The sequence below is a fragment of the Schistosoma haematobium genome, chromosome 7 (assembly GCF_000699445.3).
Source record: "Schistosoma haematobium chromosome 7, whole genome shotgun sequence".
Lineage (NCBI taxonomy): Eukaryota > Metazoa > Platyhelminthes > Trematoda > Strigeidida > Schistosomatidae > Schistosoma > Schistosoma haematobium.
The window spans coordinates 4,051,799-4,279,055 of record NC_067202.1 but is presented as its reverse complement, the minus strand read 5'-3'; the positions used below and the strand labels follow the sequence as shown (position 1 = coordinate 4,279,055).

The window sequence follows — 227,257 nt, the reverse complement described above, 5'->3', positions numbered from 1 at the left end:
CTTTGTGTGTATGCATATTTGGGAATTATATTCATGTAACGAAATAACATGAATGTGTATATACACAAATACATATATGTATACATATCTCGAGAGAGAGAGAGAGAGAGAGGGGAGAAAGAGAACAGTAAGTGAAATCGAAGGTTTTGGGTTCGAATCCTTTTGGTGAGGGATCATGGATGCTCACAGCTGAAGAGTCCTATAATAAGACGAAACAATCATTCAGTACTTCCAGGTTCTTCAATGGTGATTTGTAATCTCAATCAAAAACTTCATAGTCTCTATAATCCCACATTGAAAATGTTCTATTCTTTTTCTATACATTCCATCATCATTAACAACAACAACAACAACCAAAACACCCCTGCTCAAATGATATTTCGTTTACCTAGATTTATTTTTTCGAATGATTTATTTGTTGAATTTTCAGTTTCGATTTTATTTGCTTGTTTTCTTTTTCAAGTTAAATTTTCATAGATTTACATGCCAACTATACTACTATCATTCATAATCTAACTGTTGTATCATATTATGTCTATCCCGATCGTTGTTGCTACCTCATTGTGGTGGTCGGGCTTACCTATCGTGATGAACCAATCGAGCTATAGTGGTTGTAATAATTGTTCATCTAGGTCCTACTATGCCAAATAGATCGTTTGAAGAGTGGTTAAACTAAAAGCAGCTGACCCAAGGTTCCAAGGGCGAAGTCTATAGATTTATTTTATTGCACGATAAAATTGTTATCATGACTTGCGTAATATTAGCCAGTAAAGTAATTGAAATTGAGGTAATTAAAAATAGACTATGATATATAGTTAGTGAGTTGAGTATCAAACTTTGCCCTCAAATAACCTGGTACGGCCGATGGTGTAGAGAGTCCACTCTCCCTCTCGAAATGCTCTCACATGGCCACTTATATACAGCCACTGAAAATGAAGTCATGCTCACTGCCTTCTCGCATAACGGGTGTTGTTTACTAAACTGAGAGAACGAAAAGTGAATGTCCGCCGTTTTAATCGGATTGGTGGATATGGAAGATCCACCTAAAGGAGTTGGAAAACCCTGATTCCAAACCAATGGTAAACATGGGCTCCAGTATCCTGAAGGAACAAATGGCGTGTGAGTCAATCGTTGGTCACCATTTACCATGAGATTGCATCTCCTGATGTTGCTCCACTGCTTTGTGGATGAGACCTTCAGGTCGAAGGCTCCGGGTGTGGCCCTCTAAGAAAACCATCTGTTTCGGTCTTGGCACCTGGGCAGTATCACAGCCCACGCACAAATTAAGTGACCTATGTGGCACATATGTATTCGCTGTCCTTTTCTATCAGTATTTATGTGTTCAAATAAATAAATAAATTTTGAAGGTTACTTTATGGAGAAAATCCTCTATAGAATAGATAATACACGACGTGCAGTGGAATCCAGAACGCACGTTTAGCCCTGTTTTGGATCCATTAATTGGATTTATGTTCATCCCCAAATTGGTGTTCACTCTACGATTTGAACCCAACGCCTTTCATTTCAAACACCAAGAGCGTTATTCACTTAGCTATTGAGTCTGAACGGTTATTCACTTGTACAATGAATATGAATCTCAATCCAGTGACTGATAGTTCTTGGATTATTCCGTTATTGGTAATTCTAACCGAATTTCTGATTAGTCGTAGCTTGCATCCTGTGCGAATCACCTTTATATAACCACTATGTCATAAGTTTTGATAGAATGAATAAATGACACGTTAAGTGTTAAAAGTGCAAGGTATCAAGTTCAAATCCCTAAGCGAACATCAACTCTGAGATGACTGCATCTCTAGCTGATGGGTCCTGAATAGGATAAAACATACTTCCTAGATTCCTTTATTAACCATGTCCCATCGATTGTAAGAAAACTTATGACATAATAGGAATATAGAGGTGATCCGCACAAGATGAACGCATGCCAACACAGATTGGTCAAAAATCAATCAAAATATCAACAGCGGGATCATCCCAAAACTATTATGACTTGAAGTACTGTAAGATTTGTTTATTTGGTTGTTGTTTTTTCAAATTGAACTGATCATATTGAATACTGAAGGCTTGATAAAACAGACATCGGTCAAGGTCTATTAAGAAACAACTTTCATATACTAAATACTTATTTCTGAAGGAAACATTATTTACGAATCTAGAGTTCGAGAGATATATTTTTGGTCACCTCGTTTAGAGATGTCAATCCGGAAAACCCTTCACACACACTCTTTGCACAATTAACCATAGTCTTCTGCTTATATAACTCCAAATAATGGATAAGTGACTACAACTGACCTGTCTAGTGTGGATATACACCAGTTCACCTGTTTGCATGACTTAAAGTATTTAGGATGTTTATCGAGACCATCTGTTGGTTGTATTCAAGAGAATCTTCAAACGTGGTTTAGCAGACTAGAGCATAAATCAATTATGCCTATTATTGTGCAAAGCATTGTTGATTCAGGTGATTCCTACGCCACATTTATTGTTCCATGACTCCGACAACATTTTTAAATCATGGTGAAGAATTTCCTGACAAAACAACACATTTATGTGTAATGAGTTATTAAAGATGATACATAATTGTTGAGTACGACTGAATGTTATAATTGCATGAGACTTGGACAGATTATTAATTTTCATAGTTTAAATCACAGATCGACCTTAGTTAGATGACCACTGAAAACCAGGAGCCATATGAAAGTTATCACATTCTAGTATGAGGCTGCTCAGTAGTGTAAATAACCAACCTTAACAAGAATTCATCTTAGGATCATAGGTTCAATGTTTGATGGCTTAACCGTTAGAAGACTGAGTAAACATCCAATAATACGTATGTCTAACTACAATTAATCAGCCGACGTCATCGGTCGGTAATTGTCTCACATGCGATACAGCTGAAATCCACTGAAAACGTCTTCTTACTAGAATTCTAGGAATTAACTCTACACATTAGTTACTAATGAGCATATGATTATTTTTACTGCAGAGCAGTTTTGGAAATCGATCAATAAATTCGGAAATTTCTATAAAAATACTACTACTACTACTACTACTACATACTCAGCGTTTCCCCTAAATTTAAGATCAAGTGATAATGACATACTAGAGTAACTGAATACATATTTTTCTGGTGTTTTCCGGTAAAACGGTATGGATCTCCGTCAGTCTTAAGCCCTTTATAAGTTCCATATTCAGGTCTTCAGAGCTATTTCTAGAAACAACTCTCATATACTGTTATAATACGTTTGCAAACAAAACCGATGACTAGACGATTACTCACAAGAAACCATAGATCGCAATGATGATAATGATAATAACAATAGTTTTGTATATTGAAAGTGCATAGTTGCCGAGATTGTTGAATTTCATTGAAATTCTGAAACCGATTTAGGTTAAACAACCACTGAAAACTTGGAAGCACTGAAAGCCCGTTTTGTCCTAATACTAGGTTCCTCAGAAACGCTCATCAACCACCCCGCGTGCTTAGATTGAACGAGGGAACTTCAGTCTTTCCTGCGAACACTTAACCTATAGACTAATGAGCAGGTATTGGACGGTGTAAATGTCTAACTTCAACCGAAACACGATGTTGCGCGACCATCTTCCATAGTCTTCGGTGGGCAACTGTTTCGCATCCAACACGGTTGAACTCCCCTGGTCACAGCCTTTAACAAGAATTCCGGGAATTTTCTTTCGAAGCTAGTCACTAGTGAGAGCATTATAGTTGCCAGTAAGAACTTATAGAGATTGTTGAAATTCACTGAAATCCTGAACTAACCTACTTATCGAAAATTTTATTCTATGAATGTCTTCTTCAATAGTCAGTATCATTCAGTCACCTTCAGTGACGAAAGTTCGTCATTATTTCCTTATTACTCGGAGTTTAAATAATACGGTTGTGGATACTCAAGACTTAATTTTGACCAGTCTTTTTTTGGTATATGTATATCCAGTGCAAATTGTCCAGATCTAGTAATTTTGTTAGGATTTTTACAGAATAGATCAATTTTGGCTGTTAATAGAACCCATAGCATGCATTTTGTCCCACTATGACCTCTTCAGCTGGGTGTATTTGTATTCTAATGTACTAGATGGAATAAATTTGTGGATAATGCGTTGGTGTCAAAGTCTTAATACATATGGTAGGATGGAATCATATCCGGCTGACAAGTTCCAAACAAGATGAAACAGACTTTGTGAATTCCAGTGTTAAGCGAAATTCATTTATTCTATAGAAATTAACGCCCCATATTTATCAGCTTCTGATGAACTTGTGATATATCGTTAACATTATTATCCAATATCATCAGTGAGCATTAATCCATTATGCGTATTGACTAAATCAAGAGTTTATTGGCCTAGTAGCGATCCACATTCAATATTTGATATGAACTCAAAAAAACGATCAAACAAACCAAAATTCATTCGATCCAGTCAAACTACTGTGGTCTTCTGTATAATGTATTAAGCTTTCTTGAGTCATTTGAAATTAAAGATTATATCAAAGCACAAATTTTGTGCACAAATGCTATTTGCATTCTTAAGAATTCTGTTCACTTACCATATGGTCAAATGTTTATTTGCCACAAGATAACGTATTATTGTTGTTGGGATGGCTTCTGAGAACTACGACGGAGCCTCAAGAGGCCTTAGAAGAGCCAAAAAGTTCTATCCACTCATAACGTAATGGAACTTTCTAAAATATGAACGTGGCATGCTACCACTGGACAGTACCATAATATGCCTCTTTGCGGATTGGCTGAATTATAATGTTGATATAACAAACGCTAATATCTTGATTTTCTGTACATTTTCACTGTTAAACAACAAGCACTTTCTCCAGTCTTCTGTCTTTTTACTTGCGACTTGGAGGGTTCTGGTGTTCGGGTGCTCAACTTATACGTGGTATATTCAGAATCTAGGCTTTATATATAACAAATATACAGAGAAAAATGGTTAGTTATTACAATAGTGAATTACCTAAGACTCTACAATTATATTCTCTACGAAATGGGATCAAAATGTCTCTCTGAAAGTGTCAAACCAAACAACAAACACTTCCAGCAGTCATTTAAAGAACAGCAATAAATAATTGCTTGATGCTGTCACATTGAATTCAAATGTACATAAATAATGGTACAAAAGGAGCAACGGATAAATATGCGTCACACAAGTCTCTTGATTTTTATATGGGTTATGATACTTCCTGGGTGCTCAAACCAAAGCACTATCAAATCAGATATTTCGGGGGGAAGGGTTCAAAGCATTCATTACAGGACTATCATTAAATATCCACTAAAAGCTACCTTAATTATACTACTCACTAATCTAAATACGAGTAGTGTTATAAATTTCATTACGTTTATTCTTACATTTTATTAGTACTTCACTACATTTTATTAAGTATTAAACAAGTCTAGCCTATTCTTTCTTGAGATTTAGTGTGTAAGTGATACATATCGGATGGTTTGTGAATAGAATTAATTAGTAATTCATTTTGTTTCAATTGTTTGAATCTTCACATTGATGTTTAGGACAGAAATTGATCAGTCTCATATTGACATGCTTCTATATTGACATAAGTCATGAGCATTATAAGCAGAGGTGGATGGTGGCTAGTCGGGTACATCCAGCTGACGAGTAACAAATGGGATGAAATGTGCGTCCTCTATTCCACTGCTCGTCATCATCCATCTTCGCTTGGCATTAAATTTTTAGTCTATCTAGTCGTTTATATATATAATACTGTAACTGATCAACGAAGAAAATCATTTTATAGGTATCAATGACATGGTTGGACTTAATAGTTTCATATATATTGAGAATCGGGCAGAAAGGTTATGATTAATGTTTTTTATGATAATTCGATGAGTAGAAGAACTGTATTTCTGACGTTTCGTAACTTAATATAGAACGCTTCTTCAGAGTAAATAAATAAACGAGACTTGTGTTAACCTATATCGGTTGTTTATTTACTCTGCAGAAGTGGTTGACATTAGATCATCCGCTACCTAAGATTATCGTTGATTAATTGGCCTTGACTTTGACCAGGAGAGGAGAAGCGTGAGGTTCTTAGGCAGTTTAATGAAGTGCATCCATCCACTGAGTTTACATTTGAACAAGAGAGTGATGGTAAGATAACCTTTTTGAACGTTCACTTAACTAAGAGAGCGGATGGATTATTAAAAAGGAATTTAAAGAGAAACAATACCTGGACTCAGCAGTATACACATTTCCTTAGTTTTGTACCTCTACAATACAAACGAAACTCGATCAAAACTCTTAGTTACCCAATACGCACTATGTGTTCTATGGATATAGTTGAAGATGAGCCAAACACCTTACGTAATACTCTTAGGAAGACGGTTTCCCTGGAAAGTTTAAATCAGGAACTAATCTTAGTTGATCCGCCGCTGTAAATTTATTTCTTTAAAGATAATTTCACATTATGACCTGACCATAGTTACCTAGTCAATGAAAATGAGGAAGTAAGAACAAAGATTGGTGCAGAATAATATGAATTCATTTTGTTTCGTTAGGTTCTCATCAGCTGCTTACAACCTAAAATATTTGAAATTCAACATTATTATCGATATTGACATACTTATACAACAGAGGGCGATGAAGGATGAATATATGTAACATAATGTGGTAAAGATTTCGTTAGAGTTAATGAGGTCATAAAATTTTTGTTTCGAATATATAGAGTTTAGGAAGGAAAGTTCCAGAACATTGAAATAGTGATTAGAAATCATAGAATTAAAACACATTAGACGATTATGTAATGAAGTAACTGAAAATAGATTAATGTTAATAAAGAGAGATATAAATTAAAATTGGTCCGTTATGAATGATGTAATTATAAAATTCAGAAAGAGTTGAAATGACGTAATAAAAATAAATAAAAATAAAAGGGGGTGGGGTGAATGTTACCAGGGCAAAGAAAGATTTATTACTGTTTCTTTTTGTATACAAAGATCTGGTTTTAAACGTTTAATCGCTATTGCTTCGGCGAATTTCAAAAGGTTTGAATTTGATTGTTTGTTGATCACCTTGAAGGACTTCAGTATATCGACTTCGTGTCCTGTGTCAAGGAGATGTCTTGCGACAGCGCTGCTAAATGCTTTTAGTCCGTTTGATCTCAAACTGTTCGGAATATGTTCTTTGAATCGGACGTAGGCTCTCCTTTCTGTTCTACCAATGTAACTGCTTTGGCAGATACATGTAAATTTGTATACACAGTTGGTGGTAACATGAAAGGGATACCTGTCGACCTTTGATTGTGTCAAAGAACATGTCGTTTTGGACAGGACAATCAATTTAGCTGCAGGATATGTTTTTGTCAGTGCAGTTATTAGTCTCATATTGATTGACCCTGTGACATTATCGCCTTTGAACTTGAGTTGAATAAAAACAGGTTTTTTATTTACTGTAGTTTCTTTGGGTATTTTATCTTCACGTTTTCCATATTTCTCAATGAATTTCAATGGGTATCCGTTATTTCTTAAACACTTTTTAACATTCATAATTTCCTCTTCTATTGTATCGGCAGTACATATTCTTTCTGTTCTATGAAACAGTGTTTTAACAAGCGCCTTTTTATAATTGATTGGACAAAAGCTGTTGAAATTGAGATAACTACCATTCCATGTGTCTTTCTTATAAACTGAGCGTTGAACTGTGCCATCCTTTCTTCGTTTTATCGCTATATCGAGGAAATGGAACATGTTTTCTTTTTTATGTTCCATAGTGAAATGAATATTTGGATGAGCTTCATTGAAAAACTTTAACAGATTTGTTGCATGTTGTTGATTATTACATAAGATGAATGTATCATCAACATACCTCGAATAATACATCATTTCATCAATCGCTCCTTTGAGCTTGGTTCTTTCGAGGTTAGCCATGAAAATGTCTGCTAGGACGGGGCCTAACGGACTTCCCATTGCTACACCATCGGTTTGTCGGTATATAGTATTGTTGAACTGGAACTGAACATCTTTTGTACACAAGAGTAATAGACGTTTGAATTCTATTGCTGGTAGAGGTAGGATATCAGGATGTTGACAAATTATGTCTATGGTTTCAAGAAGTGGTATTTTTGTAAACAATGATGTCACATCAAACGAAACCATAAACTTACCAGCAATATTCATGTGATTCATGCTATCAGCAAATACAAATGAATCCTTCAGTGTATAAGTGGCTAATCGTTGACGAAGTGGTTCTAATTTATCTGCCAGCCATCTTGCAACTTTGTGGTATGGTGAATTGACCATTGACATAATAGGTCTAAGAGGATTATCTTGTTTATGTATTTTCGGTAGACCATACATGTGGGGCAAACGAGACCCACGAGGTCGTAGGTTATTGTAAGTAGAATTGTCGGTCATCTTCTTTCTCAGTGGGTCTCTGAGTACTTTCGTGATTCTTTTATCGGTGGAGTCAGTTAAGTCTTTGTTACTTTTTTCCAACTTGAATCTCGTGTGGTCACTCAAAATGGAATTCATCTTAGAGACATAATCTGTTGTGTTCATTAGGACAACACTTGAACCTTTATCTGACCGTAATATCATTATATCATCATTTCGTTTAATATTTCGTAATGCTGTTAGGTGTTCTTTGGATAAAAGCTTAGATTGCGGTGTGGGTGATACGAGGTATTGGTTTGCGATATCGACTAGTTTAGATTTAAACCAGCCTTACTTTTCTTCGCTAACTGGGTGCAACTCTTTAATTTGATCAAATAAATTCTCAAATTGAGTTTCTGTGTCGATTCTTTCGGCATGTGTTTTGGGGATATGAAATTTAGATCCAAGAGACAAGGCTTCTGTTTCTATCTGATTTAACTTCACTGTTGACAGATTGTAGAGGGAATTTTCAGGGTTTTCTGGGAAGCCAAAACAAAGTTGTTCCTTTGATAGAGTCTTGGACAAAGTAACGAGGAAGTTCTTGCTTATTTTGTTTTGCAATGCTTGGATAAAATTGATAAATTTTATGCGACATACGATACTCATATCGTTAACTAATTCATCAAAGGCATTAGTTTCTGTCCTCAAACATTCAACCAGTAACTTTGTAGATTCTATGTGAGATTTTGTGATGCGTCGAAGGTTTTTAAGAGAAGGTGGAAGTTTACATGAGCGCAAACATTTTAAGAATTGACGTGGGAAACGGCATGACTTGAGACATTCATCAAAAAACTTAAGTCGGGTAATTTTTCTCGATATTCTGCAGCGTATTGTCACTAGGCGATTCAGTGACTTGAGTGACTGTGCAGGGAGACGCATTTTGAGAAATTTCATACACATATTTCCCTTTATTATTTTAAAGAGAGTAAGAACAAAGATGACCTCATTAACTCCAACGAAATCTTTACCACATTATGTTACATATATTCATCCTTCATCGCCCTCTGTTGTATAAGTATGTCAATATCGATAATAATGTTGAATTTCAAATATTTTAGGTTGTAAGCAGCTGATGAGAACCTAACGAAATAAAATGAATTCATATTATTCTGCACCAACCTTTGTTCTTACTCTCTTTAAAATAATAAAGGGAACTATGTGTATGAAAATGAGGAAGACACATACATAATTAAAGTTGGAATGGTGGGTATCAGCTGAATCCATCAGCCGAGTTTCGTCCTTACTAGAGCTCGTCAGCTGGGTGTTTCTGCATCTCAGTATTATTCTTTACACTAGGATTCGGACCATTACTTTTATTACCAAATGATCATCATTTTATCTACTGAGCCAGAAAAGCATTGTCTTACGAATAGAATGGATAGTATAATAAATCTTTGAAGATATCAACTGGTAAATGAACGAGCTGTAGTACGCGGCTTAAAAATTGATAATAAAAGGTAGGACTGATAAAATGTTCAATAAAAATGTCCATTATTAATCATAGTTCTACAATCATTAAGAAAATATCACATTAACCTCGTTAGGTGCCGTCTCAGTGGTCTAGAGATTAGGTCCTAAGTTCAAGTCCCATGCATGGGATTGTGAACGAACACTACTAGGACGAAATGATCATCCAGTACTTCTAAATTTTCACTGGTGATCTAACTTAGATCAACACATGAATTCAACTATGACAATGTAGAAAAAGGTAGATAAAACTTAAGAGAATGATCCCAGATGAGATTAGACATGTTAAGATGTTCACCAATTCTTTCTACTATGTGTAAAAGACATATGCGTATATTATTCAGTAAATGTGATGGAATCTAATAAATCATTCAAAATGTATTGTTTCCATCTATTTATTGTCCTGTATAAAATGAAAACATTTACTCAACTAGATGAGATAATATTCAAGAATACTTGTTCGAAAAATGAATTCATTTTATCCCATTACAGAAATATTGACTACATTGCACACTTTCAACCCTACTATCCATCTTACCATTCCATGAAGATAATCTCATTCGACAATTGCATTGAATTCATTTTTGTTATAACTTTTGCCCTATTGATGTATAGCATAATGATACCACCAATTAGAGAACAGTGAATTATTAACTGGATCAATGACACATAAAACACGTACGAGCAGTCTAGAGTCCTTATCAGTCCTCCTTTTTGCCTAGCCCTGACTGTTCGAATCCAGAACACCAATCTCAGCCTCTGTCATATGAATCATGTATTTCAAACATACGGGGTTAATGTACAAACCGAACAGACCACATCGTACCATAAAATAGAAAACAACGTTAGTACAAGAATTGACCAAATGTGGCTGTGAATGAGGGAGATAGTAATTGATAGACTGTTCATAACTCAATAATGGTAAACTGTATAATAATAGTTCATAGGTCAAAATAAAGCTTATAATAAAAGGAACACGAATATGCATAGTTTAGTTACTTAGCAATTATACAATAAAAATATACGTATAGTATTAGCATATAAATGATGGTTAGAGACCCTGAATGACATAGCTCAAAATCGTTTGCAATGACGCAGGTGCATCCACTCTTTCTGTTCTGCCAAATTCTAATCTCCTGAATCCTCCTTGTCTCTCTTTTTCTCTTTCCAAATTTATTTCACTGGATTATACTCTTTAAATAACATCTTCAAACACTAATTTTCCCGATTACTGCTTATACTCTTACCACCTCCACCACTATGGAATCTGAATCCACAACTGCATCTCTGTTCTAATGTAGTGTGGCAACTCAAACTGATGTACGTACGTACGAAATTCTACGTTGTTACTGACTGATTGGCATATAAATAGATCCCAATAGTAACCATTCATAATTCTTGTCGGGATATAACAATTTTTCTATATTTTACTCTGATTTATAGAGAAATAGAAAATCTCAGTTGATTTAGATTAACTATGGATAGATACTTAGAGTTTTTAGTGAATGAGGTAGAAACGTATTGAGGGTTGGAGGGGGTAGGGTGAGGGTGGTGAAAGAGAAGTACAGAATAATCTCTCTTCTATGCAATTTAATCAAAATTTGTTGATAAGTTCTATTATCTACAGTCTACACTCTTTGATAAGAAATCAGTTGATGATTATGTCATCTAGGTTAGCAATGTAAAATGTCAATTTTTGATAAACATCTCAAATGAATTCATATAGGGTGATTGATGTAATCATGGAATATATATTCAAGAAAAGGGAACAATTAATAATATAGACAAGTACATTGAATTATGAAGAACTCGAAATATTGAGAATAAACTTTGAAACTTTAATTCCTTCTACTGAAATGATTTGACAAATACTTACTTACACCTATCACTTCTCATGGAGGAGCATAGACCGCCCACCAGTACTCTCTATCCAACCCTGTCCTGGGCAATCATTTTCAGTTCTTTCCAGTTGCTATTCATCCATTTCATGTCTGCTTCCAATTTTCAACGCAGTATATTCTTCGGCTTTCCTCTTTTCCGCTTATTTTCAGGATTCCAACTTAGGTCTTACCTCGTGATGCAGTTTGGTGATTTCCTAAAAGTATGTTCTATCCAATTCCAACGCCTTTTCTTAATTATCTCTTCATTTGAGAGCTACTTTGTTCTCTCCCACAGTAAGCTGTTGTTGATGGTATCCGGTCAACTGATATTGAGTATCTTACGTAAACAATTGTTTATAAATACTTGTACCGTTATGATGATGGTTGTAGTAGTTCATCAAGTTTCAGTTCCATACAGTAGAACTATCTTGACAGTTATTTTGAGTTGCATATGTTCCTCAACTGTAGGAATTCTGTCCTTGCTTTACCAATTCTCGCGTTTATGTCTGCATCAGATCCTCCTTGTTCATCAATAATGTTGTGCAGGTATGTGAAAGATTCCACATCTTCTAGAGTTTCTCAACCACTAAAAACTTGAAAGCCCTGAACGGCCGTTTCGTTCTAGTATGGGACTTCTCAGCAGTGCGCATACACGATCCCGCCTTGCGAGATTCGAATCCAGGACCTATCAGTCTCGCGCGCGAGCGCTTAAACACTAGACCACTGAGCCGGCCGGCATCCAACGGTGTTGATGTCTAACTTTAAACAATCCACGAAATTGAGCTACCGTCCAACATTTTTACTATCTCACAATAGATCTGGTTGAACTCCACTGGTATCATGGATGTGCACTCCTGAGGAGTCCCATACTAGAAAGAAACAGTCGTTCAGTGCTTCCAAGTTTTCCATGGTGATCTAGCTTTCATTGACTCATGAATTCAACTATTGAAATTACTATAATATCCACAAAACTCTCTTCTGAAAATATTTATTTATCTATTTATTGTGGTGAATTTGCATGTTTTATTTTAGCCCCCCCCCTTCTAGTTTTGTTCTCTCATTATCAATGTATTGTGTTTCAGATAATCTGTTTTCCTGATATAGTTGTTGTCAAGGCAATGAAACATTATGTGTTTACAGGTTAATTTAAGTATAATAACTATTCATTCTACTGCTAACCACTATCCATCGTTACTAATAAAGAAAAGATCAGTTTCTATTATTCATTTAAAGAGTATTGACCTTTTTAATTTATGTGGATTTTTTTCATTTTTTTTCTTTTTGAAAAGTGCAATGTACTTTATAATTCTATATGATTTGAAGGTTATTCTCCTCCGTATACAATTCAACTTATCAGATACAGATTCCTGTACTTAATTGTGAGTTACATTTTGAGAAACTTGGCTATTAAGTGTAGAAGATACTCATAAGCTACTAGTATTTGACCATAGATGTCTTAGAAATATTGCCAGCATCTGTTTGGATTACCGGGTAAGTAATAGTGAGGTTAGACGTAAGATATTACAGAATGATGTTAAATCAGCTGATGAGGTTGTAAATCTTCATCGACTGAGATGGTTCAGCCATGTGTTGCGTATGCTGAACACCGATTACCACGACGTGCAATGCTAACTGGTGTTGGGGATGGTTGGGAGAAAGTTAGAGGCGGCCAAACTAAAACGTGGCATCAGTACTTGAAGACATTAACTTCTGTTCTGAGCCATGTTGGTAGATGCAGACCACTCGGTTGCGGTCCACGTGACTATCGTAACCAATGGTTGGAGACTCTGTGTGAAATGGCTCAGAATCGATCACAATAGCGTCGGTGTGTACACTCTGTCTTTCATTAAACTATGAGATTAAAATCACTTCATGTCTTTCTTTCTACGAACTAAGTCCTTCTTCCTGTATTATGTCCTTATATGCAATCTTTCTTTTACATATTACTACCATTAAGGTAACTACTTCTATGAATCCAGTGTTCATCTTATTTTACTAGTGAGGTATGGCAACTTGGACCGATGCACATATGTGCCTGGGTCCTACGTTGTAGCTAACTGACTGATTGACTAACATTTTAAAATCTAGGAGTTAGTAATACCATCCGACTTTTCAAAAAGAAGTGAAAAGAGTAGGACTTGAATGTGCATTTGAGTGATTGAAAGTCAAATGTCTTAACTAAGAAACAACCTCTCCTCATTAATAATAATAATACATAGACTGAGAAGCAATAAACACTGACTTTATACTGATTTGAGATTTTGCAGAGATGAAGGCTAAATAATACTATAATTAGTAAAGTTTTGAATTATCCACTTATCAAGATTTCAGGATTGAAAATTGATTAGTTTTTGTTAGCCATATGTGAATATTATGCGGATTAGTTCGACACGAACAGTTTATCACAACCATTACAGAATACCTGGATTATGGATAATAGGCCATCCGTTTCTTCCTGTCTGAGTCCTGTAAACAGAATATACCTGCATTTCAGTGTCGTTGTTATTCACAAACCTAGAAAGTTTCATTTCAAACGTCAGTCCATTATTCACTGAACTGCTAGGTCCATATGGCCACTAATATGTTCAACGGTTATGATATTTATATCATTAGTAATAAGCATGATTTTGATGTTTCAATTCAAGACCGAATACTGATCATTCTTTGTTGGCACTATAGGGATTCTGTATGGATCGCCTCGTTATGGTGATCGATATAAACTCAGTAGATCGGTAGATAAACGTCAGGCATTTGATTTATAAGAAACTGGCTTTGAATATCAGTGTAAATATAGGCACTAGAATCCAGTTACATCCAGTCAACAAGTTCCAAATGGAACAAAATGCATGTTCTGAACTCCACTGCTGGTTTACACACTTACTCTTGTCACTCTCGTGAAGTAAAGACTATCGGCCGCGATTATCCAACGAGTTATATCCTGGACCATCCTTTCCAGTTGTTTCCAAGTGTTATTTATTCTTTCGACAACTATCTCCGACTCTGAGTACTACATGTACCTTAGTTTGTCTCTTTTACTTTAGCATTGAGGACTCAAAATGAGCGATTTCCTCGTGATGCAGTTGGATTTCCTCAATGTGTGCCCTATCCGCCTTCTGCATCTTTTCCTAATTTTCTCTTCACCTCGAAGTTGGTTTGTTCTGTGCCAGACCAATTTATTGGCAATAGACTCTGGTCAACGGATCTCGACAGATCCAGACAGACAATTGCTTATAAAAACTTGAACCTTTTTGATGGTAGTAGTAATTCTCCATGTTCCAGCTCCGTACAATAGGACTGTCTTGACGTTTGTATTGGAAATTCTAACTTTTGTGTCAGCTGCAAGGCAGTTGTTTTAAGTTCCAGATGTTCCTTAGTTGTATGAATGCTGACCTTGCTTTGCAAATTCGTGCGTTCACATCTGCATCAGATCTTTTTTGTTAATCAGTAATACTGCCCAGGTATGGAAACCTTTAAAGCTCTTCCAAAACTTCTCAATCAGGCGTCATTGGGTTGGTGCTTGCAGTGTTGTATTGTAGAATCTTGCCTTTTTCTTTGTGCATGTTGATGTCTATTGATTTAGACGCTTCTGCTACACTGGCTGTCATCACTTGCATTTATTGATATGTATGGATAGAAGAGCTGTGTTATCTACAAAGTTCAAATCGTCTAGTTGATTCTGAGTTGTCTATTGTATTCCGTGCTTCCCCTCAGATGTTTAGGTCTTCATAGTCCAGCCAATCACTAGAATAAAGAGAAGGGTTGAGAGTAAGCAACCCTTTGCTAACATTGATATTCACTTGGAATGCATTTGGCAACTGTCCTCTATGCACGACTTTGAAGCGTATGATGGTGGCAATATTCTCAACTACACTATAGTATCGAGGAACGTTTCATAAGGTTCTCTGATCCACTCTGTCGAATAATGGCTACATAAAACTTCACTGAAACTTATGACATAACACTACATTCCAACAATTCATTCAAGATATACATATTGATAAACATACTAATCATTTGAGGTCCTGAATATCAATGATGGGAAACTACAGACTTTTTGTTTAGTTATTTAGATTGTCCCGACTAAATCAACATTATTCATTTCTTTAATAAACAATGTCTTATCGTTTCTTTACGTATCTGTTTATATCACTTTTCATTTATTCTAGAATATTGAGATGGTGGCGAAGATTTGTAGCTCAGGTGGATGATTTTGATGAAGTTTTTTTCTCTAAACTGGATGGTTTGGTTATGGAGCTTTCATCATTCTTCCGAACAACATCATCAGCACAAAATTCTAACTGAAGAATAAAACTCCATCAAAATTGTAGAAGATATTTACATTTCAATCGCTGATACTACTGATAAGATCATTTTTAAAAATTTAGTTTATGAGAAGTTATTATCAGTACGGGGTTGTAGAGAATGTTAAGTTTTTGATTGAGATCATAAATCGATTGATGTTAGACCACGATTGAAAACTTGGAAGTACTGGACGGCCGTTTCGTCCTATTGTTTGACTCTTTATCGGTGCGCATCCACGATCCTGCTTGCTGGATTCATACACAGGTCGCGCAATCCCGTGGATTCGTTGAAGTTAGACGTTCACACAGTTGGGTACCAGCTCATTAGTCTAGAGATTAAAAGCTCGTGCGGGAGACCGAAGGTCTCGTGTTCGAGTCCTTCTGGTGAAGGATAGTAGATGCTTATTTTTGAGGAGTTCTATACTAGAACGAAACAACCGTCCTGTGCTTTCAGGTTTATGATGGTGATCTAACATTGATCGATTCATGAAGTTAATCAAAAATTAATTACTAGCATTTGAAAGAATGGGTATTCACTAGGTGCATCAGTTTGAGAGCCCTGGTAGTATTCCAGCCCTCACACATAACGAATGATGAAGTGTAGCGCATATATATTAGATTCCTCCTTGTATATAATTATATGTGTTTATGTAACTGAACAAAAATACTGAACTGTATACCCATACAATTGATTAGCTTTAAACAAACCAAAACAGTTATCTTGTAAGCAAAGATGGATTGCGGCTAACAGTGGAATATAGGGCACGCGGTTCGTCCTAATTGGGACTCGTCTGCAAATGAGTGTATCTGCATCCCTGAGTTGATGTTCACTCTGGCACTTGAACCCATTACCGTTCGCTTCAAATGCCACTTGCTTGTGTAATGGGTTGAAGATTTTTAAATTCACTTGGTATCTTTTTACTTGAATCTTCCCATTGATGTTTCGGACTTCAATTGATCAGTCTCTTATTGGCATATATGCATACTGTGAGCATCGTCTCGATATCGTCTTAATTCACAAGCATTATAAGCCATAATGCATAGTAGTTAGCAGTGGAATTCAGTTTGACGCGTGTTTCGTCCTATTTATGATTCGTCAGTCATCTTAGTTTTCATTTGTAATGATAAATTCAATCAAAAATAACAATTCAATTTATCATAAATAGGTCATACACATCATCATTAAGATGATAACAACAACAATAAATAAGAGAGTTGAGGTCTCAAAGAAGAAGAAGAAGAAGAAGAAGAAGAAGAAGAAGTAGATGATGATGATGATGATGATGATGATGATGATGATGATTTATTAGTTCAATAAAGTTCATCGTTTCAAACAATTCAATCTTCAACAATAAAATCAATATCTATTTCATATTCTCAAGTATAATTTATTCATTTTCAATCATCTTAACTTGATATATTTAGATATATATAGGTATTCATGCTTCTTGACCGAAGTAATATCTATTTTTGACATTTATCCTATTCATTTCAGGTCATGTAACAATAATATGAATCCTTTGTTTTTGTTGAATTGATATATATATATATATCTGTATATGATCTTATTGTCAATCAAGAAAAAATCATAAGTTTTCAATAGTTGAGATCATGAGTCGATTGAAGCTAGACCAACATGAAAAAATTGGAAGAATTGGAAGGCTGGTTTGTCCTATTGTGGAACTCCCCAGCAGTGCGCATCCACGATCCCGCCTTGCAAGATTTGAACAAAGGACCTATCAGTTTCGTGCGTAAACACTTAACCACTAGACCATTGAGCCAGCCGGTATCCAACGGTGTTAATGTCTAACTTTAACTAATCTACGAAATTAAGCGACACATCCACCATTGTCTTCAGTGAGTTACTATTTCATAACTGACCCGGTTGAACTCCATTGGTCACTACTTCTCACTAGTACTCCAGGATCTACATCTTGAAGTCAGTCACTACTGAGTATATGTTGATTAATATCAAAAGAAAGTTTTGTGGAGATTGTAGTAATTTCACCACTGAGCAATCCCACAATAGGATGAAACAGCCGTCTAGTGTTTCCAAGTTTTCCATGATGGTCTAGCTTCAATTGACTCATAATCTCAACTATTGATATTCTACTATTCATTATTTTTTTTAAAAATAATTAATACTGTTGTTCTTATATTTTGTTGTTGTTGTTATTATTATTATTACTGTTATTATCATTTTGTTTATTTCATGTTTCTGTTTGTTTGTTTGTTTATTTGGTTTTTTGATTTTAATTATCTCAAGGTCATTGGTTGATTTATCGATAGATACACGTTGAATATTGACTACTTTCAATAGTTACTGACTTTTTTTCCCCCCTCTCTCTCTCTCTCTCTCTCCCTTCTCTCTCTCATTCTCGCTCATTCGCTCTCTCTGTAACCACATTATACATCGTATCCTAGAATTTCAATTGTTTTCAACGGAAGTTTGTAAAAATATCTCTCCAATAATAAAAATAATAATCATGAGTTGATAAAAACAAAACCTCATAACTCTCATGTATCCATAATAATTTCCCGTGGAAAATTTAAAAATGAAATCGCTGGTATTCTTGTTGGTTTGTTTGTTTGTTTTTCTCTCGTGTCTTCAATTTTAAATAGTTTTTTGTTATGCAACGATTAGTTCCTTTTTCTTTTCTTTTTTCTTTTCTTTTTCTTTCTTTTTTTCTTCTTTTTGTTTTTATCATTTTAATCATTATCATATTGTGTAAATGAATTTTGTGATTTATTCAAATAAAATTATGAGTTTCGTATTAATAACAAGAACAACAACAACAACAAGAACAACAACGAAATATTCATTATAGATGTAATGGATTTTTCTTTCTTTTTTTTTCTTTCTTTTTTTGTTCTTGTTTTGATTCGTTTCTGAAATATTTTTTTCTGTATAACTAAGAAAATGTAAAATATAATCACAAATAAGACTTACAGAGAATGAATATTGATTCAATGAGTAGTCAGGATTATATTTTATAGTATTGTAAATCGATATTAGTTCATAGGTATATTTGAACATTAAAAAAGAAGAATTGAACATACATTTCATTATGATTTAGGATCACTTTTTCAGTAGTCAGTTGTTTTCATTATTGAGTATCACTGATCACAGTGAATTTATATTGTTACATAATTGAAGTTACTAATGCGCATCAGTCACTATCGAACTCAATGGTTAGAATGTAATGCGTTCACTGTAAACTCTGTGAATATTAGCCTGTGTGCCCTGCTAATGTATAACGTAATGATACCGCCAATTGGAGAGGAGTGAATTATCGATAGGATCAATGACGCATAAAACTCATGAGAGCAGTCTAGAGTCCTTACTGGTCCTGCTTCGTGCTTAACCCTGACTGGTATTTCTAGAACACCAATCTCAGCCTCTGTCATATGAATCATGTATTTCAAACATACGGGGTTAATGTACAAACCGAACAGACCACATCGTACCATAAAATAGAAAACAACATTTGTACAAAATCTAGCTCAAAGTGGCTGCGAATATGGGAGGTAGTATTATTATTATTATTATCAGCTTTATTCAATATTATATTTTTGGTACAATATAGAATTCTCAGCACAAAGTATTTCAACAAGTTTCCGTTTCTTTCTTCTTGGTCGGTCCTGGCGATAAATATTGAGTGATCGCCAGTTAGATGTTAGCAGTTCAACAAATGAACATCTGAATAATGTGCATTCTTTTTGTTGTATATTGCCAGCAACCACATTGTCTCTTATTTAGTTTTTTGTAAGTTTGACAACGATAGGTTGTACACTTTTCAGAAACGCAGCAGAATAGGTTATGCGATTAAAAGACATATTGATATACTAAAACAAACAAAAATAGATAACTTGTTGAAATATCTAGATGGCAGGAACAGGTAGCCCAGATGATCAAACAGGCCGCCCTTTATGATAGATAGGGCATAATTCAAGAATGGTAAATCGTATAATGATGGTTCATAGGTCAAAATAAAGCTCATAATAAGAGGGACATGAATATACAGATAGTTTAGTTATTTAACATCAATGGATATCTAAAGTTACCATTCATTATTGTTATCAAGAAATAACAAGTTGGTATTAATTAACGATGGAAATTATCTTTACATTGTTTTTATATATATCTAAAGCTAAGATTCTTGATATGCCGCATATCACTTGAGCACCCGAACTCTAGAACTATCCAAGTTGCAAATGAGAAAACAGAAGACGAGTAAGAAAAAATACTATTCTAAACAGTACCAATTATGGTACACAATTCTCAGGTATTTATTTAGAATCATCCAATCCTCATATAGTGGGTTTTAGCATTTTTCTAATAGGAAAAGCTACACATCAAGATTCCGGAATGTTCTTCCAAAAGATCATTGGATGGAATATCTTCGGTTCTTTCTGAGCTTCTTAGAGCTTCCTTGAGTTCACCAATGGGTGATCCTCACTTACGTTTTTTTAAGTTTAAAACACGCAGATATATAGGTGTATTATATTATTTTTTGTAAGTTTTAGTCAGGTTTTAAATTCGTTGGCTCCAATTTAAAAAATGGGAAAATTTAAGGCGGATATATCTTACAATTAGTGAATATAAGTGTTTATAATGAGCCTGTTAAGCTTAGACAGTTGCTAGCATTATATTCTATGAGCTCATTTCATTCAATTTAGGATGCGCCAATTGCATATACCTTCGATCCAATAATGATTCTCACATCGAGAGTTAAACTCATTACTGTTTGCTCGAAATACCACAACGTTATCCACTGGGATACTGAACTCATGTGTCAATTAGGTTTTATAACATACATGGATTTTATTTCAAAGAGTTTGTATGTTCCCGTTATTGCTCAAACCCTGCGCTTCCTAGATACCACTGCTACCCACTATTCAACTTTACTAAAACTTCTGACTTTATAACACTAATTAGGTATATTATTAGAGTTGTATATAAGAAAAAAGAGACGGATCACTTGTTGTCCTTAATATCAATGATGAAAAGTTATGAACCTTTATACGCAAAAGAGTTCATTAAAGTCATTATTACCTAACGTATGTCTACTTCAATTAGTTCTTAATAACATTGAAATTATTAAATTACCAACCAGAATGAATTTATATCAATCAAATTTGACCTCTTTGTAAATAGAAAAGCCTATTCATCTGTATATATATTTAATGGTTAAGACTGAAAAGACTGATTTATTGTCATTTAGCTTCTAACTTAAGGGAAACATGGAATACAATAGACAACTCGGAATCAACTAGACGATTTGAACTTTTTAGATGACATAGCTCTTCTATCCACACACACAAACAAATGCAAGTGATGACAGCCGGTGTAGCAGCAGTCTCTTCATCAGTAGGCCTTAATATACAGAAACGAAAAAAACTGGATCCTCAAATACAACACAGAGAACACCAACACAATTACACTTGACTGAGAAACTCTGGATGATGTGGAATTTTTCATGTACTTGCACAGCATCATCGATGAACAAGGAGGATCCGATACAAACGTAAAGCGAGGATTGGTAAAGTAAGGGCTAGATTCCTACAATTGAAGAATATATGAAACTTAAAACAACTATCCATCAACCAATATCAAAGTCACAATCTTCAGTACGAACGTCAAGACAGTCCTACTGTACACAGCTGGATCTTGAAGAACCACTGCAACTATCATCATATATATACAAGTATACACAAACAATTGTCTATGGAGGATACTGAATGTCCGTTGATCGGATACCATCGGCAACAGCCTACTGGTGGAGAGAAAGTATCAGCTTCCAGATGAGGAGGAAATTAAGAAAAGACGTTGGAAAAGGACAGGACATACATTACGGAAACCATCACACTGTATCATGAATCCTGAAAGGAAATGGAAGAGAGGAAGTCCGAAGAATACACTGCGTCAGGAAATGGAAACAGATATGAAAAGGATGAACAGCAATTGGAAAGAACTGAAAAGCATTGCTCAAAATAAGGTGGGATGGAGAGTGCTGGTAGGTGGCCTATATGCTCCTCCATGAGGGGTAACAGGCGTAAATATATAAATAAGCTTCTAACTTAAGACTGAAAAACATTCTTGTAAGTTGAATGAAATATCTTCATTACTGACCTACATGCTCACTCACTCAATCACTTTTTTGCCCTCCCTCTTTCTCCCTCTCCCTCTGAAATTTTAACATTCCTTTCAAACACAAATATCATGTCGAATGTTTAAAATATTCCGCCTCATAGTTTACTTCATGAACAAATCTTAGTCACATAACCATTGAAAACTGGAAATTAGTAGAGAGATATTTTGTTGTAATATGTCACTTCTTAGGATTGCTTATGTACGACCTCATCAGATGTTGAACCCAAAAATTTGTTTATCATTGATATAGTATTCAATGGCAATGTTGCCCAATCATTTTTTTTCAAATACTGTTTGTGATTAAAATGCCTTATCCAATATATAATTGAACTTCACTGATCACGACTTTGATATTAGTTGACAGGCAGTTGTTTTGAGTTGCAGATGTTTCCCAGTTATAAGAATGCTGTTCTTATTTGTTATGTTCATTAACTTGAATGCTACTACTGGTTCTCCTTACTCGGAACGGAACGAAGAAGCTATCACGACTTCACTTAATCGGCGAACGAGAACAAGACTGAGTGACCAAAAACTAGTAAGCTAGCTATTGATGCGTCCCAGCCCCGCTAACTAGAGGGAGAAGTCCAAGTTTGGAATGGGAAGTATATTCTGCAAATCAGCCAGAAACGAGTGATAACAACAAACACAATTCAAAACGTATGTGTACAGTGCAAAACAGTCCTTGGGGAGAGTTACCGAATAGCATTTAAAAGACGCAACAAACCAATAGCATTTAAGATATTTTCCAGTGGGAAATACGACATGAAGGTGACAAGATCGCCTTTGGCGCGAAAATAAGGAAATTCAAATTTTTTAAGTAAAATTACAAAATTAGGCCCTTTTCCAAATGAGTTCTGTGGGATCTAACGTCCCCGACATTATTTTACCAATCTTCACTTTTATGTCTGTATCGGATCCTTCTTGTTCATCGATAATGCTGCTGTCTAGGTACAGGAAACTTTCCATTTCTTTCAAAGCTTCTTCTTTAAATGTGATTGTATTAATATTCTCCGTGTTGTATTTGAGGATCTTGGTTTTTCCATAGTGTATGTTGAGGCCTACTGATACTACATGTTGTATGCTGTACTGAACTTAAAATCATATAAGTATATTCCATAGTGGGTTATAAATTAGTTTTGCTTATTTTTTTGTTTAAATGAATAAAGTGAAATGACCTAAATTTGAACTTTACTTTTTTCAGCATAATGATTTCAGAAATTTTTTATTTTACATACATTATCAAATCAACTTCAATATAATCAATAAGTGGAGAGGTTCTAGGAGAAAAAGTCAACAACAACAATAGTGTTGTAGTCAACGCGAACACAAGTGTATGTGTGTGTGTGTGTGTGTGTGTGCGGAGGGGGTGTGCTACAGAATCACTTAATAAAATTTGAGTATAAATATTTCATTTGTAAAATGTTAATCAATCGTCTCAAACTTGATTGTTCTTTCAATTTCACACTAATCATCATTGTTTTTTCTCGTTCACTTTTCTTTGATCTACTTAATCTTTTGCTACCAAGCATTTCACTTTCAATTGATTGGTACATACTACTTATGTCTGTTGATATCAGTAGTATATATTACAGTATTATTGAACATCTAATGGTAAATTTTAATGATATAAGATGAAAGAAAAGAAAAAGGAGGAGAGATCAATAATCTATACAGTCCATAGTATATATCAAACAATCATAAGAATGACTTTAGCTGTCATTCAAATTGATTATTCTTTTTTAATTGTTTTGTTTTTTTTCTTTTGCGTTTATTTGATATTACTATGAGAAAAGTTGTGTTCATTAGTTAATAGGTACCTTATTCCACTTTGTACTGATAGTTAAAGTAGATAACGTGATGGCATTTGAGGCGAATGGTACTGGGTTCGAGTCCTAGAGTGAACATTAACTCTGGAATGCAGATATATCCATATGACGACTCCCAAATAGAATGAAACGCGCGTCCTGGATTACACTGCTAAATACTATTCATCTTTGCTTATAATGCTTGTGAATTAAGACAATACTCACAGTATACACATATGCCAATAAGAGACTGATCAATTGCATTCCTAAAATATCAGTGAGAAGATTCAAGTAAACAATATCAAGTGAATTTGATAGTTAATTTGTAAGTATCTTTGGTTGATATTACGAAATATTTCAAAGAAATTATTGACTTCAATCGTTGACGTCAACAACAGTACGATTCGATTCCCTATGAATTCATTTGTGCTGCATAAACGGGTGGTCACTTAAACTTTGTGGTCAAGCGGATAATGAGTTCGGAGTTTCAAGAAAAAAAGGACTGAGTTCTAGTTTCGAAGCGAACATCAAAACTGAGATAGTGGTACATCAATTGGATCAATCCTAAATAATAATAAAAAAACTTGAGTTCCGGATACGTCACTAGCGATCGTCAGACTTTTATTAGATACGCTTGTAATATCAAAGCAGTCTGCTAATAACGTACATATAACAAGGGTGGCTGATTGATTGTAATCATTAAGATCAAAACAGCAAAGATTGAAACCCATACAAATGAAATTATTATTTGTTGAATAGGTCAGGCAGATTATAGAACAAGCAATAGAATGATTAGCTTTTCAAACGTTTTATTAGCCCTTTGCACACAATGTGAAACTGGTATATGTTTGCGTTAGTAGTAGTAGTAGTAGTAGTTGTTGTTGTTGTTGTAGAAGAAGAAGAAGATATTATACATAGATTATTTAATTCGAAAAAATATGAACTTGTTGTATAAGGGTTTTTTTCATTTAGAATCCAGAATTAGAGAAACCCGAATGTAGTTATAGCATTACATAACCTCCTGACCCATATCGCACAGCATCTTTAGTCCCTAGTTTAGCCGTTTGCATAGACCCTAACCACGTAATAGCACCTATCAATATGGTTCAATTGAAAAGTTGATAAGATATTATTGTCTTCATTTGATTATTCTTAACTCTTTTTCTGTCTAACCTATTCCTGAATGTATTAACATGCATATTCCAACCTCATAGATCAATGAAAATTCATTATTTCATTAGTATTAACTAATCTAAATAAGAAATTCACTTGGTATTATTTGGCTTGTATCTTCCCATTGAATTTAAATTCACCTCATTACACAAGCAAGTGGCTATCAGGATTTAGTAGCTAAGTGGATAACGCGATGACGTTTGAAGTGAATGTTACTGGGTTCGAGTCTCAGAGTGAACATCAAACCTGAGATGCAGGTACATCCAGCTGACGAGTCCTAATTAGGACGAAACGCGCGTCCTGGATTCCACTGCTAGCCACTATCCATCATTGCTTACTAAATAAGAAATGATGATCAAAAGTTTTCCCAAGAGATCAAACTAAATTGATTAATATATGAACAGCTGTTCTATTAAAGAAAAAACAAAAGAAGACTATTAAGAGAGTAACAAACCAATAAGGGGAAAAAATAGATAGTTTCTTATAGTTTTAATCAAATAAGTAATAGATTCGATTGTTTCATGAATTTCCGAAAGGAGAAATAAAAATACAAATTCAATTCTATGAAATGAGAAATAAAGAGAGAGAGGGGGGAGAAAAACACCAGCACAGCAATAGGAACAACAACAGCAACAACAACAGCGTAGCTTTGAGTGATCAAAACATTCTCTAATATACATACATCTAATATGTTGTTGTTTTCTTTCTAATATATAAAGTTTTGTCAATCATTATGACTTAGTTATGTAACCTTGTCTATTACATAATACCGCAGATTGAAATCATGAGTCAATTGAAGCTAGACCACAATGGAAAACCTGGAAGCACTGGACGGCCGTTTCGTCCTACTATGGGACTTCTCAGCAGTGCGCATCCATGATCTCGCAGCCAGCGAGATTCGAATCCAGGACCTATCAGTCTCCCGCGAGGCGCTTAACCAACTACATTGCATAATATTACAATAACAGATAGAAAAATGTTCACAGATCATATTCCATCTTATCAATTCATCAAATTATAATCATCAATTGTAATTTACTTGATAATAACACATCAAATAATATGTATATATCATTCAATTGGAAACACTGACTCGCTTGAATACAAACAGACTGATGATTATAATGATAGAATGATGATAATTGGAACAATACAAGTAGAATTAAATAGTAAAGGATAGAAGAGAATAGGGAATGAATGAATGAATGAATGAATGAAAGGAAGGAAGGAAGGAAGGAAGGAAGGAAGAAAGAAAGAAACAAGAGAGATAGCCAGTGAAAACAATGAGAAAACTATGCGTGATTAAATAATAATTATTCAATGGCAAAGAAATTCTCATTTGTATGCTAAGATATAATATTATCAGAATGCGTGGGGGAGGGGTTGTGGAGATTGTAATAATTTTAATGGTTGAATTTATGAATCGATCTAAGCTAGATCACCATTAAAAATCTGGAAGCATTGAATGTCCGTCTCGTCCTAGTATGAGATTCCTTAACAGTGCACATCCAGAATTCCACACATGGGGCTCGAACCCAAGACCTACGGTCTCGTGTGCGAACTATTCATGATATCAGCCTAAACTCAACAATCTCTATAACCCTATACTAATAATTATTATGTGTTCAATAGTGAATACCTGGAATCACTGGAGAGCCGTGTTGTCCTAGTATGGTATTTCTCGTGTGCTCACCGGTGAATGACTTTAAGATGAATTTCTTGGAGTTATAGTGAGAAGCCGTGACTAGTAGAGTTCAATCGTGTCTGTTGTGAGGCAGTTAATCACTGAAGACAATTTTGAATGGTCGTGCAACATCGTGGGTTCGTTGAAGTTAGACATTAACACTGTCAAATACGGGCTCAGTAGTATAAAGGTTAAGCGTTTACTCGCAAGATCGAAGGTCCTGGGTTCTAGTCCCGTCGTACGAAATCGTGGATGTGCACTTTTCAATAGCTCCATACTAGAACGAAACGGTTGTCTATTGCTTTCAGGTTGTCGGTCGTGGCCTAACATTTATCCATTCATGAAATCAATATTATCTTTATTTGTATTGATGGTGATAGTATTAGCAGTATTAGTTGTACCAGTACCAATAGTAGCAATAGTAGTATGAGTAGTAGTAGTAGTAACTAGGAATACAGAATATTTCGACGGAGATGAGTAAGAAAGAATGATCGAAACAAAGTTATTTCAGTACTACCAAAGTAGACCATATGTAGTAGGCATATTTCTTGCAGATCTTATCTAAACAATGATGGATTTAAAGACGATAATGAAAAGTTTACATAAGTTCAAACCACCAGTTTTTTTTCTCAAGTCAGATTTTGAAAGTACGATGGATTGTGATCAGTAGTCGATTGACTTTATTCAGAATTCCAGGAATAATGAGTCATGTTAGATAATTTCATTATATACTATCCTTATTTACTGTCTATATATGTATGTTTGAGTACGAAGCATTGGGTTGGGCTTTATTTGGTTATGTATTTTATCTAACTATTACTTACTTACTTACTGACTTACGCCTATTACTCCTCGTGAAGGAACATAGGCCACCCACCAGCACTCTCTATCCAACCCTGTCCTGGGTTATTCTTTCCAGCTTTTTCCAGTTGTTATTCATCCTTTTCATATCTGTTTCTGTTTCCCTACGTAATGTGTTCTTTGGTCTTCCTCTTTTCCGCTTCTCTTCAGTTTTCCAACTTAGGTCATGCCTCATGATGCAGTTTTTTGATCTCCGTAATGTATGTTCTATCCACTTACAATGTCTTTCCCCATTTCCTCTTCAGCTGGAACCTGATTTATTCTCTCCAACAGTTGGCTGTTGCGATCATTAATATGTAATTAAAACACAGGAATAATGAACTTATTCATAATAATTAGTAACTAAATGTTAATTGGATTAATGTAATAGCATCAACTCTTCATACAAGTTCCAAATTGTCTTAAATAAAGTGAACAATTAGCTCAACTGTTTCGTACTGTTGGCAATCATGTTCGACACACTCTTAAATCACATTCAATCAATCTATCATCTTGATAGTAGATACATATATATGTATCAGATATGTTTGTAAAGGTTTTTTCTGTTGTATGATTGTTATAACTTGTGGCCTGTGCGCCCTGCTAATGTATAACCTAATGATACCGCCAATTAGAGAGGAGTGAATTATCGACCGGACCAGTGACGCATAAAACCCATGAGAGTAGCCTAGTGTCATTCTCGGTCCTGTTTCCCGCCTAGCCCTGACTATCATTTCATGAACATCAATCTCAGCCTCTGTTATATGAATCATGTATTTCAAGCGTATTGGGTTTATAAACCAACGAAATAGACCACATCGTACCATAAAATAGGGAACAACATTAGTACAAGAATTGGCCAAATGTGGTTTTGAATGAGAGAGATAGTAATCGATGGACTGGGCATAACACAAGAATGGTAAATTGTATAATGATAGTTCATAGGTCAAAATAAAGCTCACAATAAGAGGGACACGAATATGAATAGTTTAGTTACTTAACAGTTATACAATAAAAATATACGCATAGTAATAGTCCATAAATAGATCCCAATAGTAACCATTCATTATTCACATCGGGATATAACAGAGATGATGAACACAATGTGTGTAATCGTATAGTGGTTACTTCAATGCAGATATCGTTTGTCTCAGAATCTTAGTTCATTAAACTGTTTCCTATCAAGTTTTACCAACAGGTACAAATGTTAACAGATAATTCACTATTTAGTGGAAATGGAAATGATAGTATACCGAAATGTCTATAATTCGTTGAAACAGAAATGATCAGAAGTCATCAGTATTCAATAATAAGGAGTATGTTTTTTTTAGTAAAGATCAGTTATCTTCTTAAAAGTGCTGACAGATGGAGTTGATACCACTTTCTTTTGGGCAGGACATTCCTGCAGTTGAACATGCAATGAGGAAAATGGAATTCCATCCATGGTATTTAAACACTTTTGTTATAGTCTCAGAGATGATTAGTTTAAAAGCGATCGGTGAGGTAAGACATACTAACATTCGTATCATTATTTAAGCTATAGAATGCCATTATCAAATCATTTCACTTTCTACGATTAGTTGAAATGTTTTTAAGATCTTTAATGGATCTTCGTAAGAGAGTTTAGAGAGATCTGTCGCTAAATTAGTCCCTCTACACACACACAGTTATATCAGCATCCCTAATAAGACATACATGGGTTTTTCTTGACCATGGTTTAATCAAATATGTAACCAGATAAATATAGTTTGGATATGTTGGTGATGTGATACCTCAAAAACAAGTTCAATGTAAGATTATTTATTGATATTAATTATGATTTTCCCAGATTGAAATCATGAGTCAATTGAAGCTAGACCACCATGGAAAACCTGGAAGCATTGGACGGTCGCCTCTTGCTAGTATGGGACTCCTCAGCAGTGCGCATCCGCGATTCCGCACGCCGCGAGATTCGAATCCAGGACCTATCATTCTCGTGCCAAGCGCTTAACCACGAACCCCATCTGATAATTATGATTTCGATTTGATAATTGAATAGGAATATTTTATTAGTTAAATAAAAAGTTTCACCAATAATTTCACAGTTGAATTCACGAGTCAATCTAAGCTAGACCATAATTGAAAAACTGGAAGTACTGAACTCCCGTCACGTCCTAGTACGGGACTCCTCAACCGTGCGCACCTGCGACCTTGCATGTGGAACTCGAGTCCAAGACCTTCGGTCTCGAACTAGAACACTTAACGTCTAGACCACTAAGCCGGGATCCGATGGTGTTAATGTCTAACATTTTAGTGACCCGGAGATCAGACTCCAGGTAGATCGTCTGTAGTTTGTTACAGGAATATACATGTCGTCAATCGTCGTATATAATCATCGATCTAAGTCGTGTTAGTGAATAACGAAATTAAATAAGTCAAATACGATGATGAATTTTGAATACGTGTATTTCATATAATCGTTGATCCAGACAAACGATCAAAGAAACGAAACTTTGCGTGGTGGAGAAGGTGAGTGAGCCAACTCGATTTAACCAAGTGTGAATCGATATTTATAGTTAGACAAAAGTAAGTTACAGACATAGGATGAGTAAGATAAGAAATGCAAACACATACGCTCATATACAAAATAGTCACGATTAACAACCAAATAAATTACAGGGTGAAAATGTGGTTTGAAATCACAATTGATTGGTGATCAATCTCATGCTTGTCTAGTCCTTAATAGTGCAGATCGAATGCTATCGATCATGTTGCAATGTGGCCACCAGTCTAGGTGACTCGACACTTGAATGAATAGATTGATCTGTCCAGAGGCTGAAATAATCTATGTAAGCTTGACATAATACCAGTCGCTACAACTTAAATCGACCCATGATCTTGTGCAATCTTTCATCTATTGTCTGAGATGGATAACTGTCTCAAACCAAACATAGATTAAACTTCAGTAGTCTTGTCTTCTTACTAGAACTCCAGAAAATCCTTCTTGAAGCTAGTCACTAATCAGCACATGATTAGTACTAGTATGGGGATTTGTAGAGATTGTGGTATTTATACAGTTGGATTCATCAGTCAACTTTCGCTTCAGTTTATTTCTTAAGTATCATACAAATATCGTATCAACTCCAAATAATACTAGAATATTCAGTTACTTCAATAACTAAACTCTCATATTTACGCATAAAACTAATGATCTATCGATACATTTTACATAGAGTATGTTTTCTATTAAACACTAGTGAGATGGTGGGGATGATTTGTAGCTCAGGTGGATGATTTTGATAAAGCTTTGTTCTCTGAGATGGATCGTTTGGTTGTGGAGCTTTCATCGTTCTTCTGAAAGACATCATCAGCATAAACTTCAGGTTTAGATGATTACAATGTAATAGCTAAACATATTGATACAATCTAGGTAATAATTGATAATAAGAATGTGTAAACAATCATTTGAAAGCACTTTCTATTATATATTGCCATTAAAAAAGGGGAATAATAAAGAAGCGTCCGTGCGCGACCCCGATGGGTCGGTCCTAGGTTCGAGTCCAGAGGGCGGGATCGCGGATGCGCGCTGGTGTGGAGTCCCATACTAGGATGGAACAGCCGATCATTGCTTCCAGGTTTTCCATGGTGGTCTAGCTTTAATTGACTCATGAACTCAACTACAAAAAATTAGATTGTATCTGAAAATGATTCCAAATCAACGTAGATAATGGTACAAATGTGAGTCAGCCCAAGTTGTCATACCATATTAGATGATGAAATTAACAAGATGAGTAGCGAATGAGTCATAATAATATAAATATTAATAGATGTATGTTGTGTTCGGTCGTCGCTGATTGCTGTGCCGGAAAAACGCTGATCACTTATAATCGGAACGAGGGACCTCGGCAATTCCCACGATATGAAAGTAAGAACAAAAAGACTGGTATAAGTGATGATTTATTAACCCCAAAACACTATGACGACAACGATGAATCAAAATAGTCTAAAATACACTGGTTTATATATTGATTGTACACTCATTCTGATTAATGATTAGGATGAAATCACATACTCAGTTATAACAAATCACAGACTGCGAGCATAGTTCATGTCAAGTGGATATAAGAATATCGTATATTATACAGAAAATATCATACTGGGAAAACAAATCAAATACTACACTAAATGATCCTCATGTTGAATTAGAAGGGAAGTAATATTGAATAAAACTCATAATGAGTAAATCAATCGAAAATTGACTTTTCTTTCCATCATATCAGTGTGAGAATGATTAACCAACGGGGAATACAATTCACGAAGGAATAAATGAAAACTACAAAATAATATTGAAGCCCAAGAGTTAGAAGAAGATACATAGCTGATAAGTCTGTATCATTGACACCGATTCTTAGACATGCAAACCAACAGCTCATTGTAGTTCGATAATAATATGCAAACGATGCTTCGAAAACATTCATGATCATATACATTTAGGTTAAGTATGTATTATGTAATAATGTATGTTTCGTATCACTTTGTCCTACTTTCGAACTCTTTAGTTGTGCAATAACGAATGTAGAACATTCAATCAATAAAAAACCTGGCGGTTAAATGATCAAACTTCCAGTAATTTCTGATATGTGGTATATGATCAAAGCCATTAATCTAACTAAATGTTGTCATCTTATTCTACATTTCTTTCCAGTACTTTGGAAAACTCACACTAAACTAGACACCGGATAACTTTGTGGGGCCCTTTATTTTGTCGTCACTTAGATCGAACGATGTTGTCGAAAGGGCTCTCCATTTTAGTAGCCCGGGTTCTGATTCCAAGGAGATTGTAATGATGATTGTTGTTGAAATATATATATCGCATATCCTTGTATATAATCATCGACTTCAATCGCGTTAGTCAATAACGGAATTTAAATACATATACTTTGTATATAGAGCGAATGGAATAGAACAAAGCAAAACGACGCGCAGTGGAGAATGGCAGGTAAGTCAACTCCCATTTAACAAAGCGTTAATCAATATTTATAGTTACACAAAAGTAAGTTACAGACATGTGATGAGTAAATGGGATAAGAAATGTACACACACCTACACGCTCATATAAAAAGTCAAGATTGATAAGCAGATCATTAACAAGGTGAAAATGTGACTCAAGTAGAATGAATAGATTGGGCTGTCCGAAAGCTAGAATAAGGTATATGTGCTTAATATAATAACCGACACTACAACTTCTTTTGGCTGCTCTTTTAAAATGAGGTCAATCAGAGGGGAAAATTTAAATTATTGGATTTCATATCGTTTGCTTGGCGATGAATTGATTTCTGGGAAACCTATATGTTTAGCTATATATTTTTAAGATAAAATGGCTTCGTAAGGTCTTCTGGTTAGGGTTATAAATTATCTATCAAACTTTGATCAAATACTAACTAGAAATGAATGTCTGTATGGTATGTGATATATCTAGAGATTAGATTCTTGATATACCGCGGACTACTTGAACACTAGAACCCTCCCAAGTCGCAAATGGGAAGACAAGACGAGTGAGAAGAGACATTATTCCAAACAGTGTCAATTATGGTACAAAACTGTCAGGTATTTATAGTACTTAGTAACAGCGAGATCATCATTATGATCATCCAATCCTCATATAGTGGTTTTTAGCATTTGTCTAATAGGGAAGCTACACGTCGGGATTCCAGGATGTTCTTCTAAAAAATGATTGGATGAAATGTCTTCGGCTCTTTCTGAGCTTCTTAGAGCTACCTCGATTTCACCGGTGGGCCGTCCTCACAGTATGGTTTGCAAAACTGCAGAAAAATATTATTTTTCTGTTTCTAAAATCTGGAATAACGAATGCTGTTTAGAAAAGGCAAAGTATATTAATTATTGTGATAATGTAAAGTGAGAGCTTGTTTTCATCGAGCTCATTTGAAAACAATGTTTTAATGTATCTTACACTTGCTGGAAGAACATGCTGACGAAGACACTCATGGAGAAAATACAGTCTTTCTCGAGTGGAAGCCTACCTCTTGGCGAAAGTCTCCCATTTTTGAACAACGAGCAGCGTACTACGCTCATATGATTTTGAGGTGGTGGAGAAGATTTGTAGCTCAGGTGGATGATTTTGGTGGAGTTTTGTTCTCTAAGCTGGATGGTTTAGGCGTGAAGCCTTCATCGTTCTTCTGAACGACTTCATCAGCACAAACTTCAGGTAGAAGTGAAGTGTTCGAAGTTTGCGCTGATGATGTCATTCAGAAGAACGATGAAAGCTCCACGACCAAAACCATCCAGCTCAGAGAACGAAATTCCATCAAAAACAATATTTTAATTCATTTAGTGTTGTAAGAGCAACATATTTGGGTTTTTTAACCCTAGACAGTAGAAAACATATTGAACGTATTTGATAATCAATGGCTTGTATAGTCTGTTTGATAACTACTATTGTACTTGGTGTAAACTATTTACGCAGGTTTATAGAGAATGACATTTGACGATAAGTCTCTATAGAAATTGACGCAACCTGAAGACGTACTAGAAATAAGGGTCATTGAATTTATGTTACAAGATAGTTTTGAACTCCTTAAACATGCACACTCAGGAATTTATTCAGCATCAAGCGTTGAAGAAGAAAACAATCTTGCAAAGACTAAATTTTTTTTTAAAATTTAAAATCAGTGATGCATTTGACACATTTAGTATGTAGCTAACAGTGGATTCCAGGATGCCCATTTTACCTATCCAGGATTCATCAACTGGAACCAAGTGTTAGTGTTCACATTGAGAATTGGACCTAGTACCTTCGGAATTAAATTCTCAACGCGTTATCTGCTGAGCTACTGAATTCACACAGTTATTCACCTATTCAAAGGGTCTGAAATTGTTAGTAATCGTTTTCAATTACCTGTCCTCAACATTTGAAGGGAAAGGCACTAGGTCCGAGTTTCAATGCAAACAACACAGATGCTGGCGTATACAACTGACGAATCACGTACCGAATATACTAAAACGTATACCATAATGCTAAATAAAAATAAGCCGTTTAAGATGAGCACATATCAACAGAGAATGATTTATTTTACTTAAACACATAAACATTGGTACAAGAAGGCACCAAATAGATATGCGCCACATAAATCATTCGATTTGCATGAGAGCTGGGATACTGCCTGGGTGCTCAAACCGAAGTAGGTGGTCTTCTTAGGAGGCCACACCCGGAGCCTTCGACCTAAAGGTCTGGTCCACAAGGCAGTCGAGCAACGTCAGGAGATGCGGTAACATGGTAAGCGGTGACCAACAACAGGTTCATACGCCATTTGTTCCTTCAGGATACTGGAGCCTATGTGCACCATTGGTTCGGAATCAGGGTTTACCAACTCCCACAGGTAGATTCTCTGTATCCACCAACCCAGTTAGAGCGCCGGCCATTCACTTTCCATCCTCTCAAGTTCGTAAATAACACCCGTGATGCAGGAAGGCAGTGAGTAGGACTTCCTCGACAGTGATTGTATGCACGTGGCCAAATGAGAGCATTTTGAGAGGGCGGGCCCTCTCCACTCTCGGCCGTACCAGGGGATTTGGGGGCTAATCAATTGCAATCGTGAAATTCGACAAAGGGAAGTTACAAACCATTATCAATAAAATGGAAATGTTTAAAAATGATCAATCTTTCGATCATTTGTCAAATCTCAAAGGAGTTTAGTATATACTGATAAAGGGTTTATCATTTTATAAACTACATATCATTTCACTTAATATACGGAGGACCTATGACGATTAATAGTAGTATCTAACTAAATGGGACCAGTTATTTGTCTGTTGTTGTCTTTTTTGAAAGAATAAATGAAATTCGTTTTTTTAGAAACGCAATTTCATTTTGATATTCAAATTAATCCAATTAACTAATTATTTAAAGTATGAGAGTTTAAAAATATATATATTGAGTATGAAAGCCACTTAGTAATAATAACAAACTTGATACTTATTTTACAAAATGATTTAAGCTACTTATAAGTAGTGTAAAGTAAAAACAAACAAATAAATATGTGGGAATGTTACATAACAGCATGAACAGATGGTTATTATTACACTAAATGTTCACTGAAAATAGTTCAACGGTAATGAACTCAGATCGTGAAGAGTTTTGTTTTTAAAAATCTATAGGGAATTAGGATAGGGGAATATGTCGGTAAAAACTATTTCCTATAAAATAATTATACTTTAAGTGTTTGTCAATCAACTCTTATCAATTTCATTAGTGTATTCATTGTTTTACCTTGAGGTCCAAGACCACCATGTAACCAAGCTGTACCATCATTACTACATACTGCAGAGACTGCATATGCTCTTGGTTCATCAATTGTACCAATTCTAAAAGGATAAGGATATAAATAGTGGTTTTGCATTAGTGAAAGTATATCAAAAACGAATGATAGGTAGCGGTGATGATGTTTGTAAATACGATAAATGGAACATTGAATTTATTTTTCAGACTAGAAATATTGAGTCACAATTTGTCAAATTGAGTTGACAAGTTTACTTTCTTCGATCAGCTTCTTTTCTATTACCATCTATCTGTGTTAACGCGGATGTATGGAATATTATTTATCCAACAGCTATTCTTGTATTTGACTTGTTGACTTTTTTCGTTATACATTAACGCAAATTAAGTCGATGAATATGTACGAGGTTAAGGTCGTGTGTGACCGACCTCAAGCAGTTGTCCCTTGGGCACTGCGGTCACGCTCTCAAGTGACTAAGACCACCGTCTAACCCAATTTCCTTTTCAGGTGCCTCCAGAAGAACCCTTCCATGGTATGGGTAACCGGGAAGTGATAACTGCCCTCATACCTCTAACAGCACCCAAGATCACTGTCATCGTCTTCCACACAATAAAGTGGGACTATTACATTCATGTTGCTTTAATCAACACACGTGAAACAGTTGTGTTTCAACTATTTAGTTAGTATTTTAAAGTCTAAATCGTTGCTAAATGTAACTTTGATAGTGATACAAAGGAAAAGATTTGTAGATCAGAAGGATGATTTTGACGATCAGTCATATATTCAGGTTTGTGACAATCTGTTACTTTTAATATACCGATAATGAGTACAATGCTGACATTTAAAAAGTTTTCAAAATAGTTAATGAATGAACAACTTGAACTTTATTAGGCTTTGATGAAACCGTCGCCAGTGAAGGATTTCACACACGCATGTCTTCTTTCGTTGAATCAGTCTTCTTCGACCTTATTATTACAATAGTTTTTTTTGTAACATTATGGCTCGAAGTATCTGGGGCTAAGAGGAGAATGGGCATCAAAACTAGAATGTATCTCTGTGATAAGCTCAAGATGGATTACTTTTATCTTCACATTTCATCTATTCCTTTGGAACTATACCTGTTATAATCAGTTTTGCCTCAATTTCTGTGGAGTTGTGATTCATCGGTTAAGGCTATTAGGTTACTGGGATTAAAACCCACTCAATCTACTTCGGTTTACGCAACTGGTTAGTATCACTAGCCCTTACACTTAAACTGTGGTTCGAAACCAAGCACATGAACCTGTATCTGGTAACGAGTAATGATAATAATACTGACAATAATAACCGTTGGTATTATTCTGGCTCGCTTGCAATTCATTTTGTCAATTCCCTTTCTAATAGCGTTTTGTGCTAGACCCCATGTTGACGTTCACAATCGAATGAATATTGAAATTTTGAAAAAAAAAAGTTCATGTTTACGCCTATTCATCAATAAAATCTTTACAAATACTAGATGCTTGTACTAACGTGTCAAGAAAAAACCCAACATATTGAAACCTACTCGTAAATTGTCGGTTTAATACTACTATCGTTTTCAATATACTTTAAAAGATATGCTGAATTAAGCGGACCATGTCTTAATGCATTGAAACCTTCTCCTGTTCCAATAAATAAACCACCAACACCTGGTATTATACAATGACCACGCCAACCACTGAAACAAACAAGTGATTAAAACATAAATAGTAATAATAATAATGATAATAATGATAATAATAATGGGAGAAGTTCAGTTAGGAAAAATGCAACCAGAAACAATTCTTTCAGTTAACGAAGTTACTCTCACTTTTAATGAATAAAGCAAAAGAAAATTACAGCAGAATTTCCACTGGCCTCAACTCTGAGCCATATCTGATAACGTCTCAAGCCACTGTGTTGCACCATCTCTAGAACCCCAACCAGAGAGTCGTGAAAGACAAACAGAAGCCAGTCTTGTAGAGCTCTTCTTCATACCACGACACCATGTCATACAATAACCACCTCTCTGCTTTTTCAAACCGGTCCCAGCGTCGGCAAACAGTACAAGACGTGCAATTCGCTGGGACGACATTCGTAGGACATGTCCAAGCCACTGAAGTCAATGTTTCAAGATGGTTATACCAACTGAATTATCGTCTCTGTGTCTGAACACACGACGCCGAACCTCCTCTGTGCTAACATCGTGTAGCAACCGGATGTCATCAGTCCTTCGGAGACAACACAAGAAGCCGTCTAACATCAACTCGGAGGCCAGGCCATACAAACATAGAGGAAAACTGCTCTCACCGGAGCGTTATAGATCCGACATTTTACAACCAGACTAACATCATGAAGGTGCTAGAGATGAGCCAGATTGACATAAGCCGCTCTGGCTCTTAGTATACGTGCATTAATCTCATCAATCACGCCACCACCAGTACTTACGCAGCTATCTAGATACATGAACTTCTAGACTACTTTTAACTCCTCACTACCAAGTTTGAGTGCAGGTACAGGGTCCTGTCAGCCTTTTAAAGTACTTTGTACTTAGAAAGTGAAAAGCAAATCCCATACCTATGAAGACTGACTGCCAACTGGTTAGGTGCTGATTGCAAGGCTTGTATATCATCTTACAGTAAGACAATACCGTCCGCATACTCAACGTCAAAAAGTTTTCCTCCAAGTAACAAATCCACGCTATTTATACTTACTTACTTTTGATAGGATGGTGAAATTTGAGTTAGATCCGACTTTTGTTTTTGTTCAATATTTTTAATAAAACTTGTTACAACTGTACATGATGTCAATGGAAAGTCAAGGCGACCAGGCCAATTGCATGGTTCTTTCTTTTTATTATGGATTATTTTCCATTTTAATAAGTCGACCGAATTACTTTTACAACCACCAATGGTAACTAATGTACATGGTGTGATCGGTGTCGATGTATGATAGCTTCTTGACGATACTGTTAAACTGGAATCGGCTTCGCAGTAAACATATTTCATTCGTTGTTGAGATGAATCCATATCAATCAAATTACCTGTTAATAATAATTTATGGAATATTTATCAAAAAAAATAGTCAAAACTATATTACGTAACGATAAACCGGTCGATAATCCAATGAGCTGAAATAGAACCTGGTTGTATCATTAATAGTGGAGGTTCAAATGATCCCAGTATTGACATTCAAAACCGAATTTTTTTATCAGTCTTTGTTAGCATATACGCGTCCAGTAAGAATTGCCTTGATATAGCTATTCTTAAGTTTTCTTTTACTTAGAGCAAGTGAATTGTGATTAACAGTGAAATTCAGGAAGTGCGTTTCGTCCTATTTGAAACTTGCTAGCTGCATTTATCTATACCTCAGTTTTGATGTTTACATTAGGACTCAAACCTAGTTAACTCTATCATCTGGGAGGAAAGGGGATTTGTGGGATAACCAAGTCTGTGGATGAGCTCCAATCGCTAGATGTTTTATATATATTCTGCATTTTATTTTGTAGATTTTCTCAACTACATCACAATATCTCCATCTATGTTGATGCGAAATGATGGAAAGGAAAATAAAGTAGTTAACTGATAATTAGATAAGTGCAACTAATTGGTATTAAAACGAGTCATCAGCTTGAATGTCATCTACTATTTCACTCCAATTCTATTGACTATTCTTACTTTTCTGTCTTCATATAATCTTCCCTTAATAGAAATTGTTATTAACTGGAGAAGACACTGACAAAAAATGTTGAAAAGTAGTTAACCTACCATATAGTAAGTAAATATTCCCTGCCTTTCTTTGGCTTCGTAGAGAACCTTCTCGGCCGATAATAATAGCTGAAAACGTATTCTCATCATCTAGTGAACGAATTATTTGAGCAGAATGAGCTGACAACCCAGCTCCCTGGGGAAACCCTGTAAGCAGTGGTTCATTCAAAGCAGGAGGTAGCCAAGTATTCGATTGAGTATCATATGTATGTATACCTGGGATCCTGATATGTCCATTCCATCCCCCTTTATTAAAATATGCATCACCATGAAGGTTGAATAAAAATGGCAACAATTAGATAGGACAGATGTTTTGTATATGTATCCAGATCTAAGTATGTTGTACAATACATTTAAGTTTTGATGTTAAATGACTGAAGGAAACTGGTGGAAAGCATCGGGCCTAGATTTTATGTTAGTTGACACTTATCTGCAAAACAGATCCTTGATTTTGAGAGAACTGTCTCCTCCTGGGGGTTCGAACCCGCGACATTGACTGTAACACTAGTTGACATAAATTCGAATAGCACAGAAAGTGTCGGCCCCCTTAAAACCATGAGTTCATCTTGCTGACAAGTGTGGCCTAACAACAAAATATAGGTGCATGGTTTCTTTGACTATGAAGCCTCAAAACATACTTTAGACGTTAAATTACCTCAACTAGCAGAAAAACTGAAACTTGATCAATAGAACTCTACTAGCAATAAGAACAAGATAACCTCTGGGTATGTCGAGATAAATCCAACCCAGCAAGTTTGAGGGATAAGGTTGACCAGTTACATGATGAGACCTACTCTAAAAGACAAATAACAGGGTTAATAAGATACAACTGATAACAAGCAGTGATTAGAATCGATTGATTTTACACTCGTGGGATAGTTCTATGAGGCCCACTACCATTTTCGGCAAGCTTTGATCTCATTCAGAATGCTAATTGAAGCTCAGTAACTGAGCCCTAGAGTTCTGAGAACGTGACACCGCCAATAATTATATCGTGTTCTGACATGCTACCGAGTTTAATCCAAGTGTTATAAATATAGAATGACAAAATTAGGGAATTCGTCTCCTGAGTGAGCAACTACGATCACTCGACAAGAGAATAACAAAAACGATTGGCCGGATGATAACCCTACCTACAGTTTCAGTTAGTCTCTAGTTGAGAGAAGATAGGTTAGGAAATGTAAGTAACTACTATTCCTGACCCGACAATCCACTATAGATACCCCTAGGGACTTCAGAGATGAGAATTACACAACTACAATGTTACTACGTAACATACTTTCATATTAACGGTCATTAAATGTGATTGATACAAACTTACCAATAAAAACAAGATATCTATCCTTGAAAACTAGACATGTATGTTGACTAAGAAATGGTGAGTCTGAAGATGTAATTTCCATCCACTGGCCTATTGTAGGATAAAGCTGTATCTTGTAAAAACAGTTGCTCGGCGTTTTACATGATACATCATTAGAAGTTATTCCGCCGTGCAGATAGAGATCTCCCCTTATAATGGCACCTGGAATATTTTGTTCAGAGCATACAAAAATATGTTATACCAGCATGACTTTGTAGCGCAGGACCAATCGTGCCATTTGTTGCATTAACCCACTGAAGAGAACATCGCTTTGTCATTTACTAAAGTTTAATATTATGTAACATATGTGAAGTGAACATTTTTAGCGACTTCGACATAATCCTTTTTATTAGTGTATACTTGTAAATGTAATGGCAATAAAAGTGAATTGAATGCATTAGTAGTTGAAACAATCAAAATTCTCATCCTACTCTTTAAGTTTAAGAGCTAACCGATTGAAATGTGAACAGGCGAAGCTAAAATGGTAACATTACAATCTCGATAGTTTAGTCAAAATTTAAATAGGCACTAATATGATTTTGTCGAAATCTAGACTGCGAAATAATTATTCATTCTTAAGAATGAAGGCTAAGACTGTGATTCATGGACGGTCTGATGAGATCGAAGATGGTAGTTCTCAGACCTTGACGCGGAATTTATTCATATATGGGTTTTTGTGCCATTTCCCCAAAAAATTTTATAACGGCTTCCCCAAAATTGGGAGATTGGGTATATATGGCTAAATGGCATATTGAGGTCATAGATGATGTCATTTCTTGGTGAAATTTACAGCCTCACCTGTGAATTTAGTATCTTAAATTCGTAAAATTTAAATTTAGAACCACAAACCGGTTTTTTAGCTGCTTTAACAGAAGTGAAAATGTCATAATTGTTTACGGATAAGAGCAAAGGGATATCCACTTGAAATAAAAGAAAAATTTGTTTTCGCTATGCAAATTTTAATGACTAGCGGACAGTATCTATCAGATACAACGGAATCATCACCTTTTAATTACCAAAAAACACTGGGAATAAACTCAACTACGGTTTGTAATTTCGGCAAACGACGTAGCAACCAATCAGAATAAAGCGGTTCAAATGGTTTGAATGGTTCTGCTGTGTTGTGTCTCCAGTTTCTGAGTTTTGTCCCTAAAGTTTTTGTTAGGGCTAAGCTTAAGTAGGTGTTTAAGGGGATGTCCAGAAGTTCTTAGTATGCTGTAAGCCATTAGAAGGTCACTTCTAAGACATATGTACTCTAATGGGTAAAGGTTCAGTGATTGGAGGCGCTCTTCATAAGGCTAGAGTTGGAGTCCACGAACAGATTCCTTTGCTTGCCGTCGAACACCTTCCAGAGTGCCTTTATCCTTTTGATATGAGGGCGGAAATACTATGTTTCCGTACTCTAAGTGAGGAAGAATTAATCTGTTCAAGATTATGTGGAAAGTTCTCCCGTCTAACTGGCCGAAAATGCGCCTCAATTTTGCCAATACAAGGTTTTCTCGAAAGGCATTTTTGTCACAGTTAGCGTGTCGGTTTATCCTCTTAGTTACGTACTTTCCTCCAGAGTTTCTCATCACCAGCGAAAAGTAATAAATCTGACGACACCTGCTCTGGAAGAAGAGATCCCAGTATTGAAGGCTGGGGACCCCAGGCAGGCAGAATTATCATTTCCGCCATCTTTGTAAACAGTGGTGGTCAACTTGCTTCATTCCGTTTGTCATCTGACGTTTTCTTGTCGCTGTAAAATTTAATACTTTCGTGTGCTGAAATTCCGAAATTTATGTGATACTCTAAGTTTTGGTGCCAATTTTTTGAGCAAGTTTCGTTTTCTCGGTTTTTGATACTGTTGTTCAGGTCAGTGTATTCATTTCGGGGCGCTATGATAATTAGAAGTATTCGAATCCTTGTATTAACCAGGAATTCACGAAACAGTACAATTTAAGCCTAATTGGACTAGATGACCACAAACGAACGTACCTTATTTATAATTCGAAGTCAACCAGGGATCAAGTACAAAGCAATCATTAGTTGACACAAACATCACAGGTACTTCGTGCTTTATATGATATAACGATGAATATTTGCGCCAAATCTTTATTCGCATTTTGATTGCATCACTTTTGTAATCATTTAAACTACGGTCAGTGCCACATAATCTTTCACATCCACGCGGTCAGAGCGTTTCTAATTGAGTCCTGTACGTTGTTGTTGTTTATTCCACAGGATTAATTAGTATCTAAAAAGATAAGTTGTTTTAGTCTTCCACGATCTCATAATACAATTAAATACTGCTGACTTCGAATTCTTCGTTGACGAGTTGTCATCATCGATAATTGGAACCTGTAGTCTCATCGCATTTTGGAAAAATAGTAGTAATTAACATCCCATCTGATAATACCCTATATATGCACCGAGATCATGTGTTTCCTTACTAATCTGGAGACTAAGAATAGTGTATTGTATATGAGTAAATAATATTACTAATTTCGTCATTTCGCCCGAGATCGTTGGAATATTCGTGTGTATTTATTGACAAATGTCTACCTTTTGATCTGTTTTGAATGTGTAAATCAAGTGATTTTAGATTTATTGAAAGCGCATTTGCCCAATAAAACTACTGGTTCTGAACTAACCATATCGAATATCAAAATTATAACTTTCTAGTGAGTTTTTGAGTTTTTTGAAGCATGGAAATAATCGATATGTAAATGAGTAGTGACGTATTTGAACTAATAACAGTCCCTTTCCTTACAGCAGCGACAACCTCATGTAACGCTAGAAATGACCTCGAGGTTTGTGGTACTCTTCCTGATCCGACATATCAGATGTAAATTTGTTACCAAGTAATTTAAAAACTTGTGGTATTTGTACGAACTAATGATTGCCCGCTGATCACTAATTCCAAATATAAAACGTTCGTTTGTGTTCGTCTAGTTCTACCTCCTTAGTTAGAACATTAGTTCGAATACTTCTAATTATTATAAAACTGATCAATTTGCTTCTGGTTCTTCGATATGACAGTGGAAATAGGTTTAGTTTAACCATTCAAGCATCATGCGGGAGCTTTGTTATTTCGGGAATCAGCTTGTTTGTTGTTCTTTAAGCCCTATCCAACAGCTCACTATTTCCTTAGGCAGAGGTTAGCTGCTTCTATGCAGCACTCGAGTTTAGGGTGCACGAATACTGCATACAAAGTCAAAAATATTTTTGTATCGACATGGCTGAAGGCCCTACGTATTGACCATAGGGTTAAAAAACCTTTGGCGGCTATCGCACGGCAGTGCGCAGTAGTTCTTAAGTCTTGGCTAATGATGATTCTTAGGTCACTGTGTTTCTGGACAACATGTAGCTCAATGTTGTTCGTCGTGTATGTATCTACAGTGGCACTGAACCCCAATCACACAACTTTTGAAGCCGAGCATATAATTACCGAAAAGATTTATATTTAACAGTCAGCACGAAGAGACGGTTGCTGTGACGACGGACCACGGGTGGACTCGAGAAAGCTGTAGGAGGCTTAGAAGGAGCCGAAGACATTCCATCCAATCACCTTTCAGAAGAATATTATAGAATTCTACGTGTAGCCTCCTGATTGGTCAATGCTAATAATCCCATGTATGCGGATTGGTGGACTGTAATGATGATTTCGTTCTTACTAAAATCTATAAATACCTGACAAGTTTGTACTATAATTGACACTGTTTGGAATAGTATTTCTTTCATTAGTCTTCTGTCTTCTTACTGCGACTTGGAAGGGTTTTGGTGTTCTAGTGCTCTGTTATACGCGGTACATCAAGAAACCAACCTTTAAGACATAACAGTTGCCAATGGAGAACGCGGGAACATTCAATTCATTTCAATCGAATGGCATGGCTAGTCCTTGAAAACGTGGTCATTCTGTATGTCCTGTCTTTATTCGCTTTCAATACATTACTCTATCTTTGGCCTAAATGTGTTCTTCAGAAGTACTAAGTATCATATCGCTAATTATCACGATACGATAAGTCAGTGCTGACAATGACTGGACTTCCACATAAGATCTTATGGATTAGGTAGTCAAATCATGACAAATTTACCATTTTAGGATTAGGTTTATTATTAGAGCAGTACTAATATTGAACTTAGATCATAATTCTGCATATCTGTACCTTGGTGACCAATATGCATCATAATGCACTTGGAATAATTTATCAACGACTGTCAAATTTTATACCATTCAGATAGTTTCTTCAGATCATTTTGAAGCATTGAGCTACCACCCCTACTTTTGATCGCTCTTCATATCTTGACGTCGCCAACATATGATAAAACCGATGGTAATAGGAGAGGAGGAGGGTAATTTACACGCAGTAGGAACAACCATAAGTTGCCTTTGCTTTCAATATTTCTTAGCTTGCATAACAGCCGGATGTGAGGAACTTTGTCAAGAGCATTGCAGAAGTCAATGTAAAGTGTATCTACAAGTAATTATGGTTTTTAAGAGCCCGTCAACTTTCACAAGCCACTAATAAGTTAATGAGACAGGAATAACATATTCTAAAGCCATGTTGCTTTTCAGAAGGAATCCGGTCTTAATCGAGATACGTAAACAGCTCCTTCCGAATAATTTTTTCTGGAGTTTTGACAACAACGATGGTGCGACTAACAGATCGGTAGTTCTCAGGTTTATGTCTCGTACATGTTTTAAAGACAAGACTTACTATGGCGCTCTTTCAGCCGTTTGTTAATCGGCCCTGGTTTAAAGATAGATTAAGACATTTTCTTAATGGATTCGCAACGAAATTCGCTAGTTACTTCAGTAACCTAGGATACCTTTCACCAAGTCCCGTGGATTTGTCCATATCAAGCTTATTTGGCAGACCAAAGACACCAAGTACTCTAATGGCCACATTGTCCAGTGTGTGGGGATTTGTATAAATTGACGGGAAGGGTGTCTCTGAGGTATATACATTGCTAAAGTAGCTTGGAAATACTTCAGCTTTAATATGGTCGTTCTCCCCCAATGATGGAGTATTACTGTCTCCCCGTAATACTTGAATATTTTTTCATCTTTTGTCCTTTGTTTTATACACAAGTACAAGCATTAAGGGCATTCTGTAGATTCATTAGCAGTTTTTTCTTCCTGAAACCTTCTAGAAATACGAAGGGTTGAGGCGCTAATACCTTGAGATTCTCGTTATTCAGATTTGTCTCATTAGTACACAGTAGGCGAAATCTTCCCCACATTCATCAACTCTTGCGAAGAAGAGTGCAAACATCCCGACTGAACCTGTAGAATTATGGTCTACTATTATATTAGTACTGCTCTAATAATAGACCTAATCCTAAATTTGTAGATTTGTCATGATATAACTGCCTAATCTATAAGATCTTACGTGGAAGTCACACCATCGACTACACCAACTCACTGTATCGTATCAATTACCAATACATGATGTAGAACAAGGTTAGGCTAGAGAAAGAACAATATATTTAATATGAATAGAAGATATAAGGTAACATTCAGCAGAGACCACGTCTGCACGGCCGAGCCATGCCACTCGATCAACTCCAGACCATTCAATTCATTCTTCGCGCCTTCTCCATTGTTATGTGTTTCTCCGTGCTAAATATTGAATATCTATTTTCTGAGTAGTCTTGTGTTCAGCTTTGAAGATTGTGTGGTTATGGTCCAATGCCACTACACTACTCTCCCACCAGAATCAACGTGATGTTGGTTCGATACCAAATTGGATGGGATCGTCGCGCGCCGGAGGTTACCAAGGATAATAAGGATCCTCCGGGTATTGATAAGCTGAAAGATAAATCAAAAGGACGGCAGCATCTGGTCTTCAAATACATGTAATAATCTTCAAATATCTGCTTTCATGATCAACACGGTTAAAATGAAAATTTGGTTGAAGATTATTTGAACTATAAAAAATGGGATTACAATAATAATAATAAAACGATGCGTGTTAATAACTTAACTTATAGGCAGTAATTATTTTGTGTTTAGAAATATTAAAATAATGAATATTGTAGAAATGTTAATATTGGTATTAGTTTTAGTTTAAATTATGAAATCAGATAACGATTATGCCGGTAAGTTGTCCATAAGAGTTGAATTCCAATTGCATCTGTATTAGTAGGCTAACTGGAAGAACAAAAGTATAGCGTGGAGAAGAATTCCAACCAGTGTTCCAGTTAGTTTGATACGGTTTACTTAGTTACGGGGAGATTTTCTCAACCTCATTTTTGCTTGACCGTGATAGAATTTGGTAATACTACAAATACACATGAATGGTTATCAAAATAAAATTTAAATACATGAGTGATAATTATATGGATTTTGGACAGATAGCTAGGAAAAATCGTTAAACATGAGTGTGTTCGTAAGAGACATGCTCTAGACTCAATGTTCTGATCTGCGATAGACTATTTATTTATATTTATACTTGCCGGCTGATGGGCAAACAAGTTAGTTGCAAGTATGCAGTTTATCATAAGGCAGAACACGATTTAACTGAGATATAGTGGTTATAAGTTATTGAAATCAGTTAAGCCTATGTGTCATATTACTAAGTGATGTGGTGCTGCAAGATGTATTCCGCTAAATAAGTTTTTACAGAACGATTAACAGTGAGTGATGCTCATGTGATTATCAGGGAGAACATAAGTTGTAACCAAGGGGAGTACACTCCCAACTCATGTCTATGATAATGGCTTGAACCTTAGTCAGTGTTGGGGTAAATTCGACATTAATGTTTTCAGTTTGCAGGAGATTTGCTCGACTGCTTATACTGACTATTTGCATGCATGATTGTGTCGCTAAACCATCAATTAGACTGACAAGGTTTTGAGATATTTACTGAATGAGCAACTGATAGAGAAACCTACTGTAATCATCTGTAGTGAATGAAGATAAAAGAAAACAACACTAGTGATAATTATAAGTCAATTTGCTGACCGATTTTGTTAATAGTTTCATTAATTTTATAAATCATATTACGTGATTGTCAAGTCATGACAATGCTTTATGACGATATCCTGAAACTATTAAATTTAACTAGTTATAGTGTTGATTGATGATTAGTCAGTGGAAAAATAGGTATTGTTGCTTTAGGTGATTCGAAATTATCAGAAATTTATAACGTTAAAGAATCCGAGACGCCTAATTTAATTATAAATTTTAATTCAGAAAGATTCGTTTAGTGTTAATTCTAGTAGGCTACGGAGTTTTGATTTTAAACGTTTGTTTAGCTAACAGCTACCTAGGGATTTAGTTATTTTACTAGTGCAGTTGATAGTACCTAAATTTTTAATCTTATTATCTAAACTATGTTCGCATTTTAGGCTGCTAATATGATAAACCAATCCATAAACCCAAATACGATTAGCAACAACGACTATGATGGGTTTATTGATAAATGTTAAAGGCGACTCAGATGATTCCTAAATTTAGAAGACATGAAGATATAGTGTAACGTATGTGTGGGCCAGGTTAACAAGCAGGTTGTTGACGTATATGACAATTTAAAAATAATGAACATGTCCACATAAATAATTTTAAAGTTAAGACTGCTTGTGAAACTTCAGGCAGGAATATGATGCGTTATAAACCTTCCATAGGAAGTTACTGCATTTAGCTTAGTGACACTTACAAATATATGGCAAAAGCTACTGGAAGACATATACATGTTAAGTACAAAAATCATTAAGTAAAATAGTTGGACTCGCCTGGGTTATTTTTGAAAATTAGATTACTCAGTGGACGACACATACAACGCCACTCGTGAGTAGTAATGATCCAAAAAAAATCCAGAAAGAACATGCAGTATGGCAATTAATTCCAGGGTGCTTGATGCTGTTGGTGTTTTTGCCACTCGCTCAGATCGGAACAATCGTAAGAATCCAGATAATTGGGTGGTTGCCATTGAACGAGTCATCTTAAATGACCTTATGATTGCAGAAAACTTATAGCTGAAACTCACGGTATGTTTTTGGAGAAGTCATCCTCGTTGTTTGGCAATGGAACTCGAGAATATGAAATTAGGCAGGCAGTGGTCGGAAGAAAAGATATTACAGGATAGTGCATCGTTTAAAACAGGATGAGGTGTTAAGTGAAGGAACACTGAGAATTAGATCCAGATAACTATTTAGTCCTTCATCGCATTGTTAGTCAATGTATATTTACGCTATTTACAGGTCATATTTGCTAGAGCTTGATGTTTAAACAAGACTATGTCGCTGAAGCATGTAAATGCTATTACAGCTTGTTAACAAATCATCAAAGCTAATTAGTTAATATAGACGACCAGTTTTTATTATCGATTGAGCTAGTTTGTCATGAGGACTGATCAATATAACATTACGATAATGCATGTGAGCATTAATCAGAGGACTATTAGAATACAGGGTTAACATAAATATAAAATCGATCGAGAAAGTTGAAGTGGAAATAAGGATTAATAATAATAGGTTGCGTTTCTTTAGTTGGGCTCACCAATGTAGAATTATGGTCTACTATTATATTAGTACTGCTCTAATAATAGACCTAATCCTAAATTTGTAGATTTGTCATGATATAACTGCCTAATCTATAAGATCTTACGTGGAAGTCACACCATCGACTACACCAACTCACTGTATCGTATCAATTACCAATACATGATGTAGAACAAGGTTAGGCTAGAGAAAGAACAATATATTTAATATGAATAGAAGATATAAGGTAACATTCAGCAGAGACCACGTCTGCATGGCCGAGCCATGCCACTCGATCAACTCCAGACCATTCAATTCATTCTTCGCGCCTTCTCCATTGTTATGTGTTTCTCCGTGCTAAATATTGAATATCTATTTTCTGAGTAGTCTTGTGTTCAGCTTTGAAGATTGTGTGGTTATGGTCCAATGCCACTACACTACTCTCCCACCAGAATCAACGTGATGTTGGTTCGATACCAAATTGGATGGGATCGTCGCGCGCCGGAGGTTACCAAGGATAATAAGGATCCTCCGGGTATTGATAAGCTGAAAGATAAATCAAAAGGACGGCAGCATCTGGTCTTCAAATACATGTAATAATCTTCAAATATCTGCTTTCATGATCAACACGGTTAAAATGAAAATTTGGTTGAAGATTATTTGAACTATAAAAAATGGGATTACAATAATAATAATAAAACGATGCGTGTTAATAACTTAACTTATAGGCAGTAATTATTTTGTGTTTAGAAATATTAAAATAATGAATATTGTAGAAATGTTAATATTGGTATTAGTTTTGGTTTAAATTATGAAATCAGATAACGATTATGCCGGTAAGTTGTCCATAAGAGTTGAATTCCAATTGCATCTGTATTAGTAGGCTAACTGGAAGAACAAAAGTATAGCGTGGAGAAGAATTCCAACCAGTGTTCCAGTTAGTTTGATACGGTTTACTTAGTTACGGGGAGATTTTCTCAACCTCATTTTTGCTTGACCGTGATAGAATTTGGTAATACTACAAATACACATGAATGGTTATCAAAATAAAATTTAAATACATGAGTGATAATTATATGGATTTTGGACAGATAGCTAGGAAAAATCGTTAAACATGAGTGTGTTCGTAAGAGACATGCTCTAGACTCAATGTTCTGATCTGCGATAGACTATTTATTTATATTTATACTTGCCGGCTGATGGGCAAACAAGTTAGTTGCAAGTATGCAGTTTATCATAAGGCAGAACACGATTTAACTGAGATATAGTGGTTATAAGTTATTGAAATCAGTTAAGCCTATGTGTCATATTACTAAGTGATGTGGTGCTGCAAGATGTATTCCGCTAAATAAGTTTTTACAGAACGATTAACAGTGAGTGATGCTCATGTGATTATCAGGGAGAACATAAGTTGTAACCAAGGGAGTACACTCCCAACTCATGTCTATGATAATGGCTTGAACCTTAGTCAGTGTTGGGGTAAATTCGACATTAATGTTTTCAGTTTGCAGGAGATTTGCTCGACTGCTTATACTGACTATTTGCATGCATGATTGTGTCGCTAAACCATCAATTAGACTGACAAGGTTTTGAGATATTTACTGAATGAGCAACTGATAGAGAAACCTACTGTAATCATCTGTAGTGAATGAAGATAAAAGAAAACAACACTAGTGATAATTATAAGTCAATTTGCTGACCGATTTTGTTAATAGTTTCATTAATTTTATAAATCATATTACGTGATTGTCAAGTCATGACAATGCTTTATGACGATATCCTGAAACTATTAAATTTAACTAGTTATAGTGTTGATTGATGATTAGTCAGTGGAAAAATAGGTATTGTTGCTATAGGTGATTCGAAATTATCAGAAATTTATAACGTTAAAGAATCCGAGACGCCTAATTTAATTATAAATTTTAATTCAGAAAGATTCGTTTAGTGTTAATTCTAGTAGGCTACGGAGTTTTGATTTTAAACGTTTGTTTAGCTAACAGCTACCTAGGGATTTAGTTATTTTACTAGTGCAGTTGATAGTACCTAAATTTTTAATCTTATTATCTAAACTATGTTCGCATTTTAGGCTGCTAATATGATAAACCAATCCATAAACCCAAATACGATTAGCAACAACGACTATGATGGGTTTATTGATAAATGTTAAAGGCGACTCAGATGATTCCTAAATTTAGAAGACATGAAGATATAGTGTAACGTATGTGTGGGCCAGGTTAACAAGCAGGTTGTTGACGTATATGACAATTTAAAAATAATGAACATGTCCAGATAAATAATTTTAAAGTTAAGACTGCTTGTGAAACTTCAGGCAGGAATATGATGCGTTATAAACCTTCCATAGGAAGTTACTGCATTTAGCTTAGTGACACTTACAAATATATGGCAAAAGCTACTGGAAGACATATACATGTTAAGTACAAAAAATCATTAAGTAAAATAGTTGGACTCGCCTGGGTTATTTTTGAAAATTAGATTACTCAGTGGACGACACATACAACGCCACTCGTGAGTAGTAATGATCCAAAAAAATCCAGAAAGAACATGCAGTATGGCAATTAATTCCAGGGTGCTTGATGCTGTTGGCGTTTTTGCCACTCGCTCGGATCGGAACAATCGTAAGAATCCAGATAATTGGGTGGTTGCCATTGAACGAGTCATCTTAAATGACCTTATGATTGCAGAAAACTTATAGCTGAAACTCACGGTATGTTTTTGGAGAAGTCATCCTCGTTGTTTGGCAATGGAACTCGAGAATATGAAATTAGGCAGGCAGTGGTCGGAAGAAAAGATATTACAGGATAGTGCATCGTTTAAAACAGGATGAGGTGTTAAGTGAAGGAACACTGAGAATTAGATCCAGATAACTATTTAGTCCTTCATCGCATTGTTAGTCAATGTATATTTACGCTATTTACAGGTCATATTTGCTAGAGCTTGATGTTTAAACAAGACTATGTCGCTGAAGCATGTAAATGCTATTACAGCTTGTTAACAAATCATCAAAGCTAATTAGTTAATATAGACGACCAGTTTTTATTATCGATTGAGCTAGTTTGTCATGAGGACTGATCAATATAACATTACGATAATGCATGTGAGCATTAATCAGAGGACTATTAGAATACAGGGTTAACATAAATATAAAATCGATCGAGAAAGTTGAAGTGGAAATAAGGATTAATAATAATAGGTTGCGTTTCTTTAGTTGGGCTCACCAATGTAGAATTATGGTCTACTATTATATTAGTACTGCTCTAATAATAGACCTAATCCTAAATTTGTAGATTTGTCATGATATAACTGCCTAATCTATAAGATCTTACGTGGAAGTCACACCATCGACTACACCAACTCACTGTATCGTATCAATTACCAATACATGATGTAGAACAAGGTTAGGCTAGAGAAAGAACAATATATTTAATATGAATAGAAGATATAAGGTAACATTCAGCAGAGACCACGTCTGCATGGCCGAGCCATGCCACTCGATCAACTCCAGACCATTCAATTCATTCTTCGCGCCTTCTCCATTGTTATGTGTTTCTCCGTGCTAAATATTGAATATCTATTTTCTGAGTAGTCTTGTGTTCAGCTTTGAAGATTGTGTGGTTATGGTCCAATGCCACTACACTACTCTCCCACCAGAATCAACGTGATGTTGGTTCGATACCAAATTGGATGGGATCGTCGCGCGCCGGAGGTTACCAAGGATAATAAGGATCCTCCGGGTATTGATAAGCTGAAAGATAAATCAAAAGGACGGCAGCATCTGGTCTTCAAATACATGTAATAATCTTCAAATATCTGCTTTCATGATCAACACGGTTAAAATGAAAATTTGGTTGAAGATTATTTGAACTATAAAAAATGGGATTACAATAATAATAATAAAACGATGCGTGTTAATAACTTAACTTATAGGCAGTAATTATTTTGTGTTTAGAAATATTAAAATAATGAATATTGTAGAAATGTTAATATTGGTATTAGTTTTGGTTTAAATTATGAAATCAGATAACGATTATGCCGGTAAGTTGTCCATAAGAGTTGAATTCCAATTGCATCTGTATTAGTAGGCTAACTGGAAGAACAAAAGTATAGCGTGGAGAAGAATTCCAACCAGTGTTCCAGTTAGTTTGATACGGTTTACTTAGTTACGGGGAGATTTTCTCAACCTCATTTTTGCTTGACCGTGATAGAATTTGGTAATACTACAAATACACATGAATGGTTATCAAAATAAAATTTAAATACATGAGTGATAATTATATGGATTTTGGACAGATAGCTAGGAAAAATCGTTAAACATGAGTGTGTTCGTAAGAGACATGCTCTAGACTCAATGTTCTGATCTGCGATAGACTATTTATTTATATTTATACTTGCCGGCTGATGGGCAAACAAGTTAGTTGCAAGTATGCAGTTTATCATAAGGCAGAACACGATTTAACTGAGATATAGTGGTTATAAGTTATTGAAATCAGTTAAGCCTATGTGTCATATTACTAAGTGATGTGGTGCTGCAAGATGTATTCCGCTAAATAAGTTTTTACAGAACGATTAACAGTGAGTGATGCTCATGTGATTATCAGGGAGAACATAAGTTGTAACCAAGGGAGTACACTCCCAACTCATGTCTATGATAATGGCTTGAACCTTAGTCAGTGTTGGGGTAAATTCGACATTAATGTTTTCAGTTTGCAGGAGATTTGCTCGACTGCTTATACTGACTATTTGCATGCATGATTGTGTCGCTAAACCATCAATTAGACTGACAAGGTTTTGAGATATTTACTGAATGAGCAACTGATAGAGAAACCTACTGTAATCATCTGTAGTGAATGAAGATAAAAGAAAACAACACTAGTGATAATTATAAGTCAATTTGCTGACCGATTTTGTTAATAGTTTCATTAATTTTATAAATCATATTACGTGATTGTCAAGTCATGACAATGCTTTATGACGATATCCTGAAACTATTAAATTTAACTAGTTATAGTGTTGATTGATGATTAGTCAGTGGAAAAATAGGTATTGTTGCTTTAGGTGATTCGAAATTATCAGAAATTTATAACGTTAAAGAATCCGAGACGCCTAATTTAATTATAAATTTTAATTCAGAAAGATTCGTTTAGTGTTAATTCTAGTAGGCTACGGAGTTTTGATTTTAAACGTTTGTTTAGCTAACAGCTACCTAGGGATTTAGTTATTTTACTAGTGCAGTTGATAGTACCTAAATTTTTAATCTTATTATCTAAACTATGTTCGCATTTTAGGCTGCTAATATGATAAACCAATCCATAAACCCAAATACGATTAGCAACAACGACTATGATGGGTTTATTGATAAATGTTAAAGGCGACTCAGATGATTCCTAAATTTAGAAGACATGAAGATATAGTGTAACGTATGTGTGGGCCAGGTTAACAAGCAGGTTGTTGACGTATATGACAATTTAAAAATAATGAACATGTCCACATAAATAATTTTAAAGTTAAGACTGCTTGTGAAACTTCAGGCAGGAATATGATGCGTTATAAACCTTCCATAGGAAGTTACTGCATTTAGCTTAGTGACACTTACAAATATATGGCAAAAGCTACTGGAAGACATATACATGTTAAGTACAAAAATCATTAAGTAAAATAGTTGGACTCGCCTGGGTTATTTTTGAAAATTAGATTACTCAGTGGACGACACATACAACGCCACTCGTGAGTAGTAATGATCCAAAAAAATCCAGAAAGAACATGCAGTATGGCAATTAATTCCAGGGTGCTTGATGCTGTTGGCGTTTTTGCCACTCGCTCAGATCGGAACAATCGTAAGAATCCAGATAATTGGGTGGTTGCCATTGAACGAGTCATCTTAAATGACCTTATGATTGCAGAAAACTTATAGCTGAAACTCACGGTATGTTTTTGGAGAAGTCATCCTCGTTGTTTGGCAATGGAACTCGAGAATATGAAATTAGGCAGGCAGTGGTCGGAAGAAAAGATATTACAGGATAGTGCATCGTTTAAAACAGGATGAGGTGTTAAGTGAAGGAACACTGAGAATTAGATCCAGATAACTATTTAGCCCTTCATCGCATTGTTAGTCAATGTATATTTACGCTATTTACAGGTCATATTTGCTAGAGCTTGATGTTTAAACAAGACTATGTCGCTGAAGCATGTAAATGCTATTACAGCTTGTTAACAAATCATCAAAGCTAATTAGTTAATATAGACGACCAGTTTTTATTATCGATTGAGCTAGTTTGTCATGAGGACTGATCAATATAACATTACGATAATGCATGTGAGCATTAATCAGAGGACTATTAGAATACAGGGTTAACATAAATATAAAATCGATCGAGAAAGTTGAAGTGGAAATAAGGATTAATAATAATAGGTTGCGTTTCTTTAGTTGGGCTCACCAATGTAGAATTATGGTCTACTATTATATTAGTACTGCTCTAATAATAGACCTAATCCTAAATTTGTAGATTTGTCATGATATAACTGCCTAATCTATAAGATCTTACGTGGAAGTCACACCATCGACTACACCAACTCACTGTATCGTATCAATTACCAATACATGATGTAGAACAAGGTTAGGCTAGAGAAAGAACAATATATTTAATATGAATAGAAGATATAAGGTAACATTCAGCAGAGACCACGTCTGCACGGCCGAGCCATGCCACTCGATCAACTCCAGACCATTCAATTCATTCTTCGCGCCTTCTCCATTGTTATGTGTTTCTCCGTGCTAAATATTGAATATCTATTTTCTGAGTAGTCTTGTGTTCAGCTTTGAAGATTGTGTGGTTATGGTCCAATGCCACTACAAACCATCTTGGATAGGTTCTCGGACACCTTGCTGTAGTCGAAAGGATATGAGGTGGGGTAACTTTTAAGCATAAATTTCGAAAAACATTCCAATCATTTTCTGCTGAAGACTCTGGCTCTATTATTCAATCTACTGAGGATGTTGAATGCATAATATCTTTTACATTTGCTTTCAAGACGTCAGGTCTGGGTCGGGCTTACGCGTGCTTGTTTTTGACAACTATGTGGAAGTCAAAGTTTAGAACTGAATGATAGCTTTCATCTAGAGATGGTATGCAATCGAGGTTTGTGACGTCATCCTTATAATGGATCAATATGAGATCTACTCAGGATGATTCGAAGTCCGGGTCGTAACTAGTTGCTTCTTTCACATGTTGCACTGGAGTCCATGTGATCGCCGCATCAACTAGTTCATATTCGAAAGAATTTTCTAACAATTGAGTCCTCAGGTTTTTGTAGTCTACTGCAGGTGAATTAAAGTCTCTTAAGATTAAACATTGACCACTTCCTAACCAACTATTGAGACCATCTAGCAAGACACCATCCAACTCATAGTTTGAACTGAGGCAAGTCAAACCAATCAGCATCTCTTGTCTCTGCATTTCAAGCGATAACTAATTCACAAAGTTCGCTTTCATTGAATATGTTATCGACAACGGTAAATCGGAGTATTCTTAGTGAATAGAGCCACTGCATCTCCTTTGCGCTTCTGGATTCTGCCGGTTTTTACTAATGTGAAACCTCCCAAATCAAGTTTTCTACTGCCTGTAGACTGCGTTATCTGACTTGTTGTGGCCATGATTACGTCAGGCTTGATAGTCTATATGTACACCTAGCCTTGATTGCCCATTGAGCAAGCTTTCGGCATTTGTGTAACAGATCCGAAGTCAACTTAAATGGTTTCGTGCTACACACAGAGTGGCTCCGGCATCATTTGCTGTCGAAGCCTCACAACCCGAACATTAACAATTTTCAGTTCCTTTTCGCCAGCATCTAGATTAAGTTTTAGTTTTCTTTCAGCTTCTCGTCTCTTTACACGGTTTACGAGCGGCAAGTTTTTACGGACAAAAACTTCTGACCCGTTTCGTCTATGCCCAGTCTTCAGTATTAAGTCTCGTTCATTGGGAGTCCCGAGTACTACTTTAAGCAACCTGATTTGATTATGTTTCAGGCCTATTTGAATACCTACTCTATAAACCTTTAGCAACGTGACTCCGTAGATATCCTAAAGCATTAACTGGTTCAGTAGCTGTTTTATCAATCCAATGTCGTGCCTAAAACGAGTTCCGAACTCTGAGCTTTCATTCTCCTTGACTCGATGAAAGACAACTGACCTGTCACTATGATCAGTCATTAACTTCTCAAACACTGTTGTGAAATTGGTTTTTCTTTAGCAACATCAGTTAGCCTCTTATTTTTTATCTATGCCCATCTATTGACTTTCATTAGAGTAGCAATAATAGTAACGTTGCACATATTGTGGGGCCCTGGATGATTGTTCGTGACCTGGGTTGTCGGTTTCCTATTTTTCCTTCCAGAAATAGAACTAGCCCAGCAATTATGTTTTCCAAGTGTTTCCTGCTCGCTACCATTTGGAAGGTTGGTGACAGAGGAAACTTCCTTTTGAGCTTTTATTACTAACAAACCTCATTATAGGCCGTTCTTCCCTCGCTGGCCTATGTTAGTAGTTGCGTCTAAGGACTTCCAAACAATTCATTTCGGCTGGGAAGAGAATAATATATTTAATGTGAGAGAAAGACACTACTTTTAGTTCTATCTGTTGATAAAGGAAACCACATAGTTCTATCATTCAAATTTATCTAACATCTTATCGCCAGATGCAGGTTCTTTGAAAAACAACATTTTTTCACAACAGTAGGTGGTACAGTTGAAAGAAGCAAATATTTTCGAATGCTTGCATCAATTTCGGGTCAAGCTATAGTAATAATTACTAAGCGTTTCCAGTGGAACCAGTCGCTGGTATAAACGTTGAGGACAATAGCTGCTGCATCACCAAACGTGTCCGCGTTTACACAAATTAAAGGCTTATTTAGCAGTGGATAATATGGATTGTCCTAAGTGTTTGGATTTTGGATGCTAGGCAACTGCATTCAGCCTGAGTTTCTATAATTTTTCTTGATCAGTTGATCAAGTTGTAGGGTTAAAATATCTTTACGTTCCAAAGACTTTCACTGGCAAGCGTCGTAAAATATCTTCGAAATGGGAGATTTGTAGGGTTTATTAAATAATTATGTCCCGATCTCGGATATACGTCTCACGAGGTTCTTTTGAGTAATTTTAATCAGGATGCACCTCAAGAGTAGTGTTTCCGACACTGTTCACATGTGTTACTCGAACTTAAGTGAGTAATTAAGTGGTGAGGGAAGTATAGCGTGGAGAAGAATTCCAACCAGTGTTCCAGTTAGTTTGATACGGTTTACTTAGTTACGGGGAGATTTTCTCAACCTCATTTTTGCTTGACCGTGATAGAATTTGGTAATACTACAAATACACATGAATGGTTATCAAAATAAAATTTAAATACATGAGTGATAATTATATGGATTTTGGACAGATAGCTAGGAAAAATCGTTAAACATGAGTGTGTTCGTAAGAGACATGCTCTAGACTCAATGTTCTGATCTGCGATAGACTATTTATTTATATTTATACTTGCCGGCTGATGGGCAAACAAGTTAGTTGCAAGTATGCAGTTTATCATAAGGCAGAACACGATTTAACTGAGATATAGTGGTTATAAGTTATTGAAATCAGTTAAGCCTATGTGTCATATTACTAAGTGATGTGGTGCTGCAAGATGTATTCCGCTAAATAAGTTTTTACAGAACGATTAACAGTGAGTGATGCTCATGTGATTATCAGGGAGAACATAAGTTGTAACCAAGGGAGTACACTCCCAACTCATGTCTATGATAATGGCTTGAACCTTAGTCAGTGTTGGGGTAAATTCGACATTAATGTTTTCAGTTTGCAGGAGATTTGCTCGACTGCTTATACTGACTATTTGCATGCATGATTGTGTCGCTAAACCATCAATTAGACTGACAAGGTTTTGAGATATTTACTGAATGAGCAACTGATAGAGAAACCTACTGTAATCATCTGTAGTGAATGAAGATAAAAGAAAACAACACTAGTGATAATTATAAGTCAATTTGCTGACCGATTTTGTTAATAGTTTCATTAATTTTATAAATCATATTACGTGATTGTCAAGTCATGACAATGCTTTATGACGATATCCTGAAACTATTAAATTTAACTAGTTATAGTGTTGATTGATGATTAGTCAGTGGAAAAATAGGTATTGTTGCTTTAGGTGATTCGAAATTATCAGAAATTTATAACGTTAAAGAATCCGAGACGCCTAATTTAATTATAAATTTTAATTCAGAAAGATTCGTTTAGTGTTAATTCTAGTAGGCTACGGAGTTTTGATTTTAAACGTTTGTTTAGCTAACAGCTACCTAGGGATTTAGTTATTTTACTAGTGCAGTTGATAGTACCTAAATTTTTAATCTTATTATCTAAACTATGTTCGCATTTTAGGCTGCTAATATGATAAACCAATCCATAAACCCAAATACGATTAGCAACAACGACTATGATGGGTTTATTGATAAATGTTAAAGGCGACTCAGATGATTCCTAAATTTAGAAGACATGAAGATATAGTGTAACGTATGTGTGGGCCAGGTTAACAAGCAGGTTGTTGACGTATATGACAATTTAAAAATAATGAACATGTCCACATAAATAATTTTAAAGTTAAGACTGCTTGTGAAACTTCAGGCAGGAATATGATGCGTTATAAACCTTCCATAGGAAGTTACTGCATTTAGCTTAGTGACACTTACAAATATATGGCAAAAGCTACTGGAAGACATATACATGTTAAGTACAAAAATCATTAAGTAAAATAGTTGGACTCGCCTGGGTTATTTTTGAAAATTAGATTACTCAGTGGACGACACATACAACGCCACTCGTGAGTAGTAATGATCCAAAAAAAATCCAGAAAGAACATGCAGTATGGCAATTAATTCCAGGGTGCTTGATGCTGTTGGCGTTTTTGCCACTCGCTCAGATCGGAACAATCGTAAGAATCCAGATAATTGGGTGGTTGCCATTGAACGAGTCATCTTAAATGACCTTATGATTGCAGAAAACTTATAGCTGAAACTCACGGTATGTTTTTGGAGAAGTCATCCTCGTTGTTTGGCAATGGAACTCGAGAATATGAAATTAGGCAGGCAGTGGTCGGAAGAAAAGATATTACAGGATAGTGCATCGTTTAAAACAGGATGAGGTGTTAAGTGAAGGAACACTGAGAATTAGATCCAGATAACTATTTAGCCCTTCATCGCATTGTTAGTCAATGTATATTTACGCTATTTACAGGTCATATTTGCTAGAGCTTGATGTTTAAACAAGACTATGTCGCTGAAGCATGTAAATGCTATTACAGCTTGTTAACAAATCATCAAAGCTAATTAGTTAATATAGACGACCAGTTTTTATTATCGATTGAGCTAGTTTGTCATGAGGACTGATCAATATAACATTACGATAATGCATGTGAGCATTAATCAGAGGACTATTAGAATACAGGGTTAACATAAATATAAAATCGATCGAGAAAGTTGAAGTGGAAATAAGGATTAATAATAATAGGTTGCGTTTCTTTAGTTGGGCTCACCAATGTAGAATTATGGTCTACTATTATATTAGTACTGCTCTAATAATAGACCTAATCCTAAATTTGTAGATTTGTCATGATATAACTGCCTAATCTATAAGATCTTACGTGGAAGTCACACCATCGACTACACCAACTCACTGTATCGTATCAATTACCAATACATGATGTAGAACAAGGTTAGGCTAGAGAAAGAACAATATATTTAATATGAATAGAAGATATAAGGTAACATTCAGCAGAGACCACGTCTGCACGGCCGAGCCATGCCACTCGATCAACTCCAGACCATTCAATTCATTCTTCGCGCCTTCTCCATTGTTATGTGTTTCTCCGTGCTAAATATTGAATATCTATTTTCTGAGTAGTCTTGTGTTCAGCTTTGAAGATTGTGTGGTTATGGTCCAATGCCACTACAAACCATCTTGGATAGGTTCTCGGACACCTTGCTGTAGTCGAAAGGATATGAGGTGGGGTAACTTTTAAGCATAAATTTCGAAAAACATTCCAATCATTTTCTGCTGAAGACTCTGGCTCTATTATTCAATCTACTGAGGATGTTGAATGCACAATATCTTTTACATTTGCTTTCAAGACGTCAGGTCTGGGTCGGGCTTACGCGTGCTTGTTTTTGACAACTATGTGGAAGTCAAAGTTTAGAACTGAATGATAGCTTTCATCTAGAGATGGTATGCAATCGAGGTTTGTGACGTCATCCTTATAATGGATCAATATGAGATCTACTCAGGATGATTCGAAGTCGGGTCGTAACTAGTTGCTTCTTTCACATGTTGCACTGGAGTCCATGTGATCGCCGCATCAACTAGTTCATATTCGAAAGAATTTTCTAACAATTGAGTCCTCAGGTTTTTGTAGTCTACTGCAGGTGAATTAAAGTCTCTTAAGATTAAACATTGACCACTTCCTAATCAACTATTGAGACCATCTAGCAAGACACCATCCAACTCATAGTTTGAACTGAGGCAAGTCAAACCAATCAGCATCTCTTGTCTCTGCATTTCAAGCGATAACTAATTCACAAAGTTCGCTTTCATTGAATATGTTATCGACAACGGTAAATCGGAGTATTCTTAGTGAATAGAGCCACTGCATCTCCTTTGCGCTTCTGGATTCTGCCGGTTTTTACTAATGTGAAACCTCCCAAATCAAGTTTTCTACTGCCTGTAGACTGCATTATCTGACTTGTTGTGGCCATGATTACGTCAGGCTTGATAGTCTATATGTACACCTAGCCTTGATTGCCCATTGAGCAAGCTTTCGGCATTTGTGTAACAGATCCGAAGTCAACTTAAATGGTTTCGTGCTACACACAGAGTGGCTCCGGCATCATTTGCTGTCGAAGCCTCACAACCCGAACATTAACAATTTTCAGTTCCTTTTCGCCAGCATCTAGATTAAGTTTTAGTTTTCTTTCAGCTTCTCGTCTCTTTACACGGTTTACGAGCGGCAAGTTTTTACGGACAAAAACTTCTGACCCGTTTCGTCTATGCCCAGTCTTCAGTATTAAGTCTCGTTCATTGGGAGTCCCGAGTACTACTTTAAGCAACCTGATTTGATTATGTTTCAGGCCTATTTGAATACCTACTCTATAAACCTTTAGCAACGTGACTCCGTAGATATCCTAAAGCATTAACTGGTTCAGTAGCTGTTTTATCAATCCAATGTCGTGCCTAAAACGAGTTCCGAACTCTGAGCTTTCATTCTCCTTGACTCGATGAAAGACAACTGACCTGTCACTATGATCAGTCATTAACTTCTCAAACACTGTTGTGAAATTGGTTTTTCTTTAGCAACATCAGTTAGCCTCTTATTTTTTATCTATGCCCATCTATTGACTTTCATTAGAGTAGCAATAATAGTAACGTTGCACATATTGTGGGGCCCTGGATGATTGTTCGTGACCTGGGTTGTCGGTTTCCTATTTTTCCTTCCAGAAATAGAACTAGCCCAGCAATTATGTTTTCCAAGTGTTTCCTGCTCGCTACCATTTGGAAGGTTGGTGACAGAGGAAACTTCCTTTTTGAGCTTTTATTACTAACAAACCTCATTATAGGCCGTTCTTCCCTCGCTGGCCTATGTTAGTAGTTGCGTCTAAGGACTTCCAAACAATTCATTTCGGCTGGGAAGAGAATAATATATTTAATGTGAGAGAAAGACACTACTTTTAGTTCTATCTGTTGATAAAGGAAACCACATAGTTCTATCATTCAAATTTATCTAACATCTTATCGCCAGATGCAGGTTCTTTGAAAAACAACATTTTTTCACAACAGTAGGTGGTACAGTTGAAAGAAGCAAATATTTTCGAATGCTTGCATCAATTTCGGGTCAAGCTATAGTAATAATTACTAAGCGTTTCCAGTGGAACCAGTCGCTGGTATAAACGTTGAGGACAATAGCTGCTGCATCACCAAACGTGTCCGCGTTTACACAAATTAAAGGCTTATTTAGCAGTGGATAATATGGATTGTCCTAAGTGTTTGGATTTTGGATGCTAGGCAACTGCATTCAGCCTGAGTTTCTATAATTTTTCTTGATCAGTTGATCAAGTTGTAGGGTTAAAATATCTTTACGTTCCAAAGACTTTCACTGGCAAGCGTCGTAAAATATCTTCGAAATGGGAGATTTGTAGGGTTTATTAAATAATTATGTCCCGATCTCGGATATACGTCTCACGAGGTTCTTTTGAGTAATTTTAATCAGGATGCACCTCAAGAGTAGTGTTTCCGACACTGTTCACATGTGTTACTCGAACTTAAGTGAGTAATTAAGTGGTGAGGGATTCCCCACATTTTTGGCACCAAAAAACGTAGCGCAGGATACCAGTTAATTTAAACCTCAAGAACCTATGATATGGGCCAGAATTGCAGGGTTTGATATCAGGGGGTTTGAGTATAAGATATTTTCTCACAATATTTTTAGATTTTTCACCTCAAAAGTTGTAGGACAGGTCTAAACTGTTTTCCAGGCTAATGATAAAAGGATCCCCACAAGCCTTTGTTCTTTATCCCACGTTTTTAAACTCTATTAAGGTTGTGGTGGATCCCAGCAGAAGAGCTTATTCAAAATATAACAGTAGACAAGTTTATCAATAATATACCAAAAGAGTTGATACCGAAACCCTAGGTGTCTGTCTATGAGTAAACCAAAAGGTAACAAATTATAGTTACAATACAAATGGTTCTGGAGATTGTTAAGTTTTCTGAGGTTAAGCGTTCGCGTGCGAGACTGAGGGCCCTGAGTCCTAATCCTGCGAGCAGGATCGTGGATGTGCACTACTGAGGAGTCCCACAATAGGACGAAACGGCCATCCATCGCTTCCAGGTTTCCAAGGGTGGTTTAACACCAATAGGTTCATGGTCTCAATCAAGATAATAACGGTTGTTATGAAATGAATGTTACTTGTAAGCTGCTCTCTGTGATAACAACCACAAATGAGTTTACTTGATTAACGAATATTCCTCTACATGTGGTGGCACCAACGGCGTAATGAGAAAGATTGAATCCAATAGTATTACTTAATAATAATCCGGGCCAAAAATCCAGCACAGTGTGGGAGGGCCTAAAAGGATGTCATAAAACCACTATAATCTTCAATCAAAGGCCGTGGCGACTAAAGCAGGACAGGCGGCGGAGATAGCGTTTATATTTCAACCAACGCGGTAGTATATCAATATATATATCCAAACAATTATAATCGTTTAGTTTACAACTGATACGGAAAAACAATAGACATTGAATAAAAATGTAGTTACATAAAAAGTGTGGCCTTGACTTCCATTCCCTCATGTGAGCTTACTCCAACTTGTTAAACGACACAACTCAATGTTCTATATTAATATATTCTCTAATATGGAGCCTCTGACTTAATTTCACTTTAACAAGGGATAATATGAACTTAATCTAATTTATTATACCTCTGTTTGTTCTACTATACAATGTTATGCAACGTTTGGCGTTCATATCCAAGTGCATTGCTGCTCTTCTGTTTCTCTTCTTTTCTTCTTCAGAATCTTGCTTATAAGTCATAGCTATGGGACTTCTGACGTCTGGAACAAACTTGACGTACGCGTCTCCTCAAGGTCAAGGTTTACAGCGCCCTGTGGGTCTACTTTATAACAACTATAAACTTACTAAGTTGGGAAGCATGTTGTGCACTAACAAATGTTGTAATTTATAGATTGTGCCTGTAAAAATGGCGTGCACCTGCACATGCAGAAATATATATTATTAAAGAAAAAATGTGGTCTTTATTTTGCCGTCACAAAAATCACTGAATACGCATGTCACTATAAGGTTGAGGGTGTTCAGGCCTGAGCGTCTGTTGTTACTTGCATGGCCTTTCGACGTTTCGCGGTTTTTTGATCTTGAGATCAGATGTTTGGGTATAGGTCAACAAAAGAAAGCTTATGGTTATCACGTAAAGAGATAATATTCATTATCTCTTCGTAATATTCATACTGAAGATGTCACAGGTATTCGGAGTTTGACAACGCTTTACCCAGTAACACCCAATATGAATCGTGCCCACCAAGTGGATTCAAAAGACAGAAGCTAGGAGGTTCGAAGATATATTTGATAGGCTATCAGTATGTCGAGGAACGTCTGACCTAATCTGGCTAGCGATTGCAGGGGTTGTTGAGCACGGCGTCCCCACTCGTGATCTGGTGCGGATGCATGACCGAGCGCCTTCAGCTAGGTGAGTCCATTAAAACTAATGTGGTCAGCATGCGATGTCGAAAACTTACAGAGCTATTTATTTACCGCTAGAATACCATCTGGATTGAGGTGTACTAGTTTTAGTCTAGGTTACTCTGAATTCTAAATCTCAGTTCTTCATTTGGCTTTCATTTATAACCCAAGTGTCATCTTCAGAGTTTCTTCGATGATCTTTGGCTTTAGTTCATAAGTGCAGTCTGAAGACTTTCACATTTGCTCATTCTACTGTCTTGTAGCAACGTAAATTTCGATAACTTGATGAATACCGTAGTAAAATGGTCTTTATGAGATTTCTACCCGATTAAACAACTGATATGATACCATGGTGGTATAAATAGTGTTCAACCAGGTATTTGTTTGTGGCATAACTGAAAACTCTTAAAAACTGTCTACAAATTAGACAAATTTCGGAACTTCAGACGTGAACATAAACAACTTTCTATCAATTAGCTGTCACTGGCAAAATGTAACTATAGTCTCATTATTTTGACCATATATTAGCCTCACTATTTATATGTATATCAATATTTTCTTAATAAAGAGTCTTAAACTAGTTATACTAATTCATTTCTATGAGTTGTTTGAATCTTCCCGTTGATGTTTAGTGCTGCAAATAATCAGTCCCTTTTCGGCATATGTGTGTAGCGTGGCATCGAGTCGCGGTAGACTATAAACACCACTACAAAAGGAATGCATGACAGGATATCCATAAAATCCCCCCTGAAGCCAAATATCAAAATGCAGTTAATGGACCAAGTCCAGATATATTTGCTGGCGATCTCGTGGTATCGAAAGAATACCGAGATCGTGCCAGGATAAAAGCTTGGTTACAGGGCGCATCCGAATTCGCGCAAGGTCACAATCAAAGTGTAAGAATAATAATGGAAACATAATATAGCTGTCATTAGCACAGTTAAACAAAGGGCACATTAAACAAGCACAGGTACAGTTGGTTATAATAATAATAATAATTGTTTTCATTAAACCTATCGTGTTCTCGTGATAAAAGTGAGTCACTACATGTGCATCATTTGAAGATTTCCTCAATATTGTCACCAGGTCACAATAACTATGGACAGAGTGGAATGGTGCAGGTACGTTTAGCTTACACGGGATTCCACAGCTAGTCACCATCTATCTCTGTTAAGACATGCTTGTGACATGACCATATCGAGGCAATCCTCACAGGATGTATATATGTGCCAAAAAAAGACTAACTAGTTGCAGTTCTAAACACCAATGGAGAAGTGGAAAAAAACGATAAAAATGAATTAAGCTTCACCTTATTACACAAGCAAGTGGCTATTTTAACTACTTAGGTTTAGCTTCAACATAAAACTGAGGGGTAACACCCAGAAACTGGCGATACGACATGACATAATAAACTGTAGACACAACTTCTATTCCCTAGGAGTTGTCAAGTGCTGGAGCTCGCTGCCGGCTGAGCTAGTCCAGGAAAATTCATAGGAGTCCTTTAAGAGGAAACTTGACCTATTCTTAAAGACTAAGGATAATATCTAATTATGGTCTACCAATTTATTTTTCCCCTATTATCGTTAACATACCTAGGTTCTTGTCTGGAGCTATTAGTGATCCATTGTTACTAGACACGGAAGCTTGTTAAGCGAAAGCTTCTATTCCGTCCACAGCCTTTTGAACCACTTAACACAGTAGACAAACAGATGGCGCGGTATTTGAAGCAAACGGTGCTTGGTTAACATCAATCACGGCATATGGTAAGTACATCCAGCTGACACTGGACTCTACTACTAAACACTACCCATTTCTGCTTATAATACTGGTTATATATCATTAGATGTATATATCAGTGAATTTACACTTTTGAACATCTGTAGATGATTTTGCACTACACAATGTACACTTGTTTTTCTTATGAGTTTTATAAATATTCCAGCCTTTCTACCAAAAAATTCTTGTTCCTTAATGGGTTGATCAGTTAATCTTTTGCTGCCATTTAAAAATATCTTAGCTTTGGACAACTAGCGTAATGGGGATGGTCCAAATGGTTCAAATGGTTGTGGACGGAATAGAAGAAGCTTTCGCTTAACAGGCTTCCGTGTCTAGTAGCAATGGACCACCAAATCCTCCAGGCAGGCACCTAGGTATGTTAACAATGAAAGAGGAAAAAGAAGTTGGCAAATCATAATATAATGCTGTCCTTGATCCTTAAGAATAGGTCAAGTTGTCTCTTGAAGGACTCCTGGGAAGTCACTCGGACTAGCTCGGCCGGCAGCGAGTTCCAGCATTTGACAACTCTTAAGGAGTAGAAGTTGTGTCTACAGTCCGTTCTGCTATGTTGTGTCTCCAGTTTCTGGGTGTTACCCCTTAGGTTAGTGTTCGAACTAAGCTTAAGTAGGTGTTTAAGAGAATGTCCAGAAGTGTTAAGAATACTATAAGCCACTAATAGATCACCTCTAAGACGTCTATACTCTAATGGGTAAAGGTCTAGTGAATGGAGGCGCTCTTCGTAAGGTTTAAATTTGAGCCCTCGAACTGATTCCGTGGCTCACCGTTGGATACGCTCCAAAGTGTCCTTATCCTTTTGGAGTGAGGGAGGAAGTACTATGTTTCCGTACTCTAAATGGGGACGGATGAAACTATTGGAGATTATATGTAAAGTTCTTCCGTCAAACTGTCCAAAAATGCGCTTCAACGTTACCACTGCAAGGTTTGCTCGGAAGGCATTTTTGTCACAGTTAGCGTAAGACTTTAAATCATGGAGCACCAGGACTCCTAAATCTTTTTAGACTTGGGATACTACTAGAGAGGAGTTTCCTAAGTTATAACTTTAGTCTGCGATATGTCGCAGATGGACCACTTTACACTTTGAAGTGTTAAAGGTAAGTCCGTTATCGTCTGCCCAACTTTGAAGTCGAGTCAGATCCTCCTGAAGTGCTTGTATATCGTCTTGATTGCACATCTCTCTCCAAAGTTTAACATCATCGGCAAAGAGTAATAATCCTGACGTTACCTGTCGAGGAAGATCATTTATGTAGATCAAGAAGAGAAGAGGTCCTAGTACTGAGCCCTGGGGGACCCCACTAGGACATTCCATAGCCTGAGATAAAGTGAAATTAACCCAAACCTTAAAGTGTCGATTTTTCAGGTATGAAGTAAGCCGATCAATTAAAAGTGGTCTGATACCCAATCGTTTGAGCTTATTGATAAGACATGTATGGTTAACCTTACCAAAAGCTTTTGAGAAATCTAGGCAGATGATACCAACCTTCCCCTTGTGATCGAGGATGCTTGTCCATCTGTCCACCGCAGTCAGCAGGTTGGTTATACAAGAGTAACCTTCCCTGAAGCCATGCTGTTGGGGTGAGAAGAAATTTAAGGACAGTAAATAGTCATTTATACCATCGCATATCAGGGACTCCATGGTTTTTGAAGGTATTGAGAGAAGAGCCACCGGTTGGTAACTTGAAGGTTCGCTGCGCCGACCTCCTTTGAAAATTGGTGTGATGTGAGCCAGCTTCCAATCTTCCGTTAGTTTTCCTCGGCGTAGCGAGTGGGAGAACATCACGCTAAGCGGCGTTGCCAGGATTGAGGCTGCTTCCTTCAGTATGGCAGAATGGACCATATCCGGGCCAGGAGAAGTGTCTAATCTTAAGTGCTGCAGTTTCCAGAACACCAAGTCAGCGCTTAGGTTCACTTCGGAAAGTCCTGTGAAACTGCAGATTACTGTCATCAGTAAAGTTGATGTCGGTCGGTTGAAATGTCTGAGAGTAATGTTCAACCAGAAGGTTAGCGGCGTCGCCATCGTTGTTGGTCGGACCGTTAAGACCTAGCAGTTGGGAAACTCCAGTTTTGGCTTGACGAAGAGAGGCTGCATAACAGAATAAGCTTTTCAGATTAGAGACAAATTTGTCCATAAGCTTTGTCTGGTACTAAAGCCTGTCTTCTCTTATAGCCTTCGTGCATATGTTCCTTATATGTTTATATTGCCTGTACGCTCCGTCGTTGTCAGTTCGTTTGTATTGCGCCCAACAGTGCCTTTTGCGGATTAGCAGGCGAAGGGTACGGTTCTTGATTATTGTAGATAGCTTGCAGCTTTTGGGAACCGTTTGAGGAACTGAATAGTTCGTAGCACATAAGAGCGTGTGCAGTAAGAAGTCCCAATGAGCATCCACATCGAGTTGAGGGTGAACATCCCAATCCACCTGTTGTAGATAGTCGCGTAGAGCTGGCACATTCAACCGTTTAAAATTCCAACGCAAGTTATTGGTGGGATACCTTAGCTTAGTTTTGCTGACAAAACTGAAGGCTATGACGGCATGGTCGCTTTTTCCCAGGGGAGCCAGGATTGAGAGGTTGTCAACTAGGAATTCTTCGTTTGTGAATACACAGTCTAAGCGCGACGGTATCTGACTGTTTCTCCAACGAGTTGCCGACCTCACATAATCCCAAATCCTCAATGAGGTTGAAGAACCGAGCTTCAATTGAGTTATCGCCTCCAGTATACGTATGTTCTGCGAAGTTGACTCTAGGGAGATTAAAGTCCCCTAGAATCAGGATGTGTGTGAAACCGAGACGAGTAGAGCGGGATAGTTCTTCCAGCATACGACTGTCGTACTCGATGTCGACGGTGGGCTTCCTATATATGAGTCCGACTAGACACCTCGAAGTAGCAGACAATCTTACAGAGCACCACATGGATTCCTCAAGATTGTTAAACTCGAGGTTATGAACTTGGTGTACCTCCAAGCAAGAACGTATGTACATGGCTACTCCACCCCCAATTTCTGATTTTCTGTCGTTGCGAAACAAAGACATCCCAGGTACTGCTAACTCCTGGTCCGAGAACTGGGATGTCCAAGTTTCAGTTATTCCTATCAGATGAGCCTTATGAGTATTGCTAAGTTCACGTAGCTCAACCATTTCGTTTGGTAGACTCGCGGCGTTCATGCTTTCAATTTGAAACGCGTGAGCTTCTTCCTGTTTGTCTGTTTGAGCCTTACGTGAATGGACAGGTAGTCTACCTATATAATGTTTGCTGAGTTGGTAGGCCCTGTCATTTACACGTTTTTTTGTCATCGAGACAGTCCACAAGTGGAATGGTCAGCTCCAACTTGCTTTTGTGCTTGGTCCTAGCTTCATATGGCCTATCCGGGTGCATGTGGATTCCAGCTGGCAACCGACGTCTATTGGCACGAAAGGCCTCCAGAGTTGCAGCTGCCATGTGGGAGGATGGGAAAGTTATCTTCATTAGCCGGGGTCTGAAATCACCGTCCTTCTTGGCTAGTCTCGTCACATGCTGAGTCAGTATGTTTTTGAGCCTCAAGGACTGTTTGATGAATTTCCATCCCCTGATATCGGAGTTTGCTTGATTAGGGTCCGTGTTTTCCGGTACACCTTGCACGATTATATTCCTTCCGCGGAAAAACTGCTCGCGAGATTCCTTGGGGATGTTCCGGATGAGATTGCGCTCAGAATACGGTATGTCAGGCAGTATTCTTACATTCCCATCTGATTTCAGTAAATGACTCGCTAGCAAGGCATCCTCTACGTCGGTAGCGTTCTTGAGTGTTACACGAAGTAGCATCGGGTGATTTTGATGCTTAGATTTCTTTCCCCGAGTGAGCCGTGTGATCGTCAAAGGCTCTATTCTTGGAAGTTCGAGCTTCTTGTTCAATTCTCCCCAGAGCATCCTATCATTTTTGTCCTGCAATCTGAGAGGAAGGTCAGGATTGTCAACGAGGTTCATGATTATGAGATAGTCATCACGAACCGTTATTGTCGTCCCAGGTTTTCCGGTGCGTTCAGGTTTAATACCTTGTTGTTTGGAGGTCGAAGCACGTTTATGAATCCTTGGCTCTTTGATGACCGGACGGACATTCTTGGGGGTAGACTGTGCGACCAGATCACCAGTTGTTTTCCGTACAGCAACACTTGGGATGCTCAGCTTAGGCGGTGACACCTGGTTCTTTTGAGCTCTGTTAACGTGGGTCGAGTCACCTACAGGGTTTTGGGAACCACTGTTGTGTTCAGGGACCCTGAGCTGGGAGACCCGAGTTTGCTTAGGAGTCTAGTACCGTCGACGTAATGATGGTGCTGAGCCTCGACACGTCATCATTAGTGTTGACGGATGCTCCATCGGTGGTATACCTGTCGGCATCCCTATTTTTGTATCCGTCGCACGCTCTTGTTTGTCTACCGGTTTTTACTATCGTTATCCAAGTTAACTGACAACTTGTTCCGAAGACCTGTAAGTAGGACGATGATGTTACTCAGAAAGACTACAGCGTCCGTGCTGCACGTGACACATACCCACTTTTGGTCCGACTTGCTGAGTCTATTGTAAGCAGTTGCTGTGAGATCTGTGCACGCCTCGTGGAACCAACCTTTGCAGTTGTCGCACTGCATGCCAGATGTAACAGCGAAACGGCATCCAGGTCGTTTGCATGAATTCTTCATGACTGTATTGACGTAAACTGTGAATTTTTTACAGTCTTAGGCTTTTGCTAGCATCTACAACACAGTTTACGTCAATACAGTCATGAAGAATTCATGCAAACGACCTGGATGCCGTTTCGCTGTTACATCTGGCATGCAGTGCGACAACTGCAAAGGTTGGTTCCACGAGGCGTGCACAGATCTCACAGCAACTGCTTACAATAGACTCAGCAAGTCGGACCAAAAGTGGGTATGTGTCACGTGCAGCACGGACGCTGTAGTCTTTCTGAGTAACATCATCGTCCTACTTACAGGTCTTCGGAACAAGTTGTCAGTTAACTTGGATAACGATAGTAAAAACCGGTAGACAAACAAGAGCGTGCGACGGATACAAAAATAGGGATGCCGACAGGTATACCACCGATGGAGCATCCGTCAACACTAATGATGACGTGTCGAGGCTCAGCACCATCATTACGTCGACGGTACTAGACTCCCTAAGCAAACTCGGGTCTCCCAGCTCAGGGTCCCTGAACACAACAGTGGTTCCCAAAACCCTGTAGGTGACTCGACCCACGTTAACAGAGCTCAAAAGAACCAGGTGTCACCGCCTAAGCTGAGCATCCCAAGTGTTGCTGTACGGAAAACAACTGGTGATCTGGTCGCACAGTCTACCCCAAGAATGTCCGTCCGGTCATCAAAGAGCCAAGGATTCATAAACGTGCTTCGACCTCCAAACAACAAGGTATTAAACCTGAACGCACCGGAAAACCTGGGACGACAATAACGGTTCGTGATGACTATCTCATAATCATGAACCTCGTTGACAATCCTGACCTTCCTCTCAGATTGCAGGACAAAATGATAGGATGCTCTGGGGAGAATTGAACAAGAAGCTCGAACTTCCAAGAATAGAGCCTTTGACGATCACACGGCTCACTCGGGGAAAGAAATCTAAGCATCAAAATCACCCGATGCTACTTCGTGTAACACTCAAGAACGCTACCGACGTAGAGGATGCCTTGCTAGCGAGTCATTTACTGAAATCAGATGGGAATGTAAGAATACTGCCTGACATACCGTATTCTGAGCGCAATCTCATCCGGAACATCCCCAAGGAATCTCGCGAGCAGTTTTTCCGCGGAAGGAATATAATCGTGCAAGGTGTACCGGAAAACACGGACCCTAATCAAGCAAACTCCGATATCAGGGGATGGAAATTCATCAAACAGTCCTTGAGGCTCAAAAACATACTGACTCAGCATGTGACGAGACTAGCCAAGAAGGACGGTGATTTCAGACCCCGGCTAATGAAGATAACTTTCCCATCCTCCCACATGGCAGCTGCAACTCTGGAGGCCTTTCGTGCCAATAGACGTCGGTTGCCAGCTGGAATCCACATGCACCCGGATAGGCCATATGAAGCTAGGACCAAGCACAAAAGCAAGTTGGAGCTGACCATTCCACTTGTGGACTGTCTCGATGACAAAAAAAACGTGTAAATGACAGGGCCTACCAACTCAGCAAACATTATATAGGTAGACTACCTGTCCATTCACGTAAGGCTCAAACAGACAAACAGGAAGAAGCTCACGCGTTTCAAATTGAAAGCATGAACGCCGCGAGTCTACCAAACAAAATGGATGAGCTACGTGAACTTAGCAATACTCATAAGGCTCATCTGATAGGAATAACTGAAACTTGGACATCCCAGTTCTCGGACCAGGAGTTAGCAGTACCTGGGATGTCTTTGTTTCGCAACGACAGAAAATCAGAAATTGGGGGTGGAGTAGCCATGTACATACGTTCTTGCTTGGAGGTACACCAAGTTCATAACCTCGAGTTTAACAATCTTGAGGAATCCATGTGGTGCTCTGTAAGATTGTCTGCTACTTCGAGGTGTCTAGTCGGACTCATATATAGGAAGCCCACCGTCGACATCGAGTACGACAGTCGTATGCTGGAAGAACTATCCCGCTCTACTCGTCTCGGTTTCACACACATCCTGATTCTAGGGGACTTTAATCTCCCTAGAGTCAACTTCGCAGAACATACGTATACTGGAGGCGATAACTCAATTGAAGCTCGGTTCTTCAACCTCATTGAGGATTTGGGATTATGTGAGGTCGGCAACTCGTTGGAGAAACAGTCAGATACCGTCGCGCTTAGACTGTGTATTCACAAACGAAGAATTCTGTTGGGGACGATGGATCCTCAAAACTCAAATTTTGTAATTTACTTATCGATTAAATGTGCAGATAGGTCAATTGATGAACTATCGATTAAATGTACAAATAGGTCAATTGATGAACTATCGATTAAATGTTCAAATAGCAGTCAATTGTTGATTAATGTTCAAAAATCTTCCATGACAATATCGATTGTAAATATTTGTATAAATACGCTTGACTTGTATGCTTGATCTGATCTGCCTGCCTGACTTGTTATCTGCTGTTGTCTGTAGAATACACTTTCTACACCTTACCCAGACTTCTTGATCGAGTTAGCAGAGTTGGGGACAACGGACCAGAATAGGCTATCGAGTCGCTGAATCCTTGATCCGATCGATAAGTCACTGTCATATAATCGGCAGTCCCTTTGAGGCATAACAATTGGCGACGGGGTAAAAAAAAAAGAACAATCCAAAGTCAGCCTTCAGCACCCAGATTTGTCATCAGTGTCCTTCAGCAACATTGGTCATTAATCAAACAGTAATTTTCATTACCGGTGCTGAATAAAAAAAAATGACTCTCCCTTCCGATCGAGTACGGCTGCTATTTGAAAGACAGTTGCAGTTTTTAGTCAAATTACGCACGCAGCTGTTAAATCACTCATGCTTTGGAGATGCAACGGAAGTGGATGGATTGATCTCTCAACTGCACACAGAGCTGGAAAATGTTTACAGCCCCAATGAATCCCCGATAAACCGTATTTCAAACGGTACAACAGTCACTCAAGATTCGCCCAGTGGTCCAGTCCTCTCCATTCCAGAAACATGCCCGGTAATGGACTCAAACTCCATTATCCCCAAAACAGCATGTGCAGACGGTGACTTATCCAGTTCACAAACACACTCCCTGGTAAATGCTCATAGAATTGTCGCAATAACCACCCATGAAACAGAAAACAAATCGAGCAGTACACTGAATACAACTTCTTCAAATGGTTCTCATCAGTCTGCGACAGATGTTTTTGACAAATCTTATTATCAAGATTCTCTTTTACCAGAAAATATGTCAGATGCATCAAATGATGATCAAAAACTTAATACAATTTTGATAGATGCTAATTACCTTGATGATCCATTATCTACAAATAAGATTCCAAATAAATTTGGTCACAATTTTTCAGAAGAATTAAACTTCGAACACCTCATATCAAGTGTCGTTCAGCCTCAAGACTTAGTCACTTTCAGTCAATTCTCTGTTCAGTGCGATAAATATGTCTTAAATAAATTCAAGTTAATTATAACGTGGGCATATGAAGATCCAACACTGTTTCGTGGGGGAGGATGGACCTGGAAAACTTAAAATCCGGATATCAACTCCGGATCTTCTAAAAAGGGGAGGAGTGTTGGGGACGATAGATCCTCAAAACTCAAATTTTGTAATTTACTTATCGATTAAATGTGCAGATAGGTCAATTGATGAACTATCGATTAAATGTAGAAATAGGTCAATTGATGAACTATCGATTAAATGTTCAAATAGCAGTCAATTGTTGATTAATGTTCAAAAATCTTCCATGACAATATCGATTGTAAATATTTGTATAAATACGCTTGACTTGTATGCTTGATCTGATCTGCCTGCCTGACTTGTTATCTGCTGTTGTCTGTAGAATACACTTTCTACACCTTACCCAGACTTCTTGATCGAGTTAGCAGAGTTGGGGACAACGGACCAGAATAGGCTATCGAGTCGCTGAGTCATTGATCCTTCGTTCGTTCGAGTAAGACGCATCAGTAATCGCATTCAAGCAATAACGAAGCATAACAAATTCCTAGTTGACAACCTCTCAATCCTGGCTCCCCTGGGAAAAAGCGACCATGCCGTCATAGCCTTCAGTTTTGTCAGCAAAACTAAGCTAAGGTATCCCACCAATAACTTGCGTTGGAATTTTAAACGGTTGAATGTGCCAGCTCTACGCGACTATCTACAACAGGTGGATTGGGATGTTCACCCTCAACTCGATGTGGATGCTCATTGGGACTTCTTACTGCACACGCTCTTATGTGCTACGAACTATTCAGTTCCTCAAACGGTTCCCAAAAGCTGCAAGCTATCTACAATAATCAAGAACCGTACCCTTCGCCTGCTAATCCGCAAAAGGCACTGTTGGGCGCAATACAAACGAACTGACAACGACGGAGCGTACAGGCAATATAAACATATAAGGAACATATGCACGAAGGCTATAAGAGAAGACAGGCTTTAGTACCAGACAAAGCTTATGGACAAATTTGTCTCTAATCTGAAAAGCTTATTCCGTTATGCAGCCTCTCTTCGTCAAGCCAAAACTGGAGTTCCCCAACTGCTAGGTCTTAACGGTCCGACCAACAACGATGGCGACGCCGCTAACCTTCTGGTTGAACATTACTCTCAGACATTTCAACCGACCGACATCAACTTTACTGATGACAGTAATCTGCAGTTTCACAGGACTTTCCGAAGTGAACCTAAGCGCTGACTTGGTGTTCTGGAAACTGCAGCACTTAAGATTAGACACTTCTCCTGGCCCGGATATGGTCCATTCTGCCATACTGAAGGAAGCAGCCTCAATCCTGGCAACGCCGCTTAGCATGATGTTCTCCCACTCGCTACGCCGAGGAAAACTAACGGAAGATTGGAAGCTGGCTCACATCACACCAATTTTCAAAGGAGGTCGGCGCAGCGAACCTTCAAGTTACCAACCGGTGGCTCTTCTCTCAATACCTTCAAAAACCATGGAGTCCCTGATATGCGATGGTATAAATGACTATTTACTGTCCTTAAATTTCTTCTCACCCCAACAGCATGGCTTCAGGGAAGGTTACTCTTGTATAACCAACCTGCTGACTGCGGTGGACAGATGGACAAGCATCCTCGATCACAAGGGGAAGGTTGGTATCATCTGCCTAGATTTCTCAAAAGCTTTTGGTAAGGTTAACCATACATGTCTTATCAATAAGCTCAAACGATTGGGTATCAGACCACTTTTAATTGATCGGCTTACTTCATACCTGAAAAATCGACACTTTAAGGTTTGGGTTAATTTCACTTTATCTCAGGCTATGGAATGTCCTAGTGGGGTCCCCAGGGCTCAGTACTAGGACCTCTTCTCTTCTTGATCTACATAAATGATCTTCCTCGACAGGTAACGTCAGGATTATTACTCTTTGCCGATGATGTTAAACTTTGGAGAGAGATGTGCAATCAAGACGATATACAAGCACTTCAGGAGGATCTGACTCGACTTCAAAGTTGGGCAGACGATAACGGACTTACCTTTAACACTTCAAAGTGTAAAGTGGTCCATCTGCGACATATCGCAGACTAAAGTTATAACTTAGGAAACTCCTCTCTAGTAGTATCCCAAGTCTAAAAGATTTAGGAGTCCTGGTGCTCCATGATTTAAAGTCTTACGCTAACTGTGACAAAAATGCCTTCCGAGCAAACCTTGCAGTGGTAACGTTGAAGCGCATTTTTGGACAGTTTGACGGAAGAACTTTACATATAATCTCCAATAGTTTCATCCGTCCCCATTTAGAGTACGGAAACATAGTACTTCCTCCCTCACTCCAAAAGGATAAGGACACTTTGGAGCGTATCCAACGGTGAGCCACGGAATCAGTTCGAGGGCTCAAATTTAAACCTTAAGAAGAGCGCCTCCATTCACTAGACCTTTACCCATTAGAGTATAGACGTCTTAGAGGTGATCTATTAGTGGCTTATAGTATTCTTAACACTTCTGGACATTCTCTTAAACACCTACTTAAGCTTAGTTCGAACACTAACCTAAGGGGTAACACCCAGAAACTGGAGACACAACATAGCAGAACGGACTGTAGACACAACTTCTACTCCTTAAGAGTTGTCAAATGCTGGAACTCGCTGCCGGCCGAGCTAGTCCGAGTGACTTCCCAGGAGTCCTTCAAGAGACAACTTGACCTATTCTTAAGGATCAAGGACAGCATTATATTATGATTTGCCAACTTCTTTTTCCTCTTTTATTGTTAACATACCTAGGTGCCTGCCTGGAGGATTTGGTGGTCCATTGCTACTAGACACGGAAGCCTGTTAAGCGAAAGCTTCTTCTATTCCGTCCACAAGCATTTGAACGATTTAACGAAAATCGAGAAATCAGTTACATATCTGAGTACAGTGTAACAGATTGGTTTATGGATTAAATCCACGCCAATGCTGCTTTATTAGACTCTAGTTTCTTCGAAAAATCAGACGCATTGTTTATGTAGAATTTAGTTTTTCTAAAAAGTGTAGGTTTATGTTGTGTAGACATGTTGCTACTTTAAGAACTACAATAGTTGCCGTTTTTTATATATGGGTCTGTATTTTGCTATTGCCAATTTATATCCGGCGCTTAAACCGCGTAAGTGGGCACGGAGGATCTACCTATTGGGGTTGTAAAACCCTGATCTCGAACCAATGGTGGGCATGAGCCTGAGGAACAAATGACATATGAAACTATTCTTGTTCACTGGTTATTATGGAACCGCATTAGACGTTATTCAAACCTGTGGGCCAAAGTCTCGGGGTGAGGTGGTCCCCTAAGTAAACCATCTGCTTCAGTTTGAGCAACTAGGCGGCATCCCATCACAATCTCAATGATTTGTGTGGTTCGTATATATTTTGATGCCCCTTTGCACCAATGTTTATGTGTTTAAATAAATAAAATAGATATCAATTAGTGTCCTTTTCTGTCATTAAAGACATGTGTTTTGAACCAATGTTGTTCACTAGTTAACAAACGCACCATTTTCTGATGTCCACCTGTAAAATAAATTGCTTCCGAATACATGAGCATCAAGCCATGCCTACGTTGAGTGAACAGGTATGTTTGGTCTTTGCGCTATGGTAATGATAATTTTTTTTAGATAGTTATACAAGAAACTGTCCAAAACGAATTGAAACAAACTGTTCCCTCACAGGTAGCCTAACTACTTGATTTCCTGTTTTAACCACTCTTTTCGTAGCCTATATACGAACGTTTCGGCGGCAATATCTTTTTTCCTGTTTCTCGTACAAATGCCTTAATCCAGTGTGAAGGTATTAATATGATTGCTTAACTAAACAAGTAATTATTTTGTAGAAAAACTTGTAAGGCTGCGTAAAAATTCATCTGAGTTAAAGACGGATAAGGACTAATGTACGATCATTATTATTTATTAGTCTTCTGAAAGAATAATAACACAAGAGCATATTACTTTTCTAATTATGAAAACGAAGCTTTATAATTAAATGAATCATTTGTATGTTCTTCTTTCTGATTACTTTCATGTATTACTTACTTACTTACTTACGCCTGTTACTCCTAATGGAGCATAGGCCGCTGTTGTGAACGGGGAATTAAGAAGCCCAGACAATTACGAAAGCTATTTTCTTGGGACGTTATTGCATTTCATTCAAACCCTGTAAAACACTCATATTTATTTTTGTCCCTATCTTATTCTACATAACACGAGCCTTCGTTCTATGTATCATTCACTAGCATACCGTTTTTTTGTTCCGCCGACCAGCATTCTCCAACCCACTCTGTCCTGGGCACTTTCATGTATTACCAATGATAAATATGTATAAGTTCTTTTCGTAGACTAGACAATTCATAATATCAGGTAATAACGAATTATCTGCGAAATACACGCAGAAGTGATACAGGGCAGGAAATTCGACTTGTCAGGTGCTTACTATTACTATAGGAAATAAATGTAAAACCTCCGAAGACTCTATCAAAACAGAAGCATTAGTATTTTCCAAACTTTCCGTGTATTGAGAAAGAATAGATCAAATGGTCAACTGAATATATCCGGATCATTGTCAAGTCAACTGTTGTTTTAAAAATGTTGAATATGAATTTCACATATTGTCTTTACGCAATTATTCCACAACCGAGTGTACAGGTTCACGTGGCTCTAGACATAACTAGTCTTTTTAAAGTGAAATAATAAAGTGGGGAGAGTTTTGAACCTGTTACGCATACCGGTTGAAAGTCATCTAGTGGTCTAGATTGCTGACTTCTAACCACTGATGTTGAGGAGAAAGATAAGCCAGTTTAGTTATAAGATTATATAATCTTATCGATAGAGGTAAGATGACATTCGGGAAAAAAAGACCGTATAGTATATGTGATCTAATTGAGTCATTTTCTCATCTTCTATCTTCAAAAAATTGCTCAGAAGTAGCACTAACAGGTGAACACCTTAAGTAGACGAAAGTATTGCAGTAAAATTTAAATGTATAATTAGTCAAGACAGTTATTATTTGGTCAGAAGTAACTTAATGGTGAATTAAATCGATTTGTGTGCTAGGGAATTTGCAACATGCGAGACTTAGTTTAAGCAGCAAAATCCGACTAAAAGCCTCCTTGCGATCCTGCTGGGTAGTGAGGGTAACCTCACGATCTAACTTGGGCGTTCGGAGGATATCGGATTAGTCAACCACTTCATATGCTGTAACTTCGGTAGCCATTCATCAAGGTAACAAAAATCATTTACGACTGTCCTTTATATATATATATATATATATATATATATATATATATATATATATATATAGCTGTAAGTCTCGACCTGTACCATTGTGGTATGTAGGTGTACGCAACGATCCAGAAAAATAGTCTGCCCGACGGCAAAAAATCGGCCTAATCAGAACAAAAAACAGGTCTGTAAAATAAAAATAGTGAGTAGCATATACAAGTGAAGGGAGTGGTGATCATTCTCCCACCCAAGTAACGCGTGTGCCTATGTGTATGCCAAGTGATGCATAAGTGGAAACATGTGTTACTGCTATGCATGTAACGTATACTTGACCCAAGCACCACGATTTTCCTTAAAAACATACCTGTAGCGGATATATTTGCCTTATAGTCTGGTTTTCATCTATCAGAAAAACCAACAGGCTTTACCTCAAAGGGCTTGACCAACTTCAATGTAGTTAGTACGTCACAATAAGTGAGAGTTAATTGAAGTGAAATGGAGGAGTTAGGCGAAATAGCACTCAGTTCTTAATTCATTGGAGTGTGAGTAATCCAAAATAACTGGTGTCCTGCAACCGTCTATGTCAATTTATCACATTTATATTGTAGTAATATCGCGTTTGAGCGTGTTATTTTATTAGACAAAAAACTATTCTTCTGGCTAATGGTCTTGTCATATAATATTGCATTATTTATTTATTTTTGCCAATAATTTGGTATAGTGAGCAAGGTTCACTCAGTCATATTGTATCAATGGTTCTCACTTATTGATCAGCACTGTACTCATTTAACAATTCCTCGGAGTTCTTCATGACGAATAATAAAATCCTCCTGCGTAACATGTATATCAAAGTCAACGAGGTTGCCTAATCCTGGTAACCACCCATGACGTCTTCAAAAGTTTACAGTCTAAAAAGATTTGTAATATAAGTCCACAATTTCTACCGAACTTTTGTATAAGCGTGGCATTTACGACCGATTGATCATTGAGTTGGAACCAACGTCCAGTCTTTGATTGCTGGTCTAGTTCTATCGACCAAGTCGCAATGTGAAGATTAGCCTAATTACTATGAAGCTCGTTCGAGTGCCAAATAGCACGAGGCTAGTGATATTATCCACCACTATTCCAACCGAAGTGGATGGGGTGGTGTTTTATGAATGCTGAACACGATTCATTCATAAAATCGCGGCTCTACAATGTTCTAAAACATCCTTGACATGAATACAGAAATAAACACATCAATGAACAAGTTGATAATCAACAAAACAATAGCACAACGACAAGTCAATCCGAGTCGAGAAAACAACTGTCAAGCGTTTGAGCTAAAGTTGGAGATAAGTGATTTATCTTATTTCGCGCAAGATAAGTTGTACAAGCACTTCTGTATAGCGCTCAGAGGGTTAAAAATGAAAACCAGAAATTACGATTTTCATGAAGTGATCGTATTAAATGCTCGAGTCTTTGTATGTAGGATGTATATATCCAGCGAATGATCCTAAATCTTGACCACAATATCATAATACCGATCTTAATTCTAATTTCCTAATCTTAACCGTAAGCTTTCAAACTCTATGGCTACCAAGTATTTGTACATTAGGGCCCTAACTTCTAATCTTAAATTCTAAAATTGATTCCTTAGCCAGGAAGAATTTGGGAAATTCGGAAAATCTATTTGGGTCTTTTTAAGGGCTCGAAATAGGATCTTCATAATGACGAATTTATATGTCGTTGTGTTTCAAATTTACAGGCATGTTAACCTGTGGGAGACAGTGATAAAATTGTTAGTTGTATAAGATCTGTTTACACTTTGTAATATTATTTGTTTTCTTTCTCATGAACTATCCATTTACAAAAGGTGCTTTTTTTTAAAAATAATTTTGATCAGCCAAGAACTGGCTGACGATTTGTCGTTCCTATACTCGTAGCTAAATATTTCGTTATTAAACAGCTTAATACACATGTTCACCCTTTCCCTATGTGCATTTATTAGTTAATTACACCACTAGCCACCATCTATCTCTGCTAAGAAATGCTTGTGATATGACTATATCGAAGCAATCCGTACAGGATGTATGTATATATATATATGCCAAAAAAAGACTGACTAATTTCAGATCTAAACACCAATGGGGAAATGAAAACAACCAATACAAATGAATTAAGCTTCACCTCATTACACAAGCCAGTTAGTCAGCTACAACGTAGGACCAAGCACATATATGCATCGCTACAAGTTGCCATACCTCATTAACACAACATGATGAACACCAAATTCATAGCAGTTAATTCAATTGTGGTAATATATAAAAGAAAGATTGCATATAAGGATATAGTACTGGGAGAAAGAAAGATATGAAGCGATTCTAATCTCATGGTTCAAGGGAAGACAGAGAATGTATACACCTACGCCATCGTGATCGATTCTGAGCCATGTCACACAGAGTCTCCAACCATTGGTTACGATAGTGACGCAGACTCCAACCAAGTAGTCTGCATCTACCAACATGGCTCAGACTAGAAGTTAGTGACTTCAAGCACTGATGCTACGTTTTGGTTTGGCCGCCCCTAACTTCCAACCATCTCCAACACCGGTTAGTGTTGCGCGTCATGATAATCGGTGTTCAGGTATACGTAACAGGTGGCCAGTGGCTATTTTAACTCAGTAGCTAAGTAGATGACGCGATATTTAAAGCGAACGGTACTTGGTAAACATCAATCTTGGCATATGGCAAGTACATCCAACTGACACTGGACTATACTACTAGCCACCATCTATTTCTGCTTATATTACTGGTTAAATATATCATTGGATGTATATATATATCAGTGGATTTATACTTTTGTTGATCTGTAGTTGATTTTGCACCACAGAGTGTAACAACTTGCGATAACAAAACACTGAATATGACATAAATGAATATAACTCTCTCAACTATCAAATAATAGTATATTCATTTATTGTATGTAAATATATATATATATAAAGAGAAATTGTGTAGAAAGGTGTTTACATAAAGGAAAAAAACACCCTCTTTCCATTCATTGATTTTCATTAAATGAACAATAAAACTGTTCTTAAATCATTAAAATTTCAAAAAAGGTGACAAAACAATCATGTATGATACAAACAATAAAATAATTCATAAAAACAAATAAAAAGGCTAAGAATTAAGATGATCATCATCATAATAATAATAAAGAATAATTACATCGATCAAATGCACAATTGAAATGTATTTTATTCATTTACATAAAAAAAAACATGTTGACATAGTGACAATAATAATGGATAGTAATTCTTTGTTTATTGATTGAGTGTCCCAAGGTAAAAAAAAAAAAGAAGGACACCCTTAGCCCTCCCCCGCGCGCTCATTGATTTCACATTTTATTAATGAAATAAAATACAAATTCTCTTTTTATGAATTATTCCCTAACAGTCATAAAAAATTGAACAAGTTTCAATGAAGGAGAATATTGATGATTAAGGTTTAAATACAATTCAATGTTGAATAATGGTTAGAAAAAAAACAGTGTTGCTACTTGTAGTTCGGTTTTCTTTTACTCTTGTCCTTCGATGCCAGTGTCTGTTTTGATGTTTGAAAAGAACGAACAAGTGAGTGAGCGCACGTACGTACGCACACACACATAAACCGTTTATGCTGTTATCATTATTCAATGGTCAATAATTGAAGCAATTCAGTTTCTTATTTAAAAGAACTGAATAACAAAAAGGAACCCCCAGGTGAAACAAGGAAAAAACGAAGAACAAGACTAGATAGAAAGAAAATAAATGAATCTTCAATATAGAAACTGATAATAAAGGCTAATGGAGAGAATTATCGCCTATAGTCATCATCATCATCAGCTAACAATAAGTTAATAGATTTATATGTATACGTATATAAATGAATATATATAAACTGGTTAAAAAGAAACATTTTTTATGTATAAAAAAAGAGAGAAAATTACGTATAAAAAAACTGTACAAAAACAAACAAACAAACGAGAAACCAACTATCGAAATACACATAGAAACTCATTATAAATATAGAGATTAATAATCCCTAATAATAATTCTGTATTTGTATATGGATATAAACAACCATAGTTACAATGTTATAAGGCAAAAAAAAATTAACGAAAAAAAAGAAGATTCAAATGCGGTCACAGACAAAATAACAACATCACACATAGAACAAAAAAGAGCACCATTTCATTACCTCCTAGAGGAAGAGAGAGAGATAGAGATCATGGGTATAATGCACAAGTTGGTGTATGGAAGTAAAAAAGAGTATTCACTTTTATTCAGCTCCTACCTAAATTAAATTTCGAAAAGATTATGATTTGTATGAAGAAACGATCATTGATGTTCATAGTAGCGATAGTCGCTATTGTTGCATTATTGTTGTCAAACGAATTATGCTGAGAAATCATAGATACATACGCAGAGAGACAGAGAGTATTACTGTCTACTTGTTGTTTCTTTGTACCTGTTTTAAAATAAAATCAATGAAAAAGTCGATATTCATTACAATTAATTGATTACTAAGTATTAGGTGATAAATATCATTATTGTTTAGTACAACTTAAATGCTAATCGGATTCTTTCGGTTAATATGTGATAGGGTAACTAATAGTCAAAGTAACTTGACATCAACTGTACCTTGGTTTGGGATAGTCGATTGGGAAACCTGTGTAATTATAAATTCGATATAACTGACGCTATTTTATGGATACAAACCCGCATCACTTCGCCCCACAGTTTGGGACGTTATTACTGAGCTGTTCAATGTGCGACTGATGTGCCGTAGGACTCAAGTTTTTCTGTTGACCATCTAACAATAAATATTACTAAGTCAAAATGGTAATGTTGATCCGAGATCCTATCGGGGATCGAACCAAAGACCATTGTCAAGCCTCGAGGTGAGCACTTGACCCTTATGCCACTGAGTTAGAATTCAAGCGCTTTCTACGGGACATGAACGTTTGACTCCCTATGAGGTTGTGGATACACATTACAGAGGAGCTCCATACTAAAATGAAATAGCTATCCAACGTTTCCCGATCTTTAATGATTCTCTAACTAGCGTCAATCCACGACATAATTTTCAAAATTGCACGGCTAGTTTAAGGTAACACCCCCTTCTATAATCGGAACACATATGTGTACATGTTTAATCATTTAAACTAAACCTAAACAATGAAAAAAGGTTTTCCACTATAGAAAAGATTACCTGTTGTTTCGCCAAATCGTTTAATAGTGGATTCGGTCTTGCTGATATACGTAATTGAGCTAAATGCATTAAATCACAGCCTTGTTCCGGTAGTGAACTAGCATCTGATTCATCACATGTTCCATCATTACTACGAACATCCATCATGCCAGCAATATCACTAGAACTATGATGTTCCGTAGATTGTTGTTGATAATTATTATGTTGTAATTGTGTGGTTTGTGATGATGGTAGGAGATTATTCATAATGAGATCATTATTATTACCATTGTTATTATTGAATATTCGATTTGATAACGATGAAGGGCCACAAATATCATCACTACGACGAAAAACAGACAGACTAAAATCACTGCCTACATCATCAATATCATTTAATAGAGGATGTGTAATTCCACTGGAACCTGTAATACCAACAACACCATCTTTGGCACTATTCTATTTTAAGTAAAATAAACAGTGGAAAAAAATTGGGAATCAATCAATAATTTTCCCCAAAGAGTCACTTAACAATTAGATTTTTTGAATGATAGTCAGTAATATTCACTGTAGAGGCTGATACGTTGGTCTAATTTGCCATATCAACACCTTAGCATGACGACATGAATAAAAACAGAGTAAAAGTAATTGCAGTAGCGATGGTAATGAGAAAAACTGAATATTAGGAATATGATTAGAGAAGAGGGAATGGTAAGGATGAACAACAGGGACAATCACGATCAACTCATTAAACGACTAATGATTTTTTGACGTATTCGCCCGATTAGAAAACAGCAAATATGCATGAATGATCTAAAATATAGACTGTTCGATTTTTGTGCGAAATTCATTCATCTACATTGGCTACAATAGGAAATTCTTGTAGTACCGCTGATGCACGTACGTGATGAAAACCCTAACTCCAATTCCTTCTCTCTACTTCATCATCGGCACACAACCTTAAACCCATGTCAACTAACGTCCCCAACCACTGAATTGAGGTTTATCGAGCTGACCCCAACTAGGCAGTCTGAACCTATATCAACATGATTAAAATCAACGTTAAATGATTTCAAGGACTGTTACCATGTCTTGTTCTGGTCAACCCTAGTTTTCGTTCAACCACCTCTCCTACACCAATTAACACCACCTGGTGTTGGTCATACGTAACACATGTCTTGACCAATTCAACTGATGAAGATCCAGGAGTTCGCCACCTAATTTGAGATCTTTTCCTAGTATCCTATGCCTAAATCTAAAAGGACATTCAATCAGTGATGCTAGCAATCCTCCTAGAAGGCATCTGTGGACAAATATTTGCGACCTACGAATATCATTTAGTTTTAAAGGCCATGTTTAATAGTTATAACGTAGAATAGAGCAAAATGCTGCTCAGTAAACTTGTCCTGTGGTTACCAGATGAACATCTCATCTGAGCCATCAATAAATAAGGCAAGTTGGCAAATATTAGGCAAATTTTCTGAATTCACGCTAAGATCTCATCACACACCAACCTCACCGAGGTTCGTTGAACTTCTGAGATAAGTGACTCTCCCGACTACTTCACTCCTCCGTCATTCGTTTAGAAGCTGACCCAGACATAGTCATGAAGCAATATTTTGCGACGAGAGGGAGAGAGAGAAACACATTCCAAACAACTACGACAATTAATCCTAGACAACACTACAACTATATAACTGTTACTCAACATAGTAAAAAACATACCATTTGATCACTAGGATAAATGATTGACGGATTATCATTCATTCTATATTTGTTGTTAATATTATTATTATTATTCATACGATGATGAACTGAATCATTAGTATTCCATACAGAATATGATGGATTGAAATGTGATAAAGTAGTATGGTGTGATGGATTCGATTGAATATAATTTGATGGACTATTATTGATAAACGCAACAGTATATGGATTAAACATACTACTCAAGTGAGTATTATTATTATTATTACCACCATTACTAAGATTAGTAGCAGTAGTAGTAATAGTAGTTATTGTTGTTGTCGTCATAGTAATACTAACCGAATTATTATTATTCGTTTGTGAATTTGTAAAGTGCATCATTTCACTGTCTTCATCTAAACTTAATTTATCATCTTCATCCAATGTTGCCGTTCTTGAATAACCGAATCGATTGTTCACTTCATTATTGTACAACAGAGAACTAGTAGATATTGGTGGTGGTAATAATAATGGACCACAACCATCATGTTGATGATATATATGTTGTTGTGTAGGTGTTAATGTTGGTGGTAGTGGTGGTAGTGATGGTTCAGTTGGTGATAAATACGATTGAAACTGTTTTTGTGGATAGTGAGATAAAAGTGATTGGTTAAAAGATTGATTTTGTTGTAGAGATGTACAATTTAATTGACTATTAGTTTCAGCATAATCATCTGTAGCAACATCTTCATATGGATGTTGATAGTATAACTCCAAGTTACCTATATACAAATCAATTAATAAATATTAGGGTTAATAATAATCATTTAAAAAAAAACTGTAATTGGTTTATTGAGCATAATATCTATGTACTTGACTTTCGTTTAGATTGTTCATCTCAGAGATAATACGGTACTAGCAACCGATTGCTTCAACTAATCTAAATTTGTACATGGTTCAAACCTGTAACTTCAGATAGACAATTAATTAAAAAAACAAAGGCGAAGAATGGATAAATGTTTTATCCTGTTTTAGGATTCATCACAAATAGATCCCCATAACTCAACACAAAAGAGGAATGAACTCATGACGGTCCGTCAAGTTTCTAATAGATGATCATTACTTAACGGATAAACAATCAATTGTTTTCTATTTGTTGTACTGTGCAATCATCTCATTAAACTATTTATTTATTTAAAATAAATAGGATTTGGTCACTAAAAGTTGATTAACTACATTGAGTTTTGTATCTGAAAGACCCTGTAATTCAAATATCCCCCAGATAGTCCCTAACCTACTACAAAGGAATATGATTCACAAAATCTCTTCAACTAAATTATAATATCAGTATGGGGATTTTTGGAGATTGTAGTACGGGATCGTGAATGCGCACTGATGAAGAGTCCCGAACTAGGACGAAACGGCAGTCCAATGCATCCATGTTTTCAATAGTGGTCTAGCTCAGATTAACTAGTGAATTCAACTGTTAAAATAAACGATAATAGTTAATTCACTAATATGATTTACTTCAAGATGTTCTTGAAGTTTTAGTGAGAAGAAATAACTGGTGGAGTTCAATAAATATTGTCAGTGAAACAAGTTTTCAACAATGCCGATGGGTAATCATTAAGCAATATCACAAATTAATTGATTGCTGACTAAGTGATTCTAACGATTAGGTATTTTCCGTTAGACCTAAAGGTCTTAGGTGTATAATTACTAAGCAGTTCCTTAGTACATAATGAATTATTTATTCCTTTATTCATTCATTCGTTCAATTCCTGAAACCTATTCAAATCCTCCTAAATCTTTATCATTATATATTACCAAGAGAGAGAGAGAGAGACAGAGAGAGCAATAAGAAGACAATCATAAATAATCTTTATCACTTCAATGTAGTCACAGTCAGCGTCATTTTTCAATATAATCGAAGTGGTAAACAGTTGAAAAACATTCATTTAATAAATTCAAACTATTCAAATTTTTTCGATCGAGATCATGAACCGACTGATGTTAGACTACCATTGGAAACCTCGGAGCACTGGACGGCTGTTCCATCCTATTGTGGGACTCCTCAGTAGTGCGCGTCCACGTCCTCGCTGGCGGAATCCGAACCCAGGACCTTCGGTCTCACGCGCGAACGCCTAACCTCTAGACCACTGAGCCGGCATCTAAGGATGTTAATGTGTAACCTCAACCAATCCACGAAATTGCGCGACCATCTCCCATTGTACTGAAGTAGATACTTATTTCTCAGTCAGTCAGTCAGTAACAACGTAGAACTTTGTACGTACGTACATCAGTTCGAGTTGCCACACCACATCAGCACACAGATGCAGTGGTCGATTCAAATCCCGTAGTGGTAGAGGTAATAAGAGTATAAGTAGTAATCAGGAAAATTAGAGTTTGGAGATGTTATTTAAAGAGTATAATACAGTGAAATAAATTTGGGAAGAGAAAAAAAAGACAGGGAGGAATAAGGAGATCAAAATTTGGGAGAACACAAAGACTGTATGCACCTGCGCCATTGCAAACGATTTTGAGCCATGTCATTCAGGGTCTCTAACCATCGGTTGCTATCATCTCGTGGTCCCCAACCAGGTAGTCTACACCTACCAACATGACTCAGTTCACTTGTCAGTGACTTCATGGACTTGTGCCATGTTTTGGTCTGGCCGCCCCTAGCTTTCTTCCAACCTACTCCTATACCACTGAACATAGCACGTCGAGGCAGTCGGTCGTTGGGCATACGTAACACGTGTCCCAGCCATCTCAACTGATGAAGTTTCACTACGTCATCAATTGATTTGCCATCCTTACCTAGTACCCGTTTCCTAACAACTGCGTTACTTACTCGATAGTCCCAGGATATACGAGCAATATTTCGAAGACACCTATGATCAAATACTAGTAACCTACGAATATCCTCTACTATTACCGGCCATGTTTCACTGCCATAAAGTAGGACGGAACGAACTGCTGCGCAGTAAACACGTCCTTTGGTTGATAGACAGATATCTCGTCTACGCCATAAATGACGCAAGTTGGTAAAAGCTAGTCGAGCCTTCTGTGTCCCTGCTGAGATTTCGTCAAACACCAGACCACAAGGGCTGATGAGACTTCCAAGATAAGTGAAGCGGTCGACACACTCAACTACTTCACTCCCTATCATTAGTTCGGGTGTCAATGCAACCCAATCATGAAGCAACATTTTGCATTTCGAGGGGGAGAATCGCTACCCGATACAGATTAGCTCCAATCGATTCATGATCTCAATCAAAAACTTAATAATCTCCACAACCCCATACTGATATTTAAATGTTGTTCTTTCATCATTCCAATCGAAGAAACGAATTATTTGTATGAAAGTGAGAAAAACTGCAATAAATTTGTGAATAATAATACAAGTTTACAAACTATTTACATGTTCGTCTTGATAGTGTTGCCTTCTTTGCACTGAACAATTTAATTGTTAAAATATCATCTTACACAATAACATTATCGTCTAGTTTATGGAGAAACGAGTTCTCTAATTATTCTACAAGTATCAAGTCAGTCTGATTAAGATGGAGTTGTTTGTGATTAACTGCCATCGTTAGTTTTATTTCTTTTTTTGTCTACATTTATTTTTGTGGACGGCTTGGAAATACTGCTCGCATCTGCTGTAATCATCGGGTAAGTAATAGTGAGGTTAGACTCAGAGTATTAGGGAAGGATGGTAAATAAGTTGATGAGGTTGTAAATATTCACCGACTAAGATGGTTGGACCACGTGTTACATATGCCTGAGCATCGATTACCACGACACGCAATGCTGACTAGTGTTGGAGATGAATGGAAGAAAGTTAGGGGCGACCATACCAAAACAGTCCTTGAAGTCAATAATTTCTGGTCAGAGCCGTGTTGGTAGATGCAGACTATTTGGTTGGAGTCTGCGTCACTATCGTAACCAATGGTTGGAGACTCTTGGTGACCTGGCTCAGAATCGATCACAATGGCGTAGGTGTATACACTCTCTATCTTCCCTTAAACTAAGAGATTAAAATCGCTTCATATTTTTCTTTGTACGAACTGATTATTTCTTCCTGTACTATATCCTTACCTACAGTCTTTCTTTTATATATTACCACCATTGAATTAACTACTATGAATTTGGTGTTTATCATGTTGTGCTAATGAGGTGTGGCAACTTGGACCGATGCATATATGTACCTGGTCCCACGCTGTAGATGACTGACTGACATTTATTTCCATATTCACATTGACTATCTTTGTTAGTTGATATATAATCTTCCAACTAATCGAACTCTTTCATTATAGGTTAATAGATTAGATATACATTCAGTTGACCTGAATGTCATACTTTTAAAAATTCTCTGACAATCTTACAATTTCCTAAATCCATTGGTCTCTCAATATATAACAACAAAAAGAATAGTTCACACCCAATGATCCAGGATCTTGAAGCTGATAAACCTTCTGATTGAACTCTTGAATCGGTTTCCTAAGCTCTTCTAATAAATCCAGGTAAATCTACCCGACAAGTTGAACATGATAGAAAAGGAGCGAAATATCCGTAGAACGATTTACTCCAAGGTTAGTTTATATACAGAAAATTTAGGGTATTTATAGCATTTCAGACAACCTTGGGCTTCTGGAACCCTTCCACCAAACATAGTAGCAGGGTAAGTAATCATCCAATCAGAAACATGACACTTGACTCTTCACTTTCTAAATGTTTCTGGGAAACTTCTATTCAATGCTGATTGGATAAAATGCTTCAAGAACCCTTTGAACTTTATTTCACAGAACATTATGAGTCCCCCCCCAACAGAAGCCTATCACATCAGTGCATTAGTTAAATTAATTTTTATACAACAACTATTACCAATTTAAAGATGACTAACTTACCTTGTATATTATTATGAGTATTATTATTATTATTATCCATCATTTGAAGACTTGAGTCATACACAGATCTGTTGTTTGTCATATTATTAACACTTCTATGAATTATTTCAGGTGAAGTGAATAATTGTAAAGAATTAGGCTTGTTATTATTATTATTATTTTGAATTGATGACTTGACTTGTTGTTGATGCAATAATAAGTTATTTAATTGAGATTGTGATTCTGATGATTGAGCATATGAATTCTTTACAGATGATTTTGATGGTAGATAAAACGGATTATAATGTTGTGGTGGTGGTGGTTGTTGTTGATGATGATGCTGCTGCTGATGCTGATGATGATGATTAGAATCAGTTTGTAATTTATTCACTAAATTTTGTTGTTCATTTATTTGACGATTTATCATGGATCCAATGTTTAAATGAGCATCCACTTCTGGTTCACTATGTTGACCAGTATATTCTTCTATACATATATTTGTTGTATAGATGGATATAAAGTTGAATAGTAAAGTAAGGGGAATGAGACCACAAAAAGAAATTAGAAAAATGTAAAGCTTTTAGTAAGAAATTATTGAACGGATATGATAGTTCCGTGTTACTTATTAGTGACTAGTTTTGTTTTTCTATTGAACAATTTTCTTCTTTGTATTATCACAGGTCAGTCGTAAACAGACTGTTGTTTTACAATTCGATACATTTTTTATCCGTCCGGTCATATTGGATTAAGTCAATTTTGTGCTTATCCATACTGAGTCAACTGTTCTTGTTGTTCAATTTGTCACCTTTAATATGATATATTTTATAACCTAAACTAATTATTGATTATTATGTAACTTAGAAACACAGTATGAACATTTCACCTCAGTATGTGACTCCTCAGCAGTGCGCACCCACTACACCCACAACCAGGAATCGAATCCAGCACTTTCGGTTTCGCGCGTGAACGCTTAACCTCTAGACCACTGAACCGGCATCCAATGGTGTTAATGTCTAACTCTGATCAATCCATGATCCTGAACCACCGTTCATTCATTTCCTGTGGACGATAAATACATAGACAACAGTGAATAAAGGATTGTGAAAATTGTTGAGTTCCATTGAAATCATGAACCCATCACCACCGAGACTGAGGTTCCTGGGTTTGATCCCCAGGTTCAAGGTCGTGGATAGCTACAGCTGAAGAGTCCTTCACTAGGACCAAACGGCGATCTAGTGTTTTCAGGTTTAAATCGTGGTCTAGCTAACATCACTTCGTGATGTCAGCTGTAAAAATACTAGAATCTCCACAAATCCTTGAAACTACTATCGTTTAATCTACTTACATATTTGGAATTGATATTCAATAAAATCCGTGACCATAATCACAGGTTCTATTTACAAGGATGTCGGCTTTCATCAAATTAATTCTATTTTAAAGTTCTTTTTTACATTTGACTTTGTCAGTATGATCATGATACAACATTTCAGAAGAAACTTACATAGAATACGAAACTGTTTAAAATTCAGACTGATATTTCTAAATTAAATCAAATAGACAAGTTTTATGCAATTTCATGAGAAGATTCTTGAACATAACAGAAACTACTCATTTTTAGAGGGAGAAATGTTTGTTTCTATTGAAAAACTCAATTACTGAACAAAAGTAATAAATTTACTCAGTGGAGGGAAAGTTTACCGTCTATTAGATTTAAATGTATATTTTAAAGTAACATACTACTAATGAGTAGTTAAAGCAATTACATAAAAAACTAAAAAGAGTTCTATTAGACCACCATTGAAAACTAGGAAGCACTAGATAGCTTTTTTGTCATAGTCGGGGACTCTCCAACAGTCCAAATCTATGAATGTGCCAAAGGGGATCAAACTCAGGACCTTCGGTCTCGTGCTCGAACGCTTAACCTCTAGACCACTAATTTAAACTATGGAAATTCTACAATCTCTATGACACGAATAATAATCATGTACTCATTAGTGACTAACGTTAAGATCTAATTCTTGGAGTTCTAGTGAGAAGCCGTGGCTAGTGATTTTCAACTATGCCGAGTGAGATAGTTTTACATATTAGGTAATTGAAGACGGACACGCAATATCGCAAGTTGATTTATATTAAACATTTACACTATAGGATGTTGATTCAGTGGGCTATAAGTTAAGCGTTAGCATTTGAGACCAAAAGTCCATGGTATGAACCTCTCTAGTGGATTTGTGTGTAGGCAGGACAAAACAGCTATCTAATTCTTCCTCTTTTTCGATGGTGACCAAACTAAGATTCAAACAATAAAAAGACACACCAGTGTTTTTTTATTTATTTTAACACATAGACATTGGTACAAGGAGGCACCAAATAGATATGCGCCACACAAATATCATCCGATATGTGTGAGGGCTGTGATACTGCCCGGGTGCCCAAACCGAACCACGTGGTTTTCTCAGGGGGCCACTCCCCGAGCCTTCGACCTGAAGGTCTGATCCACAAGGCAGTGGAGCATCGTAAGGAGATGCAGTCCCATGGTAGCCGGTGATCAATGATTGGTTCATATGCCATTTGTTCCCGCAGGATACTGGAGCCCATGTGCACCATTGGTTTGGAATCCGGTTAAGGCGCCGGACATTTGCTTTTCGTCCTCTCATTTTCGTAAACAACACCCGTGGTGCGAGAAGGCAGTAAGTAATACTTCCCTGGCAGAGGCTATATACGCGTGGCCATGTGAGAGCATTCCGAGAGGGAGAGCGGACTCTCCTCACTCTCGGCCGTACCAGGGCATTTGGGAGCACACATCAGTGTACACAACAATCACTCTTTTTGTTCATCTGAATTTATTTTATTCGACGCTCAATTTTTTTTTAATTAATCATAGTTTATTATTGATTAGGAAATTTCTCTGGGATTGTATTCATTGATTTTTACTACGAATCCAAACATGTACAGTCAATTAGGGTCCCAATTGAGGAATAAATACTAAGTGAATAAAAATCCAGTATAACTTAATAACTGAATAGTAACTTTCTTCACACTTTTGTGTTGATATATGTCAAACAATATAAGACAATTGACTCTATACTACTAATTCATAGTTGTCGACTGTTTTCTTTATATGACATTAGTTCGTTTTGTTGTTTACTCTGATTGAGTACAAATATATTGTAGTGTCTAAGTACCATTTCAAGTCCACATGGGATTATTCTAGCTTCCGCACAGATTAATTTATCTATTCTTCTTGAGTCACATTTTGACCTTGTCAATTATTTGTTTATAATCTTAACTGTTTTTACATTAACGTATGTATATGTATCGCTTATCCTATTCACCATAAATCTAGTTCATTTTAGTCTGGCTATAAATATTAAGTCACACTTTAACAATAGAAGTTAATAAGCTCGGCTTCTCTGCTTCTCATTTTCAATGTCTATGTCTGAAATAAATTCATCCAATTAAACTTGTATTTGGTTTCTTATTACCGCTATCACATAAAAAGGGGGTTAACCAATTTGTAATATACATGAAGTTAAAATGGAAGATTTATATTCATTTGTTTAATCGAATTGGAATCAAATTAACTGGTCACAAAAATATAAACATATATGTGAGACTATAATTTATGGACGACCTTTGAGCAACGCTAATCTGACCTTGAGAGTGTCCACCTAATAACCAGAACCAAATGAGGGTTGTAAACCTGTATGAGGAAACAGAATTATGATTTACAGTTGATGATTATGGTTAGAAGTCAGTCAGTCAGCTACAACGTAGGACCAGGCACATATATGCATCGGTCCAAGTTGCCATACCTCATTAACACAACAAGATGGACACCGGACTCATAAAAGTAGTTAATTCAGTGGTGGTAATATATAAAAGAAAAATTGCAATAAGGATATAGTACAGGAAGAAAGAATTAGTTGGTAGAAAGAAAGATATGAAGCAATTTTAATCTCTTAGTTTAAAAGAAGACAAAGTGTGTATACACCTACGCCATTGTGATCAATTCTGAGCCAGGTCACCAAAAGTCTCCAACCATTGGCTACGATAGTCACGCGGACTCCAACCAAATAGTCTGCATCTACCAACACGGCTCTGACCAGAAATTAGTGACTTCAAGGACTGTTTTGGTTTGGTCACCCCTAACTTTCTTCCAACCATCTCCAACACCGGTTAGCGTTGCGCGTCGTGGTAATCGGTGTTAGAAACCAAATTCAGGGTTTTCATCACGAACCGACATAAGCTATAATGCCAAAACTCTATCTAACCAAAATAATGAGTGAATTTCGCACCGAAATCCGAGACCTATTATCTTATATTTGATTAGTTCGTCCATAAATTATAGTCTCGTCAGAATATGAATCCTAGTTAAACAGTAGAATTTAGTATGTATGTTTCTTTCTAGTTAAAAAAGTTGTAAACTGAATAAAGTCCCATTTTTTTTTTAAAAGAAACAAGTTGAATATTGAACTTACCCGAATTGAATTTCGTTTGATTATTGTTGTTCATCATACCGATAAATTGTTGTTGTTTTATTCCTGATAACTGTGATTGTTTGTATTGTTGTAATTGCATAGAAGTTACATTTGAATGATTATTATCATTATTACTATTATTCGTAGTAGTAGTTGTCGTGATGGTAGTAATAGGATTATTGGTCGATAAAGATGGAGGAGGTAGTGGCGGTGATGATAAATTTGCTAAACCAGTACTTCCACCACTACTACTAAATCCACCAGCAGATCGTGATGTTTTCGATGAACCTAACGATGAATTAGTTGAATTCGATTGTTGTTTACTATTGATCATCGATAATGATGAATTAGTCGGGGGAGTTGATAGATTATACAATGGTTGTTGTTGGTTATTTAATGTTACACATAATGGATTGAAATTATTCGATGATGTTGAATGTAATTGATTTATTCTATTCTGCAAAATAATAGTTGGATGGGAAGGTGACGAAAGGATAGGAGGTGATGTAGTTGTTAAATGTTTCGATTGTTTATTTCCATGACTATTAATACTTTTATCAGTAGTAGTAGCCGTTGTTGTTGTGTGAATTGAATTTTGACATTCTTCACAACCTGATTCATTACATTCAACTTCTTCCCATTCACCTTCAGAATCTAAATAAGATTTACGATTTTCATTATTACTCTTGATATTATTATTCGCTGACTCAGAATTAGCACCTTCAAAGTAAGAATACAAACAATAAAGATGGGAGTGTAAATACACCCACTTTCACACACACAAATATTTATGTAAGTATAATGAAAATGAAGGATTTGCAGAGATTGGGAAATTCCATGGCTTACATTGCGGAGCGATCTTAGTTAGATAACTGTACAAAACCATGAAGTACCGGACAGCTGTTTCGTACTAGTACGGGAGTTCTCAGGACTGTACATTGAGCAGTTCACCTGAGGATGAGGTTCGAACTTAGGATATTTAGATCTCATGTCGGGCGCATAACATTTTGACAAGTGAGTTGGGATTCGATGGTGTACATCTCAACTCAGGGGTATAAAGGTTAAGCACTCACTGTGAACCCAGTTGATAGTGTTAGTGTTTCTACTCATCTTGAATTTGTCTTACTAATTTCATCTCTGAGTTAAAGTGGTGTGGCAACTTGCACCGATGAGACCTGATACTCTTTAGTTCGATCTTCTCAGGTAGAGTTATGGGTGCGTAATGTTCAGGAGTCCCGTACTAGTACGAAACAGTTGTTCAATGCCTCCTGGTTTTCAGTGTTTATGTGACTAAGTTTAGTTCATGATCTGAACTATCCCAGATAGTAATACTACTGGTAATGCTAACGAAAGTAACAAATGACTCATATCAATAACGTAAGACATTGTGAATAATTTTCAGCGCAATATCATAAAATGTACATAATATAACATTTTGTGTATACTTATTTACAGTACTCAATTATTATCTAAATATGAATAATAATTAATGTCACTTACTAAGTACATGCATGTGCATTCACTTTTGAGCAGTACCGTTTATGCATGATAGTTAGTAATAACAGTCAGCTGTTTATCTAACTGAAGTGTTTTTCGGGGGGGGGGAGGAGCTTAAAAATGTTAACTAGTGGTTGAGAGACAAATGTGTTTCAACTATTAGCCGACTGTTATTGAAGCATTAATTACAATTGTAAAATATTAATATAGGATTGTGGAGGTTGTTGAGTTTTTAATTGAGATCATGAATTGATCAATGTTAGACCACCATTGAAAACCTGAAAGCACTGGACAGCCGTTTCGTTCTAGTATGGGACACGTCAGCAGTGAGCATCCATGATCCCGCACGCGGAACTCGAACCCAGTACTCTCAGTCTCGCGCGCGAAAGCTTAGACATTAACCCAGTCGGATACTGACTGTTATTCAAGCATTGATAACTGCAAAATAAAATAACCGTTTGATTGGTATAGATTGAAGTATACAACAATGTCAATTTTGCAAGATAACCATTTCCAATTAGTTACCAAACTCATTTGGATAAATATCTACAAATATGTTAGAAGTAGATTTAGAGTTGAAGTAAGCAGTCAAATCAGAGTACATACATATAATAAATCAATTGTAGGTAACTTACCAGTTTTAGACGATATTGTAAGACCAGCTACTTTCAATAAACTCAACTCATCAGTTTGCTGGCCTACATTACATAATATTGTTGGAGCTGGTGGTAAAGGACTACTTCTTCGTGAACCGGAAGTTGTACAATCTTCATCTGTTATACTTCGTGTTCTTGAACGTCGACGATGACAAGAGACTGTCGTTAGTCCAGAAGATGATGAAGATGCTTCGGAAATTCCAGAATTACAATTATTAGTCGTACTAGAAGACGATCCTAATGATTCACCGGTAAGATTAATTGTTCCGGAGATTTCTTGATTAGATTCACTATGACGTTTATGATGTCCATGGTGTTTACGATATCGACAATGACGACGATGATGTTTACGACTGTGTCGATGAGAACTACGTTGATCCTATAACAAGAAAAATACATAGTAAATAAACCGTTTTAACTGTTTTATCTATATATTTTATGATTGTTTTAAGTAATGGTTCTAAAAATTTAGTGTGAATGACTATAGATACTATTTTTCATGTTCCTTTTATTTTCATCGATACGTTGTTGATCGTTTATAAGTCAAAAATTTATTTTATTTAAACACATAAACAATGTTACAAGGAGGTACCAAATATATGTATGTGTGAGGGTTGAAATACTGCCCGAGCGCCCAAACCAAAGCAGATGATGTACTTAGAATGTCACTCTCCGAGCTTTGATCTAAAGATCTAATCCACAAAACAGTGGAGTAACGTTAAGATATGTAATCCCATGGTTGGTAGCTCAGATGAATCCATTCTTTATCTTTCTCTAAATTCTAAGTCGTATTCTTCGATGAATAATTTTTTCAATCACTTCTGATACTGTTACTACATTTATTATTCTGGGATTTATTATTAATATTATTTAAACACATAAACATTGGTACAAGGAGGCACCAAATATATATGCGCCACATAAATCATTCGATTTGTGTGAGGGCTGGGTTACTGCCCGGGTGCCCAGACCGAAACAGGTGGTTTTCTCAGGGGGCCATACCCCGAGCCTTTGACCTAAAGGTCTGACCCACAGGGCAATGGAGCAGTCCCGTGGTAGCCGGTGACCAACGATTGGTTCATACGCCATTTGTTCCCGCAGGATACTGGAGCCCATGTGCACCATTGGTTTGGAATCCGGTTAAAGCGCCGGACATTTGCTTTTCGTCCTCTCATTTTCGTAAACAACACCCGTGGTGCGAGAAGGCAGTGAGTAGGACTTCCCTGGCAGAGGCTGTATACGCGTGGCCGTGTGAGAGCATTTCGAGAGGGAGGGCGGGCCCACTCTACTCTCGGTCATACCAGGGCATTTGGGGGATTTAGTCAAATAATTTTTTATCTCACTATGCTAATGGATTATGGCAACTTGAAACGATGTACATAATGTACTAAGTTCTATATTGTGACTATCTAACTAATTATTTATATTAATTAAAACAAACAAACAAACCTCTCTTTCAATATTAATAGGATCGGTTCCAATATTATTATCATTATTAACACATTGAATAGTTTGATAATTCTCAGAACAATAATCATAATTCTTTTTTAATTGTTGATTTGAACGATTTGATTTATTATTTATAATATCCAATCGTTTTGAACGATTATGATCTGTTGTTATAGGATCAGTAGAATCTTTATTAATTAATCCATTTTGTTGATGTTGTTGTGAATTATTACATTTGATTACATTAACTTCTAAAGCAGTTGAACAAGTACTTGTAGTAGATGAAGTGAATGATGAACTTAAACTTTGTACATCATCATTATTATCATGATCTTTGTGACAATGAGGATTAGAATGTGAATGATGACGACGAAGTTGATGATGATGATGACAATGAGAATTTAAATCAGTAAATGATGATGATGTAGAAGACGATGATGATGATGACGATGTAGCTAATGTTCTAGATAATGATGATGATGACGATGATGATGAATGACTTGATAAAAATTCTAAACCATGACTTGATAGAGACGAACTACCACTTGGGCTTCTATCATCATTACCATTAATATCATTTAACGCTGTACAAAATTCTAAGTGTGAACTTCCGTCATTTACACTGTTTGAACGACTAGTTACAATATTATTACCCCGTCGAGATAATCTCCGACTATGATTATGATGATGATTTTGATGTTTTCTCAACTTTTTCTCATTTTCATGTAAATGGCAAGAACAATCAGAGAATGAATCATTTCTTTTCATGATACCGGCATCATTATTATCCATAGTATTATGAGTACTATGATGATGACGTGATGATTTTGAATGTTTATGCCTGGATCGATGATGACTACCGGTTGCTGCCGATGATGATGGTGATCTGTGACGATGATGATGTTTTTTATGATTAATTGATGATGAAGATCTCCTATGATGTCGACGATTAGTGGAAATGTTGGTCGACGACGAATTATTCACATTGTAACTACCGCCTTCATTTTTATTCTTTAGAATACCTTTCTCTGGTTGACGCCATGAATTCTCCATTATAATGTTAAACTGTGTCTATGAGATAACAATAACAAATGAGTAAATAAATAGTCGCAATTCATGATGTAGATTCAAAATGAAACACATCGAGAAAAAGTGAAATTTCAACATTACAACTATATAGGTTGGACACAGTAGTTTAGTATTACAAATCACTTATCAAATACACGTTTGTACGCTCAAATTCAAGCCACATGTCCGTGAAACTAACCGACTCCTGATTGTAGCTTCTGCTTTGATATAATGGTTTGATTTCAATATTATGATGACCCAACATAGCTATATTGGTTGGAACATTCGTTCTTCTCGATCTTATCATATCAAGCAACCAAGGTAACAAAATTAAGGTTCGAGGGCGAAGTCCTACTCTTGACTGGACTGGGATGTGATGACACTTAAGTGTTCCGCACGGATAACCACGATCTATAGTGACTGATGTTACCGATCTACAACGCTAAGAAGAAGTTATAAAAGGCGAGCATAAAGTTGAACACATCATCTAAACCTATAAACTCCTGTCGCTGACGATAAGGCCTTTAAATTAAGGAGCTAACACATTTAGAAATACTCGTAAAAAGGTTGTGTGTCACTGAACTTAAACCGTTGTCTCTTATGCTCTGTCGTCACGCTTGAAGGTAACCAGTTTCGTTTTGAGATACCTTGAGAAGAAACATTATTTTACGTTGTGGGGAACCAAGGAGTGGCTACCACCCTTGTACTTCTAAAAGCACTCAATATTACCTTGTTACTGATATCGAATTCCGCCATTAAGGAATAAATAACTTTCTAAGATAGAGTAGCTGAAGTGGGTAGGATTCAAACTTACGAACCAGTGTTTGAAAACAAAGTTTTTTAGCCGCTAAATCATCGCTGCACCATGTAATACAAAGTGATTAAAATTAACTATAATTTAATTGATGTTGAGAATGATAATAATCTCTAGAGAATTTAAACAACTGATTTGAAAGTTAATACGTCAAACATCATAATGATAAAGTATTTTATGCATTCAAAGACTTTATAATGATTATATACTCATTAAAAAGTTTAAATGTAACATTCTTTGAAATCATGAATCGATTTAAGTTGGACCACCATTGAAAACTTGTAAGCACTGGACGGCCGTTTCATTCTAGTTAGGGACTCCTTAGCTGTATGTATCCACGACTCTGAATACAAGAATCGAACCCAGAACGAGACGGTCATCCAGGACTTCCAATGGTTATCTAATTTAGATCGGTTCATGATTTCAATAAAGGTTCACAATTTCCATAACTCCTTACTGTCAAATGTAATATTTCATTTATGCAATTAAGGGTTGAATTATCAACTCCATAATTATGGTAATTGATAGTAACCTCTTAGTTCACATATTTATTGGACAGACCATACACAATTCTGAGCATAGAATAAAACGATACAAAATAATTGTATCAGGGTGGTGGTAATATTGACCACCAAGAAAAATAAAATAAAAGTATATTTTTTTATACATACATCATTCATTGCATCTTTTGAAGTATCTGCCGGAGAAACTGTTGTTGGACAAGTATCAATTAACATATGATTACTACTAGACGACATAACATCTAATGTTCCAGTAGATATGACTGTCGTTGTTGTTGTTGTTACTTCTGCTGCCGTGGGGTTTGCAGCGGCTGCCGCTGCCACTGCTGCAGCAGCATTAGCTCCAGCTCGACCTGCACCAACTAATGCAGCTGTTGTTACATTGTGTAATAATAATGAATTTTGATTAGAGTTAGATATTGTAGTTTGAGTAGTTAAATCATCAGTTGGTAAATAAGTCATAGGTGAAACCGATTTCGAGTATGCAGTTGAATAGAATGGAAATAACGGAGGTACAGTAGATGATGACGATGATACTAATGACGTAATAGCAGTTATTGTTGTTATTGGCGGTGATGTTACACTGACTGATCCACATAATGTAGATGTTTGATTATTATTATGTTTATTACTATTATTATTATTAACAACAATAGGTTCAATAAGTGAAGATGTATATGTACCACAACTTGGTATATTTAAGTCAGAATTTGGTAAATTAACGGTTATGTCTGTTGAATCTGTCAAATAGACAGTATTTTCGCTCGTACTTATTGATTGTACATTTTTTAATGATTTAAAAGGAGGAAGTGTATCAGCTGTTCGTTTCAACTGTTTTATTTTATCTTCTCTGAAATAAATTTAAAAAATTTAACAAAAACAAATTTTAGAAAGAAAAGAAAAAGAAAACAATCAGAAAGAAGTAATTGAAAAGTTTTTGTGTATTGAAATGATTTTGATGAATCAATTTCATTTTCGACCGTAGCTGCTACCTTGACGCGGTGGTCGGGCTTGCCTATCGTGATGAACCAACAGAGCTATATCGGCTGAAACATATGTTCCTGTAGGTTCTACCATGCCAGGCAGGTCGATTGGAGAACGGTAAGACTAAAAGCAGCAAATTCAAGGTCCGAGGGCGAAGTCGTACTGCTGACTGTAGAAGGGTGTGACAACAGTAAAGTGTTTCTTTCGGACAGCCAGCATCTGCAGCGATGCTGCCTTCCCATAAGGAGGGGTGGGGTTAGAAAAGGTCAACCCTAAAAATGTCACACCTCGCCTTACCTCACAGTTTTCTGTCTCCGGCGGTAAGGCCCTTTGAAGAACGGAGCTAACATGTTAAAAGCCTCCAAAAAAGGCCGCGCGCGACCGGCCTTAAGCAGTTGTCCCTTGGGCTCTACGGTCACATCCCCAGGTCGTCAAGACCAACACTAATCCAATTTCCTTTCTAGGTTCCTTAAGAAAAACCTTTCTACGGTATGGGCAGCCGGGAAGTGACATCAGCCCTCATACACGTAACAGCACACGAGACCAAGTTGGTCACGATCAAATCCTTCCTACACCTCCTAAAAACTCTCTTATTCCCTCGACTAACCCTTCTCCCGTTCTTTTGTCACCTCGCACCGCAACGATTCGAGTACGCGGAACGTTATTCCTGGTCTCCTGAAACCACGCTCTAAACTACATGTAGGAGCTTTTAACGTCCTAACATTATGCCAAACAGGACAACAGGCTTCCTTAGCTAGAACTTTAAAATCTCGCGACATCGATGTGTGCTGCGTCTCCGAAACGCGTATACAGGACCAGAGTAGCGTCATTCATTTGACCTCACCATGTCAAAATAAAGAACCAACTCGATTCACGCCTCGTGTATCTGGAAGCCCTGAAGCTGCTTCCCGTTGCCTTGCTGGCGTAGGTATAGCGTTGAGTCCAATAGCAACCGATGATTAGAGACTTTCAATGGCATGACTCAAAATCGTTTGCAATGGCACAGGTGCATCTACTCTTTGTGTTCTCCCAAATTCTAATCACCAGAATTCTAAGGAACTTCCTCTCGAAGTTAGTCACTAGTGAGTGTATATGATCATTATCAGTATAAGTTTACGGAGATGGCTGAATTTTATATGAAGTAGATGAAATTTGAGAATGATGACACTACAAAAAATACTGTCGGAATAAATGAATTCATTTGAACAAAAAAGATACTGTAACTTACTTATATGAAGGCATACTGCCAAATTTAATTATTCTATCCATACTATTATTTAACTCTTCGTGATTATGATAATCATCATTATTATTATTTGAATGTTTATAAGTTAATTCAGTATCAGAGAAATTAATTCCATATTGTCCTTCAATTGAATCCAATAGTTTAATATCACTACTTCCAGGTGCACTAGTTCGGCTAGATGATTTATGCTTACGATCAAGTTTCTTTTTTCTTGATAATTCCTCTTTATCTTTTACTCCATGACTATTACAACTACTACTACCACCATTACGATTATGTTGTCTACGTCGATGTTTACTTTCACTGTTATGTTCTGAATGATGATGATGATGACGACGATGATTATGACATTCTAAATCTCTATTACGACTATTACCAGTTCGACTACGAACATGTCGTGAACAATCTTCATCTTGGTTACCACCATTTCGATTATTAATACTACTGATAGTACAATAATCATGATGTAGACGATTATGTCGATCATATCCTGATTTGTCATGACTACTACAACTACTACCTCCAACACCGACAGTAGATCGATCATACATGGAACTTTGTAATTCTTGACATTCTGTCGAATTTGAATCAATAGTATTAAATAAGCGTAATGAACCACCATTATGTTTAGTAGATCTTGGTGATAATAAATCATTATTTCTTTGATTAATTTTACAGCAACGACGACGCCGACAACCATTTCTACTAAATGCACAAAACTTTCTATGATTGTGATTATTATAATAAGATTTGTTGAAAATACTAGGTCGACCCCGTCGTCTAAATATGTAATGTTATCAGAAAATTGGAATTTTGTTTGGAATAGAAAAAAAAAGTAGACAAACAGTAGAAAATTATTAGAAGGTTTAGAGAGACTTTATTATTATTATTATTATTATTAATAGTAGTAATAGAAATCTACGTCGGTTACAGACGTCGGCAACATTGAAAACTGTGGAATAATGGAAAATCATTCTTTCGTAGTGAGGGGTTTCTCAGTAACGAGCAACTATAACTCTATCAGAAAAATCGGAGCCAGGCCCATCAGTTGTCTAATGGAGAGTGTTTAACTATAGTTATCTTGTACATTTCAATAAGTTATAACATATAATCCATGTAAAAAGATGTGAGAATAAGGAAGGATGATTACGAGAAGTTATTTATTTAAACACTAACATTATTGAAAGAAGGCACCAAAGAATATACGCAACATAAAAATCATTCAGTTTTTGTGTGGGCTGGGATATTGTCCAGGTGCTCAAACAGAATCAGGTGGTTTTCTAATGGAGCCACTACCTGAGTCTTTGACCTAGAGGTTTAATCCACAAGAAAGCGGAGCAACATCAGGAGGTGCAGTCCCATGGTAGCTGGAGACGAACAAGGGATTCATACGCCATTTATTCCATGAGGATCGTGAAGCCTATGTCCACCACTGATCTGGAACAGGTTGGGTTTTTTTTCAACTTCCTGAGACGGATCCCTTGTACCTACGGATTCGGGTTGTGTGCCAACCATTCGCTTTTATTCCTCTCAGCTTAATAGGCACCCTCTTCTCGAGAAGGTAGTGAGCAGGACCTCTGTGGCTGTTTAAAAATTAATGCGGTTGAAATGACTATTGTTAAATATTGTAGAAAACGATTACGACTAGTTGGGGGTTCGGTTGGACCCAACACTAATTTGTTAATTACAAATGACCGGAATTATTCCTATACGAATAAGATCTATTGTGAATTCGATGCTATGATAACCTTTATACAACACTGCAACAATAATCTCCAAAGAGAAGGCAGGATTGTACGGAAAAACTTTACGTTGGACGAAGACAAAATCATAGCGCAACAACTTTATGTTTATGTTAGCACGACATGACGTTGAGAAACAAAAGTTTGTAGATTAGAATTAGTGACAATTAATAAAAAATGGCTATGTGGATCAACAAATCAGAAAGATAACACTCGTGGTTATCGTCTTGCAATTACTCATAATTGTAAATTGACTATATCGTTATTATCAAAGAAAACTGGACGATCAATTCAATTCATTATTGAAGTCGATTAAACTTTCTTTGGTTAGAGTGGCAAAACGAAACCGTCAATACCTACCTGTTTATAAAACTATATGCTGTATCCTATCCTTTTATCAAGACATTTTATAAAGAATTGATACTAAAGAATTTCCTTGTTATGGTGGCTCAAATAGCTTAGTGATAACGTCTCGGACTATGAAGCTGTGTGATGCGGATACGAATTCACCAGATAGCACCAGTTTTCCGAAGATTACACGTATACTTTTGTGACAAGTGTTAACTAGTACGAAACTTAGGTTGAATAGAAGTTCTTGCCAACTAGTTCTAAACATCTAACTAGTGATACTAGTCGGCTATCCAAAATGAATTATTTAAAATGTAACTTGAATATGCTACTTGGATTGTTGAAAATTGTATAAATTAATCACTAAGTTCCCGCCTACTTCACCATCACGAACTTCTTACAACTATTTACAGTTAACAGACAAATGGGAACAAAAATACATGGATTTCTTGAACAACATCAATCAATTTTTCCTTGATCATTAAAGTTTACTAGTAAAATGCAAACACACAAATATAATCAACTAACCTGTAAATAAACATAAAAATTGCCAAAAATAGAAATATACCACCAACAACAACTCCAAGTATACAAACTAAATACAATGTATTCAATGGAGCTTTATAATTCTCACCATTATTGTTATTGTTATGACCTGATATAACAATGAATAGAGAAACCAAAAAGTTGATTAACAGTTAAATAATTCATAAATTTTTATAATGTAATAATTAAACAAAAAGTAGACCGACATGTCGAAGCATTTACCTTCACGGTTAAACTAATATCAATTCCTATTGATCAGCTCTCTCCAACAATTCATGACTTAAACAACTAACTACTTAATGATAACTTCATTCTAACGTAGGTGACTAGATCTCTGAAAGTATGAGCAGTATCAATTGGCTTAAAACCGGTATATACACCTAATTGTTAATGAGTTCAAACCAGTACAAATACCATGTCAATTATTCTCAATTATTTAATATGATTGAAATAAGCTAACCATGAGAAAGAGTACTTACATAACCGTCACCCGTTTGCATAATTCTATATTGAGTAATAAAAGCTCATTATAATAATAACTACTTACAATGACTGAAAACAAAATTAATATCTAAGAAATATCATTGTTTACGTCTTTTCAATCAATGACAAAGTTAGAATAATGTAGAATTCTATACCACAATTCATTGATCCAGAACAGAACGGGGAAGAAATATGTATCGGTTCAAGTTACAACTTGATATAGGATATTAACGTAGGAAGAGTAATAGAACTAGATACAAAAAAGTGATTGATTTTTAGGCATTTAGCTTGAGATTGCTAACGGTAGAAAACAACGTTAATATCATAAATATCATAAATACGAACTATGAATAAAACATATCTCCACAAAACCCTATCAAATAAGCTAGTCAATTTTTGACTCACTACAAACTATTCCCGAAGTTGTATTGGATGGTCATGACTGGTAGAATTCAATAATGTCAGGAGTGAAACAGTTGTTATAAGTGGAATTGAGTGACTGTCACGCAATATTGTAAATTGATCAAAGATTAAATTATACTATTAGATGCCGATCTAGTTGTTAGAACAGTTACGAGTTCATTACAAGAACTAAAGGTTTTAGAGAGTACCATACTATGACAAAACAGATGCATAACACACTCTGATTTCGAATGATAAATCAATTAAGATGAATTTATAGAAAATACAACCTACAAATCAAGTGCATGGTTACAAAACCCTTCCACGGAAGGAAATAAGTTAATGAAAAAAAGTCAGTTAATCAACTAGCACCAGGCACATATTTTCATCGGTCTAAGTTACCATACCTCATTAGCACAGCAAGACCTGGCACGACTGGCTTGATCTGATAATCATGATTAATCAGTACAACTTTAAAAAGTCATTTCTTAAGTCACTATTCACTGTTAAAAAATCAATAGAGTTATTATGGTTCAAAGAAACGTAAAGTATGGTTTATCTTTTAATTCTTGAGAAATCTATTACACATAATTTGTTAGATGGTTGAAAGGACTTGACAGGAAAACTCTGAACCTAAGCTTAATACCAGATGGCACTCATCAACAAAGGGTAACTACAATCCTCAGAAAATTGGTAGCACTCCGTAGGATTCGAACCCGTGTCACTCGGTTTCACAGTCTGAGATGTTACCATTGAGATTTTCAAGTCGAGACTGACTTCCTATAAGACTGAGATATCTAGATTGATTGTTTATTGACCAGTGTCATGTTTATCTAGACCTTATTAATAATTGAGTTCTATCTATCAAGTAACAGTCTTTAAGTTAAGTTTTATCACAAATACCAACAAATCAGTTGGACAACGAGTGAAAACTATATATAGAGAGTCATTGAACAGTTGTTTATGTATATGTATATATATCGAATATTCCAAAACTAATCAAAAGAAGGAAATATGATTCACTAATCTATTAACCAGACACTATGCCCATTCGTCCCTCTAACAATCGCTCATTAGACCATATATATATATATATATATATATATATATATATATATATATATACTAATTAGTGTTCCCGCTTTGTTTATTTTTTTTTTTGACTGAAACCTTAAGAGCATGTAAATATTGATTCTTGTCAGACAATGAAAGGACAAATCTGGTTTATACTTTACTTGCATTAATGTCAAGGTCAGAGAGACTACAGTCACAGACACAATGACAGAATAAATCGTCCTAATTAGTTGTTGTTTATTCTCACGGAGTCGAAGATGAAATACTCTGAGATATATCAGAATTTGCAAAACAGCAGAAATTGTTATTCGAGTGAGAAAAACTGAATGAACAAGTCATCCTTGTTAAAGTTGGGTAGTGGTTAGCAGAGGAAGCATTTCGCCCTGTTCGGGACTCATCAGCTGAACGCAGCTGCCAACAAGTGTGGATGTCTGCACTGAAGCATCCCGCACTGAGTGCAGACATACCCAGATGACGAGTCCCAAACAGAGCGAAACGAACCTCTCAGACACCACTATTATTCTCATTAGCCAACTTTACTTCTAAACATGTAACTTCATGGGGGTATGGAGGCAATTTGATTAGAGCGTACACGTGCCAATAGAGATCGATCAACTGTAGTCCTTAATATCGACATCGAGAAAATACAAATTCTTGAAAATAGAACAAATTATAGTTTTTATGAAAGAGGGAGAGCGGGTAATTTTATGAGAAAGAAAATGTTTAATTATCTATTTTTGAAGATGGTGGTATGAGGAGATTGTTGAATGTTATTGAGATCACAAAATAACCTAAGTCAGACAATCACTGAAAACAAAGAAGTACTGGACGGGTGTTTCGCCGTCCCAGCATAAGACTCATCATCAAGACTCTACCAGAGATCGACAGTTGTCTAACATAAGTTGGTTTCTGACCCCAATAATATTTATTATACATTATGATGAAATAATATTCGGACGAAATTGTTAATTCCAGTTTGGTTTCATTCGACAACATAATTAAATATTTAGTGATTAAAGTGATATATTTAATGTAAATTTTAGAAATCATACAAAGGTTTGAAGGTGACTTTCATTATTTAAACGAAGTAAATAAGGAAGTATTGAAAGTTTCAGAATTCTGAAAAGTTTTTAGTCAGTTGTCATTCATAAGTAACACGAAGGACCTAGCGTATATATGTGCGTTAGTTCAAATTATCAAATCGTAACAGTACAGCAATAAGCAATTATTAAGACAAATCCTAGGGTAGTAGAAGTAATAACAGCAGTAGAAAACATGCTGGAAAAAAGGAAATGGCGGAGCAGAAAAGTGTAAGATAATTCTGGAACTGAAGATTTAAGGGAAGGTTAAAAAATGAGTGGATCTACACCATTGTAACCGATTCTGAGCTGCCCTCTAATGTTTTCAACTATTGATTACAACGACACTAACCAGATAGTTTGTAGCTACTAACATGACTTGATTCTAAAATTAATATCCCCATAGACTAATTATGACCCCCAAGTAGTTTTTCCCCAGCTGGGAATTATGACTAGTGGGATTCACAATCCAGTCGACAGTGGGGTGATATTTGCCTGTTTATGTATATTTGATGATGATGAATGGAATATACTCATTGAGACATAAAACTTGACGATAGTAATCGTGTTATATCAAGAAAGGACTGAAAGATCTGAAAATAAGAAGATTGGTAGTTCAAACTCAGTGGTCACAAATTAACATCGCCTCTTAAGAGATAAAAAGTTGGTTAATTTACACTGTTCATGAGTAGTGATGAACATATAGAACTCAAAACAACTTTCAACCAATATCAAAGTCACAATCTTCAATACGAACGTCAAGTTAGTTCTACTGTACGTAGCTGAAACTTAGAAAACTACTACAACCATCATCAAGAAGGTATAAGTCTCTATAAATAGTTGTCTACACAAGATACTCAACATCCATTGGCCGGATGCCATCAGTAACAGTCTACTGTGGGAGAGAACAAACCAGTTTCCAGCTGAAGATGAAATTAGGAAAATATGATGAAAATGGATAGGAAATACATTACGCGAATCATTAAACTGCATCACGAGGCAAGCCCTAACTTGGAATCCTGAAGGGAAGCGGAAAAGAGGAAGGCCAAAGAACGTATTACGTCGAATAATAGAAGCAGATATGAAAAGGATAAATAACAACTGGAAAGGATTGCCGAGTACAGGGTTAGATGGAGAGTGGTGGTGGGCGGCCTATGCTCCTTCACGAGGAGTAACAGACGTAAGTAAGTAATAAAAAATTGGAGAAAGGAAAAAAGAATACAACAACGACAAGAAATCAAAACAATTTCCTATAAAATATGAACACGGAAAAGATTTCTATGGAAGTATGCTTTATTCATGATGTTCAGAATCCCTTGAAATGACCTTGAAAAAGTAAAACAAACTTTTAACTAATTAGGATGAAAATGATAGAAATGAATAATTTATTACATAGATACTAAAAATAGGTGAGAGTTAGGATTAAGAGTTAGATTGAGGGAACGTTTTGTAGTCATTTCGAGGAATAGTAGAAAAATGTTGTTTTGTAATCATTCTAGCCTACTATTCATATATATATATATATATATATATATATATATATATATATATATATATATATATATGAGTGCCTTAACAATTTACTTGAATAAAAAGAACCCAAGAATGAATGGAAGACTTTTATTGGTTAACATGACTCGAGATATATGTACATACTCATTCCTAAATATAGATACACGTCCCTCAAAAAATGATGTCACATTTTTAGCCAACAAAGTATGTCCGTCAGCATTTTCCACTTCTCATTTAACCTCTATCTGGTTATTGTTCAGCATATCTAATATAAAACTAGGTCTATGATTTCAAATCTCAAGAAGATATCATTTCAAGAAATTATAAATCATGATATTAAGATTTCATATACACTAAAGTGTACTGTCCTTTCTTTTCATGAGCAATAAATCACTTTCTTATTGTCAATCAATTCCAATCCTCCCCACATTCTCTTGTGTTTTGTCATACTTATTCAATTTAAGAGGAATAATAAATAAATATTTATAGGTTCTACTGTAGTGAACAAGAACACGAGTGGGGACATGAAATTACAGAGCATCTCACTAAAATCTGAGAACCATACAGTAAATCTTTAATTTGCAAAATATCAATCCATTGTGATTAGATGGTGGTTGGAGGTAGTCGACAGGAAACCTTGGACCCGGGTTTCATGCTACTTGGCACTCGTCAGCAAGGTGTACCTGTAATCTTGAGGGAACTGGCGCTCCCTGACGGATTCTATCCCGGTTCGATACTATTCGATCTGCACTAACAAGGACTTGACACATGACACCGATCACCATCGGGTGGTCAATCAATTGTAAATTCATCTCAGTCCTACAGGAGGTCAGTCGCGGCCCTGATAGCTTAGTGGTAACGTCTCTGACTGTGAAGCTGGGTGACACGGGATCAGATCCGCCAAGGAGTACCAGTTCCCTCAAGATTACAGGTACACCTTGCTGACGAGTGCCAAGTAGCACGAAACCTCGGTCCAAGGTTTCCTGTCGACTACCTCCAACTACCATCTAATCTCAATATATAGTGCACTCAGTGTCGAGTCACCTAGACTGGTGACCACATTGCAACATGGTCGATAGCATTCGATCTGCATTAAATAAGGACTTGACACACATGACATTGATCACCACCCAGTGATCAATCCATTGTTTTAGATTTCATTCTTCCTGCGTTTTTATATCAATTGCTTTCCATTCCCGTTATTTCGTTCTCAATCTTCTACTTAAATACATTCTATTCGTGACTATCGTTATATACGAAGTATGTGTATATAAGTAGCGCACACCACATTACCTATTTAATAATAAGTTACAAACTATCCATCGTTATACGTTGAATTCTATGTAAAAAAAAATCCAATACATGTTATATTAAATCAAACCGATTCGTCAATGAAGTAGATTTTTATCAAGATTTTCACAATGGTTTACAATTGGAGGATGTAATATGACTGATCGTGAAATATGTGTCAACTATGATTGATACAATAAAATAACTACATATATACATGCAATCTTATAATAGTGTACACAATGAAATAGTCTAATTAGTCTAGTCTATGAAATCATAAAGCACTATGATAAGACCAAGAAGTTCAGGAGAATCTGAACTCATTATGGAAGTATTGTTATATGTTCATATGTTTATAGCTTCTTCAAAAGACAACCTATTAGAGATAACTTTACTATGATAGGACTACTATCATTAAAAAAATGAAGTAATGAACCAGATATCTTTTAAACCAAATTGTGAAATATCATCTTCTTAGTGTAAAACCCTATTTTTGATAGACAACGAAACTTGATGGTTATAATGTATTATATAGAAAATGCCATAGCTTATACTTAAACTAATTCGTTCTTAACCAAATTGACTATAGGTTCAGGTCAAATTGATAATAGTATCACTTATTTTTCTTATATCGACTTAACTAAATGAACTTACACACTAGAATTACGATTCATACTCTTTAACTCTCTCTCTACACATAGACATACACTACCAACTGAACTGAATACACGAGATAAATGTGAATAAACAGAAGAAAAAAAAAAAACATACTAAAGCGTTTAAGTTGAAAATGTCGAGAATTTCCATAGGATTTTTGCATTTGTTCTAAATAATCCCATATCCAATGAATAACTTCTGAACCCAATGGATTCATATTGTTCATAATAGTTGATTGACTTGAAACTATTGACGACGATGATGATGATGAGGAGGAGGAGGAATTTCGATCATTTGTAATAGTAATAGATTTATTGGTAATAACTACTGCTAATTCACAAGCATTACCAGTCCATTCAGGATGACATAAACAGAAACCAGCATTAGTACATAACTTGAACAAAACAACAACAAAAAAGAATAATAAAGAAATGATACTTTCTTTTTCGTTTCTTCTTCTTAAGAAAAGTAAAATAGATAATTAATTTGAAAATAATCATTTATCTGAATTATTATTTGAAGTAGATTAAAGCTATATGTACTTAGTTCTGTGGATTAGGAAAAGATGCTGGAGGTGGATAGGATATACATTGAGGAAATCATCAAACTGTATCACAAAGCAAACGCTAACTTGAAATACTGAAGAGAAACAGTAAAGAGGAAGACCAAGGAACATATTGCACCGGAAATTTAAGGCAGACATCGAAAGAATGAATAACAACTGGAAAGGATTGTCCAGGATAGAGGTGAATGGAGAATGGTGGTGTTGGGCCTATCCTCCTCCATGAGGGATATATATATATACATGACTAATTATAGATTGAATGTAATATACCTTTTAAAAACTTCAGTTAATCATTTAACTCTGTTGTTTGAGAGATTTCCTAGCTGTAATTTCCACAGATAAGTATACTAATACGACCGAATTTAGTCTTTATTAAATTTGACCGCTTAAATACAGCTGAGCATTTAAAAAAGCTTCAAAGAAATTGCCACTGATTGTATTTATTTCTTGATATATAACCTGGACTTTAATACATGATTGATTAAGTAAGCATTTCCAATGAGTTATTGATTTTTATGTGATTGGAAGCAATCACATTTTACCATCTACATATCGTCTAAATACCGTTATGCATATGATCAGTTTGTTATTCTAGAACAAAATATAGTTTTAGGCGATTAAGTTCATTATGTATACTATTAACTCAGATAATTGACTTTTCAATTAGAACAACTGACTTAAATTAAGGTAAATCAAAGAAAATACTCCTGATTCTGAATGTAAGCATGAAAAAGGCGGAACACTTTCACAATCAATGTATTCAATCTTTATAAATTATTACAAACTTAAGTCATTTTAAGATGACACATGAGAACCGTATGTATAACCGCTCTTCTATAAGTTGAATTCAAGTGTCAACCCTGTCAGAGTCGGAGATCTTACTCCCTATGTTTACTTTCTTTAAAAGAACTGTATATATCATCTGTTTCAGAGACACTGAAAGATAAGGACTTAGAAATTATTAAAATGATTAAACTCTGTTCACTTTGACACTTTTTGTTTTTAGCATGCATTCAGTTTTTGGTAACAAAGAAAGATTTTATCAAAAATCTTTAAAATTTACATTAAATTACTGTCTCTCTCTCCAATCTTTAGTACGATTTACTTAGATATTTCTTTATATGATTAGTTTTGGGAGGTAAGTAAATAGTCAAATAGTGAACAGATTCAATTATTGGATCACAGATTCGATTACTGATCACCTTACTGAGTTAAGAATAGTTGAGTGAGTTTACCTCTAGTTGTAAATTTCTAAGGTGTGACTGATGATTGTGGTGGCAATCTTGAGCTTAGGAATAGGATACTAGGTAAAGACAGTAGATCCATTGATGAGGTTGTGAATCTGTATCGACTGAGATGGTTGTAACAAGTGTTGAGTACATTAAACCATTGTCTAACTCAAAGGGTCATGTTCGCTAGTAGGAAATAAGCTAGGGACGGATAATTCAAGTTACGCTATTAGTTCATAAAGTCGCTAACTGTTGGTATGAGTTATGTTGTTGGCTACCGACTTGCTGGTTGACGTCAGCAAGCTAACTGTAATCAATGGTTGGCGATGTTGAATGGTGTGGCTTAAAAACGGTTACTTCGAGTCTTGAGTTCCAGTTTTCTTCCGTCGTTATCTTTTCTTTCTGATTTTTTGAGCTGTATTCCCAATGTTCAGTCGTCCTGACTACAATTATTTCAATTTCTTTGCTATTGATTTCATGAGTTTCATCTCATAATAGTAATGTGGTACAGTATCTTGAGATGATCCATATCTGTCCCAGACTCTACAACATTATAACTGACTGTTTGAAAATTATAGACAAAAATCAAGTGACGAATGAATCTATACTGGAATGACTAAGTTACACTGAAATTATTTTCCAATTAACCAGAAATCCTTCTTTAACAATATCCACATTTGTGACAGGGAGACGAATAGATCAGTATCGATAAAAATGTATTTGATTGAAATCATGAACTGATAAATGTTAGACCATTACTGAAAACCTGGAAATGCTGGACGGCCGTTTCGCCATAATATGGATCTCCTCAGTAGTGTACATCTACGGTCCTGAGAGCGGGACTTGAACCAGGCACTCTAGGCCTCGAGCGCGAACGCTTTATGCTTAACCATGTTGAGTGTGAGGCAGTTACCCATCGAAGACAAAGGAAGATGGTCGCGCGATATCGTGAATTGGTTGGAGTTAGACACCGTTTGATGCCGGTCCAGTGGTCTAGAGGTTAGACATTTGCTACCGAGACCGAAAGTGCTGGGTATGAATGCCACATACGGGATCGCGGATGCGCACTGCTGAGGAATCCCACGTACTAGGGATGAAACGGCCGTTCAGTGTTTTCGGGTTTTCAATGATGGTCTAACATTTATCAATTCATGATTTCAACGAAATTTAACAATCTCCATAACCCCAAACTGAAAACGTGTTTATTTATTTTATAAGAAAACTTTACGTATGTACATGCATACACACGCTTGGACAATCACAAAGCCTATTATGTACTACCTCTTCCCCCTCCCTCCAAGAAAGAAAAAAGAAAGCACTACTATTCACTTACACCATGATCAGAACATGTCACATTTTTATAGATGATATGTCCATTTTCTAATTGTTTATTTACTGGACCAGTTGGACAAATCGACTGAAAAACAACATGTGGTAGTACACATTCTTGATGAAAACAATAACGATCAGGCGCACACGATGCGCCTTCTGGGACAAATCGAACTTTAGATGTATGAGACAGATATCTATGTAGAAAATAAACAAGTAAATAAAATAATATGTACGTGAGACTCATAAAGTAATAACATCGAATAATATATTATATTAAAAACTGGGAGACACTGGACAGCTGTCTCGTTCAAATATAGGACTTTTTAGGAGTATGAATCAGAGATGGGACTCAAGACCTATTAGGTGTCTCATTTAGTGAAGACCCTTTAGATCACTGAGTTAGTATCAACTGTTCGGTTTAAATTTTCAGTCAATTGAATGAAACGTTCACTAACAAAAACAAATTGGAGTTAAACAGGTAGACGGCTTAGTGATCTAGAGGTTAGGCGTCTGACAACAAGACCTAAGGGGCTGGGTTATAGCCCTGGTGGCAGATTCGTGAATGCGTACTGCTATCCAGTCCTTCTTGGTTTTCAGTGGTTGTTTAACTAAGATTCAAGATTACAGGTACACCTTGCTGACGAGTGCCAAGTAGCATGAAACCTAGGTCCAGGGTTTCCTGTAAACTGCCTTCAGCCATCATCTTGAAGTTGAAAGACTTCAGTCCTGTTTAAATTTCAGAAGGAGAAACAACCTATCCAGTGGGGTATTTTGGGGAAGTATGCAGTAAAAGTGACAAAACACTTAAGAATGAAAATAAGAACTTGTTAGTACGATAAATTTGTATGGATTGTTCGATTTTGCCAAGTGACCGGAGACAGTCCGTAGGAAACCTTGTTTTGACTTAACATGGCTTGATGGAAATCATGTGTGAACTGATGTTCTCTATGGGACTCGAGGCTGCTTCATAGTCGAAAACATTAAAAGTGAGCTATTCAGGTTGCAGCTGACTTCGTATAGGGATGCGATATTCGCAATTTATTGATCTATGAAAAGTGATTAATGTTGTGTTTCTCTAGTCCTTATTTCTATGAACATAATTTACGCGATATCAAATTACTTATTTATACTAATGGTTACAGTGCAACTTGATCATCACTAATTTTAAAAGAAATATAACATTAATCATTATTTAGTGATCAATCAACTCCAAAGTGTTTTTGATTGAGATCATGAATCAATTGATGTTAGACCACCGTTGGAAACCTGGAAGCACTGGACGGCCGTTTCGTCCTACTATGGGACTCTTCGGCAGTGCGCATCCACGATCCCGCTCCCTGCGAGATTCGAACCCAGGACCTACCGGTCTCGCGCCAGGCGCTTAACCAACTAGACCACTGAGCCGGCATCCAATGGTGTTAGTGTCTAACATCAACCAATCCACGAAATTGCGCGACCAACTTCCATTGTACTGAGGTAGATACCTATCTCTACCCGACCTTAGAAAATAATTTACATCAACAAAAACTAAGAGGTAATGGATAGCTGATTTTTTGTTCAACTAATGGACTTCTCAACAGTGTATGGTAACAACATCAGTCCCCCCTGCACATCATGGGTTAAACCTATAGTCACATTTTACAACTTCAGTCAATTCGCGATATTAGGCGACTATTATCTCATTCCGTCTTCAGTCAGTTGTATAAGTAATATCACATCATAGCTACTTAGCTTGCATAATAAATCTGTTAGGAGGTGTAGAAAAATATACCAATAATTATCATGTTAAGTCTAATAGTGGCCTTGGACTTTAAAGGTACACTCCCTATTGGTCAGTATTTATTCCACTTGTTAAATATTGTACAAATGTTGTTTTCTATTTTATGGTACGATGTGGTCTGATTGATTGGTATATAAATAGAGTATGTCTGAAATATAATGATTCGTATCGCTGAGGCTAAGACTTGCGTTCTGGACTCAACTGGCTGGGCTAGACAGGGAAGCCGGACCAATCGAGACTCTAGGCCGTCCGTATGTGTTTACGTGTCACTGTAATCGATCGATAAAACGCTTCACTCTAGTCTGCAGCCACACGTCACAACAAAATCTCCGAAAATGGATTATAAAGTAGAGGAAAAACTTTTTCAAAGGAAAACAACTCATGTAGTCAGCAGGATATGTATAGCTAACCAAAATGTAAGCAGCACATACACACACCTCCAAGAAGGTCGGATCATCTTTCTCAGGAATATCAATATTTCAGTATTATTATTATTATTAAAATAAATCATTTTTTCAAGTGTGAGGCTACAAACGTCCCATTTCTTTATCTCAAATCACACACACAGAGACAAGCAGCAGTCACATAGATAAACAATAATCTTCTGAAAATAAATAAACATACTAACCTCCACCCTTGTGCCTCACATATTATGATCATCGTAACAATTTTATGATCGGTGAGAAATAACAGAAATTTAAAAGCAACAGATACACATATAGACACATACACATACAAAGAAAACGTTATTATCTTACAAAAAATGGAGTAAAGTTCTTTAAAGACAAGTTATTTTGAATAAATTTAGTACTGATGATACTACTTACAGTGTACTACTGTTACTACTATAATACTATTATTCATAAACATTATTAAACTCATTTATTTTGTTAGTTTAATCGCCTTGTCTCTCAGACAAAAGTGTGCAGGTGCATGTACACACACACACATACACATACAAAGGAACACAAACGCTTAAAATAACTATGACAACTAGTATACGTTAGTTTGTTAGTTTATAAATTGTGAATAGAAGTAATAAATTAATGTCATAAATTTTATTGAAAACCGGAAAATGCGTGTCCAAACCCCATAAAATAATTATAATAACAAGGTGTACGAAACGTCTGTTATGGTATTTTCTTTCTTTTTATTTAAGAATAAAATTTCTTTTTCCAAAACATAACTGCCCCAATCACAGTGTCAAAAAAAATATTAAGGATCTGAGGATTTTGGTGTTGTTGTTGTCGTTGTGATGTTTCAACATCCAACCCGTTCAAAAAATATATGTGTATATTTACGCAGTTGTCAGCGGCAGCTCTCTAACAGAGTAGTATTAATAAACGTTGCGTGTAACGACGAAAACAGAGAATTGTATTCTTTACTTCACATAGAGACAAACAAAGATGAGCGATTATCTTTTCATTAACGAATAACACATAGGCAACACTAACAAATAATAAATGTAAACATACATATAGGGGGACGTGTGTGTGTGTGCACGCAGAATGTTTCGTATCAATTCAAACTCAACTACTGGTCAATTGAAAATGATTAATTGTTAGATTATGAACATAGGAGAATTAAACGCAACAGCGACAGTAATAGAGAAATAAGGATCAAAGAAAATTTACAAACAATTTGCCATATGAAATAGTAATGCAAATAAAAAATAATGAGCGAAAGTAGTAGAACTTTTCATTGAGATCATAAATCGATCAATGCTAGACCACTACTGAAAACCTGGATGGCCGTTTCGTCCTAGTACAGAACTATTCAGCAATGAGCATCCACGATCCCGTACGCGGGACTTCAACACAGAATTTTCGGTCTCACGTGCAAAGGCTTAAACTCTAGACCATTGAGCCAGCATCCAAGTAATAATACTAGAACTGTTCCACTTCATACTAATTTATATGTATAAATGTTAACGACAGTATCATTACTCATTTGCCGATTTTCCTATGATTGTCCTCGTTGACTTTTTATGCTTGGAGCAAAAGGTGATTATATGGAGTAACATGTTTCTGGACTGTATTCCCCGACAGAAATTGACAGGAACCGATTGACCCTACTGAATCTATGCTAAGATTTCGTCAGACACCAGGCCATCAGGATTGGTGAGACTTCTAAGATAAGTGAAGAGACCAATACATTCAACTACTTTACTCCCTATCATCCAGGTGCTCAGAAGCAACAATGCAAGAATGTTTGGGATGCGATTGGAAGTATGTATGAAATGATACTGGAAGTTACTATCTAAGATAAGAAAGAGGGTGAATATATCTGTGCTATTGCGCCCGATTCTGATTCATGCCATGCAACATCCCTAACCACTGATTACGATCATGGTATTGACCCCAACTAGGCAGTATAGATCTGTCAATATGCCTTTTTCTTAAAATAAATTTATACTTCTTTCCATACAAGATATTGATAGGGTGATAGATTAAAAGCATGTTTTTATATCATTCAGTCTTAGATAGTCAAAACGGTGCATGCTCCTATTAGATTTCAGGTTCAAATATGTTAAGCTTTGTCCAAATCGGTATTACTGTTAACGTGTAAATTTTCACAGCTCAATATTATTATAACCATTTGTAATGTGGTACACAATACCACATAATTCCCGCTTATTCCTATTGGTAGTTATCGCATAGACTGTAATATCAACTGAGTTGATTGTTTTTATTTTTAATGTAAGTCGCTTCTTCAGAGTAAATAAAAAAAACTGTGAGTCTGGGTATTGCAAGTTCGAATCTTATATGAAACACCAATTCTCTCAAGGTGATCACGAGTAGTACCAAACAGGATGAAACCTAGGTCAAGCAGAATTTCCTGTAGACTATCTCTAACCATCTTGGATTAAAAATAATAAAGTATGAGCTATTTTTAACTGAGATGGAGAAAAAAAAGGAAGAAGAACATACACACATATGGTAAATCAAATTGAAATAGACACTACAAAACAAAAGAAGAAAAGAATACAACATTTTGCTAATTATAATTGTTGTACAAAAACACATTAGCAGTGGTAACATCAACATCGTTCGATGAGACTATAGTTTCTAGATGACCTTTGAGCGAAGCTAAAGTGATCTTGAGAATATTCATCTAACTATTAGGCTAAAAAGAAGGTTATAAATTAATGTGAAGAATTAGGATTAGAACTAAGAGTTAGACATTAGGGTTAAGAATTAGAGTCAGGGTTCTTAACCATGAATTCATATCAACTATGATGCCAATATGCTATTTAGCCAAATGGATGAATCAATTTAGCACCATCATCCAAGAGTTGTGATCTCAGATCTGATTATTTCATTGATAAATTATAGTTTCACCAAACCACCAGTGAAAATGAACGAAAAAAGAAAACACACAATTAAAAGAGGAGAGAATATCTATGATGAGAACACATTAGTAAATAAACACAATAGTAGTAGTATGTCTCCATTTTGACACAAAATTTTTTACATTAAACAAACAAATGTTTACAACTGATCAGGTTTTATAGTTAATAAAGCAAATAAAATGTAAACATGAAAAGAGGGATGAAGATAAGAATGAAAATATAAACAAATGAACAGAACTGGCTATATAGGATAGATAAACAGGGGAGATTAATTAAACAAACACAAAATTATAGTACGGAGATCAATTTGAAAAATCTTATTGTAGTTTGATTAAAAGAGAGAGAAAAAAAGGAGTTGTACAGAAATAAGTATTGGTTTACTAGGTATGTGGCTTATAATGAAATATATGATGGGTGTTTCATCCTATTCACAACTCATCAACTGGATATGCCAGTCATATCCCAGGGTTAATGTTTATATACATAAAACCATTATTTACTTTTGCAAGCATCAATGCATAATACGCTCCAGATAGCCACTAACTTGTTTAACAGGCATGAATCTATTAAGTAAGGGTTTGTTATTTTTTATTGCCAATAATCGGGATTAGAAACAGTCATTGTTGGGATATGCGCACCTCACGTAGATACCATAGATATTAGCATTATGTCACAAGTTATCTCATATATGATGTATGATAAGTAGTGGAATCCAAGATAGGTGTTTCATCTTATTTGAAGAATACAGTACTACACTTAAGCCTTATTGTGAGCATCAACATTAAGTGTGGCGGTACACACAACAAGTTGAGTCGTGAGGAGAATGATACATGTCTTGGATTCCAATGCTTTTCATACACTAACCATACTAGAACTTATGATAGAAGACAATATCGACGAAGTCAGCTATGGATGCAACAGAGAGTGATCAATTGTAATACTAAATTACAAACCCTTACTAATGAGTATAATTATAAACTGAATTTCCAGTATTAATTATTCTGTTGACTAATGAATAAGATAAGAATGGAAAAAAAGTGGAAACAGTATCTAATCAGATTGTGTGATACCAGTGTTCATAAAGTTTGATTGACTGTTAGACTGAGATCAAAAATTCAAAATTGACAGGTATCATTCATACGAAAACCTAAATCCCTGCAGAGATTATTCAGGAATAAAGAAAAAGGCTTGATATTCAAAAAAGCCAAAATCGTAATACAACAACTTCCATTCATAATAAAGTACGTATGATTTTGAGATTCAATAAAAATAGCAAACTAAAACTCAGGAAAACCAATCAGATAATATCAAAGGTTAGTTAAGAAATATGAACAGAGAAAAGTTACCACAGACGTTTCATTACACATTGGAAATACCATTTATCAACAAAAAATAATCTGAGATCTTACTAGCATATACATATTATGGGTTCAAATGAATAGTCAAGACTATAATGAAGAGATTTCAAATTTTGTTACATGATCATGCTACACAGGCTATTCATAGATAGTCTCAATGAAAAGTGTATACCATTAGTATAATCATTAATCACATTCTTCAATCATTAGGAACAATAAAACAGATAATAAAAAGGAAGAGACCTATTTTTCATTGATAAAGCTATTATGTTGTAGAGACATTTTCTTGAAAACTTACTTGCATTCAAATTGACGTCCTTGATGTTCTGTATACGTAACAAATGGTTGACCAGATTGTGCTTCCAATGAAACAGGTCTAGGTCTACCACCTTGACACTGTAAAAGGCCACATTTTGCATGTCTAAAGATATGAAACAGAATGGGAGAGGGAGAGTGAAGTGATATAAAAGAAAAAGAGATTAATATACGTCGGAAAAAAATGATAGGGTAACAACACTATAAACTTAGATGAAAAAACCTATCTAAATTCGTGAGACTAAGCATTATTACTGTCATCAAAAGTTTAGCGTTAACATGTTACTCAATATATGTTTCTATTAAACTATTCCAATCAATCTATATAATTTCACCGTTCTAACTGGCTCTTGATTAAATAAGTTAGATTTCCAAACTAGTGAATATATCAACAGTTCATTCATTTCAATTTGAACAAAAAAGAACGAGTAGTCCATGAAACTTGGAAGTCATGGAGTTTGATTCGTCATACATGGGTTGTGGCTACACTTACTTTTGAAGAATCTGATAGCAAGGCAAACAGCTGTCTACTGTGTTAAATAGATTTCAGTCTATGATGAAGATTTACATAATGGTGTAATTCGGCTTGAATCTACAGTCTTGAGTGCTGTAAGTGATTATAGAGAAAGGGTGCTACTTTCCAGGTACCTACACTATAGGTTTGTGCTTCTTCTCGAGGTATCTGAGAAGCAACCTAGGTTAGGGGTAGTTTAATGATCTGGGAGAGCGACAGCAGTAACCAACGGACGGCTACTTAAAGTCAGTCACACATGGCCTTTCCATGAACACTTTAAAACCCTCACTACCGGCGATAGGAATTTGTGAAGTAACGTAAGCGATGATAGTTTTAGTGCCAACCCCATCCGTTCATGTTTAGAAGACAGAACTGCTATAGATTATAGTTGCCTTAAAGAAACCTTATTGCCGTCACACATCCAAGTACAGTGGATAGTACAGCTTTGCCCTCAGATCTATCATCTAGTGCTTATAGTTTTAATGCTCTTTTCACATGACCTACTCGGTATAGTAGGACCTAAAAGAAATAATGTTCTAGCCAGTATAACTAAGCTGGGTCACCATGACATTCAAGCTTAACCACTATTTCAAAGTACCAGCTACAGTTGAATAGTGATAAACAATATAATAAATAAATACCAGCATTAAATAGTATTCAGTACTTATATTTAAAGACATTCCACAAATTAGCGTCAGGAAAACCTCTGCATACACATAATTCAATACAGAAAACCTTATATTAATCTTTTCGAAAATAAAACCTAACAAAAAAAATGAATGAACAAACAGAATTAAAGAAGAAAAAACACAAGACATAAGTAGCATAATATGATATATGAGAACTGAACTAACTCAATAGTACAATGCTGTCCTTGTACACCACAAGCTCCATCAGTTTTAGTATTATGTAAATGAAAACAATAATCAGACGCTTCTGTAGCTTGTTCACCCCAAATCATTTCACATTGACTATGACGTGTTGGACAACGACCTTGATAGCATAATGATTTATGATTTTCAACTAAATAATTCAACTGTGATGATGATGAATTATTGTTTTTCTGTACAACAGTAGTACTAGCGGTTGTTGTTATAATTGTAGTGGATGAGGAGGATAAGGCTGACGATGATGTTGATGATGCGGATACAATACCAATTAGTGATTGTGTTAAACATGGAGAACCATTTTCCAAATATAAATCTAATGGACAAGATGGCTGAACCAAAAATAAACATTATACATAAATGCATAATCTATTTAGACCCAAACATTGTTACAAATGAGCACCAAAATATACATGCGCCACACAAAGTAGTTATCAGTCCATCTGCGTGTAAGCTGGGATACTGTCCCTAAGCTAAAACCGAAGCGGATGATTTTCTTAGGGGGCCTTTGACCTGCAAGTCTAATCCACAAGGTAGCTGAGCAACGTTAGGAGGTGCGGTCTCATGGTAGTAGCCGGTGACCAACAATAGGTTAATATGCGACTTTTTCTATGATGTTTCTGGGGCCTGTGAGCACCATTGGTTAGGAGTCAATGTTTTCCAACTCACCTAGATGGATGCTCCGTGCTCACTAATCCAGTTTGCACGTCGGATGTACGCCTCTTACCAACAGCTTTTAACCTATTTAATATACAAAATCGTACTGAAATGTCAAGGTGCTTATTCTAATGATTTTATTGATAGAACGTAGTCAGGAGAACAAGACGGGATTTAACAGCATGACACTAGTTACTAAGACGACAGTATAAAGGCTTTGACTAATGCTATGAACAAAATAGGGATGCTATTACAAATAAATGTTTAGCGTTCCAAATCAGAAAAAGGTTGACTACACAACACTAAATGTAATATTAGTCACCACCCGCTTTTCCAGATTCTGCTAATGGACACATATAAATAAAACTAATAAGAGAAGAAACACAATCCAACTTACATGGGTACCAGTACAAAATTCCGGTAGATCACATTGATCAAACGCCGGACGACATACACTACCTTTTTGTTTTAAACGACATTGATGACAACATGGACCATGTGTGCATACAGCCCATACAGAAGCTAAACATGTATCCAAATTACAACAAGACATTGGGTTAGTAAAGTTTGAAGAATAGCTTAAACTTCGACGAACAACAGGATCACATTCTTCACCACGATCAATTTGACCGTTACCACAGGTATCGATGAAAGATTTAGAATCCTGAAAACCAAGGTGAAGAAAAGGAAGAGGAAACGAAATAACTTATTTGAATGATATTTAAAATTTGTAAGAAAAGAGAAAACAATTAAGACGGTACTGATGATCTAATTCTTTCCGATGAAGTTGTTAACAAATACATTAAGCTTTTTTTAAAAACACATTTCAGAGAACAAAGGACGGCTTTATAACGACTAATTTCATAAACAATGTTAATTCCAATTGCATCGAGTAGTAATCAAAATCTTCACAAGCAATAAATAATGAGTCAAGGAATAACATCACAAGGAAACAGATACAGTAGCTTACTTAATATTACAGCACGTACAAATATTCAATGCCATATCGAATCATGTATAATAGTAATAGAAATGATTTCCGACCTATTAAACTTGAAACGAAAGTGATAAAGGAAAGTTTCGCCTTTCCTTTTATTAAGCTACAAACTTAATAAAGAAAAATGGCTTCAATCTCAATTGTAGTGGAGTGTGCTATGAATTTGAATACCTTTTTCACGTTTACTCTTACATTTGGACAATCGAGTAATACATGTCAAATTTACATAGAAAAACTGCAGCTAAAAATCGAATTGTATTGATTGATTAATTTTGACCAGTAATAGAATATGAGATGTATGTTTCGTTCTACTTGAGACTCATCAGTTGGATACATCCGGGTCCCTGGATATTGATGTTCACATTGAGACAATAAGAATAAGTTTTTTTTAAAAAGAAGTAAAACTTCAAGATAGATTGAAGGTAGGAAAGAGGAGAAATCATGTTACAATAGTAAGCATTGTGAGTATTAACAATATACCGTTGTTCTAGGCACAAAAAACTGGAAGAGATAATGATGAACCAAAAGGTCATGATCTTAGTAATTAACAATATCATATTTTGTAATACATACCTCTAAATAGATTGTCATGTATAATATATGATTTGAGCAATCTATGTTTTAACCTAATAGTATTAATCTGCATAAGGTGTGATTTACAACGACAATTCAGTTGGTGTATAATAGAGTTAGTTGACATAAAACCAATAAAATTAAATAAATTCCTAATCCCATAGGAAAATACAAACCAAAAAACAAACAAACAAACAGAACAAGAGAAAATGGAGTGAAAAATCATTACCCATAATTAGAAGGAAGTGTGTGTGTGTGTGTATGTGGAACCACTTTTACATATGTGTCAATAATATTAATAATAATAATAATAATTGTACTCAAGTAGTAAATTAAGCAAGACTAGACTGCAAAAGATTATTGGCTTAAGGCTACAACTATGCAATTCATAGATCAGCTAATTAAAATTTTAATTGTCTAAAAGAAAAAAAAAATTAGACAAGCATAGATTCACTTAACTCTCCCTCCTCTCTATGAGAAAATTTGGACATAGTGATTGAGATGTACACACTAAGTTAATGCAAGTACTTACTATATAGGTGTGGTGATAATAAATCATTGAATGCATACATATACGCAGAGAGATCTATCTGTAAACAGAAAAATTCACCTTTTTTTTTAAACACTAGAAAAATGATGCAAAAATCAGCTATTCATTCATTCATTCATTCAATTACTACACAGTTAATTATCATGCTTCATTGAAACTAACAACCGCGAGAATTGAATATTTCTGATTTTTTTTTAAACAAAGTATGTTGATTGTTAAGCAGTGCATGAAGAAAAGTAAACAAAAGGGAAGTTTTTAATTTAATCTTATTATTTCACATTCTCGCACGTTTTTTTTCCTCTATGACATTTATCACATTTCATTATTAAACGGAGATGATTATGTCACTATATTGTGTAGATTAACTACAACTCATTGAGATATGAAAGTCACAAGTTTGATCAATTATAAAATTGTAAGTTTAGGGGCTGGGGAGATCGTTAAGTTTTTGATTGAAATCATGAGTCAATTGAAGCTGGACCACCATAGAAAACCTGGAAGTACTGGACGGCCTTTTCGTCCTAGAATGGGACTCCTCAGCAGTGCGTATCCACGATCCCGCCCCTCCCCGCGAGATTCGAACCCAGGACCTATCAGTCTCGTGCCTGGCGCTTGACCAACTAGACCACTAAGCCGGCATCCAATGGTGTTCATGTCTAATCTCAACCAATCCACGAAATTGCGCGACCATCTTCCAGTGTACTGAAGTAGACACCTGTTTCTACCCGACACGGATTAGCTCCACTAGTGCTGTATGGATAAGTTAAAACAAATTTGAACAAAAAACAACTAATATCGAGTGTCAATCACTTAGGTCGTTATTGTTTCCTTTCGACTGTTGTTACTTTATGAAGAAAAAGTGTTTTGAAAGTAAACAAATCTTTAAAAAGCACATAGATGAATACAGAAAAAAATACGCTAGTCATTGCATATCCTTTAACGGTTGCTGACAATTAGGTTTAGGAAAATATAAGTTCAGCTAATTTTTATGGATTAGACGGAAGATAGCTTGCTGAGAAAATCATGGTGCACTCTTTATCAGTTAGAAGGATCACTGATCAAAATTCAGTGCAAACTATCAACATCGGGATAATCTAGCTATTATATATTCAAACTAAAACCAGATCAGATCCTTACAAGTCATTTATTATTATTATTATTAAATTATTAAAGTGGGATTTATTATGGTTGACGTTAATTGCTGAACACTGAACGAACAATCGTCTTATTTTTGGTGCAACAGGATCTTAGAAACTGTTAAACTTCATAGTTCACGTGATCAACTGACCTTAGCAAGCTATTGAAAACAAGCAAACCCCGAACAGTTGTTTCGCCTCAGCATAAGGTTCTTCAGTAGTAAGTAGCTATAACCCCGACAAGGATTCAACTTAGGTCTCGCAGCGAGCGTTTAACCATTAGATCACAGAGTCGAGACCTAGTGGTTTATATTTCTAATTCCAATCTATTCTCCATATTTTATTTTTTTAAAAATTACAAGGTTAACATTCTAACAGGTAATACTGATGAATACAGAAAATAAGTCAGATTTTTTATTTGCGGATTTTTTGTCTACTTTGACGACAGTTTACATGGTGGATCAAGACCAGTCGGAATTTCGATAAAAACCAGTGAGCATATCAGACAGTTGTATCACTCTTGTTTAAGACTCCAAAATAGTGTACACCAATCTATAAATTCGACGACAAGTAACGTACTCACCGTAGATCCTGAAATCCATGGGGTCAACGTCTAGTTACAACGAGTACGTGCAATGTTTAAAGGTTTCATCAAATCAGAATGAAACATACATTTACAGTCCTACCTAATGGTCTTCAATTGATACTTAATTAGGTTCCGATGGTAATGTAAACTATCGTTAATTTCGAATAAAATTAATCCAATAAAATATACAATCAAATTAATTAAATAATTAAATGACAGAACACAACAGGGAAGCAACAAAAACAAACCTTTGTTACAGCAATATTTTGTAGTAAACAATCAGCCATACCAGATGATAAAGCGAGTCGAAGACGTGAATTATCACCGTCGGAAAACAGATCGAATGAATAACAACTAGAAATGAAATAAACAATACGAGAGGGAAAGGAAAAGATGGTAAGATATTCAACGGATTATTTAGAAGCTGTTTTCTAAATAAATTGTTAATCATTACAGAATTTGTCCTTTGTTATGTCTAAGAAATAAGTCATTTTAAATTAGAAGAAATCTCTAAAGCTGACATTTCCCAGTTACGTTGTATACTGACAACTTCAACGGGATTGGAACAAATCATTTACGGGAATGGAGGATAGCCAGGAGGAAATCGTGCATGATCTCAGTTTCGTGTTAATTGGCGGTCATAAACAAGGTGAACATGTAATCTTAGGAAAACTGATTCTCCTCGGCTGATTCGATCAAGCTTTACTATTTAAGACATTATCACCATCGAGTGATTAGTACCACAAGTGATCTTTAGGATCGGGATATTTACAAGTGATTAACCACCAAGTAATGATTAATGTTGTTTTTGTTTGGTCCTGCCTGATTCTAAATGAATCCTATCGATTAGATTTGAAAATAACCACTAGTGTAAATGACTCCAGATCGCGTGTACTGTGTTAAATGGTCGGAGGTAGTAGACAGAAAACAGTGAACCTAAGTTTCGTGCTATATTATAGTCGGCAGCAAGGTGCACCTGAATAGACCTTTTATTATAAAGGATTAATTAACCATACAAATTAATAGCAAGAAATATTTTGAGTCACACCCATACACACAGTTCTCGAATGAAAGTTGAACATACATAATCTGTTTAGTAAACACGCGACCTGCAATACCGAAACTTTCATTTATAGATGGCTGTCAGGCTCCTGTGAAAATATAAACGACGAAGATCTTGTGATTACCGATTGCCAATCTACTATTCAGAAAATTGGCGATTAGTTGGCGTTTGATAAAATCGATTATACACATAATTCTAGCAACACATTACGAGTGACAAAATGATGTAAAATAATGACTCGAAAGTTATTGACATGTGACCAAAAGCTGAGAAGGATTATATACTATACAAACTGAAAGAAGTTTGTTCAAACGTCTGGTTTTTCGAAGAAAAAACAATCATCATTTATAACAAATCTACGATTAAAACAAAGAAATTAAACTTATAGGTACGTTTAGAACAATGGAAATGCAGAGATACTCAACATTGAGAGTTACCTGTACAATGGAGGACATGGAAATGATTCAATGCCAAGAATTTCCGCAATAGCCAAAGAGATCAATCTGGATACATGATAATCCATATCGGTATTGTTAACCTGACGAGATAAGAATACACAAGGTAGGAGCAAAGGACTAGACAAAACAAATAAGCTTTTATTTTATTTCATAGTTTATATCACGAAACAATTCAAGTTCTTAAAAAAAACCTTGATAACCGCTAAATATTGGACAGCTTTTTCGTTCTGTTATCTATAGGATTCTATAGCAATGTGCAATCACTGTGGATTGAATCGAGAATCTTCAAATCATAGTTTTTCACTAGAACTCTTGGAATTAATATTTGAAGTCATTAACTAATGAACAAATAATAATCGTTATCATAAGATGTTGTGAAGATTGTTAAATTTGACCCTGATAGGGGTGTGTATGTATATGTACTGCTGAGGTCAGTCAGTCAGTTTTGAATGAAATACCTGGCATAGATGTGAGATTAACATTATGGATAACAGAAGAGAACGAAATAATTTAGTAGTAGTAATAATGAAAAAGACTATGGACTGAGAACAAAGGTTAAAAAGGACAGAGTGTAGAGGAATATACCAAGGAATACCAGCATAAGATATAAAGTGAGTGCACTATCATCATTGTGACGAATTCTGACCCATGTCAACTAACGTCACAAACCATTGATCGCAATTATTCACGCCGACCCAAATCAGGTATTCTTCGCCTAACAACAAAATTCAGACCAACAGTCAATGATTTCATGAACTGATAACATGTTCGGTTTCGATTCTTCCAATTTACGCTTGCACCAGCTGTGATCAATCATATGTAACAATACATATTCCAAGTTTCTCAGTTGAGAAAGAATCACAAACAGTTTGCCATTTTTGTCTAGCACCTTATGTCCATTCTCAGTGCTGTTTATTCTGTTGTCCGGTTGGTATCCGAACAATGTTACCAAGACACCAATCGTCTAAAAACGAGCAGTTTACGCAAGTCTCCTAGTCTCATATTACATGTTTCACAACTATAGGGTAATATAGTTTGGTTTTGCAGTGTACTCACCGTTCGAAAGGTTTATTGTTCGTAATCTATCACTCTCTTTTACACAAAACATGCATCATTCAATAAGTAACGACAATCTATGTGCTAAAATGAAGAAATAAATCTAACTTTTATTACACACGTAGACAAATACAAACACACTCAATCATTACAAGACAATTTTCATTATTATTCATAATTCATTAATTTGAACAGTGAACATTTAACCAAATGTGAATGGACTACTGACCCAGGGGGGTTACTCCGTGTGTTTTGTTTATTAATGTAAAGTGTCGGCTTTACCATTGCACTTGTAAAGATAGAAAGAATAAACAACTAGGTCAAGGTTATATGATGAAAAAGACTAGTGCACAGATATAATTACAATAAAACAAAGTAGTTAGAATGGCGTCGTAAAATAGGATGAATGGACGAACAGCTCATTAAATCAGTTGTGGAATTTTACAATTATATAAATAAACGAATGGATAGATTCATCAATAGGTCCACACATACATACATACATACGCAGGAACTTTGTAGTGACTCACAAGGGTGAATTAAACTGATGACCTGTATTAATAGGATTTGTACTTAATACAACCGCACACTGACGAGTATCGAGGACTGTGTGAACATCAAGAATATCATGTAAATATATATAAGTACATGTTCTAACGAATTATTATTATTAACAATACAAAATCGTGTATGATTTATGTATTTATTAAACCAAAACACTTTGTGTGAAAGCAAGTTTAACAAATACACACTAATATATCCAACTTGTAACTCCATTTTATTTTGTATTAGAGTAGGTGATATTATTTGCCTGCCTAAACTAACGATAGTGTAAAGAAAAGATTTCAACCTACGACCTACTCTCATAGAGTACGATGCATCGGCCTAGGCTACCAAACCAAAACACCGATGTGGGATGAAACTAACAACTTGAATAGCAAAATAGTATCGGTGATAACAGAGAAGATTAGAGAGAGAGAGAGAGGATATGATTCAACAAAAGAGGATGAATTAAAAGTACAAAATAATTTTGACAATCCGCGCACAAAGTTAGACAAAGAGTGAATGTATCTACGCCATTGAAACTGATTCTAAATTATATCACTCGACATTCCCAAGTACTGTTCACGTCAATAGTGGGAACTCCAACCAAGTAGTCTGCACCTACCAATAATGCTCAATTAAGTAGTTAATAACTTCCTGGGATGATGTTTTTTTTTTCATTTTTGACCACTCTTACTTTTCTTCTAACCTATTCCTACATTATCTAACATTGTGCATCGAGAAAAGCAGTGAATGGAACATGCAATACACGTACCAAGCAGTCAATGGGATGAAAGTTCACAATCTTATCAACCGATTTCGTATAATAATATCTGTTCGAACAGTAGAGTAACAATTCACAAAACTAACGAGCCGAATTCAACGTCAATGTCTAAAGAACTTATGGAAATTCTTATTTAAGGCTTAGTTGACGAGTCCCAAATAGGACTTGGCTTTCGCTGCTACCCACCATCCCTGTCTGTTTATAATAACAGACCGCTTTTATTTGAATAAATGGAAAAAATTATTATTTTCATTTTGGTTGCACAATCTTAATACATTTTGCACAACTTTGTTCGTAGACCACATTTTAATAAATGCTTGTAATTTCCTCTCGTTATCTATACTACCATACATGCATACTGAGAGGACTGCCTTGATCAAGTATCTTATGAATCATTTGGCATGTGATCATTCGTGGAATATAAGACTAATTGTTTAATATATTTCGGACTTAACAACTGATTCTAACACAAACTATTGAGTCCAGATAACCTTTCACTTTGTTAAAGAGAAAGATACTAAGTTTGGGTCTCAATGTAAACGTTAATCACTGGAGTTGTAAATAAATCTGATTAACTAGTACCAAATAAGTTTAAACATGCACCGTTAGAGACTAACTTTAGTAAAACAATCACTAGAAACAAGGAAACCGTTTAGACCTAGTATCGGGCTCATCAGAAGTGTACATCCATAACTCTCCTCAGGACTGGAGTCAGAGCCTTCAAGTTATGCAGTGAGGTCAACCTTTCGGTCAGGGAGTCAGTATCCTATCATCAACGATTTTAAGTCAAACTGATCTCCATAGACAATTTATACGTATAATAATCAAGTGATAAAGAGGTGATTTCCAGAATCAGCAGCCGTGACCAGTCGCGTCCAATCATGTTGGGTACGAGGCAGATACCAACCAAGATATTGGAAAATAGTTGATTGAAGTTATGTGTGTAGACCACTGGATGACAACTCTGTAGTTCAAAGGTTAAGTGTTCGCCCGCGAAACCTGAAGGTCCTGACAAGATTGTGGATGCACATTGCCGAGTAGTCTTATACTAGGACGAAACGGTTGTCGAGTGTCTCCTAGTTTCCAATCATTATCTAACTAAGGTCAGCCGTTGAAGTAAGTTATAAAAGACCAGAACTGAATTACCTTTAATGGCTTTTTTCTGTTAGATATAATAAGATAATCCTCACGAATCCATAATAATCTATTATAATCATTATTAACATGGGGATACTGAATTTCTTTCTAAAGAAAAAACCCTAATTTTTGTAACGTCAACACACTCATAGTGGTAATAATTTCAAGAAGAATAGGTCGTTAAATAGAACAGGTAATGGATGGATAGATAGATAATAATTTATTTCTAAGGAAAAAAATACATCAGACATACATGCAGTATATTAATACATCCACAAAAAACGGACATGAACAGGTACGTATCCATTTATATATACGCAGAGATACAGGATGATTTATACATTCACCCGCCTAGATTATTCATTAACTTGACAATTTAAATAGTTACTGAACATTAAACATACATTGACAGATTAATGTTGTGATATGAACATTCATGATAAATGATGTATACCTATACACACACACACACCTACATACATACATACATACATATTTCAAAAGAAAGAATTGAAAAGAAAAAAAAACAAGTAGACAAGTAACGAGGAAAATAGTCATAATAATAATGATAAATAGTTAATACAAGGCGGCAGTAAGGCACCTGCCTACTTACTAACCAACCCACCCACATATGAACAGAAGCCTAAGTAGTACAGATATATTGCGTAATAATAATAATAATAATAATAATAATAATAATAATAATAATAATAATAATAATAATAGAAGATTGTCTCAACAGAAAACAAAGAAAGAAAGGTTTTTAAATAAGAAAATAAAATAGTAGTAGACATGATAGAAATTATTATAAAATCATGATTATCTAAAAGTGATTACCCATGAAAAATGGCCAGTAGTTGTAGAATGTGATAAATTGACATGAAGCAATACACTTATGTATAATATGAGTATGAGAGAAAGAAAGAAAGAGAGAGAGAGAAGATTTCATACTCCTATGTATGTATGTAATGGACAAGAAGTAATCAGATGGAGATAATTATTGAATAAAGTAAGCTGCCATAAATGACTAATTCAATATAAATAGATCACTTTACCTGCTCATTTGGAACTAGGTATGCAGATCGTTCATTACACTTGTTATTTACCAACTTGTGTCACGTTCAGCGTAGGTCAAATGTTACTCGCCTAAACTTAAGGCAGTTATACTATTCAACAGTTCATTTTGTATTATCTTATAACTGTGATACATGAGTAATGAAAATATAAAACTTAGGTAGATAGAAAGTTTTTCATTATAGGTGTCTTCGAAGCGTTTTTTGCGTAAACTAGTTTGGTCGAGTGAGCAGTGTTGAGGTTACATACAAGTATTCATCGACTGAGATGGTTAGAACATCTCCGCCTACCTAGTCCAACCAATTTAACCAACGTTGGAGTAAATTAGAAAGAAAATAATAGCGTCCTAATCATTGACTGTTTGTTTTAGCCATGTTGGTAGATAAAAAGCATCTTAGCTTGTGTCAGCGCAACGATCAGTAGTTGGTATTGTTGGTTGTCACGGATTAAAATCTCTCACATGGGTGAGGGTGTATTCAACATGCAACTTAATCTAGGTTTAGTAATTTAGTATTCTTATAAACATAATTTTTCATTCTATCTTTTCGAAACCTACTTAAAAATGCCAAATCGTTCTGATTATAATTGTTACGGCTTTATTTTGATTAAATATGAGACACAGATATATCCAGTTGACGAGTCTTATACAGGATGAACTGTGACTCCCAGATTTTACTCTATATATTTTGTTTAATCGTATAAGTATTTTCAAACAATAGACTATTGTCAATTATATGAAAACAGGAACAAGTGACAAAGGGGTAAAGAAAAAAACATTCGCTACTACTAATATTACTACTCACTTGAATTATTCCTATAGCTCTTGGTGTACATATACTATCTGGTATGGCTATATATTCTACTGGATCAGTAAATCGTCTCCCAGTGAGTAACAACTGCATATCAAAATGTTTTGTATACAAAGATGGATTATTTAAAGATGACGATGAGGTGGATGAAGACATTTTACGAAGAACATCATTATCAGTATTAACTGATCTTCGATGAATACGATGACGCTAAAACAAAATATCGGGAAAAATTAATAAACAAGAGTGAACATTTTTATTCTGAAGTCACATTATCAAAATTTGACTTGTTCATTACAAATAAATTGATGATTATCAGAAGGGGTTTTGTGGAGATTTTAGTAATTTTAAGAGTTGAAATCATTAGTCTGATAGGTCCTGGGTTCGAATCTCGCGGGGAGGGGCGGGATCTTGGATGCGCACTGCTGAGGAGTCCCATATTAGGACGAAAAGGCCGTCCAGTGCTTCCAGGTTTTCCATGGTGGTCTAGCTTTAATTGACTCATGATTTCAACCATTGAAATTGATTATTGGTTAGATCATTAATAATAGAACTTATGAGATACATATACATTTGTGATATTCCACAATGAATAGAACTTAAAATTTCTGATTCCTTCTTCAAAGTTGATACGTAAACAACCAAATTACATTAACATAAGTTTAAATAGAATAGAGGTAGAAAGTAGAATGATTAGTTCAATGAAAATCAAAATGAGTCTGATTGTTACTATCGTGTAATATTGCTTTTGATTACACTAAATATGCTTCCTTATTCCTCTGTACCATTTGTATTAATCGGATTCGATTATTTATTTATTAACGCTGAGGAACTGAGTTAAACTAAGTCGAGAAGTGTCACTAATTTGCCCCAAAATTCCCTGGTACAACTGAGGGTGAGGAGATTCAGCTCTCCCTCTCCAAATGCTCTCACATGACCACGCGTACACATTCACTACCAGGGAAGTCCTGATCATTTCTTTCTCGCGGAGGGGTGTTGTCTACGAAATTGAGAGGACGAAAAGCGAATGTATGACGCTTTACCCAGGTTAATGGATATAGATGATCCATCTGGGGGAGTTGGAAAACCCTGATTCCAAACCAATGGTGCACATGGGCTCGAGGATCCTGAATAAACAAATGGAGTATGAACCTAATGTTGGTCACCGACTATGATGGGATTGCATCTCCTAACGGTGCTCCACTGATTTGTGGATTAGACTTGTAGATCAGGGAGTGGTCTCTTAATAAAACCACCTTCCTCGGTCTGAGCACCCGGACAAATTGAATGACGAAGTTTGGAGCACATATATTTAGTGCCACCTCGTACCAATGTTTATGCGTTTAAATAAAAAGATTCATTAAGTCTTGAAAATGGTCTGACATGAATGATTTGAAATCAGTGAACAGTAGATAGGATTGATCGGTTGTTTGATACTAAACTTAGATTTTACTAATGACTGGACTCAAGGACACCTTTCAAGTATCTCGCAGAGAATATGATACATTTAGATAACTAGGTCAAAATATGTTACTGTTGAAACTTTTTAATTTCAGTATACATAATATGACCATCGTTGGATCCTATCAATAGGCTGATTGATTCATTCCAGAACTGGTCGACTGAACAGATGAGTTAATAGTTCAAAAATTTAGTTTTAACCAGCAAGTTACAGTTTCGAACACCGCACAGTCTATATTGATTTAAGGGAAAATTTGACGAATCAAGTGTGCAGTTGATTAGTTGGATGGCAGTTATATCATTATCATTTTAGTTATCAGTCAAACTCAACGTAAATCGTGGCACATGTATACATCAATTCAAGTTACCCAAAGAGATGAAATTGTCAAAGCAAACACCAGAGCAGTATTGATAGTTAAAGTATTATGCCTCTAAAAATAATCGCCTTTCACTCAGAAATGATTGTCCAACAGTTTTGTTATTTTCAATAGATTTTCAGCTAAAATCGTTTTTCTAGTGGTTTTACAGTTAAGAGCAAGTTGTAAAGTCTGAAGGTATTTCGTTGAATCTTAGATAACGTTATAGTTGCATATTGTCAAGAATTCTTGTATCATAACGAAAAACCAATCCAGGGTTTTCTGAGTTTAAAGGTTTTTCCAACTAAAATTAGTCCGTGATATAAAACTAATATTACTTTTTAAATTCATTATGTATTGGTTATTTGAATCTTCTCATTGATATTTAGAACTGCAATTGGTCAGTCTCTTATTAGCAAATGTGCATTCTGTAAGGATTACCTCGATATTCACTTAAGTCACAAGCATTATAAACAAAGACGGATGGTGGCTAACAGAAGAATCCAGGACGCGCGTTCCATCCTATTCGGTACTCGTCAGCTGGATGTACCTGCATCTCAGAGTTGATGTTCACTCCAAGACTCGAACCCAGTACCGTTCGCTTCAAACGCCATCGAGTTACTCACTTAGCTACTGAGTCCTGATAGCTAATAGCTTGTGCAATGGGATGAAGTTTAAATTCATTTTATATTGTTTATTTGAATCATACAACTGATGTTTAGGATTACAATCGATCAGTCTCTATTTATAGTAAAATCTAAACACAAATATAAGTCTCACAAGTTGAAATCATGAGTCAATTAAAGCTAGACCACCATGGAAAACCTGGGAGCACTGGACGGCCGTTCCGTCCTAGCACGGGACTCCCCAACGGCGCGCACCCACGACCCCGCGCCCCGCAGGGCTCGAGCCCAGGACCTACTGGTTTCGCGCACGAGCACTTAACCACTAGACCACTAAGCCGGCACCCAAGGGTATTAATGTCTAACTTCAACCAATCCACGAAGTCGTGCCACCGTACACCATTGTCTTCAGTGAGCTGATATCTCACAACAGACCTGGTTGAACTCCAATGGTAACGGCTTCTCACTAGAACTCCAGAAGTATCTCAGGAGATACCCATTCTGACAAATATAAGTAACAAAAATTTCTAATTTTAAAAAAGAAACAAATTAACATTTACCCCAAATGTATCATTTCCAATGGAAGGATTCATTATTACTACATCACTTTTATTCACAATATTATTTTTGACAAACATCGATGAATGATACTTTCTACGACGATTGATAATGAAATGAGCAAAATTATTCAATGTTGTTTTAATGCTAACATTTGATTGAATTAAATCTTTTAAAGTCCATATTTCTGATTGAATCAAATATAATTCAACAGGAACATGTTGAAATGACTGAAAATTGTAAATCGAAAAATAAAAAAATTAAAAAAAAAAAACAACCAAACATTTGAGAAAAATGTAAGAAAAAGTAATACACAACAATTGTGTAAGATTAAATCATATGGTGGGAACATCCAACTACTAAAATAGAGTATATTCGTAAGTAGTAATTATTATTATCTATTTGAACATATAAATATTGGTACAAGGAGGCACCAAATATATATGCACCACACAAATCTCATTCGATATGTGTGAGGGCTGTGATACTGCCCGGGTGCCCAAACCGAATCACGTGGTTTTCTTAGGGGGCCACACCCCGAGCCTTTGGCCTAAAGGTCTGACCCACAAGGCAGTGGAGCATCGTGAGGAGATGCAGTCCCATGGTAGCCGGTGACCAACGATTGGTTCATATGCCGTTTGTTCCCTCAGGATACTGGAGCCCATGTCCATCATTGATTTGGTTTGGAATCCGGTTAAAGCGCCGGATATTCGCTTTCCGTCCTCTCATTTTCGTAAACAACATCCCCGCCTCGAGAAGGCAGTGAGTAGGACTTCCCTGGCAGATGCTGTATACGCGTGGCCGTGTGAGAGCATTTCGAGAGGGAGGGCGGGCCCACTCTACTCTCGGCCATACTAGGGCATTTGGAGGCCATAAGTACTAGCATTCGATAATAGATGTATTCGAAGTATCACATACATTTTGAGAAAACAGAATGACCGATTCCAAGGTTAAGAATAGAGTACTAAATAAATATGGCGAATCAATCTTTGAGATGGTGATTCTTCATATGTTGAGGCGGTGGAGAAAAGTTTTAAATATGCGCAACCACCGCTTACCTTGACAGCCGATGTTGTATGACGTAGGAGTAGGTTGAAAGAAAGCTAGAGGTCTTCAAACTAAAATGTGGCAATAGTCCGTGAGATCACTGTCAATAGAACGGAGCCATTTTATTGAGCGTAAACTACCTGACTGGGGTACATGTGATTATCGTAACCAATGGTTAAAGACTTTGTGTGACATGATTCAGAATATTTCGCTATGGCCTATGGAGTTAACTTTTTGTTTCCCTTAAGAGCGTAAATCCCGAAATCTCTCTCTATGTACTTAAGCATTTGTACTACTACTAGCGACACTATTATTAGCCATACTACTATGGGATTTATTTTGGGTTAATTATATTTCGCCGTTCTAATTTATAAAGGAAACTTGGACTAATGCATACATGTGCCAGGTTCTACTTTGTGTATGATTGACAAACTAATCCAACTGTGTGAAGTGTAACAAAATTAAAATCCAACGTTATCGACTTCAAAGATTATTCATTAAAATGTCATTATCTTATGTTCGTGTTATTATCAACTGCTTTCTATTGCTTTCATGATTAAAAATGTATGTACATGGTCATCAACTTATTTTATCCCTCTTCTAAATTATCTTCCAGTTAAAGAGAATTCTTAAATGCATTTCAATGAGTTGATAACATGTAGAATAGTGAAATGCGTTTTGTAAATATCTAAATAGGAAAAATACTGAATGAGAAAGAAGAGAGAGAGTGTTTATACGTGTGTAGGGCGGGCGATGAATTCAACAGATAGAACTATTTTTATTCAGGCTACTACAACATCTGAATGTGCATATACCATCGTAAATACTAACAAATCGTTTACAATGATAAGATATAATAATAATAATCATTTGTCGAGTAAGTTAACAAATGGTCGAAAATTAGTAACTACTTATAATACGACTGTAGGCAAAATTGTTTTAGGGTATTTATTCATTCATATCGAGAGAGAGAAGAAAGAGGCTTATAAAAAGGTGAACACCTCGACAAATAGTTACGATAATATATGCCAATAAAAGTTATTTTAATCTTTTCGCCATTTCTCAACAAGAGTTTCTAAAGTTCCAAATAGAAATCGTTGTCAGTAGGATTCAACCATGTCAGCGTTGTAAGAGGCAATTATCATCGATGAGAATGATGGTCATGTATTAATATATCATGAATTGACAAGCATTTGAATACAGATTTTAACTCAATGATCTAAAAGTAACTTTTTCGTTCTGAAGCTTGAAGATAAATTTTTGTTCGATCCCTTAGGTGGAGTTGTGAGTACACACTGTAAGAGTCTCAAGATTAAAGTCAAACGATTGTATTATTAACACATTTCTCGGATACAAATTTATACAGCCGGGTTCGCGTCATATCCCAGGTATGAAGACTATTCAGTTGCCAAAACTGAAGTAAAGCGGTGGTTCTAAGCAACAATTTAATAGCTAAAATTCTACGATATAACCTAGTTTTGAATAGTACTTTAGCGCATCATCAAAGTCCATCCCAAAAATGATGAAAAATTTTCAAATTCATCATCATTTTGTAAATTAGGCAAGTTCAGATAACATTTCACACCATTCCTCAGTAATAATAATAATAATAATAAAGTAACGATGATTATGAATCATACATCTGTAAAAATGTTGATGAACAGTTAATGAGTGGGGAGAGAAATCAAATACAAAACCCACATTTCTTTATATACAAATGTGTGTAATATCTGGGATTGTAGTTAGGCAAAATGTAATTGAAAAAGAAACAAAAACTACACTTGTTATTTACATTTCATTTTTTTCCCATTTCGAAAGTAGGGGTTAAAAAAATAAAACTAAGAAACAATATGTGCCCCTATAAATTTCATTGTTTCTTCTCTCATTATCTATTACAAAAACCAAAAACAGACAGCTAGCGACTGAATGAGAGATAGATCATCAGATTCCATCAGGGGAATACATAAATCAGTGTATTCTCATTTACTATTAGATTTACAGTAACATGTGCATGTGTCTGTGTGTGCGTGTGGGTGGATGTGCAGATACAACACACACACATATACATGTTTACATATGTACGATGAAAATAAATGAATAAATAAACACAACGGCCAGATGTGCTACTACGGGGTGGCACCGATGATGTAGGAGCATAATGACTCATATTGTAAATGTATTCTCACTACAACTACATAAAAATACATATTTATAATTAGTAAAATGATGTTAGCAATAAAAAGCAGCGTATATACATCAGGTCAGCAGTATGCGTACACATATATCTGTACATATGTGTGTAAGTTATGTACAAAGGTTAGCAGATAGTGTATACATAAATGTAATCATCTAATAAGCAAACAAACAGCAACACAGGTCAAGTTTATCGGCTATCGAGAATACAAAAAAAACACGCCCATATATACATTGGAAGAAATTAATGCAAACTATTTTATATTTGATTTTGTAGGTATAAAGGTTTTGTGGAGATTGTTGAATATTCGTAGATGAAATCATAAACTGATCTCATCAACAATGCGTAACCACGACCATTTCACAGTGAATCGAACTCAAGACCTCACTTCGGGTTGGTGCGCCAACAATTCACTCTTAGACCATTAAGTCGTCTAATGGTTAGTATATGTTTAACTTCAGTCAAGTCGTGACAAATTTCTCGGTCATTTTCAATTGTTGAAGCGGATAACTGTCTCATATTCAACATGTTACTCACTAAAGCTCCTGGAATTGTATCCACAAATTGGTCACTAGCTAGCACAGGATTATTATCAACGTATTAAAGGTTTTTGGAGATTAGTTAAGCCTTTACAGATTAAATCGTTAAATGATCTTATTGTGATCATGAACTGATCAATGTTAGACCACCGTTGGAAAAGTAGAAGGGCTGGACGAACATTTCGTCCTGGTGTGAGACTCCTCGTGGATTGGTTGATACCGGCTCAGTGGTCTAGAGGTTAAGCGTTCGTGCACGAAACGGAGAGTACTGCGTTCAAGTCTCACGTGCGAGATTGTGAATACTCATTCTTATACTAAAAGGAAACGGACATCCAGTGCTTCCCAGTTTCCAATGGTCATGATCTTAAAACTCAACAACCTCCACAACCCTATATGGACGATCTTATTGTATTTCGGAAAACAACAGTTAATTGGTAATGGTCAAATAGAAAAGAAAAAGTAATTATTAAAGGAATTTTATAGTTAAGACTGGAGTTAAATATACATTTTTTATTGTCATTTTTAATTGTTTTTATCAACAAAATCCTGTAATTGTCGGTCAACCAACACTAAAGTCAGAATTTTCAATACAAATGTCAAGACAGTTCTACTGTATGGAGCGGAAACTTGGAGAACTACGAAATCCATCATCCAAAAGATACAAGTGTTTATTAACAGCTGTCTACGCAAAATACTTCAAATCTGTCGGCCAAACACTATCGGCAACAACCTACTGTGGTACAGAACACACCAAATCTCAGAGGAGGAATAAATCAGGAAGAAGCACTGGAAGTGGATAGGACACACATTGAGGAAAGCACTTAACTGTGTTACAAGGCAAGCCCTCATTACTTGGAATCCTCAAGGCCAACGGAGAAGAGAATGACTAAAGAACATATTACGCTGAGAAGTAGAGACAGACATGAGAAGAATAAACAAAAATAGTATAGAATTGGAAAGGAAGGCCTAAGACAGAGTGGATTGGAGAATGCTGGTCGGCGGCCTATGCTCCATTGGGAGTAGCAGGCGTAAGTAATTAACTGTTATCTCAAGATCGTAGATACGTCTTATAGTTTCAATCACCTCAACGATTAAACATAAAGCTCTCCATATGCTTCGTATGACTACATTGTTTTTTTATTTTTAAAACATATTCCTTTATGGTATCATTCTATGTGTTCGACCTCCTACATCACTTGCTGGTTGCTAGACCACCATGGAAAACTTGGAAGCACTGGACGACCGTTTCGTCCTATTGTGGTACACCTGAACAGTGTTCATTCACGAACCCGCCTCGAGGGATTCGAGCCCGTGACCTATCAGTCCCGCGCTCGAGCGCCTAACCATTACACCACTGAGCCAGCATTCAACGGTGTTAATGTCTAACTTCAACCAATCCACGAAATTGTTTTCAGTGAGTTACTATCTCACAACCGACCCGGTTGATCGTGGATGCGCACTGCTGAGGAGTCCTACAGTAGGACGAAGCGGTCGTCCAGTGCTTCCAGGTTTTCCATGGCGGTCTAGCTTAAACTGACTCATGATCTCAACGATTGACAAAAATTCTTATTGACAGTTCTAATGTTAAAACAATGAATGTAGAAATCAACAATGTGATGAAATAAATAAATATCCATTAACTCAGAAAATAATTGACTTAACAGAGAGAAAAAAAAATTTTCAGGGAAAAACACATGAGTGTTTGTCTCAAGACCTGAGTAAGTGTGCTTTAGGTTCGAGGTCCGGTGAAGAATGTACTGAGAAATCTTTTGATAGGAGGAAACAGTTGTTCATTACTCCCTAGTTTTAAATGATATCCTGAGATCTATTATGTCTATATATATATATATATATATATATATATATATATATATATATATATATATATTAGTGTGCCTTATCTGACATAATTACTAACTACAGGAACATACACATATACACTCACTTTAGTTACTTGATTTAACACATTGCTTAAATAATGAATACCACGTTCCAGATTATGACCAAACGATGAAAACTGTAAAAAAAAAAGAAAAGAAAGAAGAATATGGAAAAAGAAATAGTAAAATTCATTATTTCAATTAAGAAAATGTTGATTATTATTTGCCTTTCGTAAACAAATTATTCCATTTCGATAGTGTATAAATGATGATGAAATCTTCAGCATTATCAATGCACACACACACATTCAGTATGTACATTAGAACATACATAAACATGGTTGATTGTTTATTCATTTAAAAAGGGATAAAATTCCCAAACGGTAGCACAGATTTTTGAGATTATATTTTTTTTCAGAAAATTAAGTAGTATATGGATCACATTAGAAAAAAAGCATACTAATTAGCGATGACAACTGTTATATCCATGTATGCGTGTATTTATGTGTGTACGCAAGAATAATGGTCTAATAATGTCTCAATAGTATGCTTATAGTTACAATGCCTTAATTCTATCAATAGTATGTATTCGAGACCTTCAGCCATCAGAGATCAAAATTCACAGCCTTCAACCAATCAGTCACCAATCAACGTGGAGCTTTGGCAAAAATGTGCATTAACCTAAGTGGCCAGAACACATCAACACGAACAGATGAATTTGAAAAGAAATCAATATACTGCAATAGTAATGATGATGGTAAGGGCTATGCACTGAGAATGTTTCAAAAAGGTTTAATGAGAAGGTATATATAGAGGAATACTGGGAATCAAGATCTAGAAGTAGATAAAAAGCGAGTGCTTCTGTGCCATTGTGATCGATTCCTATCTACATCACTTGTGGTCTCCGATTACTGATCATGGTTATCGTGAAAGACCCCAGACAGGTAGTCTACACTTTACAACACAGCTCAGATAAGCATCCAATGAATTTATGAAATGATACTACGATTTAGTTTGGCCGCCTCTAGCTCTCTTCCGGAACGTTCAGTATTTTTAGCGAGTAAGTTACAAAATGCAATGATGGATGGTTGACAAATATCGAGGTTACTGAAGTGTCGATTCAAGATATTGCAGGACTATCATCGATGCTACTCATATAATATATTCAACGTGATTAAGTATAAGTAACAGTTATTTTATGATTTCTTCATTCATAAATTTTACGGGCTAATTGAAAACGAACATTTTTACTATTGGTTCAATCAGTTACTATTCTTTTCATCATACTGAACTGGTCAGAGATTTCTTATCATTGTTTATCTTTTTCAACGTTAACTATTTCGTTTTATTAGTTTCATTAAGTCAATGAGAACGATAAAGTTGATCTACAAAAATTATTACGCTGTACATTTCAAAGAAACAATCAAGATATGCATATTACTTATCAGAGCATTGATTTCTTAAAATTAATGAATGTCAGTTGAATCTATTTCAGAATTGGATCAATATAAAGTGATCATTGAATTGCATATGAATGAAAAAAGATGGTGAAATAATATAGAAAAAATAAGAAGATACCAACTGAAGTTTTCTAATGCATTGAAAATCATCAGAGAAGATTCAAGGTTACGATAAATTATTGTTTTTCGGTGCACATGAAACAAATTTCGAATGGCTAAGGGACTTTTCTAAAGAACTTATCCTTGACAATCTCTTTACAACACTTTAAAAAATATATTAAGTTCAATTCTATGTCCTGTTTCAATTGTGCATTTTACTATTGATCAACATGATTTCCTAATTCCTCTGTTTATCAGAGTATTTGCTGCTAGCTAACTCGAACTGATTTACGTACGTAAGAAGTTCTACGTTGTTGCTGACTGACTGACTTGAGCCATTTCGGTACAAATCGAATAAACCTTGATTGCAAAGATCACTTACTACACCTGACGCATTTGTGTGTCAACCCCCCCCCACACACAAGTGAATTGGTAAATAAAATGGGACGTGATTCAATTGTTTACACAACGCTTAATCCTATGTGGAATAATTGGTTTAGTTGTTTGTAATAACAATCAATTTAACAGTATAGTATGTTTTCTCGACGGTTGCTCTAGTAAATAATGCAAAGCCATGTTCATATATAATATAATCAACATTTTGATACCAAGATAGTATGTTATTTCAGATGAAAAGAACATACCATTTATTGAAATCTAGTTATACATGTATAGTTATTTCATTACCTGTCAACAATATTCCCTCGTTCACACACACACACATACATACACATACAATTGTCAGTTTTTATCCACTTGAAAAACGGTAGTAATTCCCCTCAAAGTTGATTTTAGTTAAATTATTAAAAGAAAAAAAAAACTCGAAAAACAAATTGTCTAACATCAACTTACTAAATGATAATCAAGCGTTAACGCAAGATTTATAGTGTAAATTCGAGGTCCTTCAACTTTTGTTAAAGGTTTTCTGTTCATTATATTAAAAATATCTGTAGGGCGCCAAAATACTGGTAATTGAACATCTATTAGTAAAATAATACACAACGTGATAATATCAGAGAGAGTGTGTGTATGTGTGAAGGAAAATACAAACAAAGATTTACATATATAAATCCACATAGAAACTAGTTAACAAAGTGTATCAGATATTTAAATGACATTTGAATAGAAAAAAGCTCCCATGAATTGAAACCTTCGGAATATGAATACAAAAAAATAGTTGGAAAAAAACTCATTAATCAGAGCATATGTATATGGAATGTTGATGATAACAATGACTAAACAATGTAATATTTTGTTAAGAAAATATTCATGTAAGATGGTAGTTGGAGATTGTCAACAACAACAAAAAATCCATCTCAACAACGGTTTCATGCTATTCGATACTACTTGTAAGCAAGGTGTATTTGTGATCTTAAGAGCGATGATGTTTTCTGATGGACTCGATTACTTGTTACCCAGTTTCACAATAGGAAATCTTACTCGGTCGACACTAGGTATGAATGGACATACATGAAATCAGTCCTAACTCAGTGATCAATCAATGGTAATATTTTCATTAACTTTGATGCAATATTTTCTGTTTGTTATCTATTTCTAGGTAGTAACATGTAGTTATGGATTAGAACCAACTATGGTAACAGAAAATAAGGGACTACTGGAAATTAGTTTCATTTTAGTATTGGGTAACTGTTTAGTAAGGTTTGTCTGTGACCCGACGAAAGGCTGAATCCAGGACTTTTGAAAATTTTGATGAATGCGTTACATTTAGACCACTGAGTTGAAATTAAATGTTTATATTGGAATTTCCGATCTTAGTGATATGGTAGGATGATGGTTATGTAATGCCATGGGTGATGACAGTCTCACTTTTGAAATCGTTGAAATTTAGTAATCAAAAATTCTCACAAGGTTATTTCAAAACTACTTAGTAGTGAACAGATAATTGAGAAAGTGTGGGGTCACGGAGGTGATGTACTTTTTTCATTTTTTTAAAGAGTACTCGTCATGAATTAGCACTATATAGAATATTATTGAAAACCAATCGGGAATGGACAACTATTTCTTCTTTATGTAGGACTCTATTTGTTTGTGAAGAAGATACCATTAAAAATCAACATTATTCGGAAAAGTTACTTAAAGTGTGACATTTCGCTTAGACCATTCTTCAATAAGTATTTTATTAAATCGTTTATTTAAATGCTATAAAAGAGGTGAGATTTAATTCAGCTATTTTCTTTGAAACGTCGGGACCGATCATAAAGAATTAAATATCTACCTATTGACATATAGTCAGTTAACATTAAGAATTCCAAGCAGCACTGAAAACGTATGTGACTTCGCTTCATAATAGTGTTCGCATAAAATTCACATAATCGATAAGATATTTTTTATATTTGGAAAAAAAGACAGGACCATGATGGTGTTTGAAGCAAACGGTACTGTAGTTGGTTCGAATCTAGGAGCAAACATCAATCTGGGATGTGTCAGGTGCAACCAGCTGACGAGTCCCATATAGGACGAAATGTGAGTCCTGGATTCCATCGGTAGCCACATTCCATGTAGTCTAAATGAGAATCATTACTGTTAGTAATATTATTAAATAAACACAGGGGAGAGACGTAATGGTAATGTAAAAAATCATAAGCAATATTTTAACGAAAGGCAGAAAGTTATTTTGATGAATTAGAATCCTAAGAAAATGCAAAAAATACATTTGAATACTTTACATCATGAATTATTTATAATTAGATGACCATTAAAATATTGGGAAGCACCGGATAACCATTTCGTTTTAGTATGGGACTCTTTACGGTGCTTGTCCACGACCCCATTGAGGATTTTCAGGTCTTACTGCAAGCGAGTAATATTCAGACTACTGAGTAGATATCCAATCGTTTACACATCTAACTTGAATAAATTCGCAGTATTGCGCAACTATCTTCCGATATTAATGATAGGTAACTGTCATATAATCAACATGATTGAACTCCAGCTGTTACAGCCTTCACTTAGAACTCTTCAAATTACCTCTTAGAAATTATTCATTAGCGAGCAGATAATTCTGATGAAGATTAAGGGGATTTGTCGAGGTCTATATATTACAGTTCTATACTAGGATCAAACAACTATTCAATACTTCCTTATTTTCAATGGTTATAGAACTAAGACCAATCTTTGAAGTAAACTATTAAAAGAATCTTTAGTTCAACTATGTATTATAATACCATCAAACATAATTATAAAGAAATCACAATACATAGTTTAACCCAATTAAGTAAATTATCTCCCGATCTGAAAAGACATTTTTGTAACTAATTAAAAATGTAACAATAATTTGTTCATACACATTCTACTGTGTTTTTTTCATCGGTCATAAAAAAAGAAAAACAATTTCGTATGAATCTTACGTAAAGACGTGTTCTTTTTCTTTCCTTTGTCTAATGAATCAATGTTTTAAGAATAACTTTCTAGTTACTGTTTCAATATGGAGATCTGCCAACACAACTTGTTACATCACTTTCTCATTACAACAAATTGTAAAGAATAGGATGGTGATTCTTTCAAACCGCCGAGTGCCCTGGTACGACTGAGGATGGAAAGACTCAGCTCTCCCTCTCCAAATTCTTACATATGAGATCACGAGTATACAGCCACTATCAAGAAAGTCCTACTCACTACCTTCAAGCCGCGGGTGTGTTGTTTACGAAATTGAGAGGATGAAAAGCGAATGTTTGGCACGCAAATCTGATTGGTGGACACGGAGGGTCCACCTAAGGCACTTGGAAAACCCTAATTTCAAAATAATAGTGCACGTGGGCTCCAGGATCCTGAAGGAACAAATGGCGTATAAAACATGAGACTGCATTTCTTAACGTTGTTCCACTTCATTGTGGATTAGATCTGTGGACAAAAGGCTCGTGTAGTGGATCTATAAAAACACCACTTTTGGTTCGGGTATTTGGGCAGTATTACACCCCTCACACAAATTGAATGGTGAAGTGTGGCGCCTGATTGCATCAATGTTCATGTGTTTACATAAATAAATAAATACTTTTAAAGCAATGAAATACATATCATTTTATTATAGGCTTTTAATAAAGGTTAATTTGGAATAGTTTTCATTGAAGAGTCGATTAAAAATTCTAAAACACTGATCAGTATATTTTTATAGCCAAATATGATCAACATAAAGCCAGGATACGAATGTACACGAAGCCTGGTTATCACATTTAATCAGTGAGAACAAATTAAATTAATAAGATGAATAAAAGAGTTAGAAATAATTCTACAGGCAATGACAGAGATAAACATTGAAAATATGGATAATGTCTAGCAGTAGAATCTAGGATGTGGGTTTCGTCCCGGTACAAATATCAACTCTGGGATGCAGGTACATCCAACTGACGAGTTCAAACTAGGACGAAACATGCATCGTGAACTCCACTACCAGCCACCATTCATCTCCGCCTAGAATCATTGTAAATTGATAGAAATATCGAGGCAATTCCCGTAGGATGCATATATATATCAAAAGGTTGGTCAACTGCAGTCTTAATTAAGCACACTGAGTAAGATCCAAACACCCAATATATATCAATTGAAAATATGGTTTGAAAAAAGGAAAACCGAAACTGAACATGCAGAGTAAGGTCAGGGAGTCAATACATTTGAACTGCTGTAATCGATTCTGACCCATGCCATCTAATATTTCTGACTACTGATAGTAGTTATCGTGCAAACTCCAACCACGTAGTTTATATTCCATAAACATGACTTGGACAAACACTTACTTAGGGTGAAATTGAATTCTATTTCATATGTGATCGGTGGATAAACAGTGGCACATACAAATCTCGAACGGGGATAAACCAATTGTCCAGTACTATTTTATTTTCAACAATTCCCCAGTTGTACATAATACAACACTCTGCATAAATACACACACTCAGATACATATAAAAACCAAATGAATCCAGAACAAAAAGGTATAGTAATTGTATTTTAAAGAAAGAAATTTAACAAATGAGTTAACAGTAAGCAAAATTAAATAGAAAATAATAAACGGTAATGAACGTTAATTTGCTGACTACAGAAAACGGGAAAAAAAGCGAAAAAATTATACGTTAAATTAAACAGGGTCAAAAATATTATGTAAGAGAGAGAGACGGGGGGTAGGCAAGGATGGGCAAAGAACAAAATGATAGTGTAATCAATCTATGAAGGAAGAAGCACAAAAAAAAGGAGATGAAAACTATCAAACATAGACAAAGATGAACACACTCACACACATATCTATATATACATAAACATAGAGACGAACAAAACACACAATACCTGATCATATTCAGATGCGATTAGACTGTTATTATTATTATTGTTACTATTATTACTCTCTATGTATGTCAAGCAGGTACAATTAATAAAACTGAATCATTTCTTCTAAACCGAGTCATGCGCGCAGACACACACACACGCACTCTAACATGTTCAATTTTGTAACTAAATAGAGAAGAATTACAAGACAATACAATCCTCTTAATAAAAACAAAAAATTGTGATTATTTACGGACAAAAAGACTATTATATTCTAATTTCTTTTCTTACAGAAAGGTTTATAATTATTCTTAACACCGCTGGATGCCGCCTGGCTTAGTGGTCTAATAGTTGGAGCTCGCGCGCGAGACTGATAGGTCCTAAGTTCGAGTCTCACGAGGCGAGGTAGTGGATGTGCACTGCTGAGGAGTCCCACGATAGGATGAAACGGCCATCCAGTGCTTCCAGGTTTTCCATGATGGTCTAGCTTCAATTGATTCATGATCTTAACCATTGAAATTACTATAATATCCACAAAAACCCTTCTGATATAAAGTGTATTATCTTTGACAAAAATGCCACATATCAAGGTCCAGGATTGTATGTTCACTAACCTCTCTCTAGTCACCATCTTACATAACTCAATATAGTGCATGTGATGTCGAATCACTTAGATTAATAGTGGAGTCATATTGCAACTTGGTCGATCGGATTCGATTAGCACTAGAATGGGTTTGACAAGAAAACATTGGTCACTAAATGATTAATCAACTAGAAGTACATCTTACTACTATAAGAGGTCAGTTACCGTTGAGATAGTTTAGTAGCAACATTTCTGACTGTAACGCTGGATGACACGGAATCGAATCTGATAGGAAACATCAGTTCCTACAAATATAATTTTCGGGATTTCCTGTCTATCATCTTTAACCAACACTTTACATCTCAATGGTATACACGTATAATAGGCAAAAACGAGCCAGACAGAATTAATATTAACTGCTTTCAAATTCCTGTGCCACGCTGTCCAGAAACTTTCAATATTCTATAAATACCCAGTATCTAGCATTTTAAGGGAGTTACCCGTTTATTTAGTGGATAAGTGCTGGACTCAAAAGTTTAATTTTCATTAAAGATCTAAATTCAAGCTTCAACTTTCAAAATATTTATGTTTATCATCCAATATGTTGGGTTGTGCAACACTATTATGTTCATAGCAGTGATTTTGGATAATTTAAGATTTAAAAAAAAACGAAATCTCCAGTGAATATTACACTTTTAGATGGAGGATTAATTCACTTAATAAACGGGAAAATCTCTATAAATACTGAATAGTAAACACTTATTAAGTAATAAAAAACGGTTAAATATCTTTACACTTCATCTTTTTTCGCATAAAATGAGAGATAGAAGTAGCATTAAGAAATGTTGGAAAGGAGTCGAAATCTTCCGGAAAGATTCTTCTTTTTATCAACATTGAAATTACTTTATTAGTGATTCACTAAATAATCCATTGAGAGAGTAAGAGCTCAATGCACAACCTGATGATCCTGAGTTTGAATCCAGAAGTTATCAGTGCCCATTGCTAAGGTATACCATACACTAGAACATCAAAGTAATCCAGTGTTTTATGAAGTTCAATAGTTGTCTAATTAATTATCAGTCTATGATATAAAACTATAAAATATAACAACCTCCACATCCCCCCCCCTGTAGTAACTAGTTTAATTACCGTATGATCACAAGTATGTGTATGTGATCATTGAGTTGTTGTTACATATTCAGTCTTTAGTAACATTATTATTATTATTCAATGAAAATAAATGACAAATGTGTTAATCAGTTAATTAAAACTAGTAAATGAGGGTAATACTTAATTTTACAGTAGTACAGTAAATGAAGTAATGAACAATAATTATGATCAATGTCAGTTTGATTAGTATCACAACCAATATAAGTTATGCATGTCAAAGTGATCACTATGAAAAATTAACCAGAAAAGATAGATGGAGATAGATTGTTATAAATAAACTAAATTTTGGTGACATTTATTATTAAAAACACGTCATTCATTCATTTATTGACTAGTGAATGACCTGTCAATTTTGTGTATATTGTAAAATAATGAAAACATCAGTAGGACTTTATTTATTGATACAATCATTTCTATATTTACATAGCTTACAATATAGACTAATATTAATTTGACTATCATTAATAAACCATGAAGCATTGAACGACTGTTTCGTCCTAATATGGGACTCATCAATGATGCTCATCTACAGGGATTGGATCGAGGGTCTATGGTCTTATAACAAGCGACGGAGTCGTTCAGGGGTGCCTTTTTGTCACTTAATTGTCTACGATCGGTCTGTAATCTTATCTGATATATATATATATATATATATATATATATATATATATATATATAGCTTTTCAAGGGATAATTCAATGATATATAATCATTGTTTTTCTTTTATTTTTAAAGTAATCGCTGATATTTAAATAAACATTTTAAATTTAGAAATGCAAATAATTGAATATCAGCCCAAAGGTCTAAAAGTTGAGCGTTCGTCTGAAATGCCTATAATCAATCTCCTGAGATGGAGTCGAAGAAGTGCATTGTTGAGTCGCACAGTGATAAGAAACAACTGTCCAATGCTTGTTAGTTTTCAGTGGATGTCTAACTAGAATCTATTTATGAACCAAGGTCACCAAGATTTAAGTCTACTTAACGTCGTGTTAGATTTTTGGAATATTTCTTAATTCTAATTATGATAGTAAAAATATGAAATTTCGTGAAAGAGTTCTTCAAATTATATGATGAAAATTTCAACGATGAATAAACATAATGACATAATGGCAAAAGGATCATATAACACCAGTATTTGGTCGAGATCATGAACCGATTGATGTTAGACCGCCATTGAAATCCTGGAAGCACTGGATGGCAGTTTCATCCTATCGTGAGACTCCTCAGCAGTGCACATCCACGATTCCGCCCACGTGGTTCGAACCCAGGGCCTTTGATTTCTTGCGTCAACGCTTTAACTCTAGACCAATGAGCCGACATACAACGGTGTTAATGTCTAACCTTAACCAATCCACAAAATTGCGCGACCATCCTCCATTGTACTGAGATAGATACCTGTCTCTACTCGACACAGATTAGCTCCATCAGTATTATCTAATCTTTTTGTTACGTCAATACCAAGTCTATTCACTAGTTACATTTTCGCACAGAATTATAACTATTAAATGGTTTTGTTAAAAGTGTGAAAAACATTAATGTATAGTTTGATCTGAAGTTATACCTTCGTATCATAGAAAAAAACTATAAAACATATGCACTAAATTACATATTGAAATTAACTGAGTAGATTAATTAAAAATGTCATGTTTAGGATCATGATATTGATTTGATTAGGTAGATTTAATTGTAAAATTAGATAATAGTAATCAAGTATTTTGATCTATTTGGATGAATAGATCATTGTTTTAATAGTAATCGATGTAAGGACGAAAGTTATTGATGTAAGTTGATAAACACACGCTGTTGACTATTTATGAAATAGTTAATCAGTGTCAGTTATAACAAATGTGAAATCTGTCAAATATAGTTTATATTGGTTCCAGTTGTTACATCAAATCAATATATATAATATGAAGAAATTATGTTCAGTTAACAACCTTTCACTGTACAACTTACAAACATGTACAATCATACACGTCATGGTTGTTGGCAATATGCATTAAAATGAATGAACATTATTCAGATGTTGGTTCCTAAACTACTAACAACTAGCTGATGATCATTAATTGACAAGATTGATTATCTTCAATTCCCACTAAGTCTAAACATATATCGTAATTATGGTGTAATAACAATTCAACAATCCTGGTTAAATGATTTACAAGACGATTGGTCAGTATCACTACAACAATTCAATATTTATTGTCAGGATAGATTAAGTAATAAGAAATGGAATCATGTTGAAATACTTTGTGCTGAGAATTCTATATTGTATCAAGAATATGATATTGCATGAAGCTATTTATTATAATTATAATTATTATTATTAGTTTTATTCAATATTATATTTTGGGTGCAATCTACAATTCTCAGCACAAAGTATTTCACCAAGTTTCCTTTTCTTATTGCTTGAATGATCCTGACGATAAATACTGAGTGATCGCCAGTTAGATGTTAGTAGTTTAGAAATCAACATTTGAATAATGTTCACTCTTTTCAATGCATATTTCCATTCACCACGATGTATCTGACTCAGCATTTTTATAACATGTACAGTGAAAGGTCGTACACTTTTCACAAACGCGCCTGAATAGGTTACGCGTTTAATAGACATAATAATGTCTTAAAATCAACAAACAAAAATGGATAATTCGTTGAAATATCTAGATGTCAGGAACAGGTAGCCCAGATATTCAAGTAGGCCGGCAAATTAATGAATTACTGATCTACACCATATCTTTTTCGTCAATTTTAGTTTAAATAGCCGAAAAGTTGGATCAGTTACCTAATCCTTATAAATGGAGTAACTCAGAGTCGAGTACATAAAACGATTTATTCTAAGTAAAACTGAGTTAAATTAGATATTTGTATTGAGAATAAAAGAAGAGAACAAAAAGACATGAATTACAACATAAAAGAACAAGGACTAACACAAACCTCGATTGATCAACTTTGATCGATGTGGAAATAGTAGGTGTGGAATGGCTGTAGAATCACATTGTTTACAATGCAGTGGACGTATACCATATGTTTGATTGGCATAATGAATGATACCACTGAAAATAAGTGAGGGAAAAAAAACAAGAGATGAATGAATATATTGGTTGATTAAGATTTTTCAACTCTGTTTAAAAACAGATAGTTGTTAATTATTAATTAGATGAATTGGTTAGTAGAAAAGTGTGCTTATTGATATCGGTGAAAAAAGAATGGTATATATATGTACTTTGCATCATAGACTAATTTTATTAGTAAGCAACAATTAAAAACCAACAAGCAATGGATATTAGCTTCTAACTCATATCGGACTATTATTCATACACATGATTCAAGCAAGAATCGGATCGAGGACTTGCAGGTCTCACTGTGGACGCTTAATCTTTAGGCAACTAATTGGGCATCAAATAATTTGTATTTCTTAATTTCAATTAATTGGAGATAATGAGCAATCATCATCCAATGTTGGAGGGGTAATAGATGAGCGCTGCCAACGAGTTAAATACTAGAATAAAACAACAGCTGTTCAATGTTTCTTGATTTTCAATGGTATCCTAACAACAACAAATTGAAGCAATTTCCACAGAATCCCTTCGACCAAACTAAGGATTATGGATAGTATTAAAAAGAGGTATAAGGCAGGATACTCATAGCTTGAAGTTGTCTTTTTTAATATTACTTACAAATTTCCTATTTTTGATTCGTTATTATCTAGCTGTGACTAATTATATATGTATTCTCAAAACACCCATATTAAAAGCTTGACGACTTATCATGGTAACTGTATCTCATACTGCTGAAACTGGATTATCCGAGTGATATAACAAGTAATAATTTGATGAGTTGATATGCGAACGACATATGAAACTGGGTTTTTTTAAGATTTCAATTGTGTGTGCAACATGTTTTCACGTTTTAAGAAGCATCATGGATGCTTAATTGTATAATGCATGGTAAATCTATGTTCATACAGTAAGCTATTGGTAAATACAACAGTTCAAATTATACAAATGTAACTATGAATAAATCAGATAAAATATGATGTATTCTTAAATCAATTTGGTTAAGGGCGTAGCGTTTGAGAGTCCTTCCATTTGGTCGAACTCGAGAGCGACGTAAAGATTTCCAATACAACTTTGGATACAAGTTGGTTTCTATGCACTCCTTTATAAAATCAACATTGTCAACGCCTCACTGGGCCTTGCGCTATACTTCAGATACTCATTGAGAACCTTTAACGCAAATGTTTGCTCAGAACGTTCCTTCTTTATTTACCAAATGGCAAAATGGGAATTTTCACTATATTCTTAAATCTTTTCGATTTATTTTGAGAGTCGAAAAAATCTTTATTAACAAAGTTTGTGTATTTCTCTTGTGTTTAAGTTGTTATGCACATTCAATCTGTTTTTGTTAAAAGCGGCTAGGCAATCAGAATGAACATTTAATTAGCGAGACTTATAATCGAGTATGAATTCACCAGGGATTATCAGTTCCCTTAAGATTATAGGCATACGTCTTATTGTGGACAAATGTTAATTAATACCAAACGAAAGTTGAACAAGTTCAGCAGCTAAGTAGATAACGCGATGACGTTTGAAACAAACGGTACTGGGTTCGAGTCGGAATTGTGGACATGGACAGCTGAGGAGTCCCATACTAAACCGAATTGGCTATCCAATGCATTCAAGTTTTCAATGCTGGTCTTATATTGATCAATTCATGAATCCAATTGTTAAAAATAACTACGTTCTCCACAAATCCTGATTCTGGGTAAATATTTATTGAACGGATAAGTTACATTAAACATTCCCAATAGATTTACAAAATTATCATAACCAACACACTACTATTGTTCTTTATTGTTGCTTTGTTAATAGTGTAGTGAAAAAGAACATGAGTGGGGACAATCGAATGTATTTGACACGCAATTACAGAGGATCTCACTAAAATCTGAGAACCATATTGTACATAGGTTATTTGCAAAATATCAATCCATCGTCTCAAACTTCACTGTTCCTTTTGCTAATATCAGTCCATTGTCTCAGATTTCATTGTTCATGCATTTTCATACCAATCGTGTTAGGTTCCCGTTCTTTCCTTATCGATCGTTTACTGAAATACATTATATGCCTGACCAACGTTATATACTACTTATGTGGATATAAGTAACCCACATCACAATAGTACCAAGTAAAAAGAAATGTGAAGAAGAAGAAAAGGGAAAGAAAGATTAAATCGACTTACTTCAAACCAAAACATGTATTTACAGCAACATAATTAGTAGATTTAGTAGTATCTAAATTCAAATAATCTTCTGTTTGATTCACTACTGTACCAGTGTAATAGCAGTTTTTTAATTTCTGTATAAATAAATAAATAAATAAATAGACGATAAATGCAAATTTGCAAGTATAATCATCATGATTTCAATAAATAGTATTAAAGGAATTGAGCCCTGAATATATAGAATTTTTATGTTAAGAATGACGTAGGAAATAATAATAAATGGCTTCATGCATTATCATATTTTTGGTACAATATAGAATTCTCAGCACAAAGTATTTCAACATGATTCCATTTCTTATTACTTAATCTATCCTGACAATAAATATTGAATTGTTGTAGTGATACTGACCAATCGTCTTGTAAATCATTTAACCAGGATTGTTGAATTGTTATTACACCATAATTACGATATATGTTTAGACTTAGTGGGAATTGAAGATAATCAATCTTGTCAATTAATGATCATCAGTTAGATGTTATTAGTTAATGGATCCAATATCTGAATAATGTTCATTCATTTTAATGCATATTGCCAAACAACCATGAAGTGTGTGTGTATGTCGTACATTGGAAAGTCGCGAACATTTCATAAACGCGCCAAAACAGGTAACTTGTTGAAAAATCTAGATGAAAGGAGCAGGTCATCCAGATATTCAAGCAGACTGTCATAATCTCAATGAATGAAATTCCAGTGTTTCGGGGTTCACATTTATCTTTTATAGACTACTCCAAATTATAAAAATACTTACTAAAATAACCAAAGAATCTATAACACTTAAAAAATAGATCTAGGCTAAAAGATTATTCAATCTTCTCCATTTATAGTGTAGATTTATTCGTAGAATATCGAGTTTTCTTTGATAATCTTACTTATTATACTAAAGAAGTTCAAACAAGATAACTGGGTCGAAACATTGGAATCATTCAAATTTCATTTATTGGAATTATTCCCAATATAATTCATTTATTTGTAAAAAATAGTATCATTAACAAAGTTATATTTGATTGTTTTACAGTTATTTATCTATTCTCTGAAGAAGTACCTTACACTAAGTTATGACGAATCACAAATTCTACCTCCTATTCATTGAGATAATACAAATTCACTTGAGTTTACAGTGAGACCATAATTTATGGGCGACCTTTGAATGATGTTAGAGTGATTTTGCAAATTTTCACCTACTTATTAGAGTTAAAAGAGAATTATAAATTAGTGTAAGGAATTAGAATTAGGATTTACAGTTGCATGTTAGCGTTTTTACCACGGAATGATATAAGTTATAATGCTATTAAGTCATATGGATGAATGAATTTCGCGCCGAAATCCAAGATCTAAGTGGTTCGTCCCATAAATTATAGTTTCGCCATGTTTAGTTGTATGAAGTAATGTATATGACAGATTCTGAATTACAATGGCATCTTAGCCAACAACATTAAACCAGTAGATCTCATTTATTAGAAAAATTGTGTTAATACTTTATTTTCCAAATAGGTGTAACTAAGCCCTCCTGTCTTTGACTTGTTTAAACTGAATGTTTTCAAGATAGTGTTAAGTGTAGGAACTTATGCGTTAGTTGAAAAAGGAATACAAAGTACTCGTATGTTAAATAATGGGGAACCACTGTAGTTCTCAGCATATTTTCCTTTATATTTTTCTTTCTTTGTTAGAGGTGTGAGAGTGTTTGACACTTTCAAGTTTCTCACATCATGAAAACGTAGTTGTTCTCTATCATGGACCTGAAAAGGAAACTAGAATACTGGTGTTCTCATAGACCTTCAAGCGTGAACATAGTGTCCCATATGTCAAGTCAACGTAGCTCATCAATCAGGATAGGCGATGATTGACAAACAACAAGGTAATCTATCGGGTAAATATGCTTCATGATTTATTGTGTAAAAAAAGAAAACAAAGATCAAACAACATACATCTGATTCAAATTCATACATATGTCCATCGTTTTTCTTTTGATAATACAAGGTGGAATAATTGCCGGCGTCACTAAATATTCTAAAAAGTAAGCAAGACGAAGATTATTATGAAATGATTTAATCAGATATTGTATGAAAGAATTGAGCAATGTGAAGAATACGTTTCATCACTATTTAAAAATGGTCAAAAAAAACAGAGTACGAGTAAGACTGGAATTTATGGACGAACCAATCAGATTCGAGAAAACAAGTCATGGATTTTGGCGCGAAATTCATCCATTCATTTGGTTAAATAACATTTCGCCATTAAAGCTCATGTCAGTTCGTGATGAAAACATTGAATCTAATTTCTAACCCTAACGTACAGCTGTAAATCCTAATCCTGATTCCTCACACTTATAACCCAGTAAGCATTGAGCGATTATACGTCGACTTAACACTAAGTGGTATAGCTCGGAGTAGAAGTCAGTGATAGTCCTGCTTTAAGTTTCTTCATATAAATGAAAGGAACTTCTACAACTGAGAGAATCCATCTTGTTTGTATTTTTCTTCAACTATCATAATGTTTTATACTCATACACTAATTTCTATTCATATTTCTTTTTTTAATTAGACTTATTCTTCCTTTATCTATCTGTTCACAATCTCATTTTTATTGTGTGGTGCGTCTATATTTCGGTGCCCCTTTGTAACAATGTTTATGTTTAAATGAATAAAACGTGTTTTCCGCAATCAAACTTTGTTTGACATTTAGAAGTTACATTTTCACAATAACGAATCATTCTCGTTAAATGGGGGCCACATTCAAGTCAGTGACAAAGTAGCTAGGGATAACTTTTTAAATAATTTTTTTCAATCTTCATGTAAAATAAAACAAAAAAAGTACTCGATTTTGAGTTATATTATTTATTAGTGAAACACTAATGACACTATTATTCAACTGTCTGAAACTCCATAAACGAAGTAACATTCGAATCTAAAATCTATTATTAATTGTAAACTAAATACTTTAATCAACATGCAACCGCTATCGATTTTATTTGTGAAGGTTTGTATTTTCCCATTCATGGTGTTAAAGGTTATTTTCTTCGTAGAGTAACATCCTTTAAGCCGGACAGGTTGATTGTGAAGGTTCTGAGAGTGTGACTCAACCAAAATCTTTTCTCTGAGTTAAGGACAATGTTAGGAGCCCTTTAGCATTCCTCCATACTTTCTTCAGAAGCCAGAAGAAGGCTAAAAATGTTTCATTACGTCAGCATACGTTAAAACAACGTTTAGAAAATTAATGGATGTGTCGCAGTGGTTGGATTATTAATTACTGTTTTACTGAATTTCACATGCCTTCAAACATTTCCAAAGGTTAAAGGTTATCAATAAGCTACCATTGTTCTCTATACATAAACAGAAATTAAAGCTAGGCTTCTGTTCTTAATTCGCGCCTTTTTTTATCATACACGACTCGAATGTAAGAGAATTTCAGAGGAAACAAAAAAACAGCCAGGTAGTTCGTTATCAAGCGTTTAGGTAGCAGCCCTATAAAACAGTAATTGATTAATCGTTATTGTGATATAACTATCTTGATTGGATTACCGTGATACTATCATTTACTCACAAGCTTTATTTGTACACACAAAAAATGTTTACTTTCATTTACTACTGTGATTGTTTACTAATTATCATTAGTAAATATTTTGTTTACTTCTTAAAATTTTTTTATTAAGGGGAGTTGCGGAGATTTTAGTATTGTTAACAGTTGAATCCACGAGTCGATTTAAGTTAAACCACCATTGAAAACCTATAAGTACTGGATGGCCGTTTCATCCCGGAGTGGGACACCTCAGCAGTACGTATCCATAATCCTGCACGAGGGATTCGAACACAAGAACGCTTAAAATCTAGACCATTGGTATAATTTTAATCAATCCATGGTCTTTAAATATTTTTAATTCGCTTACATTAAGTAATTCAGTAAAATATTATACAGTCAGTTTAGTTTACCAACATTCTCTAACTGAATGAACAATTATAAACAAAAGTGAAACATACACATACCGAGATTTTTGTAATTTCAACACAATTTTTTGTTGGTTATACATGGTAAGCCAAAATCGTGTATTTTGAAAATAACCACCCTGCAACAGATAAACAAAAGAAGATATATATATATATGAGTAGAGAGAGAGAAAAAACTAATCCACGTCAATTCATAGAAAGAACAAGACAAGTTCAGTCGGACACATCGAGTCACAGTTAATTAGACAATATCATATAAAAGTACACAGAAAAAAATACATTGAAACAGGTGAATGTCGATGCATCGTAAGTTAAAATGATACCACTGTTCAATGTGCCACACACGACTTTAATAATTAGCTAGTAGATGTAGGAAAAATCAGTTAGTCAATCATAAACAATCATTAACAAAAATATAGATCGGTTCAAGTCGACACACCATATCGGTAAAGTGAGACGAAAATATCAAGGTGTACTTCAGAGAGGTTGAAGAAGTAACAATATTAGTGATGGTAGAGAACATTAAATATAAAGTGATTCGAGAAAAAAGAATGGATCTACGGAATAGAATAAGACTCGAGGTGACATTAAAATCAAGAAGGCTATACCTACCTAAAAACACATCGTTTTAAAAATCATTTTCAAACGTTCTATTGGTTTATCACCATAAAAATCAAATGTATAAATTAATAGAATAAAAAAGATGAAAATACAATACTCTTTCCTAAACTATTAGGGGGGGGAATATCAATATTGTCACCTCAAGCGTAAAAGAACGAAATTCCTGGGTTTGAATTCCGCGTGCGCGATCGTCGATTCACACTTCCGAGTACTCCCATACTAGGCCGAAACGACCATCAAGTGCTTTCAGGTTTTCAGATGTGGTCTAACTCAAATCAGTTCATGATTTAAATCGATTGTGATAAGATTCCAGAATAAAACAAATACAAAAAATTTGATAGGAAATAGATAGTTACCATGTGTACAAGCATCAATTTTGCCTGTTTGTAGTTAGTCATAATCAATGTATGACTGTGGTGCGTGCTACTTATATTGATATAAGTAGTATATGACGCGAGTTAGGAATGTAATGTCTGGCAGCAGAAGATGGGGAAGATCAAGAAAGGAAGAGCGGGAATAGAGAACAATTAGTATGAAAATGCAAGAACAACGAAGTTCGAGACAATTATTGAATATTTTGCAAATTAAGTATTATAGTATGGTTTTTCTATTTTACCAAGTAATTCTGTAATGTGCTCAATATAATTCGATTGTCCCTAGTGGTGTTCTTGTTTGCTACATGACTACCACACGTTAGAGAAAGACCTACCATACTACATTATCACAACAAAATAAAGTTAATCACAGCAAACAGTCTACAATTTACAACACAAACCATACTGATCAGTAATCAAAAATATATATATTCTCAATCAAATCTTGAGTTAATCCCAACCGAAAACTCAATCTTAAATCATTACATTTAATTAAGTTGGGAAAGCATAGTTCTTATGTCTTTTCTTCTGTTTTTTTTTCATAAAAAGAATATCAAAGTAATGCTTAACAGCAACCGACCCATAGATGAAAGAAAAAGAAACAAAAAAAACACAAGAAAAGCACAACATACAGCCCTATTATCAAAGAAAAAGCAAGTGGAAATTGAACTTCATCATTTCAATTACATATCTCTCTGTCTTTCGTCTCGTTTCCCTCTCTCTCTCTCTTTCTTTTACTCTTAAAACTACTGTAAAAATTGCATTTCGATGAAACTGCATCAAAATATGTTTGATTTGATTTATTCATATACATTTACACTCTTCTTTTTTGTTTTCAAGAAAATTTAAAAACTTTTGCTTTAAAGAAGAAAAAGGAATTTCAGGATTAATGTGTCTCAACTACATCTTGCAAATAACAAGTTACGGACAGACAGACAGATACAAACGCGCACACACACACACATACACAAGTAGAGATAGACAACATTACCATGGGCAACATTTATCAATTCATATGTATACAGAGAAACATTTTCTACAGTCATCACTTCGATAATACACATTAAACCTATATAAATAGGAAAAGACTGAGTAGTGAAATAACAAGAGAAAACAAAGGAAAAAAGAAAAATAGAAGAATCAAAGAAAGAATCAAATGAAAGAAATTGAAGAAAAAAAATATAAACAAAAAGATGCACAACAGGACATTCACCTTAATTATCTCTAACAGTGAATATCATATATGTTAGAGTTTTGCTTTAAACAGTTTCGAAAAGTTTATATGTATATATTACATGAAGATATGTACACTGGTTGATTTACAGGTGCGTTCTATTTTTGAATATATGAGCAACATTTGAAGATATTTCCACAGTATGTATGTGTGACAAAAAGAGTATAAAAAATAAAACAGGATTATATCTATGCCGATAAACACAGGTGTATACAACAAGGGATATATTATCTTTATCATAAGTGATCATATTATCATTATTATCATTTGACCACTAAGTATAGACTAGAGTACTTGACTTCGAGTTACACCACAAGTGTGAACGTTAGTGATATTAACCATAGTCTAAACTGAAGATGAAATAGGCTTCGAGTCCGAGACAAAGTCGTGGAAAATTGAATGCTTTAACTATCGAACCAATTATGAACATAACTGTGTAAATGCTAACAGGGTGGACGCTTTTTATAAACGAATAATTTACTACAGAACAATAACTAATCAACATATATAATCGAAGTCATCATCATTCGTTTGATAACTGTTAGATACAAAAAACCAACAAAGATAGAGAAGAAAGAAGTATAAACTTTATCTGTTAAATAAACAGTGGGATCAAATATAACTCAATGAGGAAAATGAAAAGATTGAGATGGCTAGTGTAAGAGGTGGGTAAACTAAAACGTGGTATCAGTCCATGGAAACGCTGATAATTGAACTGAGACGTGTTGTTGGTTACAGATTACTTGGTTTGGTTTCACGTGATTACTGTAACCAACGGTTAAAAACTTAGTAACAGAGTTCGAAATTCTTCATAATCGTCCACCAACCAGATTCACTGACCATTTGTTTTCTCCAATATTCTAAGTTTCTTAATTATTTTATACTTTCTCCATTTCAAAATATCACATTATCCATGCCTGAACAAGCATTCATGTTTGCTACAGAATAGATGGAATTTGGTTAGGAGAGAAATATAGGATTGATCGAAATTTAATGACCATCCAAACTTAGTAGTTCAGTGGATAATACATTTGGCATTTGAAATGTAAGGTACCACCAGTGTGAACATCAACAACATTGATGCAAGTGTACACATCTAGGCGACAAGTTTGAAATAAGACGTAACATGAATTTCACTATTAGTTATATTCTAACTATTCTATAAAAATATGTGACATAATGGGTATTATCAAGGCAATTGACACAGGAGTTAAATTCAGTTAACAAAATATCAACAAAAGATTAATACAAACAATTGGAAATTGAATTAACATTCATGTTTAATGTAAAAATGAAAGGTTAACAAAAACAGTGAAATGAACTAAATGTGTGTGTGTGTATATATAGGAGTATGTATGGGTATGTGCATATAGCAGTAATGTCCCTCGATTTTGTGTAATTGAGATACGAAGAAGATAAATGATATATTAGTCTGTCTAAAAATATTTCTAAATAACATTCATATCATTATTATCATTAGTAGTAGTATTAACAAAAACAATGGATTATTTCTACAACTATTTCATGTTCATAACTCTTTATATTTTTCACGTCATTTCAACTGTATATTCACAAAGACATATACTTATATACATATATACCAATAGAGAGGCTTCATATGATATCAATCTCACTATATCAAATAATGTATAATAATACTAATAATGCAGATGCATTCCCAGTAAGGACTGGAGTCAGACAAAGCTGTCTACTCTTTCCCTTCCTCTTTCTTCTGGTGGCCAACTGGATTATGAAAACTTAGACATCTGAGGGAAAATACGGAATACAATGGACAGTTCAGAAACAATTAGGAGATTGGGACCTTGCAGATGACCTAGCGCTCCTATCACATACACACGAACAAATGTAGATAAAGACAACTAGTGTAGCAACAGCCTCTGCATCAGTAGGCCTCAACATACACAAAGGAAAAAGCAAAATCCTCAAATACAACACGGAGGACAGCAATCCAATCACTCCTTTGTGTACATGGGAAGCATCGTCGATGAACAAGGAGGTTCAGATGCAGACGTAAAGGCGAAAATTGGCAAAGCAAGGACAGCATTCGTACAATTGAAGAACATATGGAACTCAAAACAACTCCCAACCAATATCAAAGTCACAATCTTCAATACGAACGTCAATACAGTTCTACTGTATGGAGCTGAAACTTAGAGAACTACAACAACCATCATCAAGAATGTACAAAGTATTTATAAATATTTGTCTACGCAGGATACTCAAAACTCCGCCTGTAGCTCTTCTGGAGTTACTGCCGGTCCCAAGCCCGGGTAAAGGAGGAGGGTTGGGCATGGGGTTAGCGTCCCCATCCCGTAGAAAACTAACTCGCTAAAAAAACGCTTACCAGAAAAAATAATTCAGACCATTTTAACTCTGCCCTGAGAGTTAGAAGGTCTTCATTTAGAAGAATTATGACGCTTCATGGTGAAAGCCGAATTCCTTCGGAAGCCACGAGGCCGATGCCCCTTCTAACAACTAAAGCAAAAATTTTTATAGGTACATGGAACGTTAGAACAATGTGGGAAACCGGGAAGACCAGCCAAATAGCAACGGAAATGAGGAGATACAACTTGGCAGTACTGGGAATCAGCGAAACCCACTGGACCCAAGCTGGACAGAAAAGGCTAGCTACGGGAGAGATGCTGCTATACTCCGGTCACGAAGAGGAAAATGCTCCACACACTCAGGGAGTTGCTCTAATGCTGTCCAAAGTAGCACGAAATGCACTTGTAGGATGGGAATCCCACGGATCCAGAATCATCAAAGCATCATTCAAAACAAAGAAGGAGGGGATCTTAATGAATATTATCCAATGTTATGCACCCACCAATGATAGCAACGACGACATTAAAGATCAATTCTACGAGCGGCTGCAGTCAATCATAGAGAAATGCTCAAGAAAGGACCTCACCATTCTGATGGGAGATCTAAATGCCAAGGTCGGAATAGACAACACTGGATATGAAGATATTATGGGACGACATGGACTGGGAGAGAGGAACGAAAATGGAGAAAGATTTGCAAATTTGTGTGCATTCAACAAATTAGTCATAGGAGGCACAATATTTCCACACAAACGTATACACAAGGCTACATGGATCTCACCGGACCACACTACAGAGAACCAGATAGACCATATTTGCATCAAAAAAATTCCGAAGGACAATGGAAGATGTGAGAACCAGGAGAGGAGCTGACGTAGCTTCAGATCACCACCTAGTTGTAGCCAATTTAAAACTGAAGCTAAAAAGAACTGGACAAGTGGACAAACAGCAATACAAAGGTTCAATACAGCCTTCCTTCGAGATACTGACAAACTCAATGAATTCAAGATAGCTCTCAACAACAGATTCCAAGCCTTTCAAGATCTACTGAAGGAAGAAGAAACTACTATGGAGGACAACTGGAAAGGCATCAAAGAAACATTGACTTCAACGTGTCAAGAGGTTCTGGGCCTAAAGAAACACCATCATAAGGAATGGATCTCTATAGAAACACTGGACAAGATCAAAGAAAGGAAGAACAAGAAGACAGCAATTAACAACAGCCGAACACGAGCAGAGAAAGTCCAAGCACAAGCTGAATACATAGAAGCAAACAAGCAAGTGAAGAGGAGCATTAGAGCCGACAGGAAGAAATACGTGGAAGAATTAGCAACGACGGCAGAAAAAGCTGCTAGAGAAGGAAATATGAAACAGCTCTACGATACAACGAAGAAACTATCAGGGAAATACAGTAAACCAGAGAGGCCGGTCAAAGACAAAGAAGGCAAGCCAATCACTGAAATTCAACAACAGCGAAACAGATGGGTAGAATACTTCGAGGAACTCCTGAATAGGCCGGCTCCAATGAATCCACCGAACATCGAAGCAGCACACACAGATCTTCCTATAGATGTCAACCCACCAACGACGGAAGAAATCAGAATGGCCGTCAGACAAATCAAGAACGGGAAAGCAGCAGGACCCGACAACATACCAGCTGAAGCACTGAAATCAGACGTCGAAGTAACCACAAGCATGCTTTACCCTCTATTCAAAAAGATTTGGGAGGAGGAACAAGTGCCGATGGACTGGAAAGAAGGACACCTCATCAAGATTCCAAAGAAAGGAGATCTGAGCAAATGTGAAAACTACAGAGGCATTACACTACTGTCAATACCAGGGAAAGTCTTCAACAGAGTGTTGCTGAACCGGATGAAGGATGCAGTAGACACCCAACTTCGAGATCAACAAGCTGGATTCCGAAAGGATCGGTCGTGCACAGACCAAATTGCAACACTACGGATCATCGTCGAACAATCAGTTGAGTGGAACTCGTCACTATACATCAACTTCATTGATTATGAAAAGGCATTCGACAGTGTAGATAGGAGGACATTATGGAAACTTCTTCGACACTACGGAGTTCCTGAGAAGATTGTCAATATTATCCGGAACTCATACGACGGACTACAGTGCAAAGTAGTGCATGGAGGACAGCTGACAGATGCATTCCAAGTAAGGACCGGAGTCAGACAAGGCTGTTTACTCTCTCCCTTCCTCTTTCTTCTGGTGGTCGACTGGATTATGAAGACCTCGACATCTGAAGGAAAACACGGAATACAATGGACAGCTCAGAACCAATTAGACGATCTGGACTTCGCAGATGACCTAGCCCTCCTATCACGTACACGTGAACAGATTCAGATAAAGACAGCCAATGTAGCAGCAGTCTCTGCATCAGTAAGCCTCAGCATACACAAAGGGAAAACCAAGGTCCTCAAATTCAAAGCGGAGAACAGCAATCCAATCACCCTTGATGGCGAAACTCTGGAAGATGTAGAATCCTTCACATATCTGGGAAGCATCGTCGATAGACATGGAGGTTCAGATGCAGACGTAAAGGCGAGGATTGGCAAAGCAAGGGCCGCATTCGTACAATTGAAGAACATATGGAACTCAAAACAACTTTCAACCAATATCAAAGTGAGAATCTTCAATACGAACGTCAAGGCAATTCTACTGTATGGAGCTGAAACTTGGAGAACTACAACAACCACAATCAAGAAAGTACAAGTATTTATAAATAGCTGTCTACGCAAGATACTCAACATCCATTGGCCGGATACCATCAGCAATAGCCTTCTGTGGGAGAGAACAAACCAACTTCCAGCTGAAGAGGAAATTAGGAAAAGACGATGGAAATGGATAGGACATACATTACGCAAATCGTCAAACTGCATCACGAGGCAAGCTCTAACTTGGAATCCTGAAGGGAAGCGGAAAAGAGGAAGGCCAAAGAACATATTACGTCGGATAATAGAAGCAGATATGAAAAGGATGAATTACAACTGGAAGGAGCTGGAAAGGATTGCCCAGGACAGGGTTGGATGGAGAATGCTGGTGAGCGACCTATGCTCCTTCACGAGGAGTAACAGGTGTAAGTAAGTAAGTAAGGATACTCAACATCCATTGACCGGATACTATCACTAACAGCCTACTGTAGGAGAGTACAAACCAGATTCCAGCTGAAGAAGAAATTAGGAAAAGACGATAGAAATGGATAGGACATACATTACGAAATTCATCAAACTGCATCACGAGGCAAGCCCCAACTTGGAAGCCTGAAGGGAAGCGGAAAAGAGGAAGGCCAAAGAACACATCACATCGGGAAATAGAAACAGATATGAAAAGGATGAATAACAACTGGAAAGAATTGTCCAGGACAGGATTGGGTAGAAAAGGCTGGTAAGCAGCCTATGCTTCTTCACGAGGAGTAGCAGACGTAAGTAAGTAATAATAATAATAGAAAATTAGAGGGGAAACCCTCTCTCTCTCTCGAGCTTACTTGTCTTCCCAATGTAGATGTATCATGATTATTACGTGATTTTCTTGCTTGATATGGAAATAATATAATGAATGGTAATGGTACATTTGATAAATAACCATAATCTGTTTGTACAACAGATTTCAGTAAAGGATCTAAAACGGAATTAAAATTTTAAAAAAAAATTAGACTATTTTTAGTAAACAAATTAAATTATTTATAAAAGAGGACAAAAAAACAATCAATTTTTCAATCTTTCAATACATTGATATCATTATTGAATCGTGAACGATGCTGATATTCAGAAATGAACATTAGATTAATCTTTATTGATGTAGATTCATCTTGAGAAGATTGCTTCTATGGATAAATGAATTGTGTCTAGAGCAGTTGAATCTAAAATACGACGAATACATTTGTATTTCAGTATTAATGTTCAAATTGAGATTCAAATGTACTATATACGTATTCACTTCAAACTTAAACAGGTTATTCACCAAGCTATTAAGTCCAGATATAGGTACAAAATTGCCTAGTGAGTATGATGTTTTTACTATTACTAGTAACCATTTGAATCGATTATTTCTTTTTAATTGATTGATTCCATGAAAAGATCGGAATAAACCTTTTAGAAATCGTCTATCAAACGAGTTGAAATCAATTAGATAAATACTGTAAATGCCTGAAGGCTTACTGGATGGTTGTTTCGTGTTAAGTGTCATTTTAATCGTCCCAGGAACATCCAGTCCAAAATCTAATATTGGATCAAACTGAATACTCCATGATTTTCTGGAGAGGAAAATGTTTGATTGGTTATTGGTTATTAGCCGATATCATATTTGTTGATTAAATTATATTTATTAATTTGTAATGCGGAAACTAGACTCAACATCGTACACTGAGAAGTTGAGTGAGGTGGGTTCATATCTAACACAGAGTGTAAATTCCTCATCAAATTGTAGGTGCGCCTTCCTGACAAGAAATCTAGGTTCAGCGTTCCTTATCCACTAATTCCAAATACATAACATATCAATACAACACAAGCAAGTTTGAATCACTTGGATACTAATAGATGTATTGTAGCTTGATCAATCGAATCCAACGATCACTAAGCAAGATTAGATACAATCATACTACCGGTTACTTTACTCAATGATAATTGATTAATTTCACATAATATGACATGATTTCCTCCAAAATTAAAAAAAACTCATGACGAAAATTAATGACAAAAAAAATAGTTTAATAATCTTCTCCCCCTTTTTTTATAACTGTTGCTACGATATATATTTTTTGTTTCGAAAAATGTAATTTCGGCATAGACTATGAAAATGATAAATAGCTCTATTCATATAAAATAAATTTTCATTTGCTTATATAATAATATGTATCTTTAATATTCATTATTTTTCCAAAACAAATGGACGGAAACACCCATAATGTTTCATAGATGTGCGTGAACGTGCACACGACTGATATATATATGTATAGTACTCACAAGTGGGGGAGAGGGAATAATATGGAACTTTGAAATGTGTGTATAATGAGAGAGAATTAGTTTGTTTGTTTGTTTTTCATTGAAATTATTACAACTAATAATGGTCATATTATTATTTATTAATTTTAATAAATAAAAAAGACACAACAGGAATTACTGTCCGACAGTAGCAAAAAAAGAGCGGAATGGTTGTGGATTATAATGTAGACATCGAATAATAATTTAAAGTATGAATATCCATCAATGATATTAATCTTAAAGTCATTCTAGACATTAACACCGTTGGATGCCGGCTCAGTGATATAGTGATTAAGTGCTCGCGCGCGAAGCCAGTAGGTTTTGGGTTCGAATCTCGCAGGGGGCGAGGTCGTGGATGCGCACTGCTGAGGAGTTCCACGATAGGACGAGACGGCCGTCCAGTGCTTCCAGGTTTTCCATGATGGTCTAGCTTCAACTGACTCATGATCTTAACCATTGATGTTAAATAAATGTTGAGTAAATTTAAATTGTAAACAAAATGATTTTTTTAAAAAACACAGTGGGATGAAATTAGTCCAGTAGACGATACGTAGTAACAGTATCAGTGGTAGTAGAAAACATCAAGCATCTGATAATATGATTTGAAAAGATAAAATGAATTTATTCTTTAAAAATATGAGATAATTTTAGAAAACTGATATCTAAGGGAGGATAATCAAGGTAGGCACATACATTATTGAGAACGACTTTGAATATATTACCCAATGATAATCATGAAGACTTTAACTAGACAGTCTACATATACCAACATGGTTCAGAGCATCAAAGAATGTCTTCATGGACTGACTCTATATCTTATATCAACCAATCTTAAGTTTCTTCTAATCTACTCCACTAAAACAATGACCATTGTATGTCGAAGTAGACAGTGATTAAGTATATGTAGTATATGGATGTGTCAGTCATAGCAGTTGATGAAGACATGATGGCTGGAACAAAATTCGGATCAGAAAGTTAACTTCACATGTTAAATTACCATGCAAACATAAAACAGTATACCAAAAACAGTCAGTATAATGTGACTTCGATGTAACCATTTTTTGAAAGATGTTTTCTTCCGACAAAAAATTTTTTCCAGTATGATTATAAAATAAAATTTATACAGTCAGTATTCTAGTTGGTTGATGATATAAGCTGGGAGAAATAACAAAAAACTAGTTTCATTTCCATATTCGGTAAATTAATTTGTATCTAATATATGTAGGTTATAGTTATATAAGCATCGTTGAAAACTACTTAATATCATGGGAAAATCCAGTTATCCCAAGCTTTATATGTATGTATTGAACGAATACTTGATGGGAATAAACTTATTTATTATTTATTTGAATATATATATATATATATATATATATATATATATATATATATATATATATATATATATATATATATATAGGTACAAAAGGGGAACCAAATACATATGCGCCACACAAGTCATTTGATTTGTGTGTGGGTTATGATACTGCCCGAGCGCTCAGATCGAAGCAGGTGGTTGTTTAGGGACCACACCCCAAGCCTTCGACCTAAAGGTTTAATCCACAAGGAAGTGGAGCAAAGTCAGAAGATGCAGTCCCATGGTAGCCGGTGACCAATAATTGGTTCATACGCTATTTATTCGTTCAGGATCCTGGAGCCCATGTGCACCATTGATTTGGAATGAGGGTTTTCCAACTCCCGTAGGCGAATCTTCCATATCCACCAATCTAGTTAAAGCACCGGATATTCGCTTTTCGTTCGCTCAATTTCGCAAACAACACATACGAGAAGGCAGTGAGTAGGACTTCCCTGGCAGTGGCTGTATGCACGTGGTAAGCATTTCATTTCCAATCCCTGCTATACACTACTTTTATATACATATTAGTAATTGCATCTGAAATTTATTTAATTAGTTAGCAATTATAGAACATTCCCTTTTATGAAGAGATCATTAGTACAGCTCAAATAGGATACTTTTTCACAAAATAATTTCATCAAAAACAATTCATTTTTATACATTCGTGTTGATAGATTATTATTATTAATAATACTGGTGATAATAACGAATGACAACAAAATAAAGTAGACGATACAACAAGACCATAGTAATACGTACTTTATACTCCATACTTCGGACTTTTCATTCTAATAACCATATTAACACACATGCACATACATCAACGTAAACATATATACAGTTTTAAAAATAGGGAAGAATCTACTCTAACTATCAAGTCGACTAATATTAATCATCGTAAATGCCTTGTCACAACAAGTATGTTTAATCAGCTGATAATGCATATATATATATATATATATATATATATATATATATATATATATATATATATCGTCTACATGACAAGTACACATCGAGATAACTATTAATCCCCAGACTATCTGAGTCATAAACACAAATGGGCAAAATAATGATAATCCTATTTATTATATGGAAACAGAAGGCTGAGACAACGGAAGCTATAAAAAAGACACCCATTTGAGATATGAAAAAAATACATAGAATTTTTGTATTCTATGAGGGATTGTGTATTCTCCACTTTTTATTTTGTTTCGTCTCGTTTTGTAATGACTAATAGCCATAGTGACATTCATATAAGGAAAATCATTTCGGATAACAGCAAAAGGCGGTGGTGGATAGTAATAGTTTAAATATCATAGAAAAAACGTTAATACAATGGGGAGAATTAAGCAGAAAAAAAAAAGGGAGAAACCTAGTGTGTACGTTTTTCATAAAACAAAGAATATACATTTGGATTAGTTGTATTCCACTAGTCAACTTTTCATTGTTTACATCACGGAATGGTTTAAACAGACAACCGTTGTTTGTGTTTGACAAAATTTCGGCACGGATTCAGAAAGCTCGATTGGCTTATGCCAACTTGCGTCACTTATGGCGTAGGCGATATATCCATGTTCAAACTAAAGGGCGAGTTTACTGTACAGCAGTTCACTTCAGTCTACTTTATGGATGTGGAACATGGCGATTAAGTGTAGAGGATATTTGTAGGTTACTGGTGCATTCGACAGCAGGTGTCTTCGAATTATTGCTCAGATAATTTTGGACCACACAGTAAGCAATGCCTTGGTTAAGAATAAAGTACCAGGTAAATATGCCAAATCGACTGATGAGGTAGCGACTCTTCATCATCTCAGGTGACAGAGAAATATCTTACGTATGTCAAACCACCACCTATATCGATGGGCGATGTTGTCTGATGTACGAATAGGTTGGAAGAATAAAGATTTCGAAACCAAAATATGGCAACAGTCCGCAAGGTAATTGTCAATAGAACTAAGCCATGTTTATAGGTTAAGACTACTTCTTTGAGGTCTGTGTGATTATCGTAACCAATGGTTGGGGACTTTGGGTGGTATGCCTCAGAAAAGTTCGCCATGGACCAGCTGCATTCACTCTTTATCCTCCCGTAGAACCTAAGTCTCGAAATCACTTCATAGGTTTTTTCCTCAATACCTAACCTTTATTATTAATAATCATACTGCCACTACTTCAACCAATTTGGGATTCGTCTTGATGTTATCCTTTATCTGTACTAACGTGGAATGATAATTTGAACCGATAGACTGTGCCATGGCAACTAGCGATTAACAAGTAAACCTGAACTTCATTTTACATTTTAATGCGCTTAATTTATGTCTTATTATCTGAACAACAATGACTAGTTTCACTTGTTCCAATCAGCTGGTTTGTCTAAATATACGGTGAACAATTAGCTTAGTTAACACATTAACACAAACAATTATCTTTGTTTACTTATCTTCATTTTATTCATGCTGTGAGATGTTTGATTCATATCATCTACCAAATTATCAGAGGTGATGTATAGTCAACGGATTCTTCGCGCATCAGATCTACACACACATACATACATACAACTGTTATCTTAACACAATTTCCTCCCCCCTTTTCACACTACATTTTGCATACTCACTACAGCAAATTCTTACCTTCAACATTGTTAACATGATCAGATGACCTGTTTAGTACACACAGTGAACAGGAGAATCATATAATTTGTAATTTAGCTGTTCGATTATATTTCTGTGAAAAAGCTTGGATCGGATTACTGAGCGAAGCATTGAATTTACTTAAAGTTTAATTGCTGAGATACTTTACAGACATAATTTTCTTCCACAATGTCTTTCATTAATCCAACTACTTTGAAACTTATTCGTTCAAATGTACACGACAGTTTTTACAAATAATAATATTAATTACATCATAATTTCATGCATAAATTAAGAACGCAACCAGTGAATAGAAAACTAAACGATTTCAGAGGCGTATTTCGATGAATGTTATTGAGAATGGAGAGATAGAGAGGGAAGAAGAAGAAGAAGAAAAAAAAGGAAATAGCCAAAATGAAGCATGTGTAATCGGCAGGATAATTGGGAACGGCAACAACATCAAACATTCGTAATGGTTACGACATAATTATTCTTTTTTACTAGATCACTCTCACTCTGTCTCTACCCCCTACATATACACAGTCTCAATCTCTCGGCCATTACTTGTTTTTGAAGTTTCAGTCGGGAAAGCGCGTGAGAAAAGCTAAGAAACAATTTAAAAAAAACGGAGTGCAATATAAATACAAATTAAATCTATGACGATGACCAAGAGAAGGAGGAGTGCAGATGCACACAATGCAAACAAAAACAGACGTCACACAAGGATAACGTCGTCCTCCCTCCCTCCCTCCAAGAAATCTAGACATTACAAACTAATAACATTAGTTACAAAGGCAACATGTGAAGGAATACAGAGGACATACGCACAACGAATCAATGTTGAATATACATTAAGTCATAGATTATTTATGTATATATGTTTTTGGTAAAGGTTACAAGAAGGAATCAACATTCATTTGAAATAACAATTCGTAAATAAGACAGTGAAAACAATAATAATAATAATAATAAAACAAATCTGGGAATAGTATTCACAAATACCGTTCGATAGTATTGTTATTATTAATAATATTAGGCATTATGACGACGATAACGTTGGCTACAATAACACTTGTTGTTAGTTGATACAACACACGTATAAACAGGTTGATTACTTAAAAACAAAGAAAATTCACATAGTAATAATTAGAAAAAAAGGATTAGATGAGAAATTATTGTCTTAGTGATGCGCAAACAAATGTCGACGAGTCTCTCTCTCCCTCTCTCTCTCGCTGCATGTGCGTGTGGGTGTGCGAGTCGGTTAGTGAACAAGTAAATGAATGAAAGACAAATAATACATGAGAACCAGGTGTACATGGATCGAAATACACATGTTAGTCTTAATCATATTTTATTATTGAAATAAGGTAGAACATATTGTAAAATAATAATAATAATAACAAGTTTACTCCCATAATATGTTGCATGTGTATGCGTGTACATACAGAGGTACGGTAGTATGGTACTGCAGTGTATATATGTGTCTGCACAATCCGAGCATAGAAACACATCGGAATATAGGTAAAACACTTAGTACATTAATGACCAGATGTATAAATATGGCTTATTATACGATAAAATAAATTTTTCGAAGGAAGAATTAATAGAAAATTTATAATATCTTCACTAAAACAAGACAAAGATGAGAAAAGGAAAAAAATGAAGGCGAAATTACAGAGAAAATATCATATGAGATTCAGACTGAGAGAAAACTACCGAAAGGCAAAATATTTTAGTTTCAAAGAAAACAGAACACCACCACCACCACCACCACACCCACAACAACAACGACGATGACGATACTACCTGCTTGCATGCATGAATAATTTTGTATGAAGCGATCATACTTAAAGGAAAGTACTTTATTCCTAATTTTTTTCAATCTGCTACAATTAGTGATATGCATAGTAGTACACTAGACTGACACCACCTGAAGACAATTTGGTTATGATTCTAATTTAATATGAAAGATAATAATAAGTGAGAGGTAAGACAGAAAAAAATTAAACGACAATGTGTGGAAGGAGAGAGAGAGAGAGAGAGAGGGAAAGCGCTATAGAAATATGTTTTATATAACAGACCGATGATAATTAAGATTTATATGATAAAAGTCTGGATCTGGATGATAACAAGAGGGAATAAGATTTAAATATATAAATATACAGAATAGTAAAACAAAGCAATCACAGAATAAAACTAACACATTTCCTTTTCCTTCTCTCCTTAATACATGCGCCTTCTGTTGTTTGATAAATTTAAACCAAATGGGAAGATAAAAAAAATATTTTACACAGAATTGCATTTTCACCAATTGCTTAAGAATAATTTGAAGCAGTTATGAAAGAATAATACTCATTTAAAGGTTTGACATATTCTACATTGCTTAAATTTATTAAATTATCTATCAAAAGATAGGTTTGTGTAATTGATGAAGAGGTACTTTCTAGAGATTTAAAAACTGATGATACCACCCCACCCCCTGTAGGGGGAGTAGGATTCGAATCGAGATCGTAGTGATTACAAGATAGAAGCCATAACAATAACTAAACCACAGCTACAGACAAAAAGGCATAAAATGGGATGTTGGACAAAGAGGTTAGATTGAATTATATGCTATGATGAAAGTAAGTCATACAAACATTAAGCCAATAACAATCTTGACAGTTGAATTTATGAGTCGACAAAGGCTAAAGCGCCATCAAAAAACCTGCAAACACTAGACGATCGCTTCGTCGTAGTATGGGCACAACACTTTATCCATTGTCTGGGGTGGAAAACTGCCTCACAATCGATACGGCTTGAACGCTTCTGGTCACAGCTCCTCAATAGAACTTCAGGAAATCCATCTTGAGGCCAGTCACTAGTGAGCACATGATTATTATCCGAATGAGTCGGTTAAAATTATTACAATTTCCACAAATCCCCATTCTGATAATAATAATAATAATAATAATAATAATAATATCTAACAGTTATTTTTCTAAACAATAAATATAGGATCTGTCATTAAGCTGCACCAAAACAAATTCGCCTGTAAACCTCAAAGCAAAACACTAAGAAAGATAAAAAGGGAAACAACTAAAAAATAACAATAACAGTTACATCACTGTTAACGATTCTCAGCACTATCAATAATTATGTATGTAATAATTATAAAGTGGATGGATCTTAACAAGCAATATCAAGTCTTTTGGTTTAATCACGTTTGATCATCTTCCAAACCGCTCTTATGCTAAACAGAATAGAACTTGAGAAGAGACGTAGGATGTGTATGTATGTGTTATAAGAACCATGGTTATCGAAGGACTACAAACTTATCAACTGGTAGAAGGAGTTATTTTTAGTTAGTCGTGAGTAACGTAGAACCTTATAAAAGCTCATTGATTTACATTGCCACACTATCAGCACGATGAAATTAGGATGAGTGCCAGAGTAGTGGAATTAGTTACAATATTAATTTAAAGCAGTTAGTCCCTTTTATTGTAGTAATATAAGTATAGTATAAGTAAGAAACTTAAGATCTAAATAAAGATGAAGAGTGAATATATCCACAATATTATGGCTGATTCTTAGTAATGTCATTCAACACCTTGAACCACTAGTTAAGATAATCGCACAAACTTTAATCACATGGTCAACAAATATCGACACTTTTGAATCTGACTGGTGTTATGCTTTGGTTCGGTTGCTTCTAGCTCTTTCAACTCTATCTGAAGTTTGTGCTGATGATGTCGTTCAGAAGAACGATGAAAGCTCCACGACCAAACCATCCAGCTCAGAGAACAAAACTCCACCAAAATCATCTACCTGAGCTACAAATCTTCTCCACCATCTCAAGTTATACATATCCTAAACACTTTAATTGACTAAGATTTACTTGGCACTAGACTGTAATGGAAACTATGCTGAGCGCAATTTTCTACATAACCAACCGATTCGATGAAAGTATTCCAAAATATTTATACATAGTTACATTGAAAGAAAGAAAAATTATACATACACACAAATATCGTATATCTAACTTTCTAAAGGACAACAGTTTAGAAATATTGTTACACTACTACACATTTGTAAACTTTACCATATCAACACTTTTAAATGAAATTAATCTCAAACACCAATCAACTGTTTAAACAATAAACTTTAGTAACAGATGAAATAAAACAATCATCAACCTATCTATCTATCTATCTATCTATCTATCTATCTATCTATCTATCTATCTATCTATCTATCTATCTATCTATCTATCTATCTATCTATCTATCTATCTATCTATCTATCTATCTATCTATCTATCTATCTATCTATCTATCTATCTATCTATCTATCTATCTATCTATCTATCTATCTATCTATCTATCTATCTATCTATCTATCTATCTATCTATCTATCTATCTATCTATCTATCTATCTATCTATCTATCTATCTATCTATCTATCTATCTATCTATCTATCTATCTATCTATCTATCTATCTATCTATCTATCTATCTATCTATCTATCTATCTATCTATCTATCTATCTATCTATCTATCTATCTATCTATCTATCTATCTATCTATCTATCTATCTATCTATCTATCTATCTATCTATCTATCTATCTATCTATCTATCTATCTATCTATCTATCTATCTATCTATCTATCTATCTATCTATCTATCTATCTATCTATCTATCTATCTATCTATCTATCTATCTATCTATCTATCTATCTATCTATCTATCTATCTATCTATCTATCTATCTATCTATCTATCTATCTATCTATCTATCTATCTATCTATCTATCTATCTATCTATCTATCTATCTATCTATCTATCTATCTATCTATCTATCTATCTATCTATCTATCTATCTATCTATCTATCTATCTATCTATCTATCTATCTATCTATCTATCTATCTATCTATCTATCTATCTATCTATCTATCTATCTATCTATCTATCTATCTATCTATCTATCTATCTATCTATCTATCTATCTATCTATCTATCTATCTATCTATCTATCTATCTATCTATCTATCTATCTATCTATCTATCTATCTATCTATCTATCAATGTATATATATTGGTTGAATTGTTTTTTACTAATAACCCCCCCCCATAAACTCTGTTGATTTTCCTAATAAATCTATAAACCAGTATGCGAAAACATACATGTACACACAAAAGGAACAAAACGGTGGATGAATTAAACTATAAAGCCACGTGTGCCGAATAGTAACTAAAGCAACACCACCACTATCAACATTTAAGGTGTTTTATGTGTAAGGTCAGTAGTTATTAACATGCATCAATAGAAATGATATTGACAAATAATAATAACAATAAATGTGATAGGTGAAATAAAACAACAATGCAGTTTGTAATATAAAAGAAATGATTCTTTTCTTAGTTTTCAAGAAACAATATAATGATTAACAGAGAATAATGAAGAAAACAAAGAATAACTGATTGATTAAATTTATCGACTAAATATTATTTTTAGGCTATAAAAACTGATAAAAGACATAAACAGAAAGTAGTTTTAGTGAAAAGCCGTGACATTTAGATATGAATTCAATTGAATGTCGGCTAAGTGATCTAAAGGTTAGACGATTACCGCGAAACTTGAAAGCCTATCTGGGTTCAATATCAATGGAAATATATAAAGTAAACAGAATAGAAGAGACTAAATGCTAAATGAAAACTGACGAATATAGAAGCAGACAACTCCCTAAATTTACAGACTACTCAGTAGCGATAAATGTAATGTTTGTCTAGTTCTTTAGTACTGACCATATTTTCATCGATGAGGTTGGAATGTGGGTAGTGTACTGAGTGACGCAACATCGTGTGCACTATGTTCATATGTGGGAAGATTCGAGATAATGGTGGGTTACGTAACGTTGCTTCAAATCACATACTTATCTACTTACGCCTGTTACGCCCTAGTGGAGGAGCATAGACAACCTACGAGGATTCTCCAATGAACTCTGTCCTGGGCAATCCTTTCCAGTTGTTCCCAGTTGTTATTGATTCTTTGCATGTCTGCTTCTAATTCCTATATCTTCCTTTTTTTCCTTTTCCCGCCAGGATTCCACGTTAGGGCTTGCCTTGTGATGCGGTTTGATGCTTTCTTCAATGTATATCCTATTCACTTCTAACGTCTTTTCCTGATTTCCTATTCAGACAGAAGCTGGTTTGTTCTCTTCCACAGAAGGCTATTGCTGATGGTATCCGATCAACAGACATTGAGTATCTTGCGTAGACAATTGTATTTTTTAATGATCGTTGTAGTAGTTCTCCAAGTTTCAGCTTCGTACAGTAGAACTGTATTGACGTGGGTATTGACGATTCTGACATTGATATTGGTCGACAATTGTTTTGAGTTCCATATGTTCTCCAAATGCATGAAGTTTGAATCACATGGCGAGTATCAACTTCCTTAAGATTTACGGTATGCCTTTCTAACGAGTATTAACTATGTTTATTATTTATTTCAACACATAAACATTGATACAAGGACGCACCAAATACATATGCGCCACACAAATCTCATTCGATATGTGTGAGGGCTGTGATACTGCCCGGGTGCCCAAACCGAATCACGTGGTTTTCCTAGGGGGCACACCCCGAGCCTTTGGCCTAAAAGTCTGACCCATAAGGCAATGGAGCATCGTGAGGAGATGCAGTCCCATGGTAGCCGGTGACCAACAACTGGTTCATACGACATTTGTTCCCTCAGGATACTGGAACCCATGTGCACCAATGGTTTGGAATCCGGTTAAAGCGCCGAACATTCGCTTTTCGTCCTCTCATTTTCGTAAACAACACCCGTGGTGCGAGAAGGCAGTGAGTAGGACTTCCCTGGCAGAGGCTGTATACGTGTGGCCGTATGAGAGCATTTCGAGAGGGAGGGCGGGCCCACCCCACTTTCGGCCATACCAGGGCATCTGGGGTCGTATTAACTATGACGAAACCTAGGTGAATGATTTTCTGTCAATTACCGCCAATATGTATAAATATAACAATATTATCCATTATTTACACGTAATTATGAAAAGAGAAATATCAAAAATCCTATTTATTTAAAATCAATATTGTTTGATATACACTGATGTTATTACACCAATTTTTTTTACTAGAAAAAAGTTAACACAACAGATGGACAACAAAGGAATGACGATGAAAGCGCAAACACAAGCCGATTAAACAGAATAGAGAGTGGATAGATAGGTATATATATATATATATATATATATATATATATATATATATATATATCAGTATATACAGTCAAATAAATGTACACCAAAACTTACAAACGAATACATGTAATAAAGATAGACAGTATGTATATGTAATTTGAAACTGAAAAATTGAAGGAATGTAATGTACTACAGTTGGTGGTAAATAGTATAAGTAGCAGTAGTAGTAATAACAGTAAGTGAAGGGAGGAGTGAGCACAGAGAAAGAAATGATAAAGCCGAAATAAAAACTTTATAAAATATAACGGAGGGGGATATATATATATATATATATATATATATATATAAACAAAGATATGGAAAATAGAAAATGTCAAAATCTTGTACTGATATTACGATTACTTGTGTAACTAACTATGGAACGAATCAGTGTATAAGTAATATGTAATTAAGTTTTCTTTTTCGAGAAAATCTGCGGACAACTTGTTTTTGGTAAATGGGAGGACACTTGAAAAGGAAAAATAATAACGACGATGCAATAATGATGTTAATTAATGTTTCATAAAAGTATGTGAATATTAGACACATTTTTGCTGTATTACTATTTTAGAAAAGAAAAAAAGAAGATGAATCTAATCTTAAATAGTACATAGAGATAACATTGATCTGTGTATATACATATTGAAATGGATAAAGTTTAGATATAGATATCAAACAAAGCGTTGATTTTTGAATAAAAGTTTAAAAATACATTAATTGCCAACAAGCTGAATAATCCCTATTCCACTTCTAATAATCGGAAAATATCAGTCAGTCAGTCAGTCAGTAACAACGTAGAACTTCGTATGTACGTACATCAGTTCGAGTTGCCACACCACATTAGCACAGAGATGCAGATGTCGATTCAAATCCCGTAGTGATAGAGGTGGTAAGAGTATAAGCAGAATCGGAAAGATTAGGGTTTGAAGATCTTATTTAAATAGTATAAACCAGTGAAATAAATTTGGAAAGAGAAAAAAAGAGACAAGGACGATTCAGGATATTAGAATTTGGGAGAACACAAAGAGTGAGAGCACCTGCGCCATCGCAAACGATTTTGAGCCATGTCATTCAAGGTCTCTAACCATCAGTTGCTATTATCTTTCGGAAAATATAAATTGCTCAAGTGAATACAAAAACAGGATAATGTTGAAGAAGAGTTATATTACTATTTATTGATAAGTCTTGTTAATTGAACGTTATATTCAGTTCCTAAGCTATTCTCGTAAACAACAAGCTAGAAGTACACAGCGACTTAAACACGAGAGAAAAGGCGCAAAATATACAAGAAGCACATTACTCCAAAGGTTCATTTTAGTACAGAAAATATAGGGCTTTTATAGTATTTTAGATGTCGTTGGGTTTCCCGAAAATTCCGGAATACTACTAAACATAGTAGCAGTATAGTAATCAGCCAATCAGAAACTCTATATGTGACTTTTCACTTTCTTGATGTTTCTGGCTAAACTTCAACTGAACGCTGATTGAATAAAACGCTTCTTAGTGTTTTCCTGAGCCTTTCTTGTCTTTTACGAGGAGTTTTCTGGATAACCCCAACATTTATGTTTTAAAAATGTTTAATTCATTACATTACCTGTTTTGGTCATTAATGATTTTCATTATCATGCAAAACAGATGTTCGTTACATTGATAAAACATTGTTTTATCAAGTCAGTGAACTGGTCGTGTATTTTTTACTCAACAGATGTATGGAGAATCACCATTCACTGATAAAAAAAGAAGAACGCTCTACTGTAATAATCGAGGAAAAATCATATCTACTGACACAATCTTTTAAAATATGAGACCTAAAGTCAATCGCTCATGAATTAAATCAGAATGGTATTTAGGAAAACAGGTTCCAAAATCTCTTTTGGATTTTGAGTATGTGCCCTATTTATGATACAAGCGAAATATTCTCTCTGAATTGCAAACAATGAATGGCATTCCGAGCAGTATTACCCTATGGTTGTGAAGATTGATTTGTAGGGTACTAGTACTTTCTAACAGAAGTCTTCGAAGTATCTTTTGCGAATAGGGAGAAAACGATCCAAGTGAGTAATGCTTACTTAATGTGTACATAATCAGGTACAAATACCAAATCGAGGCTGTAAACTTTCATTCACTACGGTGGTTGTGACATGTGTTATAAATGGCTAGTCACAGTCGGTTGTAAAGTATAATGCTGGTTGACGTGAAAATTAGATGGAAGAGAGGCAAGATAGACCAATCCTAGACATGTTGTCAGAATATGTGAAGTTAATGACGATTAGATTAAACCGAAACGGACAATGTTAGTTTTTTTGGATTAGACAGTTTAAGATTAACAACAACACATTGTTTAATGAAATGTAATGGAATTGTTTCGAACAATAATTTGAATTAGGAGGAAGGGGTATCCGTTCATGTTGGTAAGCTAAGAGACTACCTGATAATGGTGTAAACGATTATCATGACGAATGGTTGGAGAAATTAGATTAAATAGATCAGAACAAGTTACAATATGACAAATGTATTCGCTCTTCATTTTTCCCTACAGCTTAATTTTTAAAAAAATTGTATTATGCCTTTTATTCAGCGAATTTTTTTCATTCTTCACAAATCATGTTGTAAATTGGTAAATATAAACTACTTTAGCCATGGTTAGAACAAATTGTAACTAAATGGTTAAAGATGTTGGATAATATGATTAGAATTGTACACAATTTTTTCAACACATAGATATTGGTACAAGGAGGCACCAAATACATATGCGCCACACAAATCTCATTCGATATGTGTGAGGGCTGTGATACTGCCCGGGTGCCCAAACCGAATCACGTGGTTTTCCTAGGGGGGCACACCCCGAGCCTTTGGCCTAAAAGTCTGACCCATAAGGCAATGGAGCATCGTGAGGAGATGCAGTCCCATGGTAGCCGGTGACCAACAACTGGTTCATACGACATTTGTTCCCTCAGGATACTGGAACCCATGTGCACCAATGGTTTGGAATCCGGTTAAAGCGCCGAACATTCGCTTTTCGTCCTCTCATTTTCGTAAACAACACCCGTGGTGCGAGAAGGCAGTGAGTAGGACTTCCCTGGCAGAGGCTGTATACGTGTGGCCGTATGAGAGCATTTCTAGAGGGAGAGCGGACTCTCCCCACTCTTGGCCGTACCAGGCCAATTTTTCCCCTTTAGTTTCAAAATGATCATGTGCTCATGTTAATTCACTGAATTCATTCTTCCTTTTTTTTAAATCACAACCACTGATAATGTTGCTACTTTTATTATTCTAACATTGATCTTGATAATTACATTTTACTGTGTTGATAGAGACAAACAACTTGAACCTATAATATGTATATATGCTAGATTCTGTATTACTTATAAGTGATTTAGTTATTTTATAAATTCATTTACATAGAACAGTAATAGAACTCGAAAATTAAAAAAAGGTAAACAATTAAGAAAAGGGATTTTTCTTCTTCTCAAGTTCCTCTTTTTTATTCTCTTTTCCTAAAAATAGGTTGCTAATTCATTATTTGTTCATATGTACATAGATATATGTATATTCTAGAATGTGAATGTAGTATGCTTTTCTCTCTCTATCTCTATCTGTTCGGAAGTGAATAATTAATTAGCAGTTATTTCTAATGAAAAGTAATGAAATAAATCGACAGTTTAGTTGAAAGTGTGTGTGTGTGTGTGTGTGTGTGTGTGAGTGGGAGAGAGAGGCAGGAGAGTGAGTGAGAAAGAGGAGAAGAAAAGAACAACAATAAAGAAAACAACAGTTGACAAATGAATGTGGACAGAATTCAATTTTAATTCATTTGTTTTTTTCTTTCAATAAACAGAAGAAGAAAAAACACAAAGATGTTTACGTGTAGAAATTTGAAAAATTAAGAAAAAAAATGTGGAAAACATTTCCTTGTACACTTTTTATTCATGACAGATAGATAATATGAGGTTATCAAACAATTTCATATAGTTTTATATAATAGTTATAAGGTAGCATAGTAATACACTACAATTTAATGAGTAACAAATTACTATCCACATAACAAAATGACTTTAATTAAACAATCATTGAAAGCATTGGACAACTGTTTCATTCTATTAGATGGACATAGATTGGATTAAAGCAAGTTTCGTGCAGTATTGTGTTGGGGTATGCAGATTGGTTATTTTTTTAGATAGTCAGTGCTAGCAAATGTTTGGAGAAGAATCTAGAATCTTGTGTAGCATTATGAATGTATTAATGTTTTTATTATTGTGATTCCTAATTCCCATCCAGCTTTTGTTTATTTGGAATATAAATACGTTTCTGCTAAACCTTGTTTTAATTTGGGGACTTGTCGAGTGAAGTAGTGATCCAAGGAGCTGGATCGTAATAAGAGAAATTATAACACATTCCAATACAGGACTCATCAATAGTTCACACTAACCACATTACAAAAACCGAGGGTCGAACTCAAGATCACCTTCAGGTCATATGGTGAGTACTTAACTTTCAAATCACTAAGTCGACATCCAGTAGTTTGCAATCTTAATTGTCATGAATTCGTGATGATGGGAAGCCATAATTCAACGACATCAATGAGTAAATGCCTCCTTACTAGACATGGTTAAACTGCATAATCTATACAAACTCTTTACACTGATAATAGTTTAATCAATTTAATGAAATATAAATAAAGATGGATTATCCATTCTAACTAGTCAGCAATATATATTGATTGGTTAAATGTCTTTTTCCGAAATTTAGTTGAATTGATGGGAGGCAATACAAGTGGTGTAGTAGTTAAGAATTGAATGTAGACAACACCAATGCTTCGATTTATGATATAACGAGATTTAGTAACTACATGTACATACTTTAAATATGCATGTTCAAACTATGATTTTAGCAATATGTACATGTAGGAAATGCTTAGATACACAACTGAGCAACAAACCTTAAAAAAATACAACTGTTTTAATTCAAGTTACATTTTATAATGAAACAGAATTCAGGTGATTACGTATTTTCACTAGAAATTCAAGAATTACTTGTCAACAGAAATCACCAGTAAATACTTTGTAATTCTTATCATAGGGTCCTGTGGAGATTACTGAATTGGACCCTTTCAGGAATCTTGAGTGTGTACAACTGAAGAGCCAAAAAAAGTTAGAACGAACTCTTTGTTTAGTGCTTCCTAGTTTTTAATAGTTGTCGTGGCGCGAAAATTCAAATTTAATATTCTTCGAAACACTCTATTATAACAATCATCATGTGCTTACTAATGATTAATTAGGAAAGGTAATTTTCTGGAGTTCCAGTGAGAAGCTGAGGCTAGTGGAGGAGTTCAATTATGTGGAGTGTAAAACAAAAAAAAAACAGAACCTAACAAGAATAATCACATAACTGTACTGAAATTGTCAATTGCCAACATCAATTATTATTTAGATGTGAAACATAACATCACTCGGCCATTTGTTCTAGTCTATGAATATATTCACAACACCATAACTAACAATAGCCAATTTACTTGTCAACAATTAATATGGGAATATTTGGAAAAGGTTCTAACCAAGTAGATAAAAAGAAAGTTTCCTGTACTAATTACTATCTCAGTGATTACAAGTGGAGAAGCTCCTCATCGTATTCTTCTAATACTGCTTCATAATGATTCACACAATTTTTTCATGAATGTGATGACAGAAGTAAAAAAAAATAATGTATTATAGCAACATGTTAACAGAATAATAAAATAGAATAAAACCAAGCACGAAACAAGGAAGTTATCCACCGAAAACAATGGAATATAGTTGTGTAATATTGTTAATCAATTGAAGTTAGACTTGTACACTATTGAATCTCGACTTAGTGGCCTACAGATTAGGCGTTCAGATGCGAGACCTATTATCATGAGTTTAGTCTCGGTTGCGCACCATGACGAAATAGCCGTCCAATGCTGACAGGTTTTCAATGGTTGTATAACTTAAACGAATATCAAAACAATTACTTCCATGTATATATATAAGTCAAACACGAGATTAGATTAATGCATATATAGCAAAAGAATAGTTACTGGTAGGATATGTCTATGTGCATATGTGCACTCACGTGTACATATAAACTACATGTTTCAGGGAAAGAGCAAACTATGCAGACATAAACATAGACGCAAGGATATTATTACGGATCTAAAAATGTAAAACAAGCTAAAAAGCAATAATAATAAGTGAAATAGTGAATGAATGGTAGAGAATATAAAAGAATCAAGAAAATATGCAAGGAAGACATTAGAGCAATTATGAATAAGTGGTACATAAATGTATACGTTATTTAATTCGTTTATGCAATTCCTACTTTTGATTAATCTTATAGACTAAATATGATCATTTTAATGATAGTGATGATACTGATTATGATTAACATCACTTTTAAATGTAACTTATTTTGTACATTTAAAAAAAAGAGATTCAATTGTCTGACATTCATTTCGAATGATACTGTTTTTTTCTTCTTCTGAAGATTAAAGGATAAACAACTGAATAAAATAAAAAGATTACTTTTGAATATACACCAACACACAATCTAACAGTAGTTCATTATAAGCAAAGATGGATAGTGGCTAGCAGTGGAATCCAGGACGTGCGTTTCGTCCTGTTTGGGACTCGTCAGCTGGATGTACCTGCATCTCAGAGTTGGTGTTCACTCTGGGACTCGAACTCAGTACCGTTCGCTTCAAACGCCATCGCGTTATCCACTTAGCTACTGAGTCCTAGAGTGAACATCAACTCTGAGATGCAGGTACATCCAGCTGACGAGTCCCAAACAGGACGAAACGCGCGTCCTGGATTCCACTGCTAGCCACTATCCATCTTTGCTTATAATGCTTGTAAATTAAGGCAATATCGAGGCATACGCACAGTATGCACATATGCCAATAAGAGACTGATCAATTTCAGTCCAAAAACATCAATGGGAAGATTCAAGTAAAACAATATCAAGTGAAGTAGTTCATTATGTTCTTTCTAATGAAAGCAAACAAATAATCACGTATAGGAGAGATGATATACTGTAAGTTGAACACAATATGCAACAATCAGACAAAGAAAAGGTAAACCAAATTCAGGGCCGAAGATCCTGAGTTCGAATCCTGTGTGTGGAGTTGTGGATATGCATTGTTGTTTGTTACTTATTTATTTGAACACATAAATACTGGTATAAGGGGGCACCAGATACATATGCGCCACACAAATCTCATTTGATTTTTGTAAGGACTGTGATACTCCTCGGGTGCCCAAACCACTGTTGAGGAGTCCTGTATTACGAAGAAACGGCCGTTCAGTGCTTTCAGGTTTTTAATGATGGTTTAACATCAATCGATTCATGATCTCAATCAAATAGTTAACAATCTCACAACCTCATGCTGATAATTTTATATTTGTAAAAGGAGCATACTGTTATGATCTTATGTCCGGCTTTTATCACATGATCTACCCAGCAATCAAAATACGACTTATACAAATCTTAGCACTATGCCAAACCAATGACGTTCAACCGGTATGAGCAGTCTAGCGTCCTTATTGGTCCTATGTCCTCCTAGCCCGTCCGCTTGGGTCCAGAATTCAATACCAGCTTCTGCAATATGAATCGAATCGTTTATTTCAGACATACTCGGTTTATATATCAACCAGACACACCACAACGTACCATAAAATAGAAAATAACATGTGTACACAATAAAGCCAAAAAGTGGCTGTGAATGAGGGAGATAGTAATTAATAAACAGGCCATAACTCAAGAATGATAAATCGTATAGTAATAGTTTATGGGTCAAATTAAAGCTTATAATAATAAGAATATAAATATACATAAACTAATTGTTGAATAGTTATACCATAAGAATATATAGATAACATTAGTCAATTAATATGTCTCAGAAGTTACTTGTGATTTAATCTTCGCTCGGATATAACACATACAAACTCACACTTGATTGTCTTATGTACCTAGTTCTATCTAGTACGGACGAAATTCTGAAGATAAAGTTTTAATGTCACCACTAGTGTTTAAATGACTTGATATCGTTTGGATAGTATTGAGATATCAAGTAGTTGGATTTTTATTGATCTAGATTTCGTGTCAGTTGGTAATCATTAAAAAAGTGTACCTGCAAATCTAAAGGAAAAAATTGAGTCTCGTGGTATTTGAGTCCCTGTCATCAACTAGCGCTCACTATATTTCAGTTTTACGGGAGATTAGTAACGTCTTGAGTGGCTAAACGATAAAGACTCAGACTGTGAAGCTGGATAGTGTGGGTTTAGACCAAGCAGACAGACATCATCAATACAAAGCCTGAAACACATGTGTGTTGACAAAAGATGCCCTACTAGAATAAGACCATGAGTTGAAGATAACAAGATTTATAACTAAAGAGTAGTAGCAATGACAATGAGAAAGACTAAGCATTGAGAATACGTGAGGAAATGACAGAGTAGAAAAGTATGTAGAAGGGATATAGGAGTTCAAGATCAAATGTCACTATCAATGTAATCCAATTAGGATGGATATATCACATCAACGATGAATCAATTACCGTTTGATAAGCTTGCTAATCAAAAGCTTGACAATGATAACATAGTCACTTTTTAATTCTTTAAAATCCTTTTACAAATGAGCCGCATATGATAGAAAAAAAAGCGTGAAGTACGAACAGAAGTTTGATTTCATAGTCAGTTTATAGGTTTTTATTAATAATAATGGAAGTAATCCTCCAATCGCAACGTGATATATAATGCATTAATTTTCTGGAGAAATCTTGGTCGTTTTCAATGGAAGCTAGTTAGATACAAATGTTTTCAGACATATTCTAGGTTCTGTAGATCTTTGAAATATACACAATATACGTTAGCGATTTATTTAGCGTTAATCACACAAATAAGCAAATATACATACATACAAGGTTGTTGTCATTAAGACGCTCTAAAAATCCGATTGATTCGATTAATCAAGAGTACTATTGGCAAAATAACACAGTTTAATAATTCATTAATAAAAATTTACTACTGGACGTCCAAAAGTCAATAATATTGATGCCGACCTCATGGATTTGTGCTATTAATATGTCAAAATGAATGGATAATGAGTGTAGACAGACTAAGCGAATAAGTTCTGAAAGGCAATGAAATGTAAGTTTTATATATTTCACTGATGACTACCATAAAACATGAAGACACATATATCTATAACAACACTATCCAAGTACAAATCAATACTATAATATGCCATGGAAATGATATTCTTTCATGCCAAGAATTCAACTTTCGATTGCTTAATCACATAATAATAATAATAATAATAATAATAATAATAATAATAATAATAATAATGCTGATTTCTAAGCTCTGGTTTCGAATTACACTATTTGTATGAAGCGTTTATATTACCCTAATAACTGAACATATGAACCAATATATTGAGTACAATAATCACTATTTCAACTAAATTAACAGAAAATAAAACACAAATGTTCATAGAGTTTGATAAATAAAATGAACTAATTTATATTTATATATATGACCTTAATGAGAACTCATTTTTATTGTTCCTTAATCTATTATATCTGTTAGTAACATTCCAGAATAATGCCTGTGGGGGTAAAACAGTAACTTGAATAAAAGTTACATCCTTACATACTACAATTCGGAAAAAGGAAATCGCACAAGATATTTAACAAACATATATAGGGTATGGATTTGTGTATACTCAATCTCGAGTTATACTTGAAATGTGAGGTCCAATGATACTATCCAGTTTGCTGTAACTAAAGTAGATGAACCTGGATTCAAGTCTATGGATTAGTAGTTGAAAATCAAAACGCCATACTACTGTTGTAGTAATATAAAATCTTAAAGAAGCATTAACTTTTTAATTTATTGCTGGTGTTCTCTATAAAAAATTACAGACATATGTAAACTAGAAAAAACATATATCCATGGTCTTCACAGAGTAACGGAAAGTAACGAAAAGAAGATAATTGGAGACTAGTACATAATTTGAAGGCTAAAACATCAAATGATAATCTCCTAACATAGTTGTCGATAAAACATGAGGAAGATTAAACAATCAATCATTAAGAATTGGGGAATAACTTAATACTTGTTATGTTGCAGTCTATCGGCTTCACAATGAAACAAACTCTAATTCTACAGAGAAAAGACTATCATAGAAGTACTGAACTGAAATCCAAGGATCCACATTTCCAAATACAGTCAATCTGTCATAAGAATATTAAGTTCAATCCCATGTACAGTTATGAATGTATAGTGTTGAATAACGTATTTCGAGTAATAATTTAACGATCAATGGATTCAATCTTCAGTTGCTAGGTTCAAGATTCGCATCACGCTTAACCTATTTCGATCTAAGTTCACATAACTAAAATCTGGCTTAAAACTAAGTATATAAATTCAAAAATCAATTTAAAGTTTCAAACTGGAACAAAACAAGTATCAATAGCTTTCCGATTTTAGATCTCTCTCTGTTAAGATAATATGAATTCGTTACGTTGTAGTAGGCCCATTCAACTATTGTATTATTTATCTGCTCACTGTAATTTAGACACGATCCACGATGTAAATTTCTGTGTGAGTATGATTGGGCACATGTCAATTTTCAATCTCTTCTCCCATTGGTTGTAATACACAGATAATCAATAATTTATCCATTCTTGATTAACATATATATATGGATTTTTAACACACACACACTCTTGGTTTCCCTGTGTGCTTGCTTCCAGTACGCTTGCGGATTTTACCAATCTTTAACAATAAACTATCTCTATAACTGGCGTTCAGGCTTTTGAATAATCTCGAGTAAATCCATAATTCTACTAGGAGATTTAGCCTGCATTAAATTCACAGTTAACGAGATACTAGCAATTGGAGTCAGATATAGAGGAAATCAGCCTCTACAAAATTTGATGACCCGCATTCAGAACACGCACTATTTCTCTACAATGATAATCGTTTTCAATATAGACACAAGCTACAAATAATCAAACTGATTTACAAAAACAAGCCAAGTAGATTTCAATGTCAAAAACATTTATTCCAAAAGGGAAAGAAAACCATTTACAATAATCATAATGACATAGAACTGACACAATATGATTAGTTTTATTTATAATATGAATGTAAATGGTAAATCAAGAATATGGTTGTCAATGAAAGTTATACACAAAAATTGTTACATATAATAATAATTGGTTTTAACACGATTGTTAGAATTGTCAGTAAATGGTTGTGAAGATGATTACTGGCTTTCATTGAAATCATGAACCGATCTAAGTTCGATTCTCACATTCGAGGTACTGGATATGCGCACTGTTGATGATTTCCATACTAGAACGAAACGGTAGAACAATGTTTCCGGATTTTAAACGATGGGCTAATTTAGATTGGTTCATGATTTCAACAAATTCTAGTAAAAATTGCCTTTACTGACCAAAACAGGTCACAAAGTTCAAATCTTCCTGTATAATTTTCATCAAATTTATACACTTGTTATTATTATTGTATTGAGTTACCAAGATGTATGTATGTGTGTTCACCTGAAAGTGATCACTTTTTTTAATCACCATGACACTATACACATTTACATGAATTCCAACAATCTCTAACACATCAATGTGTTTTCAACACATCTAGAAAGTGAATGACATTATATAGCGTCCAGGTTTTTTTGTAACTAGTACTGAAAAATAAAAATTGGAAGAAAAATATAAAAAAACCCAGTTGACCTAAGAAAACATACTTCTAATCTATCAATATATCTCTCTTCGTAGAACAATCGAATGGATATACAGTGTTACCAAGGCATAACAACAAACAACATGGAGAATACACTTAAATTAACAAAACGAACACATGAAATGCACCTTACATGTCTGCCACCCTGCAGGAATATAATTGAATGTATGTATATGAGCATGTATCTATGTATATATATCGAATATAATCCATTAACACACAATATGTTATCACTTTTTCTCTGTAATTAATCTTTTCATCATATTATAAACTCTGATTAATTTCTTCTGTGTCTCTCTCTTCCCGCATACTGTCTTTCTCTCTCCCTCTCTGAACCCATTGATGTCAATAAAACTATCTATTCATATTAGATTTATATAGAGAATACATGGAACTAAGTAATTTTCGATAAATAACATCCAGTTTAGAGGAGAGGCAGGGTAAGAGTTATTATTCAAAGTAAGATTAATAGATGGATAAGAATGTTTTATGATTATGGATGAATAAATAAATAGGAATGAGATTTAACAACATTAAAATTCTTAAGAGCAATATAATAATAATAATGATAATGTTCAGAACAGAAAACCACCAAGGTAATTAAAGTGAATGGTTGAAGTATGTGAGGTAAATTGCTGAGAAATTAACAAACAAGATTGCATGTATGGTTGGATGGTAGAAAGTTTTTTTTGATAAGAAATGGTTGCAATGAATACGAATTAGTTAGTCAGTCAAGTGTAATCAACGTGCAATCAGACAAAAATATACATTTGGGCTAAGTTCCTCACAATACAACCACAGTAATAACAAGATAAAGTGAACAAAATGGATATGAACAAGGTCAAAGTGATAGTCTTGATGTCTTTGAAGATTGTGAAAAAGAAGATTAAGCATATAGAATTTATAATATATATTTTACGTTACTAGTAGTATAGCTTCATGAAGCGCGTTTCGTCCTATTTAGGACTCGTCAATTGGAAGTATGAACCAAAAAGAGACTGATCAATTGCAGTCTGTAGTATCAACAGTGAGATTCAAACAACCAATACACATGAATTAAAATGTTTAATTGTTGAATCAAGAAGCAAACTAAATCAATAACACTATGTTACACCATGTTACATGTTAGTAATAGTCACATAAAAATATTAAGACAAGTATACCTTTCCAACTAACTTGTCAGAAAACATAATAAATCACAAATGTGTTTATTTTCCTTTAAATTTTGACTTTATTTTAATATTTATCAAGTTAATTTCTGCTTACTATACTAGCGTGAAATATGATAGTATAGGCAGAAACACAATTGTACTATACACCATACATTGTTTGTTTGTTTCTAACTGAACGAAATCATATAGTATGTATATAGATAATGGTAAAGTGTAGAACAAAATGAAACACATGAGGGTTAATGAACTACTGAAATAGAGTATGAATAAAATAGCACAATGAAAAAGATCTTTCTAGTCGATAAGATGATAAAATGATCAGTAATATAATGTCTTTAAAATACACACTAGTTGAATTGAGATACAAAGATTCACTTTTGTGATAGATGTTTCAGTATCAGTGAACATGACCATTTAATCCACATGTCATACACACTCTACATCACATATAATTACTAAGAAATAATGATCACTAGTATGTTAATGTCTCATGTACTGATAGCAACTAAATAACAATTTCATAAATATATAATAAATTACCAGTAACAAAAAAGAAGAGAAATAAAAAGGAAACACAGTTGACCTTAGGAAACTCTTAATGTACAATCATGTAAAATATCTTAAGCAGAGATAGATGGTGGCTAGCAATGGAATCCAAAATGTGCATTTCTGCCTATTTGGGACTCGTCAGTTGGATCTTCGTGTATTCCTGAGTTGATATTTACTTCGGGACTCGAATATATCCCTGTTCATTTCAAATTCCACTTAGCTACCGAATCCAGAGAGCCACTGGTTCATGTCATAGAGTGAATTTTAGTTCATCTGTAATAGTTGTTTGAATTTCCTTACTGATGTATAGGGACTGCAACTAACCAGTATGAAAAATTGATGAGGATCTATATCATTGGGTTTAACTATGTAGGTATACATATGCATCAAAAGATGCAGGTTGGATGAACTATCTCTTTTGAATAAGGATTTTAGACTTTAATTAGTATTTGACAGGCATAATAGTCGGAGGAAAACACTTTTTAAAACCAACACTGAGTATGGATGTCGGACTTTATTTCGCTAATTTCACCCTTAATATTTTCAAACTGATTTGTACAATATGGTAAAATCTAGCCGATAGAGCTCGACTGGTTGATTAAGATGAGCAGGTTGAACCACCAAGCACAATAAGGTGACAGTTACAGGTAAAAGGAAATAAGCCAGACACAAGAAATAGCTAATAACTGTGTCAAAATTCATTTTATTTCAACACTATATACATATGTATATATCAAGTAAAAAAAATGACTCATTAAATGAAATGTTATTTATTTTATCACTTCAATTCTCTTCTTTTCATCTCTTTTATAAATCACCTCTGAATTCCTTCTTCTTTCATCTTTTTTCCCTTAACTCTTTTTCTTATATCACCACCAGGAAAAAAAAAGAGAAAAGAATGATGTAGAATAGAATTCTGGTGATAACTGTATAATAAAAAAGGCTAAAAACTTTAATGAATAGGAACAGTGTGAATACACTAACAAAAGTAAAAACACTAGACGAGAACATTCAAGTGTACATAGTACAGGAACAGATTTGAGAATATTATTTACCAACATCATCATTTCATGTCTTTTTTTCAACATTCCGAAGATCAACATAAAAGGGATAAGAAATAAATAAATGAATGTGAATAAGGGAACGAATCTATGGTGAATGACCGCGCCAAATACTACAACAATTACTACTACTAGTAGTAGTAGTAGTAATAATAAGTAGTTTACAAGTAGTTTGATAAGTATATTTAAAAAGAAATGAATGCGAAGAAATCTTAGTGAGTTGAAATTAACATAATGACTATTTCTCTACTCTGTTGTGTTTAAATATAAACATCGATTGCATGAAAAATGATGTACAGTAGTATTAAAGTGCTACAAAGTAAACAAGTGGATATTTGTCGATTTTCAATATCATCACATAGAAATAGAATTACCATTCACATTTAATTACGAATAAGGATGAAAATGTATGCTCAGTTTGTGTATTGTTAATGGATAGTTAGTCGAATAGCTATATGCTAAAGTTTACATCACGAACTGATCCTAGTCAGATAATTATTAAAAAAACAATAAGTATTGGATAGTAGTTTCGTCAGTGTAAGATTCTTCAACAGTACTCATACGCGACTGCATTTGGGATCAAACTTAGAATGGAATAACTATCCAGTGTTTCCTGGATTACAATGGTTATATAACTAAGGTCAGTTAATGATGCAATTTACAGAGTTCAACAATCTTCTCTGTATGTTATAATTTCTCTTATTAAGACGCAGTTACTCTTATTGATTAGTAGTCTTGTACACTATTTCACTCGACAAGTCCCCAAATCAAAACAAAGTTAAACAGGAACGCATTTATATTCCAGATAAACAAAGAAAAGTTTGATGGAAGTAGTAATTATAATAAGAATAACTTTAGTGTATTTATAAATTTGCAAAAGATTCTATAGTCTTCCACAAGCATCCGCTAGCAGTGATTGGCTAGGAAATGACCAATCAGAGTGCTCCAACACATTAATCCCCGGAACTTGCTTTAATCCAATCTATATCCCGCTAACACTATGCGACATTACAAAAATACTAAGAGAGATTCATATTATGCAGGAAACTTTCCTGACATGGTGAACGAGTTTTCAATTGTTAAAATGAATAAATAAGACGCTGATAGATAAACAAGTTGAAGGGATACTATGTGGCTGAATAATAGTTGCTCACAGTACCGAATTAACTATCGAATGTAATGGTATCCTCAGACACGAATACTAAACAGGAGTATAGGTTTTTTATCCAAGAAAATATGTCCATGTACAAAATGGTTTAATGCATAAATAGACATGACTGAGGGAGATCAGTTCTGTAGTTCACTCAGATTTCAACGACTTAACGTTTAGTCTTAGTTGCTATCCGATCATATCACATCCTATCACAAATTAATGTTAGATCATTCTGTGTTAATAAAGATAAAATGGTAATACTTTATGATTTGTTTTATATATTCTTCCGTTTCAAAGGAAATCACGTTGTTATTCCATCAGTCAACTAAGTACCATTGAAATATGTAAAATAACGATGATCAAACTTAGCAATAATTCATATAGTTAATAACCCAATATTTGAATCAGATTTTGAGTACAGTGACATTGTAACAAATAAAATTTGATGCCACATAAATCTATGTAAGATTAATGATTAATGAAATATGAAGACAAATATTATCAGAACTATGTGGTGTATTAGAATAAAACGTTTAGAACTATTTGATCACATATATAATGGGTTAAGATTGATATATTAAAAAGGAAAAGATCAACTAAACAAATGAAGGGTAAGAGAAAACAACGATACTCAAGAAAAATAATACGAAACTTATAACACTGGATAATAAAACAATGTTATAAAGGTAGAGTAGGTTAAAGGTGAGAACAAATTGTTTTTGAACACATGAAGGGGATCTACATTTTCATATGGTCAAGGCTTCAATAGAACTTAGTATATGCCCTTTAACACTTTTGTACAAAACCACAAATACCGAGTCGTGATCTATCTTATGACCTGTTTCAACTAAATATTTGACAATAAAAGATGATAGATGTTTATCATTTACTTTTATTAGGTAATTCGATTTCAGTTGCTTTGGGAACCATGTATTGCGCTAATATTTAACATAGCTCTGATCATCTTATTATTATTACACTATTCAGATTTATCAAAAAGAACTTATTTTTTTGGATAATTTTTCAAAAATATTTATCAATTCGAATGTAACTAAAGATTGAAAGGCAGTATTTATAATCGTTGAGATCATGAGTCAATTGAAGCTACACCATCATGAAAAACCTGGAGGCACTAGACAACCGTTTCATCCTATTGTGCACATCTACGATCCTATCTCGAGGGTTTCGAACCCAGGACCTATCAGTTTCGTGCGCGAGCGCTTAACCACTAGACCATTGAGCGAATGTCCACAAAACCCCTTCTGAAAGGAATTTTATTGATATATTTAAATTTTACATGGAATGAAACAGTAAATTTTTGTAAGAAGCAATGATTTAGTAATTAAGGCGTTCAATTTTCAACCTTTAATTTGAACAGTTTTAGATTCCGCTCAGATTTACTTCCGTTTGAGTAATGTACATACTTGAACTGTGGCATAATGATAAACAAACTAATCTATACCATATAAATGAGATGAGAAAAAATAGATGATTTTTCATATATGATTGAAAGTTCCAAAGACTATAATACTTGATATACTAAGACGTGGTATTAGAATAACTCCAATATATAAGCATTTCTATTCAAATAGAATATTAGGAACATTCACAAAATAAATTCAATCTGTGAAATTTCTAAAACTCTCCACAAAACCCATTCTGATAATAATCAACTGCTCACTAGTAACTGACTTCAGGAAAAACTCCTGAAGTTCTAGTGAGAAGTCGTTACCAGTGGAGTTCAACCAGGTTTGTTGTGAGATAACACTGAAGACAATGGTGTACGGTGGCGCAACTTCGTGGATTGGTTGAAGTTAGACATTAACATCGTTGGATGCCGGCTCAGTGGTCTAGTGGTTAAGTGCTCGCGCGCGAAGCCAGTAGGTTCTGGGTTCGAGCCCTGCGTGGTGCAGGATCGTGGCAGCACACTGCTGAGGAGTCCCACACTGGGACGAAACGGCCGTCCAGTGCTTCCAGGTTTTCAATGGTGGTCTAGCTTCAACTGACTCATGATTTCAATCCGTGAAATTACATAATAGTAACTTTTTTTCAGGACAATAGTAATAATCCATCCAAATAATCAATTATTCCACTTTAACACTATATGCGTATATATATATATATTTATTTATTTATTAGCCGGGTTGTTTAACGAATTAGATATACTGAATGGCGTACTCCCTCTCTCTCATCCAACTAAACATATTTACATTGAATACAAAAGAAAATCACAATATTAGTTTTTCTCAATAAGTCCAATGTATTTCAGTTGGATGAAGAACACTGCCGATGATGAGAATATTTATGAGATAGGAATGTATATATATACAATGTATTTTCACTGAATAATAAAAATCTCAGGAGAACTAAATAGTTAAAATAACAAGCATCCATATATATATATATATATATATATATATATATATATATATATATATATATATATATATATATATATACAAATACAAAATACCAATATCCTTAAGCAAAAAGAAAAACGTAAGTTAAACTAGTTGAAGGTAGCAATTTAATAAGCAAACAAAAAAAACTACGGGAAAAAGTAGAATACCAACAACAACAAAAATGAGAAAAACTGGAAGAGATTTTAAAAATTTTCCCTGGGAAATGTGTTTATTTTTTAAAGTAAGAAAATTCATTATTTTTACCCAAGGTATTCATATCATTATTATTACAGTGGACATAACAGCATGTATTAACAATAGTATTACACTATAGAAGAGGTGAAAAAGAATTATATTGATCCAGTAGTCAGGGACCATGATATTTATGCAAGTAAGTGTTTTTAAACAAGAAAATAGTAGTAAGTAAGTTGAGGAATAGACATCTTTTCCTACATGGTTACTTAATCATTTGATATAAAATCATTGAGTTGACTTGGGTTCGAACCTTGCTGTAACATATCTACAAAGGATACATGTGATAAGAAAGGTTATTCACTAAATTTTTTTAGATTATTAAGTGGTAAATTTGGTAAAAACATGTGTGCGGGATCGTGGATGAGCACTACTGAAGAGTTCCTAACTAGAACGGAACGGCTATTCAGTGCTTCCAGGTTCCTAACGGTGGCCTAGCTAAATCGATTCGTAATTTCAACCGCGAAAATAAAACTAAATAGTTGACATTTTGTAAATGTTTATATCATTTTGTTGCTAGTGTTGAAGATTGTAATTTGTATAGTATTTTAACAACAATCTCCACAAGTTTCTATACTGATATGTTATCTATGCCTAATCGTTCCTACTACTATAGATACTGTTACTATTTACACTTTTCTAACAATTATCATGATAATTTGATCTCCCTAAGTTCATATAGTGCATTAACTAGAACCGGTTCATATATGTGCCGGGTTCGACTTTGTTTATAGAGAACGAATTATTCAAACGAGAAACTATATAATAAATATAAGATGTTAAAGTACACAGGAGAAATTATAAATAAGGAACTAAATATCATTCAAGTCAAGTTTAGATCTTCATTGATTCCGAGAAGTAACCAGTATCATAGCTGTCCAAGTCTTTGGTGCAAGATAAATTCTATCGATCAAGTTGCAATGTACCCACTAGTCTAAGTGACTTCACTTTTGTTCACTATGTTGAGATGTAAGGTGGTGGTTGGAGAGTTTCCTGTAGACTATCTCCAAATACCACCTCACATCCTACGTTAAGTTTTACGTTAGCAATAACTAAGTGATTGATATGTTACTACTTAATAAGAATGTTTAACATATGAATCAGTGATGAATAACATTCCAGTTGTTAGACTAAACTGATATTACAAGACGACGAATAAATATATACATACAAATGAGAAAAAATAAACATTAGTTGAATCAACGGTAATCTGTTACAATTATCTGTCTTAAATGTACTTTATTTGTACCTACATTTGTAAATATATAAAATTAAAGTTACGTAACAAGAAGTGTCTACGAATATATTTCTGAATCTGCAGTTGGAAAGATGAACTACTACTAGATTTCAGTTCAAAGTTATAGAGATTTCAAACTGTACTCTATGTTTGATCCCTAGTTCAGATGAAACAGACCTCCATTGTGCTTTCTAATTTTCATTGGTTATTCACGTAACATATTTTTTGGCGAGACTATAATTTATAGACGAACCAACCAGGTATACGATAATAGGTCTCGAATGTTGACGTAAAATTCATTCATCGATTTGGCTAAAAAATGTTTTGGCATCAAAGATGATTTCAGCTTGTGATGAAAACCCCAAATCTAATTCCTAACCTGAATCATCAACTGTAAAACATAATTCAAATTCCTCACACAGGTTTATAACTCACATTTGGTCCTAGATATTATGTGGACACTCTCAAAGTCAGTCTAGCGTTGCTCAAGGGTAGTTCATAAATTATAGTCTCACCTACTTTTTTTTTAATTATTATGTTCTGTCGTGTTCAAGTAGACCAACAGAAGTTGGAATTAGAAAGGACAAGTAATAAAATACGATATAACATGATTTTAGTTAAAATCTCCCCTATCAACTTAACAATATGTTGTCCATTTGCCATGCTACTTAGGGCAAAATTAATAAATACACAATGTAGTTTTTGGAAAAAAAGGAAGGTTAAATGATAGTTAGAAATTCATTAAGAAAAGAGTAGGGTAAACACTAATAACATCCTCTATACATATAAATAAGCAAGTTTATCATCATTGGCAACAAAAACACACCATTACATTTTACTAAGAAACTTTCGTGCGTTTTTTTTCCTAGAATGTACTTTATAAACAATGAGTTTCATAGTTTTAATAACATCATAATATATGTTATTGCATAGAGAAATATACAAATGACCACCCAGAATTCCTATTGACTTATATATCCGTCTATTTCTTAATTCATAAAAGAAAAAAAAAGAAATTGGGTAAAATTCTATGTCAAAGTGAAAACTATGTTCACTTTCTTGTTTTAGTTTCGACAAAAGTTTGTGTAATTTCACATTCGTTCAGATTACAATGATTGTCTATGTGTGTGTGTGTGTGTGTGCACCTGTACAAATGACGACTGATCGATTGGTAAGTTAGTGAATTATAAGGAGGGGAAAAATGATATACACATAAACCGAGTACATAATATCAAGAAATAACTGCCTGATAACACAGAAATAACTGGAATTTATTCAGATTATCCAATTAATAAATGGTTCATTAACAGTAGAAGAAAAAGAAGCAAGGATACATATTCGATCCTATTCCATACTCATAATAATCTGATGTTAACACCAGAAAACCTTAATCTACCATCGACTATCGTTTCAAGGACCAGATATTGGTAAGACGATGAAATAAAATCAGCCAGTCAAACGCAAAATAGAACCTACCACTTGTGTACATCGGTCCAAGTTGCCAGACACTTAGCACAGTGAAATGAAACTGTCAAGGCAAATTCTAGAGTGGTAGGGGTAGCCAAGGAAGTCCTACACACTGCCTTCTCGCACCACGGGTGTTGCTTACGAAATTGAGAGGACGAAAAGTGAAGGTCCGGAGCTTTAACCGGATTCCAAACCAATGGTCCACATGGGCTCCAGTATCTTGCGGGAACAAATGGCACATGAACCAATCGTTGGTCACCGGCTACCATGGGACTGCATCTCCTCACGATGCTCCACTGCCTTGTGGGTCAAAATCTTTAGGTCAAAGGCTCGGGGTGTGGCCCCCTAAGAAAACCACCTGCTTCGGTTTGGGCACCCGGGCAGTATCACAGCCCTCACACAAATCGAATGATTTATGTGGCGCATATCTACTTGGTGCCTCCTTGTACCAATGTTTATGTGTTGAAGTAAATGAATAAATAAAGAGGTAGTAATATTATCAGTGAAGATAGAAAAAATTAGGCATATAAAATATGATTCAAGAAGAAAATATGGATTATTGGAAAAAAATCTACAAGATCAATGAAAAATTTTAATTTGAGGGAAGATAAAGAGTGAATCCATGTGCCACATTGTGACTGATTATGAGCTGTTACCAAAAGACTCTAACAACGTGTTACGAAAATCGTGCGGACCTCAATCAGCTTCAGTTCAATTATCAGTTTCTCCATGGAGTGATACTGCTACCACATCTTCATTTGGACGCTTTTACGTTTGTTCTAACCTAATTCTACTTCTGAGATTTTTCTATGTACAGGTAGGTAGTGAATGGAGCATACATAATACATCCCCCGACCATTTCAATAGATAAAGATTTACTACTTCACCAATTCATTTTCCATTCTTACCTAATATCCTGCGTATAACTTCAGAATCGCTAACTCGACGGTACCAACATAAAGAAAGTGTTCTGAAGGCAACTATGATCGAATACTAGTGATCTACGGGCATCTGTTTTTAGATGCCGTTTGACAGTTAAAAAGTACAACAGAGAGAACTGCCGAGTATTAACAGCGTAAAACAAAGAAGTAGAAACAAAATCTCACTGAGAGTAATGGTAAAATAAACAGGAAAATATAGCTCATAAGAAACGGATGTTATCAGAGTGAGAAGCATAGAATAGTCAGTCATAAAAAGGGAGCTTCGAGCGGAAGTACATTGGCCCGACAGTTGCCATAACCTATCGTGATACTATGAGATGAAACTATCAAGATCGCTAGTGAAAGAATCTAAATAATATAACAGCAATGATAATGACAAAATCGACAGACAGAATTCATCGCTATGAACAACTACCAAAAACGGAATAACCACCATAGTAACTTAAGAAAAAATATAACATTGATATCCCATACACATGTTCTACTCAATCAATAAATGAAAAGTGAAACTTGGGAAAAACATTGAAGAAATTCATAGAACAAAAACTTTTCAAAGTGAATCAAATAGTTTTCAGTGAGTATTGTGGGAAAAAGCCCTTTTACACACAATTTTAGTAAAACATACTTTAGATTTTAAGGAAATTATGAAATGAAAAGTTAACTAGATAGTAGAACTTTTGAAGACTTTTATAGGTTACTGTAAATAATGGAAAATAGAGATGGACTAACTAACTAACTTTATTGTCACAAATGGTGACCATTTTGAAAGATAAGATTGATGTAATGCAAATATCTGCCATTTTTTTGTTATTACAATTCATTTGGTTATTGGATAAGATAATATAAATTAGTTCAGTCAGTAACAACGTAGAACTTAGTACGTACGTACATCAGTTCAAGTTGCCACACCACATTAGCACAGAGATGCAGTTGTCGACTCAAATCCCGTAGTAGAGTATAAGCAGTAATCGGAAACATTAGGGCTTGAAGATGTTATTCAAGGAATAAATACTACGATTGTGGGGCATCTGAATGTGTGTCTGTGTTCTAGAATATAAATGAGTTAATAGTTTGAAATTACTTTGTATAGGTTTATTTTACAAATTTCATTGTATTCTGATAATATACTACTAACTTGTATACGGACAAACAAACGTCTTATCAAACAATGAATGATTTTAATTTTCAACAAACAACAAAGTAGAGATTTAGTTGAAAACTTCACTTTAACACACAATCAAACAGTCATTGATGAAGGTACAAGAAATAATTCGACAGTAGTAATAAATAATTCACGGTGAGAGTACAATTTAGGGACGACCTTTGAACAACGCTAAAATAAACTTGGAATATCTCCATACTTACTAGGGTTAAATAAGACGATTATAGATTGGTGTGAAGAATTAGATATAATATTTTCATGATGAATTGACACAAGCTATAATGCAAAAATGGTATTTAACCAACTGAGTAGAGGAATTTCATGCCAAACTCCAAGACCCTAATTTGTTCGTCCATAATTATAGACTTTCCTGATTTACATCTGATTAAGAAAACTTGATCTCATTACAGAAGTTGAAAATTGCTTAAAAGAATATAATAAATTTTCTTTGTTTTTCATAGAGTTTTAAGAATGAGACCTTAAGCACACAATTTAGTGGAAACGCTAAACTTTATAAGGGACTGACGGCAAATGATAATAGTTTTCAGTTAAAGTTAATGCAATCAAAATTTGGAAAACATTAATCTCAAGTTATGTATTAATTGAAGTCAAGGTTAATACAATTAAGGCTTCGTTGTTGATTGCATTACATGAGCGTATATTCTTACCTTTACCCTAGAATAATAAATATTGGCGAAAAAAAATCAGACTTACATTTAGTATCTAGTAACAAGGATGAGTAATATATGTTCAACAACAACAAAAAAATTGATCAACACTTGTTCAACTCTAATCTGAAACTTCTTTTCTTTGTTTTCTATAACTGATTAATGGATTGAATGAAATTCAATACTTTGAAATATCACAATAAACATGACGTTGTGTCTCATCGAAATTTTCTTTGAATGTTACTACTATTAATTACGTAATAATTATGAAATGGAAACAGTTCTAAATGATGATGTTTTTTTACATATTATAAAATAAATAATAACATAAGCATCAGAAGGGGTTTTGTGGAGATTGTAGTAATTTTAATAGTTGAGATCATGAGTCAATTGAAGCTAGACCACCATAGAAAATCTGCTGAGGAGTCCCACAATAGGACGAAACGGCCGTCCAGTGCTTCTAGGTTTTCTATGGTGGTCTAGCTTCGATTGACTCATGATCTCAACTATTGAAATAATATAAGCTTTTATTAGTATCAGTCAGTCAGCAACCACGTAGAACTTCGTACGTACGTACATCAGTTCGAGTTGCCATACCATATTTGCACAATTGTCGATTCATATCCTGTAGCAGTAGAGATAGTAAAAGCATAAGCAGTAATTGGAAAGATTAGGGTTTGAAGATGTTATTCAAGGTTTATAATAACTTTAATGTCTCCTCATCTGCGGATAAATCTTTCGCCTTTTATCAGTATAATTACTTAATTAGCATTATATATTAATGCGTAAAATAGTTTAATGAATAAATTGAAATTCCAGGGGAAGAAACTGTCATGAAGAATTTGACGCTCAAATGCTTTTTTTCCTATTTTGGAATAAAATTCAAATCTTGGAGAAAAACATTGAATAGTTGTTATTGAGACTCATTCACAATTAACCATTACACTGATTTTCAATCCTTGTTTTAAATTTTTCATAATTTTGATGCTTGGGTTATTTCTCTTTGAAAAAGCTTGAGCTAGACTGTCGACTGAAACACTGGAATTATTTATTATTAAGGTTTTGTTTAATGATTACCGGAAAGATTATTAAGTAAATCTTACAGTATAAAACCAATAAAAGCATAAAAGATAAATGTAATCGACTTGTATTAGTTGTTTGAATCTCTCCATTGATGTTTAGGACTGTAATGGACCAATCTCTTTGGTATGAGTGCATCGTATGCGAATTGTCTTTATGACACAAGTCGATATAGAATAGATTAAATATGGCTAGCAGACTTGGTGTTCAGTCTAGAACTCAAACTCAGTATCGTCTGCTTCAAGAGAGACTGATGAATTTCAGTCCTTAACATCAATAGGAAGATCCAAGCAACTAATATAAATGAAGTACATTTCCCCCTAAATGCATAAGCCAGTGGCTATATGGACCTAGTAGCTAAGTAGATAACGTGGTAGGGTTTGAAGCGAACGTTAATAGGTTAGAGTCACGGAATGGACATCAACTCTGGTGCGGGTACATTCAGATGACGAAACAGGCGTTCTGAATTATGTGGTTAGCCACTATCTATTTCTAGTTATAAGAAAAACGTAGTTAAATTAATACTTACCATTTGTACAATTGCTAAGACAACTTGGCCATTTGAAGCATATACATGATTTGAAATTATCCATATTATTATTATTATTATTATTATTAATTGTTTGTGGTAAATTTGACCTATCGACATAATGATTATCTGATAATGAGTCAATATCTTTATTGTCTTGTTGTTTTTGTATGAAATTAACATAGTGTTGATGTGCTGATGGTGTCGGTTTCAAATTCTCGGCATTTACATTATGAAACGAATATTTGTAGTGAATGAAGAAAATGAACAAGGATAGTAATAATGTATAGATATTGATGAAATGTTGACTTGAACTGATTAGCATTTCAGCGAAATCTATTTTTTTCAAAACGGAATAAATGAGAAAAAAACAGTTTAATGAATCATTACTATCAATTTGTAACTGGAGGGAGTAATAATTGAACTATAATACAGATACAATATACTAACCATATATATGCCCCCAAATGCCCTGGTACGGCCGAGAGTGGGGAGAGTCCGCTCTCCCTCTAGAAATGCTCTCACTCAGCCACGCGTATATAGCCTCTGACAGGGAAGTCCTACTCACTGCCTTCTCGCACCACGGGTGTTGTTTACGAAAATGAGAGGACGAAAAGCGAATGTCCGGAGCTTTAACCAGATTCCAAACCAATGGTCCACATGGGCTCCAGTATCCTGAGGGAACAAATGGCATATGAACCAATCGTTGGTCATCGGCTACCATGGGACTGCATCTCCTTACGATGCTCCACTGCCTTGTGGGTCAGACCCTTAGGTCAAAGGCTCGGGGTGTGGCCCCCTAGGAAAACCACGTGGTTCGGTTTGGGCACCCGGGCAATATCACAGCCCCCACACGTATCGACTGAGATTTGTGTGGCGCATATGTATTTGGTGCCTCCTTGTACCAATATCTATGTGTTAAAATAAATAAATAAATACCATATATATATAATCATACACTTCTGAGTTGGTATTCATAGAAGTATGCTGACTGATATGATACTAAAATGTTATGTGAACTCTTCTATACAAACAATCAAACAGGAATAACATAAGTAAACTGAGATCGTCTCATTTAGTCGATCAGTTAGTCATAAACAGTGTAGAACCTGGCATATCATTTTGAATTGTCTCACATTATCACCATCGTAAGGTGAAATTGTCAAGATAAATCTTATAGTACTTGGAGAAGGAGGAACGGCAACAGTATTAATGGTAGTAGAAAACATTAGGCATAGATTGTATAATTCCAGAAAGAACAATAAATTTGCAGAAAGAATTATAAGATGATTTTGAAACTCAAAATCTAAAGGACGATAAAGAGTGAACATATTTATGCTATTAATATTTTTTCTGAGCTACTATGTTCAAGGTTACCTGCCATTGATCATCAAAATAGCGCGCAACCCAATCAAGCTCGAAATTACTTACAAGCCTTAGTCCAACTATCAATGCCTAAATGTAAAGTATTTGTATGACTACTTCTAACTTGAATTCAACCTACTCCAACACGTGTAAACATTCTACACTGAGATAACCGATGGTTCTGTATACGCAATACATGGAAGCTTGAAGTTATGAAGCTTTAATATCTCTTTTTTAAAAAATCTGTATTAATCCTACGTTTCATTTATTTATTATCATACATTTAAAGTTCTTTATATTCTTTATCTTCTTCTAATCAACTTTTAATTACCTCTCAATTATTATATCAAGTGAATTAGTAGTTTGAAAGTTTTACACACACACACACATACAAGTAAAACTTAAACATTAAATTATGTTAACAAATTATTCTCTGTGTAATTGTGTAATTTCTAACTAAGACAATATTGCGTGTCAAGTAATAATAATAATAATAATAGTGATAAATAATAATAATGGTGATAGTAGTAATAATAATAATATTAATGATAACGGTAATAATAATGATGGTGGTAATAATAATAATGGTAGTAGTAATAATAATTGTAATAATAATAATAGTAATAATAAGTAATAATAGTAATGATAGTATTAATAATAATGGCAATGATAATAGTGATGGTAATAATAATGGTAATGATAGCGTTAATAATAATATTAGTAATAATAATAATAATGATAGCGATAATAACAACAGCAATAATAATGATAGTAATAATAATAGTATAAGTAGTAGTACTCGGAAGTTGAAAACATCCATCAATAAAACAAAAATTAATTCCTAATTAATTTATCCGTGTTTTCAGTCATTTCTATAGTAAAAATTAGATCATATCACATTATGCAAAAGATAAGTAAACAATGATATACCTATAGATATCAATATCAATGTTAGATTGAAATAGTTTCAAATCATTTAAGCATTGGATAAAGATTTAATAACAGAATATATAAAATTATTTGTTATATTTTAATGAGTAGGAAAGAAAAATTGTATTTCTGATGTTTCGTGACTTCATTTAAGTTACTTCTTCAGAGTAAACAAATAATGTGTTCATTTAAATTAATACAAGTTGAAATAGTAAAAAAAAGGAATTGGTTATACATATAATTCATTCTTTATTATATTTTATCACTTATGTGAAATAAACAAATAAATAAATAAATAAGAGAATAAGTGAAAAAGAGAATCAATTATCCCATATATATACATTAGAAGAAGTGAAATAATCAAATTACCAAACCAGTTCATTCATTTCTATGCAAATTTTATTCTGTTCATTTTTATAGTTAGTATTTTGAATTAACTAAAAGAACTCTATGGGATAAATACATATTTATGGACAAGATAACAAGTTGGATAAATGTTATAAAATGGATTGAATATGCTTGTATGCGTGTGTGTGTGTGTGTGTGGGCGCACAACGATTAATCAATAAAGGAACTTATATTTAAGGAAATTAACTAATAAAATACAATTAAGAGGAAAAAAACAGTAGACAAGCATTAATAATGAGATGAAAAGGAATGAAAAGAAAAATGCTACTATCTATAATGATTGACAGAGAGTAGTTTATGATGTGAACATTTAAATCGATCAATCCCAAAACAACACGTAGTAGTAATTAATATGTGCCTACTAGTGACTAACTTTGAAACGAAATTACTGAAGCTCTAGTGAAAAGCTGTAAACAGGAGAGTTCACCTGTGTCCGGTGCAAGGTTAAGGGCTCGTTTTGATGTTTGGCGGTCCTCAAGCTAATCCTATCGTGGATGTGTACTGTAAAGGAGTCCCGTGACATAATGAAGTAGTTAACTAGTACTTACTCGTTTTTAATGGTTGTCTAACCAAAGTTAGTCAAAGAGAAGCTTGAAATGCACAGTGCAGATTCCTCTGTTACATTTCTTGACAGACTCACTTGTGAAGTGTTTACTACACGTTAAAATGAAACTAATAAACAATTCTTAACAATTAGTTATTTGGTGAGTAATGATGATAGGTTACTTTTAATGATTGTAAAATAATGTCAAACTGTACGCATTGCATGGTAGTGTTTAAATTCTAAAAATTCTTAAAAATAATTAGGAAGTAAATCGTAGGGTAAGATTTTTCTTCTATGTATAAGATAACGATAACATATTCGTCTTTTCATCAATCAATTACAAGCAACGTACAACCTAGCAACTACCTACATTGGATCAAGTCACCTCACCATATCAACACAATAAGATAAATTATTTAGATAAATGTCAAAGCACTATTAGTAGTAAAACACATTGGGCATGAATGAGTTATGGTGGATAGATCTGCCCGATTGTGACCGATTCTAAACTATATCAGTCAATGTCTACAATTATTAGCTATGATAATCGTACTGACTCTAACGAGATATTTCGCACCTACTAACATATTTTTACATCTATTTTATTAATTCCAGACTAATACAAGAGGGAACAAAAAGTAATTTTTTAAATTGAAGACCGATATTCTTCAGTGAATACATACACTTACACACACCTGTTTTATATGTAATTAGTCAAGTGTCTAACTGATGATTATCAATTATATTTTACTGTAAAACACTTAGAAACAACTTTTTTTAGAACTTAAAAACTTAGTATTTATTCTTTCTTGTTCAGATATATACATGTTTTACCAATTAATTGTTTATATTTGTGTATAAAAAAAGAAGAGAAAATCCAAAAGTTGTTTTACGACAACAAAAAACATCTGCCAATCAATCAGTCATAAAAATAACCAACTGTTCATATCAACAAAATAAAGTTGTAACATCATTAAAGAGGTATAAATATAGTGTCAAAACAGCAAGTTCATTCATAAACGATTAAGTATTAGCATTAGATTTCTTGGTCACTCCCCAATCATAACCGTTCTCTTATACTGCTAGAGTTAGCACTAGGGGAAATGAAAACAGTCTATGAAATAAATTGACTGTTGGAATAAACAGAGAAAGCAACAGATGAAAAGTACATTGTAAAGATTATTGAGATAATTACAATCTATAGATTAGTATTGAAATGACAATGCAATACTTAAGCAGTAATTTAATTAGATACTAAGTGACCTAAAGTTGTTAGATTTTCCAATCACATTTGTTCGTTGATTTTTAATCATGTTTATTTATATGTCCAATATTTTGTATATCAGCATGCTGTTTTATTAAAAGAAAAAAAAATCTAATCTGCTGGACAATTGGGTGTCTTGTTTTCTGGTATCAGTTCAATCAGGGACTAAAATCAATAGTTCAGTTTTGAATGGAGCCATTATTTGGCAACATTGTAGCATTGCACTGGAATAACAAGGAAAATATTAAGGTTAACAAGTAAAAGGACATGATTCGACAAGAAACCAATTATTTCAGAGTAACTAAACTTTCAAGATTCAGATGATCAAAAAACAGTTAATAAAAATTCTACATTGTCATTTACCTGAATTCATATTCTCAAGATTTTAGCTTATAAATCCCTTGAGTTCAGTCATTTCATTAAAGAGTAAAAGTAAAAGTGAACTGAGAGAAGTAAGCAAGATATGCTAAAAATCTAGTGGCAGAAAAGTAAAACTAATTGCAGCTGAAAATTAATAAATTGTAGTCTTTCGATTTGTATGCTGATAAATCATATCTTGACAATCCATAACTTAGTGGTTTGTCAATTTACACTAACATGAGGCGCATGTGACTTACCATAAATCAAATTCAACCAAATGTGTTTTAGTAAGGCAATACGTTAGAATGCAAAACGATGGTTTCATCTTAAAACGTAGAGCCCGGCGAACTAGTTGGCTGACCATTGCGTTTTGTGTTCTGACATCTGATTTCCGATACAGTAAGACCATTAGAGATATTATTATCCGATTTTCTAATAATTAATGCTTATAATGATCATGTGTTGACGTTTTAAAGAATAAGCGTTACTGCTATCGTTTTAAGTGACAAATCGTCATTTTCAACATTAAATCTCACATTTGAACAACTAATCACTAAGTATTTGGTCCGTGGTTGGTCACTTTTACTATCAAATATGAATGACTAATAGCCATCAAGTTGATGGAAATCACAAAATGCGGGTTTATAACCAAGCTTTGTGCCACACGATTAGTGTGATAAATAAAGATATTGCCTGATTGCTCAAACTGAATCTGATGAAATGGAACTCGGACCAATAAACCAACAACTCAAAACCAAGCGCCCTTACCACTAAACCAATGTACCTCCATTAACCGTCAGTTTTAGATCCGTGAGTGTTTGAATGACGCTACAAAGTGTTTGGTATATATGGCGATGTTTTCTCTTAAATGTACACTTTTAAGAGGAATTAAAAGCTATCAGAATTATGTGGTATATTTGCGCAGTACATCTCGAACAATCTAATCACACACAAATTTGTTAAGACACTAAATATGGGGAACAAAAGGTCAACTAGACAAATTAAAAGACAAGCGAAAACAAAGACAATAACAAAGCATACAATGTGAAAAGTAATTCCAACTCGAATCTAATGAAAATACTTAGCATGAATGCTATTAACAAAGATGAATTTAATTCATTAAAACTTATAGGTTCGGTGTATCCTAATTTATGAGGACTACCAAAGACTCACAAACCCAATAACCCCTTACGTCCAATTCTATCAATATGATCAACAACACATAATCTTGCAAAATGGTTGACAAGAGTGTTAAGCCCTATCTGATGCCAATTTTGTAAGTAATCTTTGGAAAAATTAATTAATTACCTAATGGACATTAATATAAAAACTGGGACAATCTTCTTCTTTAAAGTAAACAGTTTATTTAAAAATGAATCTTTTAGAATTTATTTATTTATTTGAACACAAATATTAGTGCAAAGGGGCACTGAATACATATGCGCCACACAAGTCACTTGGTTTGTGTGTGGGCTATGATACTGCCCGGTGACCGAGAATTAGTTCATACACCGCTTGTTCCCTCAGGATCTTGTAGCCCAAATGCACCATTGGTTCTGAATCAGGGTTTTCCAACTCCCCTAGGCGGATCCTCCATATCCATTAGCCTGGTTAAAGCGTCGGACATTCGCTTTTTGTCCTCTCAATTTTGCAAACAACAACGCCGCGAAAAAGTAGTGAGCAGGACTTCCCTGGTAGTGGCTGTATACGGGTGGTCATGTGAGAGAATTTCAAGAGGTAGAGCTGACTCTTCCCTCTCGGCCGTACCAGGGCATTTGGGGGGCAATAGATATTTTATGTGACTATATTTCATGAAATAACCTATTACCATTTCCTGTTAAAACTCATAAATAATTATTGCTAATATTATTATCACTAGTATTATTATTATGATTATTATATACTGGCAATGTGAAATCTACTTTCAAAGAGGAGCATTTATGACAGATTGATGGCATAGCTAAGGGTAGTCCTTTAGGACCGTTCCTGGCTGATGTATTTATGGCATAGAAGGAAAACCTAGGTGAAGACTCAATTCAAAAGATGTGTTTGTATGAAGGGTACGTGGATGACATCATAGTCATAGATGATAAACGTGAAGAGGTGAATTGCTTGTTAAGAGAAATCAACACACATCATAAGTACATTTCACTTACAAAAGAGACGAACAACCAGTTATCCTTTCTAGACACACTGACTAGTAGAAGAGACGATGATTTCATCAAACCTTCCGTATACAGAAAGTCTATATGGACAGGGAAACACCTTAGTTCCCATAGTCACTGTTCAGTTCAGTACAAACGTGGAATAATGAATGACTTATTCAATAAGACCAATCTTATTTGCCCTAGCGACGCTATTGAGGAAGACGCAAAGCTCGTAACTTGAGCACTGATGAGTAACGGTTATTCGTTGAAGTATATAAACCAGATAAAGGTAGTAATATGAACAGACTTACGACGTTTTGGCACCCAAAAAGAGAGTCTATATTACTTCAGTATTTAGCGGTAACTCAAATAGTCTCATGTTGAAACGAAGATGTAAATTATCCATCAATAGAAAATTTTATGCAGTCTAACTTATCATTATCAAAAAGTCGAGGTATATGGGTCGCTAAAAACCCAAACAGTACGTAAACAATTGTGTCACATCCCACTGCATTTATTAATTTACATGTGTTGAAAAACGTACATAGGTAGGAGCAATCGTGAACTGCAAGTAAAGGTGGATGAACGCATACCTAAACGGCTACATAAACAAATAAATTTCTGTGATCAAATAAAACTGCAGGAGAGATAAATATATTCCTCCATTGCGAAACATTTGATTGAAAACGATAATTTTGCTGATTTTGAGTCCCCCTATGCAGTTTTGTGCAGCAGCTTTCAAGGAAGTAAACCAAAGCTTATTGAAGCCTTGGTTGTACGAAAATTGAGAACCACTGTTTAAAATAATGTGTTCTTAGCCAACCCTAGTAATACTGATTTATTATCCAGCGTGATTTTCACATTGTATACTTTATTACCATCATTGTTTCTGCTTACCCTTGAATCTGCCTATTTTAGATATACAATGCCTTAACAAGTTTGTGTGTAATCAGATCGTTCGAGATGCATTGCGCAACTATATCAGATAGTTCTGCCCCTAAATACCCTAGTACGCCTGAGGGTGGTGAGTCAGTACCCTTCAAAATTCCTTCACATGACAACGCGTGTACAACCACTATCAAGGAAGTCCTACTCACTACCCAAGCAAACGGAGTATTGTTTAACGAAATTAGGAGGACGAAAAACAAATATACGATTTTTTAACCGGGTTAGTGAATACGGAGGATCCACCTAGGGTGGTTAAAAGACCCTGATTCCAAACCAACGGTGCACTAGGGCTTCATGACCCTGGGGAGATAGACAAAGGCGTATGAACCTACTGTTGGTCACTGACCACTAAGGGAAGTCACCTCTTAAAGTTACCTAACTACCTTGTGATTTAGACCTCTAAATCAAAGACTCGGTGAGTGTCCACCCAAGAAAACCACCTGTTTCGGTTTGGACGTCCGAGAAGTATCCCAGCCCTCACACAAATACCTTGATTTGTGTTTTGTAACTGTCTGGAAGTCGTAGGACGAAACTTACAATAAGATTCATACCAAGTTTTCTCAACACATGCAGTCGCGCACGCAATTCAGGTATTAGCATAAGGAACATTGACACTTGGAAAAATTTACACTTAATAAAAAGTGAAATCGACCATATTATTATACAGTTCAGTTAGTCAACATGCACGAAATCACAGCAGTTGTGCAGTTTGTAGTTACACGAAGTGTTAGTTATCACTAAAAGAAACAATGAAATGAAACAAGGATTCCTCGGAGGGCATAGCCAGCTATCGATATGAAAAAAATCAGAGTGAAGCAGAAAAAGGCACTTCGAAAATCTCGACACAAGAACACGTTCTGTCATGGTTTAAATGAATGACTAACTTTATAGGGACATTGTGTGATGAACACCTTCTGATGTAAGGATTTTCATTAGCTCTTCCAAAATGATTCAAGCAAACAAATGAAGATAAAAAGTTATCATGTACCAATGTCGAAGCTAAGTACATTTAAGATACTAATCTAATTTATACGTTACGATTTTACAGATACAATCAGTAAGTCACATGACAAAAAAAGCAGTCATCCAAGTTAAAAAAGGGGTATGTCAGTTTAAAAGCTATTTGCACGACAAAAATTACAACAACATACCAAATCCGTTTCATGGAATAAGCTTGAATTTCAGTGAAGCACCAAATGGATCTCCATAACAATCCACGGAACATCCATAATATACATGTGATAAGGACTTATTAAGAGGTATATAGGTGAAAATCAACTAGATCATTAGTATTTTAAAATTCAAAAACGCGCAGCAACGACAATTAAAGCACTGAGAGAGAACCAATTAGCACAAAGTAAGACGCGAAGTCAAGCTACGCGCATATGAGTAGATGATTGTCTAATTGATACGTAAAAACGAATTCAAAATTAAGCTGGTCACCAACTCTTTGAAAGTGCGAATAATGCGTTTCTTAGCCTTACAACTTTCATTTGTTCTCTTGAAGCTGTCTTTTTATCGGATTTTACCACACTATCACAAAAACACACCACTTGACAACGAATGATAAATGAGAGGATTCGGTTGTTATTTTAAAAGCTCCCGTAAGTCACAGACTAGCGTAACAAAATAGAGTGGTGTATTTGTACTAAATCACACCTCAACTTGTAGCGGAATATCTTCGATACTTCAACTGGTCAGTTTCGAAATTTTACAGTACACCAGCTCTTCATACCAAAGAAATAATCTTTTCTACCATACATCATCTGTTTGTTTTGGGAACGCCTTAAAAATATTACTTAACAAAACACTGGTATACCAGTAGTGTCTGACCTCACATCACTGGTGTCAATTTCACTGTACAGACGGGTTATACTATTGCTATTGAAAGTACGACAGTCTTCTAATTGTAGTTGCACACATATAAGATGTATGGTTTAGTAAATGTTTGTAAGAGACGCTTATTGTACTGCAGTAATCAGTCTGCCGCTTTTGGTTTATTCGGTGAAGTAATAATTTGAAGGTGGTACTAAACGAGAAACGAGCTTTATACATCTTGGTTCAAATCTTTTTTAGAAGAACGTAGCCAAATCGTTCGCTTTGGATCTTGCTACTCTAAACCTGTAAATGTAACCAGTGGGGTTATACAAGGAAGTGTGGTTGGTCCATTGCTCTTTCTCCTTTTTATCAATGATGTGTGTTCCCTCTTTCAGTATGGTAAGCCTTTCCTTTTTGCTGATGACCTGAAAGTAGTTTATTCATTCTCTTCTCCCACGAAAGAAAGCTATATTTCAGCGGTAATCCAGGAGGAAATAAACAAGTTGTACGAATGGACTATTTCGTGGAATATGCCACTTAATGTTGACAAAAGCGGATTTATTCACATTGGTCGCTGTCTTAACTTAAATCTGTCTGTACAGACACATACACTCAAACCTCTCAACACTGTTCGTGACCTGGGTTTAAGATATAGCAACAGTCTGAACTTTTCTGAACACATTATATCTCAAGTATCCAAAGCTAGAAAGCTGATCGGATTGATAATGATAAACTTCAATAATATTGAATCGAGATTGTTACTATACATAAAATGTATCTTACCCATTATTGAATATGGTATTTTAGTTTACAGTAATTATAGACATAATGATCTGATTAGAATTGAAGGTGTTCAAAGAAAGTTCACCAAAGCTGTTCTGGGGTATTCCGATAACAAAGACTATCACCAAAGATGTCAACAACTCAACTTAGAACCTCTTTGGATCAGACGTATCAAATTAAATCTTGTCTTTATCTACCGGCTCATTAACGGTATTTCCTACTCATCGGTATCTACCCCTTCATACCTTATAATATCATCCCACAATCTACGCAATAAGGAGAACATTCTAGCGATTCCAAGAACCCACACAAACTTACGTCAGAATTTTTTCCTTATTCGCTACTCAACCATGTGGAACAGACTGCCAGTGAACCTCCGTTGCAGCGAAACTACAACCCGGTTCAAAAGTCTCCTTGACGATTTTCTTTCCGAAAGTGGATTATGTCACCTATTGAATATCAATGTATTCAATAATGATTTATACAAACAAGGTCCGTCATTTATTTAACTGCTTGAAAAGCAAAACAAAAACTTTAAATCTTTTCACGTCTATTTTGTTTTATTTCTCTTTATCTTAATATATGAAGTCTGATTATGTTCGTGTCTATCATTATTACCGTTATTAATATCATTATTAGTTTCCCTATATATTAGATATTCTTTTTATATCTTCTTATCCTTCTAAACATATTTAACTCCAGATTGTCCTTTGAAATCAATTTTGACTTTCATAGCATCAATCTTAATTATTATTGCACAAATATTTATACTAATATCCGGTTTCATTCTGTATACTATTACGTAAATCTAAATGTATTCATCCGAGTGCTTTAAAGGATTTTTATTTTATTTTTTTTAAATTTCTGGTTTCCTTCTGAGGTTGATATTCATTACACAATTATTATTCTTATCATGGATGAATCTTTTCACTAGGTGTTCACTTCTTTTCTTTCTCTTCTTTCCCTCTAAATAAATATTATTCTTAAGATTACGAAGTTTGTAATTAAAACAATAGCTTGTGTTACACTTTAATTAACTTCTCAGATTCGTTTTATCTTCACTATGCATATATGACTCATACATAGTGATATTTTATTATCCTTTTCACTGAATTGTGACTTTCATAGCATCACTCTAAATTATAACTGCACAAACATTTATTCTAGTGTCATATCTTACTACAATGATAAATTATTTTTTCTTACTAATTTAACGATACACACATAGTCGTTTATTCTTGTCCTGTGTTCATAAACACGCCTATTAGACTGTTTGCGTATTTCACGTCTCCTTTATTTCTATTCCCTTATTTTCCCCATTTCCTTCTTTCAACTCAATTCAATATTCTTCTCAATCACAAAGACCCCATTTATTATTATTAATATTCTACTATTATTATTCTAAATTTTTTTTAAATATGGCAAGTATAATGCTAACATTATTGAAAATTGTGTATCATTGCATTTTCTGAAGAAACCCGAAATGGTTTCCTCACAACACTTATGTACCCATAAGATGTTTGTGAATAATAATAATGATAAGATATTTTTCCACCGAAGGTATCAAGTAGATAATTAAGCGATGATGGAGTTCGTCAGTAAACAGAATTTCTGTCCCAACAGATAGCAAACTTTGAGCGTCGCTTCTTCTGAAAACCTGCAGAAATTTCGAATACAAAGTCTGAAGACGGTATGGATTTTGTTATATCATCTAGTGAAATGAGAGAATTTTCCTAAAGTTTGAGTTGACTCAGTGGTCACCTTTCTGAGGAAATCCCAGAACTGGGGAGATTTTAGGGTTATTTTTAGCATTTTCTTGAAGTTTTTAATCAGACTCCTTAATCCAGGTGTTTTGACTGTTCATGAAAACGTTTCAACTTAACGTTTTGGAGCTTCAGGTGTCGCTCCGGTCACGAGTTTTCATTGTCAGTTATAAAATCATGAAGCAACTGTATGCACCCTGAAACATTGTGGAAAAGTTGCTACGGGTATTAGGAAATTGACAGCGCCTCTACACGTGACACCTTTATAATCGAAGTATGCCAACACAGTCAAATTAAAAGATGTAAATAAAGGGCTTTGGAGATATTTTTTGAAAACTATCGATGTGTCGAGAAGCGTTTGATCTAAGTTGGCCATTAGTTGCCAGGAATGCGAAGCACGGCGTACCAACTCGTGATCTGGTGCGGATGAGTAGTCGAGTGCTTTCAGCTAGGTGTATCTAGTAAGACTGATAAGGTCATCATCAGTGTCGAAAACTTACGGAATTGTCTGTTTTGGGGATTTATTTACCGTCACAGCTCGCCTCAGCCCTAATGTGTAGCGATAACCCTAAGACCTGATCAGTCAGAAATTCAAAATCCACAGGTTTGCCGTTTGTGAACACTTCTGACAGTGTGCTATGTTCATCCGCCTCTAGTTGGCTTTATTTAATATAAGGTTCCACGCGGTACAGTATAACAATAAAAAGTATTCAATGCAAATAATGCACCCCAATTTCGCTCTTATTTATAATTGGAGCACGGTATATTGATCCACTTGCAACTTACAACTTCAAATAACAATAAAACCGAATTCTGATTCGAGTACTAAAAGTTACCCGTAAATTACAAATAATCGACCCATATATATAGTTCTTCAATTTTTAGGTTTCGGGAGTAAAACATTCAGAATACCGAGCCAAAGGCAGAGTTAAACTAAAATATCTGAGGTCCAGTCCTAATTGGGAAGAATAAATAGAAGTGTATGTGTTTGTCGAACTACACTCGTAAATGCGCAAGGACGGAAAGCATAAGAGGAAAAAAGAGACTGACACATATTTATAGACAACATGCAGTAGCGTAAAAATTTTTGCACAGTGAATTTTTGGATTTTCTGATAAAATATACACACACATATGAGCACATTAGGAATAAAATAGTTATTTTGACAAACAGCACAAACAAACGAGATAAAGCAAACAGTTGTGTGGTGTCCTATGCACAGTTGTCGTTTAAGAGTCTTGGAAACCTTACCCTTATTCCAGAGTGCGTTTTTTCAGCTGGTTTTCGGATACCTTCGAAGTTTATTCGTGATTATTGATTATCAGGGACTGCATCGCAATTGTGAGGCTCGTGTTGTCCTATGATACAGGAAGGAAATCAACATCAGTTTGTTTTCGTTCTAAATACACGGTTTTGATAACTGGAAATAAATTCAAATTCAGGTCGTAAGTTTGGCAGTCTACTTAGCGACTAATCAAAATGAATCAGGAATTGTCATTTCCGCCATCTTTGTAGGCAATGGTGGTCGGTTTACCTCATTCTGTGTGTTTTTTTCGCTGGTTTTGGGGTGTGGTTGCATAACGTAATCCTTTAGAGTTCCAGCACTCCACAATTTATGTGATACTCTAAGTGTTGGAACTAATTGTTTTGAATCAACTTGGCTTCCTCGGTTTTTGCTAGTGCTGCTCAGGCCAGTGTATTTTCTCGGGCTTGTTAACGTTCTTACGTGATAGAATTTTAATCCGTTTTGTTTCGAGTATTAGTTTTTGGATATCAGAAACCAGAGTAAGCGCTTTTCAGCTGAAGTAAATGTTGCGGAAGCCTGTGATTTTCCAGCTGTCTGTGTGTTCGTTCAACACTGTCACTTTTGATGTTATCAAGGGCAATAAGAGAAAAGAATCTTCGGTCACTTATTCTATTTAGTATTATAGGTAGTCCTACACTATCAACGAGTCATGTCCAGTTATTATCGATGCCAGTGATGTATTCGGAAGGACTATGAAACCCAATAACTTGACAACGTGGAGTCAAGTAATAGAGGCCAAAGATGTATTCCAGATTTTCTTACCGAAGATAGACCATTTAATATTAATAAATGGCTTAGACTCATTATGTCGTGAGTAAAACCAAGCTAAACATTGGAAAACTGGAAATCCGCTACCAGTATATAGTGTATATCTGTTATTCTGGTCATAAATGTTAGCCAGAATACCGTGATTGAAGAGCAAACGGGCAAACAACTGTTTTTATATTTGGTCGGCGAAGTAATACTCAATAGGCATCTGCCCAAGGATAAGGAACTATATAGACTCAAAGCTGATTAATGTAACAACCTACTGATTTCAGATTTCCCATTCGAATTATTTTTGGATAACGTTCTTACAGTTTGAGTGGTTCGTACGTCCGGGAAAACTCAATTTCGATAACCTTCATCGTCATAGTATAACTGTACTTCACATAGTAATTCCACTTTCTTTTCAAAATTGACATTAAAGTTTTACTGAATGTACCTGTTAATCTAATATCCCAATTCTGTTTTTCAGGTTATCGATGAAGACAAGTTGCGCCATTTATACCTGTTATATACTGCCATTTTACTCCATCTTTTAGCTGTTATTTGTCTTAATTTACATCTAATTACATTCAGTAAGTGCATACCTATTCAATATGAAGACGATAAGGGGGATCGTGACATGTTTGACGGGAGTGTAGTCGTATGTTCACTAAAAAATTTTGCGAGTGCGTCGGTAGGTGTACTGTGTCATATAAGGTGCCTGAATGGTACTAGTATTCAATCAATGTATTAGATGCACTCCTTGAATATCATAGGGTATTCGAGTAAGTAACGTGAGATAAGACTCAGAGACGGTTATGATATACATTGCGTGTGTCCATACGCCGGCTACCATGACAGCTGGATTAGGTTGTAAGGAGGCTAGGGGCGAAACGATCTGTCTCCTGTGGTAATGCACACACGGACACAAGTCTGTAAGTTCTTTAAGGAAATAATAAAAACCTGAACTGCTTTACTCTTAAGTGTTACTTATTAAATGTGAACTAAATGCTATGACTCTCACACTTCATGGAATTCTGACAACAGTTAACCTGATAAATCAAACTGACATCGGATTTACAAATTTATTTAGGAATAGTTTCAATAACAACAGAATATCAAACAAGCATTTGCGACAGATTTACATTTGCAACTTTAACTTTGATAATGTGAGGCTCTGGTCCTTACCTTTTTAACCTAAAGGACAAAAGAAGTAGTATGAAAATAGTGGAAGTGATTTTAGAAAATCTATAGAAGGTGCTGATGGTACTCTCTCCGTAGATAGTTTCATATTGCAATAATTCTGATGACGATATAGTTCATAAAGAGATCTGTGAGTGCTCACCACTGCTCCATCCTAAATAGACAATTATTATTGGCTAAAGTCGAAAACATATAATAACTTAATTACTTACGCGCGTTATCCCTCATAGAGATGCATAGGCCATCCACCAGCATTTTCCATCCAACTCTGTCCCAGGCAATCCTTTCCAGTTGTTTCCAGTTGCTATTCATCCTTCCGATGTCTGCCCACCTGCTTCTTTGCTATCAAATTTCAGTTATTGGATTGCCTCTTTTGTTCTTGAATGGTCTCTCTGATTTACTGTTCCACTGTCAGTTTCTTCGACGCTTCATATATTTGTTTTATATTTCCCTTTCTTACAACTTTTCCACTGTCATTGCAGGGTCTTCCACATATTTCTGCTTGTCATATATAATGTTCCTCTTCAATGCCTTTTTATTTCTGTGTATTTGGCCTGTGTCCTGGCCTTCTTTACTCTCGTTTAGCAGTTATAAATTACTGTCTTTTTGTTCTGCATTTACTGAGTTTGACCCAGTGTTCCGATAGAGATATGTTCCATATGATGATGCTTCTTGTGTCTCAGCACCTCTCAAAAGATTGAAGTTTCGCCTTCTTTGATCCTCTTTCGGTTATTCTCTGCAGTTGTTTCTTCCTCTTTGAGTAGATCTTGTAAGGCTTGGAACCGGTTGTTGAGGGATATCTTGAATTCGTTGAGTTTGTCAGTATGTCAAAAAAAGACTGTATCGAAATTTTTAAATTTTGTCTGTGCATTTGTCGATGTTTCTTAAGCTTGAGTTTCCTCTTGGCAACCGCCAGGTCGTGGTCTGAAGCTATATCATATCCTCTGTTGATTATTACATCTTCTATTGATTTGGTGAATTTTTTACTGGTGAAAATTTGATCGATCTGGTTTCTTTCTTCAAATCAGTTCATGCCGCCCCATGATGTCTTCATAACCGTTGTTATTCATTCCGACTTTGGCATTTAGACCTCACATCAGGGTTGTCAGGTCTTTTTGAAGGATGCTCTAATGATCCTGGATTCGTGAGATTCCCATCCTTTAAGTGCATTACGTGCTTATTTGGACAGCATCAGAGCAATAATCTGAGTGTAGAGCATTTTCTTTTTAGTGACCGGAATGCAGCAACATCTCACCCGAATCTAACCCTTTCTGTGCATCTTGAGTTAGATGGATTTGACTTAGTCCGACGTTTTCAGACATTCATTGTAATTATACAAATTGTTGGTCTGGTTGTTAGAAGGAGCATAAACCTCATGACTTTCGAAGAACCTTGGCTTCCATCCTGAGGCATCATAATTCTTTCTTCAACCCCAAGAGGGAGCTTAAATGGTTCAATTTGTTTATTCTGTTCAGCGTTTTTTCGACAACGTTGTCTTCTACGTAATGGGGGTGTTGACT

The 227,257-nt window shown here is 35.1% G+C and overlaps 2 protein-coding genes across 5 annotated transcripts; both read right to left on the bottom strand.

Annotated features, from left to right (window-relative positions):
• Positions 1-35,641: 35,641 nt before the first annotated feature.
• On the bottom strand, positions 35,642-42,224 carry KLHDC9_1 (Kelch domain containing 9; the record flags this gene model as incomplete). Of its 3 annotated transcripts, none has more annotated exons than XM_051217836.1 (6): positions 35,642-36,094; positions 37,550-37,702; positions 38,722-39,046; positions 39,771-41,292; positions 41,333-42,096; positions 42,136-42,224. In XM_051217836.1, 3 exons carry the CDS (start codon positions 39,030-39,032, stop codon positions 35,956-35,958), a joined length of 603 nt encoding a protein of 200 aa, XP_051064263.1. In that variant the 3' UTR covers positions 35,642-35,955. The 3 variants fall into 3 exon arrangements, with proteins under 3 accessions (XP_051064263.1, XP_035586371.1, XP_051064264.1); XM_035729662.2 differs by lacking the exon at positions 42,136-42,224 and having other exon boundaries at positions 39,771-40,016; positions 41,092-41,292; positions 41,333-41,408; XM_051217837.1 differs by having other exon boundaries at positions 39,771-40,016; positions 41,092-42,224.
• A 41,817-nt stretch (positions 42,225-84,041) lies between these two features.
• ADAM23 (Disintegrin and metalloproteinase domain-containing protein 23) lies at positions 84,042-219,512 on the bottom strand. Of its 2 annotated transcripts, XM_051208403.1 has the most exons (28): positions 219,269-219,512; positions 210,152-210,487; positions 171,973-172,106; positions 163,933-164,012; positions 161,878-161,959; positions 159,910-160,025; positions 157,606-157,724; positions 148,494-148,621; positions 146,148-146,219; positions 140,425-140,652; positions 137,419-137,634; positions 132,001-132,101; positions 130,749-130,854; positions 127,056-127,322; positions 125,969-126,333; positions 124,584-124,706; positions 117,797-117,989; positions 114,784-115,063; positions 108,155-108,281; positions 105,519-106,316; positions 103,457-104,156; positions 100,904-101,974; positions 99,434-99,833; positions 97,302-98,021; positions 92,845-93,309; positions 87,974-88,716; positions 86,270-86,707; positions 84,042-85,525 (listed from the first exon to the last, which is right to left on the bottom strand). In XM_051208403.1, the coding sequence occupies exons 2-28, from the start codon at positions 210,474-210,476 to the stop codon at positions 85,505-85,507; spliced, it is 8,418 nt and encodes a 2,805-aa protein (XP_051064262.1). In that variant the 5' UTR covers positions 210,477-210,487; positions 219,269-219,512; the 3' UTR covers positions 84,042-85,504. The 2 variants fall into 2 exon arrangements, with proteins under 2 accessions (XP_051064262.1, XP_051064261.1); XM_051208404.1 differs by lacking the exons at positions 84,042-85,525; positions 86,270-86,707; positions 87,974-88,716; ... (21 more) ...; positions 163,933-164,012; positions 171,973-172,106 and adding an exon at positions 194,158-196,422.
• Positions 219,513-227,257: the final 7,745 nt, after the last annotated feature.

What these genes read in the sequence shown, in the direction of transcription:
- ADAM23 (XM_051208403.1), bottom strand. Translation starts at nt 210,476, where the DNA reads ATGCTAATCAGTTCAAGTCAACATTTCATCAATATCTATACATTATTA. An exon ending in TCAAACGAAATTCAATTCGG is followed by an intron (nt 93,310 to 97,301) that starts GTAAGTTCAATA and finishes ATATATGTATAG; the next exon opens with AAGAATATACTGGTCAACAT. An exon ending in TTTATCCTAGTGATCAAATG is followed by an intron (nt 86,708 to 87,973) that starts GTATGTTTTTTA and finishes TACTTAAAATAG; the next exon opens with AATAGTGCCAAAGATGGTGT.